At 47.6% G+C, this 280647-nt stretch overlaps 14 protein-coding genes and 2 long non-coding RNA genes across 23 annotated transcripts; 7 read left to right on the forward strand and 9 right to left on the reverse strand.

Annotated features, from left to right (window-relative positions):
- Window positions 1–4699: 4699 nt before the first annotated feature.
- LOC123777302 (NXPE family member 3-like) lies at window positions 4700–68795 on the reverse strand. Its single transcript, XM_045773866.2, has 8 exons — window positions 68609–68795; window positions 67462–67646; window positions 31349–31553; window positions 19941–20055; window positions 12144–12868; window positions 7923–7996; window positions 7604–7816; window positions 4700–5548 (listed from the first exon to the last, which is right to left on the reverse strand). The coding sequence occupies exons 4-8, from the start codon at window positions 20034–20036 to the stop codon at window positions 5016–5018; spliced, it is 1641 nt and encodes a 546-aa protein (XP_045629822.2). The 5' UTR covers window positions 20037–20055; window positions 31349–31553; window positions 67462–67646; window positions 68609–68795; the 3' UTR covers window positions 4700–5015.
- Window positions 68796–69020: 225 nt separating this feature from the next.
- Window positions 69021–72722, forward strand: LAMTOR4 (late endosomal/lysosomal adaptor, MAPK and MTOR activator 4). The gene is made up of 4 exons (XM_045773848.2): window positions 69021–69155; window positions 69648–69728; window positions 71902–72019; window positions 72378–72722. The coding sequence occupies exons 1-4, from the start codon at window positions 69153–69155 to the stop codon at window positions 72473–72475; spliced, it is 300 nt and encodes a 99-aa protein (XP_045629804.1). The 5' UTR covers window positions 69021–69152; the 3' UTR covers window positions 72476–72722.
- A 265-nt stretch (window positions 72723–72987) lies between these two features.
- Window positions 72988–77454, reverse strand: TRAPPC14 (trafficking protein particle complex subunit 14). 2 transcript variants are annotated; one of them, XM_045773847.2, is made up of 11 exons: window positions 76838–77454; window positions 76536–76631; window positions 76300–76429; window positions 76045–76131; window positions 75761–75881; window positions 75508–75655; window positions 75294–75376; window positions 75044–75207; window positions 74327–74481; window positions 73899–74092; window positions 72988–73787 (listed from the first exon to the last, which is right to left on the reverse strand). In XM_045773847.2, exons 1-11 carry the CDS (start codon window positions 77246–77248, stop codon window positions 73634–73636), a joined length of 1743 nt encoding a protein of 580 aa, XP_045629803.1. In that variant the 5' UTR covers window positions 77249–77454; the 3' UTR covers window positions 72988–73633. The 2 variants fall into 2 exon arrangements, with proteins under 2 accessions (XP_045629803.1, XP_087723855.1); XM_087867729.1 differs by lacking the exons at window positions 76300–76429; window positions 76838–77454 and having other exon boundaries at window positions 76536–76818.
- A 228-nt stretch (window positions 77455–77682) lies between these two features.
- On the reverse strand, window positions 77683–83434 carry GAL3ST4 (galactose-3-O-sulfotransferase 4). The gene is made up of 4 exons (XM_087867732.1): window positions 83327–83434; window positions 81842–82154; window positions 81358–81661; window positions 77683–79150 (listed from the first exon to the last, which is right to left on the reverse strand). The coding sequence occupies exons 2-4, from the start codon at window positions 81964–81966 to the stop codon at window positions 78116–78118; spliced, it is 1464 nt and encodes a 487-aa protein (XP_087723858.1). The 5' UTR covers window positions 81967–82154; window positions 83327–83434; the 3' UTR covers window positions 77683–78115.
- Window positions 83435–84471: 1037 nt separating this feature from the next.
- GPC2 (glypican 2) lies at window positions 84472–90847 on the reverse strand. Its single transcript, XM_087867746.1, has 11 exons — window positions 90502–90847; window positions 89678–89836; window positions 89073–89395; window positions 88550–88621; window positions 88170–88250; window positions 87192–87354; window positions 86843–86973; window positions 86468–86635; window positions 86210–86349; window positions 85944–86119; window positions 84472–84892 (listed from the first exon to the last, which is right to left on the reverse strand). Exons 1-11 carry the CDS (start codon window positions 90665–90667, stop codon window positions 84639–84641), a joined length of 1833 nt encoding a protein of 610 aa, XP_087723872.1. The 5' UTR covers window positions 90668–90847; the 3' UTR covers window positions 84472–84638.
- Window positions 90848–92212: 1365 nt separating this feature from the next.
- Window positions 92213–120629, forward strand: STAG3 (STAG3 cohesin complex component). Its single transcript, XM_045773868.2, has 33 exons — window positions 92213–92364; window positions 93373–93475; window positions 93865–93981; window positions 97919–98015; window positions 98860–98936; window positions 99228–99432; window positions 99964–100115; window positions 103110–103183; window positions 103960–104083; window positions 104568–104666; window positions 104877–104956; window positions 105330–105437; window positions 105691–105805; window positions 106382–106487; window positions 106654–106757; window positions 107029–107121; window positions 107243–107332; window positions 107597–107797; window positions 107919–107989; window positions 108091–108178; window positions 108676–108756; window positions 108839–108931; window positions 109075–109243; window positions 109368–109504; window positions 110251–110352; window positions 110858–111006; window positions 111263–111391; window positions 111492–111649; window positions 116745–116919; window positions 117169–117270; window positions 117583–117661; window positions 118785–118844; window positions 119108–120629. Exons 1-33 carry the CDS (start codon window positions 92213–92215, stop codon window positions 119114–119116), a joined length of 3699 nt encoding a protein of 1232 aa, XP_045629824.2. The 3' UTR covers window positions 119117–120629.
- A 19-nt stretch (window positions 120630–120648) lies between these two features.
- Window positions 120649–124958, forward strand: LOC148110469 (uncharacterized). Its single transcript, XR_015726805.1, has 3 exons — window positions 120649–122254; window positions 123931–123968; window positions 124457–124958. It is a non-coding gene; the product is annotated as an uncharacterized LOC148110469 (long non-coding RNA).
- Window positions 124959–125119: 161 nt separating this feature from the next.
- On the forward strand, window positions 125120–127413 carry PVRIG (PVR related immunoglobulin domain containing). Of its 2 annotated transcripts, none has more exons than XM_087867734.1 (5): window positions 125120–125687; window positions 125775–126128; window positions 126238–126340; window positions 126431–126488; window positions 126602–127412. In XM_087867734.1, exons 1-5 carry the CDS (start codon window positions 125627–125629, stop codon window positions 126914–126916), a joined length of 891 nt encoding a protein of 296 aa, XP_087723860.1. In that variant the 5' UTR covers window positions 125120–125626; the 3' UTR covers window positions 126917–127412. The 2 variants fall into 2 exon arrangements, with proteins under 2 accessions (XP_087723860.1, XP_045629757.2); XM_045773801.2 differs by having other exon boundaries at window positions 125606–125687; window positions 126217–126340; window positions 126602–127413.
- Window positions 127414–154547: 27134 nt separating this feature from the next.
- Window positions 154548–172185, forward strand: PILRA (paired immunoglobin like type 2 receptor alpha). The gene is made up of 7 exons (XM_045773861.2): window positions 154548–154759; window positions 155073–155465; window positions 165577–165771; window positions 169248–169278; window positions 169868–169914; window positions 170119–170162; window positions 170340–172185. The coding sequence occupies exons 1-7, from the start codon at window positions 154705–154707 to the stop codon at window positions 170463–170465; spliced, it is 891 nt and encodes a 296-aa protein (XP_045629817.2). The 5' UTR covers window positions 154548–154704; the 3' UTR covers window positions 170466–172185.
- ZCWPW1 (zinc finger CW-type and PWWP domain containing 1) lies at window positions 171386–205698 on the reverse strand. Its single transcript, XM_087867749.1, has 17 exons — window positions 205615–205698; window positions 202441–202499; window positions 201469–201692; window positions 200968–201046; window positions 200041–200128; window positions 199590–199747; window positions 199282–199404; window positions 186485–186601; window positions 185618–185738; window positions 184914–184989; window positions 184401–184505; window positions 183409–183492; window positions 182716–182782; window positions 182208–182311; window positions 173097–173157; window positions 172453–172587; window positions 171386–171693 (listed from the first exon to the last, which is right to left on the reverse strand). The coding sequence occupies exons 2-17, from the start codon at window positions 202466–202468 to the stop codon at window positions 171386–171388; spliced, it is 1878 nt and encodes a 625-aa protein (XP_087723875.1). The 5' UTR covers window positions 202469–202499; window positions 205615–205698.
- Window positions 205699–208416: 2718 nt separating this feature from the next.
- On the forward strand, window positions 208417–213906 carry MEPCE (methylphosphate capping enzyme). The gene is made up of 4 exons (XM_045773798.2): window positions 208417–211408; window positions 212658–212876; window positions 213055–213181; window positions 213308–213906. The coding sequence occupies exons 1-4, from the start codon at window positions 209717–209719 to the stop codon at window positions 213358–213360; spliced, it is 2091 nt and encodes a 696-aa protein (XP_045629754.2). The 5' UTR covers window positions 208417–209716; the 3' UTR covers window positions 213361–213906.
- Window positions 213907–214044: 138 nt separating this feature from the next.
- On the reverse strand, window positions 214045–216253 carry PPP1R35 (protein phosphatase 1 regulatory subunit 35). 3 transcript variants are annotated; one of them, XM_087867750.1, is made up of 5 exons: window positions 215723–216253; window positions 215389–215641; window positions 215174–215310; window positions 214752–214862; window positions 214045–214407 (listed from the first exon to the last, which is right to left on the reverse strand). In XM_087867750.1, exons 1-5 carry the CDS (start codon window positions 215951–215953, stop codon window positions 214228–214230), a joined length of 912 nt encoding a protein of 303 aa, XP_087723876.1. In that variant the 5' UTR covers window positions 215954–216253; the 3' UTR covers window positions 214045–214227. The 3 variants fall into 3 exon arrangements, with proteins under 3 accessions (XP_087723876.1, XP_045629755.1, XP_045629756.1); XM_045773799.2 differs by having other exon boundaries at window positions 214743–214862; window positions 215723–216252; XM_045773800.2 differs by lacking the exons at window positions 214045–214407; window positions 214752–214862 and adding an exon at window positions 214869–215090 and having other exon boundaries at window positions 215723–216075.
- Window positions 216254–218332: 2079 nt separating this feature from the next.
- Window positions 218333–228118, reverse strand: LOC123777263 (uncharacterized). The gene is made up of 3 exons (XR_015726808.1): window positions 228043–228118; window positions 227119–227323; window positions 218333–218880 (listed from the first exon to the last, which is right to left on the reverse strand). It is a non-coding gene; the product is annotated as an uncharacterized LOC123777263 (long non-coding RNA).
- An 8151-nt stretch (window positions 228119–236269) lies between these two features.
- Window positions 236270–242056, reverse strand: SPACDR (sperm acrosome developmental regulator). Its single transcript, XM_045773810.2, has 3 exons — window positions 240920–242056; window positions 240406–240729; window positions 236270–236752 (listed from the first exon to the last, which is right to left on the reverse strand). Exons 1-3 carry the CDS (start codon window positions 240971–240973, stop codon window positions 236519–236521), a joined length of 612 nt encoding a protein of 203 aa, XP_045629766.1. The 5' UTR covers window positions 240974–242056; the 3' UTR covers window positions 236270–236518.
- Window positions 242057–242194: 138 nt separating this feature from the next.
- Window positions 242195–253002, reverse strand: TSC22D4 (TSC22 domain family member 4). Its single transcript, XM_045773809.2, has 5 exons — window positions 252352–253002; window positions 250896–251931; window positions 248430–248596; window positions 243261–243309; window positions 242195–242869 (listed from the first exon to the last, which is right to left on the reverse strand). Exons 2-5 carry the CDS (start codon window positions 251655–251657, stop codon window positions 242660–242662), a joined length of 1188 nt encoding a protein of 395 aa, XP_045629765.2. The 5' UTR covers window positions 251658–251931; window positions 252352–253002; the 3' UTR covers window positions 242195–242659.
- Window positions 253003–255803: 2801 nt separating this feature from the next.
- NYAP1 (neuronal tyrosine phosphorylated phosphoinositide-3-kinase adaptor 1) lies at window positions 255804–264709 on the forward strand. 4 transcript variants are annotated; one of them, XM_087867756.1, is made up of 7 exons: window positions 255805–255955; window positions 257228–257379; window positions 258870–259225; window positions 259681–261198; window positions 262096–262314; window positions 262529–262638; window positions 263224–264703. In XM_087867756.1, the coding sequence occupies exons 2-7, from the start codon at window positions 257312–257314 to the stop codon at window positions 263479–263481; spliced, it is 2529 nt and encodes an 842-aa protein (XP_087723882.1). In that variant the 5' UTR covers window positions 255805–255955; window positions 257228–257311; the 3' UTR covers window positions 263482–264703. The 4 variants fall into 4 exon arrangements, with proteins under 4 accessions (XP_087723887.1, XP_087723882.1, XP_087723886.1 ...); XM_087867760.1 differs by having other exon boundaries at window positions 262099–262314; window positions 263224–264700; XM_087867757.1 differs by lacking the exon at window positions 255805–255955 and adding an exon at window positions 256058–256193.
- Window positions 264710–280647: the final 15938 nt, after the last annotated feature.

Genomic DNA, 280647 nt, shown 5'->3' on the forward strand with positions numbered 1-280647 from the left:
GTAAAATGAGGAGGAGGGACGCGCCTCCTTCTCTTGTAATATAATGTATTGTGAGTTTATATTTAATTTTTTCTTGATTACAATTTTTTCATTGTGATCATGCGTACCTCACAAAAATTTACCACTCTAACCATTTTTAAGTGTACAGTTCAGTGGCATGGGGTACATTTAGAGTGTTGTGCACACACTTAAATTTTAATAATGGCCGTGTTGAAAGAGGGCTCACAACATTCCCCAAAATGTAACAATCAGCTCCAGCACACTTCCCTCTGTGGGGGTTTCTGGGTGGTCATTAGGTGACGTAGCAGATTTAGAAAAAAAGCCATGAAATGAATTTGCTTATGTGCATTTCACAGAATTCTGACTTAAGATGAACTATGATTGACATGTAAGTCCTCTTCCTCTTTTTTCCTTCCTTTATTGTAAAATGGTTTTAGCCATCTGAGCTGTGCTTACAAGGGAGGTGGCAAATGGATCTCAGCTGAGGTGGGGCTGCAGTTTGCATCAGCCCCAAAACTTCGTGTCACTGCGTGTCACCGGCTGTGGTATTTATGTGGTTTTGGTTTGAAACAGCAGAAGTGTATTCTCTCACCATTCTGGAGGCCAGAGGTCTAAACTCAAGGTGTCAGCAGGGTCGTGCCCCCCCCCCCGAAGGCTCTGGGGAGGGTCCCTCCTGCCTCTGCCAGCTTCTGGAGCTCACAGGGGTCTCCTGGGTCCTTGGCCTGTTGGCACCTGACAGTCCCTCCCTCACGTCTGCCTTCCAGCGTGAAGCCTGGCTTCACTGTATTCCCAGTTCAGACGCAGGGTGCCTCAGGGCCCTGGGTGTTCACTGGAGGGTAAATAACTGTGAGGAAGTGGTTAACAAACACACATGGGGACAACACAAGCATGTGCCGAGGGTGAGACCCAGGAGAACCGAGACAGGGGAAGCTTGCATCTGAGATGAGTGCAGGGGGGTGGCGAGCGCAGCAAGGACCCCAGGAGGAAGAGCTTCTCCAGAGTCCAGGCACGATAGCTGAAATCACCCCACCCGCAGTCCTGTCCCCAGCACACAGTCTGTCACGGGACTTGATTAACTTGCGGTCTCTGGAGAAAAGTAATTATCCGGTACAAGCAAAAGGCAACGTTCCTCCGTACCAATTGGTGAATGTTGTTTCTGAAGGTGGAGAAGAGGGAGCATCTCTACTTGCTGACGGGATGCTGCCTGATTCATGAATTGCTCAAGAAAGCCAATTCTTTTTTTTTTTTTTAAGACTTTATTTATTTATTTGACAGAGAGACAGACAGCCAGCGAGAGAGAGAACACAAGCAGGGGGAGCGGGAGAGGAAGAAGCAGGCTCCCAGTGGAGCAGGGAGCCCAATGTGGGGCTCGATCCCAGGACCCTGGGATCACGCCCTAGACGAAGGCAGATGCTTAATGACTAAGCCACCCGGGCACCCCAAGAAAGCCAATTCTTTTTTTTTTTTTTTAAAGATTTTATTTATTTATTCGACAGCGATAGAGACAGCCAGCGAGAGAGGGAACACAAGCAGGGGGAGTGGGAGAGGAAGAAGCAGGCTCATAGCAGAGGAGCCTGATGTGGGGCTCGATCCCATAACGCCGGGATCACGCCCTGAGCCGAAGGCAGACGCTTAACCGCTGTGCCACCCAGGCGCCCCAAGAAAGCCAATTCTAAGCCAATTCTAAGAAAGGCAGAGAGGATACTAAAATTACGGTGGCGGCGTCATACAGTTGGGCTTCCTGCAGCAAAGCAGGGCACAAGTCCTCCTGTTGGACCTAGGGGCCCATTCTCCCTCCCACACCCGCCTGAGTGCTCGTCCCACCTGCTCTTCCCAGGTTGATGGGCTGAGACCCCCTTGTGCTCAGCCAATGGGAGCAGCGGCAGGAACCTGATCAGGGGGAGCGAGGAGGGTGCAGTCACATGGGGCGCCTCGGGTTCCTCTGGCCAGTGGGGGCGCGCCCTGCAGGGCTGTGGTCAGGTTCACTGTGGGCTGGCCACCTTCCTTTTGGATGGTGGGTTTGCCCCTATAAGTTGTGAGACGGGGGCCAGAGCCCAGCCACAGCCCCATGCCTTATGTCAAAATATTTAAGTTATCAAAATCTGCCAAATAATATCTCTCTGCCCTGAGAAGTATATCTTCCTAATACAAAATTGAGAAACGTGTTTTTTTTTTTTAAAGATTTTATTTATTTATTCGACAGAGATAGAGACAGACAGCGAGAGAGGGAACACAAGCAGGGGGAGTGGGAGAGGAAGAAGCAGGCTCATAGTGGAAGAGCCTGATGTGGGGCTCGATCCCATAACGCCGGGATCACGCCCTGAGCCGAAGGCAGACGCTTAACCACTGTGCCACCCAGGCGCCCCGAGAAACGTGTTTTTACACAAATGAAAGTTAGCCAAACAAATACGACTGTGTTGATTATTATTACAGGAGGCTGGATGATCTGTTTTGGGTTGGTGATATTTGCAGAACTTTTAAAGACATGTGGAATTTCAAGTATGATATATTTATGTTGTAAAATTTACTTTTTCTTTCAGCAAAATCACTAAATATGTTGTTATAATCAAAGTTTCCAAATAATTTATTTTCTATCAACAGCACTGCCAAATTAGACAATGTTTCTTTGTCTAAGAACAGAAATAGGTCATTGGGGGAAAGTCTAACACATGACTAACTCGAGAAACACTACTTTTAATTTTTCTAATTGAAATATAATTGACATATAGCATTGTTTTAGCTTCAGGTATACAATATGATTCGATATTTGTATTATTTTGAAATGATCACTGCAATAAGTCTAGTTGACTCCCATCTCCAGCTGAGCTAAAAAGTTTCTTCTTGCCATTAGAACTTGAAGAACTCTTGTTATGAGTCATATATTCTTCATATATACAATACAGTATTATGAACTATAGTCACCATGCTGTACATTATATCCCCAGGACTTATTTATTTTATAGCTGGAAGTTCGTACCTTTCGACCCCCTCCATTCATGGTGCCCCCTCCCTACCTCTGGTAACCACCACTCTGTTCTCCCTACCCATGAGTTTGTTTGTTGTTGCTGTTTTTTTCCAGCTTCCACATGTAAAGAAGATCATTTGGCATTTGTCTCTCTCTGTCTGGTGTATTTCACTAAGCACGACGACCTCAGAATCCAACCATATTGTTGCAAATGGCAGGATTTCTTTCTTTCTTATGGCTGATTAATATTCCACGGTGTATATACGTTACCAGACTCATTAGCAGACTTGGGTCCTCGGACCCAGCTACCCCAAGGCTGGACCCCACATTTAAAGGTACGGGCAAGGCTTTATTGGGGCAACAGCTGCCACTGAAGGGAGACACAGTCACGACTAAGGTGTCAGACTGGCTCTCGAAACAACAGCCAGGGAAACTTTTAAAGGGGCTGAGGGGGAAAAAGGAAAGATGCTCAAGCATGCAGGGGCAGGAACCCCAGGAACGTGGGCGCACAGGTGCAGTTGACAGAACGTTTCTTCATACACTGGATGTTTCATTTGCATGTTAAGTCTCCGGCTCTGGGTATGTTTTAACAAGGAAAGTCAGTGAAAGGTCAATTTTGGCGACCATCCTGTCTCGGATCACTTTGAAGCGGTCTGGGTTTGCTGCTTGGTTCGTGCTGTGCAGGAAAAGGGTGAGAGTCCACAGGGAGTGCCTTGTTCCCAGGGTCCTTGAGGGTCTCAGATACACCACATCTTCTTTATCCATTCATGCGCTGGCGGACACTTGGGTTGCTTCCGTAGCTTGACTATTGTAAATAATGCCACAGTCAGTGAACGTGGGGGTACAGGTATATTTCTGAGTTAGTGTTTTCCTTTCCTTCAGATAAATACCCAGAAGTGGAATTGCTGGATCATATCGGTAATCTCTTGTTTGACTGAAGTTTGACTTTCGCCATTCTTTTAGAAAATCAACTATACTTCCTGAGTTATGATATATTTGAAATGTTTGTTCCCTTTGTGGAGGACTACAGGACTCGTACATGACCAAGGGCCCCAGCTGCTATCCCCTGATATCTCTCACAGTGAGGCCGCACTTCCCATGGGCTGCTGCCAGCCGGAGGCTGAGTATGGCAGGGATACTGAGGCTGGCGCTTTCCTGGGACATGCAGGATTCCTCTGACGGTCAACGTTGATTCAAGGACTTTGCACTGGTGATGCCAAAATTCCCTTAGACTGCACTGTGGTCTAGCATGCTTCCACCCAACCCTCCTTCCCTCTCTCCTTTACTCCAAGTCAACCTTGCATCCAGTCTGACAAGCTCTCCCAGCCTCACCTGGCTTCCTCCGCATTATCTCTCAAAGGTATTTCCTCTAAACATATTTGCTCTTCTAATCCTGTCTTGACACTTGCCTCTTGAAGGACCTGGACTGACCAAGGGGCATACCAATATCCTCTTTAATGTCCATTAGAACCTCAGAATAAACCCATCATGTATATCTCAAGTAAATTAAAAAAAAAAAAAAGGAGGAGGGATAGAGTTTTTTACGCATTGAGGAATCGTTGAAAATATATGTACTTTAACAGTGATTGTCTCCCAACCATGGGATTCTAGGTGATTTTTATTTTCATTGTTAACTTTTCGGTACTTATTCAAATTTTCTACAAAAAATATGTATTACTTTTACAATGAGGAGAAATATTTTGTTTTACTAATCAATCCATTAAAGACTATATATATATATAGTCGGGCTCTCCACTAGGGTAGCTCTGATGAACTGAAATAGAATCCCTCTCATATCTTTGCACGGCTTGTTGACACTCTAAATGGAGACCCCAGCACATAAAATGACAATCCTTATATGCACAAATATGATAGATGTTGCTGGACCACTGCCAGGCTTCCTTCACCTGCCACCATTCTTGCTGGTTGAGATATGGCCTGGGCATTAAAAAAGTAAGAGAAGAGGTACAGAGAGCCGAAGCGAAGGGCTTCCAAGCTTGATCATCCTATCAGCTTCTCCATCCACACAGCTCAGGACCTGCAGAGGCGCTCAAGTGGGGCAAATGAAGGACAGGAAGAAATTGACTTCATTGCGGACGATAAGCCGCCCTGGGTGGATCCTGTCGGGCAGGGCCAGACTGGAGGTCATTTCCCAGGCATCCACAAAAGCCACACGGAGGTCAGCAAAGGCAGCTCGGAGAAGCCGGTTCACCTGCAGGGTGAACCAGTCACTTCCATACACGGACTTGTAGCCGGTGTTGGCCAGCTTGATGACCACGAGAGTGCGGGGCTCCCGGGCCAGCAGTGCAGCCACCGCTGCCCTGATCCCTGCGAGTCGTTGCACAAAGACAGATGGGGGAAAGGTGGTGAAGTGGGCACCCAGGCCCAGCACCACCGCTGTGTGGGGGCCCCCGGCCAGGCCTCCCAGCTCCCGGACCACAGAGTGCAGGGAGGCCACCGGGGTGCGCAGGGAGCGCAGGGGCCAGCTGTGGGCCCGCCAGTGCAGCACTATGCCCCGAGTGGTCTCCACTGCCATCAGGGGCCCCGTCTGATACGTGGCGTGCAGATCCACAGGCTTCAGGGCTGTGGGGAGGACAAGAGGGAGGCTTAGAGGTTAACGTAGGACTGTACTTCCTCATTTAAAAACACGAAAGATCTAGCATCACTTTCCTCTTAGGACACAAGTAGCCTCTGGTTTTGCTCTCCCTAATCTGTAATATCGCTGGTGACCTCCCAGTTACCAAGTCCCAAGATCTATTCTCAGTCCTGAGCCTCCCTGGCGCCCTGGAGCATCTTGTCTCATTGAAGTCCCTTTGGATGCCCCTGCCCTTCTTAGCAGTATGTTGTCACCCTCTGCAGTCTCCTTTCTGACCCAGCACTTCAACTCGGATTTGTCCATCGGCTCCCTTCGGCCAGCCCTGGATGAAGACATGCCCCAGGCTAGAGAGTCAAGGCTGTCCAGTTTATGTCCTTGTGCACTGGTGGCCAGCTGGTGGCCAGGGGCTTCTGACATCTGGTGTGTTCACTCAGTTGTGTGCCCTGACAGAGAGCTAGATGCACCTGCAGGAAAAGGCCCCTCCTTTCTTTGCATGAAGTCCCTGCCTGCTTGCCCCACCTTGTGCTTCAGGGCTCTGTGGGCACAGGGGGTACCTTTTTCTATTTCACAGGAAGGTGTCAAATCAGCTAGCAGAAGATCTGGTTTTCCCAACATTCTGTCATGAGCTGCTGTTCATCTTTAGAAACACCTCTTGCTTAGGAAAGTCACCTACTCCACCTGCCATGTGCAGAATTGTCCCAAAGTGACCCTGGGAGGTCACTTGAGATTGCCTAAACATCAAATTAGTTGGAACTGGAGCTCTCGTTTTCCCCAAAGGAAGGGACTTTACCCTTCACCCTCCTGGGAGGCAAGGGGTTTCGATCCCTCCAGCAGGAGGGCAGACAACATCCCGCAGATCTCAAAGTGTCTAGGTGGGGGCAGTGGGTACTTTTAGAACTTCTGTGAACAAATGGCAGCCCACATCCATCTTGTGCCAAGAAGCCCAACAAGGCTGCTCTCATGCTTGTAGGTGAGAAGGGAGAGCCTGAGGGGGTTCTCCTCCACCAGAGCACAGACCCATTCTGTGGGCCCTGCACACTTTTCTGTGGGATGATGGCAGGGCAGGTAGGGGAGGTGGCTTGGTGCGGACGTTCCTTCTTTCCTTGGCTGTCTTGTTGCCCCCACTCCCTGTTCAAGCATACTCCTTACCCCATGTTACGTTATGTGGTCGAATCTGTGCACAAAACCTGGAGGCTCAGATGGGACTCAGCCTGCATGATACTCTCACCTCTTTTGACTTTTATCCTCCGGAGAATAAATACGAAACTCTGTCTGGAGCTCAGACATCTCACTTCAGTTCCAATCGCATGTGTTCAAAAGCCTCACGCACACGCTCTCCAGAAGACCACCCCGCACCTCTTCAACCCCGTATGAAGAATATAAAATAAATACACCATCTTCTCCCACTGCTGTCCCTTGCTCCCACATCCAGTCAGGCACAAGTGACCCATTTTGAGTCCATTTCCTGTTATCCCTGGTTACCTGGTCATCTCCCTTCTCTCTAGAAGCAATCAGTCAACAAGCTGTCAGTTCCTTCGGTATGAGAGTTCCTTTACTGCTGACCCCAATTTAGTCTCTCACCAGTCTGCATGCTGACCTACAGTTCTCTTATAACTGGTCTTTGGACTTCCCTTTTTCAGTCCAATCAATCCAACAAACTGAAAACTCTGAAAACATTCCGCGTCTCCCCAATGTCACAAGATAAACTCCAGATTTCCCTACAATACTTTTCTTAAATTCCAACTGTATTCCTCCAGTATGCCCCCTGGCAAATCCTCACTTCTAGCTAAGGTTATGCGCTCATCATTCTTCAAACACATCCCCCCTCCTGTTAGAGCCTCCCATCATCAACCTAATTGATGAGATTATGTGTAATCTGGGCACCCTGTTCCCCATTCCTGTTTCTGCCCCAAACCCAGGTATCTGGTCCTTCCACAGGTATCCTTTAGGTCCTTCTCCTGAAATGTTCTCTGCCTGCTCAAAGCCCTGGATCTTCTCTCTTTCTCCTAGGAGCCCTGCCCTCTCCCCTCACGGCCACTCACAGGGCACGGTGTCACACAGGTACTCCCACCACTGCCGAAGCGTGGAATCCCCCATCATGTGGACGATGTGGCCAGCAAGGCAGCCCAGGATGCTGTCAACAGTGGAGAAGGAGCGGCCAGAGCAGGACAGTGAGTGCCACACAGCTCGGTGGTAGAAGCCAGAGGGCTTTGGGCCCGGGATCCCAGGGTGGCATGGTTGTTGAGGGGACAGAACTGTAAATAATTATTTGTAAGCAAAGCAATCTATGGGTACAGAAGAGTCTAAAGCCACAGGCATGGAGTAAGCGCTGCCTTTTCTGCAAGCCCCAGTGTCACTTACCCAGACTCTTGTTGCTCTCCTTGGCCACCCAGATTGGAGAAATACCCTGAGGGAGGACCTTGTCTGTCACATTCCTGAAGAGAAACCAATCGGCAAGAGGGGAGCCCTTAATGGGAATGTGTGATGGGTAGCAATCCTGGGCTGAGGTGAGATGGGGCTTCTTGGAGGAAAGGAAGTTCTCAAAGTCAAGGGCATCTGTCCAGTGTCAGGGCTCCTGGGAGAGAGTGAGGGCCTGGGAGCGGGAGATGGATTGGAAGCTGGAGTTCAGGGATCCAGGGATCAGGCTCTTTGCCTTGGGGATTCCATCAGTGCAGAAAGCAGAGCTGTTTTAAAATGTACTCAGGATTTTGGTTTTATTTAGGTATGGGGAGGCCAACAGATCAGGAGATGATGGACGTGAGAAAGATAAGGTGTTACCCAGAGTTCCTGAGAGCAAGGGCACCCCACGGGGTCACAGGACAGAGGCAAAAACCTTTGTTGTGACTTTCACAGGAAGGAATAGGCAAGGAAGGGTAAGCAGCTGAGGAGGCTTAGGATTGGATCGTTTGAATAATTTCAGTGGGCTCTGGGCTATAGAGGTAGATTCTAATTGTCAGTTCCTGGCCCTGGGGTGATTTCAGGTAGGGGGTGTTGGCCCGACTGTGGGAGCCTGATAAAAGGAGGCAGGGCGGTGGCGCGGAGCTCAGCACTGGGTGGTAAGCTCAAGGCAAGTTGTTTGCTATCTCTCGGTGCTAGCTACCCCCTCCCTAGGTCCACAAGGCCCCTAGGTGTCAAAGCATCACAAAAGTACAGGAAATTAAAAACATGATTCAGGGGCGCCTGGGTGGCTCAACTGGTTAAGCATCCGACACTTGATTTCAGCTCAGGTCATGATTTCAGGATCATGAGATTGAACCCCGAGTCGGGCTCTGCACTGAGTGTGGTGGAGCCTGCTTAAGATTCTCTCTCTCCCTCCCCCCCTTCACTCTCTCTCTCTCTTTTGAAAACAACAACAACAACAAAACCATGATTCATACGGGAAAAGTTTGGAGCCTTTTGCAAGAAGTGCTGACTCTTCTCTTGGTCTCACTGAGCCCACTCCTGTTGGATTCTCCTGACCATCACTGGACCAGCAGTCACTCCCTGATCCTGGGGACACCTCCCTCCCCTCTCCTAGCAGCCCCTTGTGTGAGCCCCCTTCTCCACAGCTCCGGGCTCAGCCCTTGTTTCTCTTTCTGGATCACACTCCCTCCCTCTGTGGTTTCACCTCAGCCAAGATCTCCAGGCCAGTCTTCTCAGCCAAATTCCAGGTTTGTGAGTCTAGCCATCTGCTCTCCACTTGGTGTCTAATGCACATGACCAAACTCCCCCTCTCTACCCCCCACCCACCGCTTTGTCATTCCAGCTGATGGCAACTGTCCTTCCATGTGAGCGGTCCCCAGACTCCACACTCATCTGCGAGCTCTCACTTTTTGGCACATTCCGTGTTCTCCCCGGACATCCTATGGGTACTGCCTTCAGAACATACCCAGAAATGAATCACTTTAGACACTTTTACTACTGCAACTCGAAGCAAAGGCCTCCCACCTTTCAGTCTCCCTGATTCTCCCTTAACCTGCAATCCATTCCCAATACAATGGTCTGAGAGGGCCTTTAAAAATGAGATCAGGAGTGCCTGTCTTCTGCTCAAAATCCTGCAGTGACTCCCTTTTCACTTATAGCAAAAATCAATGTACTTACAGAGCCCTTCCTGGTCATGACATGTCCTTCCCCAACCCCACTGGTCTTCACCTGCCACCTCCTTGTCCTTCGCGCCATCCCAGCTATTTGACTTCCTTGCTGTTCCTCAGACACACCAGGCACACCGCAGCATCTCCTCTGCCTCGAACCTCTTCTCTCAGGTACCTCCTGGGTCAACTCTCTCATCCCCTTTAAGCCTTTGCTCAGATGTCAGCTTCTTAATGAGGTCTACCCTGACCCCCTATTTAACACTGCAATCTGTCCCCACCATACTCCTAATCCTCACCTCCCGTGTATTTTAAATTTCCCCTAGCACGTATCTCCTTCTAACATTTTATGCCATGTTTATTGTTTCTGACCCTCCCTCCTGTCTTAAGTGAGCTTTACTGGAGCAGGGAAGCACTAACGCAGTCCCAGTGCCTCCCGCAGGACCGTGCATCTGGAGGGTGCTCAGCATGCATTTGAATGAAGGAACGGACTGCTTGAAGGGGTTGTGTCTGAGGAGGAGAGGGGAATTTGCTCCTGGGGGGAGAGGGGATGAGAACATTCCTACAATCTAGAAAAATGCCTGCGTCTGGCCTTCCTTGAGAGTGACAGCTTCAGGAAGCAGGTGAAGGATGGTTCCAAGGACTCTGGACCCAGGTGGAGATGCCTGCCCTCCCAGCAGAGCCCAAGATTACACAAGTTGGGACAGCGGGCACTTTGGGGTGACCAACGTGAACGGAAGACTAAGGACGGATCCCAGATGGCCAAGGTATCAGTTTCTTTCTAGGACCTTTGGTTGTAACTAGCCCAGCTGCAGGGGTCCTCAGACGGGATTAAAGTTGATGTAAAGCAGACACCTGACCTTGGGGCTGCAAATTCACGTCCACATTCGCCACATGTGTGGTTATCTCTTTAACACCCGTTTTCTAGTAGCACACTGTTGGCTCCCGTGGACGGGGCCACTTCTGCCCTGCTCTCCCATCCCCAGGATCTCCAGGCCTTTGGACAATGTCCAACAGAGCAGGGGCCACTCAACAGCAGCAAAACACTTGGGACACGATTGTAAGAGCCAGCAGAACCGCTCTATGCTGTCCCTGTTCTAAGCACGTACACATATTAATTTATTTATTCTTTACCACAAGTCTATGAGGGAAGTACTATTATTATTGCCCTCTACGGATGAGAGAACAGAGAGGTTAAGTGACTTCCCAGAAATCACACGGATAGGAGCTGGCAAGTCGGAGCAGGTGGAGCCAGGATCAGAACCCACACACTCTCACTCCAGAGACTTCAGGGCTGTACCCCGAGCAACGTCCTGAGACAGCTTCTGCATTTAGCCTTAGAGTTATTTTTAATGGACCAATGCAAAAACGATGTGTGGTTCTCCTTTTCTGACCAATGGGAGCATAAGAATTGGTAAGACCAAGGTTTCCTGGAGCTAAATTCTCATGCTAGGAAGTCAGTGTTAGTGGGAATTCCCTAGATCGAGCTACCAAGAGCCTCCCAGAGATGGGCATCTTGTGGGGCCGGCAGGCACCCTGGCACCTCGGGCGTCTCCAGCTTGGCTCACCCCCTCCCATCCTCACGGCAGAGAGAAGTGAGAATTTCCGTGCTCTTTGGGGCCGCAGAGCAGCATTCATCCCAGCTGCCAGCCCTCCCCGCAAACACCTCTGGCTTTTCTCTTCCCCTGCTCAGTGTGTGACCCCCCACCCCTGCTCTGCCCCTACCCAGCCATTTTCTGGGACCCTGTTTTTGCCTCCATCCCCTACTCCATTCCCCTACCAGATGCCCAGGTCTCCTGCCTTAAAAAATGCCTCCTCCTCCTTGGGGTCTCTCAAAATGTCTCCCTCCTCCCTGGGATCTCTCTGCCCCCACGCTGCCTCTGATCTCAGGGACAGTAGGCTCACGGTGAGCCAGGCTATTTGCCGCATCTCCCCTCCCTGACTCCCATTCTCTGTCCCCCCAGGGAAGCTTGCTCCCCCAAGACTGAGGATAGTTCTCAGCCATTCCCAGCTTCCAGGCTGCAGGCTCTGCTCCCCTCTCACTCAGGGGGGTCACATCCATCCTCCATACTCCCTGACCACATATGCTGGTGATTTCTACACTACATTTCTCCTTACCATTAGGGCCATTAGAAGAGCAGTGAGGCCTGGAATACTTCCCTCTTGCCAGAGGTCCATGGTTCTCCTTTAAGCTTAGCTAAGTTGCCACCTGCCTGACCTGCCAGGTGGGGGGTCCCTTCTCCTCACAGCACTCCATGCATACTGCACATAAGTACTTATCACACCATGTGTTTGCAAAGGCTATGTGTCTCCTCACTGAAAACTTGTAGAGGGCAGGGATAACAACCATTACATAAAAGTTGTTAGCACTTAGTAGGAGACCTGGCGCACAGTAGGAACTGTGTTTAATAGAAGGGACTAGATGAATAAGGGTAACGGCCCAGGCAGAAAAATCACAGGGATCAGGGTTCAGGGGTGGGGGTGCAGACATCCCAGAGGATGCTGGGTTTCTTACCATGCCAGCAGGGCCTCCTCGTGTGGTGTGGTCACATTCCAATAATGTCCACTTGAATGCCCTACCAGTGAGTTGCAGGGCAGGGTGGGGGGTCGAGCACAGAACCAGAGCTCACCAGAATCTTCATCCCTGTAGTGACACGTAGATTCTTCCTCCCCAGTCAGCAGGGGGTTAACATTGCAAGTCACGATTTCTTCATATCCTGTGGGTCCTCGGAAATAGCCTGTGAAATCGACCGTGGCCCACTGGTCTCTCCAGATTCCCCGCAGGACCCCGACTGCCTCGCTGGAGTGGATCAGCCGCACTTGCACCTGGGCCTGTCCAGCCCAGAGCAGGGGGAAGGACAACAGGTAGGTGCCGTTCTCCAGATCCTGGATGTCTCCAGGGACTCCTGCCTTCAGGTAGGGACCCAGGAGCTGTGCCCGAAACAGATCCCCACCATGGGTCTTGGGCCTGCCCTGGTGGTCTCTGGCGATAAGAATGGCCTCCAGGTAGCCTCCCAGGGTGTAGCTGGCCTTGAAAGTTCCCCTCAGGTGGTAGGTGGAGGTCTGGGGACTGGTGGACGCCAAAAGGTCCCCCCCATCTCTCGGGGTGGGAGGCCAGTGCAGAAGATGGGTTAGGTCCGAGAGCTCCTGGAGGAGAGAGCCAGAAGACTTACGGGCTGGGTGGGGCTGGGGGGGCAGAGGAACGGTGCTGTCACGCCAGGAAACTCTGATGTATAAGATCTGTGGGTAGAGAAAGAAGAATCTGTCAATGGTTTGTGTCCCTTCACCTTTGTTCTGGGAAGGCATTGTCAGTTAACCGAACTTAGTTCTCTACCTGGTGGGTCTCAGGCAGGAATCCTACGTGCCCTACTTCATGCTGCTTCTGAACCAAAGCTGGTGTCTGAGCCACCACCACACACATATGCAGACACCGACTTAGGCTTAAAACCATATATCTGTGGGTTTTGCTATATTTCTCAAGGTTGTGTCATTTACAGAACCCACACCTTACACAGCAGTTGGATATCAGGACCATGGAACTTAAAGGTGAACAGGAAATTGAGATGTTTCTTTCTTTTTTTTAAAATAATATTTATTTTGTTATATTAGTCACCATACAGTACATCCCCAGTTCTTGATGCAATGTTCCATGATTCATGACTTGCATATAACACCCAGTGCACCATGCAATATGTGCCTTCCTTAATACCCATCACCAGCCTATCCCAATCTCCCACCCCCCTCCCCTCTGAAGCCCTCAGTTTGTTTCCCAGAGTCCACAGTCTCTCATGGTTCATTCCGCCTTCTGTTTACCCCCCATTCATTCTTCCCTTCCTTCTCCTACCGATCTTCCTATTTCTTATATTCCATAAATGAGTGAAACCATATGATAATTGTCTTTCTCTGCTTGACTTATTTCACTTAGCATAATCTCCTCCAGTCCCATCCATGTTGCTACAAATGTTGTGTAATCGTTCTTTCTGATGGCTGAGTAATATTCCATTGTATATATGGACCACATCTCCTTAATCCAGTCATCTGTTAAAGGGCATCTCGGCTCCTTCCACGACTTAGCTATTGTGGACAATGCTGCTATGAACATTGGGGTGCATATGGCCCTTCTCTTCACTATGTCTGTATCTTTGGGGTAAATACCCAGTAGTGCAATTGCTGGATCATAGAGTAGCTCAATTTGAGGTGTTTCAAACATACATGATCTGGAGAAGATGGGCCCTTCAAGTAAGATCTGATGATGAAGGTTTTGCTATTACACATTTCTACATTTTTCAAAAAGAAGAGAATGTCCCACACCCCATTCTCTGGAAGAGGAGGAAACATGCAGAGGTGGATTTTCCATACTGCTAGAGTATGCACAGGACACAGTCACCCTCAGTGGGGGAAATGTCCCAACAGAATTTAAGTTCATTAGGATGTGGACTTTCAGACAACCAATGCAGACCAACCTCTGGTGAGGCCGAAACCAAGAAGCTTTTCTCTTCTTCGCCTACCGACTTGCCTTCAGCTACCTCTGAAGCTCAGCTTTGTTCTCTAGCAAAACCAGAGATTGAATTTTATTAGGCTCTGGGAACATTGTTTCCTGGGTTAACTGCTCAGAGGGATGGGATTTTGCTATCATTTTCTAACTTTGGTGGGTGTGGGTCTGGCACAGTGATAGTTTGGGAGTACTGTTGGCCCTGGAAGCCCTTCTTCCTTCTTCTCTTTCTTCCTTCATCCTGTTTTTTTTTAAAGATTTTATTTATTCATTTGATAGAGAGACAGAGAGAGCACAAGCAGGGGGAGAGGAAGAGGGAAAAGCAGACTCCCTGCTGAGCTGGGAGCCCAACATGGGACTCAATCCCAGGACCTGGAGATCACAACCTGTTCTGAAGGCAGACGCTTAACCATCTGAGCCACCCAGGCGCCCCTCTTCCTTCCTTCTAAACTCTCAGGGCCTGTGTATATGAGACAGTGATGCTGTATAAGTGTGTCTCTTGTGCAGATATGGGCTCTCCTGCAGGTAGGTTTCCCTAAGTCTAGACTTGGGGAGGGTGTTTGTGACAGACACTTTGGTTGCCTATCCAATATCCCATTTTTGTTTGGGACAGAATATAGCCAAATTTGATACATTATTATCATGTGGGGTATTATTATTGGCTTAAGCCAGTCATGACATTCACATTCCATACTTCCCTAGTCTTCTTGAGAATTCTGGCTAATAAGATACAAGGAAGGTCTGATGAGAGATATCTGAGACAGCTGTCACTCACCTAACAAAAAGGATCAATAAAGCTTGGGTCACCCCCTTTTATTTCCACCTGAGATGTGGATTCAGTGTCTGGAGGTGTGTCAGCAATATGCTGTTTCAAATTTTGTTCCTCCTCCAATACCTCCACTACTGGTGCTGGGTGTCATAGGAAGCATTCATATCATGATAGAATTTCTGGCTGCTTCTTTGTGTGGTGATGTTGGGTTGGCACAGTGTGGGGAGGAGTATTCCTGGAAGCCATTCCTATACGGAGACAATTAGCTACAACTTAGCTATACATAAGAATGACTGCAAACCACGTTATATCAAAACTAAATGTTCCTCAACTCAAATTTCTCTTAACAGGCTCTAAAAAAATGCCTGTGACCAACCACTCCAATATCACCTGACATGGAGGAAGTTGTAATAGACAGATACATGACCTTAACAGATAGAGGTTAAAACATTTCACTACTGTAAAATTTACAGAACTACATGACATTGCTAGCACCCCCCCCCATGGCCTTGGTAGGGATCTGAGCAAGTTAGAGTCTGAACTTGAAGCCTCATGTTATGACAACAGCAATGCCAACTCTACACCCTACTGACTGCAATATGAGAGACCATAATTTATATGACTCATCTCAATTTCAGAGATGTTCAAATATGAAAAAATGCAAAGCTTGGAACTGACAAAATATGATATTTACAACATATATAACAGACAAAGGATTAATGCCCAGATGATAGTAATGACCACAAGTCAACATGAATACAATTAATAGTCCAGGGGAGAAATAGGCAAAGTATATGTATAAGCATGTTACAGAAGGGGAACTGTAAAAGAAAATGAACATCAGAAAAAGATGCTCAATTACATAATTTATAGGAGCCAGGAATGGTTACAGAAGAGCCAACCACAGTGGCTTAAGAATAATGGTCTTATTTTTCTCACATAATGAGATGTCCAGGAATAGGACATCAAGGGCTGTATAGTGGCTTCAACAGTGTCAGCAAGGATCCTGACCCCATCTGCTGTCCTTATTATGTTGACTTGCTGCTCCATCGTGCAAGGTGGCTGTATCTCCAGTGCTCATGTCCACGTGCCAGCAAGTAAAACGGGGAATGGCAAACTGCTTGGTAGATTTTCTCCTTTAAATTCAGAAAGCAAACACTTTCCCAAAAGCCCCACCCAGAAGACTTTGGCTTTATATGTCATTATCAGGTGTCAGTTGGCCACCAGAGCTAGGAGAATGACATTATCATGATTGGTTGAGACCAGTTACCATTCAACCTGGCGGGCTTGGGACTTGGGTAAGGGCCTATCTTCCCTGAACCTCAGGGCTCTCTGAGGTAGTGCACTAGTAAACCAGCTCTCCAGAAAAACTAGAGTCCTGGTTTAGAGGTTCTCTTTATAGAAAAAGATGTTTAATAGATAATTGACAGTCCTTTGCTATACTAGATATCACCTCTTCAGTGTCCACCTCAGATATGACCAAGGTGGACTATGCATAAGGAGAAACTTCCCAGATGATGAAGCCAAGGACCGTGGAAAATGAAGTCTGGGAAGCCCTTCCCAGGGAATGGAATGATTACATATTGAATGCTTAGCTCTTCCCTTACCTTCCCAAACCTCACCTCTGGCTTTCTTCCCAGACTCACCTCCTAGAAGACTGATAGCTAAGCATAGGCCAGCAACCTCAAAGCAGAATCCTGGAAAATTTCTCTGAGGAATCTGACCTGTCCGAGAGGAAATACCTACTGGTACTAACATACGGGTTCTCCAATAAATCAGCAGGCCCAATCACCCAACAGTGAAAAGCCACCACAGCTTTCCATCTGTTTATTGCTAGTATATAGAAATAGCTGACTTTTATATATTGGTTTTTTATCATTTAACTATCCTAAATTCACTTTTTGATTTAGTATTTTCTACTTAAGGTTTTCTTTTTAAATGACATTTCTCCCCCATAAGTGACAGATCTACAATGTTGACTTTCCACTCCATTAACATGGTATATCTCTTAATTTATTTAGGTCTTCTTTATTTCAGCAGTGTTTTGTAGCTTTCTGTGTACAGATCTTGCACATATTTTATTACATTTTATATTTAAGTATTTCTTTTTTAGGGGGCACTATTGGAAATGGTACTTAAAAATTCTTTTGTTTCCAATTGTTCGTTGTTCATATATAGAAATACAATTGATTTGTATATTGACCTTTCCCTTGTGAACTTGCTAAACATATTTATTAATTCTAGGAGATTTTTGGAGATTTCTTGGGGGTTTCTACATGAGAAATAATGTCTTCTGTGAATAGAAAGGGTGTTATTACTTCCTTTCCAATCTGTGTACCATTCTCCCCCTTGCCTTATTGCACTGGTTAAGACTTCCAGTACAGTGTGAAAGGGGAGTGCTAGACATCCATGCCATATTCCAGATCCTTGGGAAAAGCATTCAGTCTTTAACTATTACGTATGATTAAGTAGATTCCCTCTCTCAGGTTAAGTAAATTATCTTCTATTTCTCCTTTGCTAAGACTTTAAATCATGAATAGATGTTGAATTTCATCTATTAAGTATCATACATGTATTTTCCCTTAGGCCTTTAATGTGGTAAATTATATTTATAGATGTTTGAATGTTGAATCAGCCTTGCATACTTGGGATATACTCCACTTGGTAATGATGTGTTCTTCCAGGAAGGTTTTTTAACTGCTAATTCAATTTCTATGATAGATACAGGGATATTCAGGTTATATATTGCCTTTTGAATCATCTTTTGTTGCTTGTGTCTTTTAAAGAATTTGTCAATTACATTACAGTTGTCAAATTTACTGGCTTACATTTGCTCTTAGTGTCTCATTATTTTAATATCTGTAGAGTATTTATTGAGATATCTCTTGCTTTCTTAATACTGATAATTTTTGTCTTTACTCTCTTTTCCTCACCATTTTAGGCTAGAGGCTTATCAGTTCTATTGATCTTCTCACAAAACCGGGTTTCAATTTATTTTCCATAATGTTTTTGTTTCCTATTTTATTTATTTCTGTTTTGATACATATTTTTTTTTCTGCTGACATAGGGCTTAATTTGCTCTTCTTTTTCAGTTCCTTAAGGTGGAAACTGAGTTCATTGATTTGAGATCTTACTTCTTTTCTGACAAAGGCTTAAATTTAATGCTATAAATTTTCCTTTGAGTATCTCATAAAATTAATAAGTCTGTTTTTATTTTCCATCCATTCAAAACACTTTATAATATCCTTTAAGATTTTTCCTTTGACCCATGGACTATTTAGATGTTACCTAGTTTCCAAATATCAGGGGGATTTTCTAGAAATCACTGTTATTGATTTTGAATGTGATTGATTGATTTTTAAAGATTTTACTTATTTGAGAAAGAAAGAGAGAGAGAGAGAGCATGAGCAGGGGGAGGGGCAGAGGGAAAGGGAGAGGGAGAGGTAGACTCTGTGCTGAGCGGGGATCCTGACGGAGGGTTCCATCCCAGGATCCTGGGATCATGATCTAAGCTGAAGGCAGACGCTTAACCAACTGAGCCAACCAGATACCCTGATTTCTAATGCATTTTAAATGTGGTCAGATAACACAGTTTTGTTTGATTGAAATATTTCTAATTTATTTAGACTTGTTTTATGATCCAGAATATAATCTAATTTGGTAAGCATTCCCTGCGCATTTGAAAAGAGTGTGTGTTCTGCTGTTGTGGGGAGTGTTCAATAAATGACACAATTGGGTCAAGTTGGTTGATACTATTGTTCAAATCTTCTGTTAGCTTATTTTCTGTTGACTTAACACTTTCAATTATGGATGAAGGGATACTGAAATTTCTAATTGTGAATCTGTCTACTTTTATTTGAGGTTCTGTAAGTTTTTGCTTCATATACTTTGAAACTCTGCTATTAGGTGCATAAACAGTTAGGTCTTTTATGTCCTCTTGATGGGTTGATGAATTGCTCCTTTTTAATGTTATAAAATAACTCCCTTTATCCCTTCAGTTCCAGTCCAACACCTCAGGATCTATTCTAGTCTTCCCCTTTCCGTATCTGTAACTCCTTCAACAATGAGAAGCTGGTTTCTCATTATCCCGAATGCATTTACTTACTTGCCTGGTTTCCCTGTATGAAACCAATTTCCCAACATTTTCCTGCTCTTGCCCAGCTGCCACCCTTCTTGACTGCCCTCTTCCATAAACCCCAAGGGCTTATTGCTCTATAGTGATAATCAGGAAATGCCATCTCTTGGGGGTAATCTTTTCCTCTGTCAGGATCATATCCCTAAAATATATACTCTATTCTAAGACAGCACTTTTCTAGTGAATTATCATCTCCTGTTCTCTGATAAAGAACCCAAAACAAGAAAGGATGTTCAAGAAGAGATTCTCAATATCACCAATTAGTCATAGCAACAACATAAACTTGTCCCAGGCTAAATGACAAAAAGATGGAAGTAATGCCCAGAAAAAGGAGCTGTAGAAGCAACTCAGTTTGAAGGCAACTGTTATTTAGCTTAACATAAATGATTTGTCCTTTGTAAATACATAGATTTGTATCTTTAAGGTTTTTTACTTTTTTCTCTATTTATTCCTGGTAAAGCTTCTTTTTGAAGAATTCAACCATTTTTCAACAGAACCAAGGGGAAAAGAAAACTTCTACATATGCACAGAGGTAGAGAGGGAGAGCAGGGTATCCTCAGAGACAAGATATGGAGGCTATCACAGTTTTAAGAACTAGAAAGGAGCCAGGTGAGCTGGAGCAGAAATATAGCACCTTGGGGAAAGAGAAAGCATGGATAGCTCAAGTTTCCATCCTCCCCTCAAACAAACAGTTTTTTGGGCTAGCGTTTTTCCATTACAGCTACTCCTACCTGATATAATTTGCTCATTCTTTTTCTAAGAGCTTGTCCCTTTTTGTCACTTCTGTTTCTAGATTAAAAAGAGGAAAAAAGGAATGACAAAATGAAGATATTCCCTCAGCCTCCTTCTCCTAGTTGAAAACAATTGATTCAAGCTTTATGGACAGAGAGAGACAAGTGGAAGGAAATATACTTACACAAATTGCAATGACTGATCCCACAACCACAGTCATGTGCCACTTGAACTGTCTGATGAACAGGTCTGTGGAAGCCTGGAGTTGTTTACTAGACATCTGGTATATGATCAAGACCCTAGATAGATAAAAGTGTCATTATAAACATGGTGAAAGAAGAGTTTTCTACTGACTCCCCTGTAAAGAAGACCAATAATGACAATCACTGTGGATAAGAGGACTTTTATAGAAGTTCAGGTGTCCAGTGGAGAAGTTTCAGCACACCCTTGGAGCTATTATGCCAGCAATTCTATTTATGTCCACAATAAACATATAAGAATGTTCATAGCAGCTTTATTCATAATATTCCCAAATTGAAAAAGAAAACACAAATATCCACCAGTGGAAGATTAGATAAGCAAGTTTTTTGTTTTGTTTTGTTTTTCTGAAAGCCTGTCTTTATTGACCATTTGTTCATGGGATTAGTTTCAAATGATGTCTTTCTAATCCTTTAAGGTGCAAATATGTGAGAGATTTTTTAAAGCCAGACGGGGATCACTGCTACGCCTCTCTCCTCTCCACACACACACACAGGTTATCACGTCACCCACAGCTGATAAGCAAGTTTTGGTATCGTCATACAATTGAGTAACAACTAGCAAGAAAAAGAAAACAACTACTGATAAATTCAACAACACGAATGTCTCAAAAACATAAGGTTGAGTGAAAAAAGCAAAAAAAAAGGTACGTATGACGATTCTTTGAGCATGAAATTCTAAATTCTTTTTTTAAGATTTATTTATTTATTTTAGAGAGAGTGCAAGCAGGGGGAGGTTCAGAAGGAGAGGGGGAGAGTATCTCCAGCAGACCCCCTCCTGAGCATGGAGCTGGATGCAGGGTTTGACGCCAGGACCCTGAGATGATGACCTAAGCTTAAATCAAGAGTTGGATGCTTAACCGACTGAGCCACCCAGGCACCCCTTAGTAAGAAATTCTAGAAGAGGCAAACTAATCCGTGGTGATAGAAATCATAATAGCAGTTGGCTCTGGTGGAAGGGGCTGAGCAGAAGGGAGCATGAGGGAAGCTTATGGGGTTCTGGAAATGTCCTTTATCTTGAATTGGGTGATGGTTTTACATATTATATACATTTGTCCAAATTAGTTATACACAGATCTGTGCATTTGACTATATGCAAACTACACCTCAATAAAAAGGAGAAAAAACAGGGACTAGAGAGAATAAAAGAAAGACATGTATATTCATATAATTCATAACTAAAATTTAAACAATATCAACATGGTGGAGATGGTGGATAGAGTAAGATTAAGGGATGTGAGAGTATACTAAAGTATTTGTATTTTTCAAGGGGGAATATATAGATAATGATATACTTCTTTTTGATGCTATTTTAAATGAAATTGTTTTTAAATTTTATTTTTGGATTGTTCACTCATAGTGTTTAAGAATATAATTTATTTTTGCATATTAATCTTGAATCTTGAACCCTTGTTGAACTTGTTTATTAGCTCTAATAGTTTTTAGTGTATTCCTTAGAATTTTATTTATACAAGATCATGTCATCTGGAAAATAGAGTTTTAGTTCTTCCTTTCAAATCTATATGCTTTTTATTTCATTTTCTTACTTATTTTCTCTCACTACCTCCAGTGCCATGTTAAAATCAAAAGGGGTAAGTAAACATAAGACATCAATAGAGGTAGGTAAACACAAGTACACATAATGAATATAAGACTAACAATAGAATGCAAAAATGTTTAAAACATAAGGAAAAATATTTGATTCATCCATTGGAAAGTAGAGAAGGAGAAAGAAAGTATGATAAATGGGAAATTTGAAATAAATTAGAAGAAACAAGTCCTAATTTATACAGTTATTGCAATAAATGTAAATAGGTTAAACTCACCAATTAAGAGACAGTGGAGTGCAATCAAGAACATATGCTCTGAGTGGATATCTTACTCCCAGAAAACACAGAAAAGAAGGGCCTGGACTTACTACATCTAACCTCTCCTCCCAAACTCACCAGTCAGATTCAATCTCTCTACCCCAGAAGAGAAATGAATGAAGAGTTTAAAAGCTGACAGAAACATTACACTAATGTCTACCCCTCCTAGGTAGAAACATCAAAAGTGAGGAACAAGTGTTCTTTCCACCACAACCTCTATAATATACAAAGAACTCTTACAAATTGATTAGAAAAAGATAAATAATCTCATAGACAAAGGGGCAAAAGTCATAAATAGTCAATTTGCCAAATAGCCAGCCATAGGAATAGATGCTCAAATTCACTTGAAGCCAGAAAACTATAAATTAAAACAACAATGAGAAATAATTCCCTATTTCTGCCTGGAATGTGGAGGAAATGAAAGGAGAAAAAGAAATTATGCTTGTGAAACTTTGAAGTGTTCAAGCCTTTTTGGAAGGCAATCTGGCCATATCTATTAATATCTATTAAATGCATATACTCTTGAACTAGCAATTCTGGCTCTTAGATAGCTATTCTAGAGAAATAAAAGAACTTAGTTGAAAGGAACAGGATATTTATTGCAGCATTGTTCACAGTAGTCCAGACTGGAAATCAAACATATTTATCAATAGGGGGATTCTACCATGTTATGAAATGAAATGTTGATATGGAATAGAATTATAGTGGGTAACTTGGCAGTGTGAACATAAGGTATTATCAAATAAGAAAAGCAAGGTCGGAAGCCTGGGTGGTACAGTTGGCTGAGAGTCTGACTCTTGATTTCGGCTTGGGTCATAATCTCATGGTTGTGGGATTGTGCCCCATGTAGGGCTCCATGCTCAGTGTGGAGTCTGCTTGAGGTTCTCTCCCTCTGCTCCTCCAGCTTGTGTGCTCTCTCTCTCTCTGAAATAAATAAATAAATCTTAAAAAATAAAAGAAAAGCAAAGTGATGAAAGAAAATATGGATTAAAGTATATCACATTTGAAAACCAAGAAAAAACCTATCTACTTATTTATAAGGTATGTGCATATTACATAAGCATAGATACATAAACATACATATATATCTGTATGACAGCAACTGGATATGAAGAATATAAAAGGGTACACAGCAGATAAAAATATTGATCATATGTAGGACAGAAACAGGGAGATAGGGTGTTCATTTAGGAAGAAGAAAGAGGGAGAGAGAAAGAAATTCATGACATAAAACACATGCACACACACACTCACACAAAGTATGTGTAATATGATCCCATTGATGTAAAACTATACACATGTATGCCTGAATGCATAAAGAGGTTCTTGAAAGGATGGTCACCAAAATGTTAGTTATCTCAAGGTAATGAGCTTTCAGGTGTCTTTTATTTTCCTCTTTATATTTCCATGTGTTATTCAAATTCAATTAAAAAGCACGTGTTATTTATATGATCACTTTTTTTTTTTGAGAGAGAGAGAGCATTGGGGGAGGGACAGAAGAAGAGGGAAAGAGAGAATCTCAAGCAGGCTCGCCCAGCATGGAGCCCAACACAGGGCTCAATTTCACGACCCTGAGATCGTGACCCGAGCTGAAATCAAGTGTCAGATGCTCAACAGACTAAGCCATCCAGACGCCCCTATACAATCACATTTTAATTGTGGAAATAAAAAGTGCACTTTTTGGGAGGAATTCTCTTCCTCCTCCATTGAGGCTAGATCCCAAGAAAAGACAGGATTAAGTGAGGGCAAAGACAGGCATACCCCCTAAGTACTGCCTTCGTGGCTGGTGACATGTTTAAGTAGGAGAGGACCAAGGACTTGAGGCAGGGGCCAAAGATGAACCTGGTGGCCCAGGAACAAAGCCAAGGGAGGGCCCAGAGGACTACTTATATAGGGCACACAGGCCTGGGGGCTCTTTCAAGTTGTCTACAGCCAGAGAGAGAAACCTCCACTGGAAACCTGGCCTGGAGCTTGAGAACCAGGCTTTCCACTGTCCAGCATGAATCCTGGGAATGGCAAAGAGCTCATTGTCCCAGATGCAGTGGCAACCTGGCTGTTGGGTAGGATGGGGGACCATCAAGCTGAGGATAAACTGAGACTCCTCTTGACCTTCTGCACTAATTAATTAATTAATTAATTAACATGGGGCTTGAACTCACCACCCTGAGATCAAGACCTGAGCTGAAATCAAGAGGTGGACGCTTAACTGACTGACCCACTCAGGCACCTCACTCGTCTGCATTAATTTCTGCCTGTTCTCTAATCCAGAACAGCAAAGAGCCCTGGGCCAAAGCAATAAAGCCAGTGTGTGGTGTTACTTGGTAACATTGCCATTATAATTTTCCATATTATTGTCTCCAAAAGTGTCCATGTGGAGACCAGGTGAATATATAATATGCAAGTGCAATTAAAATTATGAGGCCCCAGAGGCGCCTGGGTGGCTCAGTCAGTTGAGCATCTGACTCTTGATTTTGGCTTAGGTCATGATCTCAGGGTCATAAGATCGAGCCCCGCATCAGGCTCTGTGCTGAGCACGGAGCCTACTTGGGATTCTCTCTCTCTCTCCCTCTCCCTCTGCCCTTCCCCTCTGCTCTCTCTCTCTCTAAAAAAGAAAAAAAAATTATGAGGCCCCATAACAATGTGAAGAAATAATAACAGCAATAACAGTAATAGCAGCAACACAAGACACCTGGGCAGATTTTTAGCTTCTGCCCAAATGAAGATGGGAGGCAGGGGGGAGTGTATGAAAGAGATTCAGTCCCCCAATGGCTATTAGCAAACTCCAGATACATTCCCATTCCATTTGTTTTCTTGAAATGCGAGGACTTGGGCCCCAGTTTTATTCACCTACTCACCTCCTTCACCTCCATCAAGCACCTAGAAACTCCAGCCCTGCTTTCTTGTTCCTATAACGTTGGATAGACTTTCTTAAAAATCTAAGAACTGGGGTGCCTGGGTGGCTCAGTCGGTTAAGTGCCTGCCTTCAGCTCAGGTCATGATCCCGTGGTCTGGAATCGAGGCCCATGTCAAGCTTCCTGCTCAGCAGGGGAGTCTGCTTCTCCCTCTCCCTCTGCTCCTCTCCCCCCTTGTGCTCTCTCTCTCAAATAAATAAAATCTTTTTAAAAATTAAAAAAAAAAAGAGCTACTGGCACTGCTCTAATAAATGCAGTCATCCTACACTGTCGGCCATCTGCTTCCTGATTATTACATCATGTTTCTTCAACATCTTATCAAATCTAAGGCAAATACTAATAAGAGAATTTCACTTGGGACAGAGCCAGGTATCTCTTCCCCAGCTTCATAAAGCAACTGCTGCCTACTCTTTTATTCCTCCCCCTCCAACTCCTCCTTTAGGAAGGAGCTTATGTCCTCCTCTGCACTTACTTCTTGGGGCTGTTGGAAGACCTAGGAATCCAGACCATCCCCCCTTAGAAATGCCAGACATCCTACCACTCAATTGCTCCTTTTCACTCCTGGGACTAGGTTGTAGGCTCCATATTCTTCCCAACACAGCTCTGGGACCTAGGCAGACACATTCGGCCAGAGCATACCAAGAAGAGGAATCAACCTAACTAATTATAAATGCTGCCCAGGGCAGAGCCAAGTTGATGACATAACTCAAACCCCAAAGGGATGCCAGCAAAGTCATGTCAGAGAAGCTTGTTCAGCTAATGGATGAGTAAGTCGCTACTGCACATAGACTTGAACATACTTTTGAAATTTGGATGGCAATCCGCAGGCATGGCTCCCCAGCCAGCACTGTATTCAGGACCATCTAGATGATTGCCACGCATCAGGCAATGGTCAATAGGAGCAGAAAGGGAAATAAGAACCATGGTGGTCCCTTGCCACCCAATGCCACCTCCCTTTCCCCTTTCCCCCAGTTCATGAATGAGAATGAGCTTGCAGTGAAACCATGAGGTAGGTTACAGAACCACAGGGTCAGCTATGGGCTTACTAGTGTGGCCCCACACTTCAAGATAGCTTAGCCATTATCCTTGGCTTTGCACAGCTGGATGCTGGCTCCTGGCTTTCAGGGGTGGACATCTGGTATCCTATCCTAGAGATACTCCAATCTTCTAGAAATCAAAGTTCCATCTCACACCCCTCCCAACCGTGAACCCGCTTCCAGTTCTCCACAGGGTTGCCAGTGCTAATTGCCATCTCTGAGGTCTCTTTCTCCATTAGCTTTCTCAAGTTTCCCAGCAGTATTTGAAACTGTTGACTATTTTCTCTATCCTGAAGCCTTACCAGCGTCTCCTGTCTTCTTGACCACTGGGCACTACCTCATACCCCCTTCTGCGGGCATTATCCAATGTTCTATTTGTACATATCACTTTCTCAAAACCAGGCACCATATCTTGTGCCCTTCTTTATATTCCACACAACATTCAAGACAGTAATTGCCCAGATTGTGATTTTAATCCATGCTTGACAAGTGGTTGCTTGACAAGTAGCCCAAATGCCGTGTTCCCTCAACCCAAGTCTGCCCATGTCTCCACTTCCTTTGCTCACATTTCCTTTCTGACGCATAAGCCTGCTTACCTCATCTCAGGATACCTCTCAGCTCTTCTTGCTCTTTCTTTCCTTCCTTTACAAAGTCCCCAAAGTCTTGTTTCCTCTCTTCATAGCAACTCACACGGTAACGTCCTGCCAATGCCTCAAATATCGCCAAAGTACAGCATCTCCAAACATGTGGGTGATGCAGCCTGTCAGGCACCCAGAATGAAGTCAAATGTGGAGAGAGAACAGCTGTAGTAGGAAAGAGAGCCACGCTTTGTAGCAGAATAAACTTAGAGTCTGAAAACACGACAGCAAAGAAGAAATGTGGGAATAAGTCTGAAGGCAAGAAGAGCTGAACCACTGTAGAACACTATGGTCCAAACCCCCAGACAAAGAATAATGACTTCCTCTTCCCACTCACTAGACAGCCTTGTCTACTGACGTCTGTAGAACAAAGCAACACACGGGGGGAGAGGGCCATGTATGTCTCCTTTCTAAAGAGAAACTAGACTTGAATCCCATACCTAAGCAGATGTGGGGAATGTGCAGGGGATGATGTCCTTGCTTAAAGACTGAGTGCTCTTTTTCCTGAGTCTGAATTTTCGTTGTTTTCTATGTAGCACTCAAGCACTAGAGGAGAAAAGGGACTCAAGCTGGGAGAAGGTTTCCCAATGGTGTGGCTGTAGGAAATGCATGAGAGGTTGAGAGAAAAGAGAAACTCTGAAATCCAGAGTTTATATAGGAAAATATTATTTTGATTCTATTTCCAAAATATATAATACAAATTATTTGATCAGACAAAATAAGAAAGATTGATGTACAAAAAGGAAAACTAAGAAAGCAGAGAGGAAGGTATTCTGGTCAGGGTCTGGTAAGGAGACAGAAATCCACCAGATCAAACAGAGAATTTAATATAAAGAATCATTAACCCGGTACACAGAGTTGTGCAAAGATAACTGGAAAAGCAGAATGAGAACACTATGGTGTTATGTAGATTCCAATGGCAGGAAGCAGCCACCACCCTTGGGACTGAAGGAGCTGAGAGAAGTTGTTAGAATGACAAAAACTTAGAAACGTAGGGGTCCATGGAGATAACACTCAGACCTCTGCACAGGGCACTGCTCAACTCGTTCTGAAAGTGCTGGAAAAACCACAAACTGGATCAGCTTCTGCTCCAGCAAGGACCAGGTGCTGTCAGCATGAGGAGGGTAGCTGATGCTCACTGGAACAGGACACAAGCAGCAATCCCACAAGAAGCAGATGGGAATAGCAAGTGCCGTCTCTTTGTTGGAGCCTTGCCCTCTCCCTCTGGCATTCCCTATTAGAAGATTCTAAGAAGTAACCAGCAGGTAGAGCAGAGATGTTTGCAGAGTCCCAGGCCCAGACTCACAAAGTTGAGCATAGAAGGATAAGTTTGGAGCTGAGAGACAATTGTGTATCTAATGGCAGAGGTAGACAAACCAGTAATTGAACTTGTTGCTTAGAAATTGCTCCTTGTGAGGAGCGCCTGGGTGGCTCAGTTGGTTAAGCAGCTTCCTTTGGCTCGGGTCATGATCCCAGGGTCCTGGGATCAAGCCCCATGCCAGGCTCTCTGCTCAGCGGGGAGACTGCTTCTCCCTCTCCCTCTGCCTGCTGCTCTGCCTACTTGTGCTCTCTCTCTGTCAAATAACTAAATGGAGAAAATCTTTAAAAAAAAAAGAAAAGAAAAGAAAGAAATTGCTCCATGTGAGCAATCAACTTAGCCTTAGGTTTTCTAGCAACAAGGCCAACATGAAGGGATATCAAATGTTTTCTTTCCCAGTAAAGTTAAGCGTTCTGAACGGTAGATTCACGACAGCCATGTTTGTTCCAAAAAGGAAAGAAAACTGTATTATTATTATAGAAACCTAATAGAAACAGAAGAGAAAAGGAATCTACATATAGATGAAGATTATAGTAGGCAATAAATGAGAAAAAGGCAAAGTTACATCAAATCAGGTACTTACGAGAACCAACCTCATCAGGTGGGGAAGCCCCGTGGAAACAGCCAGGCTGGGGTTCTGACTGAGAAGCCTGGGTGGAGCGTCCTCTCCTCGGGTGAGACTTCCAACCGACCATCCCCCAAAAGGCCATATATATAGGGCAAACAACGGGGTCTGAAATTAAACATTTGTTTGCCTACGTGCAGTCTGGAGTGAGCTGCATTTCTATGTTGTCGTTTTTCTATATTTTCAAGGAGCCTGGGCTATGTGTGTCTGCGTCCTCTCCTGGATTCCATTCAGGGGCTCCAGCCCAGCCTGGAGCAGGAAGGGATGTGAGACAATATTTGTAGCTCTTGGCGTCCAGAACAGAAAGGCCAGTTCTGACCTGGAGGTCAGATAATATATTTCAAACCACCAGGCTCCCAAGATCATTCACACAGCATAAGTCTCACAAACAATATTCCTTAGCCTGCCTGTGTACATGCAGGCCCAGGTGGTCGGCTATGTGGGACAAATCACAAGAACACCTGTCCATATAGAACAGTAAGGTACAGCTTTGGAGAAAAACGCTCTGTTAACTAAACTGTAGAAGACACAGGGAGGGAGGAGGGTTGTCTGGGGGAGAACTTGAGAGAACAAGGTCTCTAAGGGAGTGGAGCTTGGCTGAGTTGGGTCAGAGTTGACTAAGGGAAGGGAGTCATGCTCAGGAGTTTGCAAGGTGAGGGTCCAGCATGCTGGTTTCTCTCTGGGTCAGGGGTTTCCATCATGGGCTATGGTCACTTTCAGCTAGCTCTTTCCTGAATTTTCAGGCAAGGCTGAGAGCTGAATACAAAATAGGTACTCATCTAAAACCATAGCCAGAAAGTGTTAAGCATCTACCTCCAGGGTATACCTTGTAAGGCAAGGCTCAAGCCCTGCTACTAGTCCAGGAAATCACTTGGGGCATGGTATGTATACAAATCCTCAGGGATCTTCTTCTTGCTTAATTCTGCTCTCTCCCCTCTCCCCTCACCCCATCCCCATCTCAACAACGTTGCCATGTGATTTATATCATCCCTGGGCATCTCTGTTTCCCAGCCTGGAATGCCCTTCTACCTAGAATGTCCTAGAATGCTCTGTGCCTGGCTAATTCACAATCCTCTTTTAGAACTCAGCTCAAGTAGCTTCCCTTGGTGGAAATCTTCCCTAGGCCCCGAAGCCTGGGCCACATGCCTATCCTGCGTACTCTCATAGCTCACCACTTACCATATGAAGCTGTAATTGCCAGTTACCAGGGGCAGTATAATCACTTACTTTGATTAATCAGAGTTCCTACTTTCCAGAAACAGGAGTTAATTCGGTTGAGTAAACAATAATGGATATTAATAGGAGGATTCTGGGTACCCCCAATACTGCTGGGAGACTCGAAAAGCAAGCTTGAATGCTAAACTTCCAGGAACTACACCCTACACCATGCTCCAAACAACTGCTGAGGCATCCACCACCACTGCTGCTGCCTGATTGAGCAGTAGGAGAAATCCCTGCTGTTGTTCACACCAAGGATGCCATTGACCTTGCAACCTCCACCACTCTTGAAAGCCATGTACCTCTGCTATCACCCTGACTAGCAAAATGGATTCTGTGAACCTTATTTTTCAAGTCACTCGTGTCTGAATTGAAGGATGGGATATTATGGAAGCCAAGAGAAAAGAGGGTCCATAAAGGAAAGAGTGGTCCATGACCACTGTTCACTTGTGCTGGTGTGTGCACACCAGAGAGAGCACAAGTGGGGAGAAGGGGTGAAGGAGAGGGAGAAGCAGACTCTCCGCTGAGCAGGGAGCTCAATGAAGGGCTCCATCCCAAGATCCCGAGATTGTGACCTGAGCCGAAAGCAGACACTTAATCAACTGAGCCACCTAGGCACCCCTAAATAAGTAAAATTTCTAAAAACAAAAAAACCAAAAAAAACCCAACCAGTCCAACTTAGACAATAAAACTATCGACTGCAGAATTCCCATGTGGAACATTTACAAGCATTGATTGTATACTGGGCCAAAAAGCAAGGCTCATCAAATCTCAAAAGATTTAAATTCTATGAAATATATTCTCTGGTCATAATGCAATTACATTAGAAATCAATGACAACAGTATTAATGGAAAGATGTTCATTATATCTCAGTTGAAACCAAATTGAATGACAAATTCAGTATAATCACAATTATTCAATATAATCACAAAATAATTCAACAGGAATTTTTTTTCAGTTTCATAAATTGGTTGAAAGATTTCTATGGAAGCACAAAAGTCCAAAAAAAATTGCCCAGGCCCTTTTAAAGAACAAAAGTGTAGTCTTGTCTATCAGAAATGAGGAATCACTACAGAACTATAGTAATGAAGACTGGATGGTATTGGTGCTGGTATAGACAGACTCACTGAACCGAATAGACAGCCCCAAAACAAACCAATACATGGAAACCTGATTTACGAGGAAGGTGCACTGCAGAGCAATGGGGAACGGATGGACTTCTCATTTAATGTGCCAGGTCAATCAGGTACCCAAACATCCCAAACTTTTTTTTTTTTTAACGTTCTTTCATAAGTAATCCAGAGAAATTAAAATTAAAACGACATTAAGTCACACCCACAAATTTTGCCAAATATTTAAAGATGATAAAATCTTTTAAAATGATAATATCAAATGCTGGCAAGAATGTGGAACAACAAGAGCTGCTTGTGAAAGAGTAAACAGGCAAAACCACTTTTGAAAAATTGGCAGACTCCAGTAAGTCAAAAGGTACATCTACTCTCTGATCAGCAAAACCACCACCAGGGGACACCCTACAGAAACACCTGCCCGTGTAGGCTGTAAAGTTACAGGTGCAAGAACACAGCAATGTTTCATAATAGCCCATCAACAGTGGAAAGTAAAAATACAGTGTGATATAATCATACAATGAAACATCATGTAACAGTGGAAATGGATCAATTGCAATTACATGAAGAATATGGATGAATCTTAAATACCTTATTGAGCATAAGAAGCCAGACAGGGGCGCCTGGGTGGCTCAGTCGTTAAGTGTCTGCCTTGGCTCAGGGCGTGATCCCAGTGTTCTGGGATCGAGCCCACATCAGGCTCCTCTGCTGGGACATCAGGCTCCTCCGCTGGGAGTCTGCTTCTTCCTCTCCCACTCCCCCTGCTTGTGTTCCCTCTCTTGCTGGCTCTCTCTCTCTGTCAAATAAATAAATAAAATCTTAAAAAAAAAAAAAAAGAAGCCAGACAAAACAGAATTCATAGTGTATGTTTTCAATTACATGAAGTTAAAAATCAGGCAAAATGCACATGTATTGCTTGGGAATGCCTTATAAGATGGAAAAACCATAAAGAAAGATAAGGGTAAAAATATTATAAAAGTTAGAATAATGAGTACATCTAGAATAATAGGAGAGAAGGAGGGGCTACAACTCAGGAGAGACATGGTGTCAGGGGCTTCTGGAGTAAGAATTTTGTTCTCTTTCTTATTTTGGGTGGGAGTTATATGAATGATCATTTTATAACAATTTGTTAAACTGTTTTATGCATTTTCTGTTTTATTATATTTTCTAATAAAGTTTTAAGTAAAATGATGTACACCCATTTTTCTATATGTGCATGCATACACATACATTTAAATCCTTGTATTTGTAAAAATCCTTAATATGTATAAATCCTTATATTCATATATGTACATGCATACCTATGCACTTAAATCCTTATATTTGTAAAAAGAAGTGTCTGATGCATAAATAAACAAAATAGTTGCCTATAGATGAAAGGGAATGGAGTTTGAGGGCAGTATGGACACAAGACTTCTCTTTGCATAATTTTCTGTACAGTTTTGCTTTTTGATTCACATATATGCAATACCTATTAAAATTTTAAATCTAAAAAGTGCAGCCCCTGAAACTGGGGACATAATGAACAACTTGAAATATTTATCAGGTTGCTAAGAACCACAAAGAGAATGAATTTATTTCAAGTGGCTTTACAACACAGTTCTTTGTACTTGGTTAGGGGGATGCATTCTAAGGACAAAAAAAGTTTACAAAGGAATATTACAGTTGGTTCAAATCATATAAAGTTCACACTTTGTGACTGGTGGCTATGTCTCTTATGTCTTTTTCAATCAGCCCCTCTCCTCCACTTGTCCCACCCCCCATTTGCAACTATTTGTTGAAGAAACCAGATTATTTTTTTCTGTAGAGCTTCCTGTGGTCTAGCTTTTCACATCAACACTGTTTAACATTTTCTTTCAGCCTCTGTATTTCCTATAAATTAGTAGTTAGATCTAGAGGCTTGATCAAATTCAGATTCCAATTTGTTGGTGGGGGGGGCAAAGCTTCAAAAGTAATGACTGTGCTTCCATCTGGCACCATATTGTCTGGATATCTCTACTTTTTGTGATATGACAGCTATTAATGATTACTGAATAATTCTATCAATTCACAAGGGGTTACGAAATGATGACATTCTAGTGTTATCATTCCTTCTTTATTTATTAGCTAGAATATTGTTACAGAGAGAAATTTCCCCTTGCCAACCATTGGTTATATAGGAAAGACAGGATAAAAACTTGATTCTTTCCCTTTACGTATCAGTTTTTAAAATGAGTTGAGGGGCGCCTGGGTGGCACAGCGGTTAAGCGTCTGCCTTTGGCTCAGGGCGTGATCCCAGCAATACGGGATCCAGCCCCACATCAGGCTCCTCTGCTATGAGCCTGCTTCTTCCTCTCCCACTTCCCCTGCTTGTGTTCCCTCTCTTGCTGGCTGTCTCTATCTCTGTCAGATAAATAAATAAAAAAATCTTTAAAAAAAATGAGTTGATTGCCTAAAATTCTCCACAGTGTTATCATTATAAATTTGTGGATTTAAACACATCTGTTGTGTTTCAATCCAGTGGAGCAGTTTTTGTCCTTGTTGATAATCAAATGTCCTTTTTTATTTTTTTATTTTTTTTGGTCCAGCGGAAGCCTCTTCAGGTCAGCTTCTGAGTTCTTTTGATAAACCCTAGTCATCTATAAACCAATCTTTGACTTCATTCAGTGGTTTTACTGTTTTTTTTTTTAAGATTTTATTTATTTATTTGTCAGAGAGAGAGAGAGCACAAGCAGGAGGGATGGCAGGCGGAGGGAGAAACAGGCTCCCCACTGAGCAGGAAGCCTGACGCGGGACTCGATCCCAGGACCTTGGGATCATGACCTGAGCCAAAGGCAGATGCTTAATCGACTGAGCCACCCAGGCATCCCTGTTATTTTTAATAGTGGTATTGTTTCTTTGCAATTACTTTTTTTTAGAATGATAGTACATGGCAAGTAAGTAATTGTGGGGCTTTTTTAAAGTTTTTATTTTAATTCCAGTTAGTTAACATACAGTGTTATATTAGTTTCAGGTGTACAATATAGTGATCCAACGATTCCATACATCACCTGGTGCACATCACAGCAAGTGAGCTCCTTAATCCCCATCACCTGTTTCACCCATCTCCCCACCCATGTCCCCTCTGGTAACCAGCAGTTTGTTCTTTGTAATTAAAAGTCTGTTTTTTTGTCTCTCTTTTTTCCCCTTTGTTCATTTGTTTTGTTTCTTAAATTCCACATATGAATGAAATCATATAGTAGTCATTTTTCTCTGACTTATTTTGTTTAGCTTTATACTCTCTAGCCCTATCTATGTCATTGCAAAGAGCAAGATTTCATTTTTTAATGGCTGAATAATATTCCATTGTGTGTGTATGTATACATATACATACACACACACACACCACATCTTCTTTATCCATTCATCTATCGATGGACACTTGGGCTATCAAAAATAATGCTGCTATAAACATGGGAGTGCAGGTATCACTCTGAATTAGTGTGATTCTTTGGGTAAATACTCAGTAGTGCGATTGCTGGATTGTAGGGCAGCTCTATTTTTAACTTTTTGAGCCCCTCCATACTGTTTTCCACAGTGGTTGCACCAGTTTGCATTCCCACCAACAATGCATGAAAGTAATTGTTTGTATTATTAGATTTCCAGTGTAAGAGAAATGAGATACAAATATAAACTCAAATAAGAAAATAAACCACTAATTCTAGAATAAATTTGAAATATCAATATGAATTCATGATTTTTAGTCTATCTGTGTATCTATCATCCATCTGCATTTTCTTCTGTCTGTTAAATGATCTAGAAACAATGTTACCCCAATAATCATGAGCAGTCACAGTGACCAGATTCATTTCTAATTTCATTCTATTCATTTCTTACTTATGTTTTTTTCCCCTTTGGCAAAAGGTTTTTTTTTTTATAATAATATTTTTTTATTATATTATGTTAGTCACCATACAGTATATCCCTGGTTTTTGATGTAAAGTTTGATGATTCATTAGTTGCGTATAACACCCAGTGCACCATGCAATACGTGCCCTCCTTACTACCCATCATCAGCCTATCCTATTCCCCCACCTCCTCCCCTCTGAAGCCCTCAGTTTGTTTCTCAGAGTCCATAGTCTCTCATGCTTCATTCCCCCTTCTGATTACCCCCCTTCTTTATCCCTTTCTTCTCCTACCGATCTTCCTAGTTCTTATGTTCCATAGATGAGAGAAACCATATGATAATTGTCTTTCTCTGCTTGACTTATTTCACTTAGCATTGTTTCCTCCAGTGCCATCCATGTTGCAGCAAATGTTGAGAAATCGTTCTTTTTGATAGCTGAGTAATATTCCATTGTATATATGGACCACATCTTCTTAAACCAGTCATCTGTTGAAGGGCATCTCAGCTCCTTCCACAATTTAGCTATTGTGGACAATGCTGCTATGAACATTGGGGTGCATATGGCCCTTCTCTTCACTACGTCTGTATCTTTGGGGTAAATACCCATTCTATTCATTTCTTTTTTATTTTATTTTATTTATTTATTTATTTATTTATTTATTTATTTATTTATTTATTTATTTATTTTTTATTATATTATGTTAGTCACCATACAGTACATCCCTGGTTTCCGATGTAAAGCTCGATGATTCATTAGTTGCGTATAACACCCAGTGCACCATGCAATACGTGCCCTCCTTACTACCCATCACCGGCCTATCCCATTCCCCCACCCCCCTCCCCTCTGAGGCCCTCAGTTTGTTTCTCATAGTCCATAGTCTCTCATGTTTCATTCCCCCTTCTGATTACCCCCCTTTCTTTATCCCTTTCTTCCCCTACCGATCATCCTAGTTCTTATGTTCCATAGATGAGAGAAATCATATGATAGTTCTCTTTCTCTGCTTGACTTATTTCACTTAGCATTATCTTCCCCAGTGCCGTCCATGTTGTATCAAATGTTGAGAATTTGTTCTTTCTGATAGCTGACTAATATTCCATTGTATATATGGACCACATCTCCTTAATCCAGTCATCTGTTGAAGGGCATCTCAGCTCCTTCCACAATTTAGCTATTGTGGACAATGCTGCTATGAACACTGGGGTGCATATGGCCCTTCTCTTCACTACGTCTGTATCTTTGGGGTAAATACCCATTCTATTCATTTCTAACTCCATGAATTCTTGGAGAATCAACACATGCTAGATCTGGAGCAAAACAGTACAAAGGGAGCCGGGGATATCTTGTGCTAGAAATCACATTAGTGAAGCTTTCTAGTGTTGGAGGTATGTCAGAAAGGACACAGAGTCAATTTGGCAGAGATCATGAAAATTTGAATATTAGAGAAAAGAATGAGAGGGAATAATTAGAGAAAATGATAATTTTATAAAAGATTGGCTCAATCATGCCAAATTTATAAAAATCTAGGTATCCACAATGATACTAAAAAAAGATAGTCATTTGCTACCATTTTAAACCAGCTCTTTTCTTTGCAAATTGGTCATTAAAGGAAAACAATTGAACTTTCTCTTGCCTTTCTGGGAGAAGCTATCTTTCAACTAACCTATTAGCTTCAGTAAATGAGAGGAAGCATTATTTTTATAAAAGGCCAGCCGGTAACTGTAGAAAGAACAATGGAGTTAGAAAACCACTCTTTTTGGGGCGCCTGTGTGGCTCAGTTGGTTAGGAATCTGATTCTTGATTTCAGCTCAGGTCATGATCTCAGGGTTGTGAGATCAAGCCCCCAGTCAGGCTCCGCGCTGGGCAGCATGGAGACTGCTTAAGAGTTGCTCTCACCTTCTCAATCTGTCCCTCCTCCCCTCTAAAAATTTTTAAAGAGAAAGAAAGTCACCCTTTTATAACACTTATAAAATGATTGATACAGGCAATCATCATCAGCTGTATTAAAATTATTAGGAGAATGGTTAATGGGGATTTCTGGAATTCATACAAGGCCAAAATGATACCACTAGATTACTTTCTGATCCCAAGGGGGGAAACATAACTCCTGTGGAGGGATCAGGCTTATATAACTTTATCCAGGGGCGCCTGGGTGGCTCAGTCATTAAGCGTCTTCCTTTCGGCTCAGGGCATGATCCTGGCATTCTGGGATCGAGCCCCACATCGGGCTCCTCCGCTGGGAGCCTGCTTCTTCCTCTTCTACTCCCCCTGCTTGTGTTCTCTCTCTCGCTGGCTGTCTCTCTCTCTGTCAAATAAATAAATAAAATTTTTAAAAAAATACCATGGGAATGGTATTGATGTCCCATGTTTAAAAAAACAAAAGAAAAGAAAACAAAAAACCTTATCCAGTGGTTGGTCACTCATGGTCATGGTCTACAATCAATACTGTGCATATCTCTAAATGTGTGGCAAATAGATTTTACGACATCCCTTTCCAAATGCTTAAGTTAAATCTATCAAGTCTTTAACTCTTATTTTTTATAGGGAATACAAGAACTAGAGGACTAACTAAATGTTACCATCAGGAAGCAAGCAGAAATATCCAGAAGGTGGGACATTTGACAGGACAATTGGCCCTGACTTTTCCACTAAAAAGGATAAGGAAAAGGAAGGACTAGCTGGATTTAAAGAAATCAAGGGGTTGGGGCGCCTGGCTGGCTCAGTTGGTGGAGCATGTGACTTCTGATCTCGGGGTTATGAGTTCAAGCCCATGTTGCATATAGAGATAAATAAGCTTTAAATAAATAAATAAGCTTTAAAAAAAAAAGAATGAAAGAAAGAAATCAAGGGATAAACCACCAGGTCCTGGAATGGATCTTGACTTTGAAAAAACAATTGTATGGGGGCACCTGGGTGGCACAGCGGTTAAGCATCTGCCTTCGGCTCAGGGCATGATCCCGGCGTTACGGGATCGAGCCCCACATCAGGCTCTTCTGCTATGAGACTGCTTCTTCCTTTCCCACTCCCCCTGCTTGTGTTCTCTCTCTCGCCGGCTGTCTCTATCTCTGTCAAATAAATAAATAAAATCTTAAAAAAAAAAAAGAAAAAGAAAAAACAATTGTATGGAATTTTGAAGGACAATGGAAGAAATTTGATTATGAACTGTGTATTAGATTTAAGGAATTATTACTCATTTTGTTCACTGTAATAATCTTATTTTGGTTATGTCTAAAAATATTGTTTCTAAAATATTTCTACTGAAATATTTGGGAGTGGAAGGTCATGATTCTGTAATTGACTCAGATACTTAAGCCTATGAAAATAAAGTAGAAAGGGACAGATATATGCCACAGGAATGTAAGGGAAATAACACTGTTGAGAGGGAAAGTGACTCAGGAGGGAGGAGAAATTGGTAGAGTGATGTCCTTGAACAGGCAGGAGGGGACAAGAACTAGAGGGAAGTAGAAGAACCAGTCACAGACAAGAGCAGGGAGGTAACTTTACAAAAACAGGTGGGAAGATGGAGAACTCTAGTATAGGCACCAGGAGGTGAGGAAATGTGCTTGTGGGAGAGTCTGCAATTTCACCTACAGGTGTTTTGTTTTGTTCAAGAGAATATGTTAGGTCATCCGCAGCGGGTGAGGTTGGGGAAGGTTTCAGGAGACGCGGGGGAAGCAGTCACCTAGGAGCGGCCGGTGGAAGTAGGGCAGTGGCTCTCAGGCTTCAGGGCACATCAGCAGCACCTGGAGGTCTTGTTGAAACAAAGACCGGCTCCTCCCCAGGGTTTCTGACTCAGCGGGTCTAGGGCTGGGCCTGAGAAGCTGCATTTCTAACGAGCCCCCAGGTGATACTGATACAGCCCATCTGGGGACCAGATTTTGAGAACCACTGTGATTACTGTGCTTCACTAGGGTCCCCTTGAGGTGTATGGTCTGTGTTTCAAATGAGAACTGTCAGCATGATGGAACGTTTTCCTCCAGGTGTGTTCTGCTGCACAGGTGTTGTTGCAAAAGAGGCAGAGGGTTGAATGAGCCAGAGCCAGAGATTATCACCAAAATAATCATAGGGGGGCTCCTTCTTGTCCTTCTGGATTCAGCTCAAATGAAACTGCTCAAGAAGTACCTTCTCTGACCTTTTAATCTAACCATCGTCCTCCTCCTCCTCACCGTCTTGCACTTGCACGTTGTTTTCTCTCACAGAACTTCCCACTGTCCAGAGCTGTATGTGTATGTTTTTATTTTGTTACTTGTTTCTGGGTCTTTCCACTAGAGTTCATGCACAACAAAACAGGAATCTTGGTTTTTTTTGATTTGTTTTTTTTTTTTTTTTTGGTCATTGCTATGTTCCTAGAACCTGGAACAGTGCCTGGACACCAGAGGTTCTCAGTAATTACTTACTGATGAAAAATAAGCAGGTGTGAAAAATAAGAAAGGGAGGAAGGGAGAGAGAGACAAGGAAAAAACTTACATAATTACAAAAATAGAAACACTGTTCATCGATATGCTTAAAATTAATATAAATACTTTGGAAAAATGGGCGTCTAGCTAGTTGCTCACCACCCCATTTTCTCTTCCTGAAGACTTTGTTTCCTAATTTCCCTGAGTGGGTTGTGGACATTGGAATTTGGGCAGCAAAGATGTATAACACTTCCATGCCTGGACATAAAACACCCCATATAATCTTCTATTCTCTCTCTTTCTCTCAATCTCTCTCTCAGTGGGCCAGATGCAGAGGATCCAGTAGTGACCCTGGGAGGCTCTGAGAGACACTGGGGACTTAGGATGAAAGGGACCTTGATTTTAGAGTCACTGCTTAAAGGACAGCAATATGCAAGGCCTCCCTCAAACACTTACTGGACTTCGGATGAGCTCAAAATAAACTTTAGTATCAAGCCATTGAAAGTCCAGGGTTCTTTTTATTATGCGAAAAAGAGGAATGTCACAAATTGATTTATCAGGAACTACCAGTGTATCAATTAGAATCCAATGAGAAGAAAGAAACACACAGGATTTAATTTGAACAGGGAAAGTTAATGTAAAAAATTATTAATTATAACAGGGTAAAGAGAATTCTAAACAACACTATAGAGTTGAGGGAGAGAACCTGAATTCTAGAATAATTTTTTAGCTTACTAATTTACTCTAAAGTGGTATCTATTCTATTTATCCCATCTACTGAGTGTTTTCAAAGAATATTTCCACTTGGAAGATATCTACTCGGTTCTTTGTAGTATGTAAAGAGTTCAAAGTAACATATACATGGATTACGATAAAACTGACTCCAGGAGGGATCTGAGCTTCCACTCCCACCTGGAAGCAACACGGCAGACAAGGTGCAGTGAAGAAATGCTAGTTGGCACTGTGTTTCCCTGTCCCTGATGTCAGCAAGGCAAAGTGGGGAGCTGAACTTCCACCTTCACCCAGTGGCAATGAGACAGTGAGCGTTGATGCTCCATTGTCACCAGGCTGGCATCAGTAGGGCCCCGAAGACAAGTGAATACACACCCCACCTACATCTGCATGCCACACCTAAACAAGGTGACTGCCTGCTAAAAAGAACAAAGGTAAAATAAGACCCAGAGTCTCACAAAATAATTCCCAGAATGTCCAGTAAATGATAGAAAATCATTCATCATACCAACTGCCAGGATAATCACAACTTGAATGAGAAAAGATCATCATCAAGTGCCAACGTCAAGAGTACTCAGATGTTGGAATTACCTGATTAGGATTTTTAAAGCTCCCATCGTAAAAAATGTTTGAATGGGCCATTACGAACGCTATATTAGTACAGCTACCATTTAAAAGACTGATCCTTCCAGGGGCACCTGGGCGGCTCAGCCACTTAAGCACCCTACTCTTGATTTCAGCTCAGGTCATGATCTCAGGGTTGTGAGACTGAGACTCGTGTTGGGCTCCACTCTGGGCATGGATCCTGCTTAAGATTCTCTCTCCCCTCCTCCCTCTGCCCCTCTCCCCCTGCTCGCTCTCTTAAATAAATAAATAAATAAATAAATAAATAAATAAATAAATAAATAAATGATGGACCCTTCCAAATGTTGGCAAGGATATAGAGCAACTAGAAGTCCTACCCAGTGACGGTGGCAATATAAAATGGTACAATCAATTTGGAGGACGTTTTGGCAGTTTCTTAAAAAGTTAAGCATATACCTACCATATGATCTAGCCATTTCACTTTAAGGTATTTATTCAAGAGAAATGAACATATATCCATACAAAGACTTGTGCACAAATATTCATAGCAGCTTTATTTGTAATAGCTAAATTGGAAACAACCCAAATGTCTATCAACAGATGAATGGATAGTCAAGTAATGGTATATCCGTACAATGGAACACTACACAGCAGTAAATAGGGTATGAACTATTGCCAGATGTGGAAATGTGGGTGGATGTCAAAATGATTATGTTGAGCAAAAGAAGTCACACAGAAAAAAGAGTACCTATTGTACGGTTGGTTACAAGTAGCTCTAGCAAATGCAAACTAAGCTAAAAAGACAGAAAGAAAATGTGTAGTTGCCTTGGGAGGAAGTGGGAGTGGAGGAGCAGGAAGGATTAGGAAGGGCCATGAGGACACTTTCTGGGGTGGTAGGTATGTTAATTATCTTATGAAGATTATCTTATGAAGATTGTTTTCCAGGTGGACGTATGTATTATAACTTATGAAACTGCATACTTTAAATATGTTTATGGTTTGTCAATTACACTTCAATAAACTGTTTAAAATAAAGGAGAAACTCCAACTAGCACAGTGGCTGAGGGTGACAGTACAGCACATTTCTAAACTTTTCAGGAAGTCAGGAATGTATCTGAGCTTCCCACCTGAGATGGGAGATAATATGCTCAAATGGACGTTCTTCAAAAACATGGTAAGCAAGAGCTACAATTAGCTTGTTGTTAACTTTACAACTGAGTTCACATAAGGTATGGTCACTGAACATATGGCTAGCTTTTCTATTCTACCTTCCTCCTCCCCAGATATCTTCAAGATTGTTAATAACTTTGCACAAGGTACTGCCTTCTTGGGACATACTTTTATTCTATATAACTGCTAGAGATGCTAAATGTTTGTTTTTCTTTTCTAAATGGGAGGTAACTCACAGGTCCTGTGATAGTGACTATTTAGAAAAGTGGTACACATGGAAGATTTGGGGTTTGGATCAATTTAAGTTTGGAGGGGCTGAGGAAATTGCATGCACTGAGCAGAAGTCACTCAGGTTTTAGATTCTAAGAGAACCACAGCTTGCTCTACCAGCTGCTGCTCAGAAAGAAAGAAAGAAAGAAAAAACAGAGAAAGGGAAAAGAAAAAGAAATTGAGGGGGAGTTTGGGACAAAAGTTTGAATTTTATGTTGTTTACAGTAATTTTACTTAAAAGAGAGTAAATGGGGATTTTATTTATTAACTAAGTAGGGGAACCTTTTGTATTATCAGAAATTATATTATTTGAAGGCTTTTTAAAATGCTGTCATTTGAGCTCATTACATAACATCTGGTTACCTAAACTGGAAAGGTAGTGCAACAGTAATAATTACATTCTCCTAGCTCAGACTCCTTCACTCACTTGCCCTTGGAAAAGTCCCAGCATCCTGCCCCACCTCTCTACTGAAAACGTAGGAGCCTTGTCTCTAAAAACCCTCCTTGTTCACCTTTTCCTTCATGTCCTGCCTTCTTCCCCCAGAGCCACTCATAGCACATGGTGTCTCCCAGGTACTCCCATCACTGCTGAAGTGTGGAGTCCCCCATCGTGTGGCCATGGCCAGCCAGAAAGCCCAGGATGCTGTCAACAGTGGAGAAGTGGCGAGAGCAAGACAGCAAGTGCCACACATCCCAGTGGTAGAACAGCACAGGAAAAACAGAAGAGATCTAACATCTATAACTTACAAAATGCCAGGCACTCTCTTTTGTGCCTTATATGTATTATTTCATTTACTTCTTCACAAAACCCATGAAGTACTATACTATTCTTATTTTCATTTAGAAAAGGAACATGGAAGCACCATACCATATACAAAATTAATGCAAAGTGGATTAAAGACTTAAATGTAAGACCTTAAATCATGAAACTACTAGAAGAAAACTTAGGGAAATCGCCTTTTAACATTGGTCTGGGCAATTATCTTTTTGGATATGACAATAAAAGCACAGGCAGAAATGCAAATACATGTATGTGATTGAATCAAACTAAAAAGTTTCTGTATAGCAAAAGAAACAATCAAGAGTGAAAAGGCAACCTATAGAGTGAGAGAAAATATTTGTAAACCATATCATTGTTAAGGACTTGAGCTCCAAAATACATAAGAAACTCCAACAACTCAATAATGAAAAAACTAATACCCAGTTAGAAAATGGGCTAAGAACTTGAGCAGACATTTCTCGAAAGAAGACATATAAATGGCCAACAGGTATAAGAAAAGATGCTAAATATCACTCAACATCAGGAAAATGGAAATCAAAACCACAATATCACCTCATACTTGTCAGGATGACTATTATAAAAAAAACACACAAACCCAAAACAAAGTGTTGTCAAGGATGTGGGGAAATTCGTACACTTGCAGCACTGTTGATAAGAATGAAAAATGGTGGGGCGCCTGGGTGGCACAGCGGTTAAGCGTCTGCCTTCGGCTCAGGGCGTGATCCCGGCGTTGTGGGATCGAGCCCCACATCAGGCTCCTCCGCTATGAGCCTGCTTCTTCCTCTCCCACTCCCCCTGCTTGTGTTCCCTCTCTCGCTGGCTGTCTCTCTCTCTGTCAGATAAATGAATAAAATCTTTAAAAAAAAAAAAAAAAGAATGAAAAATGGTGCAGCTGCTGTGGAATGTAGCGTAGATGTCCCCCCCTCCAAAATTAAAAATAGAACTACCGCATGATCTTAGCAATCATACTTATTTTTTAAAGATTTATTTATTATTTTGAGAGAGAGTGAGAGAGTGATCATGAACAGGGGGAGGGGCAGAGGGAGAGGGAGGGACAATCCTTAAGCAGACTCCCTGCTGAGTAGGGAGCCCTACAGAGGGCTCGATCCCGGGACCCTGAGATCGTGGCCTGAACAGAAATCAAGAGTTGGCCATTTAACCAACTGATATCCAGGTGTTCCTAGCAATCCTACTTCTGAGTATTTATCCAAAAGAATTGAAATCAAGATCTTGAAGAGCTATTATCATTCCTATGATCATTGTAGCACTATTCACAATAGTCAAGATGTGGAAATATCCATCAACAGTTGAAAAGATATAGAAAATATGGTATGTATATACATTATTTAGCCTTAAAAAAGAAGGAAATTCTGCAGTATGAGGGACAACTGGGTGGCTCAGTTGGTGAAGCATCTGCCTTCAGCTCAGGTCATGATCCCAGAGTCCTGGGATCAAGTTCCGTATCAGGCTCTGTGCTCGGCAGGGAGCCTGCTTCTCCCTCTCCCTCTGCTGCTCCTCCTGCCTGCGCTCTCTCTCTCTCTTTCTCTCCAACAAATAAATAAATAAAATTTATTTTATTTATTTATTTATTATTCTTTTTTAAAAGAAGGAAATTCTGCAATATGAGACGGCATGGATGAACCTTGAAGCCTGTATTCTAGGTGAGAGAAGCCAGTCAGAGAGCGACAAATATTGCATGATTCTACTTATAGTAGGTATCTGAAACAGTCAAATTTATGGAATCAAAGAGTGGAATGATGTTTGCCAGGAGCTAGGGAGACAGGAAATGGGGAGTTACTAATCAATGGGCATAAAGTTTTGGTTAAGCAAGATGACTAAGTTCTAAAGATCTGCTGTACAACATTGTTCCTATAATACTGTGTTGTATATTTTTAAAATTGCTAAGCAAGTAGCTCTCACACTGCATTCTTAACACAATAAAATTTTGAAGTAAAAAACAAGTCATTTTCATCAAAAGACACTATTCATGTGAAAGGCAGGCATGACGTAGAGCTGGAGAAGATATTTGCAACATATGCAACAAATGAAGCGGCTGGTATCCAAAATCTGTAAAGAATTCCTGCAAATTCATGAGAAACAGACAAATGACCCAAGTAAAAATGGCCAGAAGATAACAGGCATTTCACAGTAGAGGAAATTCAAATGACGAATAAACAGATGAATAGATGCTCAATGGAATTAGTAAGAAAAGAATGAAAATTAAAACCACAATGAAATACCTCTACATATTCTAAGAGACAGACGATACCAATGCACATGAGGATGTGAAGCCACTGAATCCCTCATATTTTGGTAAGAGAATAAATTGGGCTAACCACCTTGGAAAACTGGCAGTAAGTACTGAAGTTTAACATATACCTCAGGACTAAGCAGTTTGGCTTGTTGTTGTACACCCAACAGAAAGCCCTGCATATGCACACCAGGAGACACGGACAAGAAGATTTATAGTAGCAATGTTTAAAATAGTCAGGAACTGAAACCAACTCAATTGTCTATCAACCACAGAAATGATAAATACATTGTTGTATTTTCATACACTAGAGTACTATGAGATGAAAATGAATAATAGCTATACACTACAATATAGATGAATCTCACCAAAATATTGAATGAAAGAAGACACATCTTGGGGGCGCCTAGGTGGCTCAGTTGTTAAGCATCTGCCTTCGGCTCAGGGCATGATCCCAGGGTCCTGGGATCGAGCCCCGCATCGGGCTCCCTGCTCCGCTGGGAGCCTGCTTCTTCCTCTCCCACTCCCCCTGCTTGTGTTCCCTCGCTCGCTGGCTGTCTCTCTCTCTCTCTCTGTCAAATAAATAAATAAAATCTTCAAAAAAAAAAAACAAAGAAAGAAGACACATCTTAACAATGATAAAAAAAGAAGACACGTATAAAAGAGTACATAACGTATTTCTATTTTTATGAAATGCAAAATCAGACAAAAATAAACTATAATGTTTATATTTGGAAAGAAGAGAGGATGGTAGTGACAGGGAAGAAGGCATAAGAGGGTTTCTGGGGATACTGGTAATGTCTATTTCTTGACTTGAGTGATGATTACACAGGTGTGTTATTTTTTTTTTTTTAAGATTTTATTTATTTATTTGACAGAGACAGCCAGTGAGAGAGGGAACACAAGCAGGGGGAGTGGGAGAGGAAGAAGCAGGCTCCCATTGGAGAAGCCTGATGTGGGCTCAATCCCAGAACGCTGGGATCACGCCCTGAGCTGAAGGCAGACGCTTAACGACTGTGCCACCCAGGCGCCCCCAGATGTGTTATCTTTTATTTCATTAAGCACTTATGATTTATATATTTTCATGTATGTTATAGTTCAACTGTTTTTTTAAAGATTTTATTTATTTATTTGACAGGGACAGCCAGCAGAGAGGGAACACAAGCAGGGGGAGTGGGAGAGGAAGAAGCAGGCTCCTAGTGGAGGAGCCTGATGTGGGGCTCGATCCCAGAACGCTGGGATCATGCCCTGAGCCGAAGGCAGACGCTTAACGACTGCGCCACCCAGGCGCCCCATAGTTCAACTTTTTTAAAAGGTGGAAAGTTTTGGCTGCTACACCAAGAGTCTGGCTCTTTCTCACAGTGAAAGGTTACTCTGGAAATGAAATCAACACTTTCCCTGGACCAGATTATTAAGGAATTGGGGTTTCCCTGCCAAACTCCTTCATACTTTTAGAATAAGGACCAATCTTGCCAGATCAACCATTAAGTGGAACCAGAAATCTATATTTTCATTTGAAAGCCCCTACTGTTTATCAACAACCCATTCAACTGTTATAAACATGAGTTTAGAAAGTCCACACAAAATGCCTCTGTAGCTATATTAAGCCCCAGAACTCCAGTTTTGACTTATGGACAAACAGGGAAATGCCTTCTCTCAGAGATATTCTTAGCTTCTTGCCATACCCATGTTTCCAGAAGACACAGCCAATTACCCACTCTCTTTCCAGATGGATTTTTTTCCCCCCTGAATCTCTGCTTTTTTCCCCTTCTCTTTTCTAAAAAGCAGGACTGGACATGATGGATTTCCATCCCTTTCTCTTATACTGGGACAGAAAGGAAACACTTTTGAAGGGTGAGGAGAGCAGATAACCATGGAAATTGCTTTTCTTTTCTTTTTTTTTTTCTTCTCCATACGGATTTTCCTTGAACAATCTCTTCTGGATTTGTGTTTTGGATTCCCTAATAGACTCTAATACCCAACCACTCACCCTCCTCCTAGGGATGATGTCCCACCCTGCAATGGCTGTCCCTGGAGTCCCACAGGGGCACAGGTAAGGAGATTGAGAGCTTCCCTCAGTCCCCTCACCCAGATTAAAGCATTCATCAATCCAAACCTTAGGCTGCACAATGACAGAACACAGGAGCCAATGATGAGAAGCAGCTGAAGCAAGCATGGTACTCCCCCAAGCCAGAAAGACCAATCCCACAGTCAGAATCTTGTACCCCATGAATGGATCCATGACAGCCTAGAGTTTTCTCTTAAATATCCAGTATGAACCATGGACCCATGCACAGCATAAAACAATAAAAGTTTAATAGGCCTTCCTAACATTAAACAGTTAACTCTAGCAACTTTCCAAGAAAGGGTGTGGAAATTGTTATATGGCATATATGCATGTTCTGCCTAATACTGCAAACTCTTCCAGGCCCTGTGTCTCTCAAAATCCACCCTTCTAAGTCCTAGTCCCCCATCCCACTCCCCTCAACCCCTGGAATCCTAGTGTCTCACTTTCTGTCCTTTGGAACCAATACAGCTTCCTGTAAGCAGGCAGATTCCATTCTGGGGTGCCAAGGACCCCCCACCCCCACCCTGGGCCTTTGCATGAAGTCTGGCTTACACATCTGTGGGCTTAGTTTTTTCACAACTGTTTTAGGTAATAGTTCACCATATCCAAAAGCCATCAATGAGAGAATTTACATTTTGTCCTTCACTTTAAATTTTCACATAATGTATTTGGTGTTCATTGTAGTTGTTTTATTTACATTGTGACTCTGTAATGGGGGGACTTTGGCATGACAAATTCCCACTGTAGGAAAAGGGTATCTATCTGAGGGCGTCAGAGTGGATTATTCCAGAAGGCAATGATTAGCAAGAATAGCAGATATAAAGGCAGCTACCACTCCTAGGGGTGAGATCCAGACCTTCTGGAGAGGGCTCAAGTCAAGGCCCACTAAGTGGCAGAGAAGTCATTGTGGTGTCACAACAGTGGAACTTGCTGTAAACCTACCTTATGGAACCTCCTGGAAATCAGTGCTTTAAGGTGTTAGTGAGAGGTGTTCAAGGGGGAATACCAGGCGAATGCATAAAACCGCGCCCTGCTGAGCCCCGCCATGTAGGAATGCACAAAACCCACAGTGCATTCACCTGAAGCATTTTCCAGCTACCTCAGTTCCCTGGATGTGTTAAGAGCCACACCCACCCAGATCTCCTGTTACAGCTTTGGCCCATTTTAGATTTCCTCTCTGGCCACTCACAGTTCTGAAGCTGCAACTTTTCCAGTGCCCACTTCCACAAGCAAATTTCAGGTCTTTTTCATATAAAGTGCCATATTTATTGTAGTGTTTATGTATTTCACAAATGGGTATAAAGTGTGAAATCATACTACTGTTTTAGTAGGTTCGTATCGTTTTTCCAATGTGTCACTGACAGTTTTTGAGGATTATGCCCCTAATCCCATTTTTCCCATAAGCCCTGTGGTTTTCACTGTGTGATTTTAGTGATTTTTAAGAGTGCATATGTTGTGTTATTGCAGAACTGATTGTATATACAACTCTAGGCTAAAACATTTAAAAATCTTGGTGAGGGGGCGCCTGGGTGGCACAGCGGTTAAGCGTCTGCCTTCGGCTCAGGGCGTGATCCCAGCGTTATGGGATCGAGCCCCACATCAGGCTCCTCTGCTTTGAGCCTGCTTCTTCCTCTCCCACTCCCCCTGCTTGTGTTCCCTCTCTCGCTGGCTGTCTCTGTCAAATAAATAAACTAAATCTTTAAAAAAAAAACAAAAAATAAAAATCTTGGTGAAATGGGTGATTTCTAGGGAATTTTCAAAATTGATGTAAGAAGAAGTTAAAATCCTGAACTGATTACAAATCACAAATGAGATTTTTTTTAGGTTATCAACAATATACTACCAAGAAAGATGTCTAATTGGCTTTGAGGGTAAATTCTTTCAAATGCTCTAGAAATAAATCATTTCTATACTGTATAAATGCTGCCAAACATTGGGGAAAATGGAATATTTCCCAATTCATTTTATGAAACTAACAGAAACCTGAACACCAACTCCTGGCTAACATACACAACACAGAAAAAATACAAAACCTCCTATCCCTCTCACTTAAAAGTACAGCTGTAATGACTGTAAACAAAATATAAGCAAATCAGATTTGACCACTTTTTTAAAGGATCATAATCACACTGTGACCAATTTGGATTTATTATGGGAGAGGAGGACTAGTTATACATTAGAAAATCTATTAATATAGTTTATTGTATAAATAGGAGAAAGGACAATTCAAATAGGTGCAAAACCTATTTTGCGAAAACCTATTCTGTGAAATTAAACATTCAATAATTTTAGTGAAGAAAAGCTCTGGAAAAGTAGAAATAGATAAATATTTCTATATCATGAAAAAAAATTTAAATCTACCTCAAACCAACAGCTAATATCAAAAGACAAAAGTAAAACACCCCAAATTTTCCTGTTAAAATAATATGGTACTTTACTATAATACGAGGATTGTAAAGTGCTTACTAAGTAAAGTACCAGTCAATATTCCAAGAATTTTACATTCAGTAGTTAAATCCTCAGAACAAACCTATGATGGAACTATGCCCAAGATTTCACAGTAGGACATAAAGTTTCTGTTATTCATGGGTGATATCGTTTCCTAGAAACACAAGGGAAGCACCTGAAAATTGCTGGAATCAATTATAATTCACTAACATACTTGGTTATAAAATATTTAAACAAAAACTAATAGCTTTTCCGTATATTTTCCCACATACTAGCAATGGTTAGTCGCCAAAATTTCAACAGAAATGAATTTTTAATTTTCTGTGAATAAAGTGATAAAAGTATAATATGTATGTTAATTCAAAAGTATACTAAATGACACGGAAGAAGAGTTAAATAAATAGATGTATCATATTCTTGGATAGGAATAAACAGTGTTGTAAATACCTTCATTCTCTCAAAATTAATTTATAAACTTAATGCAATTATGAGTAAAATTCCAAAGGGGTACTTCTTAAATATATTTTTCATATTTTATTTAAAAAATTGGGGGGGGCACCTGGGTGGCCCAGTTAAATGTCCATCCTTGCCTCAGGTCATGATCCCAGGGTCCTGGGATAGAGCCCTGGGCCAGGCTCCCTGCTCAGCAGAGAGTCTGCTTGTCCCCCGACCTCTGCCCCTCCCCCCTTCTCACGGGGTCTCTCTCTCTCTCTCTCTCTCAAATAAATAAAATCTTTAAAAAAATTAAATAAAAATAAAAATTTTAAATATAAATTCAATTTAATATATAGTGGATTATTAGTTTCAGGGGTAGAATTTAGTGATTCATCAGTTGCATATACCACCCAGTGCTCATTACACCAAGTGCCCTCCTTAGTGCCCAACCCCTCGCCTACTATCCTCCAGCAACCCTCAGTTTGTGTCCTGTAGTTAAGAGTCTCTTATGATTTGCCTCCCTCTCTGTTGTTCTTGTTGTTGTTTAAGATTTATTTATTTGAGAGAGAGAGGGAGAGCACAAGTGGGGTGGGTGGGGAGGGGCAGAAGGAGAAGCAGACTCCCCGCTGAGCTGGGAGGCTGGCGTGGGGCTCCACCCCAGGACCACGACCTGAGCCGAAGGCAGATGCTTAACCGACTGAGCCACCCAGGTGCCCCTCCCTCTCTGTTTTTATCTTATTTTATTTTTCCTTCCCTTCCCCTATGTTCATCTGTTTTGTTTTTTAAATTCCACATATGAGTGAAATCATATGGTATTTGTCTTTCTCTGAGGGGGTATTTTTAATCTAACAAAATAATCATTGGGTTCATCTGGGAGAAAATGTTCAAAAAATCACCAAGAAAATGCTTAAGTAATGAGAGGTACTTTGATCTTAAAATGTGCTCTGAACTAAAATGTGCTTTAAACTACAATAAATAAAAAACATATTATACTGAAAACAGACTAGAGACACTAATAAAACTGCAAAATCCTAGAGAGAAAAGCTAGACTCAGACCAAGCATAGTAATTAGCATGTGATAGAGGTAACATTTCAAACCAGTGCAGAACAAAGACATTCAATAAATGATACTGTGGGTTTTTTTTTTTATAATGATTTTTTATTATATTATGTTAGTCACCACACAGTACATCCCCGGTTTTCGATGTAAGGCTCGATGATTCATTAGTTGTGTATAACACCCAGTGCACCATGCAATATGTGCCCTCCTTACTACCCATCACCGGCCTATCCCATTCCCCCACCCCCCTCCCCTCTGTAGCCCTCAGTTTGTTTCTCATAGTCCATAGTCTCTCATGTTTCATTCCCCCTTCTGATTACCCCCCCTTTCTTTATCCCTTTCTTCCCCTACTGATCATTCTAGTTCTTATGTTCCATAGATGAGAGAAATCATATGATAGTTGTCTTTGTCTGCTTGACTTATTTCACTTAGCATTATCTCCTCCATTGCCATCCATGTTGTAGCAAATGTTGAGAACTCGTTCTTTCTGATAGCTGAGTAATATTCCATTGTATATATGGACCACAACTTCTTAATCCAGTCATCTGTTGAAGGGCATCTCGGCTCCTTCCACGATTTAGCTATTGTGGACATTGCTGCTATGAACATTGGGGTGCATATGGCCCTTCTCTTCACTACGTCTGTATCTTTGGGGTAAACACCCAGTAGTGCAATGGCTGGATCATAGGGTAGCTCAATTTTTAACTTTTTAAGGGACCTCCACACTGTTTTCCAGAGTGGCTGTACCAACTTGCATTCCCACCAACAATGTAGGAGGGATCCCCTTTCTCCACATCCTCTCCAACAATTGTTGTTTCTTGCCTTGTCTATTTTTGCCATTCTAACTGGCGTAAGGTGGTATCTCAGTGTGGTTTTGATTTGAATTTCCTTGATGGCTAATGATTTTGAACATTTTTTCATGTGTCTGTTAGCCATTTGTATATCTTCATTGGAAAAGTGTCTGTTCATATCTTCTGCCCATTTTTTGATTTGTTTATTTGTTTCTCGTGTATTGAGTTTGAGAATTTCTTTGTAGATCTTGGATACCAGTCCTTTATCTGTAGTGTCATTTGCAAATATATTCTCCCATTCCGTGGGCTGCCTCTTAGTTTTTCTGACTGTTTCCTTGGCTGTGCAGAAACTTTTAATCTTGATGAAGTCCCATAAATTCATTTTATCTTTTGTTTCTCTTGCCTTTGGGGATGTGTCATGAAAAAGGTTGCTTTGGCCGATGTCATAGAGGTTGCTGCCTATGTTCTCCTCTAGAATTTTGATGGATTCCTGTCTCACATCGAGGTCTTTCATCCATTTGGAGTTTATTTTTGTGTATGGTGTGAGAGAGTGGTCAAGTTTCATTCTTTTGCATGTAGCTGTCCAATTTTCCCAGCACCATTTATTGAAGAGACTGTCTTTTTCCCACCGGATGTTTTTTCCTGCTTTATCAAATATTAGTTGCCCAAAGAGCCGAGGGTCCATTTCTGGGCTCTCTATTCTGTTCCATTGGTCTATGTGTCTGTTTTTGTGCCAGTACCATGCTGTCTTTGTGATCACAGCTTTGTAGTACAGCTCAAAATCCGGCATTGTGATGCCCCCAGCTTTGTTTTTCCTTTTCAACAGTTCCTTGGAGATTCGGGGTCTTTTCTGGTTCCATACAAATTTAAGGACTATTTGTTCCAGTAGCATTGAAAGTGTAGATTGCTCTGGGTAGCATGGACATTTTAACTATGTTAATTCTTCCGATCCATAAGCATGGAATATCTTTCCATCTTTTTATGTCTTCCTCAATGTCTTTTAAGAGTGATTTATAGTTTCTAGAATAAAGGTCCTTTACGTCTCTGGTTAAGTTAATTCCAAGGTAACGTATGGTTTTTGGTGCTATTGTAAATGGAATGGATTCCCTAATTTCTCTTTCTTCGTTCTCGTTATTCGTGTACAGAAATGCAACTGATTTCTGAGCATTGATTTTGTATCCCGCTACGTTACTGAATTGCTCTATAACTTCTAATAGTTTGGGAGTGGCTTCTTTTGGGTTTTCCATATAGAGTATCATGTCATCTGCGAAGAGAGACATTTTGACTTCTTCTTTGCCGATTTAAATACCTTTGATCCCTTTTTGTTGTCTGATTGCTGTTGCAAGGACTTCTAGCACTATGTTGAATAATAGTGGCGAGAGTGGGCATCCTTGTCGTGTTCCTGATCTTAAGGGAAAGGCTTCCAGCTTTTCCCCATTGAGAATAATATTTGCAGTAGGCTTTTCATAGATGGCTTTTATGAGATTGAGAAATGTACCTTCTATTCCTAACTCTGAAGGGTTTTAATCAGGAAAGGATGCTGTATTTTGTCAAATGCTTTTTCAGCATCGATTGAGAGGATCATATGGTTCCTGAGTCTTTTCTTGTTGATATGATGTATCACGCTGATTGATTTGCGAATATTGAACCACGCTTGCATCCCAGGAATAAATGATACTGTGTTAATTTGGGTGTAATTTTCTAATTAAAGAGTAAAAATTTTGAATACAAAACAAACAAATCTATTGTTTTTTGAAAGTAAAGACTTACTCTTGCATTGGAAAGGACTTTCTACTGTAGTACAATACACATAACATGGAATTTATTATTTTAGCATTTTAAACTGCACAACTCAGTGACATTAAGTATATTCACAATATTGTACAACCATCATCACTATCTGCTTCCAGATCTTTTAATCATCCCAAAGAAAATCCCATATCCATGAAGCACATTCCCCATTTTCCCCTCCTTCCCACTAGCAACCATGAACTTTCTGTCTACGGATTTGCCTATTCCAGACGTTTCATATAAATAGAAACATACATATTGTGCCTTTTGTTTCTGGCTTCTTTCATTTCACATAATATTTCCAAACTCATCCATGTTTTAGCATGAATCAGTACTTCATTACTTTTAATGGCTGAATGATATTCCATAGTACGAATATACTACTTTTTGTTTGTCATCCATCAGTTGATGGACATTTGGGTCGTTTCCACCTTTTGGCTATTGTGAATAGTATTGCTACAACCATTTGTGTGAAAGTTTTTGTGTGGATCTATGTTTTCAATTCTCTTGACTTATGAATTTTAGGAGTGATTTCCATTTCTGCAAAAAGGCCTTTGGGATTTTAATAAGGATTACATTCAATCCCTAGATCACTTTGCGGTATGATATAGTATTGTCATCCTAACAATCATTAAGTCTTCTAACCCATGAATTTGGATGACTTTCCATTTATTTAGATCGTCTTGAAAATTTTCAGCGTTTTTTTGTAGTTTTCAGTGTACAAATCTCACACTTCTTTGGTTAACTTTATTTCTAAGTATTTTTTTCTTTTTATGTATTGTAAATGGAACTGTTTAAATGTCCTTTTAAGATTGCTAATTGCCAATGAATATAAATACAACTGGTTATGTGTGTTTTGTATCCTGCAACTTTCCTGAATTGTTTTATTAGTGCTAGTAGTGCTTTTGTGGATTCTTTGGAATTTTCTCCCTCCCTCCTCTCTCTCTCTCTCTCTCTCTCCACACACACACATACACACACACACACACACACGTCATCTGCAAATAAATATAGTTTTACTTCTTCATTTCCAATTTAGATGTGTTCTGTTTTTCTTGCCTAGTTGCTCTGCCTAGAACTTCCAATACAATGCTGAGTGGAAGTGGTCAAAGCAAGCATTCTTTTCTTGTTTTATCATGAAAGGATGTTGGATTTTGTCAAGTTCCTTTTTTGCATCAATTGAAGTGGTCATGTGAGGATTTTTTTTTCCTTCTTCCTATTATTGTGATGTATTACATTGATTGACTTTTGTAAGTTGAACCGTCTTCACATACCTGGGATAAATCCCCCTTTGTCATGGTGTATAATGCTTTTAATATGTTGCTGGATTTAGTTCACTAATACTTTGTTGAAGATTTTTGCATCTGTGTTCATAAAGAATATTGGTCCGTAGTTTTCTTTCCTTGCAATGTATTTTTCTGACTTTGGTATAAGGATAATACTGGACTGATAGAATCAATTAGGAAGTGTTCCTTCTTTTCTTGTTTTTTGGAAGAGTTTGAGAAGAATTGGTTTTTCAAATATTTCATAGAACTTTTCACTGGATAACATCAGTAAAGCCATCCAGTCCTGGACTTTTCCTTTTGGGGAGGTCTTTGATTACTGATTCCATCTCCTAACTTGTTATAGGTCTACTCAGATTTTTAAAATTTTCTCTGAAGTCAGTTTTGGCACACTGTGTGTTTTTAGGTATTTGTCCATTTCATCTAGATTATTTAATTTGTTGGCATGCAACTCTTCAGAATATTCTTTTATAATCTTTTTCCCCCAGTAAGGTCAGTAGCAATTTCATTTTATTAATTTGAGTCTTCTTTCTTTTTTTTTCATAGTCTGGCTAAAGATTTGTCAAATTCATTGATCTTTTCAAGGAAGCAACTTTTCGTTTAATGGATTTTCTCTATTATTTTTGTATTCTCTACTTTGGTTATCTCCACTCTAATCTTTATTATTTCCTTCCTTCTGCTCTCTTTAGGTTTAGCTTGCTCTTTTTCTAGTGTGTGTGTGTGTGTGTGTGTGTGTGCACGCGCACGCGCGCGCAACGCCAAGGGACAAATTCATAAGAAACTTGACAGCTAAATTACAAGAAAAAAATTTAACTTATATACATCAAAAAAACACATGAATAAATTAAAAGACAAAAAGCAAACTGGAAAAATATTTAAAACCTGTGTCAGACAAAGGTTAACATTCTAAGAGCTCCTGCAAACAGTAAAATGAATATCCTAGCAGAAAAGTAGGCAATAGACAGGCCTAAGACAAAGAGTGAAAGAAAAATCATCCTAATGGTTACTAAACATATTAAATTCTCAACCATAATTGTGAATAAAGAAATTAAAATAAAAGACATAATAATTCTTCTGTTAATTTTTTTATTGGGGTGAAATTCACGTAACCCAAAATTAATCATTTTAAAGTGAGCAATTTGGTGGCATTTAGTACATTCACAACATTATGTAACTACCACATCTATCTAGTTCCAAAAACTTTCATCACCCCAAAAGGAAACTTGGCATCCATTAAGCAGTTACTCCTCACTTCCCGTCCCCCCAGCTGCTAGCACCATCAATATATATTTTTTCCGTCAAAGAGGAAATAAAGCAGTGATAATTGACATATCTGTACATCAGAATCACCTGGAAAGCCTCAAAAATTCCAATGCCCAAGGTCACATCCCAGACCAATGAAATCAGAATCTTTGGAAGTGGGACCAGGGTATCAGTATTGTTTAAGGTTCTCTACATGATTCCAATATACAGTCAAGGTTGAGAATGATAATAATTCTAATTCTAGTGAGTATATCCTAGTATAGGGTGCTCTGTAATTTGTACAACTTTTTGAAAGAACTGTCTGGCAATAATAATAGCTCACATGTATTGAGCTCTTATCATGTTCAGACACTAGGCTAAGTGTGTTATTAGTTCTTTTAATCCTCACAGCAGCCCTACTGAGCAATGTGCTCTCACCCTCATTTTACAGATGTACAGAGATACAGAGAAACTAAATGATGTAACTAAATTACATAGCAAATAAGTGTTTTCAATCTGTGCTTTAGCCACTACTCTACACTGTGGACTGCCATCCTTTAAAATGCTCCTTCTAGAAAGTTATCCCAAGGAAATCATCCTGGATGCACACTAGAATTTTCAGTGCATATTGTTTAAAAGTGAAAATTGAAAACAATTTAAATACCCAGATGTACAATAGGAAATTATTAAATTACATAAATTATATGATTGAATATGAGGTAGCTATTTTATTTTTAAAGATTTATTTATTTATTTATTTATTTGAGAGAGAGTGAGAGAGAGAGAGAGCAGGGGCAGAGGGAGAAGCAGACTCCCCAATGAGCAGGGAGCCCAACGTGGGACTCGATTCCAGGACCCCAGGATCATCACTCAAGCCGAAGGCAGACGCTCAACCCACTGAGCCACCCAGGCTTCCCAAGGTAGCTATTTTTTTTTAAAGATTTTATTTATTTATTTGACAGAGATAGAGACAGCCAGCGAAAGAGGGAACACACGCAGGGGGAGTGGGAGAGGAAGAAGCAGGCTCATAGCGGAGGAGCCTGATGTGGGGCTCGATCCCAGAACGCTGGGATCACGTCCTGAGCCGAAGGCAGATGCTTAACCACTGTGCCACCCAGGCGCCCCCCCAAGGTAGCTATTTTAAATGAATAGTTGAATATATGTGTGTACACAGTTGAATTATTGGTAGGCCAAAAAAATGATAAAAAGAGTACGTACAATGTGTGTTTATATATATCTGATAAAATATACTCCAAATGCTAATAGGTATCTCTGAATGATAGACTGTGGATAACTTTTATTTTCTTCTTTTTGCATATGTATATTTCCTAATTTTTCTATAATGCTTATGTATTTTTGGTTTTTAAAATAAAATCCTAAATCCTGTAGGACTGGAACTTCATCAAGATAAAAAGCTTTTGCATAGCAAAGGAAATACTCAACAAAAACCAAAACAGAATGGGAGAAGATATTTGCAAATGTCTTATCAGATAAAGGGCTAGTATCCAAAATCTATAAAGAACTTATCAAACACAACACCCAAAGAACAAATAATCCAATCAAGAAATGGGCAGAAGACATGACAGGTATTTCTCCAAAGAAGATATCCAAATGGCCAACAGACACATGAAAAAATGCCCAACATCCCTCAGCATCAGGGAAATACAAATCAAAATCACAATGAGATACCACCTCACACCAGTCAGAATGGCTAAAATGTCACGAATTGACAGATGTTGGTGAGGGTGCGGAGAAAGGGGAACCCTCCTACACTGTCGGTGGGAATACAAGCTGGTGCAGCCACTCTGGAAAACAGTATGGAGGTTCCCCAAAATGTTGAAAATAGAGCTACTCTATGACCCGGCAATTGCACTACTGGGTATTTTTCCCAAAGGTACAAATATAGTGATCCAAAGGGGCACCTGCACCCCAAAGTTTATAGCAGCAATGTCCACAATAGCCAAACTATGGAAAGAGCCCAGATGCCCATTGACAGATGAATGAATAAAGATGTGGTCCATATATACAATGGAATATTATGCAGTCATCAAAAAATGAAATCTTGCCATACACAATTACGTGGATGGAACTAGAGGGTATTATGCTAAGCAAAATAAGTCAATTAGAGAAAGACAATTATCATATGATCTCACCGACATGTGGAATTTAAGAACCAAAACAGAGGACCATAGGGGAAGAGAGGAAAAAATAAAACAAGACGAAATCAGAGAGGGAGACAAACCATAAGAGACTTTTAATCATAGGAAACAAACTGAGGGTTGCTGGAGGGGAGGGGGGGGAGAAATGGAGTAACTGGGTGATGGACATTAAGAAGGGCATGTGATGTAATGAGCACTGGGTATTATATAAGACTGATGAATCACAGACCTGTACCTCTGAAACCAGTAATACATTATATGTTAATTATTTGAATTAAAATTAAACAAAAATAAAAATAAAATAAAATAAGTTTAAAGGAGCACCTGGCTGGCTCAGTTGATAGACTGTGGGACCCCTGATCTCAGGGTTGTGAGTTCGAGTCCCATGTTCGGTGAAGAGATTCTTAAAAATAAAATCTTTAAAAAAATAAAATAAGTTTAAAATGTTAACTGTCTTCATCGACAAACCTCTTCCATCCCTTTGCCTTTGGGATACAGTATACACTAGAGACCTTACACAAAACCTATCTATGCTCGCACCATCCCCTTCCCATTTCTGAAACTTTTGGGTTCTGGTCTATACTATCCCAAGCTGTCTCTGGTCCAGATGACAAGAGAATTAGATGTCACTATTTTCTTTAACCCCCAAACTCAACTTGTTTCCTTTCCCCCTTACACCTCCTATTGCCTTCATTTCTTCAAAACAAACAAACATCAAACCCTCTAGTGTTGCATGGTTGAGGAGCTAAATGTGACTACAAACTTCAAGAGAAAAGCATAGAAATAAAACCTACCCCATCCCTTCTCAAATATTTTTCTTCTTTCTTTCTTTCTTTCTCTTTCTTTCTTTCTTTCTTTTTGTGGGGGCGGGGGGCTTCTCCTTTATCTTTTTTCTCCTTTTCCCTGAAAAGAAATAGATAACGTACCACCACACTTCCCTCCCCCCCAAACGCCATCCTGGATTCGGGTCATACTTACTGTTACTATCCAGCTGCTTACTATACATCTTGTATAACTTGCTTAACCTGTTTCTTCTGTAACTAAATTAAACATACCTACCTTATTTGTGTTACAAAGTAGTTGTGTTGATAAATATAACTGGCGAATGTTCTGAAGACAGAAAATACACTTAATAAATTCTGAAAGAGGCAATTTTTTTCCTCTAATTTCTTCTTTTGCTCTCCTGCCTCTTTTGACCACCTGTTAGATTTTCTTCCTTTTCTGTTCCTTCTTCTTCCCATTTTCTCCCTCCTCACCTCTTTTCATTTATTCATTCTGCAAACACTGATCAACAGTTGGGTCAGGCACACTGCTAGGGTTCTTTGAAGAGCTCACAGCTAACGTGGGCAACCTGGCTCTTAGACCAGTAGCTGCAGTATAATGTCTAAGTACTAGAACAGCAGAGAGGACCCTGCAACAAAATCTGGGCGCAGGGAGTCTTCACAGAGGAAGTGGTGGTTTGAAGAGGGCCTTGAAGGATGAAACAGTTCACAGATAGGCAGAGGAGGGAGGGAAGAGCATCCCAGATAGAAGGGCCACATGCACAGAAAGAAACATGGGTAATCCCATAAAGGCAGAGGCAGAAGATGCAGTTAGAATGGAAGGTTACAGCCACATCAGGGAGGTTTTTAAACCTGACTAGAGAGTTCGGACTTAGTAACCCAGCTCAGGGGTTCCTGGTTTTGTTTTTGTGTGGTCTCAGGAGTGGGCTGGCAAGATCGTTGAGCGATCTCCCCACCTAGGTGGGGAGGGGTTAGCAGGTACCAGCTGTGCAGAGAGAATTAGGAAGGTCTCATGCCAAGAACTTCCTAACCCCTCACTTACTTGCCCTTTGCTTCTCTCTTCCTTCTTTTTTTCCCTTCCCTCTCCTCCATTCCTTCTCCTTCAATCTCCTTTCCCTTCTGCCCTTTACCACTCTCAGCTCTCGGTGCATTTGGAGCCAGAAAGGTCAATGACAGCAATAGGAATTCTGTGAAAGTGCATTGGTGCCCACATGGTAGGGGCAAAGGGTGGTGTGGGAGGTGGTGAGCAGGGATCCCCACCGAGGCTCTTGGTCATTTGCTTAACTGTAACACACTTGCTTGGGGGGAAATGAAATAAAGCACAAGGAAACAAAAATGAGAGCAACAGGCACAGGATTTGAGGGAGGGGGTTTTCCAACCAAAGAGGCAGGAGGAAATCCATGTCCATGCTTCTATTGTTTTAATGCAAATAAACAAAGTGGTCTGAGGTATGGACAGTGAGAAAGTGAAGTCTCCTTCCCTCAAGCCAGGGTCCTGAGCAGCTTGCCAGAGTAACTCAGGGCCATGCCCTCCCACCAGCCCCAGGACCTCCCCCAGTCGTGACTGGCAGGACCAATTACAATTGGGGGCCCAGTGCAAAATGAAAACATTGGGCCCCTTGTTCAAAGATTATTACGAATTTCAAAATGGGGACCGCAGAGCATTAAACCCAGCACAGGCTCTTCTTAGCATGGGTCTCTCTGTGACTGTACAGTTTGAGCACCATGAAGTCAGCCCTGATGAAAGGCGATGGTAAGATGGACAGGACAGGCACAATACACAGGAACTGACTCAGGCAGTACAGGAAGTGAGGCGGTTGGGTTCCCACCGTGGGGTCTGTGGACTATCTGAAGTATTTAAAATATTTAGTAGAAATGGATGTTGAAGGTATCCAATATCCAGTGGATATTGGAAGTAGAAAGGAAAATTTTAATAAATTTGAAACAAAAACAGGGAGAAGGTTACATCATAAATGCAATGTTATAAAAAGAGACTAAAAAGGGCGTCTCGGTTGTGGCCACTGCAACAAACTCCCACAGACTGGGTGGCTCATAGACAACAGAAACTTAGTTCTGGAGCTTGAAGCCCCAGATCAGAGGCCAGCATGGTCAGGTTCTGGTGAAAGACCTCTTTTGAGTTGAAACTGCTGACTTTAGTTTTATCCTCATGTGATGGAAAACAGAGACCAGAAGGAAGCTCTTTCCAGTCTCTTCTTATCAGGGCACTAATCGCATTCAAGGGCTCCACTCTCATGACCAAATTACCTCCCAAAGGCCCCACCTACTACCATCACATTTGGGGTTAGGATTTCAACATATGAATGGGGGTGGGGAGAGACAAACATTCCGTCCCTTAACAAAGTCATTGGTGACGAAAAGGTTAAGAATCATGAAATAAAACTAAGTCATATCTTTACATTACAATGTAGTCAACTTGGGAGGACTGACTTTCTTTCTTTTCTTTCTTTCTTTCTTTTTTTTTTTTTTTTGAGAGAGACAGAGACAGAGTATGCACACACTGTGGGCAAGAGTGGGGGGTAGCAGAGGGAGAAGCAGACCCCCAGCTAAGCAGGGAGCCGGGACTCGATCCCAGGACTCTGGGATCATGACCTGAGCTGAAGGCACATGCTTAACCAACTGAGCCACCCAGGCACTCTTGGGAGGACTTTATGAGGGAAAAGCCAAAATCAGAAAAGACTCTTCCGTGTCCAACCAAGGAAAGATCTTCTTGAAGGGCCTAACACCCCCCTCCCTGTCTCTGAGTTGATCTGGAACTTGGTTAGACCCCCATGCTCCAGCATATATCCCTCTGGGTTCACACTACCATACCATCCCCATCTTAGCCCCTTCCTGGTCTCCCACCCTTACTCTCTTCCAAATATCTGACAAGACTTGCCCAGGTCTTTCTTCTTTTTGCAATGGCTACACTGTCATTTATTTAAGGAGAGCAAAGGGTCACCAAATTTGGCTGCCTTACCTCTTGTGGGTGGTTTTATGGAAAGGGAGGTGGGGATGAAGGAGAGGGAAGGCTAGCTGGAAAAAAGATGATATTGGATTTGTGGTCCTGAATTTTATTTGATTTTGTTTTGCCAAATTTTGAGAAAATATGGCCCCAGTTTATGAACATTATCTTGGTTTGCAAGGCAAGGGCTAAATTCTAATAACAGCCCTGAACTGAGGTTTCAGGGGCTGAATAGAGGACGAGGATGAGTTAGTATTTTCAAATACAAGTAACACAGGGCCATTACTCCATAAACCAAGAAAATGTTTTTTAACAAGTTCACAGTGATGCCAACAGGACTCCTAGCAATCAGGCCCTATGGGATCTTGTGCACTAGCAGCTCTGGGAATCTACACATCTCCAACTTACTATCAGGATCCTTTAAATACAAATGCCTGCCCCAACCAGTACACACTCAGCCTCTAATAAAAGCAAAAGAGCCCCTCCTTACTCTAGCTCCCAGTCAGCTTTGTCACTTGTTGCTGACTGGCTGCCCCTGGGCCTTGGCTTTCTGGCTCAGTGTGCCACTCCTCTGAGGCCACATTTGTCCACCCTAACCTGCTGCACTCCCAGCTCCACTTCCTCAACCAGGAATGGGACTCAAGCTAATAAGTGTTCAGGACCTTTCCAATCCCATCGCAAGTTGTTCCTGCTATCTGCCAGCAACATGTCCTTCCCCCTCATTTCTAAACAATGTCAGCTCCTAGCTCACTGTCTCTCTCTCCAATTTCTTACCTTTCCTAACACTCAGCAATTTGAAAATCCATATAGATGGACCTTTCAACACTATACAACTTGTCACTTCTGTGAGCCTGCTCTCCATCGATGACACTGTCATCCACCCTCTTCAGTCACTCATGCTGGGCTGACCATTTTACACCTGGGCCTCTGTCCTCAAACTCCAAATATGTCATCTCCTTTTCTCTCTCAGGCAGTGGCTGTGGTTCTCATTTCTGAAAAAATTTCACAGACTCCCCCACCCCCATCTTCTATCTAGCCATCAGAATCTGTGTCCATATAATCAGCCTGCCCATGAGTTGCCAGGGATGAACCATCTATATTTGTATCTAAAGATAATCCTTCACTAGACCCCATCCTTCCTCACCTTCACAAGGCTATTGCTCCAGAAATTCTTCTTGCTCTCTCTTACATCACCATATCCCCCCTCTTTTCTGAGTTGTTCCTATCGGCACACAGCTATGCTTTTATTTTCCCTCCCTTGACCCCACTGATGACCGAGGTTTGTTCTGATCACTGACGTAGCTGGCCCTTCTACCAGCTACTGCCCCATTTCTTTGATCCCTTTGCAGTAAAACTTAAAAGTAGATGACTCTACTCAATGTCATTGATTTCCCCATTCCCATTCTCTCTTAATCTTGTTAGAATCAGACTTTGTTTTAACCACTGCACTGAAACTGCCCTTCTTGAAGTTATCAATGACCTTTATAGCACATAATCCAACAATCAATCACAGAGTGAAGGTTCTCAGCACCTATCAGCAGTGTCCGCACCAGCTGGTTACTCCCTCCTCCCTGATACACGCTCTTCACTTGTTTCCCAGGACACCTCACTTTCCTGGTTTCCTTTGACCTCACTGATTGTTCCTTCTCAGACTTCTTTGCTGATTCCTCCTCTTCTCACACCCTCTTGATGTTGACATGGCCCAAGGATCAGACCCTGATTCTCTTCTCTATTTACACTCACTCCCTTGCTGAGCTCATCCAGTCTCCTGGCTTTAAGGACTATCTATCTACCAACAGCTCCCAAATTTATATTTCTAGCACGTAACTCTTTCCTGAATTCCAGATTCATATATATCTACTCAAAATCTCCACTTGCATACACAGCAGATAGATGTGGGGAAAATGAATTCTATTTCCACCACCACCAACTGCCCTCTAAATAAACTACTCTATCCTTAGCTTTTCCCATCTAAGTTGATGATAATGCCATCCTTCCAGTGGCTCAGGTCAAAAAATCATTATTGCTTTGTTTTTTTCTCACATCCTACGTTCAATGCATCAGAAAATCCTATTGGTTTTACCTTCAAAATGTATTTACAATCTGACTACCTCTCAATACCTCCACGGCTACCACCCTGGTCTACGTCACCGTAATCTCTTACCTAATTGGTCTTCTTGCTTCCACACTTACCTTCCTACAGTCTTTTCTCAACATAACAGCCAGAATGATCCTTTTAATAGTGAGATCATGTTATACCTCTGTTTAAACTCCCTGGTGACTCCCTATTTCACTCAGTATGCATTCTTAACAGGAGCAATATCATCTCCAAAGGGATGAAATTTGTTTCTTAGGGGCCAGGGGGTAAAAAAAAAATCTTGGATATTACAGTGGTTTGTGGTCCTCTGAAGGCCACAGTACATAGAAAAATATAAGTTTATCTATGGTACTAAAATTTTATGAGAAGGTAGCGATTAGAAAATAAAGTCTAAAGAGTCTCCTAGGGAGCATAATACTTGGGGGGAAAAAAGGTTGACAACAACTAACTCAGAGGAAAAACCAAATTCCTACACAGCTGTACATCATCTGGCCTCCATTACCTCCCTGAACTTTTCTCCTACTACTCTCCCCTTGATCATTCAGTTTCAACCACACTGGCTTTTTTGCTGATTCTCAAGTATATCAATCATGCACATTCATACACACATACACACACACACACACACACACACACACACTGAGACTTTGTGATAGTTACCTCTGCCACGGATACTCTCTCCCAGGTTTCCTCCAGGTTGACTCTCTCACCTCCTCCCAGTCTTTGCCTGAGTCTTCCCAACGTCTCCTCAGAGAGACTTACCATGACCACCCTATTTAATACTGTAGCATGTCCCCTCTTACTCCACACTCTGGCCCCCATTTACCTTGATGATTTTTTTCCCCATACCACTTATCATCTTCTAACACACTACTTAATTTTCCTCCTATATGTATTGCTTGTTTTCTGTTTCCATCCACTAGAGTATAAGCTCCATGAGGGTACAGATCTTTGTTCTACCCACAGCCTCTAGAACAGTGGCTGGCATAGAATCGTAGCTCTCAATAATGAATGAATGAATCCTTTTCAGCCCTACAGGAAAAACTTAAATCCTAGAAGGAATTATAACTTCAGTTGAGTGTGAATCTATAAATGGAAAAAAAGTATGAGGCCAGGGCTGAGGATGTGACTCATGGCCACATTATTAATTCTGTCTGGGACCCCTCCTTAAGGTCATAAAAATAACTAGAAATTCAGGCATGTTAAAGCTGTATCTGGAGCCTAGCCCAGGCGGAGAGGGACTTTTTGCCTGGGCTTCACATTCACGAAAGCCTCAAGGTAGGTTTTGAACATTCCCTCTAAAGGCGGTTGGTTATATATTCAGCCAGAGACATGCCCACAAGAAAGGAAGGAGACTTTTCAGATTACGACTTAACTGGTGTCTCATTACAGTATTCTGCCTCACGGATTAACTTTATAAACATGGCAATTATTGCAGGACTGTCAAAATCATAAAGCTTTGTAAAATCTCTGTGTTAAAAGCATTCATATGTTAAATCATGCCACAATTTTGGAACCCTGTTTTTGCTTCTCTTTCGTTTTTCACATACTCTTAAGTTTGAGAAATGAAGTGGCCTGAGCTTTGAGAGAGCCTGCATATGTTAGATGAGCTTTGTCACCTCTTGGCCACAGAGAACCAAGGAAGTGGACTCTCCAACATTATATGGGCTCCCAGCACTCACAGGCTGCCAGGCCCCAGACACTCAAATGCCTCCTCCCCTTCTGGCTCACCAGTGCTTCCCCCAAGATATGTACTTACAAAGCACATTCTTTCCCCTTTGCTCAGTTATCCCATAATAACTGAGGGTGGAGGCAGGGGAAAACCAGTGGGAAAGGATTACCCACAACTGCAGGCCCAGGTATGAATGCTGCCACAGAGACCATCACAGCAAAGGGGCACCCACCCTCTTTGGGTTTTGCGGCTGTGATGGTTGACTTTATGTGTCAACTTGGCTAGGCTAGGGGACCCAGTGGTTTGGTCAAACAACAGTCTAAATTATATATAACCTATCAACAGACTTCCCAACCCCCACTCTGCCTTTCCTGGCTCTTAACCCTGACACATCCATTCAGCCAGCACTTTTTGAAGACTGTGGGGTGATAGTCATTATCTTTGGGAATAAAATGTTAAAAACATCTCAGCCCTAACCTCTGTACTGCTCAGCTTGTAAGTGAGCTAGGCGGACAAAGAGTAGCAGTGAAGTGCAGGAAGTTCTACACTAGAGATATGAGCCCCGTCGATCCTGGTGGGACAAAGTGTGTATGTTGGAAGGGATCAGTTTGGGAGAAAATAAAGGAGTGTGTAGTTTCCAGGCACTTCCCAAAGTCCCAACCTCCAAATATCATCAAAGTAGGGATCAGGGTCAATATATGAATTTGGGGGTGGGGGCACACAAGCATTCAGACTATAGCAATTATCAATACTTTGAAACCGTTTGTATCTCTTTCTATCCCATCCCCCTCTCAATCCCAGAAATAACCATTATTCCAATTTTTAAAAAGCATTCCCTTGATCTTTATCGTTTTGAGGTAGATAAGTAGATAGATTAGATAATATCTCCTATTCCAAGAAGAGTGTCTGGTACACAGAAGGTGCTCAATAAACACTGGTTGAATGAGAAACTTTGCCCTCTACATGAGTAGTATGATTTGTGAAAATGAAACAATTCTGATGATGGCTGATGAGCATTGTCCTGTGAAGGGCTCCTCTGTGTCAAAGTAAAAACAAGGAATTTCTGAGGTAAAATTAAATGTAGCTTTAAAAAGTAATAATAACTGTAGTTGGCTGATGGAGCAATGGGAAAAGCATAAGACTCAGTGCCAGCAAAATTAGACTGGAATCTGGCTCTGCCACTTGCCAGCTAGTGTGCCTGTGAGCAGGGCTCAACCTCTCTTAAATTTGCACCCCCTTATCTGCAAAATGGGGATACAATTACAGCGTGGTTAATGAGAGGGATAGGTAAATGTATGGATAAAAATGCTCTGAAGAGTAAGTTAAAATGATGCTATGGGGGCACCTGGGTAGCACAGCGGTTAAGTGCCTGCCTTCAGCTCAGGGCGTGATCCCAGCGTTATGGGATCGAGCCCCACATAGGCTCCTCTGCTGGGAACCTGCTCTTCCTCTCCCACTCCCCCTGCTTGTGTTCCCTCTCTCGCTGGCTGTCTCTATCTCTGTCAAATAAATAAATAAAATCTTTTAAAAAAAATGATGCTATGAAGTGTCATCAATATTTAAGGCCAAGGAGGGGCGCCTGGGTGGCACAGCAGTTAAGTGCCTGCCTTCGGCTCAGGGCGTGATCCCGGCGTTATGGGATCGAGCCCCATGTCAGGCTCCTCTGCTATGAGCCTGCTTCTTCCTCTCCCACTCCCCCTGCTTGTGTTCCCTCTCTCGCTGGCTGTCTCTATCTCTGTCAAATAAATAAATAAAATCTTTAAAAAAAAATTTAAGGCCAAGGAGAGCCTTTGCAAATTAAGCATCTCCACATAACTTTGTCTCTACATCCTCCTCCCAATTTAAATCTTATGTTATAAACGTACCTTATTTTGGGGCGTCTGGGTGGTTCAGTTGGTTAGGCGTCTGACTGTTGATTTTGGCTTAGGTCGTTATCTCCGGGTAGTGGGATTGAGCCCCGTGTTGGGCTCTGTGCTGAGTGTGGAGCCTGCTTGGGATTCTCTCTCTCCCTCTGCCCCTCCTCCCCCATTCAGGTGTGCGCACTCTCACTCTAAAAATAAAATAAATAAATAAACAAATAAACATACTTCATTAAAAAAAATACATCCATCTTCTCTAATGAACTTTCTCCTCAAGCAACAGTACTTAGTTTTATTTTATTGAGATATAATTCACATATAGTAACATTCACCGTTTTAAAGTGTTCAGTTGAGTGGTTTTGCTACATTCACAGCCTGTGTAACTGTCATCACTCTATCATCCCAGAACATTTTCATCACCAACTAGCAGTTACTCCCCATTTCGCCCTCCCCTCGCCCCTGGCAACCACTGATCTGCTTCGTTTCTATGGGTTTGGCTAGTCTAGACATCTCACCTAAATAGACTCATACTCTGTGCGGCCTTGGGTATCTGATGGCTTTCACTTAGCGTCATGTTTTCAAGGTTTATCCATGTCGTAGGACTTATCAATACTTCATTCCTTTTTACAGCCAGAGGAGAGTCCGTTGTGTGGATATACCATGTTTTATTTACCTGTTGCTGAGTTTATGGATATTTGGGTGGTTTCCAGCGTTGGGCTATTATGACTAACGCTGCAGTGAACATTTGTGTGCAAGTGTTTTGCGTGGACATGTTTCCAGATCTCTCAGGAGTCCATCCAGGAGTGGAGCTGCTCACTGAGTAACTCTAGCTGAACTTTTCCAGGAACCGCTGATGGGTTTTGCACAGCAGCTGCACCACTTCACAGCCCCATCAGCACTGCACGCGGACGCCAAGTTCGCCACACCTTCACCAACAAGGACTAATTATTTCTAGAATCACCCTTCATTTTACCTCACCAACACTTTCTCGGTCACATTGGTATTGCGGGTCTGGAAACTACTTAAAACAAAAGTTTTCGAGGTGACACTCGGGTATTAAAACAATGACTTCAGAGTACTGTTTCTAATTTTTCCTGGCAGGGAATATTCACTTGGCGGCTGCCTAGGGGAGGAGGCGGGGGACTAGACTCACCGTCACATCGTTCCTCACAGAATCCCGGGAGGAAAAGCCGCTTTGGGAACAAATCCCTGTCTTAAAGGGAAAGTGTCCTGGAATAGGGATAAGAGTAGCATCTGACTAGCTCTTCACGTGCTTTTATGTCATTTCACTAAGTTCTCACCCACAGTCACACCGGTGAGCAGTTTCGCCCAAGCAGAATGTCGACCCTCAGCGCGCAGGCGCACACCCTCAGCAAGGCCTCCTCCCTCGAGCCCCGCCCCTCCAGGCCCCTCCCTACGCCGACACGCCCCCTCCCCGCGAGCTCTGGGGCTGAGGGGCGGAGAGAGGGCTGTGACGGAGGGCCTGCCACCAATCCGCTTGCGTCTTCGGGAAGCGGCGCTCCGCACTGGCAGATTGAGGCTGATGATATACTCATGTTCCAATCCGCACTTTGGGGGCGGGGCTAAAGTCCAGGGGCGCAAGTCTGGAGGGGACCGCCTTGTGGAAGCACGTGACCGGGGACTGGAGCCGGAAGCTACCTATCTGATAGGGAGCGCCCCCAGCACCTAAAGCTGCGATGGTGAGTGAGGACGCATGCGCGGGAGTACGCGCTAGGGGTTCTGCATCCTTGTTCCCCAATCTTTTTGGTTCCGCGCACTAGGGCCTGTACTCCGCCCTTACCTCCTAACCACCCTGGGAAGCAGAAAGAATGGAGATGGGAGGGAAGGCGACGTAGAGGGCTGAAGAGGGATCTGTGCGAGGGTGTATGGGCGCTGGGGAGTAGTCTGCGGGGGTGGGGCGGGCCACCCGGGGAATTGGAGATGGGGTGGAGTGGGGGAAGGGAACAGTGGAGCTGCGGAGGCCAGCGGAGCCCAGGGTCAGAGGGTGAGGAAGATGGGAAGCTCAGCAAGATCAGTGTTGAGGGCTTTGTAGAGGAAAGAGGGTATGGAAGGGCTAGCTGGGGAAAGAGAACGTTTGGGGAGGCCTTGTCAAGAGAGACTTGGGTTTGCAAGTGAAGGGCATCTAGAGACATCCTGGCATGCTTTTCACTAATTGCATCTTTACCCACTAGACTTCTGCACTGACCCAGGGGCTGGAGCGAATCCCAGACCAGCTGGGCTACCTGGTGCTGAGTGAAGGCGCAGTGCTGGCGGTGCGTTCTGGGCAAGGGAGGGGGTCCACCAAGGACACATAGCCCCGTGATCCCTTTTAACATCGCCTAAGGTTTAGCCTAAGTTGTCTCTATTCTAACTAGGTCTTAGCTATCATGCTTGGCAGATAGTAAGCTTTCAGTAACCAAATAAATCTCTGGAATCATAGTCTGGTAATTTTATTTATTTATTTATTTATTCGACAGAGATAGAGACAGCCAGCGAGAGAGGGAACACAAGCAGGGGGAGTGGGAGAGGAAGAAGCAGGCTTATAGGGGAGGAGCCTGATGTGGGGCTCGATCCCATAACGCTGGGATCACGCCCTGAGCCGAAGGCAGGCGCTTAACCGCTGTGCCACCCAGGTGCCCCTAGTCTGGTAATTTTTTGAGGTAAAAGAGGTTTAATGACTTTAACAATGTCAGACAACTAGTTACAGGTTTGTTGATAACTGACATTATCCAGGTTTTCTCGAATATGTCTTTATTTGGCATTTATTTAAGAGGCTTTGTATTTTGTTTCATAGTACAATATAGTGTTAAGCTCTCTAGAAGTTTTTAATGGAGCTGGAGAGACAAGGCTTAAGGATAAAAGTTGAAAGCAATGCAAGTGGTAAAGACTAGTGAAGGAGACCAGAAAATGAAGGATTCGACCCTTGTGTTGTAACTTACATTATGACAAGGAGACTCTTGGAGGAGCTAAGAATTCAGCTGGGCTTAAAGGATGGATGGTTGTGAACAGGCAGAAAAGGAAATTATTCAGGGTTGGAGTGGTGGGTTTGTGTTGAAAAGATTTGGAAAGGTTTGGAAACGGATGTGGTCAGGAAAGATCTCACTGTGGAGGACTTTCAAGGCTGGGATGACACATTTGGGTTAATCTTGAGGGTAAGAGGAGCTTTGAAGGGTTTCAAACAGAAATGTGAGCTAAGGGGGCGCCTGGGTGGCGCAGTCGTTAAGCGTCTGCCTTTGGCTCAGGGCGTGATCCCGGCGTTCTGGGATCGAGCCCCACATCAGGCTCCTCCACTAGGAGCCTTCTCCTCTCCCACTCCCCCTGCTTGTGTTCCCTCTCTCGCTGGCTGTCTCTGTCAAATAAATAAATAAAATCTTAAAAAAAAAAAAAAAAGAAAGAAATGTGAGCTAAGGAAATAGCTGAGCAAGATTATTCTATTAGATGTGAAGATAGGCCAGAAGGGGTGGGATTCAGAAGGTGGGGGCTGCTGCGAAAATCTAGGTATGAGACAGGTCTGGTGGCAGTGAGACGGAGTAAGGAGAGAAGAAATTTTAAAGGAAGAATCAATATATCTTGGTAATGACTAGAGATAGGTAATAGAGGAGACACTTCTCCATCTAGTAAGACTTTGAACCCAAGCCTAGAATGATGGTGCCTTAACAAACAGGAAATTAAGAAAGGAAGTGGATTGGGGAGGGGGTGAGTTAAGGAGAATTTTGATGACTTGACTTTAGACAGCAGTTAGTATATATTGCCAGGAGCTGTTTTGAGCACCTCACCAATATCTGTGTAATCTTCACAATGAGCCCATGGATAGGACTTGTCCCAATTTACAGATGAGAAAACAGAGGTACAGAATGTCCAAGAGAGCAAAGGGCACTGAATATGACCTAGGTGGGAGGTCCATGTTGACGAGGTGGGGAGAGGAAATTGAGACAGTCACCAGAAAAGAGGAAGCCAGGCCACAGTGACATCATTACCCAAGGGCTAGGTAGTAGGGAGGGGCTCAAGGATAAAGAGGATATTCGTTTATGTTTCGGATTCTGCAGACAGGGCAAAAAGTAGGTAGACTGAGGAAAAGAGGGGGCCTTGAACCTGTCAGTGGTGGGTGGGCACAGATGTTTGAGAATGGTTTTATCAATAAGTGGGGAGTGGGGGAGAAATCAAGTTTCAGCAATTAGGAAACAATGGTCAGTAAAGAAACGAACAAGAGTCACTGCTCACTGGGGGAAGCCCCATACTGTGAGGATGAAAAACAAGATGGTATCAAGAGGGGCAACAATATCATAGAGTTTCAGTCTTGTTTTTCCAAAAATGGAGGTGACCTTAGGGGTATTGGAAAGTTGAGAGGGAGAGGTTACAAATGCTAGAGCCAAAGTGACTTCCTAGAATTCTTTCCCAATTCTGTTCCCTAATTTCTGCCATCCTTCCTCCTCCCTCTGCATGCAGTCATCTGGGGATCTAGAGAATGACGAGCAGGCAGCCAGTGCCATCTCTGAGCTGGTCAGCACGGCCTGTGGCTTCCGGCTGCACCACAGCACGAACATACCCTTCAAGCGCCTGTCGGGTGAGCCTCAGCCCCTGCCCCCCTGGTGGTGGTGGTGGGAGGGGGTGGGGGTTGCCCCCAGAGGCTTCTCTTCTCAGGGAAAAAAAAACAAAACAAAACACCTGTCTCCTGCCAACCTCCCACCATCTCCCCCTGGAGTCCCTGGTCCCTTTAGGATTCACCCCTGCATCAGAACTATGAGAAAGCAAGAGAAGGAAGGAGACATAGTGGAGCCCTCTTTACCTTCAAATCTCTGAGCCTTGAACTATCGAATGCCTTTGGCTTTTGATCCCACCAGTTTGTGTGACCCTAGAGTACCCCCACTAACTCTGTACTCCCTTCCCCCTCCTGGGCGGGGGAAGGTGTGTCTCCTCTCCAGTGGTCTTTGGAGAACACACGCTGCTGGTGACCGTGTCAGGACAGAGGGTATTTGTGGTGAAGAGGCAGAACCGAGGCCGGGAGCCTGTTGACGTCTGAGCCTGCCAGAGGGCAAGGGGCAGAGGTGGATTGGGTCCATGGGCCTCTGTGATGAGGAAGACGCAAACCTCCTCCACCTCTTTCTTGGCTTGCTGCTAGAACTAAGACTTTCTGCTCGCCCACCTCCCCACCCCTACCTGGAAGGGCAGAGGCTTGGGGACTTTGCACTGTGTCAAGGAGAGTGAGGGCAAGGTGATCTCCCTCTTCCCTCCCTCCCTCCCTCCTAATAAACATGAATCTGATGTTCCCAGGCCCAGGGATGTGTGTATGAGAGGGCGTGACAGGGGGTGGGGGGATATACCCCAAGTCTGTCTTCTGTCTTCTAGGGAGACAGTCACAGTCATGTATGTGGGCCCAGAGGGGTGGGGCAAGGCACCTGGGCATATAAAACTGGCAATCAGAGGCTAATATGGTAGGAAGGGAGCTGTGGGGAGCTACTTGGTGTGCATGTTGAAGGGAACCACTCTGAGCCCCTGGGGTCTCTGCTCCTGCCGCCAACACACAAACGAAAGTCATTCTTCTCCCTCCTGAACAGGCATTTAATAGTCTTACTTCAGTTGGAAGCAGTAGTTGGAGAATAAGTTACAGGAACAGACAGATCAAAAAAAAAAAGAAGAAGAAAGAAAGAAAAGAAAACCCCACACAACTTAAAGTGCTTCGGGCTGCAAACGTAAACATGAGGGGCAGGAGGAGGCCACCTGGCTTTCTCCCCTTTCCCCTGAGACAGGAGGGTCATTGTCGGGGTCCCTTTACCATCACCACCCTCTAATCTCAGCCCTGCGGGTGGGTGGGAGGGAGGGAGGGAATGTCAGAGGCAGGAGAGACAACTTAAGAGGAACAAGGAATACACTTTGTAAACTTAGAACCAGGGTACAGGGCGGGGGGCAAGGGAGCTCTTGGAGCCCCTGCCCTGGCCTCGGGGTGGGGCCAGCCCCCCCAGGGAGTCGGGGAAATACTGTTGGCTTAGTGCTGTAGCCATACCCGCCCATTTCACAGCTTCTTCCCTCGTCCCTCATCAGCAGACACAGACAGGCGGCCCTGCTGGGCCTCCTCATCCACGGTGGGAGGCATCCCAGGGGAGGCACAGTCTGGAGCGAGGACCCCCTCCAGGGGCTTTCGGTTTCTGGGAGTGTAAGACGGCGGAGAGTCCGCACGGTGCTACTTGACAGGCTCCACCACCAGGACCTTGCACTCACGCTTGGCAATCTTGTCCAGAGAAAGCACAGCCTTGTCCGGGGGCAGGTAGAGGGGGCGGCCCACAGGGGAGGCCACAGGAGGCGTGATGGCCCTGCGCTCCATCACGCTGCCCGACCTGGGGGAAGGCAGAGACTGTGGGTTCCGGTCAGACCCCAGGACCCTTTCCTGCTCCCGCTCCAACTCCGGCCTCCACCGAAGCCAGCGGCACCCCTCCCACCTTCCATACCTCATGAGGTGGCTGCGGGAGGGCTGTTGGTGAGAGAAGGACTGAGAGCGGCCCAGGCTAGCCTGGTGTCTCTCCACCAGGTCCCGGACAGCAGGGCTGCTGGGGCTGCTCTTTCGAGAGAGGGGCCGGGCCTCAGGCGGAGGGTGGGACACACTGGCGGTGAACTGCAGCTTCAGTTTCATGTGCTGGCTCAGCTGGTGCAGGGGGACACAAGTCAGCACTCCAGCTCAGCCTCCAGGCCCCAGCCTGCCTTTCCAGTCAAGTTCCCCACTTGCCCCGCCAGTGTGGCATCGAAGTTCCACCTTCCCTCGGCCCCCGCTGCGTAGTACCACCCGTGGTGTTCTGTCCATAGTGGCTGGTGCCTCTGACTCCTCCCACCCTGACATTCTACATAACCCATCACACAGTCCAGTCCCTCCCCAGCCCACCTCGAAGAGCCCCGTCCTCAGAGCCTGGAAGGCCACACTGAAGGTGAGAGCGCTGCCCTTCCGGGAAAAGCCTAGGTTGTTGAGGGGAGTGTGGCAGACAATGGAGTCCAGGGCTGCCTGCATGGCCCGGCGCTCCTCCTCACACAGCTGCTTTCCTGGGGGAGACCGGGGGTGGGGTGGGGGGGGACAGAAACAGTCACCAGTAAACTCATCTGTACGGTGCTCCTCCGTTCGCAAAGGGCTTTCATGAGCACAGTCTCATTTGCTCCTCAGAGCCACTCTGGAGTAAACTCCGTATGTATCATCTTTTGCTGAACTTTATAAATAACAACAGCTAATACTTAACTGCGTGCTGAGGTTCATCCTGACCACTTCACTTATGTTAACCATAAATCGCCATAACAACCCCATGAGATATTATTTCCCCCCTTTTAGAGAAGAGGGATCTGAGTGAGCCTCAGAGAGACTAAGTGACTTACCTAAAGTCACACAGCTAGTGAATGGGAGAGGTAGAAATCAAACATACCAGGGAGCCCAGATCCAGGGTCAATGCCCTTAAAATCACAGTCCCACTGCTTCTCTAAGCTTTCCATCGGTGACACTATGGAGACCACCCAGGTACAGAGCTAAAGTAGCCTGCCACAAGCCACCCACCTCCATGACTTCCTTTCCCCTCCTCTTTTGGGACAAGGCCCCAGAGGCTGACAGCCCACCTACCAGCCTGTGCATGCTCCGGGGTCCACACAAGCCTCACAGCAAGGAAGTCTTGGAGATTGTTGAGCAGTGTGTAGGTGACCGTGAACCGCTCATAAGTCCGAACAGGGGACTCACAAGAGGCAGTCATCACAAAGCATGGGCGGTCCAGGCGGATGCTGGGCAGGCTAGAAGCAGTGAGAGAGGGAAGCGAGGCATGTGTTGCCAAACAGGTGAACAGGACGGTGCCCAGCGGGGAGTCCCACAAACTCACCGGTAGTGGGTGTAGATGCTCTGGGTGAAGGGCAGCTTTGGGGTAGACCACTGAACCACAGCAATCAGGGGAACTTCTAGGCCCTGTGGGAGAGACAAAAGGAAACATCACGTGTATCTGAGGTCCCCTTCCATCTTTTGTCATCCCCTGGCCTTTCCCTCCCACTGTTTTTTCTTAACCTTGCTCCTTGAGCATACCAGCCTCTTTAACTCACCTCCTTGGCCCCTTGAGGGGGTTGCTCACCCCCTCTCAGCTGAAATAGGAAGTTGTGTTCCTCCAGGGCACTAAGCTGGCAGGGGAAGCAGCCAGAGGTACCAGGGAGCCGGCAGAAGGAGCCCATGGAAACTTCCCCAGACTGGTGACTAGTTCAGCAGAAAGAGGGACAGAGCTTGGTCTTTTCATGCCAGAGCTCTTGGCCCTACCCCCCATCCCCACTTCGCAGCCCTGCCCCCTCCTCAGAACCTCACCAGACATTGTCCACCAGCAGCACAGAGCCGTCGGGCATGACAGGTAGATAACTAGCGTTGAAGTTTGGGAGAATACGGATATCCCAGATGGAAATTTCCTCCTGGGAGGAGCTGTTCAGCACTGTTGGAGGTAACCAGCTCAGCTCAGCTAAGAGTACCTGGACCCCTCAAGCCCCGACTTTACCCCTCCAAAATTGACTGATCCCCACCAGTGTGCCCACAGTAACTGCCATCCAGTCAATGCCCTTGCTGCTACCCAAGACCTGAGCCACAGATCTGCTCACCCTTGAGCACGGTCAAGTGTTTTCCAGCCACAGTGAACTGGCGGCATTTCAGAACCGGAGGGGGCAGCAGAGTCAGCAGGGTGCTCACTGCAGGAGAGGGCCCAGGCAAGAACTGATGAGCTGGACAGAGACCTCACCTCCAACCCACAGTTCTAATCTTCCTCTGCTCCCCGGATCAGGCACTTGCCAGTATCACCCCTCCACTCTGGCCCCCAAATTCCAGACTCTAGCATTTATTCTCCACATTCTCCCCACCTTGGGCCTTGAAAGCGCTCTGCTCCCCCCGGAAGGTCTCCCCAGGAGATCGGGTCTGCAGCAAGCGCAAGTAGCCTTGATCTCTGACCTCTGGTGCCTCAACCTCCCGTTTCCACACAGTCACTACAATCTGAGCACAAGGGGCACAGGACCTCGGTCAAGAGGAGAGCCAGCCAGCCCAGCCTTAGAAAGGGAGTCTGAATTAGGACAGCAGCCCCACCCCTTGCCAATCTTACCTTGGCCTTAGGTGTCCCTGGGGGCAGTCTATCCAGTGAAACGGTGAGTGGGAAGATGACCTCATCTGTGGACACAATTGGTTCCTCCACAGGCAGCTGGGGTTTGTGAAAGGGGTAAGAGGGCGGGAGAGTCAAAGAGGCAGCCTGCGGCGGTCCCTTTAAGATGTGATGTTCTCGGTTCTTGGCCTCTGCTCTACTCCGTCATCTGCCTCCTTCAGGCCCCCCAGCGTCCATCCCCTCCGGTCTCTGGAGCCCAGCAAACCGCCCCTCCGCCCTGTGCCGTGTCACCCCAAGCTCCTCACCGTGGTCGCTCCCCCTGAGGTAGCAGGGCCCGGGCCGTGGGTGAGGAGGGGGCTGCAGCCTCGAAACAACGCCCCACCGCCAGGATCCCCGCCCCCTGGGGGTTCGGGATCCTGGTCTGCGGAGCCACCGCCCCCGGGCGCCCCGCCTCCGGCGCTGACAGAGGCCAAGGCAGCCAGGGCCGTTGATAATTCTGCCCAGGCCCCTCGGGACCCCAAGCCCGAGCCGCCCCCGGCGCCGGACCCCGCTCCTCCCCGGCAGCGCAGCACCAGCAGGAAGCGGACAGTCTCCCCCAGGTAGAGATGGTTGCGCCGGGGCAGCGCCCGGTACCGGCCCGGGTCCCCCGCCAGCTCCGCGCGCGGCGGCAGCGGCACCGCCGGGAAATACATGGAATAGTCACACTGGGACTCCATGGGGCGGCGAGGACGGCGCGGGCGGGGGGCGAGGGGGCCGCTGGGGCGGGGCCCCGGAGTCCTGACACCCGACTGGTGCTGCGCGCGGCCGGGCCGGCCCGGGAGACCAGCCGGGACCGGGAACCGGGGCAACGAACCCGGAACCGAGACCCCGCAGGGCCGGAACCGGGCTGCAGGGCCGATTGACTGGAGAGAAACCGGAAGCGGAAAGGAAGGGGCGTGGCCTCTGAGGCCCCGGAATTTGTGGGTGACCGGACCGCTGGGGAGAGGGGCGGGGTCCGGCTGGGGTTAGGCTGCAGTAAGAAGGGTTTAGGAGAAACTACAGGACAGGACAGATTTCTTAGAGAAGAAATATTAAAAGAACCCCCTCCAACTCCGCTTCTCCCAGGAAGATGCTCCATTCTCTCCCCTTTCCGCCCTACATAAAGCAAGTCAAAGGTTCAAATTATTTATTCATTCAACAAACATTTCACAGTGAAATGAGCATAGTCCAGAACCAAATAATTCATAGAGAAATGGACGCATTATTCCAACCCACACGTTCCAAATTTTGTCTTGCCTACTCCATGATTTGCTCCTCCGGGGGAATCTTTGAGAGTGCTATAGGGACCTCCCAGGGGGGTTGGAAAGGGGAAGGGGGGAAATGGGCGCGGGGGGGGGGCGGTACTGCAAGGAGCTGAATGCCTGGAATGCCTTGGCACGGGCTGGAAGACTTGGTGCCCACATCTGTGCAAAGTTTCATTCAACCTCTAGGGCACAAACATGCTTTCAGAGGGAAGCAGAAGTGGCATCTGGCCGCCCCATACTCAGTCGTGTGTGCCCACGTAGCTTCGCTGCTCTTCAGCCTAAAACTTAGTGGTCTGATGCCTAGGGGGAGAGTATCCTTGAAGTCTTAAGGGGCAGAGAGACTGTTGGGGGAAACTGCTTGGCATCTAGCTTGTCCTTGTACTGTAGCTCAGGGGTAGCCAGACGCTCACACTCCTCCTGGTCTGCGAGGCTCAGTCCACTCCGAAGTACGTAGCCCAAAACCTTACCTGACCCAAACTGGAAAGGGCGGAACCGTCGGTCAGTGATATATTTGGGGTCTAAAGCCTCACCCCCCTCTAGACAATGTTTAGCCAGGGCCTCTCGGCGAGCCCGGAGCTCTGCCACAGCACTCTCCAGCCGGCTCTGGCCGTATTGATTTATCCGTGCCCACAGACTGTGGTTGAAGTGAACGTAGAGAGCCCAGTCCAGGTGGTTCCAGGCTCGGGCCTGTGCATTCAGCTGCCTGTCCTCAGCGGTCACTCCACCATTGCTGACAGCGCCTCTGCCCTGCTCACCCCCAGCCTGGGCATTGTGCATGAAGCCCACCACGTCATCCAGACCCCAGCACAGAGCATCTGCTAGTAGAACCAATGACTCATCAAAGTACTCGGCCACCAAGACCAGATCAAAGACAGAGTCCAGCCAGGCCAGGCTCCACTGGATGAAGGACGAAGATCCCAAATCTAAAGAGGCAGGGCTGGATGTCTGGCTGTGACCACCAGCAACTGTGGGAGCAGGATGGAAGATAGCATTGGGATCCAAGGGGTGTTGGGCTCGGGGGCCAGTGCCAGAAGGCAAAACATTCAGCTGTGGGAGGTTGGGATCTCTAGGTGGATGAGGATTCCCTCTCTTGGTCTTCGTCTCTGGGGGGAAGGGGAGACCAAAGTCAAACCACAGCAAGTTGCGTGCATAGTGGTCCCCACGGGCCCCAGGTCGATAGAAGGCTCGAGGATTGGCCAGGAAGGCAGCCAAGGATGGCGCCTTGCGGAAGGCTGATGAGGTGGATTTATAGTAGGAGAAAGCAGACCGGGCCAGAGCTGCGGGGTCTCGGACAATGGAAAAGAAGAAGCTGTCAGAAGGCATGACCTGAAGTACCTGCAGAGGAGAGAAAACAGGCATAGGGAGAAAGAACTGGGGCAGGAAGAAACTAAGAGCAAGCCCATTGTCAGCAGATCCCCTAGATTCCTCAAACCTCCTTCTGGAAACTTCTGGGCTCTGCTGGAAACCCCCAGCTTCCTACACTAACATCTTGGGCCAGTTACTTAACATCTCTGAGAGTCAATTTGCTCATCTGAAAAATGGGGATAACCATACCTTCCCACTGATTACGAAGGTACACAAGATAAAGGGTATGAAGGAACCTGGAACATGGGAAGCTACTCGAGAACATTAATTTCTTTGGGCCTGTCTGTATGGCTTTGGTCAGTAAAATCTAAGAATCAAACGTTGTCTTCACTTCTCCAAAGAAAACCTATTAGATGCCTACCCTGGGACTCTTGGTCACAGCTTCAAGAAAGGAACTGGTCTCAGGCCTCCTCCAGGTGGGGATGTTGGGGGGAGCGGTCACTGGCAGCAAAGAGGGAGGAGAAGGGCCAACCATAATGCTGTCTCAAGTATAGGCATCAGGTAGGCAGGCCAAGCCCAGGATGGCCAAAGGCTCAGAGGCATCTTGGAAGGTAAAGGACACCCCAGGACTGGGCACTGGGGAGCTATGGACACTTGGTAGGGTGCTACCCTGAGGCCTGGGACACGTGATTCTACTTCTCAGCAAGAAGGATGGTGAGAATTGGATTGAGCCACACCCTAGGGTGGTCCTGCATGCAGATCCACATCAGGACCCAGCTCCTGGGCTCCCCGAAGGGTCTCTGCCTCTGAATATGGCTTGTCGCTAAACCTGACGCCCTCACACGATGTCCTCCAATCTGCTTTGCTAATGTGGGCATGCCTGCAGAGCAAAGCCTATAAACTGTCTCTTTGAAGGCAGGGGAGAATGGTGCGGAGAACAGTCTGTGGCATCACGTGGACCTGGAATAAAATCCCAGTTCAGCCATTTACCAGTTATGTAACTTTAGGCAAGTTATTGAAGTTCTCAGAGCCGTTGTCCCTCCATCTATAAATCTGGGTTAACACTTACCTTGAATGTGGAAGTGCGTGGAACATGGTAGGTACTCAGTGAATGGTGATGACAATGAAGGTCAAAGGTCAAAAACCAGAGAAAACTGCCTGAAAGATCATTGTCATCACCTCGCTCCCAGCAGTGACCCCTCACTGCCCTTTAGGTGATACTCATGACCCTCAGCTGCTTTCTCCAGCTCCAGCTTAACAGGACACACACACACACACATACCACGATGACCACCACCACCACCACCGCATCTTTGCTGATATTCCACTCCCTCTAAAATACCTGATATTCTTCTTACTACAAAGTTGAAGTCCACCCTTTCCTTAAAAACCACTTACCCAGAAGGCCCCGCCTCTTTTGGTGAATTTCCTCCCCGCAGTTGCAAATACAAACACACATACACATGCACACATGCCAGGGAAGGCCCTTTGACTTGGGAGCAGATGGGCCTGAGTTCACATCTTAGCTCTGTGCTTTCTGTGAAGGAGGCCAGTCACTTAGCCTCTCTGAAACTTGACTTCCTCATCTGTGTAATGGAGACACTTAAAATGCCTTTCTGGCAAGGTGATGGTGAGATTAGTACCCAGCGGTCAGTAAGTATTCAATAAAAGTTCCTTCCCTGTATATTTTCATTTGCACCTTGGTTTTGTTTGCCCAAGAGCTCTCAGGTTCCTGGTGGTGTATGGGTGAGCACGTGAGCACATGCACACATCTCCCCCATTAGAACTGGGGAGGAGGGGTCGGGACCAGGCTAGGGCCTGGCACGCAGGCTTGGCATGTAGCTGATTCTCCACATCTGGCAGTGGAAGATGGTTAGAAGACAGTGGGTGAGCAGGGGCCCTGGTAATGTTAGTAGAAGGGGCCAAGAAGAACAGCTGGGGTGAGAGTCTGGGGGGGTCAGAGTTGTCAGGGCACTGATACCAGGGGGGTAAATTGGTCAAGGAAAGAGACTGGAAAGTTCTAGATGGGAGAAAGCAGGACTTTGGCTCCCAGAAACTACTAGATAAGGGACAGCTGAGGAGAGGGGAACAGGAATCTCTGTGGCCCCCATGCCCAACTTTTGGGTGAAGGGGTGCCTGGGAAACCGCAGGCCAGGGGCATCCTCCCCTGGTGGTCTTGGCCACAGGACTAAGCCCATGTCTCTCCAATCCCAGCCACCCCCTCTTACACCCCTCACCTCTTTCAGGTTGAACCTCATGTGATGACAGAGGATGTGGAAGGCCGGCTTGGTACCTCCACCCTGAGGGCGGTAGCCTTTGACCCGAGAGGCCTGGAAAAGCCTTGGGTAGCCGAACTGGTAGCGGGCAGGGAGGGCAAAGCGCAGCCCGTGTCGGTCCCCGTAGCGATGAAGCAGATTCAGCACAGAGCTGCTCCCAGATTTATGCGTCTTCAGGAACACAAGTCGCCGCCGGGGCAGGCAGGAGGAAACAGCCGATCCCGGAGATGGGGCCAAGGGCTGTCGGAGCTGCAGGCCTGGTAGCCTGGAGAGAGATGGGAGGGGAATTTTCCTGTCCCTCATCAGCAGGTGGGCGGGCATCTTGTGGAGCAAGGACAGAGGACACAGAACCTCCTCTCAGTCCCCAAGAGTCACAGACCTAGGTGGCATGGGGCGGAGCAAATGGGGGGCATCTATCAGGCATTGGGACAAAATGGGAACTCACCTCCTCTGGAAGGGGCCCCCCCAGAGCTGGAGGGCAAATCCGATGGTCATGAAGACTCCCAGAGCCACCCCCAGGCTCCGAGGCCCCCAGAGGCGCATGGTCCTGGTAGGAGTCAGAGGGCCCATGTGGCACAGGTAAGGGTGATGCTAGCGAGGGACAGGGCAAGGGCCAGGCACAGAGGCAGAGACAGCTTGAGACAGCCGTGCAGCCGTGGAAGGCGCTGGTTCGAGATCGGGGGGTCATCCCCCAGGTCTGTTCGCAGCCCTGGTTGAGTCTGCCCCCTGAGTTAGCAGATTTTTGCCTCTGTCAGCGTCTAGAAGGGAAATGAGGGGGGAAGGGGGGAGTCTAAGGAGAGGGTAGAGCCTTCTCTCCTGCTGCTACAGCTCATTCCAGGAGTGGGAGCCTGTGGGGCGGGGTATGTGCTCTCTACACCCGTATCTTCCAGGTGGCCCACAACTACTCCTCTACCAGCTTCCCTGGCCCCCCGCCTGCAGTTTCAACCTGAGCCTCAGGGATTTAGAAGGGGAGGAGAGAAAAGCAAGACCCTGTGAGAAAGACCAATCTGCTCATGTGTATGCCGGTGAACATTGGCCAGCCCCTGGCTTCCCTGGCTTCCTCATGAGCTCCTCTTCCTGTGACGGATGGGGATGGAGAACCCCATTCTGAGGCCACGAGGGGCAGCCATAAGGAGGGAATGGGGGGGGGTGTCAGGGGCACAGGCTACTGAACCCAGGGAGGTCAACTACAGGAACGACTTTGTCATGAGTAGGAGTCAAAACTGGGCATCTCTTCCCCCTTCCGAAGTGCTCTCAGCACAGGGCAGACCCCAGTGTGTGAAGAGCTGGGGGAGACGTGGGGTTACTGATGAAGCTCAGCTCCCCGGACACCCCCTACTCCCCCATGCCGGCTTTCCAACTCCCTCTGCACCCAGAGGAGATTGAGAGGGTGGAGCTGGAGAAGGGGGAAAAAAAAACAAAACCTCTGCGACATAAAGATACTGAAAGCTACAAACATGGAGCTTCTGAGCTCCTTCCCAGGCCCCAGCTTCCTAATCAACGGGGAGTCTGGACCCACCCCTTCAGATCACAGCCGCAACCATGGGCCACCGCCCCTCCAACAAGCCCGGACAGCCCCTTTCTGGGACAAGCCAGGAGTGACCCCAGGCAAGGACAACCCACACTTGCTACCTAAAGACCCGCCCTCTCTGGCATCACCCCCTAATTCCCTCCCCCAACACAGCCCCCAGGATCCAGCCCCACCAGACTCCCTCCTGTGTCCAGATTTCTATTCCTTCCATCCATCTCTGTCTCCTCCCCTTACCCCTATTCCAGCCCTCTGTCCCCTCCAGCTTTGGTGATTGCTCAGTCTGTCACCAGCTCTTTGTTGGCCCCCTCCGGGGTTCTCTCTATGAACCCCCCAAGTCTCCTCCCATAAATTCGAGAGTCCCTCCACTGGCCGCGGCCTTGGCTTCACTTGCCCACTCACCAGGCCACCTGAGGAGCAGCAGGGAAATCGGGGTCTGGCCCTGCCGCTCGCCCCAGCCACCGCCCGGCTCCGCGCTGTGCTCAACTTTCCCCATAAACTTGCTCCGCGCCCAGGCTCCTCCCCCTCCCTCCCTTTGTCCCGCCAGTCCCTGCAGCTGCTTGGGCTTTAATCGCGTCTCTGGGTCTCTCCCTCCCGGCATCTTTCCTTCGTCAGGGCGCCCAGCCCTCCCTTGGAAGACAGCACTTCTACCCTCCTTTCACACTTAAGAAACAATTATACCTTTTCCTCTTAGCTTTCTGCAAAACAAAAGACTCATTCAGGCAACAGAAAGAAAGAAGGAAAGAGAAAATAACAGACAAGTTGAAAGAAGACTTTGTCAAGGACATGACAAGGTAACCCCCAGCTGACTCAGAGAACAGGGGCCCCCACTTTGAAGGCAGGGGGCAGCGGTGTGGTAATATTAATGGCACCTCAGGTTCAGAAAGAATTTTGCAGAATTTTGCCGGTCCCCACAATTCTCCCCATTTTACAGATGAAGGGGCTCAGACCCAGAGGGTAGGCAACTTGCCCAAACGGAATGACAGGGGGCACGTTCCAAGAGAGGTCAGGAGCCTCTGCCAGGAGCATGGGCTCAGAGAAGGATGCTAGAAGTCCAGAGTCACACACAGGGTCCAATACGTTAGCTGTTTATTTGTAGAATAAACACTAAATCCAACACTGAAATAGGAAGTGTGGAAGCTTGTGAAGGATGTGGATGACAGAGATTATGAGATGAGCCCTTGTTTTTCTTTTTGGTATTTTCGTTTAAGAAATTGATGCCGAGAAAACTCCATAGAAACCAGGCCCCCAGATCTTGACCCTATTCACATACCCCAGTCCCCTGCCCTGCACCCCATCAGCACCCAGCTTTGCCCCTATGAGACCAGGTGCCCCACCCTTCCCCACGTCCAACTTCTTTCAAACCCCACCCCCAGTCGCAACTCTAAAACTCCTCCCTTTTTCCTTGTTGGGGCTGACAACTGGCCCAACAAAGAGGCTTGGTTGTCGAGTACACCTCCTTCCTAAATAAATACCCCTAGCCCCCTCCTCCCCAGATTGTAAATGAAAAAATAAATATTGTGAACACCCACCCACCCACCCCCAACCCACCAATGGTAATCTCCTGGATTTGGGGCCCCAGCCATTCACCCAAAAAGTCCCTTTCTCTACCTCTCTGCATCCCCCTTCAACTCCTCCCCAGACCCAGCTGAGGGGCAGGGGGGAGGAGGGGAAGGGCCATGAACCCTTCTGATGCTAGGGCACCCCTCCCCCGTTATCTTGGTCCAAGCAGGGCCAGGGCTGAGAGGAAGAGAATGAGGATGGGTTCGGTGTGAAAACCAACAGATGTCCCCCCAGTCCTGCTCCTGCCCTGGTTGTGGCGGACAAGGACACCTCCTCCTTTGCCCCCACTAACATCCCTTCGAGGAGGGCGAGGCAGCCTGGCTGGAGGGGCCACAGCTGCTGCCCCGGCCATCCAGTCATCTGCATAGTGCTGTCCCTCTCCAGAACCACTGGCGTCTTCTTCATCTGCAGGAAGGAGAGGATCAGAGACAGGGTTGAGAAAGAGGCAGTGGGAGACAGACACAGAGAAAGAGGCGGCGAGGAGAGAGATGTGTAAACAGGGAGGAAGAGAATTTGAGGTAACAAACAGAACGGAGATGGGGTGCCCGGGTGGCTCAGTCGTTAAGCGTCTGCCTTCGGCTCAGGTCATGATTCCGGGGTCCTGGGATGGAACCCTGAGCCCCACATCAAGCCCCACGTTGGGCTCCCTCCTCAGCAGGGAGCCTGATTCTCCCTCTCCCTTTGCCTCTACCCCCCTCCGCTTGTGCTCTTACTCATTCTGCTCTCTCTCACTCAAATAAGCAAATATCTTAAATAAATAAGTAAATATCTTCAAAAAATAAAAACAGAAAGAAGAAATGGGAGAGAGAGACACAGGTAGTTAAATGGAGATTGGGAAGGGGAGAAAGTGAGTGACAAGAAGGCAAGGGGAGAGGTCAGACAGATGTGGGAATGAGAGACAAGAAAACAGACAATGAGACAGAGACAGAGACAGAGAGAGAGAGAGGGAGAGGATACACAGGAAAAGACAAAAACAGATGCACACAGAAGCAGCAAGCAGACAGAAAGAGGGGTGTTGGAGGAGAGACAGTGCGAGACAGAGACAGACAAACAGGAGGAGAGGAAAAACGAACGTCCCTCTGTGCCTTGCTTCTCTGGCAAACTCTATCTCGGGAGCCAGCCCAATGGTCCCCCACCCAGCTTCCCCACCTCCCCCAGGTTGCTCGCCCTCCCCAACAACCCACACCCTTTTGCTCCATCTAAGAGGCTTCCCACTGTTCTTTAAGAGTGTTTTGGTGTCTCCCCACTGGGCCGTGAACTCAGGATGGAGACCCTGTCATAGGTCTTTTACCCCTCACCTTTGAGGTAAGCGTTCGGTAAAGGCGTGTTCAAGAAGGAATGAATGAATGAGTGAGTAGAGATGTGGGGGGAGGGGCTCAGAAGGCAGTGGGCGGGGCCGGGTCGGACCGCAGAGAGCCGGAAGGGGCGAAGCCTTCGGGGCGCCCGGGGCTCTCACCCCAGTCCTCCAGTTCCAGATCGCGTCCCAGCGCGGCCACCCTCATCCTGGTCGTGGCCGCCCGGAGCTGCAGCCGCCGCCTCCGCGTCTGGAGGTCGACGCTCGAGTCTTCCTTGTCCATCTCTGGGTTGTCGAGCTGCTCGGACGGAGACACCCCGACCACCGGCGACAAGTACCTGCGGGCAGAGCAGCCCCGAAGGCTCCCTCCCGGCCCGCCCGGCCCGCCCGGCAGTCCGCCCGGCCCGCCCGCCGCCGCCTGGTCTCACCGGCCCCGCCCAGCTCCGGTCCAGCAGGGCGCCGCCTCCTGCGAGATGTCCGCTGCCATGCGGGAGTCCCCGCACACCGCCAGGGGCAGCCCGGCCCAGAAGCCCCTCACCCGGCCCAGCCGCTCGCGGAGCTCCCATACCTGGGTGAGCGGAGAGCGCGGCTGGACTGGAGCAAGCGCCCTCCCACTTCCCACCACCCACCCACCCCCGTCCCCGCCCCCTCCGCCGCCCCCTCCCCCGCTCCGCGCCCCCACTCACCAGGCGATTCAGGCTGGTGCCCCCGGCCGTCGTGGGCCTCTCCTCCTCAGTCCCCGGAACCCCTGCCGCCCCCGCCGAGGTCCAGAGGCGCCCCACCTCTTCCCGGGGGGCCGGGGCTCGGCGGGTGCGACCTTGTAGCCGTTGGGGGTTCCCACATTGCTGAAACACCTAAGGCACAAGAAGAGGACCCCTCCGTCATCCTGCGGTGAGAGCCACAGTGTCCCCACTCCAACACCCCAGTCTCCCTGACACCCCACACTGTCCCCCGACTCCAGACTCTCAGGTCCACTCATCTGTCTCCTGTATTCCAACACCCCAGCACTGTCTTCCCCCCTCCTCAGGCTGACACTCCCACCCTTCTCATGGCCCCTGTACCTGGGCTGACACTGCCACACTGTTTTCCTGCAGATACATCAAAGCTTCTGAGATCCTCACCCCAATGGACTGGGCTGCCAGCTCAAAAGAAAAAGAGCCCTGGAGCTTCTCAGCCAGGAACAGGAGACCATCTTGAAGAAGGGGAAGAAAGAGAAAGGGTGTCATGAGGGACTGTGATGTTCCCACAAATCCCGACCTGGGTCTTGGAGGGAAGCAACAAGGTGTTGGATAGGAGAAACTCACATGAAAACAGTCTCTCAACTCCATAAGGTTTAAAACTCCCTCCCCAGTCTACCCCAAGGCATCCCGAACACAAACAGCCCTCCCAGGCCCTCCTGAATCCCCTCACCCAGATAGGACCCCCAGTCAGGATCCAGTCCCTGGCTGTGGAGACAGCCATTGGCCACATTGAGGCAGAAGCCCCTGCAGGGTGGCAGCGAGGGGATGCCCCGACAAAGGGGGCAGCCGGTCAGACGCATCACAGCCCTCCTGCAGCCTTCAGACATGGGCACCTGGGGGCAGACAGCAGGACTTGTCATTCACAAACACGGTGGCTGCACTCAGCCAAGCTTGGTGCTGGACAGAGAGAAATCAAATACTCCACCTCACCTTCCCCAGGCTCTCTGTGGAGAGCTGGATGTGAATGTCTAGAGTTAGTGACCCCATGTGGCAGCAGGTGAGACCTGAAGACTGCCACAGATCTGATAAGGAAGTTTCCCAGGGGCCAGGCTGCAGATACCTTCTTCTTGGGGGGAGGGGGGCAGGGATGGAATTAGAGAGGCAGTGGGGAAACCGGTCTGAGAAAAGATTCAAGAAGAGAAAGCCGGTCGTGGTTGAGAAGAGAGGAGACTGGGGGGGGGCGGCGGTTCAAGAGGTAAAGATGGGAGGTCAGGGAGAAAATGGATGGTGAAGAGAGGGCTTCGAAGGCCAAGGCAGGAATCTGACCTAAAGAAGCAGGGAAGGGGGAGCCATGGAGCGGTTCTGTGGGAAACGGCGGGGCGGGGGTGGGGGGGGGGCGGGGGTGGAGGCAGTACTTCAATCTCAGGCTGCTATGAAGATGAGCAGACCACCAGAGGCTCGCAGGGGTAGGGGGGAGTCATCAGAGAGCAAAATAGGGTCAGAGAATGGGAAGAGGTCATGGATCATGACACAAGGGAGATTTCACTCCCAACCCCTCCTTCCTGCTTTACCCTGGATACTGGGGCCTCGGGGCTGATACGGGAAGGTCCCGGACCTCTCCAGCTGGCACCTGACTCTTCCTCATAGGTCCTCTCTTACTTCTGCGTCTCCCTCCCTGGGCCCTGCCCACACTCACGCCCCCTCTTACCTTAAGTGTTTCGCTGACCACATCTCTTCCAGTTTCCAGGCCCTGGATAAAGGCCCGGGCAGCCACCAGGGCCCGGGTTATCTGGGGCAGGGGAAAGAAGATGAGAGAAACCATAGGGCCAGTCACGGTTCAGTCAAGACTGGAGCCAAGAGACTACACCAAGGGCACAAGCAGTGGGGGTTAGGTTTGTGGAGTTATTGTGGGGTTGTTAGGACTGTCAGGTGGTACAAGAAGGCAGTTTCAAGAGACTCAAAGGAATTATAGTCTAGAAGGATAAAGGGGAACTGGGTTTGGGAAGAAATGGAGGGATAGTGTTTTATAGGGCTTGGCAATAGAAGGATGGCGTATCAGAACAGACAATGAACTTGACGCCAGAAGACCTGGGTATAAGATACACCTCTACCACTTACTGGCTGTGAAACCTGAACTTCTGGGAGGCTCAGTTTTCTTGTCTGTAAAATAGGAGTACTACTATCTATCTCAAAAAGTTACAGTAACAATTAAATGAGGTGCTGTAAATGGAAGTCCGTCTCAACTATTAAGTGCCTAATTCATGGTTAGTTGAACCATAGGAAATTAAGATATTAGGATTAGGGAGCAGTTGGCAGAAAGGTGGCTGGGGGCCAAGAGCAGGTGAGTGGGTCAGGGATTCGTATGAAACTAGGGCACAGAATGAGAGTGAGGGGGTACCCAATTAAAGGAGACCAAAGAGCACTGGGTCAGGCAGAGGGGACTGGGGCTCAAGATAGGGGTCACTAGGTCAGAGATGGCTGCCATACAGGATGGGGGAGATCACCAGGTCAGGGGTGACTGGGGCATGAGAGGGGGGTTGGGGTGAGTGGTGCACAGCTCAGAGGTCACCAGATCAGAGGTGGCTGAAGCTCAGGCTTTGGGGCCTCTCACCTGCAGGTGGAGGCGGTGGGGTGCGTCCCCGAAAGGCTTCAGAGAGTCATCAGCAGAAGAGGCGAGGCGAGTGAGGCAAAACAGGTAGTCGGGGGAGAAGGTGTACTGTGGATGCAGCAGGGGGAACAATCTCTCCAGGAGCTGTGCCCAGAAATCCACCAAAGCGTCATCTAACCCCTCACCGGACCTCTCATAGTAGTCCCGCAGCCGAGAGAACAGGCCACTGAATACAGGGGCGTGCTGGGAATACAGGTGGCCGAAGGAGCGGTGGAAGAGCAGGGCCAGAGAGCGCTCAGATGACAAGAGTATCTCCCGAAAAAGCTCTGTGGCAAATGTGGAGAAAGGAGTGTGAGGTGGGGTGAGGCCAGAGAAGGATGGAAAATTGAAAGGGTGAAGGCAGGAAGAGACGGGGATGGGGGGGACAAGAGAAAAGTGAGTTAGAGCCTCAGGAACTCTTAAGAGACCTGGGAAGCCTGGGAAGGGGGGGACCAACATTGGACAGAATCTGGGAGTGGTGGTGAAGAGGAGCTAAGGCAGGATGTTTGCTGGGGTCATGAGCACAGAGAGGAGGTGTGAGGCCAGGTTTGGGGACCCCAAGTCCTCACCATCAAATTTTCTGTGCCGGGCAGCCAGTGTGTGAACAAGGAATGAGCCGTTCTCCTCCACCAGGCCTCGGAAGGTGGTCTCAGTCTCCCAAGTCAGCCTCTGCTCTATCTCACTGGAACAGCAGGTGTACTCCTGGGGACAGATCCGGAGGTGCTCACCTGGACAGAGGAGATATAGAGGAATGGGAGGAGGGGGAGTGTTATCATGAAATTCCTTCCTCCTTCTGTCTGTCTAGGGGGCTATCCTTTCTCTTCTACCTGTCTGCTCTTTTTTCTATTGTCTCTCCCTCATCCCCACCTGACCCTATCCCCTCCTTATTTTCCCCTCACGCAAATGGAGTCCATTGGCATTAGTCATGGGATCAAATAGTAATGAGCCAAATTAGTGATCAGTGTCCCCAGATGACCCTCCCCAACATCACACACTCCAGGCCACTAAGGACTTACAGGGCAGCATTTATGGGAAGAATGGGGTTTGGAAGGGTGGGGTTACTAGGTAAGCAATAAAGTATTATCAATGAAGGGGCTCCTAGAAATAGCGATGGGAACAAATAGAACTGTGAAGAAATACAGAGGGGGGTGTTAATTACTAGAACGGGATTCCTAGGGTGGGGGTGGAGTAAGAAACCTATTATGTGAACAGGAGGCTTATTGTGATCCTGGTAAGTAAGTTCAGGAGAAGAGATATTACTGGCATGACTATGGCATGAAAAGATTATTATAACGGTAATTCTGAAAGGGAGGAGAGTTACTGTGAACTGGGGAGGAGCCGCCCCCGCCCCCTCCCTCGCCCCCAATTCTCTAGTCTTCCTCTTTCTCCTCACCTGAGATCAGGGCGGGAGGGAGTAGGCTTAAGCTATATCCCCGGGCCCCCAGCACCTGCCGGGTCTCAACGCAACTCCGGGTGACCTTTGCCTCGCTCCCGGGTCCAGGACCAGGACCGGGACACAGAGACAGCAGTAGAAGCAGAAGAGATCGCAGAGCGGACATAGCTGTTGCCACCCTGGTTCACCAAAGTGTGTCCTAAGAAGGAAAGAACAGCCCGAACTCGGGAAGCCGGTTCTCTGCCTCGGGACCTCTCCGCCGGGCAGAGAAAGAGCGGGACCTCGGAAAACTGAACACCGAGCACGAATAGCTGGACCAAGCGGCATCTGCGGAGACAATGGGAGCCGGGAGCCGGACAGGGGGCGGGGTCCGAGGCGGGGCCCCGCCAATGATGGTAAGGAGCGGGCCTCAGAGGCGGGGCCAAGGGAGAAATTAAGCCAATGTAGTGGGGAAGCTCGGCAGGGGGGCGGAACTCGGCGGAACTAAGGAGGCTGGTGGGGGAGGGGCGTAGCCTTTCTTGGGGGCGTGGCTATCCTATTCGAAAGGCGGGGCCTGGGTGGAACCCAGCCTATGGCAGTTGAGAAGCCAGAGTGAAGGGGCTACAACTAGTCTAGTGCGAAGCAGGGCCAATGGAGGGAGAAATTGGGGGCAGAAGGGGCCGGACCTGGGCGGAGAAAAGCTAAAGCAGGCTGTCTGCGCGCCCGAGCCCACGTGACGGGACGGCACGCGGAAAAGCTTGTGCCCGCACGAGGCTGCCCGAGCAGCGTGACTGGAACGTGGTGAGCACGAGCTCGCGCACGCTCAAGCCTCGCGACAATTACCACCAGTGGGACGGGCCGTTTGAGTACGCGCCTGCGCACAACGTGCCTCGCGCCTTCCCGCGTTTTTCTGGATTCTTCCACCACCGGAGAGAAGAAGCCGGCGCTTGTCCTGGAGGTGGGGTGACCGCAGAGCCCCGAGGGACCCCAGGCAGTGATCTTTCCTCATCCCTGCCGAACCAGACGCCGCTGTTCCAGGCTCAGACAGTGAGGCTCCTTTTGGACCCGAGAATATGCCCACTCCCAGCACTCCCAGCCCTGAGAGAGCAACCGCTCTCCTCCCTGCCTCAGTGTTTTTCTCCAGAGAGGCCAGGAACCCCAAGTCCTAGGCCCCAATAGACCGATAATCACTCTTTGCATTGGTTAGGAAGCTCCCCAGCCCACTTACCCCAGGATCTTGTCAGAGATACTATCTTCTGGGAAAATGGAAAATGGGAATTTGCCTTTACTCCTTCAGCGTTTCTGCCCTGTTCTAATGGCGGCTGCGGCCCGGGATCATTAAGCGCTTCCCATTCCCTTCAGTGTGGAATCTGGCTCCAGCCTGACAATGAAGGAGTGGGTCCTGTTTTGTTTGGGGGGGGGGGTATTTGTAACGTGAGCGAGTTGGTCCCCTTGTACCGTGCAATCAACGCTTGCACGCCTGCAGAGAAGAATCTGCTTTAAGCGCCTCTGGGGTACGTCTTGCAGCCCTGGAAAGCCACCCCCAGCCCGCACCAGTGGGGCCGTGGTGTCTTAGGGCATGGCTCTTGTCTTTTTTGTGTGTGTGCGCGTCCACACCCCAAACCCGAGTTGCAGAGCAGTCCCCTTAGAAAGAAAGGGCATGGTTGGAGCCGAGGCTGGAGATGTGGTGGGTAGAGGCCCTTTCCTCTCTCTCTTCCGCAGCTGGACCAGCATGCCTACGCTGCGGTCCTCCTCCTCCCCAAGCAGTGCGTCCTCCCCGCTGCGGAGAGCAGCAGGAGGTGGACAGAGGGGCTTGTCTGCATCCTCTAGTTCGTCTGTCAATGCACTCTGTGGTGACAGGGACTCGGACCCGACTTCACAGGGGTGAGTGGAGTTGGTGAGAACTTGTTGCGTTGCCTGGCTTTCTCCTGCAGGGTGGGCAGCTTTTCCCTGTCTGCCTGTGACTCCAAGAAAACGTAAGAGAAGCTTACTGGTTCAGAACAGTGACCTTTTCCAGCTCTGCTGGCTGTTTTTGTTTTTCGTTTTGGGTTTTTATCTTTCCTGCCTTGCATGTTGTAGGCACCAAAAATAATACATCTTCTTCTAAATCCACCATTCGGGTCACCCAAACCTTTCTTGAGTACGTTTGTATATTCAGTATATATAGTCTCTGTCGGCATGGGGAGGTGGGGGAAGGAGAATTCTTTGTTTCCTAAAAGTAGTATATACTTGTTAGTTGGTGTGTGATGTTGCTTTATTTGGGGATTTTATAAACATATTGGTCTATCCTTATGTATGAGCTTACTTTGTGAAGGTTGTAATACTATATCTTTTTTTATTTTTCCAGGAAAAAATAACCTCATACAAGATCTGATTTATCTCCTGGTTATGTTTTAATTGGCTTCTTCTGACCCCTATCAGTGCTACTGTTGGGGACCAGATTTTACCTATGTTATAAACTTAACTCTAATCAATAACACTTGTGAACTTGTTTCAAGAGGTGAAATTCAACTCGAGGCACATACTAATCTCCAGTTTATGTATGAGTAATGTGTGACTTCCCAAGCCATGCTGATTTTTCTCCACGGCAGTGATCCCTCTTCCTAAGTGAATATTGTTTGATTTTTTGTTTAGAGACAATATTAGGAAAGGGTTGTCCTTTACCTACTCCAGTTTTCATTTCTTTCTTCACTGCTTTCTTCAAGTGAAAGTTTTCCTTTAAGATTTTGTCTCTACTCTGTTAAAGTAAACCTCTTCTTTAAAAAAAAATCTGAATATATTTTTCTTGTGGAGAAGGGGCTACAGTTACAGACAAAGAAATTATAGTTCATTTGCCATTTTATATGGAGGGACCGGGGTGGTGTATCTGAGGAGAACCACACTCCCTCATAGGGATAGTGATTCTTTGTCAGCTGATGAAGGCAGTGACTTTGAAGATAGCCTGAGACGCAGCGTGAAGAAGAGAGCAGCAAAACGACCACTCAAAACAACCCCAGTGAGTCAGTTTTGTTTTGAACCTAGTCTGGGAAGCAGCAAAAGCAAACCAAAACAAAACAAAAATCTAGAAAAGACTCAGGTCATATGTTTGGTGAAAGGACAAAATTTAGAGAGTGTTAAGGGACAAGAAGTAGAAAGAAGGCAAATTTTGAAGAGAAGATAAAAGAAGAGTATTGAGAGAGATGAAAAAGAATGGGCTTAAGGGACTTTTTAAAAGGAGAAAAAGTTAGAAATAATAAAGTTCATGATGTAAGAATCAGTTATTTCAGATCTCAGTAACTCAAATTCTATGAAATTGGCAGTTTAAGCCTGCTGTGTGACAATGATGAGACTGTTAATATCACTTTGACCTTTTAAAAATATTTCTGCTCTCTTTATATTTACTAGGTGGCAAAACATCCAAAGAAGGGGTCCCGAATAGTACGTGGTCGTGGCCAGAAAGACTCAGAGCTACCAGCCAGTGATCTCTTTGATGCTGTGAAAGCTGCCAAAAGTGACATGCAGGTAAAACAGTGTCTCACTCTTTGTTTCTTGATAACATCTTACCTGTTGTAGAAAGATAAGGACAAATGTTTACAAAATTGATTTAATGTGGATGATGTAGGGAGTATACCTTATGTAAGGAAAGAGAGAGAAGACCATGGAGTAAATCCTTGGAATGATGTAAGGGAGACTTTGGATGTGAGGGAGTGCTCCTTTCCCAAAAGTATCACAGAACAGGATAGATTTTACTTTTATTAATCGGGTTGGAGGAGGCAAGCAGGGGCATTGGATAATCTAGAGAGAAATCACGGGTGTGGGTCGCAACTTGTTCAGCCTTGTCACTTTTTAGCTCCACTTTAACAGTTAACCTAATTCTCCCCCCCCCGCATTTTTTCCCCATATATTATTGTAATTCTGTATCATCTAAAAGTGTAGAAGGCTAATATATAGTTTTAAAATTTTTTGAACAATCACCCAGATCTCTAGTCTCAGCTCAAGAAACATTAATAGTGCCATAATATATCTTCTCTCAGCCCGTGCAGCCCCTCACCACCCAGAAATAACCACTAGAGTAAATTTTCTGTTAATCATTCCATTGTCTTTATGCTTTTGTCACCAGTGAATATGTTCTTTAAATGAACCATTTTTATATAGTTTTCTCTGACTTATTTTGATTATTTGAGATGTAGTCATATTGATGTATAATGTAGATATTTATAGTTTCTAGAACAGTTTTAGATTTTCACACATAAGGAGTTTTTCTATTTATATTTTTGTTATTGATTGCATTATAGTCAGAAAATGTGGTCTTTGAAATGGAGACTAGCTTTATGACTTAGCATTTAGTTCGTTTCCTAAACTATTTCACATGTGCTCAAAGAAGGTGTGCGTTCTTCAGCTGTTGGATAGAGTGTTCTCTTGGGTGAGATCAGAAGTGTTAAGCGTGATAAAACTTTGATATTTCTGCTAGGTTTTGGGGGGTTTTGTTTGGTTTTGGTCTGGTATGTCAATTACAGAGAGATGTATTAAAATCCACAAAGATGATCTTTTTAGTTACTGTTTTGTATTCGTGCCTATCCTTGCCTTAAGTATTTTGAGCATTTGTTGCCTAGTAAATTGAACCTTTCTTATATATGTCATTTTTTATATTTTAAGACAAAAAATTGTTGGTTTTTATTACATTTACATTAGTTTTATTTTTAGTTAGCATTTGCATAATACCTTTTTCTATCCTTTTATTTTTTTCTCTAAGACTTTATTTTTAAGTAGTCTCTCCACCCCACCTGGGGCTCGAATTCACAACCCTGAAATCAAGAGTCCCGTGCTCTACTGACGGAGTCAGCCAGGTGCCCCTCCTTTTATCTTTTTACCTTCAATCTTTCCATGTTTGGAGTCTGTCTCCTGTGTGTAGCTTACATCTAGATTATGTTCTTTAATCCATTCTGTTAATCTCTCCTTTAAAGGAGAGTTTGATTCTTTTAGATTTATTGTCACTATTGATACATATAAATTTATTTCTGTCATTTAATATGCTTCTACTTTATATTATCTTTTCTGTTTCTTTTTCTCCTCTTTGCTTGCTTTTGGATATCTGTCTTCCTTTTTTTTAAGATTTTATTTATTGAGAGCGAGAGACTGAGCATGAGTGAGCAGGGAGGGGCAGAAAGAGAGGGAGAAGCAGATTCCCCGCTGAACAGGGAGCCCGATGGGGGCTCCATCCCAGAACCCTGGGATCATGACCTGAGCCAAAGGCAGACGCTTCACCGACTGAGACACCCAGGTCCCCCTGGATTTCTGTCTTTTTTTTTTTTTTTTTTTTAAGATTTTATTCATTTATTCGACAGATAGAGACAGCCAGCGAGAGAGGGAACACAAGCAGGGGGAGTGGGAGAGGAAGAAGCAGGCTCATAGCGGAGGAGCCTGATGTGGGGCTCGATCCCATAACGCCGGGATCACGCCCTGAGCCAAAGGCAGACACTTAACCGCTGTGCCACCCAGGCACCCCTGGATTTCTGTCTTCTATAAGGACCTAAGCACACTTTAATTCTAATTGCCCCTTCCAGTTTTCATATTGTCTTGTAATGTTTAATTACATCTATTTCCCTTCTTCCAACAAATTAAACATTACTGTCTTATACAATGTTTGTATTTACTTACATTTTTATTATTTGGCTTATTATTGCTTCTCAAATCTTCCATACAAATTCACTCACTTGTTCAGTTTATTCTTTAAAATTTCCTTTAGGTAGAGTTTATTAACATGAAATGTTTTTGTTTGTATGGAACGTCTTTTACTCTTTTTCTTGAAAGGTTATTGAAAGGTCTTGAAAGGGTATAGAATTCTAAGATGATATTTTTCTCTCTCTCGGCACATTGAAAAGATTATTCCACGGCCTTCTAACTTCCCTTATTGCTGCTGAAGGTCAGCTGTCAGTCTAAGCACTAGTACAACATTTTGTAATGATGGAAATGCTACGTATCATCATTTAGTACAGTATCCACTAGCCACATGTGAATACCGAGTACTTCAAATGTGACTGGTGTGACTGAGGAACTGGATTTTTAATTTTTATGTGATTTAGTTTTAAGAGCCATATATGGCTAGGGGCTGGCGTATTTGTGCAGATCTAATCTATAAATTGTTTTGTTTGTGTTACTTGCAAATCCTTTTTAAGTGATCTCTTTTTGCCTCGATTGTTTTTGAGACTTACTTTGCTTTTGTGTTCTAATGTTTTATAGAATGCTTAAAGATGTAAATTTCTTTTTTATTTGTTCTGTTTGAAATCTGTTGGCTTCCAGGGTCTGAAGATTGGTGTCTTTCAACTGTGGAAAATTCTTTTCGGATATTGCCTCTTTGTCATTCCAGTATCATCTTCTGCAATTCAATTAGACATCAATTAGAGCCTCTCACTCTATTTTCTGTGTCTCCTAATAGCTCTATCAGTATTTCTGACAGTCTCTCCAGGCTACATTTTGGGTAATTTCTTTGATTTAATCTTCCAGTTCACTCATCTTTTGTTTTACTGTGTCCAATCAGTTTTTAATCTGTTCGTTGAAGTTTAAATTTTATTATATTTTTCTATAGATTTTTTGGGACCTTTTTCAAAATTGATTGTTCTTCTGCTTTAAAACTTTTATTTCTTTATTTGTAGCATGATTTATAATCTATAATAACTTTAATATTTGAAGTCTGTGAATACAATTGTTTTTTTCTGCTAATTCCTATTTTTACTGCCTTATTTCTTTACTAAGTTTCACTGAGAGCTGCTCATTTTTCTTGGAGCTCTGTATGTTGGAATTCTTTGGGCCCTGGGTTACAGGTGGGTTTTTAAGAGTGGAATCTGCATTTGCATCTGGTAGTTGACAGGGGACACCCCAGAATCACTTTGAATTAAATTCTCTTATTGAAAGTATTCTGATTGTATAGGTAGTATGGATCTGGACTGCGAATCCAGACCTGAGAGCTGGCTTATGGTTATGAATTCTCAAGGGAGAATTCTTTTTTTTCCCCTCCACCCCACACTAGTCATAACAAGCTAGTTTTCTTGCTGCCCCTTCTGACCTGTAGGTTCATTTCTCGTTCCTACTTCCATGATGTGACTTTTTCCAGCACCTAGATTTATTGCAGGAGCCTCCTTATGGACCTCTCTTCTTGGAAAACCCAAAGGTTCTATATCTTATGTTCTACATTCCATGCAGCTGTCTGGACAGAAAGTCAGGATTTCCAGTGTTTAATAGAACCTTCAGGCCAAAAATCAGCTTTCTTATCTCCCAGGATACCTTCACTTCATTTTTGGCCTATGTGGAATTTTACTTTTCATTCCAGTTCAGCAATACATTTTAAAAGATGTTTTTAATATTTTAATCAGAAATGTAGCTGTTTCAGTTGGGACAGTCATACAGGATTTCCAGTTTGTCATATTGCCAGAAATAGAAATCATCTACCTTGTTTTCCTAGTCTTTGGTGGATGAGTGGCTGGATAGCTACAAGCAAGACCAGGATGCAGGATTCCTGGAGCTCATTAACTTTTTCATCCGATCTTGTGGATGTAAAGGTGAGGAAACTCCTACCCCTTTGTAATCCCTAGCCTTTTACTCCTATGTTATGAAACTTGCTACATTTAGATAAGTAGGACTAGTTATTTTCTAAATAAAGGGAGAAAGTAAAGCATAAGTTTCACTGATTAGATTACATTATAGATTGGTAAATGGGTAAGTGACCCAGTTAGGGAACTATATTGGTTTGGAGCTCAGATCCTTTGGGGAAAAATAACTAATCATACTAATGTGATGAAGATGATATTCTCAAATTTGAAAATAGACCATTAGACATCTTTTAGTCTTCCTTTCTCTAAATGAAATAATCTTTTATTATTCTTTATTTCTTAGCCATTTCCTTCCATATTTCTCCACTGAGGCTGTGGGCTCCCAGATCCCCAGAGGTCATGACCTCATTTACTGGGGCAAGATAATCTCAGGCAGGTTGTATATAAGAATCCAGAACTGGTGTAGTTTTATTGCTTTACTTTTTTGTGTTTTTGTTTTTGTTTTTTTTTTTTTAAAGTAGGCTCCACGCCCAACGTGGGGCTTGAACTCAGTATCTTGAGATCAAGAGACATGCTTTACTGACTGAGCCAACTGTACGCCCCTGTTTGGATTTTTTTTTAAACCATTGTTTTCCATTGCTTTCTATTGTTTGATTCCTTTGGGTTTTCTAGAGACTTGCATTATAGCAGATACACAGTTGGATGGTAGCAGGTTTATGACTAGGATTCAGGTCTTCTGATTCCCCACCTAAGCTCTTTTCAGTATATTCCAAAGCTCATCTTCAGGTGTATGTGCAAATGGTCACAAAAATGTTATTTTTCTCATAAGCACCTCATCTCCTCCATTCCTCAGGCAATGTGACCCCCGAGATGTTCAAGAAGATGTCCAACTCCGAGATCATCCGGCATCTAACAGAACAGTTTAATGAGGTGGAGGAAGACAACCAGGACCCTCCTGCCACTCTTATTTCAAAATACAAGGCCCATTGTTCCCCTCTTTCTGATTTTGGGAAATAGGATAGCTTTTGGAAGGAGTTTAATTTCTTGGGGGCAAAAGGGACCCATAGATGTTATCTGAATATGCCTCTAGAGTTGAGAATTGCAGGAAATGAGGTATACCAGAGATACATTTTTTACTCTACAAATGGGTTTTGACATCCCGAGTCTGTATGGCTTCATAGACTTGATAATACTTTTCTCATCCTTTTCATAAATCTATAGGACTCAGGAGACTATCCCCTGACAGCACCAGGTCCATCCTGGAAGAAGTTCCAGGGCAGCTTCTGTGAATTTGTAAAGACCTTGGTCTATCAGTGCCAGTATAGCCTTCTCTATGATGGCTTTCCTATGGACAACCTCATCTCCCTGCTCACGGGCCTCTCAGACTCCCAAGTCCGTGCCTTCCGTCACACTAGCACCCTGGCGGGTGAGCACTCACTTTTACTCTATGAATGTTCTCTGGGGGATTTCCTTTCTTTGGTCCTGGATGTTCTTTCTTACCTCTGTCTTAGCTCTTTACTTCAAGGGCAGGCTTCTTACCCTCAACTTCAATCAAGTTTCTCACTAGCGGTATTGTAGAAAAGGGTAGATTACAGTGACAGTTTTTAGCCTTAACTTGTTTCTCATAGCTCACCTGCTGGGAATATGCTGAGGAAGCCCAAAAGAGGGGGGGAAAATGTCCACTCCAGAACAGTCACTCTTCAGATGTTAGGGTCACCCTGCTCTAGCTTTTCATTTTTACTGTCCGCCCTTTCTCTTTTTCTTTCTTTTCTCTTCTATCTTTTGGTGGCAGTGGTGGCAGCAGCCATGGTAGGTTTCCCCCAACTGGCCCACTTCCTGCTTCCTCCTCCTCTTCCCACTGAAACCACAGGAAGCTTTTTTTATTTCTTTTTTGAATCTATTCTCCATCCTCTGACCTAAGTAATAATTCCCTTTTCTTGTTTTTCCTGGCTCAAAGCCATGAAGCTAATGACCTCCCTGGTAAGAGTTGCCCTTCAGCTGAGTCTGCACAAAGACAATAATCAGCGACAGTATGAGGCTGAACGAAATAAGGGGCCAGGACAGAGAGCACCTGAGCGGCTGGAGAGCCTGTTGGAGAAACGCGAAGAAGTAAGAAGTGTTCCCTGCTTCTTCCCTCCCTTTCTCCCAGCTTCCGTCCACTGCTGCTGCAGCCCATCTTAGCAGTGCCTGAGCACCTCTCTTTGGTACGACACAGGCCCCTACGCAACCTTTCAGGTCACGAACAGTGAAGTCTAACGGTCTTAATAGACCCATCCTGTCAGAGGTCATTGTGTACTTATTTTATTTCTGGAATGTGAGTACAATGAATTATTTCTAACTTAGAGTAAACTTCAGAGTTCTTCATAATTCCACTTTTGTTTAGTTTCCATTGTCTACATTCATTATCAGAAATGTGTTCAAGTGTTGTGCTTGCATCTTGTGCAGGGAGTTAATTTTTGACCTGGTCAAGTATATAGTCTGTAGGTCACAGGAGTACTAACGGCCAACCACTGACAAGGGAGGCCAACTGTTCAAGGACTGGAAAGTGATAGGCTTTTTTTCAGTCACTCCTGGGTTTCAGTTCTGTCCCAGTTAGCTAGTTTCATGGCCATATGTAACCTCTAAGCTTCCATTTCCTTTTCTTTAAAAAGAGGATAATTCTACCATTTTATGAAGATTAAATGAGATGGTGAGTGAATTGCTTAGTCTGGCACATAGTAGGATATGCTTTATTGCTTTATTTCCTTTCAAACTTAAAGACTACCAGAGGATATAAGCCCTAACAAAATCTTTTACATCTATTAAACCTTTAAACAGCAACGTCTGTCACGAGACATTGATTCCCCTACTCTCCCGTAGTGTCTGAGACTCCCTGAGCACGAGCTTGACAGGACTCCCCATGTCTCACTGCACCAACTGACTGTTTTCCCACCCTCACCAAGGTCTCTTCCATGATAAACCTTCTTTCCTCACTCTCTTTTACTATTTTCAGTGTCTGTATGATCTTAAACCTTATGTACGTAAGGTTTGTCTCAGGCCTTAAATTGAGTCCACCACCGAGACTCTTTATTTGGCTTGTCTTAGGCTCTTGCTTTATCGGGTATTATTTCTTTTCAATTCTTATTTTTTTTATTTTTTATGAGATTTTATTTATTTGAGAGAGAGAGGGGAGGGGGAGGGGCAGAGGGAGAAGCAGACTCCCCGCTGAGTAAGGAGCCCAGGCCCTGGGATCGTGTCCTGAGCTGAAGGCAGCCGCCCAACTGACTGAGCCACGCAGGCGCCCTCAGTTTTGGTTTTTGTTTTTAATCTCTCCCTCCCCACTGATTTCTGTTCTTCATGTATAAATGCTTGTAGGCCCTTGATCTTCCCTGTATTCTCTTCTCTATGAACTACTCTATCTCTGCCCTTCCTTTTAGTATTCCCTTACTTCCTTAATTTCCATCTGAATCCTTTTTTGCTACCTAGCTTTTCTTTGAAATTATTCTCTCCAAACCAGTGACTTCCTAATCCCTGTGGTCAATGGCCTTTTCTCAATCTCCTTTTTCCAAACTTCTGTAGAATTTGGTACTGATGACACACCTTTCCTCCTTCCCTCCATCCCTTTTTCCTTTTCTTCATTTCTTATTTTTATTTATTTTTAAAGATTTTATTTATTTATTTGACAGAGAGCATGTGCAAGCAAGCACACCAGCAGGGGGAGCAGCAGACAGAGGGAGAGGGAGAAGCAGACTCCCCGACGAGCAGGGAGCCTGATGCAGGGCTGGATCCCAGGACCCTGGGATCACTACCTGAGCAGAAGGCAGATGCTTAACCGACTGAGCCAACCCTTTTCTTCTTATTTGAGAGACAGCGTGCATGTGGGGGGGGGGGCAAGGGGGTGAGGGGGAGAGAGAGAATCCTCTAGCAGACTCCCTGCTGAGCACAGAGCCTGATGCAGGGCTCTATCCCAGAATCCTGAGATCCTGACCTGAGCCAGATCAAGAGCCATCCACTTAACCTGACTGAGACATCCAGGCGCCCCTTCCTTTTCTTTACACTCTGAGAAACAGAGACACTGGTAGAGTGAACACTGTATACAAGTTATGTAGATTTAACAACTAATATTTCACCATATTTGCCTCCTCTGTGTTTTGTATGTTTTATAGTAAATTATAAACATACTGTTATTTCCACTAAAGATTTAAAATATGTACTCTACAAAATATGAAAAAAGTCATCTAAAAAATTATTCCCATATTAACCCAATACCATTTTTACATTCAAAAATATTCCTTAATATTTTCTAATCCCAATTCATATTTAAATGTCCCTCTGTGTCTGCAAAATGTCTTTTATAGTTGATTAATTCCAACCAGGATTTAATTAAGGATTATGAACTGTGTGTGTTGTATTAAGCTTCTCTTAATTTTATATAGAACTTCTGCCTCCCCCATTTCCCCCCAAGTATGTTGATTTATTGGAGAGGTAGGCTCAGTTGTCTTAAAGAATGTTTTCTTATAATTCTGCTTCCTTGTTGTTCTTGTAATTTTCCTTATTCTGCTTCCTTGATATTATTCATTTAATCCAGGGTTTCTCAGCAACGGCACTATTAACATGGGGGTTGTCTTGCCATTGCAGGATGTTCAACAGCATCTCTGGCCTCTATCCACTAGATGGCAGTACTACCCCCTCCCAGGGGTGACTATCAATGTTTTAAGAAGTTGATAAATGTCTCCCGAGGGGCTCCTAGTTGAGAACCACTGGTCTAATCTCTTCCCTCTTTTTTTGCTAGTTCTACTTTTTCTGTCAAACTGCATTTATTAAAAATTCGTTTTCTCAATTGTTGTTAGTCAAAAACGTATATAACTACCAGCTAGCGCCTCTAAATAGCCAAAGATAGCCAGAATAATCAGACCCAGAGGGGATATTTTTTACAAAAACACAAAGAAACCTCTGAGGCATTAGTTGACCATGCAGCTGCTTCTAGAATTAGAAGGTTTTCAGGGGTTCAGACTGTGTCCTGTAATAAGTAGGAAGTAGATGGAAGTCCTACTTTACTATACTTTTGTAGCCTTATGCCAGTGGGGCACAAGAGAGATTGACTTTTTCCTCCCTGTCCTCCAGCTCCAAGAGCATCAAGAGGAGATTGAGGGGATGATGAATGCCCTCTTCAGGGGTGTCTTTGTGCATCGGTACAGGTGAGCGAATAGGCTCCGCTCTTTGAAGGAGCTGGTCGTTGGTTAGAATCTAAAAGTAGCAAGGCCCCCACCTGACCCTGGTTATTTGGTGAGTCCTAGCGCTAATGCAGCTGGAGCAAAAACTTTAACAACAGATGTTTTGAATTAGTAAGGTTTCATTCATTCCCGACTACAAAGGCTCTTGTAAGCTCTTTTGGGAGAGAAAATAAGAGAATAAGGCATTGTTGATATTATTCTCCAGCTTTGCGGAAGACCTTCCCATCCCCATCTTCCTGGGGCTGGAGACCTGAGAGGGTAAGAGCAAAGAGCCAAAAGGCAGGGCTTTCCTGAGGGTGTGCAACTTGGCAGCCTTTTCCTAGCCCAGCTTGCTGTGTCACTGCCAAAGGCAGGGGAGTTTTACGCTGTTTAAAAGAACTGGTGGAGTTAAAAATAGCATCCATGGTTTTTTCCTCACTCTTAACTAGATTTCAACCTCTGCCTTTCCAGAACTCTTCAGCTGATTTAATCTTTTCTTCAAGTGGAAGTTTGGCCAATGTTTAACTTCCAAAATCAGTTTTAAAAGGGGCAAGGAGGATATGCTCAATAGTTTTATGCACTATTACAGAAAGAAAATGTTTACTTTTTGTGTATTTATGTTAGGAGGAGGAGACGAAAGGCATGGGGCATGGTATTTAGTGAAGAAAATAGACTCTTCTATGGCAGCAAGATGTGTGGGAGGATGGAAAGTGAGTTTGGAAAGAAGGTGATAGGGGGTCAGTTTCTTTCTCTCGGCCTAGGGATGTCCTTCCTGAGATCCGTGCTATCTGCATTGAGGAGATGGGGTCTTGGATGCAAAGCTACAGCACGTCTTTCCTCACTGACAGCTATTTGAAATACATTGGCTGGACCCTGCATGATAAGGTGCGTGTGGAAGTCTCTTTTCTCCTGTTCCCCTCACCCTCTTCCCTGCCTGAAGACACTGCAGCTTTTCCTGGTTCTGCCATTTGGAAGCTTCACTAGTGATCAGCCCATCAAGGAAGGCAGTGAACCTCAAAACTCCCCAGTATTGGGGAGGGTAGGATAAGGCAGAAGAGAGAAGGCTACATCCAGGAGATGGAACACCTCAAAACCAGAGTAGAGAGAGAAAGACTTCCTAGGAAAAAGCAAGAAAGCTAGGAAAAGCAAGAAATGGATTGGTAAGACAAGTGCTAGGGTGGTAGCCAAAAGATCCATTTTATTATGATTGTTAGATTCCGCTGTAATCCTTTTATCTCTGAGTCATCCCAAAGTACTCAGCATGCAGGACACCAAGGCCCAGAAAGAGTCATCTGCGAAAGGGGTATGAAGGCCCAGTGGGTGTTGTTGAATAGCGAATAGTCAGTCATATTTCCATTTTCCTCAATAGCATCGAGAAGTCCGTCTGAAGTGCCTGAAGGCTCTAAAAGGGCTGTACAGCAGCCGGGATTTGACTGCCCGCCTGGAGCTCTTTACCAGCCGCTTCAAGGTGAAAGTGGGAGCAGTACTCCCGTGCCTCGCTCTTCCTCGTGGTTCCCATTTCCCACCTCATCTTCCATTCCTGTTGCTCTTACGTATCTATAGCTATCCCAGTATCTGCCTCCACGCCTTCTCTTTAGGAACCTCTCAAATTCTATGACAGCGTGACGTTTGGGGATGGGTACAATGAGGTATTGAGTGATGTGCTCTTTCCTTACAGGACCGGATGGTTTCCATGGTCATGGACCGAGAGTATGATGTGGCGGTGGAGGCCGTCAAGTTACTAATACTTATCCTGAAGTGAGTCCTGGGGAATGGGGAGGCACGCATCTCAGAGTTTGACCTTTCCAACATTAGACAGGCCCTTCCAGAGTCCTATCCCTCCACCTATCATAAGTTGATTCTTCCTTATGTATGGGTTGAAAGACAGAGGTCATTCCTGAGCTGCAGGATCTCTGGGGAAATTTCCTATTTTCTCTAACTCTATACTCCTCTGTCTTCCACTCGTCATTTACAAGTTCTTTGTCAGTTAATCCTCATTGCTTTTTTTTTTCTTTTTGGTTCGTCTTTTGGATTGTTCCAAATTCTCATTTGCCTCTTTCTATTTCTAGCCCTGGTTGTGCTAGAGGACAACATTCATATCCACCTGCTTTTTATTCTTTTGTCATGTCAGGAACATGGAAGGTGTGCTGACAGATGCAGACTGTGAGAGCGTCTACCCTGTCGTGTACGCCTCTAACCGAGCCCTGGCGTCTGCTGCAGGGGAATTTCTGTACTGGAAGTGAGTAGGGGCCTCTCATTTGTTCCTAGGATGCTATCCTCTGTTTTCTCTCCCGCATCTGCTGCTGCTCTTCCCAGGGACCACCCAGCATACCCATTAAAGTCTGTTTTGGTGTTTCCTTCCCCTTCTCAACTCCTTGAGGCTTTCCCTGGCTCTGCACCTCTTTCCCTTATTCCTTTCTTTCTTCCATCATGATTGTTCCACTCCTCATTTGCTCCCTTGCGTGGCCCTTTCCCCATGTTCGTTCTACCAGGCTCTTCTACCCTGAGTGTGAGACTAGAACAGGGGGTGGGAGACAGCGACGCCGAAGCCCACGCGCCCAGAGGACTTTTTTCCACCTTCTGCTGTCCTTCTTTGTGGAGAGTGAGGTGACGTATGGGAAGGAGTTATTTGGCTGTTGTGCATGAGACCTGCTGGTGGAAAAGGATGGGAGCTGACTGCAGGAAGGAAAGACATGGTTTATCAGTATTTACCAGAATTTTCTAACGTGGCTTCAGTAACTTAACATGTACCCTTTTTCAAATGAAATCTTATCATTTGCAATGACATGGGTGGAACTAGAGGATATTAAGCGAAATAAGTCAATCAGAGAAAGATAATTATATGATTTCACTCATATATGGAATTTAAGAAGCAAAACAGGAAGATAGGGGAAGGGAGGGAAAACAAAACAAGATGAAATCAGAGGGAGACAAACCATAAGAGACTCTTAACTATAGGAAACAAACTGAGGGTTGCTGGAGGGGAGGTGGGTGGGGGGATGGGGTAACTGGGTGATGGGCATTAAGGAGGACACTTGATGTAGTGAGGATTGGGTGTTATATGCAACTGATGAATCACTAAACTCCATCTCTGAAACTAATGATACACTATATGTTAACTAATTGAATTTAAATAAAATTTTAAAAAAACTGAAAAACAAAATCATGTACCTTCTTCCACAGCTCCATGACCATGCTGCTTACTTAGTAGACAGCCTGTGGGACTGTGCAGGGTCTCAGCTGAAGGACTGGGAGAGTCTGACAAGCCTGCTGCTGGAGAAGGACCAGAGTGCGTGCCGTGCGATAACCGGAGGAGGGGACTTTTCCCCTCCTAGTAGAAAACCAGGAGTCTTACAAAGGCAGAGGTGTCATGGGCAGTGGGGAAGTTGGAGTGACTTGGAGATGGAGGGTGGCTAATTTGTGATTCTGTGTTTTTCATCCTCCTGCCAACCCAGACTTGGGCGATGTGCAGGAGAGCACACTGATAGAAATCCTTGTGTCCAGCGTTCGACAAGCTTCAGAGGGTCACCCGCCTGTGGGGCGGATCACTGGGAGGAAGGTATGGCGTGAAGGGTGGGTGGGTTGGTTAGCAATATTAAATCCAGATAGGCATTGTCCATCTTTATCTTCAAGGGTTGGGTTAGGGTGCCCCTTCTCCGGCCCTCAAAGATTTCCCTTTCTAGAAAAAGAGATCTGAAGGAGCTGCCAAATGAATTCTCTCTTCCTTCCTGGGAAGATAAGATCATGGGGAAGAGGGATACAGAACCACACCCTCTGGACCCACTGTTTTTCTACATCTTTCCTTCCACCCCCCAAATGACTAATTCCAGGGCTTAACCCCAAAAGAGCGGAAGATCCAAGCCGATGACAAGGTGAAGCTGACAGAGCACCTCATCCCCCTGCTCCCCCAGCTCCTGGCCAAGGTAGAGGTGCCCACCATTCAGTATCTGGGAAGGAGCGGTGAATGGAAACGGCCTCCAGTGAGGACTGGGAGTGGGGCTTAGCATGTACGAGGGAGTAAGTAGTTCTGCTCAATCCCTGTAGTTCTCAGCTGACGCGGAGAAGGTTGCTCCCCTGCTCCAGCTTCTCAACTACTTTGACCTCAGCATCTACTGCACTAGGCGCTTGGAGAAGGTGAGGCGAGAGGAAAATAGGGTTCTTACACCGTGACGCTTCCTTGCTAGGGCTGGAGGTTCTACTGCCAAGATCTGGTTCTTCTCAAGAACCTGGGTTCCAGGAAAATCAGTAAGCCTTCCCTCTCACAGGCATCTTATCCTTGAAGTTTAATGCTTTCAACCATATTTTTTTTTATCTCCCCCAGCTCTCTGCCCCTCCAGAAGACTTGCCCCTGCCTTGCTCCCCCACAACACTGTCTTCTCTCGCCTCTCTTTCTGTCAGCATCTGGAGCTGTTCTTACAGCAACTCCAGGAGGTGGTGGTGAAGCACGCGGAGCCCGCGGTGCTTGAGGCGGGTGCTCATGCCCTCTATCTGCTCTGTAGTCCTGAGTTCACGTTCTTTGGCCGGGTAGACTTTGCCCGCAGCCAGCTGGTGGACCTGCTGACTGACCGCTTCCAGCAGGAGCTTGAAGAGCTGCTGCAGGTAGGAACTGGAGCTGAAAGACGGGACACCCCAAGCTTGGGTCAGAGAAGGCCACGAGGTGGGGAATGTGGATCTGTGAATTCTCTGGGAAATCCCACTGTGGATCTTCTCTCTTCCTCAGTCATCCTTCCTAGACGAGGATGAGGTCTACAGTCTGGCCGCCACTCTGAAGCGCCTCTCGGCCTTCTACAAGTGAGCAGCTCCCCCTGTTCCTTCTCCTGTTTCTGCTGGCATCTGCGGCGTTGATTCCTCCGGTTCTGTTCCTGTGTAATGTTTCCCTCTCTTCCCCAAAGTGCTCATGACCTGAGTCGCTGGGAGCTCTATGAGCCATGCTACCAGCTCCTCCGGAAGGCTGTGGACACAGGAGAGGTTCCTCACCAGGCAAGTAGATGAGTCCGAGACGAGGCAGAGAGAAGTGTTTAAGGGCTCTGTGTTCTAGGTGGCCCACCACCTCAGGCAGCTCCAGTCCCGGAGGTGTGCGGTAGACACGAGAGAAAAGTCGTGTACGTGTTGTTCCCTGCGTTCCACTCTAGAAGGTGAACTGTGCTTTCCAGTGCCTGAAAGCAGCCAGCCTCTCTGGTTTCCTGGGAGTGAAGGATAGTGTTGAGGGATTCCAGGAGACGACGGACAAGTAAGGGAGAGGTGGCATGCCTGTCCAAGACAGAATTCTCTGAAGATTGTCCAGAATCAGTTCTTTATCCCCCCAGAGAAGGAATCAGGTGCCCCCCAATCTCATTTTCTCTCTTCGCTGCTTTTGTTTCTCTTCACTGCTTTGGGTATGTGTTGCCTCTTTGTCTTTCCCTTTCCTCCTCCCTCCCTCCCTATCTGCTCCTCTCTCTCTCCTGATCATCCATCTTTGTAACATTTGGTTGTCACAGGTGATCCTGCCAGCCTTGACTCTTGTCTATTTTTCCATCCTCTGGACACTAACCCACCTTTCTGGATCAGAGGCTTCCCAGGTGAATATGAGTCTGAGTAGGGGGAATGGGAATGGAGGAGCCTGTGTCTCCGTTCCTCCTGCTTAAGCCGCTGTCTCCACAGGAGCAGCTGTTGAGTTTGAAGGACAGGATGGTGGCCTTCTGTGAACTCTGCCAGAGCTGCCTCTCAGATGTGGATTCTGACATCCAGGAGCAGGTTGGCATGTACTCGGGTGGGACCAAGGAGGCATGCCTCTCCCTGTGGTCCGAGGAAGCCTTGTTCTAAGGGAAAATTAACTGTGTGATTTCTGTCTTGATCAATATCCTGTCCTTTTCAAGCATTCTTTTTTTCCCCAACAGGCTTTTGTCTTACTAAGTGATCTACTTCTCGTCTTCAGCCCTCAGATGATTGTAGGGGGTCGAGATTTCCTTAGACCCCTTGTCTTTCTTCCTGAAGCCACTCTCCAGTCTGAACTAGCCAGCTTCCTCATGGACCACGTCTTCATCCAGCCTGGAGAACTGGGCAGTGGTACAAGAACTCTATACCTGGGGCTCAGGAGGGGTCTGGGGCTTGGGCCTGCCTCAGGCATTTAAGGGCAGGAGTCCGAAATCTGTGGTTCTGATATTTCCATTCTGCATTTGCTGCGAGCCAGGTCATTCCCAGGAGGACCATTTACAGATCGAGCAGCTGCACCAGCGGCGCCGCCTCCTGGCTGGGTTCTGCAAGCTCTTGCTTTATGGGGTCCTGGAGATGGACGCGGCCTCTGACGTTTTCAAACACTACAACAAGGTGCAGGGAGTGACGTCAGGCTGAGCGCAGCCAGGACTTCAGACACTGGAGCACTCCGGGAGGGAGGGTGGGGGAGGTGGCGGTATCAGGCTTGAAGGAAAAGTGGAAGAAGGCAACAGGAGTTTGGAATAAAGGGACAAAGAAGAGTCAGTAGCAAATAATCATGGGGAGAAAGCTGTTAGGAGGAAATTCTTTGGAAAGGAAATCTTTTTTCCATCCAGAATCTTTTTTTTTTTTCCTGTGAACGCAGTCTCCATAAACTGGGGTGTAATAGAAGAAGAAAATCAGAATGGAAGAGGGACCATCCCTACAAGATATCTAGAGGTTACCTCAGTCTCCTTGACTCACCGTCGTGTTGATTCCTGTTTGTTTTGAGCACCTGCTCTGGGCCAGACACTGGAATCCAGGCAGCAGTGGAGCTTCCATTCTAGCGGGAGAGGCAAACAGTGAAGGCTTCAGTGCTGCAAAGACAGCGGACAGTGGCTAGCTTGTTACTCTTCTTCCCCCAAGAAATGGGCTCAGGGCAGAGTTTCTTGCCTTATTTTTTTGTCTAAGCTCTGATGTCTTTGGGCCCAGACCTGTTGGCTAGAGAGGAGGTCCAGTCAGAGTTGTTCTATACTTCGGTTCATGTTTCCTGACCTAAGGTACAGGAGGAAGGACACATGATGAGGGGTGTAAAGGAAGAAACAGAATGGAATGTCCCGCCTTGTGGTCAAACATTATCTTCTCCATTTCCTGTCCCTCAGTTCTACAATGACTATGGTGACATTATCAAGGAAACATTAACTAGAGCACGGCAGATTGACCGGAGTCATTGTTCCCGAATCCTGCTGCTGAGCCTCAAGCAGGTACTCCCTTCTGCCTGGAGTACCTCAGGCCTGTGACACGCCCTCCCCGAGCCCACAAACGGTCTGCTCACCCTCAGCCACGCAGGATGGGAGATCCTTATGAACAGGAACTTTTCTAGCTTATTTTGACTCTACTCGACCGTCTCCTCCGGAACTAGTAGATCCGTGGAAAGTATTAGCTGATGGGCAGTTTCCACCCTAACCCCACAGGAATTCAACTCTTAGGACAGAGGAGCAACAGCAGTAAAATGATAGGAATTCCTGATTTTCTTTTAGTCTGCTTAGTCCCTTCAGTGACTATAGACATTTGTATTGTTGTAGAGCAAGGGGGAAGGCTCTCTCTGCTGCAGGGGGTCAGGGGTAGGGCAGTGGCCTGGGAGGAAAGAGTAAAAGCAGATGGCATCCCAAGCCCTTTAGAATTTCTGGGCCGAGAAGGGAATGCTGTAGTTCTCTATTTCCACTTTGTTCCTCCCTTCCCCAAATGCCTTCTGTTTCCTGGGCACAGTTGTACACAGAACTGCTGCAGGAACAGGGGCCCCAGGGCCTGAATGAGCTTCCAGCCTTCAGTGAGATGCGGGACCTGGCCCGAAGGTTTGCCTTGAGCTTTGGACCCCAGCAGCTACAGAACCGTGATCTTGTGGTCACGCTCCACAAGTGAGGAAGTATTGGTTGGAGGTCAGGGTACTTGGATCTTTCTAAGTGGGCTGAGCCAGAGGCCGTGTATGGGGAGAGCTGCAAGTCTGGTCTTGGAGGGAGGGATAAGCATGTCGAGGAGGAGCAATCCGTTTGGCCAGTGGGTGTTCTTTGGGAGGCAAACTGGGGACGGGGTCGGTGCACTTGGACAGGATGCTTCGGCTTGGGAGGGAAGTGAGGAGGTACTGTCTTCCTAAAATAATTCTGCTCAACCAAGGGAAGGCATCAAATTCTCCTTGTCTGAGCCTCCTCCCGCTGGCTCCTCCAGTCAGCCCCCAAACCTGGCATTCCTGGAGCTCCTTTCCGAGTTTTCCCCCCGACTCTTCCATCAGGACAAGCAGCTGCTGTAAGTTAGCGGGTGGGTGGATAATGACGTGGATTGGGGAAGAAGGGAATGGTGAGGGCCCGGCGAGCAACTCAGCCTCTTCATCCCACCCCTTCCTTAGACTGTCCTACCTGGAAAAGTGTCTGCAGCGTGTCTCACAGTCACTGGATTGTCCCTGGGGTCCAGTCACCACCTACTGCCACTCCCTCAGCCCTGTGGAGAGCACAGCAGAGGCCATTCCTCAGGGCTACCCCCGCTCCAAGAAGAGGCGCACTGAAGGTGAAGTGCTGTGTGTGTGGGTGTCAGGGTACTCCGCACTACTTCCTTCCTGTAGAGCCAGTTCCTAGATAAGCAGCATATGGTCTTTGCCTCCTTCAAACTTTTGTCTTTGGGCAAATATTTCACTGAGCATCTGTTGTCATTAAGGGGTATTCGTTTTCTTCAAGATTTATCTGCCAACTAAAAATGGGAAACCTTTGTGAAAAATCAAGTAGAAACTGATGATAAAAACAAGACTGAATGAAGAAATCTTAAAATTTAGGGGCCCCTCTTTGCATCTAGTATTGTTATCTTCCAGATTTTAAAGATTTTTATACAACCTTCGTGATTTTTTAACTTTCAGATCACTACTTGTCTTATAATCTAAGGTTTTTTCTTTAATTTTCTTTTTAAATATAGTCTCATTTTAAGTGATAATATTCTAGAAATCACGTTTGATGTGTTATGTGTTTTCAAGTGAACATTTTGAAATACTCGTTCTCCCCATCCCGCAGCTGTAGGCCGAACCCCTCGTCCACTTCTGTCTCTGCATGTGCCTACTCTGGACATTCAGAGAGTGTAGCCTTGGCTGGCTGCCTTCATTCACTCAGCAGAATGTTTTCAAGGCTCACCCATGTTTTAGCTTATATCGGTACCTCATGTCTTTTTTTTTTTTTTTTAAGATTTTATTTATTAGAGGGAGAGAGACAGAGAACATGAGCTGGGGGTGGGGGGCAGAGGGAGAAGGAGAAGCAGCAGACCCCCCACTGAGCAGGGAGCCGGGTGCTGGGCTCGGATCCTGGGACTTCAGGATCATGACCTGAGCCAAAGGCAGACGCTTAGTCGACTGAGCCAGCCAGGTGCCCCAGTACCTCATACCTTCTTAGGGCCAAATAGTATTCGATTGTACGGCTGTCCCACATTTTATCTATCCATTTGCCAGTTGATTGACATCTGGGTGGTTTTCACATTTTCTTTGAATTGGAGTAGAGTTGACAGACAACGTTCCATTAGTTTCAGGTGTACAACATAGCGATTCTGTAACTGTGTGTGGTAACTGTATACGTGATGCTGTGCTCTCCGGAAGCGCAGCGACCATCAGTCACCATACAGTGCTGTCCCAGTGCCACTGACTGTTCCCTGTGCTCTACCTTTCACCCTGTGACTTCTCATTTCACAGCTGGAAAGCCTGTACCTCACTCCCCTTCATCCATTCTGCACGTCCCCCCACCCCTCTGCCAACCACCAGTTCTCTGTATTTATGGATCTGTTGCTGCTTTTTTTTTGTTCATTTGTTTTGTTTTTTAGATCCTTGTAAGTAAAATTGTATTACTATTTGTCTTTGCCTGATATTTCACTTAGCGTGATACTCTAGGTCCTTCCATGTTGTCACAGATGGCAAGATCTCTTTATAAAAGCGGAGTAATATCCCGTCGTCTGTGTATACCGTGTACTCTTGGTGCATTCACCGCTCGATGGGCACCTAGGGTGCTTCCGTAAGGCAGATGCCATGTTTCGACTGTTACATATGATGCTGCTGTGGGCATTCATGTACAGGTTTTTCTGTGTACGTATGTTTGTAGCTCCCTTGAGATATACCTCGGAGTAAAACTGCTGGATCGTATGGTAATTCTTGTTTAGCTTTCTGAGAAACTACCACACTCTCTTCTAAAGTGCCTGCGTCATTTACAGTCCCAGCAGCAATGGAGGAGGGCACCGGTGTCTCCATATTCTTCACAACACTGCTTATTGTCTTTCCTGTTTCCCCATCTTCTAGTGGTTATGAGGTGGTATCTCATTGCTTAAATCTGCATTTCCCTAATAACTAACGTTGGGCATCTTTTCATGTGCTTATTGACCATTTGTATCTTCTTCGGAGAAATGTCTATTGAAATCCTTTGCTTATTTTTAAGTTGGGTTGTCTCTTTGTTGAGTTGAGCTTTTTTTTTTTTTTTTTTTTTTAAAGATTTTATTTATTTATTCGACAGAGATAGAGACAGCCAGCGAGAGAGGGAACACAGGCAGGGGGAGTGGGAGAGGAAGAAGCAGGCTCCCAGCAGAGGAGCCCGATGTGGGGCTCGATCCCAGAACGCCGGGATCACGCCCTGAGCCAAAGGCAGACGCTTAACCGCTGTGCCACCCAGGCGCCCCGAGTTGAGCTTTTTATATACTCCAGATACAAGTCCTATATCAGATATATGATTTACAAAATTTTTTTTTCCATTCTATGGGTTTTTTCATTTCCTTGAAGGAAGAAGAAAAGTTCCTAATTTTGATGAAATTCAGATTATTTAGTTTCTCTTTTGTTGTTTGTGCTTTGGTGTCATAGTTTGAAAAATCATTGCCTAATTTAAAATCATGAAGATTTTACACTTGTGTTTTCTTCTAAAAGTTTTCTAGTCTTAGCTCTCAGACTTTGGTCTGTCATCCATTTTGAGTAAATTTTTGTATATGGTGTAAGGTAGAGTGTAACTTCTTTTTTTTTATGTCTTGTGTACCACTTAAAAGTATTTTTATATCACCAGGAAACTCCTTTAATTAGTTAACTAATAAATATTTGTTATGGTCCTCTTCTGTGCGTGATACTGTTAGGTGTTTTAGAGGCTGGGAAGGATCTTCAAGCAGCTTACCGTCTAATAGAGAAAATGCATTTATAGAACATTTTTTTTAAAGATTTTATTTATTAGACAGAGAGAGAGACAGCCAGCGAGAGAGGGAACACAAGCAGGGGGAGTGGGAGAGGAAGCAGCAGGCTCATAGCAGAGGAGCCCGACGTGGGGCTCGATCCCATAACGCCGGGATCACGCCCTGAGCCGAAGGCAGACGCTTAACCGCTGTGCCACCCAGGCGCCCCAGAACATTTAAATTATGAACAGTCACCGGCAAATGATAACTTCCTGAGGGTCTTAAGAATTGACAGATGTGTGTTTTAGAATTCAGGGAAGGAAGGTATCACTTTGAGTTTAGTTGATCTAAAGCCTATGAAGGCTTCACCAAGAAAATGGAATTTAAGCTGGAGCTTGAAAAACGGGTGAGATTTATGTAAGCTGAACAGAGGCAGAACGAGTGGCGTGAGCTAGCAGGGCAGCACAGGCAGGACGTGGGAAGTATGCGTCGGCCCAGCATGGAGATGTACTGACCGGTTTGCCTAACCTGAGGGTTTGTAAAGGTAGGAGAAAACCGAAAAGACTGGTTCCATTGTTCCTTCAGCATACTTACCCAGCGCTCCGTGCTGGGAATAGAGCAGCGCCTGAAAAAAGACAAATCTCTCTTCTTCAGAGAGTGGCGGGTTGTGCTGTGTGCTGTGGTGGGAAGGCAGGAAGAGGGTGAGCAAACACTGGGGAGGCAGGAGCTTCAGGCTCCTCACGAGGGACGGGGGAAGCCTGGCAGAGCCTCCAAGTGCTCTGAGGAGAAAGAAGGAAGGGAGGGAGGGGTGCCCGGTGTATATAGAAGAGCGTAACGGAAGGGGCGCCAGTGCACAGGGATGTGTCCGGCGTGTTCTGAGACCAGCCAAGCAGGCCAGATGGCAAATGGAGAGTATGTAGGATATAAGACCAAAGAGACTGGAGGAGCCCGGAGCATATGAGGTCGAGTAAAGACTCTGGCTTTTACTCAACAGTGAAACGGGAAAACAGAGCATTTGAGCAGAAGAGTGACAGGATCTGCCTTCTGTTTGTAAAGGATCCTTCCAGCTGCTGTGTTGAGAATTGACTGTAGTGGGGCAAGGGCGGAAGCAAAGGGACCAGCAAGGAAGTCATGGAGCAGGTAGACTGGGGGGAGCGGTGGAGGTGGGGAGAAGCGGCCAGACCCCGGATAGATTTCTAAGGTATCACTGATAGGATTTTCTGATAAACCAAATGTGGGGTCTAAGACAGGAGTTGAGGGTGGATTTGGCCTGAAAAAAGGGTTTTGACCTAACTGGTATTGATGGCATGGCTACCAACTGAGATGGGGAAAGTGGGGAGTGAGCAGAATAGGCCTTAGTCATGTTGCTGCAGGTGAAAATGCTGGACAGACAGCTGGGGATAGGAGTCTGGAGTTCAGGGGAGGACAAACACTTGAGATAAATTTGGGCGTTAGTAGTTAAAGATGTGAACCTGTGTGGCTAAGGAAGCCAGTGAAGATGGGGGACAGGAGAGGCTGAGGGGCTGAGCCCTTGGGCATCACACCATGAACAGGCTGGGGAGCGGGGGAAGGCCCGCCTGGTCCTCCCTGAGGATACAAAGTCATGCGTGTGGCTGCTTTTTTATGTTCAGTTTGGCTTTTTTTGTTTTTAAGGATTTATTTATTTGAGAGAGCACGCGCACGCGTGCACGGAGGAGGGGCAGAGGGAGAGAGGGAGAGAGAATCCCGAGCAGACTCCCCACTGAACGCGGGACCTGACGCAGGGCTCCACCTCACAACCCCAAGATCATGACCTGAGCCAAAGTCAAGAGTCAGACGCTTAACCGACTGAGCCCCCAGGCGGCCCCAAAGTCCTACGTGTAGCTCTTCATTTTCTCTAGTCCTCTCCTTACATCAGTAGCGGCTCACTTTCCGGTGACTGGTTTCAGCGCACAGACACGGCTGTGGGAAAGAGAGTAACGGGGCTGTGAACACTTACAGGTGACAAGTGTTCATATCAGTTTGAAAATACCATCACCTGGGTTTTCTGAGCTAACCTTGGATTCTTTCTCCTCTTCTGCCTTCTAGGGTCTCTGCAGGAGAGACTCACGCCATGAGCCCCAGGCGCTCTACTTCCCCTCAGATCAGCACACTGGCATGGCGGTCCCCTCATTTTTCCTGGCTTTTAGAAAGTCTCCCATTTTTCTGTTCTCGCTAGCCCTCATTCTTCTACCCTTGTGCCTTCTGGTCCCCAAATTCTACAGCCATTTTAAGCCTTTTTTTTTTTTTTCTGTTTTCCTTGAACAAGTCCTAGATACCATTCTGTCAGCCTTACTTTTTAGTATGTAGGGTTATGTTCATTTTTAGTCCTAACATAATGAGGCCATGTAGGTTCTCCATTTTCTTCTTTCTTAACTTTCACAAACCAAACCCTAGGCAGGTCTTGAAAATGTAGGAAAGGGTCTGTGGTGGTACCGGCTCTACAGGGCACATGCGCACCTGTGTCTCGCAGGCCCCTCCAGGCGGCAGAGAGAGGATGTCTCTTCATCCCAGGAAGAAAGCCTGCAGCTGAACAGCGTCCCACCCTCACCCACCCTCACCTCCACAGCCGTGAAGAGGGGGCAGCCCCTGAGGGGCTTGGAAGAGGTGGAGGAAGAAGGCAGCTCAGAACCGCAGCTTACCCAGCGGTGAGGCCAAGGGCGGCAGCGTCTGGGCGTCTGGTCTTGGTGTCTGGCTGCCTCCATCCCGCCATTTCTGTTCTCTTGTTCCGCCTGCGGCACTCTGTCCTTCTCGGGTTCGTCCCTGCACTGTTCCCATTTTCTTAGCTTGAGATTTTCTCTCTCCCTATGTGCTTTTCTCCCGGGTAGCATTGCCCACCGTCCCCTTTTTACCCTTTACTTTTATCCCCATCTCTGATTCTACTTCATTCCCAACAGCCAGCCCCTTTCAGGTAACCAGAGGTCAAGGTTCTCAAGTCCACGGCATTTCCGGACTCTGCTCAACCCTTCAGGTCGTGGTTTGGGCACCCGGCTGACCCGGTGAGCTTCTCATCGTTTTCTGTCCTCACTTCACATTTAGCGGTCACTGCGAGGGGTTCTCCCCTAACCCACTGCTGCTGTGCCCATACTTTTTGGACATGTTTAAATCACAGACCACATCCTTCCAGGATAGTGTGTGCCCCCAGCGTGTAGAACTGACAGAGGAGAGCTGCTCTGATGGAAGCAGCACCGAGAACCTGGAGCCCATTCCCCACTCTCCGTGTGCCCCCCCCCCCCGTGCCTCCCAGAGACTCTCAGGGCTCGTCTGTAAATAGCAGTGTGAAAGCCTCTGCCTTTTGCCGCTGCCCTCAGACTCAGCCTTATGGAAGAGGATGAAGAAGAGTTGGAAATTCACGATGAGTTAAGTGAAGAATGGCAAGATGCAGACAAGGTGAGTGGACCCGGCATTCCCTTCTCCCTCTAGAACCAGAGGCAACGATGAGAGAGAAGCTAGAATGGTTCTCCTCTGTTGTCCTGATGGTGCCCTTTCTCTGAAAGCTGCTTGGGATTTTTTTTGTTTTTGTTTTTTAAGAATCACAGAGTAGGGGTGCCTGGGTGGCGCAGTCGTTAAGCGTCTGCCTTCGGCTCAGGGCGTGATCCCGGCGTTCCGGGATCGAGTCCCACATCGGGCTCCTCCGCTGGGAGCCTGCTTCTTCCTCTCCCACTCCCCCTGCTTGTGTTCCCTCTCTCGCTGGCTGTCTCTCTGTCACATAAATAAATAAAATCTTAAAAAAAAAAAAAAGAATCAGAGTAAAGGAGGGAGATTTGTAAGTTGCTTGGACTTTTATTAAAGAAGGGAGGGAAAACAAAAATACCAAAAAGGACTCGGATAACACTCCCCCCCACCTTAATCCCCATATAAGTATTTTGCCTCAGAGTTTAAGAGTTGAAAGGAGTCCCAGAGCTAGAGATGATGGAAGGTCCCCTGGTCCCACCATTCCTCCCCCCTTCCCGCTCTTTCCCACCGTGGCCCACCTGCTTCCCCAGGAGCAAATGGCTCCAGACCAGTAGGAGCACATGGAAGTTGTGATCTGGTCCTCAGCTCCACCACTTTGTCAAGTTAGCTTCCCTCAACTCAACCTCTTCATCTTTCAAATGGAGCTTGTAAACTGAAAAGGGTTATGGGTCCGCTGCTGTTACTCTCTTCCCTTCTCTGCTCTTTGTGGAGGAAAGAAAAGGCAGACTAGTTCAGGGGAATGGAGGGTCTTGTACTCAGAAGGAAAAAAAACAATGACATCTTCCAACAGAGACTAGAGAGCAAGGCCTCCATTAAAATGGTCTTTCCTAATGTTCCCTCAGAAAAATGCCATTCTTTGGTTCCAAACTGAACAAATTTAAGGGACTCAGTTGGCAAGCTAGGGGAGGACGCACCTCTGGGTCTGAACCTTCTGCCCGCCGTCCCTTGGCTAGTCTCCCCTCCCTGGCTGCGGCAGGGACCCACCTCAGAAAGGGTCCTTGGTGGTGGTTCGCCATGTGATGGAAGGGCCCGTCTGACTTCTGCCCGCTCTCTGCAGCACTCTTCCCCCAGTGAGCACGGGCTGGACCTCTTAGATTCCACTGAGCTGAACCTTGAGGTGAGTGTCCCCACAGACGGTGGAAGGCAGGTTAAGAGGAGCTGTGTGTCCTTGGGAGGTGCTGGCAGGTAACCTGTTACTATGCAGCAGGGGAAAGAGAGGCCATGGCCCGGGGCCTGCCCTCTCCGCTGTTTTTGGAACCCCAGGAGTAGCTGTGGGGGGAGGGTAGGAGGAGAATTAGAATGGTCACCTGGAGGAGCTTGCCATCATCTCTTTGCCCTTTGGGCTGTTTTGTCTCTGTGTTTTCATCTTTCCCATTACAGGATTTCTGACAGGACTCCGTGCCCCTCCCCACCGCACCTTGGAAAAGGCAAACAGGAGAACAGAGCGGAAGGAACCATTATTCCCAGGCCCCACTCTGGTCTTTGAAGGGAAGGAGAGGGGGCTGTGCCTTCCTAACCTCACCTTTCTCTGATGACGTTGGGACAGAGAAGCCTTAGGCGCCCTGTCCTTCCTGAGGCTCCCTGGCTCTGTCCCCGAGTTGAAGAGTGCGCCTTTTCCTGTGGTGTCTGGGGGGTGTGGGGGCTTTACCTGAGTAGTGCGGAGGCACTGCCTCCCTGTGTTGAACGGAAAGAGCCCGATAGTTTCCTGCATTTTTGGACCGGCTTTGGCAGCCTCTTTTGTGCCCTAGTGACTGATGAGCTCAATAAACGTGTTTCAAGCAGCTGGTTCCCGGGTGTGGCTCGAGATTGCTACACTGAAGCACGTCAGGTTCTTTGCTGGTGTCTTTATTTTTTTATGTACATTCATTTTTTTAATAACTTTTTATTATGTCACCACACAGTATATCCTTAGTTTTCTGTGTAGTGTCCATGATTCACTGTTTGCTGGTGTCTTGAGCGGCTCTGCCTCCCTCCCCCCATGGCCCGGGGTACAGACAGACGCAGGCCCTGCACGCGCCCCGGGCGCTTTTGTGTACGGGCTCGAGGATGCTTAGTAACTGGGACACGTGGTGAGGCAGAGGATCTAGGAAGCCACCGCTGCCTGTCAGTAGTTTCTAGTGAGGACAGTTCACACCGAGGAGGGTGGCCTCTCACCTACACTGAGAACAGGCCATACACTTTGGCAGCCTTCACCCAAGGGTTCTTTCCAGGGAGAAGATCATGACTTCATCCCCAAGACACCTGTTATAACTTGAAATTGTATAGAATCGCGGTGTCTGAGTTAGGAGGAAACTTAGGAAAGTGACTCTAAATGTCCAGCCCCCAAATCCAAGACTTCGATGCCGCCTTCTCCTTTCACCTTGCCTTCCCATCTAGTTCCTCACCAAGTCCTGTCAAGTCATTCTGCAAAATCTCTCTCATCTGTCAGTCTCTTCGCTCATCGCCACCACCATCGCTCACGTAGGCCGCCTCTGGAACCTGCCTCCTTAAAACTCTCTTTTGTTCTTGTTCTGCTTCCTGGAAGAGCACGGCACCCCTGCTCTCGCTTTGCCCCCTGACGAGCACTCAGGTATGTGAAGATACTCTTGTCACTTTCCACTTTGTTTAAACCCTTCAGCCTCCTTTTAGATGTGATTTCCGGTTCTTTCCTGTCCTGGGCATCTGCTTTAACTTCTGGTTCTCACTGTGGTCTCCCAAGCTGGGTACAGGCAGGCGGCTGCTGGTCTGTGCAGAAGGAACCCTGACTTCCTGTGATCTAGTCACTCAGCCAAACCCCATTCTTCCTCCTCCTCCTCCTCCCCCTCCTCCCTTCCTCTCCAGCACCCTTCCCCCCCAGATAGATGCTAAAGTCGGGTTTAGGGGTCTCTGTTTGGAAAGGCAGCTGACCCATTCAGAGATCTTTAATCTGTATTCAGGGGGAACAGGTCCAGGGAGAGGAGCCCTTCCTATGGGATCTGGGAACAGAGTGGGAATACTAAGGTGATGATACCGAGGTCACTAAGGATCCAGGAGGAGAAAGATTCCCAAGTTATTTAAATACCAGCCAAGCAGAGGGTATTTCCCAAGATCAAAAGAACAACTCAGCAGCTCTGTAAGTGTGGAGATCTTTATGCATCCAGACAGCGCACGGTGGTGAATTGAGCCTCAACCTTAGAATATGTGCAAGTTCTAGATCATGCTCCCCAAATTTTTTGACACTCTTTATTGAGGGGGTGGGTCTAGCCCTCTCCCTGGGCTCTGTGATTGCTTGCTTAATAGAATATGATGGAATGATAGCTGGGTCAGTTTCTGAACCCTGAATTAAGCTAGCAGCTTCCAACATCCTGTTTCTTGACATGTTCGCTCTTGGAGCCCGGTCCATGCTGTGAGACAGCCCCAGGCAGCCGCGTGGAAAGGCCATGTTTGGAAAGGCCAGCAGCCCTAGCGGAAGCCCCAGCCTGCGTCCGGTATCAACCACCAGACGTGCTTCAGATGGGAACCGGCTTGTTTGTATTGTAACGTCCAGCATTTGAGTCATGCAGCTGAGGCCCCGTGTCTTCTGTGCCTTTTCCAAATCCCTGACCGACAGAATCTATAAGCACTATAAAATGTTAACACTAAATTTGGGGAGGTTTGTTATGTAGCACTAGTAACTAAAACAGAACCTTAGAGTCCTAAGACTCCAAAAGTTTGGGCATGTCTGTCAGTTAAAAGAGTTATATAGACATTTACCAGTAGTTTTTATTTACTTATTTTTTAAAAGATTTTATTTATTTGACAGAGTGAGTGAGCACAAGCAGGGGGAGGGGCAGAGGGAGAGGGAGAAGCAGGCTTCCCGCTGAGCAGGGAGCCCAACGAGGATGACTAGGACGACGAGATGATGATGGTGACGACGACGCGGGGCTCAATCCCAGGACCCCGAGGTCATGACCTGAGCCAAAGGCAGCCACTTGGGCGACTGAATAATAGCTTTTCAATTATTTTAAATCTTCAATTAAGGCTTTTTCTTTTTTAACCTTTGTTGTGGCCATGAGCACTGCCAGAAGGTGAGTTGGTGGTGGTCTCTCCTAAATTACAAAGTGAAGAGATTTTTTTCAGATTGCTGAGAAAAGTCTTCGGCTAACAGGTAAGTCATCCTGTGTTTTGAATTCCAGGCAGCACTGACCGGGGATGTTACAGGATGAAAAGAGAGTCTGTTCTTGGATGGCTGAGAGGATAAGGGGGCGGGATGGGGGAAGGTTAATTTTCACACGAAGATACTGTAACGTCTTCCTTGGGCTCCGTAGTTCCTTCCGTGGAACACAAGCTCTGGAAAGGGCCCACACAACAAGTCTTTCTTGAGCACAGATTCCCTGCGAGCCCTGGGTGTGGAGTTGGGCTGGCCAGAGACGTCAGCACTGAAAGAGGGAGGTCAGATGGGAGCAGAGCACAGAGGAGTAGCCAACCTGCTAGAGGAACCCCAGGACGCTAGAGAAGACCTCTGGGCGGCAGAGGAGCCCTGAACCCTGGGGAAACTTGAAGGAACGCACATGTACTTTAATTCAGTAGGTGAGAGCCAGCAAAAGGATCGAGGGGCAGGGAGCAGCCCCTGAAGGATAAAGCAGCTCCTGTCGGCACAGAAGCCGCTCACATGGAAATTGGGGGCCCAGCCCGGGGCGGAGCACGGGTCCTCCGCGGGTAGGGCAGAGGACTGCTCCATTTTGATCAAAACCCTGTCCCTTAACATTTTTAAATGCGGGAGAGGCAGCTCAGCAGAGTTGTAACAGTGTGGGTTCTGGGGCTAAAATTTTTGTCAAATCCTGGCGTCACTGTGTACTAGCCTTGCGACCCTGGACAAGTTACTTCCTCATAAGGTCGTTGTAAGTATGGAGCTGATCTGTGGCACTTGCTCAGAGCAAATTTAACGCATCGTGTACACCCCGATGTTACCTCTCATTGTTACTTTGATAGAACGTAAATGGCCTTTTCACAACATTTAAAGTATTTGTGAAAATAAATGGATCAGTTATGAGTCTCACGCTACAAACTCAGGTGAGGATGGTCTCTCATAAAGTGGTGGCCTGTGGTCACAAGGGGCACCTGGCTGGATCGGTCCGTGGAGCGTGTGACTCTTGATCTTGGGGTTGTGAGCAAGAGTACCATGCTGGGTGTGGAGATTACTTAAAATCTTAAATCTGGTCTCCCACATTGGCTGGGGGCTCGAGCCAGGCGTGCGCCGAGTGCCGCACGCTGTGAAGCGGACTGTAATCCCTGCTGGGATAGTGCTGCTTTGGGAGGCTAGGTTGCTTTGTCTCCGCATGCAGAGCTAGGAAACTCTGGCACCAATTCAACCCCCATGGGCCTAATTCTAGAGACTATGTTGTTGCTGCAGGACATGAGCTGTGTGTGGCTGCAGGGATTTCACTAAGAAAGAAAGGTCAGAGCTGGAAGTGGCCATTAGCAGACCTGTGTCATCTAATGGGAAGAGGCCCAGCCATGCAGCCTGACGATACAGGGTTTTTGTTGGCAGGTTTAATGACCTTCTGTGTTGCTGGAACTCAAAACTCTGGAGACTGTTCAGGAATAGCCAAGAAAGTTTTGAGAAAGGGCAAGGGTCATCACATCAAAACAAAAGCATTCTACTTGGGACCTTGTGGTATTGAAATAGAAATAAGCAAATGAATCAACAGATAGATTAGGAAAGAGAAGCCAGAAGTAGATCATTTGTGAGAATTTGTGATCAAGATGGCATTTCAAAACAGCACGTAAAGAGGGGAGCCTGGGTGGTTCAGTCATTAAGCGTCAGCCTTCCGCTCAGGGCGTGATCCCAACGGTCTGGGATCAAGCCCCACATCAGACTCCTCTGCTGGGAGCCTGCTTCTTCCTCTCTCACTCGTCCTGCTTGTGTTCCCTTTCTCGCTGGCTGTCTCTGTGTTAAATAAAATCTTAAAAAAAAAAAAAAAAGCATATAAAGAGACTTTGGTGACATTGGCTTTCCATCTGAAAGGTTACACTATTTTACACCTTCCCCACATTAAATAGGGGCTAAAAGAAAACCCTTCATAGAGTTTGGGATAAAAACAAAACTTACAATGTTATTTTGATAATTTGGTCTAAGCCATGCACAAAATCCAGAAATGATAAAATATGGACAGTCTGAACCTCATGAAAAAACGGGGAGGGAAATGGGAATGGGGGGGAAGTGAAAGAGAACTTTGACGTTTTCTGTTCTATGTTTTAAATAGGAGACAGTGTGGCTTACAAGACAAAATGGAAGATGTTGGTGAGTAGTTGTGCCATTGCTTTTTGTCCCACTGACCCCCAAGCATCGCTCTCCCCTTGTGCGCTTGGGCTCGGAAAGACAGCCTTGCCTCCAGGGCTTAGAGTCAGCCCGGGGGGACCGGCCCCCTGGCAGCCACGGCCCAGGGCCCACCATCTGTGCAGTGGTTGCGCAAGAAGGAAATGTTCACTCAACTTCTTGGAGCCGTTGGGATTTGGATCTTGCGGGGAGGATTGTGGGGAGGATTTCAGCGGGTGGGAAGAGGGCTTCCAGGCTAGGGGGGCTGAGGTTGTACGTGCCCCTGTGCTCTGCTTCCACACTGAGCTGGGGTCCCACCCATCAAGCGAACAGTAGTAGAGGAAGTGGTGAGAGCAGGTGTGAGTCGGGTTTGGAGATTGGTCCCTTGGATCCGAGTGAAGGTCACCAGGTTGAGAGGATGCTCGCTGGGCTGGGAGCAGTGAATGACTGACCTGGAGGCCCTGCTTTTCTAGGTTTTCAGGAGTGGATGGGATGACAGTGTCTGCCTCAAGAGACCGATCTGGCTTTTGGCTAACGCAGGATTAAATGCACCGAAACGGGCACGTGGGCAAGCCAGGCCTCAGATGACCGTGGTTCTGGGGCGGGGCCACATCGCTTTCTGACCACACCTTGGACCAAAAAAAAAGTCCTCAGCACAGGCCCTTGGCTCTAACCCTGAGCTCACCAAGCTCCTCCAACCCCACATTCAAGCTTGGCACAGAACAGGACAAGATGGAAAGCGCTCTGTCCACAGCATTCTGGGTGCTTTGTGTCCTATAAATGAACAGACGCAAGAAAGCAGTGTGGAGTAGTGCTTTGTGGAAAGAGACGGCTTGAGACAGGAAGGCGGCAGGAGTGGGACAAAGGGCTCAGGTGGTCAGGACGGGAAGCCCTTGGGGTTTCCTGACAGGCTGGAGATGAAAGAGAAGAGCCACCCAGGACTATGCCTCTGGCCCAAGCAGCTGGAAGCCCCTTGCCCTCACTGTTGTGGGTGGGGGGAGGCTGCAGCTGGGGCAGAGTTCAGTTTGGGGTTCGTTTGTGATAGGCGTCCAGGAGGGAATGCTAAGCGGGCAGCTGGACGTGATGACACTTCGTTTCAGCGGCAGTTGGGGGTGGGGGGGCCTGCACTAGAGATCAGTAGAGGAGTCAAGCTGGCTGGCTCCCAGGTTGCCCCCTGCCGGCTTTCCTGCTAAGGATCGTCCTCTTCCCAAATTCCCGTACATTCCCCACCCCTTAGCAGCAGGGGAGGGGGTCAGAGGCTTCTTCCTAAGCAGAGACCAGGGACCCCTGGTTCTTTCCTCTCCCACCCCTCATACTTCCCAGGGCCTGGCCTGCCCCGGTGGTTCCTTGGAGACAGGGCTGGGAAAGGAACCAGAGCCCGCTGCCCCACGCACATGCAGCACAGCCTGGGGTACAGGGAAAACCGTGTCGCCATGACTTTAAGTCTCTCAAGGAAGGGGGTCCACTGCCCTGTGTTCACCAAGCTGAGGCAGACAGAGAAGGAAGTGGGGCAGGGGCGTGGAGAACACTGAGCCCGGCTGCTCCCCGGGCTGCTCACACATGAAAACTTCCTGCGATGAGAACGGAAGCACAGGTGCTGTCCCCACCACGACAGCTCCCCGAGCTGAGGCCAGAGGGAAGCCATGGACAGGCCCCGGGCCCCGGTCCTGCTCTTAGCGCTGCTGACACTCTGCATCACTGCTGGTGAGTTGGGGGCTAGGAGGGAAGCGGAAGACATGGGGGTAGGGTGGAGACCCAGCCCCAGGGTCCTCCTATGTCTGTATCCCACAGGGACTCCTGAAGTGTGGGTGCAAGTTCAGATGGAGGCCACTAAGTCCCCGTCCTTCACTGTCCGCTGTGGATTCCTGGGATCTGGCTCTGTCTCCCTGGTGACTGTGAGCTCTGGGGGTCCTGATGGTGCTGGAGGGACTAGGCTGGCTGTTTTGCACCCAGAATTTGGCATCCAGCAGTGGTCCCCTGCCTGCCAGGCCCACTGGGAAACCAAAACCAGCATCTCCCTCACCGTGGAAGAAGGGTCTGAGGGGAGAAGCCCCAGTCCCAACACCACTTTCTGCTGCAAGTTTGTTTCGTTTCCTGAGGGCTCCCAGGAGGCCTGTGGGAACCTCTTTCTCAGCACAGACCAAGGTGGGGCTGAGCAGAGGGACCGGGGAGGGCAGGGAGGGCCACCAGGGCACCAGCCGCCTGTCTGGTACTCTTCTTTGTCTATACACAGGACTCCCTGCCCCTACTCCAGCTCCCATACTGCGGGCTGACCTGGCCGGTATCTTTGGGGTGTCGGGGGTCCTCCTCTTTGGCTGCGTCTACCTCCTCCACCTCCTGCATCGGCAGAGGCACTGGTGAGACCCAACCCCTGTCGGGCCCAGTCTAAACCCCGGCGCCGGCGGGCTAGCCGCATGCTTTGCTTCTGACCCTCCTCTCTCTCCCAGGTCTGTCATGAAGGTCCAGCCACCCCGCGCCAGTCCCCCGATACAGACGCGAGCAAGGGTGAGGATTGGGGGACTGTTTTGGAGTGGGGAACAGAGTCGGCTGCAGCAGGGAGAGGGGAGGTGCTGTGAGGTAGAGCCTAACTTGGGCCTCCTTCCTCATCATCCCTGCAGGTGGCTGGTCGGGCCTCCTACACCACCTACACCACGGTCAACACCAGCTGCTACTGCCCGGCAACTCTGGACATGGTCCTTCCGCCCCGGCCCCTGTCCCGGTGGGCGGCGCTGCCTGTGCGCGCAGTCGGCCAGCCCCAGCCGCCTGCCCCCTGGGCACCCCTGCCAGTGCCAGCACGCAGCAGTTTCATCTCCATGGAGAATGGACTTTACGCTCAGGCGGGAGAGCGGCCTCTCCAAGCCGGCCCCAACCTTGTCCCTTTCCCGGACTCTCTCGGGCACAGAGCCATGGAGGGGCATTTAGGAGTTCGATAAGAGGGCCCCCAAGTCCGCTTGGGCTTCCTCTCCTCTCAGACCTCTGGGACCCCCTTCTGGTGTCTGCATCCTGGGGGCGCATCATCTTTGCACATTTTATTTTATTCTTAGGCCTGCATAAGTGTCTCCACACATACCCGGCCAAGGCCCCCTTGCTGCGGATGTGGTCAGCACGTGTGCAGGTGTGGGTACATGTGGGCACACGTGTATCTATGTGAGGTGACAAAATCCCATCCCAGGTTGTTTCCTGTTTTCAAGTCCCCAGCCCTCACAGGTGACGTTGGTAACTAAGTTTAAAAAAAAAAAAAAAGTGGTTTCTGACTGGAGCCTCGGCTGGACCTTTTCTTCTTCAGGGGTTAAGAACTTAGAGGCAGTTTCAACCCCTGGGAGGCAGGGGCCAGGTTAGACTTGGATGGGGCCAGGGCCTCAGCGTGGGAGATTTCTCACCTGCCCACCCCCCACCCTGGACAGGGGGTGTTCCTGGGCAGGGAGAGTCCTGGCCCTGTAGACCTTGCTGAGACACACCAGGGGCTGGGAAAACAAGACTGGGGGTGGGGGGAGCTGATGGCAGGATGAGCCATACTCAAATCTTGCCACATCCTAGGACAGCAGCAAGGGCTCCTGGGTCTTCAACCCAAGAAAAGCATCCCTGTGGCATCCATGTCAGGCTCTCTGAGATGGTCTGCAGATGGGGTCCTGATGTCTGCCTGCCACAGAATTCATGGGTGGGAAACTCACCTCAAATCTGCCCACAAGTAGCTTCCTCTGGCTCCTCTCATTATTAGGGGCACCAGCACTATTCCTCACTGGTTCCTTGGCGGGTAGGTAGAGGCCTGGTCAACACAGGGACTGAACACGCACTCCCCTACCCACCAATTTTCCCATCTGGGAGCCAGTCCTCTGGTAAACAGGGTCAGCAGCCTGGGCCTCATCGCACCTGTGCCACAGGAGAATGTGATGAGAGCTGTGTAAGCTGCAAGGCTCCATAGGAACACGGCAGATTCTAGGGGGCAGACTGATCCTGGAGCCAGGCTCAGACCACACCCCCAACCAGGATGAATAGCATGGGGGAGGGGACACTTGCCACTCCATCCCTTCCATCCCAGGCAGTGCCACCTGCCAACCCAGGAACCACCCCCTCTGCCTGGCTGAGGGAGGGCCTGCCCAGACCCTGTGTCCAACCACAGAACCTTTCAGAAACCTAGTTTACTATTCTAGGCATGCTCTAATGTAGCCTTCCCAAGACCCAGCACCCCCAGCCACCAGGTCTACACAGCACTGGGAGAGGGTGGGCCAGGCAGAGTGAGGGAGTTAAGGGGCTGTCTTCCTCAGCCAGTAGTCATCCTCCTCTCAGAAGCCCTCCGCACTGGCCTAATCAGCTCAATGGTCCCTGCAGGGCTAGGGGCTCAAGAGAGGTGAGGGTTTGCGGAGGTCCCTGGGGAGGGTCAGGGAGCTGTGAGAGAAGGAGTATAGACAGGGCCCAGCTGCCTTAGGACCACGTCAGGACCAGGGATGGGGAGTGTGGCCAATGGGGCTTGCAGGGTCTCAGGGGAGGCCTTGGGCTCCCCCAGGAACCCTCACTTTTCTAGGAAGGGAATGTTTGTGAGACAAAGGAGGGAGCTCTGAGGGATTGCCTGGCCTGAACCTGGCTCCACCCCTGGGCCACTTGCCCATCTTGGGAGTCAGGGAGAGCGCCCCCGGACTCGAGCCTATCTCCCACAAGCTCAGAGAGCCACAGCCAGCCTGGTTCTTGTAGTACCTGAAACCCCAAACCTCAGGAGCCAGGAAGTCCCACAGCCGGCTTGCTCCCCAGTGGCCAGCCCCACGTCCCAGAACCAGCAGCAGCACTGAAGCTGGGAGAGCAGAGTTGTGGCACCGTAGCCACAAGCCTTGGAGATTACGATCTGCTCTTTGTTCATTCAACACATGTGGCAATTGAGGCCAGAGAAAGAGAGGACTTCCCCAAGGGGACAGAACTGAACCGGCCCCCTTACCTCCACCGGGCATCCAGGACATGCCCTCTGCCACAATCTGAGATAAGGCTTGGGCTTTGGACTCCACCCCCCCCCCAAGTTTGAATTCCAGGGGTCACTCCCTGGCTGTGAGACCCCAGCCTCTCTGAGGCTTGCTTTGCTCATCGCATACATAATAAGGTCATAAGGTCTGAGAGGAGTGTGAAGATTGTAAACCAGGACTAAGCAACTTTGCAAGGAGTATCTTACTTAGGACTTAACCCCAAGGGGTTGGTATTTTCAGGAAGTTCATTTAGCAAGTGTGGAGCCTGAGCCCGGGGTCACTGAGCTGGAGGCCGGAGGTGCTTTCAGCAGGGAGTGAAGGAGGCACAGCGCCAGCTGCCTGGTCTGGACATCTCCAGATGCCTAGATGTGGGTCCGCTGGCCTGGGACGGCGGGAGAGGCCAGAGCGGGCTGGAGGGACGCGGGGAGCAGGAGGCCGGCCTGGACCCCAGGTGGGAGGCTGGGTGTGCGGGGACCACCAGGGGGCGCTGCTGACACCCACTGTGGAGGGGCCTGCGCGTGGTTTCCGGAGGCCCCTCTGCAGAGGACACCAGACCTTCCTGAGAGAAGAGCATCTTTGGAGGCTCCACAGGGTCTCAGGGAAAGGATAGAGTGACCCCTGCCCCTCCATAACGGGTCCCTCAGCCCTGCCCTCGCCCACCCCGGACACCAGCTCGCTCCTCCCCAAATGGCCCTCAGGACATCCCCACCTCATGGCTACCTCTACCCACGTCAGTTGCTCCTTCTTGCCTCTGCCCCACCCCAGAATGGTGTGGTGACCAGGATATACGGTAACAATTTTTTTCAACGTGTGGCCCATCGATTTACATCTGAAGGGTCAAGGTTTTCCTTGACAGTAGAGCAGATATCCTTATCTTAACAATAGCTAACCCCTTAAGGCCCTGGAAACCTTGCTTCCAAATTCCTTAGAGACCTACGCTATCTCCAACCCCCACTAAGTAAGAAGTATGTCATCAGTCACTCCTCACAATCACGAGTGCACCTCTTTCTGCCCACTGGTCCTATCCCCAGGCTATAATAAGAACAACTTTTTTGCACCAAAAATGTCTCAGGAATTTTCTTGACCCTTCGCCTGGCAGCCCTACATCACTAGTACACCTGCCCTCTGTATGGTCCGCACTGCCCGTACAGACAGTCCCCACCTCTCTCGGCTCTGTACCCTCAGCAGCCACCAGTCCGTACTGACCCCTAGCCTGGGAGGTCAAGGTGCCTGGCACCTGCTTCCCTTCTAGGGCCCAGCGGGAAGAGTGAAGCGCCCAGACGGAGCGCTGGCACCTGGACACCACGGCCTCCTGGCTGGGTGTGTGACTTCTGCCCCTGCCAGGAAGACTTGAACCCTTGCTGGGCTCACCGCAGGGTGCTGGATGACATGGCCTCGCCCCCAGCCAAGTCGGGGTGTCCACCCTGCTCATGCTGACCCCTACAGTGCATGATGGGGGCCTGGGACCTTGAAAGAAGAAATACGGCCAAGGTGTGTCTGAGGGCTCAGCCAGTGGGACACGGGGAGAAGGCCCTGGCCTCTTCTCTGGGCCTCTCCCAGGCGCTATGGGGGAGGAACTTCTCAACAACGAACCCCAGGCTGCGATCCCACTCCAACACAGGGACACGCAAACGCGCAGGATACTAGGTGTGCTGGCCCAGCTGAGGGCAGGAGGAGGCTCTCCAACTTCAGGTTCTGGGCAAACCCTGCTGAGGAGGGCCAGTGACATCTGGAATCTCCACAACAGGGCCCTCGAACAGCCTCATTTCAACATCTGTGAAATGAATCAGAAATCTACGCTGTTTGGAGAAAAAGTAAACAGACAACATTACAAATGACAAAAGAAAAAAAATCGGAGCGATGGGAGAAGGAACAATGGGGCCCTTCTGAGTCGATGACATCCAAAATAGAACCTGAAGTTGAGTGGGAGCCGTTTAGGCAAAGACTGTGCAGAGACCACGCCAGGCAGGGAAAGACACGCACAACAGCCCTGGTGAAAAGGAGCCCTGCGAGGGCCCCGAGCAGGTCAGTGTGTCTGCAGCAAGGTGAGTGAGGCAGTGCGCAAGGTCCCTGGAAGGGACATGGATTTTATCATAAGGGCGGTAGTTGCCTCTGGTGGGTTTTGGGTAGAGCGTGGCGAAATGCTCAGATGGGCGTTATAAAGGGAGCACTCTGGGGAGGGGATGAGAACACTTGTGTGGCAGGAAGAGTAGAAGTAAGAATTGGGGAGCTCTGCAATGATCCAGGTGGGAGACGGGGTGTGCGGGACAAGGACGGTGGAATGTAGATGGAAAGAAGCAGATGATTCCCAACGTGTTCTGGAGGCAGAGTTGTTCCTGGCTGTGGGGAGCGGGGAGGAGGATGGTCGCAAGGGTCATGCCCAGTTTTCTAGCATGAGCCACTAGGTAGGGGAAATGCCATTCCCTTCAATGGAAGATTGGGAAGGGGTGACAAGGCGCTGAGAAGAGATAGCTCAGGTTGAGACGCCTGACCCACAAATGAGGTACACAGAGCCCATCGACGCCTCCTCAGAGCCCAGCAGCATCTCAGGAAGGGGCCAGACTGTATGCAAAATCTTGATATGAGAAAACAAAGTCCCAAATAAACAGAGCCATATCCCATGTTAATAAATCAAAAGGCTCGTTGTTAAAAGGTCTGTTCTCCCCAAATGATCTACAGAATCAGAGCTTTCTTCATTGAAATTCCAGCAGGCTTCTCTGGAGACACTGACCAGCTGATTTTAAGATTTATGTGGAAAAACAAAATTACCTAGAAAAGCCAAAACAATTTTGAAAAAGAACAAAGTTGGAGGATTCATGCTATTGGATTCAAACTTACGTAAAGCTAAAGAAATCAAGAAGTGAGGTAGAGGGGAAAGAATAAGCAGAGCAATGGAATAGAGAGTCCGGACATAGACATCTGCCTACCTACCTTACTTTCTAGTCAGCTGGGTTTTAACAAAGGTGCCAAGGTAATTCAGCAAGGGAAGAAGAGTCTTTTTAACAACTGGCGCTGAAATAATTGGATATCCATTTGCAAAAAAATAAAAATGAACCTCGACCCATACTTTCCATTCTACGTTCTAAAAACTTAAACTGGATTGTAGACCTAATGCTAAACCTAACACTATAAAACTTCCAGAAGAAAAAACAGGGGAAAACCTTTGTGACTGTAAGTTAGGCAAACATCTCTAAGATTCAACACCAAAGCCATGATCCATAAAAGAAAACATGGATAAACCAGCTTCATCAAAATTAACAACTTCTGCTCTTTTAAAGATACAATTAAGAAAATGAAAAATTAGGGGGCGCCTGGGTGGCACAGCGGTTAAGCGTCTGCCTTCGGCTCAGGGCGTGATCCCAGCGTTATGGGATCGAGCCCCACATCAGGCTCCTCTGCTATGAGCCTGCTGCTTCCTCTCCCACTCCCCCTGCCTGTGTTCCCTCTCTCGCTGGCTGTCTCTCTCTCTGTCAAATAAATAAATAAAATCTTTAAAAAAAAAAATTAAAAATTAAAAAAACCCTACAGATTGGAAAAAAAATCCTTGCAAAACATGCATCTGATAAAGGACATGTAACCACAACATATAAAGAACTCTCAATACTCGATAACCAAAATCTCAATTTTTAAAAACTGGACAAAAGATCTGAAGAGATACGTCATCAAAGAAGAAATACAGATGACAATTACATGAAATGAACTTCGAAATCACTAGTCACTAGGAAAACGCAGATTAAAACCACAACAAGATACAATACCCAGAGCTAGTGAGGACGCGGAGCCTCGGAAACTCTTGCTCTTTGCCAACGGGGATTCGAAATGGTGCGAACTGGTAAACACGTTAAGTTAGAGCAAGAACGTTCCAGAGGCCTTCAGGCCCCGGGCGCTGAAGGGAGTGGACTCTGGATGCCGCAGGAACCAAACAGCAACAACAACAAAAGGTACAACCACTTTGAAAAACATTTTGGCAGATTCTTATAAATGTAAATACATATGCACCGCATGACCCAACAGTCCCACTGCTAGTATTTACCCCACAGAAGCGAAAACACGGCCTCCCGCAAACCGCATGCTAATGTTCGTGCAGTTTGATGCATAATCACCCAAAACTGTGGGAAAAAACCAACTGTCCACCAACCAATCAACTGAGGACGGGATAGACAAGTTGTGGGACATCCACACAATGCGGTATCACCAGCAGCAAAAACGAATCAACCATCGGCACATGTAATAACGTGAATAAATCTCAAAAGTATTTTGCTCAGTGGAAGAAGCCAAACCCAAAAGGCTAGGATTCCGTTTATAGGACTGTGAACATTAATTAAGGGTAACCAGTAAAATAAAGTGGGGAGGTTGGGAAGGGGAGCCCTCTCGGGCCTTACCTGAGCGGGGAGCAGCCAGGCGGCCTGTCCTCAATCGCAAATCCAAGGGGAAGGAGCTGGGCCTCTCAGGGGGCTGCTGCTTAACAGCCCGGCCTTTCCTCCCCGCCCCGCGGACGACCCAGCCAATGAGAGGCAGCTCCGCCAATGAGAAGCCGCTGGAGCTCGAACTTCCAGGTGACTCCAATCAACTTGTTTGTAACAGCCTCCCCAGCTTCCCCCCCTTTCCCCAGGTTAAAAAAAAAAAAAAAAAGTGTTCCTCTCTTTTGTTTGGTGGACTTGCCTCTGATTTTGCTCTAGCTGGTTTGTCACGGATTGTCATGCCCCGCTGCTCCCGAACAAACCCATTTTTTGCTGGTAAAAATAACTGGCAGTTTTATTTGGAAGGTTAACACAACATTCTAGAAAAGGCAAAATTATAGGAACAGAACTCAGCGCTGACTGCCAGGGGCTGGAGCTGGGGAGAGAGGATTGACTACAAAGGGGCACGAAGGAGCTCTGGGGGTAATGGCAATATTCTGTTTCTGGATTGTGTTGGCAGCTAAACAACCTTCTTCCTCTTTTTCTTTCTTTTTCTTTTCTTTTCTTTTTTTTTTTAAGTAGGCTCCAAGCCCGGTGTGGAGCCCTGTGTGGGGCTTGAACTCATGACCCTGAGATCAAGACCTGAGCTGAAATCAAGTTTGGGGTGCTTAACCGGCTTAACCGACTGAGCCACCCAGGCACCACCACCCCCCTTATACCTTTTAAAAACTCACTGCACTCCAATACCTGAAAAGGACACTGTACGTAAACTAGACCTCACTAGACCAGATTTAATTTTTAAAAAGACACAATTATCTAAAAAGCAAACAATAAGGTAATAGGAATAAAATGAGTAAATCTAACAAAACATACATAAGATCGTTTTGGAAAAAGAATATAAAACTATTGAGGGGCGTCTGGGTGGCTCAGTCAGTTAAGCAAGGGACTCTTGATTTCAGCTCAGGTCATGATCACAGGGTCGTGAGATCGAGCCCCCATTGGGTTCCATGCTGGGGGTGGAGCCTGCTTGGGATTCTGTCTCTCCCTTCCCTCTGCTCCTCCCCCCACCACACACAAGTGCTATAAATCTATCTATCTATTGAAATTCACTTAGTTATACACCATGGTCATGGATAAGAAAATCAATATGTCAACTCTTCACAAATTAGTCCATAAATTCACACCATTCCAATAAAAATCCCAACAGTTTTTCTCATGGGAATGTGTAAGCAGATACTAAGATGCAAATGAAAGTGCAAAACACCTAGAATAAATAAGATTTTGAAGAGCCAAAATTAGATGAGGGTCTCACATACCAGATATTGGTACTAATTACAAAGTTACTGAAATTCAGACAATGTGGCTTTGGCACAGAGATAGGCAAATAGCGCAATGATAATAGAGAGCCTGGAAATAATCTTTGCGCATGCGGAACTTTTAAATATTAAAGAGGTAGCATTACAATTCTCTGGGGAAGGATGGGTGGGACAACTGGCTGGAAAAAATAAATTCCAACTTCACACCCTATACAAAAGCCTATTCCAACTGGATGAAAAACCAAAAATGAAAAGCAAATTTGTAGTCTTTAGCAGAAAATACAGGAAGGTATCTTTATGACCTTAGGAATAGGACAGGATTTCTTAAATAAGGCATACAAAAAAAAAGATCGATGAATCTGAAAAGATTCGGTTTAAATTTCTATAGTTCAGGGGCACCTGGGTGGCTCAGTCAGTTAAGCATCCCGCTCTTGATTTCAGCTCAGGTCATGATCTCAGGGTCCTGGGGCTGGCCCCACGTCTGGCTCCCGCTCAGCAAGGAGTCTGCTTGTCTCCCTCTGTCTCTGTCTCTCCCTCTGTCTCTCTCTCAAATAAATAAATCTTTAAAAAATAATTCTATAGTTCAAAGGTACAATAAAATGAAATAATAAGCCACAAACAGAAAATTGGCATTTGCAACATATATAATTAATAAGGAATCAGATATCAAAAGATCTATTCAATGGCAAATCAATTTAAAAATAGATAAATATAGAAAAGAAATAAATACAAAGAGGCAATTCGCAGAAGGGAAAATAAAAATGGCCCTAAGTGTTAGAAATGTTCTCCTCCGTGGCTCCTGGCTGGCTCAGTCAGCAGAGGGGGTGAGTCTTGATCTTGGGGTTGTGCGTTTGAGCCCCATGTGGGGTGTGGAGCCTATTTAAAATAAAAAATAAAAAATAAGAAAAGAAAAAGAAATGCTCTTCTCCCTAGAAATCAAGGACATGCTGATAAAAATACCCATTTCACACCCATCACATTGGTAAAAATTAAACTATCTGATTCATGTAATGTTGGAGGTAATGTGAGCAGTGGTTGGGAGTGTGTCTTGGTATTGCTTGGAGAGCAATTAGGTATAACCTCAAAAAATCCAAATGTGCATATCCCGTGATCCATAAATTCCACTTTTAGGTGTATACACTGGAGAAACTCTAGTGTACCCACATGTACTCAAAGAAACATGTAAAAAATATTTATTGTAGCATTATTTACAACAGTCAAAAATTTAGCATAACTTAAATGTCCACCAACAGAGAATAAATAGATTGTGGCAAATATTCATAATGAAACATTGATCAGTATTTCAGTGATCTAAAGTTCATCTATCAAAATAGATTAGCATCTCAAAGTCATAATATAGAGTTAAAAAGAGTTCTGATCCCAATTCCAATGTATGTGTGGATTTTTCCCAACACCACCAAGCAATGCTCTGACCCCAGCTGGGTGTCCTACAACTCAACTCAATTCTGACATATCTCCCTGGAGATACTATCAGATCCCAGAGGCTAAGAACCCAGTCCAACAAAACTGCTCGCTCCCCCTAATTCAGAAGTCACCAGGCTATAGACTGGAGGTTCCCACAACCCCTCTTTGGGTTCCATTAATTTGCTAGAGTGGCTCACAGAACTCAGAGAAACATTTTACTTACTAGATCACTGGTTTCTTATAAAAGGATATAACTCAGGAACAGCCAGATAGAAGAGATGCCTAAGGCAAGTTATGGGGAAGGGGGGCTAGAGCTTCCAAGCTCTCTCTGAGTGAGCTACTCTCCCTACAGCTGAACATGTCTACCAACCCAGAGGCTCTCTGAACTTCATCCATTTGGGCTTTTATGGAGGCTTCACAACCTGGGCATGACTGATTAAGTCATTGCCATTGGTGATTGATTCAACCTCTAGCCCTTTTGCCCTCCCCAAAAATCAGGGGATAGATTCATGTGCGGTTCCCCTGAAAACCAGCCCCCATTTCCAGGTACTTTCCAAAAGTCACCTCATCAACATAAACATAGTCGTGGTGGAGAAGGGCTTGTTACGAATAACAAGATACCACTTCATTTTTCTTTCTTTCCTTCCTTTCTTCCTTCCTTCCTTCCTTCCTTCCTTCCTTCCTTCCTTCCTTCCTTCCTCCCTCCCTCCCTCCCTCCCTCTCTCTCTTTCTTTCAAGCCCAGTGTGGAGCCCAACATGGGGCTTGAACTCATGACCCTGAGATCAAGACCTGAGCAGAGATCAAGAGTTGGACACTTAACCGACTGAGCCACCCAGTTGCCCCAAGATCCCACTTCATTTTGACCCCTGATGGGTAATACACCTGCACCTGGCTGATGTCAACATGTCCCCTCTGGAGGAAGACACACCTGGGCTTCAAAGCTTCCTACAGATGTAGTCCCAAGTAAGATGAAGTATCAACAACAACAACAACAACAAAATCACCAAGCACAACAAAGTAAGTCATCATGACAAGAGAAATGCACAAACTATAGAATCAGATTGTCAAATATTGCTGATATTGGAATTATTTGACACATCATAAAATAATATATCTAAATATTGGAAGCATGACAAAACAAGAGAATGTAAAAGCAACCAGGCAAACTGGGGTGGGGTTGGGGGGCCTGGGAGGGGGAACCACAGACAGAAACTCTAGAAATAGAAAATATAAAAATTAGAATTAAAAAATGGATAAATTAAACAGCAAATTAGATAGAGTGAGAGGTGAAATTACTGGATGGGCCTAAGATCCAGAGATATGATCAGAATGCAGCATGGAAACACAGCAATGAACAATATGAAGGGAAAAAAATCAAACATAAAAGACAGTAAGAAAGTTGGATGCATCTAGTAATATGAACTTCAAAAAGAGAGACTGAAAAACTGGGGAAGCAGCAGTATTTGAAGAGACAATGGTTAAGAATTTTCCAGTTTTGATTCAGGAAGCCCAATAAATGCCAAGCATAATAAATAAGAAGTCCGCAACTAGAAACATTCTGGTAAAACAGCAAAACACCAAAAACAAAGAGAGTATGTTAATAGCAGGCAAAATGAAAAACAAAAACAAAACAGTATCCGCAGCACAGACACAAGTATACAGCTAGCTTCTCAATGGAACCCAAAAGATGGTGCAATGTTGTCTTTGAATTGTGACGAAAAAATAATGTCCGCCCTGATTTACACACTTACCTAAATTATTTTTAAGAACACTGGAAAAATAAAGACACTTTCAGACAAAATAAAAGTACCAGAAAGGGGCGCCTGGGTGGCACAGCGGTTTAGCGTCTGCCTTCGGCTCAGGGCGTGATCCTGGCGTTCTGGGATCCAGCCCCGCATCAGGCAGCTCCGCTGGGAGCCTGCTTCTTCCTCTCCCAATCCCCCTGCTTGTGTTCCCTCTCTCGCTGGCTGTCTCTATCTCTGTCGAATAAATAAATAAAATCTTAAAAAAAAAAAAGTACCAGAAAGAACTTGAGTTCTGAAGTACAAAAGGGGATGGGGAGAAGAAAGGAGTGTGTCGGTAAATCAAGACAAACAGGAGGGGCAAGGAAGCATGAGAGACTATGGACTCTGGGAATCAAACTGAGGGCTTCGGGGGTGGGGGGGACGGGAATGGGATAGACCGGTGATGGGTAGTAAGGAGGGCACGTATTGCATGGTGCACTGGGTGTTATACGCAAGTAATAAATCATGGAACTTTAAAAAAATAAATAAATTTAATTAAAAAACAACAACAACAAATTGAGCTTATCAAACAGCAACAACAATGCCTGGTTCGTGGGATTTAAAATATCAAGGTAGGAGCCCCAGTTCTGGTTATGATGGAGTAAGTAATACTCTATCCCATGTCTCACACTGATTACAACGAAAACCCTGGACAGGGTACACGAAGCAGCTAATGGAGGACTGGAAAGTAAGTAATAATAGGCAGACTGGAGAGAGAAATCAAGATTCAAGGAAAGCGATGGCAGTGAGTTGATGGTTTTCTTTGGTTTTTACCTTCCCGTATCCCCAGCTCACACTCAGGGCATCCTGGCCACACAGCAGGTACAGGAAGAAAAAGCTCCAAGAGAAACTCTTTTTTTCTGGCCAGGGGACTAGGATGGGGAGAGCAGGGGAGGGCAACTCTGTTTTTATTTTTAATCCCACCCAAGCCTGCCCTGAGGCGAGGTCCTGTCCCGAAGAGGCACTCTCAGGGCATTAATGCCAACAGGGCAGGAGCAGACTACACTGACTTCAAGAAACCAGGAGACAGAGAAAGAAGCCCTTTGCCTGATAGAAACTGGCAAAGGGAAAGAGTGTGGGGGGAATCCCCTTGTTTTTTCTCTTCCTTTTCTCTCACTGCTTTCCCTGAGGGCAGATGCAGTCACAGGAAGTGCAAGAGGAAGCTAAAAGCTTGACCTTCTATCTTTAAGAGGAGGAAGTTTGAAAAAGGGATCCATCAGCAGCATAGAAGCCCCAGGCCCACCTCCAAGATAATGGCATTGGAACCACAGCCCATAGAAGGTGCGTTAGGGGACTTGTGGTCTAAACTTAGCTCAACTGCCTGCCAAAACAGAGAAATCAACGTTCTCCATAGAATTTTACTAGGACCCAGCAACACACAGAATAATACTACTTAAAAGGTTCAGGATATAATCCAAAATTAGTTGACATACAAGGAAACAGGAAAATCTCAATGGCCCACAGATGAAAGACACTAACCCCAAGATGTTGGGATTATTAGACAAAGACTTTCATGTAGCTGTTTTATCAGCATGCCCCCATGAAATAAAGGTAAACAGTCTTGAAATGAATGGCAGGAGAGACATTCTCAGCAGAAAATAAAAGCCATTAAAAAAAGTCAAATGGAAATTTTAAAGCTGACGAACGTGATAACTGAAACAAAAAGTTAACTGGAAGTCTGTCAATAACAGAACAGAGATGAGAGAGGACAGAATCAGGAAACTTAAAAACAGATCAAAAGAAAGTATCCAACCTGAACAGCCAGGGAAAATAAGATTAAAAAAAAAATGAAGAGAGTCTTAGAAACTCATGGGACTCTAAAACAGATTGCACGTGTGTGTCATTGGAATTCTGGGGGAAGAGGAGACAGATCAATGCGGAAAGGACTATTCGGAAAAACAATGGCTGGAAACTATTCAACTGCAGTGAAAAACATAAATTTAAAGATTTAAGAAGATCAGTGAATGTCTGACAGGATCGACTCCAAGACAACCGTGTCCAGACACATTATAATCAAACTACTGAAAACCAAAGATAAAGAAAGAAATCCTGAGAGCAGCCAGAGAATAACAAAGCATTGCATTCAGGAGAACAATCATTCAAAGGACTGCAGATTCCTCATCAGAAATCACGGAGGCCAGAAGATAGCAGAACTATGTTTCAAGCATTCAAAGAAAGAGCTGTCAACCCAGAATCCTCTATCCAGTGAAAGCATCTGTTAGCAGTGAAGGGGAAAGACAGATATTCTCTGATGAAGGGAAACTTCACAGCCAGTACACCTCCTGTGAAAGAAATCCCAAAGGAAGTTTCCTAGGGAAGAGAAATGGTACCACGGGGAATCTTGGAACTTCTGGAATAAGGGGTGAGCAACAGAAATGGTGATTATCCAATAGAATGGGAGGGTTTATTTTTCTCCTCTTACATGCTTTAAAATAAACACGACTATTAGGGGGCGCCTGGGCGGCACAGCGGTTGAGCGTCTGCCTTCGGCTCAGGGCGTGATCCTGGAGTCCTGGGATCGAGCCCCACATCAGGCTCCTCCGCTGGGAGCCTGCTTCTTCCTCTCCCACTCCCCCTGCTTGTGTTCCCTCTCTCGCTGGCTGTCTCTCTCTGTCGAATAAATAAATAAAATATTTAAAAAATAATAATAAATAAATAAATAAAATAAACATAACTATCAAAAGCAAACATCATTACATTATCTAGTGGCTGGATTTTCCATGATTGTAGATTTAATACCTATAATAATGACAACAAAAGGGACCTCTGTGGTTGCAAGCTTTCTTCATTTCATATGAGTGGTTAAGATATTAATTCTAACTAGACTGTGAAAAGTTGAGTATATATGCTGTAATCCCTATGGTAACTACCAAAAAGTACACATGTTCTCTTCAGGAAATGGTGCTGGGACAACTAGATATCTACGTGTAACACAGAGAAATTTTTGTTTGGAGGAGTGACAGAGTTTTATAAATAGATAGCGGTGATGATTGTACAACATTGTGTGGGTAAGTAATGCCATTGCATGGTACCCTAAAAAAGTGTTTAAAATGGAAAATTTTATGTTATATATTTTACCATAATTTTTAGAAATTAATAATGTCATATACTAAAAACCACTGAAGAGTACACTTCCTTTGTTTTTGTTTGTTAGTTTAAGTAAGCTCTATCCCCAGCATGGAGCCCAATGCAGGGCTTGAACTCACGACCCTGAGACCAAGACCTGAGCTGAGATCAAGAGTCAGGTGCTCAACCAGCTGAGCCACCTGCCAGCAGACACTCCAAATTGTATGCATTAAATGAATGAATTGTATGGTGTGTGAATCATGGCTTGACAGAACTTTCCTTTTTTAAATGAGACAAAAAGTCTTAGTTACATGTCCTTTCCAAGGATGAGACACACTCTTAAGCAACTCTTGGATCAAAAAGAAATTAAAAGGAAAGTAACAAACTACTTGGCAACAAGAAGGAAAACACTGTCATAATAACACCACCTTTGGACACAGGAAAGCTGTATGCAGAGAAGTGTCTGGTCTTAAAGGCATTTGGTATTAGAGAAGAAAAATGAAAAAAAAATGAAATAAAGAATAAAACATAAAGTTTGAGGATTGAGACTGTTGTATGTTCCTCAAAACTTAGATTCTTTTCCTATGGCACCGCACAAAAAAGTGGGCCCCTATGTACATGTTTCACGTGTTTTTTTAAATTTATTTATTTATTTATTTATTTATTTATTTATTTATTTATTTATAAGGATTTTATTTATTTATTTGACAGAGACAGCCAGCGAGGGAGGGAACAGAAGCAGGGGGAGTGGGAGAGGAAGAAGCAGGCTCCCAGCGGAAAAGCCTGACATGGAGCTCGATCCCAGAACACCAGGATCACTGGCCCTGAGCCGAAGGCAGACGCTTAACAACTGAGCCATCCAGGGGCCTGTTTCACATGTTTTTAATGGTTAATTCCTTTTTTTTAAGATTTTCTTTATTTGAGAGAAAGAGAGAGCAAGCCTGAGCAAGGAGGAGGGGCAGAGGGAGAAGGAGAAGCAGACTCTCTGCTGAGCAGGGAGCCCGACATGGGGCTTGATCCCAGGACCCTGAGATCATGACCTGAGCCAACGTCAGACACTTAACCGACTGAGCCACCCAGGCACCCCTTAATGGTTAATTCTTTTTTTTTTTTTTTAAGATTTTTATTTATTTATTTGACAGAGAGAGACAGCCAGCGAGAGAGGGAACACAAGCAGGGGGAGTGGGAGAGGAAGAAGCAGGCTCCCAGCGGAGGAGCCTGACGTGGAGCTCGATCCCAGAACTCCAGGATCACGCCCTGGGCCGAAGGCAGACGCTTAACCGACTGAGCCACCCAGGTACCACTTAATGGTTAATTCTTAACAGAACATTAAAGAGTTGAAAAAAAATACTGAAACATTAAAAAGTAGGTCATTAAAACTCTCAAAACTATTTTAAGTTTAAATATTTTATTTATACCCCAAACAGAATTTGTCATAATTTCACCTTCCTGTATTTAATGGAAGCAAACTCATCAATAATACTTTCAAAATCTACCGAGTTTTTTGGAGTCCTCTGAAGGCTCTGATCTGAGGCGACTGCCTCACCTGTCTCACCCTGATCCTGGTCCCACACCTAAACACATTTCCTAGCCTCTCTCACAGACACGTGGGGGTCAGACAACCGATCTCTGGCCTGTGCAGTGTGGGAAAACGAATGTATATTACCATTAGAGGAGATGATGTAACACTCTGTCATGCAATTTTCCATGCTGTTTCCCCATTTGCCAGGTGAGTGGAAAGGACCCTACAGAAAGAACCAGAGGAGGAGAAGCTGCAAGATGGAAGGAGCCTGGGTCCCTAAATCACCAAGTACGGGAGAGACGGAGGAGCTGTCCCAGAGAGCCTTGGGTCAGGAACATCGCACTGGGATGTTGCACAATCCAGGACTGACGTTCATTGTCTTAAACCACGAGCATTTTGGGCTTGCTTGTGTCACAGCAGTAGTGGGATTTACTTTATCCTGTGAGTCTCAGCTCCAGGGATGAAAAAAATTTTTCCAGTCTACGTTTTCCAACCTACATTGTGATTTTCCTCTCCTGTAGCAGTTTTCAGCAATCAATAGGACAAAGAGCCACTAAGCACCTCACCCTTTGTGTCTGCTTGCCAATGATGAATTCACACTCTGCATGCCTTTGTCCTCTCGTGAAGCAGGGCAGGCCCGGACGGGAAACAGATGCCTCTCTCAGATGAAGGCATTGGAAGAGAGCTTAGGAAAGGAATCCTTACAGAGGATGGAGTGAGCAGAGTGTACGAATGCTACTGAGACAGGGTGGGGGCCCAGGGCCACTCCAGCAAGTTAGCAGTCGTATCTCTAGCCTGAGAGAGCAGTTACGTTATCAGAATTCAGAGAGAGGCGGGGAGATCTGCGTGGAAAGGGCTGCCTGCCGGGCTGTGACCAACACCACGACCAGAGTCAGGGATTGACCCTGGCCCCAGGCTCTAGAAAGTCGTGAACCTGAACATACAAGTGCATTTATGAAAGACACGCAAACATCTGGGACTCTAACATCCAGGGCTGGCCCAGTGTAACCTGGAGCCTGTAAAGAGGGATTTAGAGACTATCACCCTCCTGGCCCCAGAGAAGCCTGGCCCCCAGACTGCCCCACACGCTGACACAGCAGGGACTGCACCCAATGCCAGCGGTGGGGGTTGTGGCCTTGTTGACACAGAGGACTGTCTTTGCATGGGCCTGTATGAAGGAAAGGAGCAGACAAGCCACTTAAGTAACAAAAAGACTAATTAACTTGTAAAATCTTTCCCTCAGATAACTTGAATGCAATAGACTTTTGCGTTAACACTTATCTTCTAGTTGTATCAAACACCCACTTTCTTCATGTTCCATTTCATGGTTCTAGAGATACAGACTAGCATACTCTGCCTAACAGTTGCAAAAGTCAACTGCAGAACTTTAAGCAATTCTTATTACATATTCATATCTACGTATATGCGTATGTGCACATATACACAGATATGCACGTATATGTAATATATATATACATATTTATACCCACACATATATACGTATGTATGAATTTGACATCAGGCATGAAGCAAGCTTTAAAATGTGGTTAAAATAATGATGTAAGTGGTAACAAGTTAGATCATAAAATTAAAACATTTTGTAATATTTTCTGTAACAAGGATAACTTATGATATGTGACCCCACTACCCCACGTGCATATGTTGTGTAAAATGCATGACATTTCCAAATCTAAGCATTGCTTGAAGAATTGTACTGATTGCTGCTCAACAGATAGTAGTTTCTCCAGATGAAATTAACAAAACCACCTCAGAACCACAATGATTTGAGAAAGGTTGTCTAATTTGGCATTACCACCCATAGAAAACAAATTATATGAGAATAATGATTATTAACATATTTAGTGATTTTACAGGGAGAAGTTAAAAACAATTTTACTACATAAATATATAATACTTGAAGAATTCCACATGTGTTTAAAAGTCCTGCAAATAGCGCCAACCCAAAACATCCAGGCTCGTGTAATGATAATCAATACTGTTGTCTTTGTTCGGCACAAGGCATGGGGCTCTGGCAGGGCTCTGGCCTGGGTCTCACAACTGATAGGGGCAAACCCCTATCACCCCAAAAGGAAAGTGGCCAGCCCACAGTGAACCTGACCACAGCCCTGCAGGGCGTGCCCCCACTGGCCAGAGGAACGCAAGGCGTCCCCATGTGACTGCACCCTCCTCGCTCCCCCTGATCAGGTTCCTGCCGCTGCTCCCATTGGCTGAGCACAAGGGGGCCTCAGCCCATCAACCTGGAAGAGCAGGTGGGACCAGCGCTCAGGCGGGTGTGGGAGAGATAATGGGCCCCTAGGTCCAACAGGAGGACTTGTGCCCTGCTTTGCTGCAGGAAGCCCAACTGTGTGATGCCGCCACCGTGATTTTGGTATCCCCTTTGCCTTTCTTAGAATTGGCTTAGAATTGGCTCTCTTGGGGCGCCTGGGTGGCTCAGTCGTTAAGTGTCTGCCTTCGGCTCGGGGGGGGGGGGGAGATCCCAGGGTCCTGGGATCGAGCCCCGCATTGGGCTCCCTGCTCCATTGGAAGCCTGCTTCTTCCTCTCCCGCTCCCCCTGCTTGTGTTCTCTCTCTCGCTGGCTGTCTCTCTCTGTCAAATGAATAAATAAAATCTTAAAAAAAAAAAAAAAGAATTGGCTTTCTTGAGCAATTCATGAATCAGGCAGCATCCCGTCAGCAAGTAGAGATGCTCCCTCTTCTCCACCTTCAGAAACAACATTCACCAATTGGTACGGAGGAACGTTGCCTTTTGCTTGTACCGGATAATTACTTTTCTCCAGAGACCGCAAGTTAATCAAGTCCCGTGACAGACTGTGTGCTGGGGACAGGACTGCGGGTGGGGTGATTTCAGCTATCGTGCCTGGACTCTGGAGAAGCTCTTCCTCCTGGGGTCCTTGCTGCGCTCGCCACCCCCCTGCACTCATCTCAGATGCAAGCTTCCCCTGTCTCGGTTCTCCTGGGTCTCACCCTCGGCACATGCTTGTGTTGTCCCCATGCGTGTTTGTTAACCACTTCCTCACAGTTATTTACCCTCCAGTGAACGCCCAGGGCCCTGAGGCACCCTGCGTCTGAACTGGGAATACAGTGAAGCCAGGCTTCACGCTGGAAGGCAGACGCGAGGGAGGGACTGTCGGGTGCCAACAGGCCAAGGACCCAGGAGACCCCTGTGAGCTCCAGAAGCTGGCAGAGGCAGGAGGGACCCTCCCCAGAGCCTTCGGGGGGGGGGGGCATGACCCTGCTGACACCTTGAGTTTAGACCTCTGGCCTCCAGAATGGTGAGAGAATACACTTCTGCTGTTTCAAACCAAAACCACATAAATACCACAGCCGGTGACACGCAGTGACACGAAGTTTTGGGGCTGATGCAAACTGCAGCCCCACCTCAGCTGAGATCCATTTGCCACCTCCCTTGTAAGCACAGCTCAGATGGCTAAAACCATTTTACAATAAAGGAAGGAAAAAAAGAGGAAGAGGACTTACATGTCAATCATAGTTCATCTTAAGTCAGAATTCTGTGAAATGCACATAAGCAAATTCATTTCATGGCTTTTTTTCTAAATCTGCTACGTCACCTAATGACCACCCAGAAACCCCCACAGAGGGAAGTGTGCTGGAGCTGATTGTTACATTTTGGGGAATGTTGTGAGCCCTCTTTCAACACGGCCATTATTAAAATTTAAGTGTGTGCACAACACTCTAAATGTATCCCATGCCACTGAACTGTACACTTAAAAATGGTTAGAGTGGTAAATTTTTGTGAGGTACGCATGATCACAATGAAAAAATTATAATCAAGAAAAAATTAAATATAAACTCACAATACATTATATGACAAGAGAAGGAGGCGCGTCCCTCCTCCTCATTTTACCACATATTACTACTACCTGTGCTCTTGAGGTTGCTCGTGCTGCTGTGTCTGAGCGGTGGGAGTGATGGAGAGCACCTCCTGCTGCGCGCTTCCTCCGGACTCAAGTTCAGTGACTTCACACTGGGAGTGGGAGTCGTCTGCTCGGCCGCCATCATGAAGAGCCACAGACCCGGTGGCTTAAATAAAAGGACTTTCTCTCAGTTCTGGAGTCCAGGAAGTCCAAGATCAAGGTGCTGGCAAGGTAGGTTGCATTCTGAGGTCATGGCCTGTGGCTTGTAGGTGATGCCATCTTGCTATGTGTCCACAAAGCCTTCCCTCAGAGTGTGCGCCTGGAGAGAGAGAGAGAGGGAGAGAGAAGCACTCCGCTATCACTTTCTATAAGGACCCTGATCCTATAGGATCGGCTCCCCACCCCCCATGACTCCTTTAACCTTCACTATTTCCTTAGGGGCCGCATCTCTGAACACAGCCGCACTGGGGGTTAGGGCTTCAACACGTAAATTTGGGGGGTGGAGTGGGGACGCAAACATTCGGTCCACACAGTAGTAGTGAACTCAGTACTGTGGGAGTTTTTACACCATGGAAATTGGCAAATGCTGCGAATCGGGGCTTCTTTTCTGGAGAGCTGTTTGTTCACCATTTACAGCCCTCCACTGCTCTGAGTCGAAACGTGGACAAGGGTCTCCTCTGTGAGCGTCCTTTCTCTCCTCCCAGCCTGGGAGCTCAGCAAGGTCAGGGTCAGCCCCTGCCTCCCAGGTCTCTGCCCTCTGCTCTCACTGATCTCCTAGAAGCTCGGTTGGCATGTGTCAGTTTGGTCAGGAGCTGGAATGCAGCCAGGGGCCGTGAGGAGGAGGCTGACAGGTGAGGAAGTCTCCGTCACACGACACATGAAATGTGTGAATGTGACAGAGGCCAACTCCACAGAAGGCAGGCTCTGGGTCAGACGGCTGGGCAAACGCCTTCCCTTCCCGGAGCCTGTTTTCTCATCTGTCACGTGGGGATAACAACCACCTCCCTCAGAGGGTCTGAATGGGGACAGAATGAGGCAACACAGAAAACACTGCCCACGGACTGGAAAGCTGTGTGGATCCTCATCTCCTGACGCCCACCCTTTAAAGATGAAGACCTCTCTGCCTTCTCTCCACCCACACCAGTCAGCCCTGCCTGCCCCGTGCACAATGCCGGGTGACACCCACCCAAAGCCGCACAAGCCAGTCTGTCCTCAAGCATCTCCCAGAGTAGCAGGAAGACAACCCAGAAAAGGGAACTCTGGCTGTAATGTGGGTCAGAGGACTGTTGACTGCTGCCACTGCGGGGGAAGTGCCACCATGCACAGGCACAGACCCCACACAACGGCAGATACTTACTGGCAATGTGACCTGAAGTGATGTTCATAACCTCCCACGGGACCTCAGTTTCCTCTTGTAAAATGAGGACTGTAACAGACCCTGCATACCTCCTGGGGCTTGGGGAGACTTAGCTACTGTTTTAAAATATAATTGTATTTGGCTTTGTTTGAATTGGGTATGGTAAGACACAAAGACACAGAAATGACTGTCGTGAAATAAGAATTTATACTCACAGATCCCTAGAAACAGGAGGCACAGAATTCCGAGAGGGGCCATGTCGGGAGGCACCAAGGTCGGTCAGGAGGCTGAGGAAGTGAAGGGAAAACAGGGGCAGGAGACTTCACCATACTGTCTGTGGAAAATACAAGGCAAAGCAGGATAAGCAGGCTGAGGACTGACCAATGGGAATAATTTCAGCGGGTTCTGGGGATGAGGGGCTACCCTGCGGGGAATGGGGTAGAGGAAGATTGCCCTCCAGGAGCATCAGATAGAAGAGGTGGTTTGGAGTGTGGGCTCTGGGCTGGTTGGTGTGCATACGAAAGGCGTGCTCCTGGGCAAGTCTTTGCTATCTCTAGGAACTGGCTAGCACTGCGAGGGGCAGTCTTTCCCTGGTCAGGGAGACCCAGGTGTCAAAGCACCAAGAATACAGCAAATAAGTAAAACACCCAGCACCCAGGAATGGGAGATGTCACCCCCACCTGTTCCAACATCAACTTTGGGCCTCCCTCTACTTGCTTCACATGGTGAATCTTCACTTCCCAGCTGGGCTCTCATTTCTGGAGGGCTCACTGCATGCTTGCCCCCAGCCAGGGCAGGACAAACCCCCTCTGGACCCTCTGGCCCGTCCTGCCTGCTCTAATGGAAAACAAGAGGAAGTAAACAGAGTGTTGATGTCAGCCGTGGTGCACAAGCAGACATGGGGAAGAAAAGAGACCAAGATCTGGCCTCTGGTTTCTCCTTCTCCCCTGTTCTTCGAGACCCATTGTTATCTTCCCATACCTCCATGGCCTGCCTCTCCTCACACTCACATCCCTGCTGCCTTTGTTTCCCCAGAACTTGACCAGTGGCTGGATGAAAGCAGCGCTGATGCATGGCCTTCCTAGGAAGGGCTGTGGGAGGAGAAGGGGGGAAGCTAAGCTTCTGGGGGAGCTGGGAAGAAGGACAATCATTTGGGAAAGCACCAAGCTCACAAGGCACACAGACCAGAGCGTTGTCCAAACTCTAGACCTGCCCGGTGGAGGGAACTGGAGTGGGTGAGGTGACCCGTCTGAGCCTTCCTTTCTTCCTTTGTTGGGTGGGAATAAAATTCCTTTACCTCACAGGACTGGCCTGAAAAGGAAAGGTAACAGACAAGACAGGTCCTCAGAGTCCGTGTCCTTGCCCCAGGGCACTGGTTCTCAAACGTCAACAGCTTGGAGTGGGGCCTGAGACCTTTCACTTTCACAAGTTCCCACTTGCGGCTGGTCCACACTGTGATACGAGGTACGTGTGTGTGTGCTTATAGTAGGTATATGTTTAACTTCGTAAGGAATGGTGCAAATAATCGCGCCTCTGTACATTCCCACCAGCAGTGTAGGACATGTCCAGTTGCTCACTTCCCTGCCAACAGTTAATATGGCTGGTCTTTCAATTTGAGCCATTGAGCAGATATATGATGTGACCTCACTGTGGTTTTCATCCACATTTCCCTAATGACTAATGCTGTTACACATCTTTTCACGTGGTTAGGAACTGTATGTCTTCTTTGACAAAGTATCTCTTCAAATCTTTAGCTCATGTTTTCAGTTGGGATTTTTTTTTCACAAATTTTGGGGGTTCTTTGTATATTTAGGATACAAATCCTTTGTCACTTACGTGATTTGCCAATATTGTCTCCCAGTCTGTAGCTTCTCCTTTCATTTTCTTGATAGTATCTTTTGAAGAACAGATTTCATTTTGAGGGGCTCCAATTTGTCAATATTTTCTTTAATGCTTTTGGTGTTGAATCTAAGAAATCTGTGCCTAATCCAAAGTCACAAAGATTTGCTCCTGTTTTTTTTTTTTTCTTGACTTCTATAATTTTAGGACTTACGTTTAGGCTGATGACTCATTTTGAGTTAATTTTCATAGATAGTGCAAAATATGAATTGAAGTTCATTTTTTAGTCTAAATTTCCAGTTGTTCCTGGTACTGGAACAGCTGGTACTGTTGTTCAAAAGACTGTAATTTCTCCGCTGAGTTGCCTTGACATCTTTGTTAGAAATAGATTGACCACATAATTGTGGGTCTCTTTCTGTACTCCGTTCTGTTCCATTGATCTATTTATGTCTTGACACCAATACATTTTGATTACAGTAGCTTTACAGTAAGGCTTAAAGTCTGGTAGTGTGAATCCTCCAGCTTTGTTCTTCATTTTCAGTTTTTAGCCATTCTAGGTACTTTGAATTTCTGTAGGAAATTTAGAATTGGCTTGCTAATTTCTACAAAATAGCCTACTGGGATTTGGTTGAGGTTGTGTTATATCTACATATCAATTTGGGGAGAACTGACCTCTGAGCAGTATTGAATACTGTTCATACATATGTATGAAATCTCCATTCATTAATCTTTAATTTCTCTCAGTAATGTTTTATAGTCTTCGTGTTCAGATCTTGCACATCTGTGGTATTTATTTCCAAGTATTTCATATTTTGAAGCTATTGTAAGTGGAACTATTTTTATTTGACTTCCATTTTTTGTCATTAGTATATAGAAAAACAGTTGAGGGGCACCTGGGTGGCTCAGTTAGTTACACGTCTGCCTTCAACACAGTTCATGATCTCAGGGTCCTGGGATCAAGTCCCATATCAGGCTCCTTGCTCAGCGGGAAGTCTGCTTCTCCTTCTGCCTCTCCCTCTGCCCCTAACCCTGCTTCTGCTCTCTCTCTCTCTCTCAAATAAATAAATAAAATCTTTTTAAAGAGAAAAACAATTGCTTTCCATGTATTGCTTTTGTATCCTGTGACCTAGTTTAAATCACTTATAGCTCTAGGAGTTTTTTTGTCGATTCCATTGGATCGTCTACATAAACAATCAAGTCACCTGTAAATAAAGAGTTTTTCCTTCTTTCTTTCCAATCTGGATGCCTTTTGGCTCAATTCTTATACTTACAGCATTTTAATTTATACAGGTGACTGGGTGATGACACAGAGAGGGTAGTGACACTGAAAGAAGGTTTTTATAACTTACATTGCCTGCAGAGAAGGAAAATGCCATGCCATAGAGGGCCATCTGTGGAAGCACTAAAGGAGGCAGAGGCAAGACCAAGGGGAAGGCACAGACCATAGCCTATAGTGTGCTTTCCCCTGGCAAGACAGGGCAAGGGAGGGGAAACAGCTTAGGATTGGCTAGTTTAATTAATTTCAGTGGGCTTTGGCAATGTTCATAGCAGCAATGTCCACAATAGCTAAATCGTGGAAGGAGCCGAGATGCCCTGCAACAGATGACTGGATTAAGAAGTTGTGGTCCATATATACAATGGAATATTACTCAGCAATCAGAAAGAATGAGTTCTCAACATTTGCTACAACATGGACGGCACTGGAGGAGATAATGCTTAGTGAAATAAGTCAAGCAGAGAAAGACAACTATCATATGATTTCTCTCATCTATGGAACATAAGAACTAGAATGATCAGTAGGGGAAGAAAGGGATAAAGAAAGGGGGGGTAATCAGAAGGGGGAATGAAACATGAGAGACTATGGACTATGAGAAACAAACTGAGGGCTACAGAGGGGAGGGGGGTGGGGGAATGGGATAGACCGGTGATGGGTAGTAAGGAGGGCACATATTGCATGGTGCACTGGGTGTTATACACAACTAATGAATCATCGAGCCTTACATCGAAAACCGGGGATGTACTATATGGTGACTAACATAATATAATTAAAAATCATTATTAATAAAAAAAAAAAAATTTCAGTGGGCTTTGGGTTACAGGTTACAACGATCTCTAGTTGTCTGGCACCTGGCACAGGGTTGACTCAGGGCAGGGGAAATACTGGCTTGGTGGTTGAGAGTTAGATAAAGAAGGTTGTTTAGAGTATGGGCCCTGGATCGATCAGTTTGCATAGGAAAGGCATGCTCCTAGGAATGCCCTTTGCTCTATCTAAGAATAGGCTAGCCTTGGGAGGCATCTCTCCCCAGGCAGCAAGGCCAGAAGTGCCAGAGCATCAGGAATGCAAAAAATTTTTTTAAAAAAGTTAATACGATAGCCCTGTGATGAATGAATGCCAAACACATAAATACAGAATCTAAGAAAACACAGAACACTTCTTTATTTCTTTGTCTTGCCTTATTGCATGGGCTAGAATCTCCATCACAATAAATGGAGGTAGTTAGACCTGGCATCTTTACCTTACTCCTGGTCTTGCGGGGAAAGCAGGAGCAGGGTGAGGTACTGTGGAGGGGGAAGGGACTGGATAGTGATGTATGTGGCCAATGAGGAAGGGAGAACAGAAACTTAGGAGACCTTGGGGAAATATCTAAGGTGGTATTCTCAAAATGTGGTCCACAACTCATAGCCCTCACTCTCTCTGCTCCTCATCACATGGCTTCTGACCCCTCCCCCATGGCCACCCTCTGGGCTATAGAGCTGCATTTAGGCTCTGTCCATCTATGAATCACAAAACTCCAGGCCCTCCTCCCACCAGAAGCCCCCTCTGTGAGAGCCACAGCTCAAGGCTGATCAATGGGCCCTTTCATTGCTGTTGGGAGAAGTGAGGTTGAGCAAACCCAGAGACCACACACCATCTGTGAACAGAAATCATACCTCACAATTCCAGGTATCATGGGGATCCAACTGGGTCCACGGGCCTGAACAGGACATGAAATGTGCAGCTTGCATCTAGGGAAAGGGTATATGGGAGCAGTGGGGCCCAAGGCACCTGGACAGCAGGTACTCTGCCGAAGTTTATCTAGGAAGCATTCATATTTATAAACATGACATGCTGCCCAACGGATGGGTTAAGGCACCCCCTAGTGGGGTCCAGCCCCCTCCCTGGGTGGCCTGGCAAAGAGGAGACTGTCCAGCCAGGTCCCACAGCTAGTGAGACAAGGTGGGAATGGAACTCAGGTGTCACCCCTCAGACAGGGCAGGCCACCCTCTAGAGGAGCTGCCAAAATGGCAGGTCCCTTGTCCTCTCTTCTGTCCACCTTTCCAGCAGTTACCATTTGCCCAAGCACCTTCCACAGCCCAGAGGAGTCCATGACATTGAGGCTCAGTTTCTTGCCAGTACCTCAGTTTCCTGTTGGTGAAAATACATCCACCACACAATGTTGTAAAGTTGAAAATGAGGCAATGGATATTTAGAGCCTGGCTCAGATAAGGAGATCCCATGAAAATGCAGAACTTCTCTTCTCTTCTCTTCTTTTCTCTTCTCTTCTCTTCTCTTCTCTTCTCTTCTCTTCTCTTCTCTTCTCTTCTTCTCTACTCTTTCTTCTCTTCTCTTCTCTTCTCTTCTCTTCTCTTCTCTTCTCTTCTCTTCTCTTCTTCTCTTGCCTGGGAGGAGGTATAAGAAATGCAGACACAGGAAAAGGACAGGGCCTGCCCGGCTGGCCCATGGAAAAGTGTGGAAGAAAACTATGAATTTTGAGAAAGAAACAGAAAAGGAAAAAGGAAGTCGGTCTGCTTGCTTCCACCTCCAGAAGACAAGGCCACTTCCTGTGATGAAATCATGCTCTCCCACCCTCACCATCTACTCAGTAAGCCAATGCCAACCTCATCTGGGGGCGGGAGGAACCAGAACCTCCTATAACCAGCCCCGGGAATCACCAAAGGTCCCAGCCCCACTCTCTCACCCCCACCCACCACCAGTCACAGGCTGGCAGTGCCCTCCATTGAAGACTGTCGAAGGACTGTCACCAGGGTGACTCTACTGCTCTGGGACTTATATCCCCCCTGGTCAAGGAAGGCTCTGGATTAGACAGGGTTTTCACAGCTGTGGAGGGAATCACCTTAGGAACATTATAAAAATATAACCTCCTGGGAGTCACCCCCCAGAACCCTGTTCTTGGGAGCTGAGGCCCTGAGGTTGTATGGGGCAACCGGGCAGAAGCATCCAGAAGGAGCAGAATGCTCTGTGGACTCACTGAGACTGGAGTTTGAGTCTTAGACCTACCACGTGAGAGTCATGCGACCTGGGGCAGGGCTTCCCTGAGCCTTTGTCTCCTCATCTGTAGAGTGGGGGAAAGAAGGACCCGCAAATCCAGTCTTGCATCCTGGGGTTCAAGGAGTGGCCTCCAGAAGGCCCAGCCTTACCTCTTAACCCCAGGGAGGGTGTGAGACTGCACAAAAGGAACTGATCAGGGCAGGGAATGGGGCTGGTGGGCCTGGGTCCTGCACAGGACTGCAGGGGAGGGACTGAAGGGGAGCCCCTGCTGGGAGAGGGAAAGACCAGGAGCAAGCTGGGTGTCCTTGATGCTGGGGCTGGAGGTCGAGGGCATCTGACCACCAGTGGTTCCCTCCTCCTTCTCTCTAGGGGGCTGAAGCTGGGCAGAGACTCATGGCTGTCTGTCCCCTTGCTGGAAGAGCTGGAGCTGGTCCTGCTGCCTCCCCTTCATCTGGGAAGACGGACATAGGCCAGGAGCTACTAAGCCAATGAAAAGGAGAGCTAGAGAGACAGACACTGACTCCTAAGGAGAGGTAGAGGGCTGGCTGTAGCCAGGAATCAAGGTGGGAGGGAGAGGCCACACATGGCCAAGGTCAGAACCATGGCCCTCAGGGTGAAGATGGAGGCTGGGGGCTCTGTCATGGCTCTCTGCACTCTGACCACAAGGAAGCACTTGTGCAATATAGGAAAAGAAGAAACCAGATTGATAAAGGAAGTGCTGGTTACTCTGGGTGCGGGTGAGTTTGGGGAAGGCTCTCACCCTCCCTTGCTCTTCTGAAGGGGCCTGATCCACGCTCTCCGGGTGTCTCCTGACCCCCCGAGGAGGGGTGCCTAGGGCCTCCCCTCTGGCCTTGACGGAGCTGCTGTCTTCTCCTCCCCTGGGAGGAGAGTGAGGCAATGGGTCTGTCCCTGCTGCTGTCTCTGCTGCTGCTGCCGACTTGTCTGCAGGCTGGTGAGTGTCCGGGACACCCTGGCTCTGCCCCGAGGCCCAGCGAGTCCCCAGGAAGGGCTGTGGCTGGGCAGTTGGAGAAGGGGTCTGCTGGGGTAACTGGTCAGGCCTCCCAGCCCCAGCAAGCAACGGTGCTAGGTCAGTGCCAACCCTGCACCCTCTTCCCTTCTCCAAGCCTGGCGAGGTGCACCCAGGCCAGAGAGCCAGTCCTACCACCTGTCACACTACTGGCGTGGGTGAGAGTGCAGAAGGTCTGGGGTTATCTTCTTCATCTCTCCCAGTGGCTTGAAAGTCTCTCCTCTCCCCCCTCCTGCAGATAGCTCAGAAGAATGCGATTCAGATCCTGACTATCATCAGGTCAACCAACCAAATCACCTCTCAGCCCCCATGGGTGGCTCCGTCCACATCAATTTCTCCTTCTATTACTGCTGGGAGTTAGCCAAGAATTCCAGAGTGAGTGTGGCCTTGAGACGGACACAATTCCATGGGGAGTTCATCTACAACAGTACTTGGCCTTCCTTCCATAAGGACTACAAGAACCGGATCTCCCTGAACTTGCCAAAGGGTCAGAACTCTGGCTCCCTGCAGATATCGAACCTGCGGAAGGAGGATGAGAATATATACTTTTGCCGGGTCCAAGTGGAAACACGAGAAGATGGCAAGAAGGTGTGGCAGGCCCGCCAGGGGACCAAACTCACCATAACCCACGGTGAGTCCAGCTGCCCCGGCAGCCATCACGCCCACCCTGCTGAGGCTCTTAAAGGCCATGGTGCCCTCATCCCCCAGGCCTGGCCCAGGCCCCAATCTTCCTGCTCACTCCTTCTCTCAAACTCCTCTCCCCACACCCACCTCCTCCCCAGTCCTCTGCCAACTTTACTCTTTCTCCTCCATCTCCCCAGGCCTGGGCTGCCCTCCTCACCCATCCCCTTCCAGGCCCCAGCCCCACTCCCCGGCCTCAGCACTTTCTGGGCTCCCCAGTTAGCTTCCCTTCTTGCTCCAAGCTGGGGCTCCAGCCCTGCCTCCCTACCCTCATCCCATGCCATCCCGGTGGACTTGACTTCTTCAGGATGTGGGCTGCCTTCCCTTTGTCATGTGTCTGCCTGTGCAGCCCCAGCCAACCCTGAGTCTTGCATCTCCCCACAACCACGGGCTCAGCCCAGCACACACAGCAGGTACCCAGTGATGACCCGAGAGCCCAGGTTCCCTGGCAACACCCCATTACCTGTCTTTCCAATCTCCCCACTTCCTTCTCCTGCTCTGTTCCTCAGAACCCGACCCACAATGCTCCCTGCCCAGCCCCAGCCCTCCTCTCCTTTCCCATCTCCCTCTTCCCCTGCCTCCATCCTCTTGACCCTCCTTGCTCCCCCATCCCTACTGCCCACCTCTGCCTGTACTGTCCCCATTGTCCACTCCGATCTCGCTCCTCCGTGCTGGCTTTGAGAAGCACGTGTGCAGCAGAAATATGGCAGCTCTCGCTTACTGTGCACTGTTGGGTTGAACAACTTGGTATGCATCACCCTAGTGAACCTTCCCCATGACCCCACAGTAACAGTAGGTACTGCTGTTGTCTTCCTGTTACAGATAGGGACACAGGCTCCAAGAGCCCAAACGCCTGCCCAAAGCCACAGTCGTGGTGCAGGCGGGACTTGAACCCAGTTTAAGCCAGAGCCTCCACTCTTAACCAGTAGCTGCTCAGCCTCACCAGCTGACCTGATCATATCGTTGTCTTGACCTATCTTTCACCCAATGATGGGATGTGTCACATTAATGGATCTTCCCATGTCACTCAGCAGGCCGTGGGAACTTGAACCTAGGTTTGTCCCCAGAGCAGTGTGGGGAGGGCGTCTCTCCCAGGAGCAGGCACTGGGGGATGCACTGTCTGTAGGCAATTCCTTAAAAACTAAAAATCGTAGGTTTGCTTTTTACAACCACTTGCACCGGCAATTCTGAGCAATGCATCACTGCTCTTGGTGGGAAGGACACTCTCTGCGGCCCCGCCCTCGGTAACCCCTGCCCCGTAGGACCACCGTGCTGGTTTAGAGCAAATAGACAGTGGCTCACAACCTGAATTAGGCAAGACAGCCTTGGATTTATATTTCTGGCACTTTCTCCATCTTCCCTTAAATGGCCTTTCCGGGGAGATTTTGGCTCTCCTCAGACCCCTCCTTCCTCCTTCCTTAATCCTCCTAACTTTTCTCATTTCTCAGTTTCAGTCACGTTTGCTATGAGTTTCATCAATAAATTAATTTTTTCCATTAATACAATTAATTGGATATTCATGCTCATATATTTTTTTTAAATACAAGAAAGTAATAAAAAGAAAAGTTTTACCTAAGTGAAGTACTGCCATGCAAAGACATCACCCTAAAGGGATGTTTGCAGCTAATAGAACTGATAAGTTTGTGGTTGGCTTAATAATGTTTTTTACATACAGATGTTTTAGTTTTGTAGCCAAATCTCACTGTATTCTCCTTTGTAAATTCCTGTTTTTATTTCTTAGCCCAAAATCCTATGTTCCATTAGGGGCTGAAAATATTTTAATTTCTTCTGACTTTTTAAAAGAATTTATTTTTTTATTTATTTACTTACTTACTTGTTTGCTTGCTTATTTGCTTATTTATTTAAGAGAGAGAGAGAGAGAGAGAGAGAGAGAGTGTGTGTGTGTGTGTGTGTGTGTATGAGCACAAGCAGGAGGGGAGGAGCAGAGGGAGAAGGAGAAGCAGACACCCCGCCGAGCAGGACCCTGGGATCATGACCTGAGCCAAAGGCAGACGCTTAACCAACTGAGCCACCCAGGCACCCCTAATTTCTTCTGATTTTTGTATGCTTTCTTTTGACAGTAAAACTCATTAATATAGTGAGGATTTCTTTTGGTATATGGTGTGAGGTAAAGAACTAAATTGATCTTTTTACCAAGAAACAAATCAATCATCCCAACTGCGTTTATGGAATCTTTTTTCTATTCTCCATTGACTCATAGGCCTGGCCTTTTTGAAGGATGGCACCCACTTCTGGTCTGTCGGCTCCATTTCCCTGTTCTGCCTTCTCTCTTGTTGCCGCCACACTGTTCTAGGGACTGTAACTTGGTCATGTTTCAGTGGCTGATAAGACTATGTCCATCAGAACCATGTTACTTCCTCAAAAACCTTATTATGGTTTTGGCTTATTGCTTCACATAAATATTAGAATAAGTTTGCGAACTTCTGAAGAAAACAGCTATAGGTATTTTTAAAATCAGAATTGCATTAAACTTATAAGACAATTGACAGAAATGGAAATCAGTGTAATGTCCAGTCTTCCCACCCAGAAATGGCCCCTGTTCTATACCCCTCAGTAACCTTGGGAGTGTTCTTCTAAAGACCACGTAAATATCTCACAAGATGCTTTCCTCTAAATCTTTTATTTTTATTATTAATATCAAGATTATTTTTGAAAATTCATTTTTCTATAATTTTCACTAGAAAATATTGCATAAATTCTGGCCAAATGGTGGGTTATATGCACTTTTACCTCCCCTCCCTACCAAACCCTACTAAAATGACAGCAAAGAGAATTTTTTAAGACAAAATTCACATGGACAAAAAGTATGTGAGTCATGTAGTCAAAAACAATACTTGGGAAGCTGGAAACACATAGACTAACGTACCTGGCCTAGGAGACCAGGGGAGCTTAGCCCTAAACCAGCAGTGGGGAGACCCAGAAGAAAGGCAATTTTTACACTGCAAAACCCCTTGATGGTTCATGAAGGGTGACCCCAGAACCCCCAACAGTGGGAGTGAAAGTGGGTCAGAAAGCTGGATGACTAGGTGAGAAACTGTTTAAGAAGCAGGGAAACCTCTATGCCCCCTTCCCTCACCCAGCAGAGAATGGAAATTTGCTTTCCAGAAAGGATGGACCAGAGAGACTCTGGGGGCAGTACCCCAGGCATACTGGGGACAAGGGATCAGTCCTTAAAACTGGAGATTTGGTGAACTGATGAGACCCTAAACGCCTTGCCCCCCTTAGATGCCTCCCAGGACTCAGGCATCCCAGCTGGTATCCCCCACCCCACGAAGGGCAAGAAATTAGCAGATTCTTCTCTGGGAAATCTATCTGATGGGCCCAAAAGGATCTAGAAATCCTAACAGATCCTACAGCCCACTAGCTGACAAGCACTTTCTCCCAGACCACACACACAGCTTCCAATCAGTGTAGCTTTCTGCACACTGGCTACCAAGGGAGCAAGGACATGGGTCTCTGTCTCTCACGGAATCCCCCAGCCCTGAGGATTGACCCCTCGCCTCTGCTGTGCCTGGGATGCCTGAGGCTTGAGATGCCATTTAAAACTATGATTACACTAAACACGGAATCCTTCCCCCATGAAACACACAACAAAACGAATGATGGGGGACCTGGAAGAAACCAAGGCAATGGAGGGACAATAAAACTCAGATAACTACCATCTTCCGAAAGTTGAGAGGGCAAGCATGGAGCAACAGACAGAGCTTTCCAAACCAGGAACTTTTGGGAACTTGAGCTATAATGGCGAAAATGGAAAACCCGGTAAAAGGATTGCGAGATCAAGTTGACGGACATGTCTCAGAAGGCCGACAAAGAGTCATGGACCTGGAAACTGTAGCAGGTTGGAGAGCAGCCCCTACAAAGACATGTCCCACATTCCAGCTCCTAGAACCAGAGACTCTTACCTTACATGGTAACAGATGTGACTCAGTTAGGACTTCTGCGGTGAGGAGGTTATCTGGGATTCTCTGGGTGGGCCCTAAATGCAAACACGAGCCTCCTTCTAAGACGGAGGCAGAGGGAGACTTGTCACAGAAGAGAAGGCCATGTGGCCACAGAGCAGAGTCAGTGGTGCAGCCTCCAGAAGCTGGAGGAAGCAGGGAACAGTCTCCCCCAGAGCCTCCCGAGGGTGTACAGCCCTAGTAACACCTTGCTTTTTGACCTCTGGCCTCTAGGACTGTGAGAGACTAAACTTCAGTTGCTTTAAGTCACCCAGTTTCTGGTCATTTCCTACAGCAGCCATAGGAAAGTCATATAGAGAAAAACTGAGGATTGGTCCAAGAGCTCCAGTCTCTAAATAATGGGAGTTCCAGAAACAGAAGAGAGAAGGCTGTGGGAAGAAAACATCGACCAAATATCTCTAGAAATTTTCCAGAACAAAGGAGTCCAGAGAAATGGGTAAAAATAAAAAGACCTACCTTGGGACACTGCAACATGAAATTTCAAAACGTCAGGGACAAAAAGATGATTCAAAAAATTTCTAAAGAGGGAAAAACAGGCCACAGGAAATTTGGGAATCACAATGCCTCTGGCGGTCTCCATAGCAACAGAAGAAGCTGGACGGCAATGGTTGAATGCCTTGAAATTCTAAGAGAAAATTCATTCATTCATTCATTCGTTCATTCATTCATTCAACAAATATTGATTGAATACCTACTATGTGTCAGGTGCTGATATGGACACTGGGGAAACAGCAGGAAAGAAAAAAAAAAGCAAAACATGCCCACAACAATACCATTTGCACATAGGTGTGGAAAGAAGACTGAAGAGAAAGCCAACAAATTAATTCTGTGTGTTGGATGGTGGTGAAAAGAGAAAAGGAGGGAAATGGAGCAGAATCTGGGGGAGAAAGGTTGCTAGGGGTGCTACTCTATTCCACTGGAATGGAAAGGCCCCGGGAACATTAGTGAGAGCTGGGAGGACGCAGCACTGCCACGGGGTGACTGAGGAGAGTTTTGAGTAGAGCACAGGGTAGGGAAACCAGTCAGGGATGGGAGACAACCATCCCCAGGACTGAGGTGCAGGCTAGAGAGATGGTATGGGGACAAGAGAGGAGCTGTGAGAGATGGAGTCAACGTTTCTGGGATGCTTCGTTTTAGGTGTCAACTTGACTGGGCTAAGGGATGCCCAGAGAGGTGGTAAGACATTGTTTCTGGATGTCTGTGATTGTATTTCCAGAAGAGTTTAGCAGTGGGTGGGCATCATCCAAACCGTTGAGAGCCTGAAAAGAACAAAAAGTAGAGGATGGGCAGGGACCTCCACTTCTCCTGCCCTCAGACTTTGGAACTCCTGGTTCTTGGGACTTTGGAATCACACTGGGACTTACATAAATGGTTTCCTTGGTTCTCGGACCTATAGGTCTGACTTGGAACTACACCACCAGCTTTTCTGGGCCTCCTATTTGCAGACAGCAAACTATGGCTTCTCAGCTGTCATAATCACATGGACCAATTCCTCAAAACTCTACATCTCTTTCTATATCCCATCAGTTCTATGTCTCTGAGAACCCAAATTAATATAAGACCCAGTGGAGAAGTGGCCAAGGTCTATGCCATGACCTACCCTCCTCTCTCCCTCTCTCTCTCTCTTTTTTTAAGATTTTATTTATTTATTGGACAGAGAGAGATATAGCCAGCAAGAGAGGGAACACAGGCAGGGGGAGTGGGAGAGGAAGAAGCAGGCTCCCAGCGGAGGAGCCTGATGTGGGGCTCGATCCCAGGACTCCGGGATCACGCCCTGAGCCAAAGGCAGACACTTAATGACTGAGCCACCCAGGCACCCCTCCCTCTCTCTTTTTTAAAAAAAGATTTTATTTATTTATTTGAGACAGAGAGTGAGATTGAGAGCACGAGGGGGCAGGGGTGGCACGGGAGGGTCAGAGGGAGAGGGAGAAGCAGGCTCCCCGCTGAGCAGGGAGCCCAACATGGGGCTCTATCCCAGGACCCTGGGATCATGACCTGAGCCAAAGGCAGATGCTTAACCGACCAAGCCACCCAGACGCCCCTCTCCCTCTATCTCCTGAAGGTGACTCCCACTGGCCACTGAATAGAAACCACTGTGTGAGAGAACCCATGGATGGAGTCCACCAAAACCAGCCTCCAAAGGCACAAAGCAGGTGGAGAAGAGTTGGGGAGTGGATCTAAGAGAAGCCAGCAGAGAAATCCAGCCTAGGCACAGATATGTAGGAAGTTGAGGGAGAGGTCTAGAGAAGAATATTCTAGTCAAGAGGGATCAGCAAGGGCAGAGGCTGTGAGGTGGGACAAGTAATGGCTGAAGCAGATGAAGAAGCTGATGGTGGCAGGAGGCGAGATCAGAACAGGCAGTGGGGGTGGGTCCTGTGTGGCTCTGAAAGCCAAGAAAAGAACTTTCACTAAGTGCAATGAGTCTACTGAGGGTTTCCTGCTGTGCTCTGATGTGCATTGTGCAAGTGTCCCTCCAGCTGTTGTATGGAGAATAAGACTGTAAGGATGAACAAGGTCACAAGCAGGGACACCAGTGAGAGGTGATATGCCTTGAATAGGGTGACAACAAGGGCAGTTGAGATGCTGATTATATTTTGAAGACCGAGCAGACAGGATTTGCAGATGATGGGATGTGGGGGTGAATAAAAGAGAAGAAGCAAGGGTGACTCTAAGGCTTTTGGCCTGAGCCTCTTCAAGGTTGGTGTTGCTCTTTACCGAGAGGGGGACATGGGGGAGGAACAGGCTTGGGAGGAAATCAAGAGTTCTGTTCTGGACATCTGAAATTTGACATATTACAAGACAAACAAATGGAGGTGTGAGTAGGCAGTGAGATACCAGAGTTGGCAGCACAGGGATAGAGGTGCCTGGATATGTAAATTTGGCAGGATCTGCATATCACTGGTAGTTAATGCAATGGGACTGGATAAATTATCTGGGAAGGGAGTGTAGATAGAGAGGGGTTTCTAGGACTGAACCTAGGTAGTCCCATGATTGTTACAGGTTAGGAAAAGGAGGAATCAATAAGAAGACAGAAGGAGCTGCTAGGGACACAGGAAAAGAACAAAGAGAGAACAGTTTCCCAGAAGCCAAGAGCAGAACCATGTCATGAAAAGGACATCGAATGCTGGACTGTCGAGTAAAATGGAGAACATGGGGGTGTGAGCGATCTAAATCCTCGATTTCAGTGGTAGGAAGTAAATAAACATGACTTAAGACAAATCAAGCAACAGCAGTATGTGCATATGATTTAGAAAAACGAGGTTAAAGTCAGAAGAAATAGCTCGAGGTGGGCCTTATGCACGGGCTGCTGTTTTTATAAACTATGGAATCTGTGGACTCTAAATTATGTGCCTATTGGGGCGTCTGAGTGGCGCAGTTGGTTAAGCAACTGCCTCTTGGTGTTGGCTCATGCCCCGATCTCAGGATCCTGAGACTGAGCCCATGTTCTGCTCCCTACTCAGTGGGGAATCTGCTTGCGATTCTCTCTCTCCCTCTTCCTCTGCACCCCCCATACTCTCCCTCTCCAATAAATAAATAAATCTTTAAAAAAAATAAACAATGTGCCTATACAAGTTTGATCAATGTTGAATTTTGAAAATAATAAAGGTACAGGTAATACTTGCACATCATTTAAAAAAAAAGGTCCAACAATACAGAAGGGAGTCAAATGAAAAGTATATTCCTTCCTCTGCACTGTATCTCCCCAGCCACTACTTCTTTCTGCAAAATGCTCTCTCTTACAGATACAGATATAGATATAGATATAGATACATTATGCAAATAGAATCCAACTGTGTGCTAGTTCGCTCTACAACTTGTTTTCATTTCCCCCGTATCACAAAGTATCTTTCCATTTCAGTACATATACAGCTCTGCCTTTAAAAAAAAAAAAAAGGCTGCAGGGTGTCTCCCTGTAGCAATGTACCACAATCTACTGACTCAGTCTTCTGTTTAAAGACATTTAAGTTGCTGCCACATCACAAAACTGCAAAGAACACCCTAAACACAGGCCTTTGAACAGTTGCTCAGCGTTTCCACAGGACAGATTTCTAGTGCTGAAATCATTGGGTCAAAGGGCATAACCTGGGTATCTTACATTTTGCAAAGGCATTCCCAAAGGTTGTGCCAACTTATGCTTCCATCGTGGCGGTCCTGGGTATTTTCCTCCACTCAGCTCAGTGAGAAACATAGGCCTTTATCATTTTAACCTATATTTTTAAAAAAAATTATGTTATCATTTTATGAAATGAATAGGAATTGCATTGTGTTGCATACTTCTCTGTGTTCCAGAATCTACCTGGGGATTTTTTGTTCCTTAAATTTTCACAAGAATTTACCCATAAAACCTCCTGAGCTTGGAATCCTTATGATAGGTAGCTCTTTAATAGCGTTCTCGCTTTTTTTTTTCTCAAGTTTATTTTTTTTTAGTAAAATCTATCCCGGACGTCGGGCTCAAACTCATGACCCCCAAACCAAGAGTCTCATGCTCTTTTGATTGAGCCAGCCAGGCGCCACTAAAGTTTTTTCTTCTTTGTTTACCTATCACTGAAAGTGTACTACTTAACTCCATTTTCAAAAATTTTTATTTCAGAAAATCATCCAATTCAGAGTTTTTAAAATTTATCAACGTATAATTGAGCATATACTCAGAAATGATTTCAACAGACTCTTGATAGGTTTGCAAGAGTCTTGTCTATTTTCTTGTTTGTTTCTCGTTTTACATTTGTTTGTTTTTCCCCTAAATAACCACTTCCTGCATTTATCTCTGTTGTCCTGATTCCTAATGAATTTATTCCTACAAAGGTTTCATTACCTTTCTCCTGAGTTTTTGTAGGGCTGGCTTCTTTCGGGTTTTGGTACTTTTTCTAAGGAATCAACTATTCTGTTCCTTTTTCAAATATCTTCTTGTTTTAAATAATAAAAGCACTTGATACTATGAATTTGGCTTAGCGTGTGGCTTTAGTCACATTCTAGGAGGTATTTTTTTTAATAGGTATTCCTCTGGTTTTTATTTTTCTAAATAGCATGTTATATACATTTGTTTAAGACTTTAAATTTTTTATCTCAATTAAAAGATGGTTTTATTACTCCTTTCTAATGAAGGTCAACAGAAAATGTAGTCCTCACTAACCTGAAGCTTTCATTGGAGTTGAATTTTTTCCTGTGGCTTAGCATTCTGTCAGTTTTTTTTTTTAAGATTTTATTTATTTATTTGACAGAGAGACAGCCAGCGAGAGAGGGAACACAAGCAGGGGGAGTGGGAGAGGAAGAAGCAGGCTCCCAGCGGAGGAGCCCGATGTGGGACTCGATCCCGGAACGCCGGGATCACGCCCTGAGCCGAAGGCAGACGCTTAACGACTGCGCTACCCAGGCGCCCCAGCATTCTGTCAGTTTTTAAACAGTGCATTAAACTTCTATAAAGGTATAATTTTTTTGTAGGAAGTTCAATATATATTAATTTAATCTTAAAAATAATCTTAAAAATAATCTAATATATACTAGGTGCTTTACAGATGTTTTGCCACTTATTAAAACAATCCAGAAAGGACAAATACTGTTTGGTTCCACTTATAAGAAGTCCCCAGAGCAAATTCATAGGGACAGAGAACAGAACAGTGGGTACCTGGGGCTGGGGAAGGGGGTGTGTAGTGAGTGTTTAATGGGGACAGAGTTTGGGTTTGAGAAAATGACAGAGTTCTGGAGAAAGATAGTGGGGATGGTTGCACAGCAGGGTGAATGTACTTAATGCCACTGAACTATATACTTAAATAAGATTAAAACAGTAAATTTTATGTTACCTATATCTTACCACAATGAAAAAATGTATTTTCTTCCTGTGACTTAGTGATCCCTATTTGTCGGCGATGAAATGAGGTTCGGAGGTCACAGCGCTGATGGGAGGTAGAGTCAGCATTTAAGCTGGGTGATGTGGATTCTGTACCCCCTCCCTGTGAGAGAGCTTCAGAGAGTTGCTCCCCTCCCCCAATATTCCCCAAACTAGGGAACAAGGTGACAAGTTTCATCCAGAAACCTCCAGTCCTCCAGGAGAGAATCTGCTAAATTCTCATGTCTTCTCAGCTGCCGTGATGACCACCGAGGGCCCCACCAGCACTGCCCCCACCACCACTGGCCTCGGTGTCTCGGAAGGCAATGGGAGCTCAGCATCTTCACCCCTGAGTGTGGGAGCTGCAGTCGGGGTGGCACTGGCTGGTGCCGTGCTCATAATTGCAATTTTGGGACTGATACTCTACCACAGGTGGAGGAGAAGCAAAGGTAAGTGGTTCTGGGCCACGCCCCCTGCCGAGCATCATTCTGCATTAAAAAATGCAGATCCCTGCTGGGCTTGAGGTCTGGGCGTGGGAATCTGCATTTTTAAAGGTCTCATCAAGTGGCGTCTGTGTGTGATCAAGTTTGAGAACCACTGCTCCAGACCAATCCTCATCCACAAACTGATCATTTTCCAGTTTTTGTCTTTTGACTTAATCATTTCTCATCAATCCTCACCTTTTGGTTCATGGGGATGGGAGGGTCAGCCCCGGGCAGAGTAAGGAGAGAACAGAAGGGACAGGAAGCAGCTCAGCAAGCATTGGTTGAGGGCCTATTTTCCAGGGTCTGGCTTGTAATTGGAGATAACAAATGTAAATAAAGCATAGGTCCTGCTCTCAAGGAACTCAGTGGTGGAGGGAGGGGAGAGAGAGTGACTGCCTCATTTGGAAAGAGCTGTAGTCATTTGGGTGGAAGGAGGGGAATCAGGGAGGACTTCCCATAGGAAGTGTCCCTGCAAAAAGACTCAAAGAATATGAAAATTAGCCTGGCAAACAGTGAGGGTGGTGAAGAGGTCACTATCCATGCAGGTGCAGGAAATCAGTGTGTGAACTCTAAGTAGCTCAGTGCTGTGGAGGAGGCTGGAGATGGGAGAAGAGCACCTTGTAAATGAAACCCAAAGCCTCTGATCCCAGAGGCAACATCAGCTCTGCCTTACAGATATATCAGTCTGAGGTGGAGGGGCCAGAGGGGGCCGGGTGGGGCCAGTCTAATGTGGTCGCGGTGGATGGAGGGAGAGAGCCAGATCCTGAACAGTTTAAGAGGGAAAACCAGTAGGACTTGGTGATTGGACTGGTGTAGAGGTGAGGGAGTGGGAAGAACCAGGGTGAATGAATCCATGGTGAAGCCACCGAACGAATTAGAGAACACAGGGGTCAAAGACCATGTTTGGGGGAGAATGATGGTTCTCTAGTTTGGGATATGTTAGAGATGCCTGTGTGGCATCTGAGCAGAGATGTTCATCAGAAATGTGGATGTGTGCATTTATAGCTCAAGAGGAGAGGGCTAGAGACATTCATTATTTACACCCCAGCACCCTCCAATATTGATTTGAAATTCCTCTGAAGAAGATTTTCAGGGAGAGGAGATTAGCCCCAGCAGATGTTAAAGCACAGAGGTGAAGCGCACAGAGTCCGGATGGCCTGCAGTCAGATCCTGGCTGAGTCAACTCTGGGGCAATGATACTATGACTCTGTGCCTCAACTCACTCATCAGGAAAATGGGAAGAGTAATTATACTTACCCCGAGGGTTGTCATGACAATTAAGCGTAACACACTGAGAATAGATCCTGGCACGGAGTAAGGACCATATGAGCAGTAGCGCCTGCAGTTATTAAGCTGTAATGATTAAAATGATGAGTTGCTGTCATACTAAAACACAGATAAACCAATATATGAAAAGAGAAAAGCCCACATATAGGCAGGATGAAACAGATCAAAATATATTCAGGAATTTAGTAGGTTAATGAGTAGTATTTTTAATCAATGGGGAAAGATGAGTCATTCCACACACGGTGCTGGAAGAATTGATTAGCCATCTGGAGAAAATAATATTATCTCATAATTTGCACCAAAATAAATTCCACAGAGATCAATCAAAGAGTTAAATGAGGGGGAAAATAACCCCAGTACTAGAGAAAGCATGTGAGGCCATCTTATATCCATGGAGTGGAGATGGCCTCCCTAAGTATGACATAAAACCTAAAAGCCATGAATAAGTATATTGATAAACTCAATGATACACAAATTGTTTTTAATTCTGCAGAGGAAAAAGGACAGCAGTTGTTTCTAGAGTGAGGATGAGGTTTGGAGATGAAGAGCTGTGACAGTCACTGGGGGAATGGAAGATGGTATCTCAGGATTGCACCCAGATGAGAAGCCAGAGCTCTGTAAAAGCATCGCTGCACATGATCATGTTTCCCCCAGCAGTATTAACCATGCAGATTAGAAACTTCTAGAACTTGTTGCTTAGAAGTTACATTCCCCTGCTGGCACCAGAGACCAAAAGTAACAGGGCTTAGATAAGACAGAGTTTCTTGTTTCCCCTCATATAAAAGGATGAGGAGGCAGATGGTAGAAGCCACTGTCCTCAGGCACTCAGGCTTCCATCTTCCTGCCTACTGGCTTCTATCCTGAAGGTTGCCTCGTGATCCAAGACAGCTGCTCAGGCTCCAGCCATTATTTCTGAATCCAGGCAGGAAACAGGAGGAAGGAAGAAAGGATGAAAAGACCACAACTTCCCCTTGAACCATATTGGCAAGGATGTAGTCATAGGTCTCATATCTATCAGTAGGGGAGCATACGGCCACCCCAGATAAAATCAAGGTGCTGTAACTGAGTAAGAAGAAATGAATGGATATTGGGTAAGCAAATAGCATCCCCTGCCATAGGCTGCATCCAGAACTAAAGATGTGTCAGCTAAGTGTGGCAGAAAGACAGGAGAACGGGAGAGGTCAAGGGGCTCATGAGAGGGGGAGTGGAGAGTAGAGGATCAGCAGGGAGCTTGCACAGCCCGAAAGAAAGTGGATTACTAAGGGATAAGAGTTCGGGGGCTCAAAACACAGGTATAGCAAGCAGGATGATGGTAAGAGAAAGCTGGAAGGAAAGAAAGACGTAGCATAAAAATGATGCTGGCATTTAATATTTCCGAGTTCTCAGTCCCAGAGAAAACAAAACAAAACAAAACAAAACACCCCAGGGTATGGCAGAGTTGAGGGCACTGGAGTTTGGGGGACATGAGTCCCGTGTGTTCAGAGGGTTGTCTCTGTGGATGACAGGACCTCCCAGGATGGTTTGGGTGGCAGAGGGGATGTCTGTGGAGCAGGGGCCAATCCTTGGGAAATGCCGCAGAGAGACTCAGGAAGATGAGGAGGGAAGAGGATGGTGGGGAGACCGGCAGTTTTCAGTGGCGGAAGGTGGAGAGGAATGGGCTGCAGCACAGACCCAGGTCCCAGCTATGAAGTTCCCAAGGCAGGAGAGAAACAACCGCCACAGGAAAGCACAAAAAGCCAGTGTTTCAGGGCAGGAGGAAGCAGTGAGGCTGAGACGAGGGTGGAAGGAGAGGAATGGGTTGGCAGGGCCTCAGCAGTGGAAGGAGAAAGGTTGAGGGGTGCTTGGGGAATTCTAGGAACGGGGAAGGACACAAAGGGAAAAGCTGAGAGAGAGAGAGAGTGAGGGGGACGGAGAGAGGGAAAACATGCAGGCAAGAGCTGCTCTCCAGATTTGGTGTTGAGGACATCCGCAGGACAGGGTTGGGACGCCTCAGGATGCCAGCAGGTGTCACTCTGAGTCCCAGGTGGGCCCAACAGAGCTGCTCCAATGCCCTGGTCTCTCTGGGGGTTGGCCTCAGAACACACAAAGCAGGACGGCAGGGGGGAGAGATGCCCTCTATGGTTGGCACCCTGACATGTTCTGTTTCCCTACAGGTCTGCATGCTAAAGCCCAAACCGTAGCCAGGTGAGTGCTTGTCCTGCTTGGGAAACAGTTAGTTCCTTATGGGAAGAGCACAGGGCTCTACGGGTCCTTTCCCAGTGGGCATCTCTTTTCTCAGAGCCACTTCCCTCCTCAGCTCCTAGCCTCTCCCCTGCTCCGTCCCTCTGGAGCCCTCTTCCTCTTCACCCTCCCACCTCCCCTTCCCTCCAACCCATCTTCCCAACTTTTTTCCTTCTCTCCAGCCCCTTCCCTCCCCTCTCTCCCTCCCGGGCTGGGCACCTGCCAGGACCTGAGATGGGTGGTGTTGGTGTTCATTCTTCAGTTTGTACCAACGCTGCAGGGCAGACAAGACTTTACCCTTCCCAAGACTCCTCCAACAAAGCCCCTTCACCAGGACAATCCACCTTCAACGCGCCCTTGGGACCTCTACTGGCTACACTGCAAACTGCCTCTCAATCTTCCAGGAGGCCTCCTGAGAGAGCCTCAAACCAGAGCTCACCTCAGAGTGTCAGGGGGTCGCAGAGCCCCACACACAGAGAACCAGCCCCAGACAGGTTTGAACTCTCTTCTGCCTAGCCTCTAACCCACTTTCCTCCCTCTCCTCCCTATACAGGGGATCCTCCCAAAACACTGAGAAGTATGAGAACATTGGGATTAGAAGTAAGTTCTTACCCCCATCACTCCTCCCCTCTACACCTTGGCCTTTCCTTCCTCACACACTCCCTGCTCACACACGTGCCCCACCCATCCCTCCTGCCTGACCCCGGTCCTGACGCCGATGACCTCACTGCTGGAGGCCCCTGCCCATTTCTCTACCCTGGCCGGCATGCCACCTGACCCCGGCACGCCTTAATTTTTTTCTAGGACAACAAACAGACCCCAAGCTGCAGCCCAAGCTGGAGCCCAAGGTAAGCATCTCAGACTAGGGCCTGAAGGAATTAAAGAGAAGTTTGGAGAAGGTGGGGTAGAGGGAATAGAGGGACTGCTCGCTGTGTCGGTGGAGCACTCAGGTGCCAGGTTACTGCTCTCAGGTGGGGACAGCTCCCCTTCCACTGTCTCACGTCCTTCTCCTTCCTTCACACCAGGATGAAGCCCAGGACAACAGTGGCGTCCTCTATGCCTCCCTCTCCCTCTCCAGCTCCTCATCACCAGCACCACCTCCCTGCATCCCTCCCCAGGAGGAGACCCTATACTCTCTTGTAAAGGCCTGATGAGTGGGACTGGAGGATGACCTCCTTGACTAAGCTGCCCAGCAGGTCACAGCTTCGATAATAATGCCAGCCAGACACAGAAGACTCAGAGCCAGCGGGTGTGGAAGGCCACCAAGGACCGCAGAGAAACAGAGCCATCTGCTCCAATTCCCTCTCCACCTTCCCAGCCCTTGCCCACAAGAATAAAAGTACCCGCAGAATCTGCCCAAAGGCATCTAAGGAGAAAACTGATGGCATCTTCCACTTCTGTCTTCTCCTTCTCACCAAAAATGAACTATACTAAAGAGCTCACACTGAGATCCCTCCCCCAGTACTGGAGTTCGGTGACTGCCTCTGGGGACCAATAAGCCTGAAAGCTGGTAGCCAGCCCAGAACCCAGGGTCTGCCCCTCCTCTACCCGTTCTCCTTCCCCGACCATCAGAACGAGCATGTGTCCAACGCACCACCTCATTTAAGCATCTCCAACAAGCTGACCCGGGACTGGACGCACTCACCTGAGGCGTGAAGAGAACCACAATGGTTAGCGCTTTTCTCCAGGCCACGCACCTAGTAAGTGGCTGAGCTGGGTCTGAACCCAGACCTGCCCTTCCCGACAGCCTTCTCCCAGGACTCCGGTGTCCCAGCCTTCCCAGATCCCCACGCTGTGCCAGCCTCGCATAGAAACAGGGGCGTTCCACAGGAGCGGAGGGGAGGGAGGTTAGCTGCAGGGAAGCATGTGGTTAGAGACCGACTACAGAAAGCTGGAAAGCTGTAACCTGTTTTATTAACTTGTAAACCTCACAGCTGGGACATTAGCCAGTTAACCTGTAGCCGATGAACAAGCCCCACATGTAGCAGCTTCTCAGAGACCCTCTGAGGGTCTCTCCCTCCTGCTGGCAGGGAAGGGGGTGAGAGAGCAGCAGGGAGGCAGGCGCGCACAACTATTCCTCGAAGAAGGCCAAGGTGAACTCGCCGGCCGCATCTCCACACCGCGGCTCCTCCAGCTGCTCCGGCTCTTCTCCAACATCTTCCAGGAGTTGCTCCAGGTCCAGGTCACTGGAGGCTTCATCGTCAGGGGGCACACTTCCAGCCTCCCGAGGACACTTCCAGCCTTCTTTCCCCACCACAGGACAGGCCCCGCGATGAGCTGATGGGGTCAGGTCCTTGGGCACCATTCTAGCTTCTTTGTCCTCAGACAAGCTGGTTATTGAGGCCTTGCTTTGGGGAGCTTTAAATTTTTTCTTAGGGCCTGGGTGAAAAAGTGATGAAACCGAGAGTCCTATTAGGCCATCTGGCCTTACCTTTTGCAAGTCAAATTCCTCAATTCCTATTTCCAAAAAAGTCTCTGGGAAAAATGACCTTTCTCAATAGAAAAAAGGGGAGGGGGGCTTTGGAGTTAGAAAGACCTGGATACAAGCCATGGACCTAGCCATATGCTAGTCATGGGTCTTGAGCAAATTTTAAACCCTTTGGGCCTTAGTCCCCTTATCTCTAAAATGGCAACTGTTCAGTCATAGAGATATTGAAAGAATTAAAGGGAACCAGCAAGGAGTCTCTATCTACCCAGCTCACAGCAATACCTGATAAATGTCAGTTCCCCCTTCCTCACCATTCTTCTGTCCTTGGATCAAATCACATCAATAACCATTATGTTTCTACAGTGTGTACTACAGTCTGCGATCTGAGATGCCTAATTTTTGTCCTTTTTTTAAAAAAAAAAAAAGATTTTATTCATTCATTTGAGAGAGACAGACAGCCAGAGAGAGCACCAGCAGGGGGAGAGGGAGAGGGAGAAGCAGACTCCCCGCTGAGCTGGGAACCCGACGTGGGGCTTGACACCAGGACCTGAGCTGAAGGCAGACGCTTAATCTCTGAGCCACCCAGGCACCCCTAATTTTTGTTCTTTTTAAAAGTAATGGGAAGCTATAAAGTTAAATAATGATCCAGGGAGGCGAGACACAGACTTGAATCTCATTTCCCATAGTTTTGCCCAGGCCCTGAGCCTTACCTGGCTGGTCAGGCTCCGATTTTCCATGCCCTTCTTTCCTTCCTATTATGGGTCCGGAAGGAGCTGCAGATTCGTTTCCCAGAGATCTCTTCATTGTCTTCTTTTGCAGGGTCCCATCTCGTCCATCTCGTCCATCTGCATCACCCCCAACCCCCCAACCATTAGGGACATTTGTTTATTTCTCTCTAAATGACAGCTCAGCAAGGGTCCATAGACTCCCCACAGTTAGTCTCTGCCCTGCATCCTCTGCTTATTCTCAGTCTAGTGAGTTCTCTCGTTTCCTTCCTTTTCCCCAAATATTACTTTCTTTCGTTCTTTCTTTCTTTCTCTCTCTGTCCCCTCGTTTTTGTCCTGGACCTTCTTCATTATGTTTTTCCTCATAGCCTGTCTCTTCCAGGAAGTCATCCTTCTTGGCTAAGAATTTAAGACATTCATCCCACCTTTAATGTAAGATTTTGTAATCAGAATACAGAAGCACAGAGGCTACGGCTTCCCTGATGACACTAGTAGGAATCTTCACCATTTTTGCAGATTTTAGAGCTGAGACAGTCAGTAAGATCCGGTGACCTGCAGACCCCTCCCACTGTCTGCCTCTGCTCTGCCTTAATGGTAGCTCATACCTGTTTCCCAGCTGGCTTGCTTACCTCTTGCCTTGGGTTTTTTTGTCTGAATTTTGGCTGGCTTGGGACTGGGCAAAGTCGGGTCCTGAGAATGGGAGAGAAAAATAAAATGTAAATGAACTCATCTAATTGTGTTTTTAATAGAGTGGGATGCTACAGAAATGATGCGTGGTTAGGGGAGTCACACTAGCTTCTGTAGCCTGATACTGTTTAAATCAATGACAACAGAAATAAAACTGTTCTCTTTTCCATTCTATTTGGTATTAGTCAGTACAAGGCTTTATGCACAAAAGAAAGAAATAAAGTTAGGTCATGAACATGATAAAAAAACTGTTAAATTAAAAATAAAAAAAAATAACTAGACTCTTAGTGTTGATCACTTCATAGTATCGAATTACAACATTGTACCCCTGAAACCTATATATGTTATAGACCAATTTTGCCTCAATAAAAAAATAATTAAAAGAGAAAGTAAAAAATCTATCTTTCAGGACTTCTAGTTTCCAGTTCTACATGTAAGGGATTTGGAAGTCATCACTCTGTTCTAACAACAAGTAAAAAAGCTGAACAGACTGAAAAATCGACAACTGTTTTTGTTTTGATAAAAGAGGTAAGGACACAGGGCCACCAACCTACTGTCCTCAAGACTGAAGAGACAGGCAAATGCAGGGAGTCATAACTTAACAGGGCACAGACTCATAAGCAGAAGAACCAGCAGTTCTCACAAGAACCACTTCCAGGGCAGGAAAACCTCAACAGTACTAAATAAATTGTTCAATGCAGACAAGTCTGAGAGTTTAAAAAACAAAAAACAAAAAACACAAAAAACTCCAGTGGTGCCCAGTCTTATAGGGGCTCCCAGACTGAGTTTGACCTCAGGAGTCTTGCCAGGTTCTCACACAAAATATCAGAGAACAATCCCTTCATGCTTCCAGCAGGAGGAGGGGGAAGGAACCATTTTGAAATATACCAGAGCACTCTATCCTTCTGAAAAAGGCCTGCTCTCAGGAGAAACTAGCTAACCACAGCCTAATCTACCAGGTTATGATCAGAGCCTAACTGTCCTGGGGGAGGAGAAATATTTAACCTCAGCCCGTTCTAGCCATCTTGTCCCACCTAATGGGGAGGAAATCACTAAGAAACACTGTGATGTTCACAGTCCAGAGCACGGGTTCATTAAAGACGTGAGATCTAGGGTTGCCTGGCTGGTTCAGTTACAAGAGGGTGCAACTCTTGATCTCAGGGTTGTGAGCTCGAGCCCCATATTGAGTGTACAGATTACTTAAATAAGTAAAAAATTTTTAAAAAGAAAAAAGACATGAGACCTAATAGTAAGACTATAGAACACATCTCCTCTCCTGACCCCTTACCACCACAGTACTAAAGGCATATTTAGGGGTGCCTGGGTGGCTCAGTTGGTTGGGCATCCGAATCTTGATTTAGGCTCAGGTCATGATCTCAGGGCTGTGGGATCGAGCCCGAGTCAGGCTTCACATTCAGCGGGGAGTCTGCTTAAGATTCTCTCTCCTCCTGCCCCTACGCCCCACTCGCACTCTCTCTCCCTCTCTCCCCCACCAAAATAAATAAATAAATCTTTAAAAAAAATAAATAAAGGCATATTTACAACTGTTTCTTTTACCTGGTACATTGTGTCTGGCAATCAAGAAAAAAACTACAAGGCATATCAAAAGGCAAAAAACACAATATGAACAGACAGAGCAAGTATCAAAACCAGACATGGCATGGAATTATCAGACTAGAAACTGAAATCAAATATGATTAATATGCAAAGGGCTCTAATGGATAAAGTAGCATGCAAGAACAGATGGGCAACGTAAGCAAAAGGATGAAAATCCTAAGAAAGAATCAAAAGGAAGTGCTAGAGATCAAAAACGCAGTAATAGAAATGAAGAAAATGCCTTTGATGGGCTTGTTAGTGGACTGAACATGGATCAGGAAAGAATCCTTGAGCTTGAGGTTATCTCAACAGAAACCTTCAAAGCTGAAAAGCAAAGGGAACAAAGACGGAAAAAAAAAAAAGAACATCATACCCAAGAATTGTAGGACAACTATAAAATGTGTAACATATGCACAATGGAAATACCAGAAGGAGAAGGAAAAAAGAAAGAAACCTAAGAAATATTAAAAACCATAATGACTGAGAAGTTTCTCAAATTAATGTCAGACACCAAACCACAGATTCAGGAAGCTTAGAGAACACCAAGAAGGATAAATGCCAAACAACCATATGTAGGCATGTTATTTTCAAACTACAGAAAATCAAATTTAAAGAAAAAGCCCTGAGGGGCGCCTGGGTGGCTCAGCGGTTAAGCGTCTGCCTTCGGCTCAGGGCGTGATCCCGGCGTTGTGGGATCGAGCCCCACATCAGGCTCCTACGCTATGAGCCTGCTTCTTCCTCTCCCACTCCCCCTGCTTGTGTTCCCTCTCTCGCTGGCTGTCTCTGTCTCTGTCGAATAAATAAATAAAATCTTAAAAAAAAAATAAAGAAAGAAAGAAAGAAAGAAAGAAAGAAAGAAAGAAAGAAAGAAAGAAAAAGCCCTGAGGATTAAGGAGTACACTTGTTGTGATGAGCACCGGGTGATGTATGGAAGTGCTGAGTCACTAGATTATACACCTGAAACTATATTACACTGTATGTTAACTACCTGGAATTTAATAACTTTTAAAACAAGGGGAAAAAAGAAAAAGAAAAAGCCCCAGAAGAAGCCAAAGGAAAAAAATACCTTACCTGATATGCTAAGGAAGGGGAGAAAATGGACTCATATAAAATGCTCAGTTAAAACCACTTGTGGGGTGGGGAGGGGCACCTGGATGGCTCAGTTGGTTAAGCATCCAACTCTTGGTTTTGGCTCAAGTCATGAGATGGAGCCCCAAGTCAGGCTCCACCCTGAGCATGCAGCCTGCTTAAGATTCTCTCTCTCCCTCTCCCTCTACCCCTCCCCACCACTTTCACACACACTTCCTCTCTCTAAAAACAAAACAAAACCAAAAACCACTTGGGGATGCCTGCCTGGCTCGTTTGGGAGAGCATGAGACTCTTAATCTTGAGGTTGTAAGTTCAAGTCCCACGCTGGATGTAGAGATTGCTTAAAAACTAAAATCTTTAAAAAAAGAAACAGGGCAGAAAAAAAGTGGAAAACAAAAACAAGAAAAAAGAACAAGGGCAACAAACAGAAAATAGTAACAAATATTATAGACATTAATCCAACTATATTAATAATTAATTTAAATATCAATGGTCTAAATACACCAATTAAAAGACACAGATTGTCAGAGTGGATTAAAAACCAAGACCAGGGGCGCCTGGGTGGCACAGCGGTTAAGCGTCTGCCTTCAGCTCAGGGCGTGATCCCAGCATTATGGGATCGAGCCCCACATCAGGATCCTCTGCTATGAGCCTGCTTCTTCCTCTCCCACTCCCCCTGCTTGTGTTCCCTCTCTCGCTGGCTGTCTCTATCTCTGTCGAATAAATAAATAAAATCTTTAAAAAAAAAATAAAAATAAAAAAAAAAATAAAAACCAAGACCAAACTATATGTTGTCTACAAGAAGTCTACTTTAAACATAAAGATAGATAGATAGATAGATAGATACACACACACACACACACACACACACACACACACACACACTAAAAGTAAATAGAAAAACACACCATGCTAACGCTAATCGAAAGAAAGCAGGAGTAGCGCTATTCATTTCAGACAAGGCAGACTTCAAGGCAAGGAAAGTTACCAGGGATAAAGAATGGCATTACATAATGATAAAGGGGTCAATTCTCCAAGAACACATAACAATCCTTAAAGTGAGCCTAACAACAGAGCACTAAACTACATAAGGCAAAAACTGACAGAACTGCAAAAAGAAATAGTTGAATCCACTATCATAGCTGGAGACTTCAACACACTCTATCAAAAATGGACAGATCCATGGATACAAGCAGAATATCAGGAAGGACACAGCTGAACTCAACAACACTATCAATCAACTGGATATAAGTGGCATCTACAAATTACTTCATTATATTCAACAACAGTAGAATACATATTCTTCTCAAACTCACATGGAGCGTTCACCAAGACTGATCGCATTCTGAGCCATAAAACAAAACTTAACACATTGAAAAGAATAGAAATCATACAGTGTCTGCTCCCAGACCACAACAGAGTTAAACTAGAAATCAGTAACAGAAAGATAACTAAAAAGTGCCCAAAATAGGGCGCCTGGGTAGCGCAGTCGTTAAAGCGTCTGCCTTCGGCTCAGGGCGTGATCCTGGCGATCCGGGATCGAGTCCCACATCAGGCTCTTCCGCTATGAGCCTGCTTCTTCCTCTCCCACTCCCCCTGCTGTGTTCCCTCTCTCGCTGGCTGTCTCTCTGTCACATAAATAAATAAAATCTTTAAAAAAAAAAAAAAAAAAAAAAAAAAAAAAAAAGTGCCCAAAATACACAAAGATTAAATAACATACTTCTAAATAACACATGGATCAAAGAAGAAATCTCAAGAGAAATTTTAAAGTATTGAACTAAATGAAATTTAAAATATGAACTAAATGAAAAGGAAAATACAATTTATCAAAATTTGTGGGATACAGCAAAAGCAGTACTTAGAGGGAAATTTAGCACTGAACACATATATTAAAAAAGAAGAAAGATCCAAAATCAATAGTCTAAGTTTCAGCCTTGGGAAACTAGAAAAAAAAGAGCAAGTTAAATCCAAAATGAGCTGAAGAAAAGAAATAATAAGAATTGGAGCAGAAATTGATGAGATTATGAGAACAGGAAATTAGTAATCAATGAAACAAAAAAAGCTGGTTCTTTGAAAAGATCAATAAAATTGATAAGCCTCTAGCCAAGCTAACAAGAAAAAGAGAGAGGAAACAAATTACTAATAACAGAAAATACACTACAGAGTCCATGAACATTAAAAGGATAATAAAGGAATACTATAAATAATTCTATGCAAACAAATTTGAAAACCAAGATGAAATGGACCAATTCCTTCAAAGATATCATCTGTCTAAACTCACACTAGAAGAAACAGACAATCTGAATAAGTCTTTATCAATTAACAAAATTGAATCAGTAACTAGTAGCCAACCTTCCAAGACAGAAAGCACCAGTCCTATGGATTCACTGGTGAATTCCACCAAACATTTAGGGAAGAAATTATGTCTATTCTCTATAATCTCTTTCAGAGAAAAGAAACAGAGAATACTTCCTACCTCGTTCTATGAGGCCATTACCTGAATACCAAAACCAGACAAAGACATTCCAAGAAAACTACAGACCAATATCTCTTATGAAAAGAGATGCAAAAATCCTCAACAAAATATTAGTAAATTAAATCCAACGATGTATAAACAGAATTATACACCATGAACGAGTGGGATTTATTCAAGGCATGCAAGACTGGTTTGACATTTGAAAATCAATTAATGTAATCCATCATATCAATGGCTAAAAAAGAAAAATCACATGATCATACCAACAGATACAGAAAAAGCATTTGACAAAATCCAACACCCAATCATGGTCAAAACTCTCAGTAAACTAGGAAGAGAGGGTAACTTCCTCAACTTGAGAAAGAACATCTACAAAAAACCTATAACTAATATCATACTTAATGCTGAGAAGCTAGAAGCCTTTCCCCCTAAGACCAGGAACAAGGCAAGGGATGTCCCCTCTCATCACTCCTTTCCAACATATCATATTGGAAGTTCTAGCTAATGCAGTAAGACAAAAAGAAATAAAAGATAGAGATACTGGGAAGAAATAAACACAGTTGACCCTTAAACAATGCAGGGGTAAGGGGTGCTGACCCCTCACACAGTGGAAAATAGGTGTATAACTTTTGACTCCCCCAAAACTTAACTACTAATAGCCTACACTGTTGACTGGAAGCCTTACCAATAACACGGATGATTCACATGTATTTTGTACATTATATGTATTACATACTGTATTCTTACAATAAAGGTAGAGAAAAGAAAGTATTAAAATCATAAGGAAGAGAAAATATATTTACAGTACTGCACTATATTTATGGGGGGGGGAATCCACTTATAAGTGGACCCACATAGTTCAAACCTATTCAAGGACCAACTGGAAAACTGTCTTTGTTTGCAGATAATGTAATTGCCTACATAGAAAAATGCAAGAGAATCAACAAAAACTCCAGAACTAATAAACATTTATAGCAAGGTTGCCCAATACAGGTTCATATATAAAAGTCCATCATTTTCTTATAAACCAACGATGAACAAGTGGCATTTGGTATTAAAAACACAATACCATTTACAGTAGCACCAAAAATGTAAATACTTAGGTATAATTCTAACAAAATATATACAAGAGCTATATGAGTAAAATTACAAAAATCTGATGAATAAAATCAAAGAATTAAATAAGTAGATATTCCATGTTTGTGGATAGGAATACTTAATACTGCCAACAGTTAGTTTTTCCCAGCTTGGTATATAGATAGAGTCAATGCGATTCCAGACACAATCCAAGCAAGTTATTCTGTAACTTGTAACTGAAGAAAAGAAATAATAAGAATTGGAGCAGAAATTGATGAGATTATGAGAACAACAAACTGATTCTACAGTTATATGGAAAGGCAAAAGACCCACAATAGCCAACACGCTATTGAAGAAGGACAAAGCTGGAGGACTAACCCTAGCCAACTTGAAGATTTATTTTAAAGCTACAGTAATCAAGACAGTGTAGAACTGGCAAAAGAACAAATGGGTATATGGGACAGAGTAGAGAGCCCCAAAATAGACCCACATAAACTTAGCCAGCTGATCTTTGACAAAAGAGCAAAGGCAACGACAGTCTTTTCAACAAATATGCTGAACAACTGGACATCCACGTGCAAAAAAATGAACCTAGACATAGACCTTACACCCTTTACAAAAATTTACTCAAAATGTAATATAGATCTAATGTAAAAATTAAAACTATAAAACTCCTAGAAGATAACACAGGAGAAAATATAGATAACCTTGGGTATGGCGATGACTTTTTACATACAACACCAAAGCCGTGATCCATGAATTAATAGGTTGACTTCATTACAATTAAAAATGTCCACTCTGAAAAAGAGAATGTCAAGAGAATGAGAAAACCAGCCACAGACTGGAAGAAAATATTGGCAAAAGATACATCTGATTGAGGACTGTTACCTAAATAAAAACAACTCATAAAATTCAACAATAAGAAAATAAACAACCCTGGGGCGCCTGGGTGGCACAGTGGTTAAGCGTCTGCCTTCGGCTCAGGGCATGATCCCAGCGTTCTGGGATCGAGCCCCACATCAGGTTCCTCTGCTGGGAGCCTGCTTCTTCCTCTCCCACTCCCCCTGCTTGTGTTCCCTCTCTCGCTGGCTGGCTCTGTCAAATAAATAAATAAAATCTTAAAAAAAAAAAAAAAGAAAAGAAAAGAAAAGAAACAACCCAATTAAATAAATGGGCCAAACACTTTAATGGGCATGTCACTGAAGAAGATACACAGAAGGCCGAGAGGAATATGAAAAGATGCTCCAGATCATAATATGTCATCAGGGAAATGCAAATTAAAACAACAATAAAATACCACTGCACACCCATTAGAAGGAATAAAATCTGGAACTCTAACTGCACCAAATACTAACAAGGATGTGGAACAACAGAAAATCTCATTCAATGCTGATGGGAATGCAAAATGGTATAGCCGCTCTGGAAGACAATTTGTTATCTTACAAAACTAAACATGCTCTTACCATACAATCTAGCAGTCAAGCTCCTTGGTATTTACCCAAAGGAGTTGAAAACTTATTTCTCACAAAAACCTGTATGCAGCTGTTCATAGCAGCTTTATTCATAATTGTCCAAATTTGGAAGCAACCAAGGTATCGTTCAGTAAGTGAATAGATAAATAAATGGGGTACATCCAGGAAATGGAAAAATGCAGAGAGAAAAAAAGATACAAGCTATCAAATCATGAAAAGACATGAAGGAAACTTAAATGTATATTTCTCAGAAGCCAGTCTGAATAGGGTACATATGCAGGATTCCAACTATATGGTGTTCTTGAGAGGGCAACACTATTGAGACAATAAAAAGATCAGGGGTTGCAGGGAGAGGGGTGAACAGATAGAGCACTCAGGATTTTTAGGGCTGTGAAAATATTCTGTATGATCCTACAATGATATATACCTATTGTTCTATATTTGTCCAAACCGATAGAATATAACAACTCCAAGAATGAACCCTAATGTAAACAATAGACTTTGGGTGATGACAATGAGCCAATGTAGGTTCATCAACTATAAAAAAATACACCACTCCGGTGAGGGTGTTGATAATGGGAAAGGCTATGCATATGTAGAGACAGGAGGGATATGGGAACTCTCTGTACTTTTCTCTCAATTTTTCTGTGAACCCAGAACCACTCTAAGAAAAAGTCTTTTCAAGTATTATTTTTTTTTTAAATTGGTATTTCAGGCGGGGGCGCCTGAAATTTCAGTCGGTTAAAGCATCCAACTCTTAGTTTCAGCTCAGGTCATGATCTCAGGGTCATGAGATCAAGCCCTGTGTCGGGCTCTCACTCGCACAGAGTCTGCTTGGGATTCTCTCTCCCTCTCCTTCAGCCCCTACCTCCTGCGCGCGCACACACACACACACACTCTCTCTCTCTCTCTCTCTCTCTCTCTCTCTCTCAAATAAATTAATCTTTAAAAATTTTTACAAAATCTATATTTCATATGCTTGAAAAGAGCCTAAGGAGACAAGTGAATGAATATAAAGACACTTAAAATGAAGTGTCCACACAGGGGAGGACTGAGAGTGAAGAGAGGCAACCTGCTATTGTCTGAAATTGCTCCAGTAAGAACCAAAGAACTACATTAAGAACTGAAATGATAATCAAGAAATAAGTTCCTAGAAATGTGAGATATTAGAATAACTGAGGAGAGAGAAGAGTCTCCTTCCCTGAAGAGCCTTAAGAGATAAGACCAGCTAGTCAGGGCCCCCCTAAGGCAGGCATAGGATGGTTCCCTAGTAAATATAAATTCATGCCAACCAGACGTCTTATAGGAACCTCCTAAAAGCAATTCCCCAAGATCAATCTTACCTTTTTCTCTTCCTCCTCCTCCAACTCCTCTGCCTCCAATTCCGACTCTTCCTCTTCTTTCTCCAAGCAGGAATCTGGGCTGTTAGCCCCAGAAAGCCTTAGGTCTAGAGCAGGAATAGGAAGGAAAGGCTAAAGAATTTACCAATAAATTAGATAATGAATTAATGGCGCTGATCCCAGAGAAGCAGTCTTCTGACTCTACCTTTCATGTCCCAGTTGCATTTTCTTGAAAAACATGGCCCTAGATGATCACACCTCCACCTTTTCCAAAGTCCCACCACTCTTCAACATGCACCCTCCCCCCCACCCTCTGTTTTCCTCCATTCTTCTCTTCGCCCATCCATCTACCCGTCCATCCACCCTGGACACTTGGTCAATGGCATTCGTGGACAGCCTCCTATTAGAGAATCCAGAACTAGGTGGATGACATTGGATTTAAAATTAAGGTTCAGTTGCTGCCCTCATGAAGGACCTCCCTCTCTAGTCCTCATCCTCCTACTGATCCTACCTTTTCCTTCCCCACTACTGTCAGATCCAGTGTATCGGCTCCGGAAACCAAACAAGTTAACCCGTTCCTGAGGGAACCAAGAAACAAAAGCATCATCCGCTACTCTCCCAGGGATGATTTTTGCCCTCAGTCTTTAAGACTTTAGTTATGGACTTTATATTCATATTCTGTACTATTTTCACTTGAAATTTCATGTTCTGTTTATCTAATTTCTGTGAAGATTAACTATTATAATACATTATAAAATTATCTCTGTATTGTATATTTATATTATATTATATTATTATATGCTCTATTACTATAATCTCTTTTCTCCAGTTTATTTATAATTCAGTTTGTCATTCTCCACCACACCCCCAAAGGCAGAATTTGAGGGTAAACACGGACCCTGCATAAAAGAAAGGTTAAGACACATACAGCTGAGATCTCAAGTTAAATAGGGAGGTACGATGTCCCCTACTACACACAGTCTCTCTGCGGGATGAGAGAAGATCCCATTTGTTCAAGGGTAGGGAAAAGAATAAATGATTTAAGGAGTCAGGGGAATCTGGCTTGGGAAGAAAAGACTAATTCTAAGACTAAGACTGGATGATGGGAAAGGACAAGCCACTTTTCTATAGTAGAGAATATATGGTTTGCTTTGTGTCCCAAGTCCCAAAGAGGAGCAGGTATGTGGTCTGAACACTCTCCCACCTGAATATTGATCCGTTCTGCCTCTTGAGCCATCGTCAGGGCTGCTCCCAGCTTTTGGTTGCAGTCCTTGTTCCTGAACTTTTTCTGAAATAGAGGAAGATTAGAGTCAGTGATAAATATTAAAGAAGTGACTCCAGTATACCGCTACTTGCCAGACACGATCTTTAACTATGTTTATTTGCAGTTCCTGATATTGATACGATACTCCTATTCTTAATCTTTTGAGCTGAGAGTCATAATCTCACTTTATCCTCCCATAACAAACCTGTTACCAGTTCCTAGCAATACTGCCAACCAACACTTTGGTGTCCTCTCCACAGTAAATCCCACGGAAATTTGGAGAGACAGGATTAAAGGAGCTCAGGTGATTCCACTTTTAAGATTCTCACTAATTTCTTCAGATCCAGCTGCTTGATTTAATAGTACCTGATTTTTGAAGACCCCAGAACTGCTGGGCCTCTGCTCATTTCTAAGGCTGGTTGAACCCAAAGAGATTATAGGCAGGAAATATTATTTAGTTCATTCAGTGGTTCTCAAGCAGGGGAGGTTTTGCCTCCCAGAAGATATTTGGCAATGTCTAGAGACAATTTTTTTGGTTGTCACAACTGAGGCCAGGGGCAGTAGCATCCCTTGGCTAGATGCCAGTAGAGCCCGGGGATGCTGTTAAACCTGCTAAAATACACAGGACAGCGCTCCACAACAAAGAATTACCAGGCCCCAAATGGTACCCTGAGAAACCCTGAGTTAATATGTGCCCTCACTTCTGCCACACCTGCCTTGGCTAAACTGTAGAAAACTGCAGTCTTCAGGAAGAAGACCAATCATGGTAGAAAGAAGAGTCCCCGTGAATAACCTCACTCTTGCACACTTGGTCAGACATGGGACTTCCTCCCAACACAGCTTCCCCTGGGAGAAAATCAGGTTAAATAAGGGGCAGATTTAGTTTTCGGGTTCCCTGTATCACAATTGAGCCCTCCCCAAAGATTGCTTACCCCTCCAGCTAGCTCCAGGGACAGCTCCTGGAAGTTCTTTAGCATGTTGACTGGGATCCAAGCACGAGAGACTGTTTCTCCAAAAAATGTCACGTGGTATTTAGACTGAAATTTAAAAAAATGGTTTTCTTACAGCCTCTTGTCCTTCTCCTTGCTTTGGACTGGGGGGAGAACTGAGGATTCATAAAGGGCAGGAGGTGCTGGGCCTCATCTGATGCCATAAACCTGACCCAGCTACTCCACCTCAGTCTGCTGTGCTTCACTCCTCAGGAATCCTAACCAAAGCACGTTTATCAGAACCTAGTAATGTCCTAGTAATGATTCAATATTTAATTAAATACAAGTTTATTTCTATACATGGGTAGTTATTTCTGTGTTTGTCACTCTAGTTAAGGGTCTGTTTCTGCTGATGTCTGTTGGTTGTGTCTGTTTCCAACTCTGTACACCTGTTAGGATGGATTTGTTCATTACTTTGGCCTGAGCACCTTCCTACCCTGACCCAGGAAAACTCACCGGCAGGGAATCAAGATGAGACGCAAAAAGAAAATATTCCCCCAGGTCAGGATCAGATTCTACCATGCCTGGCCACCTGGAGAAGACAGACAGGTTTAGGGGACAGAAGAGGAAGGGTTTAGATGAACACAACACAAACTCAATACACATGTACAGAAAGGGGAAATATATTTCATAAAAAAAAAAAAAGGATCCCAAAGATAGACCCCCCTTGTGAATCTCCCTCAGTAGTCTACCAAATGACTAAAGCGACCTCTCAGTGTACAAAGAAGTTCCAAATCTTCCTAGTAAGAGCATCTTACCCTTCGAGGCCTTCTATCAACCCTGAGAAAAAAATCTTCTGATTAGGGACATCTCCAAAGAAGAAACTATCCTACCCTTCTTCGTTCTCTCTACTTTATATATCTGTCACATCTCAATGTTTTAAAAAAATGCCTTAAAGCCAGCTTCCTTTTTCTATCTACTCAGGGTAGAACTGGTAGACCTTTTTTCCCGGGGAGATACCACTTCAACTGTGAAACCTCTAGAAAACGCATTATTTTGAAGTCTCCAGGCTTAGTACTTTATGTTTTCCCTCATCCCATGTTCTTTCTAAGGCAGGTACCATTTCCATGATAAATGCTTTCCATTTCCTTCCCTCTCTGCTTGAATCTACCACTTCCAAGTTCATGGAAGGATGCTGTGACTATGCCATGGTGCCCTACCAGGGGTAACCATATTGCTTGGCCCAGATGATGGATCCTGGGATGTACGAGGCATAGGCCACATCACTCTCAAGCCCTGTCCAGGACTCCTCAGGGATGTCACAGCGATTATACCTCGAGTCTGGAAAAAGAGAAATGGAATGAAGGGAAGGAAAGAACCCCTTCAGGGAAAAATCAGGATGAGGGCAGGAGAGAGGAGAAGAATAGGCAGCAGGTGGGACCAAAAGGGCACCTGGGAGACAGGCATGGAGGAAGAACGAAGACCCATGGAGGAAACGCAGCTACAGCTAGAGCAGGAGTGCTGCCTCCTTGTACTTTACAGAGATTCTAAACTTCCGCCTATATCCCACATTATCTGACCCTGCTTCCATCTACATAACATCATGGCAGTCATTTCTCTGAGACTCTGTTGTCTCATCTGTAAAAATAATTGGGCTGGGCTAGATCATTATAATCTCTTCTAAGAGGTTTCAAACATTCTAGAATTCTAAGCCACTGGTTCTCTCTCACCTGCTTTCCCCCGTATACCCCATATCCCTTCTTATCCACAACCCAATACCAACAATCTAATCAGGACCAACAGGGTCAGACTAATGCTGAAGAAGGGGGAATTCACTTAGAATCTACACTGAGATCCCAGGCCCTTCCTACAACATAACCCTTCAGGGTGTCTTCTTCTAGCCCATTATGCCAGATTCATCTTGATATGAGAGGATGATCCCTTCCTCTCTCCCAAACACTACAAGGACCCCTGGAATTATAACTACATCTATGACATATATAATCTAAGGGGTACATACAGAAAAAGAAAGGGAAGAACCATTAAAAACTAAAAACAAAACGAAAAACATCTCCAGTCCTTTCTACCTGTATTCTGATCACAGGACCAATTAGCTGGAAGCACTGAGGGGTCAATGTTCCCACAAAGCCGCCTCCACTTCTCACAGTCTGGGGAGGAACACTGGACCCAGACAAGACATTGACCTGCGAGAAGAAAAAAAAAAACCAAAACTGAAATGAAACAAAAAAATGCCCTTCGTTCTTCAGTCCAACGAAAATCAATGTACCCCCTTCAAAATCACATAGCCTTAGGCAATGAGTCTAATCCTAGATTTATAAATGGGAAAACTAAGCTCAGAGAAGATAATTGACTTGCTGAAGATCAGCCTAAATTGGTGGCAGATCTAAACTTGGACCCCAGGTCTCATATCTCAATCTTTCTCCTATGCCATACTATCAATCTCTCTTTCCCCTAGGGGAAGAAAAGAGTGGTTTTTGTATTGACGGTTCTTGAAAAGTTTGGCCAGCATCTTTCCAGCTAGTGCCTCGTTCTCTGCTGGCCTGTCACTACTGGAAAGTTCTTTTGAAGGGCTAACCAGCATCTCTTTTGTGTACAACATCCAGAGTTCCTATCTGAATCCCAGCTGATTTACCTGTCACCAAATCACCAAGTTGCAGTCTTTGGGACCAACAGCCCTGAGCTTAACCCCTTCCAAAAGACAGAGATAAGCCTACCAACTCAACCAATTATTTAGTTCAGGGCTTGCTCAAAGGAAGCTTTCCTTGTATCCATTACCTTCCAAACCCTTATTCCCACCTTTCTTCATTCCAGCATCTGCTAACTTGACCCAATGCCTCTCACAGGCTCTCCTCTCTCCATCCCAAATTCTTCCACTATGTTCTTTGGAATTCTAGACAAGAGCAACAAAAGGTCCACATATCTTCAACTTCTTCTCTGAACATCCATCTCCTTTTCAAAACCTGGTGACGCACAAATGACACTGCCTCTACCCGACCCCACCCACAGCCCTCTAAGTGGAGTCTGTTCCCTCTCTCACACCCCAGGCCAGAAAGTGGGGTCAGCAACATCCTTACTCATCACCACTTCCAGACCATTACTAGCCTCCTTCCTATAAAAACCCTTCCTTCCTTGATATCCATGCCATGGGACTACACCGCCCTCTCATCTCCCTTGAAAAGATGCTGGCATCCGGTTCAGCCTTCTCCTCCTCTCTACCTCCTGCCCTCATTCCAGATGACAGCTGTTTTCAAGAGGTAACTCGAAGAAGCACCCCATTCTCTGAGTTCCTTGGCCTTTTCCTCCATGCCACCTCAGTAATGCACACTTCACTTCGTGATGCACTCCCCTCCTGCCTGCCCCACTCAGTCATCTGTAGGGACCTCACACACCCCTGAACCACTTATCCAAACATCCCTTTCTGATAAAAATGCCCCATCCTTCCACCTCACTTTTTCAAAGACCGACTTCTAAGGAACATTCACTTTATCTAGATCACCAATCTTCTGGCCCCTAACTTCTTCCCAATCTAGTAGCAACCCCCTTTCTTCATTGTACTTACTCAGGTTTGACTCCTTAGATTCTCTTGCAGACATCTTCAACTCCCTTACCCTCTGCCCTTCTTCCCACCCAGCTGGCCAAACACAACCCTGAATGAACATATTCTACCTTTTCTGTGCCTACATTCATTCAACTGAGTGTTGCTAGGGAAATATCACATAACCAGGCACATGGGTCTACACCATACCATCACAGTTGACAATACCAACCAATATGTTTCTCCAGTAAGTTCACTCGCCCACTGTCAAGTTTTACCTTCCATGCCTGAACATAGGGATGCCCTCCATCCCCCTGAAATCAGCCCTCAGAGAAACAGTCCTTCCTATAAGAAGGACTTATATTTGGATCCTTTCAAAGTAGCTCATATTATGCAACACATTCTGAATTATTTTATTTTGAAGAAAAAGCACTGGTTGGGAATGATACAGTAGTCTGAAAAGACAGCTGCAGAGCCTGGAACGCACACGTGTGTGTGCGGCACCACAGCAGCCACGGTGGGCCACGAGACCCACGACTCCGGTGCTGCTGGTAGGCAAGGCCTGCAGTGACAGGCAGCCATGCCACTTGGGGCCTGCCTTCTTCCACACTGCATTCCTGGGCAGCCCCTCCATGGCTGCCACCACCCCCATCCCATGACAGCGAGAACGCCCAGCCCAAACAGATCTTTACCTTCTGCCTCAAGAACCGGAGAAAGTTGAGCAAGGACCAAGACAGAAAGACTACGATTCAGAGTTAGAGGTGAATGCCGTTCGGCAATCCACAGAGAGCCCCTGTGGACCTGACTCAGGCACAGGCCTCCTGTGAGGGTGCCCACCAAGCCAGCCCGGCCTTTGGGCTGATGGACAGTGGTGTCAGGACTCTGCACTGGCCCGGCTGGCCCAGGTCGACTGGAACCTTCTGTGCTGGCTTCCTACCTGGGTTTTCTTCTGGTCACTACGTGCTGGCATCTTGTGTCTTGATATGATAATATAAAATCTGGAAACTTTGTATACATAAAAACAAAACAATACCATCCAAAAAAGCCAAACCAAACCATAACAAAACAAAAAGAGCTGCCAATAGTAGTTTTTGCTGTTCATAGAGGGGATCTAGCAAGACTAGAAAAAGACGGGGAGAAGGGGCCGGGGCCATAAAAGTAAACACAGATCAATAAAACAAATTGTTGGTTGTGAAAAATAATGAATATTTGTGAGCAAATGAATGGGGAAAAGTCATCCAAATGATATAGAATGAGGTATTTGTGTGGCTTGGGATAAAATTTCCAATGACAGCAACACACAGGTCTTTAAAAGTCTCCTCTCAAATTACTTAGAAGAGAGGATGATGTGCTCCAGAAAACTGTTTGAGGCTCACGACACAACTCTATGAAAAGGAAGACTGATATCACAGACACTCTAAGAGCATTTCAGTGGACACCCGTTTCCTTGGGTTCTGTGATCCCTCCTCCTTCCATTTCGCCCTTCCTCCTCTTTCTGGCAGCTCCCTCCTCCTTCTCCACTCAGTCTCCAAATGTTGGGGTCCCAAAGCCCAGTTACGGGCCTTCGCCCCCATGCTACACTTTCCCCGGAGGCCAGCTCACCCATTCCTACTGGTTTGAGACCCATCTCCACACCCGACCGCACACAGGTGAATAATACTTCTAGCTTTTGTTCTTAGCTCCAGACGCCTACAGCCACCTCGCTTTCTGACATCACCATTTGGACATCTCACAAAGACCTCAAACCTGACAGGCCCAAACCCAAATGCTTGATCTTATCTCACAAATGTACTCTCCCTCCACTTTTCCCCACCTTCTCTCATCTAACTGCTCAAGCCAGAAACCAATCATCTTTAACATGCTCTCACCTCTCTCACACAATGTCCGATTCATTACCAAGCTCTGACAAGTCTGCCTCTAAAACATATCTTAAAACCATCCACTTCTGTTTCCACTTTCATCATCCTCATCCAAGCCACCGAAGTATCTAATCCTAGGACTCACTGGTCTACTCTTGTCCCTACATACTTCATTCTCCAATTAATCACCAAAGGGAGTCTTCTAAAACATTAATTTGATGACATCACTCCCCTGGCGAAGACTCATCGTTGGCTTCCCACTGCCCTGAAGATAAAATCCTCACTTTGTACGTTCCTCCAGAGCCACTTTCCTGCCTTGCTTCTCCTTGCTCTCCGAACTCCAATCACACTGACTTCCTTTTAATAACCGGAATATGCCAAACAGCACTCTCCCTAACCTCTTTCTCCTACTCCTGCTCCTCCTTCAGATTTCAGCTTAACGGCCATCTCCTTACAGCTGCGTTCCCTGACTGGCCCAATCTTGATTAGGTCTCCCTTTCTTCCTGTGATGATACTCCATTCTTTTCCCTCACTTCACACGAATGGATTGTATTTATCAGATACTGCCCTTTCTCCTTCCTACTCCAGGAGGACTTGCCTGTCCCTGGCAACTAGAAGAAACACAAAGAGCAGTCCGTTTATAGCCAGAGGCTTACACATTCACGACAATCACAATTCAATTCAACGAGCACTGCCTAAGAAGTAGACCTTCCATCTCCCAGTGAAAATCCAATCCTTGCCCTAATACCGAGAGCTGCGGGAGATAGAACACCGCCACCCAGACCACCCAACTGCCCAAATGAGACTTACACCTCCGGCTCCTTATGTTACCATGTCATTATAACACGAGGAGCAGTTTATTGCCTTGAACTATCCTGGGTGATGCCTAGAGTTTTCTTTCTTTCTTTCTTTCTTTGAGTTTTCTTTCTAGTATGTACAAGCCTGTTTTTGGTGCAAGCCTGTTTTCCCCCCAGATTGTTGTGTTTTTTTTTTTAAGATTTTATTTATTTATTTGACAGAGAGAGAGACAGCCAGCAAGAGAGGGAACACAAACGGGGAGTGGGAGAGGAAGAAACAGGCTCCCAGCAGAGGAGCCCGATGTGGGGCTCGATCCCAGGACCCTGGGATCACGCCCTGAGCCGAAGGCAGATACTTAATGACTGAGCCACCCAGGTGCCCCTTCCCCCCAGATTGTTAAGTGTATTTATTTTCAAAATTTTAAACATACTAACATATCATCTGATCTCTTTTATTTCTCATTCTAAAATTCCCCAAAATTACCATGGTTATAACCTCTATTTGTTTATTGCCTAATACACTAAAACCATGAATTCTACAAAAGAAAGGATTATCTATTTTGTTCACCACTGTATTTCCAATACCTAGCATGATGCCTGGAATAGAACATAAAGCATTAATAACTATTGTTAAAAGAATAAATAAATACCCATGCTTATCTTTCTTCCATCCAGTCTCAAAGGCTACAGTGTCCTTTCTGAATAAGAATAAATCCTGTGGCTTTCTTCTCATTCCCATCAACCACTCCTTTTTTTTTTTTTTTAAGTAGGCTCTATGCCCAGAGTGGAGTCCAACATGGGGCTTGGACTCACAACCCTGAGATCAAGACCTGAGCTAAAATCAAGAGTCAGATGCTTAACTGACTGAGCCACCCAGGCACCCCAAACTCTCCTTCTTTATAAACAATTTTCTCTCAGCATACACATATGCTAACAACACAGAGGTCACGTCTCTTTCTTTAAAAAAAAAAAAAGTTAAAAAAAGAAAAACCTTCCCTCAGCTCTACACCCTCTCCCCTCTATTTACCATTTTCTTCATCCTAGTTTTCACATCTAAACTAATTGAAAAAAGTACTTATTCTTCAACCAATTAAATTGGCCATTCACCCTTACCAACCCATATGGGTGTTCTAATCAAGACCCTAGTAACTTCCTAATTGTAACATCATTGAGCATTTTCAAATCTTTATCCTCTTCGGTGTTTCTGTAGCAGCACTGGACGAGGCTAAACACCCCTCTTTCTTGAAATTCTCTCCTCCCCTGGCATCTCTGATGTCATACTCTCCTAGATCTCCTTCCACCTCCATAAGTTTTCTCTTAGTGCTCAGCTTTTTCCCTGTGCAACTCTTCCTCTGTTCAACCCTAAATATTATGTTCCCCCTAAACATTATGGGTTTTCTATTCATTGCTCTTCTCTTTGCACTCCACGTTTTCCTCTTGGAAAATTTTATCCAGATTCCCAAATCTGTATTCCCGGCCCAGACCTCTTTCTTGGATGCTAAAGCTCATCACAGAACCCCCCCCCCAACTTGTCCAAAGCTGAATTCACCATCTGAAATGTGCTCTTTCTTCTATACTCTGCCTCACCTCTCAGATCTAACTGGCAACCATATCATACTGATCTTTCCTCCTAAAAATCTCAACTTTGTCTCTTCCTCTTCACTGCTACTGTCTATCTTCCTCATTTGAATCACTATTTCTGTGGGTCTAGTTGTGTTCCCACCAATTCATCTTCCATGCCACTGGCAGGGTGAGCTTTCTAAAATACAAATCCTGGAGGGAGGAGTTAAGATGGCGGAGGAGTAGGAGACACCGTTTTCAGCCGGTCCTCCGAGTCGAGCTGGATAGGTACCAGACCAGCCTAAACAACCACGGAACCAGCCTGAGACACAGGAAGATACATCTGGATCTCTACAAAGGAACATCTCCAGCGCTGAGTATTGAGGTATGAAGCGGGGAGCTGTGAAACCGCGCACAGATATCGGAAGATAAACGGAAGGGGGAGGGAGCCGCCCCGTTCGGGCGCCGGGAAGCGGTAGCCACCTGCATGGGAGAGTGGGCAGACTCACGGAGGGCACCCAGGAAACAGCAGACTGAGACCGTGAGCTGGGAGCCCGCGCCACCAGGCATCTCGCGGAACTCTGGAATCCCGGTGTGCTCGCTGGAACCAGACTGAGACCAGGAGCTCCGGGGGCACGCGGGGTGGCTGGCGGCGTTAGAAACACAAAGGACAGAGACACGCTGGCCCTGGAAGTGAGGGCTGGGACACCGGGTGTGGGGCGCACATCCCAGGACGCTGCAGGGTTGAGCAACACCAACAGTAACAGAGTTAAAGTGGCCAGAACATCAGTGGAGAATGGGCCGCAATCCCTCTGTTCTGTGACAGAGGCTGAAATTCGGCCGCTGCTGCTCTGACTCTCAGAAGAGGCACAGCAGACCGCCAGGGAAAGCTGCCAGAGAACAAAAGCCTGGAAATACCGGCTCACAGCGTGCCCATCCCCATCCCCCCTCGCAGGGGACACGGAGACTCTACCCAAACAGGGTTGCCTGAGTATCGGCGCGGCAGGCCCCTCCCCCAGAACACAGAAGGCAGGCTGAAAAATCAAGAAGTCCACAACCCGGGGCGCCTGGGTGGCGCAGTCATTGAGCTCCTGTCTTCGGCTTAGGGCGTGATCCCCGCATTCTGGAAAGGAGTCCCTCATCGGGCTCTTCCACTGGGAGCCTGCTTCTTCCTCTCCCACTCCCCTGCTTGTGTTCCCTCTCTCGCTGGTTGGCTCTCTGCCACATAAATAAATAAATAAATAAAATCTTTAAAGAAGAAGCCCACACCCCTAAGATCCCTATAAAACAGGGGGCACGGCCTGGGACCCAGTCAATAATTTGGGCTCTGGACAAGCCCGCAACCTCTCCTCATCAGAATGACAAGAAGGAGAAGCCCCCCCCCCAGCAAAGAAAAGACAGTGAGTCTGTGGCCTCTGCCACAGAAATAATGGATATGGATGTAACCAAATTATCAGAAATGGAATTCAGAGTAACGATGGTCAAAATGATTAGTAGAATTGAAAAAAGTATTAACGAAAAGGTTACTGAGAATATAGAATCCCTAAGGACAGAAATGAGAGCGAATCTGACAGAAATTAAAAATTCTATGAGCCAAATGCAGGCAAAACTAGAGGCTCTGACGGCCAGGGTCACCGAAGCAGAGGAACGTATTAGTGAATTGGAGGATGGGTTAATAGAGGAAAAAACGAAAATAGAAGCTGGTCTTAAAAAAATCCACGCCCACGAATGTAGGTTACGGGAGATTACTGACTCAATGAAACGATCCAATGTCAGAATCATCGGCATCCCCGAGGGGGTGGAGAAAAACAGAGGTCTAGAAGAGATATTTGAACAAATTGTAGCTGAAAACTTCCCTAATCTAGCGAGGGAAACAAACATTCGTGTCCAAGAGGCAGAGAGGACCCCTCCCAAGCTCAACCATGACAAACCTACGCCACGTCACGTCATAGTGCAATTCGCAAATATTAGAACTAAGGATACAGTATTGAAAGCGGCCAGGGCAAAGAAATTTCTCACATACCAAGGCAAAGGCATCAGAATAACATAAGACCTGTCTACACAGACCTGGAATGAGAGAAAGGGTTGGGGGGGCATTTTTAAAGCTCTTTCAGAGAAAAACATGCAGCCAAGGATCCTTTATCCAGCAAGGCTCTCATTCAGAATTGATGGAGAAATAAAGACATTCCAGAATCGCCAGTCATTAACCAATTTCGTAACCACGAAACCAGCCCTACAGGAGATATTAAGGGGGGGGTTCTATAAAGGTAAAAAGCCCCCAAGAGTGATACAGAACAGAAAGTCACAATCGATAGAAACAAAGACTTTACTGGCAACATGGCATCATTAAAATTCTATCTCTCAGTTCTTAGCATCAATGTAAATGGTTTAAACGCTCCCATAAAACGCCACAGGGTTGCAGATTGGATAAAAAGAAATGACCCATCCATTTGCTGTCTACAAGAGACTCATTTCGAACCCAAAGATGCATTCAGACTGAGAGTAAGGGGATGGAGTACCATCTTTCACGCAAATGGACCTCAAAAGAAAGCTGGGGTAGCAATTCTCATATCAGATAGATTGAATTTTAAACTAGAGACTATAGTTAGAGATGCAGAAGGGCGCTATATTATTCTTAAGGGAAGTATTCAACAAGTGGATATGACAATTATAAATATATATGCCCCCAACAGGGGAGCAGCAAGATACACAAGCCAACTCTTAACCAGAATAAAGAGACATATAGATAAAAATACATTAATAGTAGGGGACCTCAACACTCCACTATCAGAAATAGACAGAACACCCTGGCAAAAACTAAGCAAAGAATCAAAGGCTTTGAATGCCATACTCGACAAGTTGGACCTCATAGATATATATAGAACACTACACCCCAGAACCAAAGAATACTCATTCTATTCTAATGCCCATGGAACATTCTCAAGAATAGACCATGTTCTGGGACACAAAACAGGTCTCAACCGATACCAAAAGATTGAAATTATCCCCTGCATATTCTCAGACCACAACGCTCTGAAATTGGAACTCAACCACAAGGAAAAATTTGGAGGAAACTCAAACACTTGGAGACTAAGAACCATCCTGCTCAGGAATGACTCGATAAACCAGGAAATCAAAAATCAACTTAAACAATTTATGGAGACCAATGAGAATGAAAACACAACGGTCCAAAACCTATGGGATACTGCAAAGGCAGTCCTAAGGGGGAAATACATAGCCATCCAAGCCTCACTCAAAAGAATAGAAAAATCTAAAATGCAGTTTTTATATTCTCACCTCAAGAAGCTGGAACAGCAACAGAGGGACAGGCCTAATCCACTCACGAGGAAGCAGTTGACCAAGATGAGAGCAGAAATCAATGAATTAGAAACCAGAAGTACAGTAGAGCAAATCAACAGGACTAGAAGCTGGTTCTTTGAGAGAATCAATAAAATTGACAGACCACTGGCAAGACTTATCCAAAAGAATAGAGAAAGGACCCAAATTAATAAAATTATGAATGAAAAGGTAGAGGTCACAACCAACACCAATGAAATTGGAAGGATTATTAGAAACTATTATCAACAGCTATATGCCAAAAAACTAAGCAATCTGGAAGAGATGGAGGCGTTCCTGGAAACCTATAAACTTCCAAGACTGAAACAGGAAGAAATTGATTTCTTAAACAGGCCAATTAATTATGAAGAGATTGAGTCAGTGATAAACAACCTTCCAAATAACAAAACTCCAGGCCCGGACAGTTTTCCTGGGAATTCTACCAAACATTCAAAGAAGAAATAATACCTATTCTCCTAAAGCTATTTCAAAAAATAGAAACAGAAGGAAAGCTACCAAACTCATTCTATGAGGCCAATATTACCTTGATCCCCAAACCAGGCAAAGACCCCATCAAAAAGGAGAATTACAGACCGATTTCCCTAATGAATATGGACACCAAAATCCTCAACAAGATCCTTGCTAATAGAATCCAACAGTACATTAAAAGGATTATCCATCATGACCAAGTGGGATTCATACCTGGGTTGCAAGCGTGGTTCAACATTCGCAAATCGATCGGCGTGATACATCATATCAACAAGAAAAGACTCAGGAACCATATGATCCTCTCAATTGATGCAGAAAAAGCATTTGACAAAATACAGCATCCTTTCCTGATTAAAACCCTTCAGAGTGTAGGAATAGAGGGTACATTTCTCAATCTCATAAAAGCCATCTATTAAAAGCCTACAGCAAATATTATTCTCAATGGGGAAAAGCTGGAAGCCTTTCCCTTAAGATCAGGAACACGACAAGGATGCCCACTCTCACCACTATTATTCAACATAGTACTAGAAGTTCTTGCAACAGCAATCAGACAACAAAAAGGGATAAAAGGTATCCAAATTGGCAGAGAAGAAGTCAAAATGTCTCTCTTCGCAGATGACATGATACTCTATATGGAAAACCCAAAAGAATCCACTCCCAAACTATTAGAAGTTATAGAGCAACTCAGTAATGTGGTGGGATACAAAATCAATACTCAGAAATCAGTTGCATTTCTATACACGAATAACGAGACTGAAGAAAGAGAAATTAGGGAATCCATCCCATTTACAATAGCACCAAAAACCATACGTTACCTTGGAATTAACTTAACCAGAGACATAAAGGACCTATATTCTAGAAACTATAAATCACTCTTGAAAGACATTGAGGAAGACATAAAAAGATGGAAAAATATTCCATGCTCATGGATCAGAAGAATTAACATAGTTAAAATGTCCATGCTACCCAGAGCAATCTACACTTTCAATGCTATCCCAATCAAAATACCAAGGACATTTTTCAAAGAACTGGAACAAATAGTCCTTAAATTTGTATGGAAACAGAAAAGGCCCCGAATCTCCAAGGAACTGTTGAAAAGGAAAAACAAAGCTGGGGGCATCACAATGCCAGATTTTGAGCTGTACTACAAAGCTGTGATCACAAAGACAGCATGGTACTGGCACAAAAACAGACACATAGACCAATGGAACAGAATAGAGAACCCAGAAATGGACCCTCGGCTCTTTGGGCAACTAATATTTGATAAAGCAGGAAAAAACATCCGGTGGAAAAAAGACAGTGTCTTCAATAAACGGTGCTGGGAAAATTGGACAGCTACCTGCAAAAGAATGAAACTTGACCACTCTCTCACACCATACACAAAAATAAACTCCAAATGGATGAAAGACCTCGATGTGAGACAGGAATCCATCAAAATTCTAGAGGAGAACATAGGCAGCAACCTCTATGACATCGGCCAAAGCAACCTTTTTCATGACACATCCCCAAAGGCAAGAGAAACAAAAGACAAAATGAACTTATGGGACTTCATCAAGATTAAAAGCTTCTGCACAGCCAAGGAAACAGTCAAAAAAACTAAGAGGCAGCCCACGGAATGGGAGAATATATTTGCAAATGACACTACAGATAAAGGACTGGTATCCAAGATCTACAAAGAACTTCTCAAACTCAATACACAAGAAACAAATAAACAAATCAAAAAACGGGCAGAAGATATGAACAGACACTTTTCCAATGAAGACATACAAATGGCCAACAGACACATGAAAAAATGTTCAAAATCATTAGCCATCAGGGAAATTCAAATGAAAACCACACTGAGATACCACCTTACGCCAGTTAGAATGGCAAAAATAGACAAGGCAAGAAACAACAATTGTTGGAGAGGATGTGGAGAAAGGGGATCCCTCCTACATTGTTGGTGGGAATGCAAGTTGGTACAGCCACTCTGGAAAACAGTGTGGAGGTCCCTTAAAAAGTTAAAAATTGAGCTACCCTATGATCCAGCCATTGCACTACTGGGTGTTTACCCCAAAGATACAGACGTAGTGAAGAGAAGGGCCATATGCACCCCAATGTTCATAGCAGCAATGTCCACAATAGCTAAATCGTGGAAGGAGCCGAGATGCCCTTCAACAGATGACTGGATTAAGAAGTTGTGGTCCATATATACAATGGAATATTACTCAGCTATCAGAAAGAACGAATTCTCAACATTTGCTGCAACATGGACGGCACTGGAGGAGATAATGCTAAGTGAAATAAGTCAAGCAGAGAAAGACAACTATCATATGATTTCTCTCATCTATGGAACATAAGAACTAGGATGATTGGTAGAGGAAGAAAGGGATAAAGAAAGGGGGGGTAATCAGAAGGGGGAATGAAACATGAGAGACTATGGACTATGAGAAACAAACCGAGGGCCTCAGAGGGGAGGGGGGTGGGGGAATGGGATAGACCGGTGATGGGTAGTAAGGAGGGCACGTATTGCATGGTGCACTGGGTGTTATACGCAACTAATGAATCATCGAGCTTTACATCGGAAACCGGGGATGTACTATAGGGTGACTAACATAATATAATAAAAAATCATAAATAAAAATAAAATAAAATAAAATAAAATAAAATAAAATACAAATCCTACCAAGTCTTCCCTACTTAATGCCAGTGGTCCCTCTTTACCTTTAAAATAAAATTTAAATTCCTTAGCCTGACATGTAAGGCCCTTTATGATCTGACCCTTGTATGCCTCTAGCCTTATCTCCCCCTACAACCTCCTACCCCCCAACACACCCAGAAACTACAACCATTAGCTCTTCTCCATAACTTTGCCAAGAAATATCGCTCTGACCCCCAACCCACCTCGGTTCACCTGACTAAATTATACTTCTGACATATGGCTCAAACAGTATCTTTTCTTGGAAACTTTTCCAGATCTACTCCCAACTTGCAGCTTTCTTGTTTGCCTTCCTCACAAGCCCGGTTCCCTTCCAACAGACATATATTAATTCTTCTGAATTTATTCAGCACCTCCTAAAATTCCTGGTATATAGTAAGCACCCAACAATTATGGATTATATGACTGAATAACTGAATTAATGAAATCTTTCTCTTCCACAGCAGCATATCCCTGACAAGTAGCTGTGAGAGATAAATTACAGTCTTTGCAGGATTTCCTCCAGCAACCTAACCTAACCCTTGCCTCTCTTAGTCTCCATCTTCAATTTTCAAGCCCAGGTAAGTTTTCCAAATCATGCTGAACTCACCAAAACCACCACCTTCTCCCTTTTCTTGGTTTCTGGTCTGAGAATCATCCTGAACTGGTTTTTTCAGTTGGTCTTTCTGTTTCTGCTCATGTCCACTTGGGGCCTTTTCCATTTTCTCATCTTCTGGGAAGACATAACAAAACATTGTAAGGTACGGAGATGAAGAGAATCTTTGTAGATAGTAAGGGCCAGTGAAAGAAGGAAGAATCATAGCCTAAATAGATTCTCTGCCTGTCTACTGTCCCATTCCCTAATTCTGTGCCATAGGTACTTGAGCCAGATGTCAAAGTATATCAGACTATACTTACGGGATCCCTTCTTTCCTTTGCTTAGGGAAGATCTATTGAATTTCTTCTCAGAGGGTGCAGGATCTGGCTGGCCTGGCTTGGATGTCTTTATCACAGAGGTTACTCCAGCTTCCTGAGTGGCTGAAATCTCTAGAATATGAGGTACCATTACCCTCTCTCTGAAAATAACATTTTTTTCTTTAATGAGAAGGCAAAAAGGAGCAATTTGTCATACCCTTCATTTGAAAAAAAAAAACCCAAGGGTAAAAGTCAAGATGACAGAAGAATCCTAGGCTCTCTAAGGGCTCCTGAGGCCATTTTATTCATCTACTTGCCTATTTTTCCCAATTCAAACATCTTTCCTGAGCTGAGAGAAATCCATAGAGATAAAAGAATGAGTAGATAAACAGATAACCATTTACCAATGCTAAGTCCACCCTGTGATCGACTCGTCTCACTGGGATAAACTTACCCATCAGCATTACCATTATCAGTAGAAGAAGCAATTCCTGGGTCCTTGTCTAACTGGGTGCATCTTACGGGCTGGGCACAGGAAGTCTCTGCAAAATCAAGACTAGATCCCATCTCTCCCAAAACATAATACTATAAGCAGAGAAGCAATTAAAGAAAATACTGACTCCATTATTTCCAAACGGCAACCTTCCATTAAAATGTCTTCTACCTGTTGTCTGGAAGAGCCCATCTTTGGAGTTTTCTCATATCACGGAACTTTAAGTCTGTAAATTCTCAGGAAAAACTTCTAGCAAGCCTTTCCAGATTGATCTGCCTCATTCCAGCATAGCCAGGTAATGTCAATTTTATTTTGTGTACATACCAGAAATTTTACGTGCTGTGTTTTATATCATTTGTTCCTGAAACTTTCTCTAGGAACAGAAGTACACCTAAGAATAGCTGAAAATGTCAGACTATTTCCCTTCTCCTCAGGACATATGGTGAAGTCCTCAGGGCCTACACTATAGAGTTCCTTATTCCAAAAGTCAAATCCCTGAGCATATGTTAAAACAATATTGGGAATAGACATATACAAGGGTAGATGGAAACTAAGTTCTTCGAATCTGAGAAATACAATTTATCTTTTCTAAGTAGATTGTACACATGTAGAAGTGAATTTAAGTTACATTTTAAAAAACAATCTGAGACTGTATTTATATTCTGAAGTCAATGTAACCCACTTTTCTAAAAGCCTGTTCCCCCTGTCTAAGGTGGTTTAGTTACAGGCCTGTTGATAGAAGATGAACTATTTTAAAATATTTCAAAATCCAACTAATATTTCCTTACAAAGGAAACTGGAGGGAAGGAGAAAAGCTGTCAACTTACTCTACCCCTCAGATAACAGTTTGTCTAACTGAAACACTTGTTCTCTCACTATAGGCCATACCCAAGCACTCCTGGAGGGACTTCCGTAGCACAATCTGGACAATCTCCTCGAATTCTGCATTGGTGAGACTTGATATTTCCTGGAGAGACAAGGGCAGAGGAGGAAAACCACTCATCTTTCCCCAGGTCTCCTCTCTCACCAGTCAGGGAAACTTACATGAGGCAGTAAGTTTGCAAGGTTGCAAGCATGAAGTCAATGTCTCTAAGGCTTCTATAAACTCTACCCCAGATTTCCTGGGAATAAAGGAGTCAAAGAAAAGGAAAAGTTTATAAAGTCTCTGACCGCATCTACTCTTACCTCCATTCCACCTCAACCCCTACCCAGCCATTATTTCCAGCTAAAGGCTTTCATCAAGATTTTTTGTTTTACCTCTTTGAGAAGAAAATAGAAGCCCCAAGAAAGGAATAAAAAACTGAATGTTCTCCTATGTAAAAGATTGTTTGTCTACACCGGATATCTAGGAGAAACTGTCCCACTAGAGCCCATCAGTGAGACTGATACCTTTTCTTTCTTCTCTGCTTGCTTGTCTTGAGGCTTTCCTTTATTCTCCTGGCCACTGCTTGGACCATTTTCTGTGGTTGCTTTCTCTTCCTTCTTCTCTAACCTGGCCTTTGGGGAACTGATCCCCAAGGTCTCCTCCTTGGGTGGGTCAGGGCTATAGCACATCAGGCTATGCAATTTTTGTGCAGGTGGGGCAAAGGTTTTCTTTGGCCCCTTCCCACATTCTGAAAGAAATTTGATTACCAAATGGAATTTACAAAACCCAGAGTCTAGCACAGAAAGCGTTTGAACTGCCCTTTGACTGGGCATATTAGAATTATCTGGAAAGAGCTTTTAACAAAAGCAGATTACTAGGCCTCTCCTCTTCTACCCCACCCCTCCCCTAAGATTCAGATGAAATAGTTGGGAGTGAGGCCTAGGAATCTCTCATTTTACAAGACCATATAGATTATTCTGATGCCGAGTTTAGGAACTACTGAGTAGTTCAAAGGTGACAAATATCAACATGCAGGAAAATGAGTTATTCAAATGGAAATTTTAAAAATTTGCTCATTTTAACTTTAAACAAAATTTTATGGGAAATTAGAAAATTTGGGGGAAAAAGAAATCAAACTAGTACAATGAAAATGACACTGATCCTCCCAGGTATAAGTAGTATCTTTTTTTTCTGAGCTTCCACAAGACCTCAGGCCTCTCTGGTGGCATTTACCACACTCAAATTTGTGTTATAGATATTAAAATGTCTTTTGTCTCCCTACGAGCTCAGACATTTCTTGAGCTGGACTGCTTCTAAGTCATATACATTTCACTCAAAGTTCCTAGAAAAGTAGTAACTTCAACAAAGTTCACGCCAAATATATATGGACTGAGCTTCTCTTTGGTCGGAAGGGCATCATGACGACCAAGGACTGAGAAAGAAGGGAAAAATGAGAGAAACGTACAAAACGTGAGCCTCCCTCACTCTTGACTCACCTTCTTTACTCTGCAACGTTGTCATCATTCAGCTCAGAAGCTACACTTTCTTTGTGCCTCTGTTAGAAAAAAGAAGGTAATTGCTAGAACTCCTATTGAACATGATTTTAAACTTTCTTCTCTCTCTGTCTTCTTGGGCTCAGGATCTTTGCCTAGGACTCCTGAGCTACATTCTCTGCCCTCTTTACTATACTTCTACCTCCTCAGCAGTGCCAATCACATGCCAGGGGATAATGAGAGTTACTGTTTCAAAGATAAGCAACAATCCTTAGTGTTTTAAGTGCCTAGAGTCATGTCCAACATGAGGCAGGCACTAGTCCTAGCGATGCATTTAAAAAAAAAAATACACTGAGTAAATTTTGAAGATCTTATTGGCTTTATTCAATAATTCATGAATTGGGCAGCATCTGATCTAGCAGATTCAAAGAAGCTCAGAGGGGCTGAAATGAAAGACTTGTACAGGCAGAAGGAGTAGGAACAAGGAAGTTACACTAGGCAAAAAAGAGAATTAGCTAGTTCAAGTTTAATTTCCTGTAGGAGATGGTAGGGGTCTATTGGGCAGATTACCTAACTAGTGCTGATCAGGTGATTCCTGATGGGCTGTAAACCAAGATTCTATTTCTGAGAGAGCCAAAACTTTAAGTCTTGTTTTGGGGACGCAGGGCTTAACAGAAGCAACTGCGTTTTGGGCCTGTGGTCCTGTTTTGAACAGATGGAAGCATAAGTAGTAGTAGTAGTAGTAGTAGTAGTAGTAGTAGTAGTAGTTAGTAGTATGAACAGTCCTGAGAGTTAAAAAGTAAGAGTTTTCTTCAGAAGGATAAACTCATCTCACAAGGTTCTCCTGAATACTTAAAACACAAATAATCTGGCAATTCTCTGACCTAATTCAGAGGTCCCTGTGCAGAGAGAGCTCCCCCTTTTTAACATCACTATAATCTTTATCTTCCCTTTACTTAGATCTTCTAATCCAATAAATTTTCCAATGTGTTGGATTCTAACAATCTCTCTCTATTCATGGCTCAAAAATATATGGTAACCAGCAGAGGTCCTCAGGGAAGCTAGTAATAGGAATCTAATACCTTCTCTCTATATCCTATAGCTATGTACTCGCAGATGTTCTGCACTACATCAGTATGCTTCATTTTCACTACCAAAATTGTGACTGATAATAACAGATGACACTTACTGAGCACCAGCTGTATTCTTTACCCTTTACATATGTCATCTAATTTTCACAGTAAATCTATGAGATCTGTACTTTTTTACACTTGGAGAAATTGAGGCTTAGAGGGATTTAAACATAACAGGTAATTGATAGATGATAATTCAGGATTTGAACCCACGTGATTTTAAAGTCTGCGCTATTAACTGTGGCTTGCCATATCCTAATAGTCTAACTCAGTGCTTCAAACCTATTTTAATATCACAGCACACATAGAAAGCATATATTAGAAATATACACTGAAATACACAGAAAATTATATTTCCAGGTATTCTGGAACAAAAGGATCAGGCTTTTCACAACTGAGGGGCAGGAGTAGGGGGACCTCCAGCCACATCAAAGGCTGAAGAGATTAGTATCTGCACACAGCTATGAGCCATTTGCCACCTAGCAGAGTGCCAAGACTCATCTTGTGACCTTGCAATAATTTGTACATTTTTTCCCAATTTGCTTTCCACTATTGATACTACTTCTACTCAGCAATTAGAAGAAAAATTCCCTTGGTTTTATCAGCTTAAACTTCTTATAACCCTTCTACCTAGTTTTCTTTGGCTTAACACATGTAAGCCATTCTCATTTTTGTAACAATTGTAACAAGCATTTGCAGCTCTGGGGGGGTCTACAGAGGTCATAAAGTGCCAGCTCCCCTTTTTACAGATGAAAAAAATATGCAAAATGCAATTAAGTGATTTGCCCAAAGCCTCAGTGTTAATACATGCTAGAGCCAAGATGAACCCAGGCCTTTTGCCTCTAAATTCTACTAATAACACATCTATTCTGCTCAATGATCTTGTTTCTGGCTGTTGGTTTTGAGTCATTTGAAGGCCTTGGACCTGAAAATCAATCTTACAACTATGTCACCTCCCATTATAAAGAGACCCAAAAGCAGCATAAAGTGGATCTTATATATAAGATATATACACATCCCTTTAAAGGATTTGAAAATTTTAAGACCCCCAAATGACCAAACTATAGTGAACATTCAGTTGCTCAGGGTATAGAGTTCCTCCCTCTAGATCCCAGGATGAATTCAAAAGGTATTGGAGGCTTGACCTGGTGTGTGTACAACTTGGCTAAGTGTATTTTCCAAATTATCTTTTGGTATTTTTTGTTTCTTGTCTTACTTCTATAAATGGGAGTAATTCAGGTGTGCAGTTCTGCAGCAACTACTTTTCCTGTGTATTAAGGAGCACATTTCCTCACTATTTCCATTTTAGCTCATCACCACCAACCCCTAAGTCTATTTACTCTAGGAAAAAAGGCAAATTGGGGGAGAAACACTGCAGCAAATTGGTCTTCTTTATGATGATCCTAAATAGAAGCTAAAAACTGTATAAAATTAGGCAGCAAAATGAATATTAATTTGACCGCAAATGACAAACACTTCTCCCAGATTCCAGAATTCCAGAAGAGATCATGAGAAGTCCCTATGAAGGTAATATAAATTACAAGGTGAGCTATACTAAATGGGGAAAGCAAAACAAAAATTCGTGCATTTGAGATGACAGCATTTGATTTTAAAAACGTGCATCAACATAATATGCTTGTATATTCATAAACTACCTCTGGAAGAAAACACAAGAAACTGATAAAAGTGTCTCTAGGAAACAGAAATGGGTGGCTAGGGGTGGAAGAGAGCTTTTTACTGTACCCCCTTGTATATCTCTAGCATTTTATAACATGCCAATATTACCACATCATTCTTTAAATAAAACGGAGTGTTCTGATCCACCTAAAAATGCAAAATTTTCCAGCAGCTAGGTTCGAATCATTACCTAAACCTATACTGACCTCTTCAGGCCAAAATGTGTTACTGGCACCCCAACCAACTGGGTAAAATTATTAACAATGTTAATAAGATACAGTAAATTTATAAGCAGCATTATACAATAATTCCCCTTAATCTAGAGTGTGTTTGATGAAGAACATTACTTTTAAAGAAAAGATCTAACCTGATCAATAGAGAAGGGAAAGCCAAGAAGTCACTTCCTGACAACGCAAGTCTGCTCCTCTGTTTCAGATGAATTTTCTTCTTCCACAATAAGAAATATTAAAATGTAGTGCAGAGAGAGAGAAATTTTTTAAAAACCAGACAGTTAATAAATACACAAAGTACCACCAACTTTCATCTGACCAGCTACTAAATGACCAGAGGGTCTGAGACTGAGCCAGGAATAACATTTGAAGGATTTTTTGGTTTTGTTTTGTTTCTGTTTTTACCTCAGACTGGGGGGGGGGGGAATCCAATAAAGCTTTAAGTATGAAAGTAAAAGAAAATTCCATAAATCAGATCCTACCCAGTCAACATAAGAAGGGTGAAAAGGGGAAAAAGAACTTGGAAACAATGAATGAAGGGAACTAAGGGAAGGTGAATGAGGTATTTCAAAAAAGGGTAAGTTTTCTTTCACTTAGAACACTAAAGATCATCACAGTGATTTTGAGATGAAATCATCTTCCTCAGCAGTTCTCAAAGTGTGATCCAAAGACCCCTGGGGGTCCCCTCCCCTTTCCAACTACTTATCCATGTTAAGCTGGATTTTCTCATATGCTTCAACCATAACAGATTGAATTCAGAAACAGATAAAAATCCAGCTGTCCTCTATCAAGCCAGACATGAAAGAGACTTGCAAAAATGTAAAACACCACCATTCTTCACACTAAATGTCTTTCATTTAGGAAAATATTTTTCATAAAAATGTTATTTTTATCAACATATAATTATTAATTATAATATATTGTTATTTCAAAATTGAATAATTTAAATTTTCTCAGTTCAAGTTCTGATATGTTAATACCAATAGATATAAAAGATATATAATTATAAACCTATCTTTGGAATCCTTCATAACTTTTAAGAGTATAGGAGGGTTCTGAGACCAATAAGCTTTAGAACTGATCTAGCTAAATAACAATTCAGTCATGACAATATTTTTCAAAAACCGTTAACCCTCCTCTGCCCATTTAGACTGTTCTCAAATTTCTCTCTCCTAACTGTCCAATTATTCCCTCTTTACATTGTTCCTGGAATCCTTGGTCTAAGAGAATACAAGTAAACCCTTCAGAATTGTCCTCAGACACACAGTCTCCACAGGCTCCATGAGCCTGGAAAACTGTATTTAAAATCTCCCTTAAGCTGGAGTCTGATTTCCTTTTGGCATCCATGTCTAATGGCATGTGGACTCCTGCTTATTTTCATGCCCCCATTAATAACCATAGTGGGGGTTTTTTTCTTTTTTTCCTCAGCAAGCATAATTTCACAAGAGAGAAGGTAAAAACAAGATTCCAGCTACCTTTACTGCCCATACCTAACAAGACATTTACTGTGGTAACTACCTGAACTAAACCTTGTACAGCATCTTATCAAAATATGATGAACTGAAGCTTATTCGTTCAGAGGGCAAGGGAGCACAAAGATATGGCCACTTAGCACCAAAATACTGGTTTTCTTTCGTGAGCGCTGATTTCATTCTAACTCTTGCTCTCTGCCAGCCGCAACACTCCCACACGTGCCCCTTACCGATCTCTAACTCGCCTTTGTGCGTTGTTTTCACTTAAAGGAGCACATTCCCATGAACCCCAGTTCCCTGCACCATTTCCCCTCACAAGGTGCCAAGGTCTGGAACAGTAAAAGCCCTAATTCTGCCTTTCAAACCCCAGACAAAAATTTCTGGGGATCCGCATTTCCCCGCTCTCTTCTCTCACCAATTCCCTCTCAAGGACGGCAATTAAGATCGAAGGTACCACAGAGTCAAAAGTCCTTGACTCCCCTCAAAGGATAGAACGGTGGCTTACTAGCCTCTCTTCCACCTCAAGCACCCCCTCCAAGAGATAATTTCCCCTCAGCTGCCCGCCCGCTCCCACATCCCCGGTGGAGGCACCAGCATCCTCATTCCCGCTCAGCCCGTCGTCGCTCGCCAGAATATTGGGTCACTTTTGTTTGTCTGTTTGTTGAGGGTAGGTTTGCGGTAGAGATTCTAAGAAGGGATAAGAGTTGGTTGTCGTCCTGAAGAGAAAACTCCTCAGGCGACGGGTACGAGGATTGGCAGCGCCTAGCCCTTTCATCTGCAACCGGAGAAGAGCCAGCTACCTTCTGGAACAAGGAGGACCTAAAGGCAAAGAGCAGAATGAGCCACTGCAGCAATTCTGCAAATCCCTCCAACTTCGACCCAGTTTTCCCGCCACCAAGAGAAGGCGTGAGGACACGCGCTAGCTGCGCTGCCACCGCAGCGGCATGCTTTTAGGACTGAGACGCATGCGCAGTTGAAGCTGCTTCTGCGTTTGCGCAGGGGTTACTTCCGCCATCTTCCAACTGAATGCCCCGTAAAACTACAAGTCCCATAATTCTCAGTGGCCTCACTTTTTTAGGCGGCAGGAGCAGCGCCTGATCGTTCATGAAGCACGTCTTTCTTTTACTAACTTTTCTCTCTACCCCAGCCTGCCTTTTCCTTCCTCTTTTCGTTTCCTGATTCCTATTCTTCCTTTTAGTTTCCTTCACGCCCTATCTCGATATTTTAGTTGAGACTATCTGCAACTCCGCTCTCGCCTCTCCCGCTTTCTTCTCTGCCACAGGACCCGCTCCCCAAGCACTGTTGGCAGGGAGAACGCGCCACCTTAGCACCCTCTGGAAAGGGCGCCGAATAGCTTCTTCCCCATTGGCCGAGGCAGGGGGCCCAAAGCAGGCCGAACCCTCTTCCCCGCCCACACTCGTTTTTATATAAGGCTGCGTGAAGACAGCGTGTGTTTGGGAAGGCCTGCGTGCGAGGTGGCGGTGGTGGTAGTGAATGTACTGCTATTGGTGGCTGTGGTGGGCGTCGGGTCGCAGTCCGCGGGCTGGGGGCTCGCGCGCAGGCGTCGGGTGGTAGGAGGAGGTGTTGGTGCTGGGGCTGTGGGTGTGGAGGCGGAGAGGAGGGCGTGGTGTCCCCAGGTGATCGCGATTGGGGTAAGGCGGAGGAGCAAGAGAACGACTCGGCCATTTCGGGGGAAGAGGAAGTTGGATAACATCGGCTGTTTTAGTGCCTTTTTTTTTTTTTTCAGTTCAGAAGAGAATATTTCCCAGGGGGGTGAGTTACAATGACTTATTGTATTTTACTGAGAACAGTTCGTAGGAAAACTGTCTGTACGCTCCTCTCCTTCCCTTCCTCTACTTTTAGGTTCACCCCTCCGTTCCCTCGGAAACCTTTCTAAGTAGGGGGGGCAAAGGTGGGGGGGGGTGATCAGATTATGAATAATTCATGAGGTCCGGCCCATTCTTTGGCCACGCCCCCTCCAAATCGTGCTGACGCACGTTGCGTGTACCAAATCTGAGGAAGCGACGTAACAGTCCCCGCCCCTAGGGTGGAGGGCGGGGCGTCATCTCCAGCACGTGCTGTATCTACCCGCGCAAGCCCAAAAGGGTGTGCGCAGGCGCTGCCCGCTAGGGGGAGGAAGGAGGCGGGGTAGGGAGGTTGCTGGGTTTAGAGCCGGGCGGAGACCGCTGAGACTCATTCCTCAGGAACAAGGGTCGGGTGTCAAGGAGACCTTTTCACACCAGCTCCCCGTCCCCCGCCTACGGTGGGTGGGATCGCGCGGCAGAGACAAAGGATATCAGTAGGGACGGACATAGCTGCGAAGGGAAGTAGGGTGTCAGTTTGGGGTGGTGGGCTTTTGGGGGGGCTGAGGTGGGCTATATTTAAACTCCCGGAGCCGTTAAGTTGGTTCGTACTCATGCGCGCGCAACCAGGGTGGTGGCGGAGTGCGCATGCGTGATTCAGGGGCGAGAGGAACGCGCTCTAGCAGTGCGCGCTCGCGACAAAGCGGTAGTGGTAGAGGAGAAAGGGGTTGGCGCACGCGCGGTTGATTCCTCGAGTTGTTCGGTTCTCGCGGGCATCTTGTTTTGGTCTCGCGGGCGAGTGGGGCGCGCTTCGGGGGAGGTGCTTGGGCGCGAGACTAGGCGAGAAGAGCAGAGCTGCGCGCGCACTCGGGGAAGGGGGGGAAGGGAGCGGGCTCTAGGGAGGGGGGTTAAGCCCCCAGTCCCCCCCCTTGTTGCCCTCGACTGGGACGGAATAAGGGGAGGAAATGATCGAGATGGCGGCGGAGAAGGAGCCGTTTTTGGTGCCGGCCCCGCCGCCGCCGCTCAAAGAGGAGTCGGGCGGAGGGGGCGGCCCCACGGTGCAACCGCACCGAGAGGCCGCCTCCGGAGAGCTCTGCGGCGGGACGCAGCGTGGGCCGGGCCCGCGCGCACACTCGGCGGGGGCCCCGGCTTCTGGGGCCGGCAAGGAGAACCCTGGGGCTACATCCACTCGGGGAGGCCAGTCGCAGCAGCAACGAGGGGGCGGCCCCCAGGCGCAGTCGCATGGGGAGGCCCGCTTGTCGGATCCCCACGGGCGAGCCGCTCCCCCTGACGTGGGGGAGGAGCGACGGGGAGGGGGCGGAACAGAACTGGGCCCCCCTGCCCCTCCTCGACCCCGTAATGGCTATCAGCCCCACCGGCCCCCTGGGGGAGGCGGGGGCAAGAGGAGAAATAGTTGTAACGTAGGGGGAGGTGGCGGAGGCTTCAAACATCCGGCCTTCAAGAGGCGCAGGCGGGTTAATTCGGACTGTGATTCTGTGTTACCCTCCAACTTTCTCCTGGGGGGCAATATCTTTGATCCACTGAACCTGAATAGTCTCCTGGATGAGGAAGTGAGCCGCGCACTCAATGCAGAGACCCCTAAGTCATCTCCACTTCCGGCCAAGGGGCGAGATCCAGTGGAAATCCTCATCCCCAAAGATATTACTGACCCGCTCAGTCTCAATACTTGCACTGATGAGGCCCAGGTAGTTCTTGCATCGCCACTCAAGACTGGTCGGAAGCGGCATAGACACCGGGGACAGCACCACCAGCAGCAGCAGCAGGCAACTGGAGGGAATGATAGCCACTCTGTGCTCCCCACAGCTCCCCTCACTCCCTCACTCCATGGGGAGGGCACCACACAGCAGCAGCGGCATAGGGGCCAGAACCGGGATGCCCCCCAGCCCTATGAACTCAACACAGCCATCAACTGCAGGGATGAGGTCGTGTCTCCCCTTCCATCTGCCCTACAGGGTCCCTCAGGCTCCCTTTCAGCCCCTCCAGCTGCCTCAGTTACCTCTGCACCCCCGTCTTCCTCCTCACGACATCGCAAACGTCGCAGGACTTCCAGCAAGTCAGAGGCAGGGGCTAGGGGTGGAGGCCAGGGTCCCAAGGAAAAGGGCCGAGGGAGTGGGGGAGGCCGCCACCACCACCACCACCACCACCACCACCACCTCCTCCACCCACTACCTGCAGCAGGCTTCAAAAAGCAACAGCTCAAGTTCCAGTATGGGAATTATTGCAAGTACTATGGTTACCGCAATCCTTCCTGTGAGGATGGGCGCCTTCGAGTGTTGAAGCCTGAGTGGTTTCGGGGTCGGGACGTCCTAGATCTGGGCTGCAATGTGGGCCATCTGACCCTGAGCATTGCCTGTAAGTGGGGTCCATCCCGCATGGTGGGCCTGGATATTGATTCCCGGCTTATCCACTCGGCCCGCCAAAACATCCGACACTACCTGTCTGAGGAGCTGCGCCTGCCATCCCAGACTTCTGAGGGGGACCCAGGGGCAGAGAGTGAGGAAGGGACCGTAACCGTCCGAAGGAGAAGCTGCTTCCCAGCCTCACTGACAGCCAGCCGGGGTCCCATTGCTGCACCCCAAGTGCCCTTGGATGGAGCAGACACATCAGTCTTCCCCAACAATGTTGTCTTCGTCACGGTAAGAGGGTCTGAAGGCTCCTGGGATGGGGCCAGGTGTGAAGATGAGATTCAGTGGGAACAGGACAGAGGAAAGTTAAGACCCAGAGGGATTTCTGCATGCACTCTTTGGTAGGAGAACCAGCTCCTCTAGGGTCTGAATGACTCTGCTGAGTGTCTCCGCTTCTATAACCTGGAAAGATGGGGGCTCTCACCTGGGGTCCTTGGTCATGACTCCTTGCCCCAAGATGGAGTTTGACTCTTTTGCCCTGCTCCTGGCCTGGACTGTAATCCAGACCAGTCCACCTTCCCTTGCTGGCTGCTGCTGCTCATAGATTTGGTCCAGATGGAAAGCTGTCCTCCAGCGCACTGGGTGAAGGTGCATGAAGGGATAGGTGTCAGACATGGAATGTCTTGGGGTGGGAGGAGGATTAGGGTAGTGGCTGACTGGTATTTTGGTAGGGACTTCGATCCAGAGTTGGTTGAAGAGTGTTGGTGGTCAGGACCTCAGTTGGCTTGGCCGTAGATCATCTCATGTTGACCCTCGATAGTGGGATGGGGAAGAGTGAGAGTGCTCTGCGAGAGGGGAGGGTATTGTGTCTTCAGAGTGTCTGTCCCCTGCCTGCACAGAGCTCTCCACAGAACACTCCAGTTCGGCCATCTGCAGGAACAGTTGGTGGTGGCGGGTTGGGTTAAGCCTCCAAGAATGGACTTTGCAGAGGGTGTTGATGAGCTTATCATCTAGAAAAGGTTTCCTAAGGGCTGGGGCTTTTTACTTCACCCGGAGAAAGGAAGTAGGCCTGGAACTTTGCCAGCCCCAACTCCAGGGAAGGAGCCACAGGTTGGTCCCCTTTCAAACCTGGGTTAGGTCCCTTTGCATAACAAGAGTCGCTCAGCTTAATGTTTGTGGGGTGGGAATAAGTACTGGATAGAGTCTCGGGAGAACCCTTGTTCTTTCTCTCAAGTTTCACCCCAGTTTTGGAGACCTCGTGGGTAATTTGCTCAGTTTAAAATTATCCACGCTCCCTTTTTACCTTTGGCTTACCACCAACAGAAGGCAGGGGCAGGAGGGTGTAAAGCAAGAAAATGGGACTCAAGAGGGCAGCATTTGGGAGTTAGTCTGACAAGTGTCAGAGAAGGTTGTGGCCAAGGGCTAAGGTAAGGCTGTAGGACTTTCTGTCTTAGAGGCTGCAGAGCAGGGGGCGGGGGGGGGGGGGGATAGTGGTTCTTTAATTGCCTCTGTTGACCTTGCCCCCAATTCTTGCCTTCAGGGTAACTACGTGCTGGATCGAGATGAGCTGGTAGAGGCCCAAACACCTGAGTATGATGTGGTGCTCTGCCTCAGCCTCACCAAGTGGGTGCATCTGAACTGGGGAGATGAGGGGCTAAAGCGCATGTTTCGCCGGATCTACCGGCATCTACACCCTGGGGGCATCCTGGTCCTAGAGCCCCAGCCTTGGTCATCCTATGGCAAGAGAAAGACTCTCTCGGTGAGTTGGGATTCGGGTGGATATTGGGATATCCTTCCTTTAGCTGGGTAAGAAAGGCCTCAAGGAAGCAGAACGAGAAGTACTTCCTGAACAAGGTGAATAAGTCCTCTGGGTGGGCATCATTCTGCGCCAGGGGAGAAGCCAGCAAGCTGAAGTGCTCCCCTGCCCTCCTCCCTAGGAAACAATCTATAAGAACTACTATCGAATCCAGCTGAGGCCAGAGCAGTTCAGTTCCTACCTGACATCCCCAGAGGTGGGCTTCTCCAGCTATGAGCTTGTGGCTACACCCCACAACACCTCCAGAGGTAAGGCTGGCTGCCTTGGGGGAGGGTGGGGGGCCGGGGGTGGTGAGGTGGCTCCGGGCAGAGGATGCAGATCCTGGGGAGCCTTGAAGTCCCGGCAGCCCTACTGATTGCACATTCTCTCCTCAGGCTTCCAGCGTTCTGTGTACCTGTTCCACAAGGCCCGTTCCCCCAGCCACTAAGTGGCCCCCGAACAGAAAGTGTGAAGAAGCTGCCCACTGCTCTTAAGGACCTGGGGGAAAAGGAAAGTATCCCAAGGTCTTTCCTTTTTGGCTCCAAAAAAATTTCCTTTCATGGATCTGCAAAGAAAGCTTTCCCCGTGTTGCTGCCCCAGCCTCCTCCCTACACCTCTGGCACCCTAAGCAGCAAGCCCAGCTGTGCTGGAGTCACCGACATCTTCCTCTCTCCCCCAGCTCACCGGGCTGAATGGCATGGACTGTTTGCTGACCTCTGTTCTCCTAGGGTATGGGAGGGGGGCGTATCAAGTTCTCTAGCCTCTTCCTCCTGTTCTCCAAAGGAAATTTCCACTTCTCCTCAGCCCTTGTCCCTAGCTGCGTTTCAGCGGACCACAGAGAGATGGACTGAGGGTTAAGAGGAGGAAGTTTGGCAGGGAGGCATGCAGGTACTGTGAAAATCCTTCCCTCTGCTGACCCCATTGGGAGCAGGGGTTAGGTCTGGAATGTAAGAACAGCACAATAAATTTGATGTTTAGGGCAGTGGCCCCCACACTTGTGTCTGGCACTTTCTCGCTAGTGGGGAGAGGATAGTGTCTCCCAGTAGAACGTGTGCTTCCTCTGCCCAAACTGGAGTCTCAAGAGGACAGATTTTTCAGTGGTTGGGAAGACTGAGTGTTGAATGCTAGTCGCGTTTACACACAACTAAACAGAACTCTAAGGAAGCAGGGTTATAATTTGAATTTTTATGTGAAACTTGAAGCAAAGAGTCTATACCCCCCCCCCCAAAAAAACTCACCGACAAGAATTTTTTTGTGGGAGCTTTGGACAGAAGGCTAACTTTGGAAGAATTAACAGTGGAGCTAGAAAAAGGCACTACTGATCAGACCACCCGCCTGCTCCAGGACCACCCACCCACCTTTTCTGTGATGTGCAACTGGATGAATAGGCAATTAACGTGGAAGTCTTCAGCAGCTGGTCGTGTTCCTGGAACCCTGAATATTCGACAAATACTGAGCACTCTTGGATCTGGTGTAAACAAGATGGGCAAGGCCCCTAGAGGTAAAAGCAAGGGAGTAATTTCAATAACTGGGTGCAAACAGCTAGCTCCCTTGCAGGCTCCTTGAGCCAGGTAATTAGCGAAGGACCCCCTGAAGTGTAACACAGACCCACCCGAGTGGCTCACTGGGTTGAGCATCAGACTCGGTGGAGTCCTGCTTCCAGCTCTGCCCTGAGTGTGGAACCTGCTTGTGATTCTCTCCTTCTGCCCCCTTCCCGTCTCCCCCCACCCCCCTAGGCATGCTTTCACTCTCTTAAAAAAAAAATAGTGCAAAGGAATAAACGTGGTTCTATGACTAAGGGGAAGAGGTGGGACAGTGTTCTCAACTTGCCATCACTACCAAGTTCCAAAAAGGCCAAAAACTTGACGTCCAGACAGCTTCCATCCTGAGGCTTGACCCCGTTTTAAGGCTCCCAAGAAGAGTCCCATTTGTTAGCAAAACCACTTTATTCTGAAAAAGTTTTAACACAAAAATATTAACGAGCCATCCAGGGAGCCTGCACGTCTACGCTTCCCATCGTCTCAGTGTCCGGTGCATGAGGAAGGTATCCTCTGAAGGGCGGGGCCGGAGTTGAAGACGGAGAGGAGGCAGACCGTCCAGGGTCAGGTGTGGAGACTCATAAAATAATGTTTCTGGGTCACAAAGGATGGTCATGTCTGGCCCTGACCCAGGTGGCTCCTGTTGGGAATTGGAGCCCAAAGCAAGGTTACACTCGGGAAGGGGAAGGGGGCACGAGACGAAAACAAGCCCAGGTCCCTCACCTTTGGGGGCGGGGCTCGGGCCTGCGGTGGCAGGAGCGCCAGTTTCTCCCTCAGCGCAGCGTTCAGAACCTGTTCCTCGGGCACCTGCAGACTCACCAGGTCTCGGAAGAGCCGCTTGGAGCGCGGCACGTTCAGCCCTGAGACCGCAGGGGGAGCGGAGGTGAGCGGCGCCTCTCATCCCCACTCCCGCGCCCCGCCGGCCGTCTCTCTCTCACCCTCGGCCACGCTCTCCTCCAGGCCGCAGCGGGTCTGGAACGACTTTCTCAGCTGTTCCTCCACGGCCTTCGCGGCATCGAACTGGCCCCCGGCTGCAGCCCGCGCGGCCTGCAATTCGAGGCTCAAAGCCAGGCTGCTCTGCTGCGCGGGCGCCCCCAGGTCCTGCGGTGCCGCGGGCTTCTCGCTAGGTGCTGCGGCGGCCGGCGGAGGCTCGGACCGCACGGGAGAGAGCGGCGCCAAGCGAAAGCGGACCTGGGAGCAGAGAGCGGGACGGTGAATAGGTGGGCGCGGGCTTGTATGCAGGCTGGCGGCCAGACCTTTCCCCCAGCTCACCTGCCGCCCCTTGCGGGCCCCGCCCCGCCGGTCCGCCCGCCCCTTCCGCCGGCCGGGGCAGCAGGTCGGCCGCTCGGGGGTCTCGGACCGCGAGCTCAGGCTCAGGTCCAGGCCAGGCTCGGGCACTGGGGCTCTGGGCTCCGGGGTGCGGGGTTCTGGGGGTGGCCCGGGGGCCGCCAGGGCCTCCTCCCCTTCCACCAACTCCAGCTCTGCCTCCCCGCAGCCCATCATCTTGGTGTGGCTGCCGGGGTGCAAGTTCTCTGGAGGCCAGGGGTCACGGGACACGAACTCGCCACCACCACCCCCCTCCGCCGCCCCTCCCGGTCGCCGCTACAGGAAACCGCTTGCCCCTACCCAATGGGGCGGGAAGACCAGCCCCCGCTCCATCCCATTGGCGCTACTAAGCGTCATTTCCGCTGCTCGGCTCCCCGTTTCCCGCGGGCTTCCGCCCGCAAAACCTCGGCCCCGCCCCTAAGCCGGAAATTTGGAACCGCCGCCCGTGGAAGCCCTACGGGTCCTCACGAGGACCATTCCTCCTCCGGAAACCTGGACGTGGCGTCTTTGTCCTGCAGAGTCTTTACCTGACTTCTGCTGGAGTCCAGAGTGTGTCTGTCAGTCCCTTCTGTCGGGGCGCCAAATGGACAGCTTTAGGTCAGGAAGCCCCGCATCGGCCCTCCCTCGTCAGTGCCTCCGCAGCATCTCCGGGCGTTCTTCGGGACTGGAACCGGAGCTTCCCAGTATGAGTGAGGGCGGGGCTCTCCGACCCCAGCCCCGGGCTCCTTCCCCGGACTCTGGGCGTTCGTGGTTGCCCGGGCGAGAAGTGCCTCGTTCCGCCTTAGGGCCTTTTGTGACTTTTTCCCCTTCGAGGGCCCCCTAAAATATTCGTCTCTATAAAAACAGGTATCTCTATGTTGAATACAGTTTTTAAAAAGAAGGTCTCGGTGGATTTATCCTGGACTCCTAGACTGCAGGGCAGGAGACTGGATCGCTTGTCCATTCCCTCTGTTCCCTGGGGCAAGTCCTCTCAGCTCTGTGAGCCTGTTTCTTCTTGTGCAAAATGTGCTAAGTCGGCGCGTGACTCTTGAGGCTCTCCCCCAAAAGGGGTTAATATTCAGTCAACAGGCACGTTTGTGCACCACTGCAGTTTTGAGAGTTTTCACATGCTTTATCTTACCAGAAACTGCTGTGGAAGATCAGGTGGAATGCACAGCTGCGCGAATTTTACACACACACACACACACACACACACGTTTCTGAGGATCTCTGGAGTGAAACACTGCAGGCTTTCCTGCTGAAGAGAAGAATAAGAAAGTATGCAAATTCCCTCTACTATTCATTTGTGAGAGTAGGGAGGTACAAATGTAAATACTTGTGTGTGTTTTTTAAAGTGGAAGTATAACTCAAAAACTTTTAATGGTTACTGACATTGAGAAGGAGAGAACAGAATAAAAGGAAAAGAGGCTAGACTTTGAATATAGTATTGTGTATTTGACTTTGGAAAGCTATGTTTTCCATGATTATATGACAAACATTAATTTTTAAAAAATCAGTCCCTAAGTTTAAAATGAAACAAATGAACCTAAGTGTGTATCTAGTTGGTGGCATAACTACACAGAAGGGAACTCTTCTGAATGACTTGAAAACACAGTCATTTAACTGTACATCCCAAAGATCTATCCTAAGAACAAAATTAACTCCCATTAAAACAAAAACAAGAACAAAAACGGGCCACCTGCGTGGCTCAGTCGGTTGGTTGGGCGCATCTGCCTTTGGCTTGGGTCATGATCCCAGAGTCCTGTGATCAAGCCCTGCTCTTTGCTCAGCGGGGAGTCTGTTTCTCCCTCTGCCTGCCCTCTCCCTGCTTGTGTGCTCGTGCTCTCTCTCTCTCTCTGACAAATAAATAAATAAAACCTTAAAAAAAAAAGCTGCCTTAAAATCTTAAATTGTATTCAGTAGTCATGTTAGGAACCGGTGAAAATGTGTAAGATAAAACAATTATGTTGATACTTTCAGGACTGGAATTTTGGCATAGTTGAAAAGAAATACATATACAAAATCAATGGTGTTATGCAAATTCCCTGTTGTCTTGAATTTAGGGAAGTGGCTTACGAACTCCTGGTGTATTTTAGTTTAAATTGAAAAGTATATCCTAATTCTTTTTTTTTAAAGACACTTAACCAACTGAGCCACCCAGGTGCCCTAAAAAGTATATTCTAATTCTGTCCACTGAAAAGCCCTTAGAAACAACAATGGACCCAGTAAGTACCTGTAGTCCCCAGAATGTAGTAGCTAATTCCATATCCCTGGGCTCTTCAAACCCTCTACACATGTTTATAGCAGCTTTATTCATAATAGCCTGGAACTGGACACAACCCAACTGTCCTTCACCAGGTAAAGAGTTAAATCATGGTATTCCTCGGCAATCAAAAGGAACAAACTAGGGGCGCCTGGGTGGCGCAGTCGCTGAGCGTCTGCCTTCGGCTCAGGGCGTGATCCCCGCATTATGGGATCGAGCCCCACATCAGGCTCCTCCGCTATGAGCCTGATTCTTCCTCTCCCACTCCTCCTGCTTGTGTTCCCTCTCTCGATGGCTGTCTCCATCTCTGTCGAATAAATAAATAAAATCTTTTAAAAAAAAGGAACAAACTATTGATATATGATAACTTGGATGAAATGGCTAGGTTATGCTGAGCAAAATAATAATAGTAATAATACTAAAGCCAATCCCAGAATATCACATGCCAGATGGTTCCATTTATCTAACATTTCAGAAATGACAGAGGTTTAGAAACGGAAGGCAGGGGCGCCTGGGTGGCACAGCGGTTAAGTGTCTGCCTTCGGCTCAGGGCGTGATCCCCACATTATGGGATCGAGCCCCACATAAGGCTCCTCCACTATGAGCCTGCTTCTTCCTCTCGCACTCCCCCTGCTTGTGTTCCCTCTCTCGCTGGCTGTCTCTATCTCTGTCAAATAAATAAATAAAATCTTTTTTAAAAAAAAGAAAGAAACGGAAGGCAGATTTAGTGATTGCCAAGTGTTAGGGATGAAGTGGAGGAGGTGGAGGGTGGACGGTGGGCATGGTCATAAAAGGGCAATACCAGAGATCCTTTGGTGTTGGAACTGTTCCTTTTCTTCACTGCGGTGGTAGCTGCAGGAACCTACACAGGAGACAAAACTGTATAGATTTAATGTACACACACATGGAAATCCAAATACGATTGGTGGATTATACGAAAGTCAGTATCTTTGAGATCGTATAGTATAATTTTGCAAAATGTTACTGTCTCCGACTGCTTGGGCTGCTATGACAGAACACTATAGGCTGCGTGGCTATAAACAAGAGAAATTTATCTTTCATAGTCCTAGAGGCTGGGAAGTCCAAGATCGAGGTGCTGGCAGATCCAATGTCTAGGAAGGAACGATTTCCTGGCTTGTGGGTGGTTGTCTTCTGTGTCCTCCCATGGTGGAAGCCAAGGGAGTTGCCTGGGGTCTCTTTTAAAAGAGTCCTAATCACCTCCCAAAGACCAACACACTGGGGATTAGGTTTCAACATATGGATTGGGGGGGGGACACAAATATTCAGTATGCAGCAGTTACCATGGGGGAAAACTGGGGAAAGTGTACAAGGGATCTTTCCGTGTTATTTCTTACAACTGCATGTGAATCTACAAGGATCTTAATAAAAATGTGAATTGAAAGTAATGTTGGTTTGGGGAAGAGGAGCAGTGGGTAAGGGTGGTTGTGTGGAGAAAACAGGACTGGCCACACGTGGATGACTGTTGCAGATGGGTGATGGGTACATGGCGAGTTACTATACTATTTCCCTGACTTCTGTATATATTTGAGCATTTCTATGATAAAAAGTTGTGTTTGTTTGAAGGAGGCTGAGGGGCTCTGGCACACAGGAAGTGTTGGAGCTGAAACTTGAAACTAACCCGCAGGCCTTGGTGGTGCTGAGGGATATAAAGTTCAGTTGCTCAATTTCAGCCTGAAAATTTAGCCACTACCTCTTCCTCGGCCCAGACACAGAGATAAGAACAAGCCGTTCTATTTGCCAGCCTGTGGGTGTCCTCCAGGAAGTGGAAAGTCCGCCACCAAATGACATTAACGAAACAATATGAATGTGAGGGGCGCCTGGGTGGCTCAGTCCTTAAGCGTCTGCCTTCGGCTCAGGGCGTGATCCCAGAGTCCTGGGATCGAGCCCCCATCAGGCTCCTCCGCTGGGAGCCTGCTTCTTCCTCTCCCACTCCCCCTGCTTGTGTTCCCTCTCTCGCTGGCTGTCTGTCTAATAAATAAATAAAATCTTTTAAAAAAAAACAATACAAATATGAGGATGGGGGTGGCAGTGAGGGAACGAGGGGTCTCAGGCTTGTTCCCACTCTTCCTAAGAATTTTTTGGCTGGACCAGCTGAGAGGCTTAGAATTGCTTTCCCTCTTAAAGAAATAAACAACAACACAACTTCTCTTTAAGAAGGTTCTGACAAGTGACTCCTTCCCTATCCTTAACTTCAGAGTCTCCTCATGGTGGCACATTCTAGAGCTGGACCCCCTTCTGCAAAGAGGGATTTCAATTACATGCCACACCAAACCAAACCCTGTCTGGGGACAGCAGAAGGTGGGAAGGGGGAACCCAGGAGGAAGGAGTTAGGAGAGAAATTAAAATACGGTCCAGTAACTCCCCCCCCAACTCTAAGCAAAAGAGGGGAGAAACAGAGAAGCTTCCCTGACCCCACTACCTGAGATTGCCAAGTGAGGGGGCTCCGCCCAAGCCCTCATCAACTGACCCCTCCCTCCACCACCACCCCCAGGCCGGGCAGGTCCCACCTCTGCATCATCTCCCATCCAAGGAAGGGTGGGGAGAGGGGGGGGGGGTGAAGGCTGAAGGAAGAGGGAAAGAGACACAGAGAAGGCCCCCAGGAAGAGGTCATACTTGAGGCCCTTAGGTTCTGTCTTAATGGGTTAGACCCCGCCAGGTAGTGGTGTTCCCCTTAGCCATCTGGGAGGGGTGATTCCAGACCTGGATCCTTGTGTGGGGAAGGTGAGTCTGAGTGCTGGAAGGGGTCGTTCAAGGTCATCCAGAGCTTCTGCAGGGCCAGATGCTATGGGTGGGCTAGGTGGGACTGGAGACAGGATAGCGTCACAGGTCCTTCAAGGGACCATGCTGGTGAAGTGCAGTGGGATGTCTCCAATGCAGTGACCCACGGAATGGCTGGGATGGGCAGCTGAGGAGCCCTGCCAGGTCGAGGGGGCAGAGGAGGGGCAAAGGCTCCACAGGAAGCTACCCTCCAATACAGCCAAGCCAAGTCAAAGAAATGAGGCAACAGCCCTCTACCACCAACCTCTGCAAACCCTACCTGCAGGGACCCTCACTTCCCTTCTCCCACTCCCAAACTGGCTGCTGCCTACAGATGGGGGCCAGCCCAGGGACATTTCCACACTGCGTCCCTGTCACACAGGGAGTGATGGAGGATGAGTCGCTGGCCTTGCACTTCCAACAGCTGTAACCCCCCCCCTCAGCTACACACACCCCCATGGCTCCCAGCCCCCCTTTCCCATCCTGCCCCATCTCAGGGGCTGGCAGGGTAGACCCCGCAGCAGAAAATCAAGTCCAAGGTTTCGTGGCCTGAGCCCACCACTCCTTTCTCATGATCCAGAGAGGAGAGCACAGGCCAGGCTGCAGGCCAGCACCCTGACTCCACGCCTTCTGGCCTGACGCCCCCCCCCCACCAGCAACAGGGACAGAAACAAGGGGGCCAAGATGAGATCCCTTGAATGTGAGTCTCCAGGGATATGGGAGGAGGCCAGCTCCTGGGATGAGGAGTTGAGGGCGGGGAACAGGGTCTGTCCACAGGCCAGGTGGCACAGAGGCAAACGAAGAAGGGGAAACTGCATGAAGCTGCGAAAGCAGAAACAGACGGTCAGGGTTGGGGGTACGGAGAACTGAGCGGAGCTGGGCTCAGTTTGGGGGAGCCTCTTGGGCGTGAGGGCCTGGGCTGGCTGGGAAGGCGAATATCCTTAATGTCAACATAGCGGATACAAGGTGGATGCCCATTGCTTTGGGCCTAAAAGAGCCTGGGGAGAGGCTGGTCAAAAACCACTGAAGTTCCAAGAAAGGGGATGGAGGCCATGAGCAGGGCTGGTGGGGTTAAAGCCATGGAAGATGCAGCCATAATCCTGGAAGATGGGGCCACGTGTCGGGGAAGTTTTTGCAAAAGGACATGTAGTAACCTGCTGGCCTTACCTCGGCACACAGATCCTGACCGATCTCTGCTTAGCAAAACAATGGGATGGGGGCAGTCTGTTAGTCAATGAGACTGGACACTCAGGAGATGTTGGGAGTTGTCGAGGGTGAAGCGTGACTTCATGGAAGCCTCTAGATCAGACAAGGGAGGTGCTGGTGTGGGGTCCTCCCATAGCCCGAGGGCGGCTTCTGGAAGAGAAGGATCAGAGTCCCTAGACTCCACTCTCAGCAGTAGCTCTGGGACCGTCTGCTAAAGCCAACCAAACAGGAAAAGACAGGGTGGGGGCAGAGATGCTGTAGGCAGAGAGGAGAGTTGGAGGTCACGGGGGCAGAGGTGAGGTACTGGGGGCTTGGGACAGTATGAAGGGACCAAGTGGTCCCCAGTAGTAACCTTAGCTTGGACAGCTGTGCGGAAACTTGAGGATGGATGGGGCAGAAGGGAAAGGAGGAGGCTGATGGGACCCAAAGTCTGAGGTCCTACCTGGGGGCTGAGGTTCCGACAGGGCTTCAGGATGGCAGAGAAGGAAACTTGGCCCAGAGCCCGCTGGTGTGCATTACTGCAGATGCTGGGGACTCTCAGGGGGAATGACGGGACTCTTCTCCCCAGAACTACTGGGACAAGGGGCCCCAGGCTCCACAGACCTCCATTCTCTCTTGTCCAAAGCCTACGCAGCCCCCAAAGCCTTCCCCTTCATCTGAGCCTGTGTCTGCCCCCACACTGTCCCCACTTGCCGCACACTGCCCCCACGGGTAGCCCAGCCACAGACGGGCTCTCTCTTAGAACCTGGGGGCTCAAAGCAGAGGAGACCTTAGAGCTTATAAGACCCCCGGTCTCCAGCTGGTAGGTGCATGGGGCCGGAGCCCAGGGCACCTGCCTCTGGGTGGCATTCCACCCTCCCTCTCCCCACACCTGCCTGCGCTTATGCTCAAACAAGGCAGTGGGGGGCCGTGTTCCCCAGAGCCCAGGACAGGGTCTGCCACAGACAGAGAAAATAAGTGTTTGTCAGATAAAAGTACTCTTTTCAGGTTGCAAACACTATCCCTGATTCTGACAATTTGGGAATTGTGTAATATGGTGATTTTTTTTTTAATGGCCAAAATTTCTTTGACATTCCTTTCCTTGAAAGGTGGGGTCTATGTCCCCTCCCCTTGAATCAAAGCAGGCTCCTGACTCGGTTGCAGCTTTGCTGAAGAAATTATGCTTCCCACAAGCCTCACGCTGGGAGCCGGAGCGAGAGAGGGCCAGCCTGGGGGCAGCCGCGCTCAGGGCTTCCCGCAGGAACTCGGTGGCCTCCTTTGTTATGTAAATTAAGGAGCTCTCAAGATAGTAACCATCCCTTTCAACCTCTGCCCCCTGCTGCCAGGGAGCTCAATGCCTCGGTTTGGGCTGGCTGGCAGTAACCTAACCTTGGCCTAGGTCTCTAACATGTTTCTCTCCTTTCTGGACTTGAAATGAATGTAAATACCTACATCACAGGCTTGCTGGGGAAATTACAAGAAGAGATTGAACATCTTCCGGAACCTCCTCTAGCCTAGGCGTTGTGCGTGCTGCTTAAAGCAAGACCCCGTGGGGGGTGCTGATTCCCATTTTGCAGATCCTGCATCGCCGTGCACAGGGGCCGAGCAGCGCTCGGCGGCCGGCGGGAGGTCGGCATAGGAAACAGACCGTGCACGAGAGCTCTTTTCAGAGATGGAAAAGATAACGCATGTGTGAAAGCACGGAAAGCAGCAATGGTTTCCTTCCTTCCATCTGTGGGCTCGTACAGCCCATCCGAACACCCCTTAGCTGGGGCCCTTCTCAACCTGCACTGAGACATCAGTTTACCCCCTCTCCACTGTGGCCGGGCAAGGTCGGGGACCGTGGGGAATTACCTTTCACACCGGGCAGGGCCCAAACCGACTCAGTAAATGTTTGTTGAGTAAGTGAAAACCACACCATTCATATTCCATTATTACTCACTGGAGAGCTCCTTCGTTTGTGCTACAAATATCTATTAAGCAGCTACCCTGAAGATCCCGGCATGCAGAAAGTCCTCCGGGGACATAACTTCTTTTAATCCTACCCATCATTGTGTGTTTGCTATAAGTCTTATTCACATTTTTAATTTTTTTAACGATTTTATTAAGTTGAGAGAGAGAGAGCCCGTGCACAAGAGCAAGCAGGGGGAGGGACAAGCAGACTCTGCACTGAGCGCGGAGCAAACGCAGGGCCCGATCTCACAACCCTGAGATCATGACCTGAGCAGAAATCAAGAGTCGGACACTTGACCGACTGCACCACCCAGGCGCTCCTAGAAAGTGCATTTTTTTAAAGATTTTATTTTTTATTTGACAGAGAGAGACAGCCAGCGAGAGAGGCAACACAAGCAGGGGGAGTGGGAGAGGAAGAAGCAGGCTCCCGGTGGAGCAGGGAGCTCAATGCAGAACTTGATTCCAGGACCCCGGGATCACACCCTGAACCGAAGGGAGACGCTTAACGACTGAGCCACCCAGACGCCCCTAGAAACTGCATTTCTAATAAGCTCCTGCTGGCCGTGGCCCACACTTTGAGAACAACAGCTGGTAAGTGGTGATGCCCCAGCCCATCCCCTGGGGTCTGACTACCCAGGTTCTTACCCGCAACCCCTAGTGCTTCCCAACCTGCAAGAGGGGCAGGGGGCAGGAAAGAGGCCTCTGAGAGATACTATTAGGGATGCACAACTTGGGGGTTCTCTGGTCGTCCCCTCCAGGCTTTGCTGGTATAGGAGGCTGGGTAACGACCTCCCAGAGATATGAGGCCCCACCCCAAGTGTCCTTAACAGAGGGAGGCAGCAGGAGATGTGACACAGAAGAGAAGGAGACAATGGGACAGAGATCCGAGTGATGTGGCCACCAGAGGCTGGACGAGGCAAAGAATGGATTCCCCTCCAGAGCCTCGGGAGGGAGTACAGCTCTCCTTACACCTTGATTTCAGCTCAGGGAAACTGATTTGAGACTTCCAGCCTCCAGAACTGCGGGAGAATGAATTTCTGGTGTTTGACGCCACCGAGTTTGTGGCAACTTGTTCCGGCAGCCCCAGATAACTAAGACAGCTGGGGGAAGGTCTGGGCTGCACCTCGGGCTCTGGCCACCGTGCTCCCCAGGATCTCACCCACACTTTTCTCTTGGCAGGGCTGGGGGGCTGAGATTGGAGGCCCCAGAGTGGGAAGGATTTGGTCTTGAAGGACATCTTGCCCTGAGAGGGCTTCCCCAGGCTCCAGAGAGTTGCCAAAGGAAACAGGTGAAGGCAGGAGGAGGAAGAATGGGAGGGAGGAGACGGGCTGAGTGTTGCAGGCACTGGGGAGGGGAGCCTGGTGTTGACACTCTAGAGGAATGACTGACCGGGGTCCCTCTGTGTGAGGAAAGAGATGGGGAGCCATGTGAGCTCCATGTGAAGAAGTTAATGGGGAGGGTCCATGTCCAGCCATGCCCATCCAGTGGCCTCCAACATCTTAAGGTCCGGGGTTGGGGGGCCACATAGCTAGTCTCATGTCCAAAGTATCAGGCGGCCGCGGTGACCAGGAAGCATGCTCAAGAAACTGAGGCCTTAGACACTGGGTTTTAGGAGAGCGAAAGCTGCGCTGCGAGCTGAGCCCTAGGAATCAGCACCCGCCCCCCTCCCCCCGCAAGTTGTCTCTGCCATGCTCAGTGTCAGTCCCTCGACCTAAGAGAACCCCCACACGCCCAGTACATTTCCTATCCACATACTCGGCCGAGGAAAAGCTTCTTGCTCTGGCGCCAACAGGCTGAGCAGAGAGCTGAAGTCGATTGGTGCTGGGCTGAGGGGATGGAGGGGCTGCACGCAGGAACCGGGCAGCCCAGCAAGAAGTGAACTTGGCAGAGAAGGAGGCCTTCCACACCAGCGTGGGGCCACCGAAGAAGTGCGTGTGCGCCTAGATACCGCAGTTGCAGCCCCGGGTCCAAAGTCTGCTCTTGGGGACAGAGAGAGGAGTAGGAGGGACTCACGTCCCACAGAGGACGGGCCCTGGGGCCAGAAGTCAAAGGACCGCCCTCCCACCCCCCAACCCCTCCAGCAACACCATCTCTCTCCTCTTTGGGCCTCAGTCTTCTCATTTTTAAAGGTGGGGCTTTATTAGTTGATCTCTGAGCAGCTTACGTTCCAGGCAGAACATCCCCTCCCCCAAAACACCCCCCCACACACACACACACTGAGTTCACCCAAGGGCTGGTCCCCTCCCCTTGGCACCTCCTGCAACCAGCCTCTTCCTCTCTCCTGCCCAGGACCCTCACTTCTCCCCAGGACTCCAGCATCCTGCCTGCCCCACTGGCCAAGGCAGCCTCCCCATCCAGCCCCCAGGCCTCCCTCCCAGCCAGGAGCTGCAGCTCGGGATGACTGTGTAGAATGTGCCCACAACAGCCAGGCCCACCAGGCACTGCAGGAAGCAGCAGGTGTCCTGAGGCAACTTAAAAGAGTTGGGCCTGAGGTCATGGCTGCTCCTTGGCAATAGAGAAAACCCTAGAAGCACAGAGTGGGTGCAGTGATAGCTGGAGGGGTGGAGCAGGTTCTCTGCTTTGGGAGTCATCTAATGAGCAAGGAACTGAAGTGAGACAGGGTACAGGCTCAAAGGCAGGAACAAGGGAAGCCCTGGAATGGGAAGCACCATTCCAAGAGAGCCCCACCACAGCCTGAAGCTAAGCCGGGATACTGGGCGCCAAGACCAGGGTCCCCCAATCCGATCAAGCTCTCCTCTTCCTTCTCCACTCTCAGGCCAGGGGTCCCAGCCCGGGGTGTTCCCCCTCACCCAGTGCAGCCTAGGTATCCCTCCCCTCCTCCACTTCCAGGAGACTGGTCTTCCATATCCTTCTCCTCCAGACCCCAGGTCAGCTTCTGTCACTCCACTCCCAGCATCATCTCTGCCCCACTTGGTGCTGGAACCATCCATGCAACAAGCTCACTGCTCCTGAGACCATGTCCATCCTCTCCGGATCTCCTCCATCCACCCTCAAAACTGCAGGGTGCCCCGTGTGGCTCTTGGAAGGGGAGGATTCCACCTCTTAGCCCTCATAGTATCAGCTTGGAGGATCAACATTCCTGGTTCATAGGGCTCATCCACCTAGCCTGTGCCCCCCCAGGAATCCCGCCAGGAACATCTCATCTTGCTCACAAGACGCTCACCTGTAAGGGCCAGTTATGGCCTGGCAGATAAGGTGACCCCCAACACAAACACACAAGCACGGATCTGTTTATAGGTAAGGATCCCACTGAGGAGTCGTGTTGTGCCATGTCACCTGAGAGTAGATCCCTTGGGCCAGGCTCTATGAAGACCTCCTTGCTTCTGCAGAAAGCCAGGAGCAGCGTGGAATCTAGATGCCAGGTGGACCTGCTGGGAAGAGGAGGAACACACTTGGAGAGGTGGCTGCAGGGACACTGGGGCAGCCCGGAAGGCAATTTTGGGCAAATGAAAAATGCGCCCCTCCATAAATCCCTTCACTGCCGTGTGATGGGAAATTGCCCTAATGGTTCCATATATCTATGTTGATTACGGAGTTGTGCAGTGCACAACCTACACTACAGACAGTAACGGGTGGCCCGAAAGGATGGAGGAAGGGGCTCCCAGAGAGAGAAGGTAACCAGGGCTCCAGCCCCGCAGACCTGTGTCCCGACCAGTATCACTGAGAGCTCTTAGAGGAGATACTAAACCCCTCTAAAGCGCAATTTGTGCATTTGGAAAAGGGCGGTGACGGCTTTAGGGCCTCAGGGATGGTCTGCCTTTGGGACTAAAGGAGATGATGGAGGCGAAGCTCTGCCACGCTGAAGTAAGGGGCCCCGTGATAGTGGACATGGGGACAAGAACAGGAGCCGCCGACACGCGGGAGGAAAAGAGGGGGAGAGGGGCCGGCTGCTCCTGGACGGGGGACGGGTTTCACTAGCTCGTGGCGTAGTCGTTTTAACTAGAAATGAGCCATACGGTGGAGCCAGGGTGCCACGGCCCACGTGGCCACGGCGGGCGGAGCCTGCGGACGTGGGGCAGGGCTCCTCCGTGGGCTAAGGCCGTCGGGGCCCCGGGAGTAGGGGCGGGGCCGGCGCTCGGGGGCTCACACTGGGTCCCCTCCCTGTTCGCGGACACCGCCACCACCGCCGCCGCCGCCCCTCAAGGCCGCTGCCAGCTCCGATCCCAATCCCGGCGCCGAGCGAGGCGCGGCGCGAGGGCGGCGGCGAGGCCCGGGCGGAACCCGCGTCCGCGCACCGCAGCGCCACCTGGAGCCCAGGAGCGCGCAGTGATAGGTCGCGCGGGTCCCACCGCCCCCCCCACCCCCGCTCGGCGGCCGCTCTGCTGTCGTCCCACCCGGAGCGTGGTGCCCTCGGGCCCGGCCTCCCCCACCTGCAGCCGCCCGACCGAGGGAGGAGGCCGGGGAGACCCCCGGGCGGCCAGGTCCCCGGGCTGGCGGGGTGACGTCACGGGGTCGGGCGGGTGGCCAGGTCTGGCACGCACCGCCCTCATTGTGTACCCGTCCTCCCTCTTACTCAGTGACTTCAGGGTAAAGTGCAAATTCCTTCAGTTTCCAGCTTTATATCCCCTCTCCCACAGGAAGGGAGTCCTCAGCCCCCCAGGCTGGAGCCTTCAACTACCTGAAGTGCCTTCCATGGCCTTCCCGAAGTCAGCCTCTGGTGCAAGCCTCCTCGCCCCCACTTTGAGCTCATCTCAGGTTAAAATATAGTCCCCAGGTGTCACCTCAATCCCTGGCTTTGAGGCCAGGAATCTCTAGTGTCAACAAGCTCCCAGGTGATTTCGATGTGTCCTAGACTTCGGAATCTGACGGTCCGCATTCCCAAAGTGGCAGTGATTTCACCTGTCTCCTTAAAAAACAGAATGCTGGGCCCTGCCCTCAGAGTTTCTGATCCAGTGGGGCTGGGGTAGGGGCTGGGGTAGGGTAGGGCCTGCATTTCTGCCAGCTTCCAGGGTGCTGCTGCCGGGGCTGGTCTGGGACCACACCCTGAGGAACCACTTCTCCAATATCGTTAGAAGAGCTATTCACCTGTTGCCAATTCACTAGGTACCAAGCCCCTACAGGCACGTGGAAGAAATATTTACCGTATTTTCTGCATAAGGAAAGGAAAGTTCAGACAGGTTCACTCACTTGTCCGAGGTCACACAGCCAGGAAGGGCAGGATTTGAACCCAGGTCTTTCTGAGTTGGCTCTGCCTCCTGTGCATTGCTAATTATCTGCTCTCAGGGGCTTGGTTTGTCTCTAGAAGTCAAACTGAAGCCTGAGAAGGTACAGGATGGGGTTTGAAGTGCCCTTCCCACACGGCCCTGGCTTCAGGGGACTGACTTTGTGGGGTGCCAGTTTCTCTGCCCAGAGAGCTCAGGAAGAGGGGACGGAGAAGCCACCGTGTGCCATGGTGCTGACTCCTCCTTCCTTTGCTCGCGTTCACACTGAGAGTGGAAGACCCTCTGACTTCTCCCCGGTTGGCTCCAGTTTCCGGGACATTCACCAGGGAACAGGAGCAGGGAAGGACACAGAGGACGGTGGAGGCAGGGCTGCTGGGTCCCGAGAGGAGAAAGGAGGGGGCAGTGCCGCACAGGTGCCCGGGGAACCTGTCAATGCTGCCTGGAGCTGTTGCCCCGACAGGTCCTGAGTAGCACCCTGTCCTCGGGTGGAGAGGCGAGCAGGTAGAGGATAGTGTGTGCGGCGAGGGAAAGAACGAGTCTGGGTGGGGTGCTAGGGATGAGGAGGGCTCTCCGCCCTGACTTCCTACTCCCATCTATTTCACGCCAAGCTTCTCCCTGGTCTCCCCTGAACCCCCACTCCCGTGGGGTAGGCGCGAGACAAGGAGTCAGCAGCTCCTTTGGACAGTCCTTATTCCCCCCTGCCTCTCCCTTGCAGCCCCCAGCTCTGTGCTTCATCCTGCTTGCCTGTGGGTCTTACAGATTTTCTTGGGAAGGGAGCCAAAGGCAGGACCCCAAAGGGAGTGAGTCTGAACCCTGAAGCCCATGCTGAACTCATCGAGCGGACAGGCCAGGACCAAGCAGTCAGCCCCACTGAGTCATCCCTCCCTACCCCAGACATCCACTGAGCACCTACCTCTGCCCACCGGGCTCTGTGCTGAGCTAAGCCCCAGGACACGGCCCAGGGGACGGGGGCAGGGACTCCGGCAAGGCCTCTGAGGTAGCAAGAGAAGCAGCAGCTCTGAAGGAGGATCTTGAGAGCAAGCCAGGTGAAGAATGTGGGGGAACAACTTTCAAAACTGAAGAATCAGCATTTGCAAAGGCCCAGGGGGAAAGAGGAAATAAATGGAAACCAGCCGAGCGCCACGGAAGTGACAGCACAGGCAAACCTGGAGAGATGAGGTCAGGCAGGTGGGCAGGGAGCACAGCCAGGAGCTGAGGTAAGGAGACTGCATTTCATCCTGCTACGAGACACCCTAGAAAGGTCTTACGTGGAGAGAGGCCACGCTCCGAGTTACACCAAAAAGATCTCCCTGACCCCATAAAAAATTTCAAAACTCGGGACACCTGGGTGGCTCAGTTGGCGAAGCGTCTGCCTTCGGCTCAGGTCATGATCCCGGGGTCCTGGAATCGAGCCCCGCGTTGGGCTCCCTGCTCAGCGGGGAGCCTGCTTCTCCCTCTGCCTGCAGCTCCCCCTGCTTGTGCGCGCTCTCTCTTACAAATACATAAATAAAATCTTTTTTAAAAAAGTCAAAACTCTGTATGGTAAAAAAAAAAAAAGAGTAAATAACCTCACACCTGTTAGATCGTCTGTCATCAAAAAGACAAGAAATAACAAGTGTTGGCGAGGATGTGGAGGAAAGAGAACACTTGTGCGCTGTGGGTGGGAATGGAAATTGGTGCAGCCGCTGTGGAAAATGGTGTGGAGGTTTCTCAAATAATTAAAAATAGAACTACCATATGATCCAGCAATCCTACTGCTGGGGATTTCTCTGAAGGAGAAACAAAAACACTGACTCAAAAAGATATCTGCACCCCCTTGTTCACCGTAGCATTATTTACAATAGCATTACTTACAAGCTCATTGGTGGATGAAAAAACTGTGTGTGTGTGTGTGTGTATATATATATATATATATTTATTTATGAATATTATTCAGCCATTTAGAAAAAGGAAATCCTACTGTTTGTGACCACATGGATGGACCTTAAGGGCATCGTGCTAAGTGAAATAGAGAAAGACAAATGCCAGAAGATCTCACCTCGATAATGAATAAATTTTTAAAAATGAAGTATATATGCTGAATAATTTTTGTAAAGATTTCACCTCTACATGGAAAAATTGGATATTATTTCTGATGACTGCATGCGAATCCACATTATTCAAAAATAAAAAGTTAAAAGAAAAAACAGGGGCGCCTGGGTGGCGCAGTCGCTGAGCGTCTGCCTTCGGCTCAGGGCGTGATCCCGGCGTTCTGGGATCGAGCCCCATATCAGGCTCCTCCGCTAGGAGCCTGCTTCTTCCTCTCCCACTCCCCCTGCTTGTGTTCCCTCTCTCGCTGGCTGTCTCTATGTCAAATAAATAAATAAAATATTTAAAAAAAAAAGAAAAATAATAAAAGAAAAAAGAGGACTGTGTTAAAACATCCGCAACTCATATCCCAGAAAGGGTTAACACCCTTGCTATATAAAGAGCTTCTAGATATCAATAAGAAATAATAATAAAAACAAGCATGTCTATAGCACACAATACATGGCAAGTACTGTTCTAAGTTTTTTCCGTGCATTAATTCATTCGATCCTCACAACATCCCTACATTACCTCCATTTTTGCAGCTGAGGTGACTGAGACACAGAGGGGTTAAGCAACTTGCCCAAGGTCATATACCTAGTAAGTGGTAGGGCCAGGACTCAAAACCTGGTAGTCTGGCTCCAGAGGGCAGGCTCTTAAACTCTATTTTGAACTCTAGAAAAGACCCAAAACCCAGCTGGAAAACTATCAGAGCATATAAACAATAAAGGGAAAATAGCTGGGTCTTACACTTGGAGGCAGAGAGAGAAAGCCAGCAAAGGGTGCTACAGACCCCTGCATCCTGGGAACCAGCCTTCTTGGGGCCTCAGCCGTACCAGCTTGAGCCAGCCACAGCCACACCTCAGTTGTGCACTCCTCCTTCAACCCAAAACACCAGGCCTGTCTTGCAAAACCTGCCCCTCTACAGCCACTCACCCCGGGAGGCACTGAGGGAAAGGGAAACAGGCAGAAGGCCATGACTCAGCTATCCCAGGGACGCAGACCCGGGCATCCCCAGTGAGGCGGGCAGACAGGTGTGGGGCAGGTGGGCTCCGCTTTTGAACCAAAGAGGACTGAGAAGGGAAGAGGAGATCCCTCCCCTTGGTCCATGTCCCCCTTGGAGAGCTTAACAGGCTATCTCCCCAGTACCCCAGAACGACCCGAGGAGCAGACAGGCAGCTCCAGCGAGAGGCAGAGAGCATTACCAGCCCTGCGATGGACACGATCTCTCCCTCTAGTCAGTCTCGGTCTTGCCACTCCTGAGGGAGAAAACGGGACCAAGTCAAGATATAGCCACAGATAGCCGCACATCTGTGTACCTGTCTGCGCATCCGAGAAGCACCGAGGCCAAAGCCTTCATGCCCGGGGCCAGCCCCCGGGGAGGCTCGGTCGGGGCTGGCTCTCCTCCCCCAGCGCTCAGATAAGAGAGCCGAAGAGGAGGGGCGCCTGGGTGGCACAGCGGTTAAGCGTCTGCCTTCGGCTCAGGGCGTGATCCTGGCGATCCGGGATCGAGCCCCACATCAGGCTCCTCCGCTGTGAGCCTGCTTCTTCCTCTCCCACTTCCCCTGCTTGTGTTCCCTCTCTCGCTAGCTGTCTCTCTCTCTGTCGAATAAATAAATAAAATCTTTAAAAAAAAAAAAAAAAGAGAGCCGAAGAGGAGGGAGTGATGTGGGTCAAAAAAGACCCGGTGTCCGGGCCTGAGACTTTGTTTCTGGGTTCAAAGGCTTAAACCAAGAATGTCTTACCTGGTTCGACTCTCTTCGTGGCCGCTTTGGGCTGTGAGGAGGCAGGGTTGAGGGGAGTTAAAGGCACCATGTGTCCTCAACCCTGAAGACTACGTGGCAGATCGAGGGAGCACAGGACTCGAACCAGAACCCCCGGAGGCTGGCAGGGAGCAGAGCCACTGTTTGCTTCAACCCAGTATCTTATTTGAAGAGCCCAAGGCCCAGTGAAGGAAGGTGACTGGCCCAAGTCCCACAGCGGAGAGACAGCAATATTGAGTCCAGAACCAAGGGCTTTTTGACTCTCTGTCCAGTGCCCTTCCTGCTACTCGCTGAACATGGCATTCTTCCTTGGTCACTTCCAAAATGGCGAGGCATCCAAGACCCAGCTGGTCGGAGTGTGCTTCCCACACACTACAGGAATGTTTACTTTGTTTTAGTCCTGTTTTAGGCCACGGGGATAGTAACTGTACACGGTAAATCGGAACCATTATCATAATAACAGCAGCTAACATTTGTTGAGTCCTTGTGCTGTACTAAGCATCCTTTCCTTCACACTCATGACAACCCTGTGACACTTTCCCCATTTTACAGATGAGGAAACCAAGGCTCAGAGGTTAGCTGATTTAGTCAGGTCATCAGGGAGAGGGTTCGTGAAGACGTGGTGATTTCGTACAGAGTCCAGACCAGCAAAGGAGCCCACAGTGCCAAGCCCTGACAGAAGGGAAGTTAGACAAAGAGAATGGTATGGATTTTTTTCCAAGAAGGGTGGAAACCTATTGGAAGGTTTCAGCAGGGGTAGGACATGTTTTGCTGTGTGGTGGAGCCAGACAAAAGATTTGAAATTTTCAGACCATCAGATGATGATGGGGCGGGGGGGAGCAAGGGCATCTGGGAACAGCACTCTCACGTGGCTCCCCACATTCCTAGGGCCCCTCTTTGAAAATAGAGGACGACTCTGGTCCCAACTCAGCCCACCCATAGCCCTACCACTTTTGCCTCATGGAGTCGAGCAGCTTTGGGGAAGAAGTGCCTGAGGTCTGGGGATGGGAGAGGAGGGTGTCCAAGGTGGCAGTTTTTCACAAGACTGTCATTAGGAGGCAGATTCTTGTGGGGGTCACTCTGTCCTCCACTTCTTTCTACCAGGAGAGGGCTGGGGTGAGTAAGCATCCTTCCCTGCAAATTACCACCCCAGGGGATTCCTTATGCTTCCCTCCCAGTTGGAAAGTTCCTCCCCAGGCCCCAGCACAGGTCTTCCCCAGGGCTCTGGGCTGGATTACTTAGGATGGGGAGAAGGAGGCCACCTGGGTGCACTGAGACATCTAGGAAAAGCAAGTTCTCTGGACTTCTCTTCCATCCTGCTCCTTTCTCTCCTGCAAGTCTCCATTCCTCTGCTTGGCCAAGCCCAGACAGGACTCCATCATGTCTGGGGAGGAAGAGAGTGGTGGGAGGTGCCAACAGCTCCCTTGGCTGCTGGCTGAACTCACCTTCTTCCTTTCCTCCCCTCCCACTCCCAAGATGCTAAAGAAGCCAAAGAAAAATGAGGGCAGTATTCCTTCCCACAAGCCCACAGCCTCAAGCCTGGATTGGCTCCTGGGCCTGTAGCTACTTGCAAGCCTCTTTACCAGTGACCCTCACTGAAACCTTAATGTCCCCAATTGCAAGAGGAGCCTGTCTCTAAGGACTTGGAGGGGCTGATCTTGAATCTCACCCAGGGACACAGACCCGGCACCAATGCCACTGGGCCCCAGAATGGTTCCCGGCACACAGGCAGAGGTGAGGAATACTTGGTGATCGAAAGCCCCAGAAATGAGCCACTGTGAATCAGCTTGTTCTGAGGACCCACCTGAACAGGACTTGACTTCATGCTAAACTCAAGACACATTCCCAGCGAAGCCACTTCGTGTACCAAACGCCTGCCCTGTAACGTGTGTGTGTGTGTAACATGTGTGTTACGTGGCCGGTGTGAGCTAGACTCATCAGGTGCATCAGTGAAAGCTGCATGACTTATTAAACATGACCTTTCTGTCCCTTGGTTTTCTCCTTCAAAAAATGGAAACAATACTTCATCACAAATCTGTTGTGAGAATTACTTAGAACGAGACTTAAAAGTAGTCACGGTAGCTTAATAAGAGTGGCTGGTATTCCTGTGGCTGGCAAGGTTGGGGTGCGGGGGACAGCTAACGGGCTCGGGGTAGCAGAGCTATAGGGCTGGGCAGCCTGCAGCAGTTCCGGAATTTTGGGAAAGGCAACCCAGATCCCCAGCAAGGGCGCCTAACTTTTCCAGAACAGAGCGGGTGGGGAGGGGGTTCTGGGGGGGGGGAGGCGAGTAGTTTGCTGACTTTTCTAGGGAATTGGCTGCGTCCAGCAATCCGTCCCCTTTGCTCCTCACTACCCCCAGCTTTGCTCACGCCCACCACCTGCTCGCTAGTCACACTAGCTCCGCGAGCAAAACCCAGCGGCTCGGCCAACCGCACCCTCCCTCCTCCTCCCCCTCTCCCGCTTCCCCGGGGCCTGTGCTGGCATCCCGTCCTCCTTCCCCACTGCACCCAGAAGCCCTGTGAACACTGAAATTTCCCAATTTTGCACTCTTGCGAAACAGCCCTGCTTCTCATCGGGGAGCCACCTCTGCGCCTTCGTGTAGCCGCGCAAGCGGGCGTACTAAGTCCGCGAGGGGACCTGCGGCTCCACGGTCTCCCCTGGTGTTGCCTCCCCCCACCCACGCCCCAAGAGCCAGGCCGACACCCTCACAAGCAGCAGGACGCTCGGCCCTCGGGCGCGGACGCGCGGACGCTGCCCCAGGCCCCGCCTTCCCGGCGCCCCCGCCCCCGGCGCCTCCCGGAACCCTGGGAGGTGTAGTTTTCGGCCGCTCTCGGCAGGGGTGCGGCCAACAGGGCCTGCGAGCCTTCCCCACCGATGCGTGTCCGGCTGCCGCTGCGTCAGTCTTCAGACACCCTGACCTCGCTATGGGGGATCCCCAGAGCGCCAGAGAGGCGGGGCAGTGGGCTAGCTGCCGGAGCGCGCAGTGTCCCGCGGCTCTCGTTCGCTGCAGGGCCCTGGACAAGTCCCTTAACCTCTGCAAAACGCCCCGTCTTTGTAGGATTGCCAGGGAGAGCCGGGGATCAGGACCTGAGAGGCGCCTCGTGTCTTCAGTAAAGGGGAGTTGCTGGCCTGGCAGAGCTGCCAAAGGCAATCAGCCCCTGAAAGTGGGTTCGGGCCCAGGGGGCCCTGGACGTGGGGATCGCCCCCCCCCCCCAGCCCTCAAGTTACTCCCACACATATTTGGGCCAGCCCCTGAGGCGCCCCTCCCTGCCCCACCCGAGTTCCCCTCATTGCCTCTGGCTAGCCACAACACACTCTAGGGTTACTCAGAAATATCTGATATTTATTTCCCAACATTTTGATAATTTCTTTTTTTTTCTTTTTTTTACAAATTGAATAAAAAGAATGAAGGGGAATAAGTGGGACCCCAGGCCTGGACTTGGGCTCCCGACGAGAGGTGACAGTATGAAAACTTCTCCTCACCCACAACTCCTGGCCTGCTGCCCTAACCTCTCCTATCAACCTTACCTAAGAGTGAGGAGGGGCTTTTTGGAGGATGTGGGTTTCCCCCCTAGAGGGGACTCCGGGCATCCTGTTTCAGGCCCTGAGCTGAGTCAGGTTGGGGGCCAGTGTGGGCCCTGATGTGGCGCCGCCTCCGCCTCTCCTGCCTGCGGGCTAGTTGTCGTAGCTGTTTGCGGATGGCCCACAGTACCAGGTACACTTCCCGCAGCATCTCAGCCTCCGGCGTCTCCAGGGGGGACCCAGACCTCATCTGGGAGGAAATGGAGGTAGAACTCACAGAGGACTAGGAGAGAGAGAGAGAAGATGTGCACATGTAAATAGCTTGGTCCAGGGAGAAATCGCTGGTGCAAACCATTGCCAGATGAACAGCAAAGGCTTGTCCAGTGCCACCGCCTCCTTCAGGAAGCCTTTCTGGGCTGCATTAGGTGTTCTTTGTCTCTACCCTTGTGTTTGCCTCAAAATTTGGCATGTCATACTCTCTTTGTTCTGCAGACCTGTTTTCAACACTGGAATTCGAGCTCCTGAATGACACGCACCATGTCTCACCCATCTTTGAGTCCTCGCTAGGGTTTCATGGAGATTGTGTTAAAATGAAGGGCAAGGTCGGGGTGCGTGGGTGGCTCGGTCCGTTAAGACTTCAGCTCAGGACATAATCCCAGGGTTCCGGGATCAAGCCCCATGTGGGGCTCCCTGCTCAGTGGGGAATCTGCTTGTCCCCTCTCTCTGTGTGCTTGCTCTCTCTCTCAAATAAATAAATAAATAAATAAATAAATAAATAAATAAATAAATCTTAAAAAAGAAAAGAAGAAGAAGGCCAGAATGGCCCCCTGACCTCCATCTCCAGTCCAGAGCTCCCTCCTCACCTCCAGGCCTGTATATCCCACTGCTTCCTAGATATCTCCATGCAAATGTCCCACCGACATCTCATCTTGTCCCAATGCCCTCAACTCATCACTTGACCCCCTAAGTCTGCTCTTGCTCTTTTACTCTCCATCCCAGTGCATGGCTCCAGCCTGCTCTGACTCCTGTCTCTCCCTCCCCCTTCACTGTCATCCAAGCAACAGGCTGGTGCAATTCTAACTCTTAAATACGCTGCCTCTCCTCTTGTCCTTTTCTGACCCGCCCATCACAGGGCACCAAGTGAACCTTATTCTTAGTGCTGTAATAATTCATTCAAGGCCAAAATAAGTTGGTTTGGTAGTGATCTAGACACTTCCCTTTTTAAAATTACATTTTTGACTTTGAGATTAATTGTAGTCATATGCAGTTGTGAGAAATACTAGAGTCCTCGTATTCCCCCCAGTAGGAAAATCTTGCGAAACTACAGTATAGTATCATAGCCAGGATACTGACAGCGATACAGTCCACCGATCTTACTCACATCTCCCCCTTTGCTTGTACTCAGTTGTGTGTATGGGAAATTCTACCCAATTTTATCTCACATACGCAGGTTCATGTCACGGACTGCCACAGTCAACACACGAAACATTTCCATCATCACAAGAATTCCTCATGTTGCCCTTTTATAACCAACCTACCTGCTAACCCCCAACCCCTAGTCCCTGGCAATCACTAAACCACTAACCAAGTCTCTATTTCTATAATTTTGTTATTTCAAGAGTGGTATATAATAGAATCATACCATATATATATATATATATATATATATATATATATATATACACACACACACATATGTGTATATATATTATTACACATACTATTACACATACTAACACATGTGTATATATATATTACACATACTATTACACATACTAATAATATATTTATTATACATACTATATATATAATATATACACGTGTATATATATTATATATACACATATATTTACATATATTACATATATGTGTATATATAACATATATAATATATATGATATCATATATATATATATATATAGCCTTTGGGGATTGGTTGCTTTCACTCTGCATAATTCCTGAGACTTGTCTAAGTTGTCAGGTACATCAATAATTTGTCTCTTTTTATGGCTGAGAAGTATTCCACGGTATGGACACATTACAGTTTAACCATTCACCCACTGAAGGACATCTGGGTTGGTTTTGGCTATTACAAATAAAGCCGCCCTGAACATTCATGTGGAGGTTTCTGTGTGAACATAAAGTTTCATTTGTCTAGGATAAATGCCAAGAGTATGACTGCTTGGCATATGATGATTGCAGGTTTAGTTTTATAAGAAACTACCAAACTGGGGCGCCTGGGTGGCTCAGCTGGTTAAGCGTCTGCCTTGAGCCCAGGTCATGGTGTCGGGGTCCTGCGATCGAGCCCCGTGTCGGGCTCTCCACTCAGGAAGGAGTCTGCTTTTCCCTCTCCCTCTGTGCTCTCTCTCCCTCCCTCCCTCCCTCTCTCTCTCTCTCTCTCTCTCGCTCTCTGAAATAAACAAATTTAAAAAATCTTAAAAAGAAAGAAAGAAAAGAAACTACTAAACTGCTTCCAGAGCGGCCACGCCACAACCTATGAGAGCAGGCGAGCTTTCTAAATCTGTTGGTGTCTTACGCCAGTTAGAATGGCAAAAATAGACAAGGCAAGAAACAACAATTGCTGGACAGGATGTGGAGAAAGGGGATCCCTCCTACATTGTTGGTGGGAATGCAAGTTGGTACAGCCACTCTGGAAAACAGTGTGGAGGTCCCTTAAAAAGTTAAAAATTGAGCTACCCTATGATCCAGCCATTGCACTACTGGGTGTTTACCCCAAAGATACAGACGTAGTGAAGAGAAGGGCCATATGCACCCCAATGTTCATAGCAGCAATGTCCACAATAGCTAAATCGTGGAAGGAGCCGAGATGCCCTTCAACAGATGACTGGATTAAGAAGTTGTGGTCCATATATACAATGGAATATTACTCAGCTATCAGAAAGAACGAGTTCTCAACATTTGCTACAACATGGACGGCACTGGAGGAGATAATGCTAAGTGAAATAAGTCAAGCAGAGAAAGACAACTATCATATGATTTCTCTCATCTATGGAACATAAGAACTAGAATGATCAGTAGGGGAAGAAAGGGATAAAGAAAGGGGGGGTAATCAGAAGGGGGAATGAAACATGAGAGACTATGGACTATGAGAAACAAACTGAGGGCTACAGAGGGGAGGGGGGTGGGGGAATGGGATAGACCGGTGATGGGTAGTAAGGAGGGCACGTATTGCATGGTGCACTGGGTGTTATACACAACTAATGAATCATCGAGCCTTACATCGAAAACCGGGGATGTACTGTATGGTGACTAACATAATATAATAAAAAATCATTATAAAATTAAAAAAAAAAAGAGTTTTACAAGGAAGAAACTTTAAAAATAAAATAAAATAAAATAAAATCTGTTGGTGTCAGTCCTCTGCTCAAATGTCTACAAGGGCTCCCATTGCTCTTAGGGTCAAATCCAAACTCCGCAGATGGCCAACCACTCTGCCTTGTACAAGCTGGCCCTTGGCCCCAGGATTGCCCAAACCCAACACATTGGGCCAGCACCAACCCCCTCCCCCGACCCCAGCCCACTTGCTATTCTGTCTTCGTGGAACGATCCCCCTCACTCCCTCCCCAGTCCACTCCACCCCAAGGCAGCGCCAGTCCTTCCGGTGTCAGCTTCACCCTCTCTTCTGCTAGGAAGGCCTTCTTTGACTCCCCAGGTCTGCTTCTCCTCTGGGCTCCCACAGTCCCTGACCTCCCACGTCACACCCCTGACACCCTGAACCAACAATGCCTCTGATCTTGTCTGGAGCTCCCTCAGTCTGGGTCAATCTCATTCACCGTGTCTCCTTGGTTGCCCGCCTCAGGGCCCGAGAGGCACACAAAAACAAATGTCAACCAAGTGGCCGGAGGGGGGGGATGAGTCATGGGGTATCAGGGAGGGTGGAAGGAGCCCTGGGAAGCAGGGAAGTACGGTGCTGACCTTCCAGGTGCACAGCCGCCAGCCGCTCTGCAGGGCCGAGACCATGAGCGTGGAGACAGACTTGACAGCTGTCCGCGGCAGCTGCAGCAGGGACCGGCCCCCACGCTTCTGCTCTACCTCAGCCTTATCTGTTGATGTGACCAACGTGAAGGGATCAGCCACCTTGGGGGTCTCCTCAGTCTTGGAGATCTTAGCCTCTTCGCAGGGCTCAACCAACTTGAAAGTCTCGATCACCCTGGGAGTCTTCTCGACCTTCACTACACTTTTCTGGGAGTCATGGTGTTCCAAGACGGTTGACTTAGCTTTGTGTTTCCAGAAGAAAACCTGAGCACCGAGACAGGGGGAGGAGAGACAAGAGAGGGGCACGATGGTTGGCAGAAAGGCCAACACAGAGGGGAAGGGGCCGTGAGTGTCCCCGCCTCCTCCCCCAGTGGGTTTCTGTGACCTAGAGGTCACTGACCAAGCGCCTCCCAGCCCAGCACAGCAGGAGGAAGGGGTATTCTCTGAAACTCACCCAGCGAGTAATCTTTTGCCAAATCCACCGGAAGAACCTCATTACCACAGCCATTTCTCCCAATACACGAGCACCAAGTAGGGGGCAGGACAAGCATTTGGTACAAAGGGTGGAGGGGAACAGGCTGCAGGCCAGTGGCCACCACCTGAGGGATCTCTCGGGAGCTTCAGGCACAGCCGAGAAGAAAGAAAGAGAGAATCCAGGGGGAAAGCTTTCACCGACGACTCATCCAAAGTCTTTCCTCCCCTCCCTGAGACAGGGAGAGGAGTCAAAGTGGATGAGAACTCAGAGGAAGACAGAGTTCTAGCCCATTGTGAGAACCTGGGTGGCCCTGACCCCAACCCCCGAGGCCCTTCCAGGACCCGCCGAGCCAATCCCTGCGCGCTCAGCCCTTCTTCCCCCAGGTCCAGGGAAGGGACACTAACATTTACTCAGCGCCTGGTACTCACGGGACATTTCCCACCTATGATGTCATGTAATCAGCATCGCAGCCCCCCGGTAGGTATTTCACCCACGAGGAAGCTGAGATGCAGAAAACACAAAGAACCTGCCCAAGGTCATAAATCTGGGGAGCTTTAGGGTGGGAAGTCCAACCTGGGGCGCCCCCAGGATCCCACTCTCCACAGGTCCCCTTTAGTCTGGAGCCAGGGTGCTCTCGGGCGGAGGCTGCTGCTTTCCCCCCTTCCCCACTAGATGGGGTCCTTCTCCCTACCTGCCTCTGCGGGGCCGGGGCGGGAGTCCGGCTGAGGCTTTCAGGGAGGGGCCCCGCTCACCCACAGGGCCGGTCCTCAGCCAGCAGAGGGTGGAAGCCACGGAGGCCGGCCAGGCCTGGCGAGGGCACCGTGTGCCCGGGGAGCCTGGCCCACACCCAGCGCTGAAACAAGGGGCCCATTGAGGGCCCCCAGCCCCGCCCCCAAGCCGCCACCGGGATCCAGCCCGCAGAGGGGACACACTGGGAAGCTGGGGGTGGATCCTGCGCAATCACCAAAGGCCTCATTGTTTCCCTGCCCCCCAGCACGTGGGCTGATGCCCCCCTCCCCCCCCCCACTCCCTCTGCCTTGCCTGCCTGCCCCTTCCCAGGACCCAGGCCTCTGACTCCCTTTGGGCCTTGGTGCAGCCCCCCCCCCAACTCTTTCGACCACTCTAAGCCACACTGCACCTTCCCAATCTGGACAAGCTCTCCAAGGGGGCCCACAGCCTCAGTCTTTCCCCCACAAGTGGAAACGCCACTGCAGGCCCCATCTGGACACAAGCAACGAGATGCCAACCTCCAGATTCAAGTTTCTTCGGATTTTTTAATTATAATTATTATTTTAATAACAACCTGAATCCCAGAACTTGCAGACTGTCCACACTCCCTCCCCTGGGCAGAGGAGAGGGAGTACTTTGAGGGAACAAGGTGCGGGTGGGGTGTCTGCCAAGGAGACTCCAACCCCCCCAGCCATCTACTGCCAAGGGTCCCAGAACACGGACACCCCGGGAGGGAGGAGGAGGGCCCCACCTAACACCCCATCCTGAAGTCCTCCCTCCTCCTTCAAGGCCTGGGGATGCCACAGCCCAGTCCCTGGGCGCTAGGGGGAGATTGAGGAAGAGTGGGGGGACAGGCCAATTCTGAGCCTTCAGCTCCCATCCCCAAGGACCAGGAGGCATTAAAGCTGCATAGGAAGAGGGGGCAGGCAGCTGGCACGAGGCCTGGCAGCTGTGGCAGCCCCCAAAGGCACATTGTGAGGGAAGGGAGGCTCAGACGGAGGGCCCGTTGGGCGCAGGGGGCCCAAGCCGCGGGACTCCCGAGGAGGGCAGCTGGGCCAGCTGCTCAGGGCTGGCCAGGGCACGCAGCAGTCCATTCTCCTGCTCCAGCGCGGCATTCCGCTCAGCCAGGTCTCGGATCTGCTCCTTCAGCACCTCCACCTCCTCCCGGACCGCAAACATGAGGTGGGACTTCACCAAGTCCTGGGGGCCCGGGGACAGACAAAGAGTCAGGGGTCCCAGGCCACCCCAACCTCATCCCTGCCCAGTGCCTCGAGGGCCTGGGTGTGAGAGATGGCCCTGCTCCCAAATGATGAAGGATCACTGGAGAAGCAGCAAAGCAGGGAAGAGGCGGCGGGGGAGGTGGGGGTTGCGGTGTGCAACGATGCCGGACAGAGACAAGGTCAGGGCTTGAAGACAGGGATGGGGGCCGGGCCAGGGGCCAAGGGAGATCAGGAGTTCAGGTGGAGACAGGAGGGAACCCAGCTGGGAGCGGGTTGGGGAGCTAGGAGTTAGTATTCCCTAATGAGGACAGCAGGGGTGGGGCAGCAGGACACAAGCCGGAACCTCCTGGGACCAAGATGGCTTCTCTTACCATGGCTTGTTCGATCTTGTTGTCAATGCCAATCAGGCTTCCGGAGCCGCTGGAGAGACACAGGGAGTCGAGAGGTGAGGAGGAAGAGTAGGTGCCAAGCCAGGTGTCTGGACACCCCAGCCGGCTGCCTTCCAGGTGCTTCTCAGAGCAGGCTCTGGCCTCCTCCACAAACCCCATTCACTGCAGCCTCCCGCCCACACCCCTGCCTGTACCTGTGACAGTAGAGAATCAGGGAGAGGAGGGTTTTGTCCATCCCCCGGCGGGGTGAGGGCCGCTGCCCAGGCCCCCCCAGGCCCCGGTGGGGTGGGGGTGCAGATGCCCCTCGGATGGGGGATGCTCCCCGAGGTGAGCAAGGAGAGGAGACACAGCCCCTTTTCCGGGGAGGCCCTGGAGCCATCCCCCCCACTCGAGTCTCATAAGATGACACGAGGGACTTGACCGAGATGCCTGGCTGGGCCATCCCCAAGGAAAAGGGCTTCAGACCCCCTCCAAAGAGAGAGGGCTGTATCAGAAGGACTGCCTGGGGGGCTCAGAGCCCCCCGGGGCAGAGCGGGGTCTGGCTGGTGCCAGGCAAGCAGAGAGGAGACAGTGCCCAGGGGGTGCTGGTCTGAAAGATATACGCCGCCCCCCAGGGGAAAGCCTGGCCGCTATTGGCTCCTCAGGGACACGGGGACCCCCTCCCACCGACTCCACGGTGGGCGGGAATTCCCAGACACGGTCAGTGCCAGTGTCCCCTTCTCACCCTGGCACCAATCCCAGAGCAGAGGGAAGGGGGCAGGCTGAGGGAAGTCAGCTGGTGGGCTGGGTCAGGGGAGGGGCTCTGGGGCCAGAGGCCGGGTCAGGGAGGGGTGTGAAGGTTGAGGGACAGCCTGGCCTCAGGAAGCTACCCCCACCTCACCCCATCCGCCCCTCTGAGCTAATGCTGGCCTCCCTCAAGCCCTCAGCTCCACTCAGCTGGGATGGCGGGTATTTCTGATATACTTGTCATCTTCCTTGGACTGTAAGCAACCTCCCCCCCCAACCCCCATCCCAGACACAAAGCCCACATCATGGGTGACCCCTGGGGCCTGGCCAGAGAGATTCTCCCACCTCCCATGGTGACGAGACAAGAAATGAAAAGGTCACCAAAGCAACGAAAACAGCCCCGGAAGACAAGCACAGCCTACGGATCTGGAACCTGGGTCTCAGCTCTGGGGTCTTGGAGGAAACAGAGGCATGAGGAGAGGTGGGAAGGTGAGGCTGGAGGTGGGATGTCGGGAATTGGAGCAGGGGCTTTTAAGATCCTTGGGAGAGAATGACGGGAGAGCAGGTCTGGCTGCAGTTTGTTAAATGGCCAGCAGAGGTCGACTCAGGCCCGGCGGAACGGTTCCCAGGGCCAGCGTCAGGATCCCTCAAGCACATCTTGCCTCTCCGAGGCCAAGGGCCTGCACAAGCCTTTCTGCCTTGCCCTATCCCCCAAGTCTCCCTCTTGTCACCACCCAGGTCTCAGGCTCCTGTCTCACCCCAAGGCTCACGACCCACCCCCGTCCAGCTTCTCCCTCAGCCACCTCAGCGCTGGGGCCAGCTCTCCACCCAGGCCTCCCTGTGCTGCAGGATCGATCCTATCCTCGAGCCCCCAGCTTTGCCCCTCTCAGAGCGGGTGGTCTCAACACGCCGCATCCTGCACTCTTGTGCTCCCTTGTCGAGCCCTTTCTCCTGACTGTTGGCTCCAACTCGCTTCCCTGTGGGGGGAATGAGCACTCAATTCAAGGTGACCCTTGGATGAGGCCCTGCAGCCAGGCAGGGAGCACGAGGGAGCTGGGAATTTTCCATTTCCTGTCCAAGCTCTGGGTGCAGAAGGCGCTGACAGGTGGAGTAACCAAGGGGGTGACCAGGCCTGAGAGAGTGGGACAGGGTAGGGTGAGGAAAGGACACTGGGACTCCTCGGGTTGTGGAGGGTGGCGGGCAGGACAAATTTAAAGAGTGGAGGGTGAGCCAGCCAGCTGGAGAGCCAGGGCAGTTTTTAAGCTATTTCAGTCTGAGACACCTGGGTGGAGTCTAGGCGACCACAGGACACACACCCCCCTCCCCCAGTACACACAGACACACAGAGACCAAAGAGGGGAAGATTCACAGGAATAGGAACACCGGCCTTGCTTGGCGGACACTCAGGTAAAGATGCCAAGTAAGTTGTTTGTTCTTGCCAGAAATAAAGGAATAATACAACAATAAACATTTGTTGGCTGATAGATGACTATCTCCTGTTTGTCTAGGGCTGGAGAGTTTTTGACAGCACTTTCCACCTTCGCTTCTAACGTTAACACTTCAAGGGACCGGGACTCCGGCTGGCAACCCAAACCCTCCCTTTGAGAGCCTCCCCCGCCCCGGGGTAAGAAAGCAGCAGGCACTGTGCTGGAATTCCTGGGGGGCAGAGTCAGGACCCCAAGGCTTGCCGCTGACTGGGGGGGATCAGCCCCCACCACAAGCCCAAAAGGCAACTGTGTGCATTCAAACAAAATGCCCCCTCCTTCCAGACACTTGTTACCATCTTCCGGAAAACTGTCACGACTTTAAGCGTCCAAGACAATGACTTCAAATGTGAGTGGCGGCCCATGGGGTTGGTCCTGCATGATATGCACAGCTGAGCCCTGCGGGAGGACTCTTGGGTCCTGGGACAAGGGCAGCCCTAGAGGCTGGTCTTCCTTTTTGAAGGTCAAATGAAACAGCCTCAAAATGAGGATCAGACGAAGAAGCAGGACACCTGGGAGAGGTGGAAAGGTTCTGATCCTGGGGACAAGGGCCACCAGTCCTGCTCCCTAGCTATGCTCTGAGGAGCCCGCAGGGGATGGGCCTGAGGCCAACAAAGTGGCATCCGGACGCCCTCTCTGTGCTACTCTCTCCCGGATCTCTGGTGCCTTTGGGGTGGGGCCAGGCCAGAGGAGGGGGGAGGTGGCTCCTCGCCCAGCTTATAAGAGCTGTCCCTGCCTCTGTCCTGGAGAGAAAAGGCATCCTAGAGATGACTGCCGCCTCCTCTTCTCTTGGGACGTAAGCATCCCAGCAGGAGAATGGAGAACACGGCTTTGGGGTCAGGCCTAGGCTCTGAATGTAGTCCTGGCACTTACTAGCTGGGTGACCTTGGGCAAGTTTCTAAAACCTTCCTCCTCTGAGTTTCAGCTTCTTCCTCTGGAAAGTGGGGATCATGGGGTTGCTTTAGTGACAGAAAAGGTAGCGCCTGACCCAAAGGAGGTACTGGATAAATAAATGTACTTTTTCTTCCCCAAGCCCCTGGGATTCATTCCCTATAATGCCTGGATACCCCATGCTGGCCATCTACCCACCCATCCACTCATCCATCCATCCATCCACTTATTCAAGTACCTTTCAACCGCTAGGCTCTGCTGGGGACACGAAGGTTCTTGCCACCCAGGAGCACATGAGCATTCACCATTCACCAGGCACCCTCTGTTCTCCCATCCCCAGATTCTGAGATTGGCTGGCATCCCCAATTCCCCATCTGGGATACAGGCACTTAACTCCCAGCCCACTTTCCCTCTTGAAAGGGAGGTTCCGTGCCACTCAGACCTTGTTCTCCTGCCAGTTCTGGGCACACCAGAGAGATGAGGTGGGGGCTATATGCCTCATTCCAGTGGGCCAAGGGGGTGGCCCAACCCAATCCTACCTACTGGCCCAGCAGGGTGGGGCAAGAGAGGGGCTGGGCTAGCCCAGAGCCCCAGAGGCTTGGAGTGGAGCAGGATAAAGGGGAGGCTGGGTGCTTGACCGGTCAGACTGGGGTGTGAAGAGGGGGTGGGACGGAGGGAGGGAAGGAGGGGTGAGCCTAAAGAATAGAGCTGAGGAGGCTCCTGGAGGCAGAGCCTTCTGAGAAGGAGAAGCGGGAGGCTGGGCTCCGAAATCAACAGGGGTGGGGAGGGAGAGGGAGCCCTTGTGCCAGGGAACCTCCCAAGTGGGAGGGAGGATGGGTGGGAAGCGCTGAGAATGGGGGGGGGGGGGCAGGTGACTCCTCTGGCCCTGGCCAACCTCACACCTCACACATTCCTGAGAGCTGGGAGCCCAGAAGCAGCACTGCCCTGTCCCATTGCGTCCCTCATTCTCCACGAGCCGCCACCAGCCCCTGGTCCCCCATCCCACTGGCCCCGCCACCCCTTCTCTTTCCTCTCTGCCTCCAGCTCCCCGCAAGGCCACAGGCCCTTTTCTATGTGAGACTTAGTCCCTCATTCCAGGGGGTGGGGGGGCCACCCCTTGAGGGGCAGGCAGGAAGGAGGACTCCCTTCTGGAATAGGTCCCCCCCATCACCCACAAAACTCAGGGCTAAGCCCCACCCCTTATTTCCTCCCAAAGAGGAAGTCCCTCCCCCAAGCCTCAAACAGGAAGTCCCACTCCTCCCTCCAAAATAAAAGTGGTGACTCCCCAGCTCTTCTATCAGTCCACGGCCAGAAGGCAGCAGCCTGCCTATCTGACTCGCAATTTCGTTCCTCCCTTTTCAGCTTGCTGACATTCCTATGTTGAAACCTGGCCCTCGAAACAGGAAGTTCTGCCCACCGTGCCTCGGAACTGAACGGACATTCTCCCCTGAATGGCAAACCCCAACAGATCCTGCTCTCCCGTGCCTCCCCTGCATCCCACAACCATCCTGCCCCAGCTTTGGCTTGGCCACAGGGAGGGCTCGGCCCTCCTGGTCTTCCTAGCGCAGAGAACAGAACCTCAGAAATGCGCTTTCTTGGTACTAGAGGTCCTAGGAGCCTCAGTAGTGCGCATGGTCCCTAAGGATACTGCTCCAAAGGCAGGAGTTCCATTCCGCTCAGTAGGGAGAGGGAGGTGTGAACCGGGAGGAGACCCACTCCCTATTCTCTTCTCCAGCGCATTTGCCAGTAAATTCTTAGGGTTGGCCAAATGATCGCTAAATCTGCAAGAGCTCTGGAATTTGACAACAATGACTCCCTTCAAACTCTAAAAAAAAAGTCTATGATTTGACAATCCTAAGCCAGGGAGTCCCACCCAGCTCTCTCCACAGAGAGGGAGTGGGTCCCAAATCAACTTTGCCCAGTGGTTGTGCCCAGGCCAGGTTTCCCTGTTGAAGAGGTCGTCTCCAAGTTTAAGTTGGGGGAAGGACACCCACCAGGCAGTTTCATGCGGCTACCCCAGGTGCTGGGTGGGGACCCAGAGCCCACCTACCTATCATCATCGCTGTCCAGGTGGCCACTGATGGCCAGCATGGAGCGGGCCAGGCTGAGGCTCTGGGCTGCTGCTGCTCCAAAGGGGTCTGGAGACTTGTGAACCAGACTGGCATCAGGGAACAAGTAGAAGGCTGGGGAGCTGGGGCGAGAGTCGAATGGGGGCACCTGGAGGCAAGAGGGTAGGAACCATCACGTCAAGGGCAAGAAAGGAACAAGCCACCTTACAACCTGCCTAGTAGCCCGCCTGCCCAGCTCTCCCCACCTACCTCGGCTCTCTTCCAAGAACCCAGGAGTCCTGCCCCAAAGGCCCCCTCTCCCCCAGGTCTGGTGGAGGTACCAGGCAGGTATCAGAAGCAAGGGAAACAGTGCCCATCCTGAGGGCTGGGTGAGCAGCTCCCAGAAAGTGGCCCGTGGGGTATCAAAGCACCAGAGACCTGGTCTGCACTCCAGCACCCTTCCACCAGCGGACCCAAGACCCCCCAATCAGGGGCTAATCAGAGGGTGTCTGCCTTCTGTCACCTGACTTATTAAAGCGACTCAAGTGTCACTTCCTCAGAGTGGCATTTCCCCATCATCCGACTAGTGAATTCCACTGAACTGTTCTATTTTTTTTTTTTTTTTTTTTTGAGCACCGACTAGTACCTCAAATTAAAGTATTTTTGCCTCCCTGCTGCTGGAAGGTAAGCTCCAGAGGGCAGAGTTTAGAGTTTGTTCAATAGCTATTTGTAGAATGAATGAATCCTCAGAAACTGGTCCTCCTCCCACCCCACTCTATCCATTCTAGCCTCTTCTCTCCAACTTCTCGGATTCAGGATTCAGGTGAAGTTCTGCTCCTGCGCTGGGCCCTGGGGCGGGGAGAGCGGTTGGGTTGCGGAGATGGGGGGGGAGGCGGAGCCTGGGCATGGACCCACACAGCCCAACAGGCGCTGGGGGTGGCTGCAAAAGGGCGGGGGCCACAGGAACAAGCCGCCTCTGTGAGGCCCCAGGAGGCCCCTGCTTCTCGGAAAAGCCAAGAACAGAGAGTCCAGAGTGGTTAGAGGGACAGAGCAGAGGAAGGGGGCCCAGGTGGTGTCCCCCTCCCCCCCCCCCGGCCCTCCTCCCAGCCTCTCTCTTGAGAGAGAAGAGACAGGGGGGAGTGTGGAAGAGAGCCAGACTTCGGGGCCAGGAAACAGCAGCACAGATGCATGCACACAGGAAGGGCTGAGGAGGTGGAGAAAGGAAAGGGGTCTGGGGGCACCGAGGAGAGAGGGACGTCTGCAGGCCCAAGGGAAGCTCGGGCAGGGCTTAAGGACACGGAGAGACTGGGGCAAAGGGGGCTCGCTTTGGAAGAGCATGGGGACAGGGACCAGTAAAGGAAAGAGCATCTTCTCCCCTGGGGTAGGAACTGAATGAAAGCTCCAGAAAAGTAGGGGGCGCAGCATGAGAGATGTGAGCTTGAGGCCAAGAGGGGGTGGGGGGAGCCGGTCCTGACCGGTCCTGACAGGGCCCAGACATCCAGTCCCAGGTTATTTTTATACTGTGGTTTGTGCCCAAGGCCAGGAAGGGGGAAAAGTTCTCATCCTCACACTCCCTGTCTTTCCTCCTGAAGTCCAAGGTGTTATTTTCTCCTCCAGGACAGACACATCCATCCCCCACATCCCTGGCTGCCCACCCCCACCCCAGGGACCCAGGCATCCTGCCCCCCAGCCCAGACTTGTTCCTCTTTTGGAGACAGGAAGCAGAAAGAGCAGAGGATTTAACTCTTTCTCCACTGCTTCCTGCCTCTCCCACTCCCTGGTGGTCACCTCCAGTTATCAATAGTGGAGAGGCCTAGATGTGGGGACCAGAGACAGACAACTGGGGGTGGAGAAGACAAACCACCAACCCCCTATCCCACCCAGTTCCTCAGATCCTCGGAGAAATCTGACTTGGGACAAAGCTTGGGGCTGGGATGGGCGGCTAACGGGAAGACAGACCCCCACCTTTGGAATGGCGCTGCCAGGGAGACTTACAATGCCTACTTTTTACCCCTCCCAGCCAACTCTGGCAGCTCCTCTCCCAGAGACCCAAGCACCCAGCCCCACCTGGGACTTCCACCCTCAACGCCCCAAGCCAGAAGGGGTGAGACCAAGACAGAAGGTGAGGGCCAAAGTGAGGAGGCCACGGCTCTGTGACAGGGAGACAGCACTGGGCTATATGGAAATGGACACAGGGGCCAAAGGTAACAAATTAGAGGCCAAAAAGAAAGAAGGTGCAGAATGTAGGGGAAAGGGGAGCCTGAGAAAGAAAACAAGGCTGTGGGAAGAGTAGGATGGACTTCCCAGGGAGAAGGCAGGAAGAGAAAAGGGGCTGCCTGACCTGACAGACAAGGAGACGGTGGTATGGAGGTGGAGGCAGGAAGGCCAAGGCTGGAAGTTAGGCCCAGGCTGAGATGAGCAGGCGCCAGCCCTCAGGTGTCTCCCCCACCGCCGAACCCAGCTCTTACCTGCCCCATCTCCTCTGGAGCAGCCAACTCCATTCTCAGCCGCAGGGCTCCATCCTTTGATCGGGACAGTGGAGGGGTCGCCGATGCTGAGCCCCCAGCCTCCACTTCCACCCTCAGGGAGGGCAGAGGCGTGGCAGCCCGGGACGTGCCAGCGCTATCCCCAGTCCTGGGCTCTGGGGGGCGCTGCTGGGGTGGGGAGACTGACAAGGGGGGTGTCTCCACCTTGGCCTTGCCAGGCACCGCCAGCTGGCCCAGCCCCCCGGTGAAGGAGCGGGCTTGAGGTCCAGGGGAGGTGGGGGGTGGACGGAGCCAGGAGGTGGGGCCCTGAGACAGGCCTGGCTGCGGGGTCGGGGCACCAAGGCCCAAGCTGGCCAGCTCCAACCTGGAATCCAAAGATCTGCCCCCAGTGCCTCCCGAGGCCCCTCGAACTCCCTCCAGGAGCCGGCTGAAGCCAGGGGTCTCCAGGTCTCTCTCGTAAACATCCACACACGTCCAACGGCCTCGGCGATAAGGCTCTCCCAGGCCCTGGGGCAGCTTTACCACCCGGAAACGGGAGGCGGGGGCCCCAGGCGGTGGGGAGCCATTCCGGGGGGTGCTCTTGCCCCCTGGCTCGGGGTTGGGCTCCCCGTTAGGCACACGGGGTTGGGGCCCGGTGGGGGCCGGCAGGGCAGGGGTCTCTGAAGCCCCTGGGCTCCCTGGGCCCTCATAGTCCGTGGTGACGCTGGTGATTTGGAAACTACTCTTCTTCTTGCCCCCACTCATGGTCCCTGGGGCTCAGGACTCGGCCAAGGTGGGCGGGGGGCGCAGCTGGGGCTCCTCGAAAGGGCTCAGGCACCCCTGGAACAGGGGGGCCACATGGCGGGGGCATCAGGGCCCCTGGGGACATCTGGGTCCGACATGGCAGGAGGGCCTTTTGGGAACTGGGGGTGCCTGGTTGGTGAAGGGAGCACAGGGCAGGGGAGGTGGCGGGAGGTGGGGGCAGGGGCAGGTTTTTCCTGCCGCTGGCGCTGCCCAACTCCAGAGCTGAGTTTGCAAACTGGAAAAAGAGAGAGAGAGTGTGTGTGTGTGTGAGAAAGCAGTGGGCAGGCCACCTCCGGGGCTTCCTCTCTGGGGAGCAGGATGGGGGAGGAAGGGGAAACCACCAGAGACCCAGAGACAAAGAGACAGGCAGAGAGGACAGAGACCCGGAGATCCCAGCGGTCCCACAGAGTAGGAAGGGGCAGCCCAGATCCGAAGTTGGGCATTTCTGCTCTGGGATTCAGACTCACAGGACCCAGTCGCCCGACAGCAGGGGGGCTCCAGGGCCTGGGCTGAGCTGGGATGAAGCAGCCCCTCAGCCTGGCCCCGTCGCCGAGAGGCCTCTGCTGGGTGTCCAGGACCCCGCACCCCAGCTGCCCCATCCCTGGGGCAGGCCCTGCCCCGCTGCCCCGGCGCCCCGCCCAGCCCAGAGCCCTACCTCTCGGCCTCGGCCACCGAGCTGGGCCGGGGGTCCCGGCCGCCTAAGATGTCGTGCTGTCCTTCCCCTGGGGCCTCTTGGCCCCAGCAGCGTGGGGGGCGCAGGCGGCGATCAGAGGCTGTCCAGTTCTCTTCGGGGGCCGCACTTCGTCCCGCAAGGCATCTCAGTAAAAAGTTTGTTCTCCGGGAAAGAAGGAACCCCCGCCTCCTTGGTGGAGCCCAGGCGCGGCCTCTGAAGCCCCAAAGATCTCCGGACCCGTGCGGGAAGAGGCGGCTCTGCCCCCCCACCCCGAGCCTCCAGGTGGAGCCGCCTGGGTGCTTGGGGCGAGTGGGTCTCCCGAATCTCCTCCGCGTGGCACTGCTGACTCTCCCTCCGCTCTTCAGCTCCTCTCGCTCCGGTCTCTCTGCCTTTCTCTTTCTGGGCTGTTGACAACCCCCACACCAGGAAGTCCTGCCTCCCCGGGCCTGCTGACTGCTCCTCTCCTCCTCCTTCCCCTCTTCCTCCGCCCTCTCTGCCTCCTGGGGCTCCCGGCCAGCTGGCCCGGGGCCAGGCCCGCCACCACCGCTGCTGGTGCAGTTGCTGCCGCTGCTGCCGCTGCTCCTGGGGCCCCGAACGGGCTTAACCCCACACCTGCTGGGCCCGAGCCCAGCGCTTCCTCGGAGGGAGGGGCTGTGGAGGGCGGAGTGAAAGGGGAGGAGTTTGCAGGGAGGCCAGGGATTCCCTTACTTGTAGGCACTTGCTGCCATTGGCCTACCGAGACGGAGAAGAGTGGGAGGGAACTTACCACCAGGGGCTCTGCTGGCTGCCCGCCACCCCATAAGCAGCCCGTACGCGTTAGGGGGCTGCTCCGCTGTTATTGTCATCTCTTCACTGGTTTTCACTGTAACTCTATGAGGCGGGTACTGTTACTCTCTCCTGGCCTTATTTTAAAAAGTGGGTTATGGTGACAGTTTGCAAACAGGCCCCCAAGTAGAGAGAGAATAGGAAGGACTCCCAGGTCCCCATCGTGCAGTTTCAACAGTGATCAACTCACAACCAGCCTTGGTTCATCTCTACTGCCAATATCTTTTGTTGTGTCGTGCTGGAGTATTTGAACCAAATCCCAGGCACCGTACTATTCCCTTTCTTAGATGTGGATATTGAGACCCGGAAGGTTCAGAAAGGCTGTCAGTGGTACAGCTGGAACATTCTACACACTCAGGTGTGCCCTTGTCTGGCCCCCATACAGAGAAACAAAGAGATGTGCTCAGAAATGTGCTGACTAGCACTTTCTCTTCAACCCCGGTCACATAGACATATATACATAATGTACACACACTCCCCCACACAGATGCACCCGAGGACACACCCAGCGGGCCCAAAGCACCCCACTTCTCCCATGCCACCCCTCCTTTGCTACTGGAGGATCTGCATACACCACGAAGGGCCTACTGTGTGCTTGGCATGAAAAAATTAACCTCCAACGGCCATTTTCTCTTTTGTGGCACCCTCAACCAACAATCTGAGCAAAAGCAGGGTCTAACGGCCACACCTGCCTTCACTCCTAGCTTCAGAAGGGAATGGATTCTAATCAATTTTGGTCAAATGGAACTACTCTTGAGCACTCTGAAAATTCCTCATATTCGTCTGCTTGACATAGTTATCTCACTGATTCTCAAAACAGTCCGGGGCAGGGATGGGGTCGGTTTTGAACTCCTGTGTTTCTGCTGATGAAACAGAGGCTCACAGGCGTTCAGTTTTCTGCCTGAGGCCTCAGAGCTAGTATTTGATGGCATCGAGACTAGGAATGGGCTGACACAACCCTCCTTCTTCAGCTTTAGCTCATGGAAATTTTTAACCACTCTTTAGGGTTAGGGAAAACAAAATGATGCCTCCTGCCTCCACGTTTATGTATTTATTCTGAATTTCTTTGTTAAAATGCACCTACTCCTTCCTCTCTCCTTTCATTGTAACAGTGGCTACCACAGCCAGGTCCTAAAGGCCTCCCAAGTCCTGAGGTCCAGGAAGCATCTTCCCACACAAACCCCCACCCCCCAACTCTCTCCCCTCTGGCAATATTCAGAACACAGCCCTGCTGCTCCGCCCCAGATCCTCCTTCCTTCAGCGCTGACTCGCTACAAACTATTCCAATTTTATCTTTGGACCCTCCCTTCCCACCAACTCAGACACTCGGCAGCAACTTCGGACTCCTCAGCGTCTGCAGGCCCTGGGACGTTGCTGGTCTCTGCAGAGATGTTTATTGAATGAATAAATAAAAATTCATTCGCACTAAGGTGTAAATGTGAGAGGACTGTTATGTATTTTAATGTGTTCCCTCTCCTGGGGGCAATAATAGCCCTTTAATGTATTTTGAAGCTTACAAAGCTCCCTGTATTAATTCCTTTGCTGCCCCCAACAACTTTTTGGAGGTAGGTATGACAGGAGGCATCTCTCAGAGAGGGGGTGCGATTTGCCCAAAGCCACACAGCGCATCTGCAAAGATTTGCCATATAAAGTAACGTGCACAGGTTCCAGGGACTAGGGGTGGGTATCTGTTGGGGGTCCATTTTTCAGCCACTTGAGGGTAGAACCCAGTTCTTTTTTGCAGCTAATGTTCGGCAAAGGGATTTCCGAGGGCGGATTTCTCGGAGTTGAAGAGAAAGGTAATGGGGCATGGGGGGGGGGGGCGACCCTGAACGGACGCCTCAACCGCACCCGGGCCGTTGCCGCGGTGGTCCCACTCAAAGGCCGACCCCCACAGCACCCAGGACCTGGCGGGCGCAGCCGCGGAGTCAAAGGTTACTGGGAGGATGACTTGAGCCACTGGGGCCGACTGGCGGAAGCCTCTGAGCCCAGGCCGTGAAACGAGGTCCGGGCGCCCAGGAGGCTTCAGGGATAGGCGCCCAGCAGCAGGAGAGCCAGCGCCGGCGCCCTCCCCGCACCTGGGGGCGGCAGGGAGATGGGGCGCAGCCAAGAGAACACGCCCCCTGCTGTGCAGAGACGCGGATGGTAGGGCTCACGACTCTGAGCCCCTCGGCCCGGAAAGCGGCCCCCCCTGCCGGCCTCGCCGCCTCACTGCACTCAGGGCCCCGCCGCCGCAGCCTCGCCCCGGCCCGACTCGGGGTGCGCACCCGGGCAGCGCCGGGCGCGCACGGGGTACGCGCGGGGGTGCAGGTCCCGGGCTGCCACCGGGGGGCGCCGCTACGCGCTGCGCCCTGCTTCGCTCCGCCGGGGCCCCGGACACCGAACCGAACGCCGCCCGGCCGGGCAGAGGCCGAGGGGCGACGAGGAGCGGACGCCTCAAAGCGGGGGCGGGCCGGCGGCACGTCCTCCGCGCCCTGCGACCTTTCTCCGAGTCCCCCCGTGGGCTCCGCGGGCTCTGCGTCCCCCGCGCCTCCCACCCAGCCTGGCGGCGCAGCGCGGCACGGCCGCTCCCACTCCGTCCTTGGAGGGTGTGGAAGGGTGGGTTTGGGGCCGGGGGCGGGTCTGGGGGCGGACCCGGAGGCGGGGCTGTCTCTGCGGCAGGGCCCAGCTTGGCTCCCCCCGGTCTCTCTCTGTCTCTCCTCCTCCCTCCTCCTGCTCCGGGCGGAGCCCGGCATGGGGGGGCCGGCGCCCGGCAGGCCAGGTACGGTGATGTGGAAATTGGGGAGCCTTGGTGCGGGGAGGTGGGGTGGGGGGGGAACAGGGAGTAGTGAGGATTGGCGGGGCGAGAGACGGAGAAACCCAGGGTAGCAGGACAAGGGGAAGGGGAGGGGTGCCCGGAAACCTGGGGCCCTTGGATGGAGAGGGGAATGAAGCCGCCAGGTTTGGAACAAACAGGGAAGGGAGAGGACGGCAGTGAGGAGGGGCGCCTAGGAGGAGAGGTGAGGCCAACGGCGTAAAGGAGAGTGTGTTTGGGGGGAGGGAAACCAGAGCAGGTCTGGAGGCCGCAGCTCAGAAGGTAGCTATGGGGCCAGACTGGAGACCGCCGGGTGGGATTGAGGGCAGGGACTGGAAGAGGGAAGCCGGGAGCCTCCCAGATCCTGGAGGAGGAAGAAGGGGATCTGGGCCATCATCGAGGGAGGTGGAGACGGTCACTGAGGGGCCAGGGCGCAGGAATAGGGGTGGACGCAGGCCCGGGCCCAGGCAAAGGACTGGAAGGGGGAACAGCCCGCAGGGAATGGAAATAGATGGATGGGTAGGATTGTAGATGCCCAACTCCGACTGCCCCCATCCCTTTGCCAGCATCCCCACCCTGCCTTCATGACACCCCAGCCTCAGGGCCCAAGAGGGGGTGGGGATTCTGACCATCTCCCCCTTCCCCAGTGGGGTGCCATGTACGCAAGTAGGCCATAGCAGAACTCCTTGTCTGTAGGTATGTCCAGTTCCCTGTAGCCGGTTGTGTGTGTCTAGAGGTCTGTGTGTGCTGTGGGTGTGTCGGGGGTGTTTATGTCTGTGTGTGTCTGCTTGTTCCTAGGTTGTGTTTACCTATGCTGATTTCTGTGTCTGGTCCTCTGTTTGTAGATATAGGTCTGTGGCCTGGTGGTTTGTGTGTCTGAATGTGTGTTTGTGTGGCTGTGGGGCTGCTCTGTATTTGTGGGGCCTGTGTGGTAGATCAGGATGTATTTACAGGATGGGAATCTGTGTCGAGCTGATCTCTCCGGGATGTGTATTTGTGGCTCTGAACACCTTTGTCAGGGTGTGTGACTCTGTGTACACGTATCCTTCTATGTCTGTCTGTCTGTGGGTCCTAGAGGCGGTCGGTATTGGGTTTTCTCTGCCTCCATCTGTTTCCACTCTCTGAGGACCCAAGTCACATCTCCGCTCCTTTCTCTCTCTCTCTCTCTCCCCTTCATTCATTCCTGGCCCCCACCCACCCCACATCTTTCTTTTTTTCCTTCCCTTCTCCCCCACCAAGTGGATCCGGGACCCAGGGAGGGCCGCCCCCCGGGCCTGGTGGCGCTGAGCAGGGCCCCCCAGCCCCCACCTCCTGCCCCACGACATGAACCTCCTCTACCGAAAAACCAAGCTGGAGTGGAGGCAGCACAAGGAGGAGGAGGCCAAGAGGAGGTAAGGCTGCAGTCCCAGATTGCCCTCTGGGCTGTCCCACCTCTGCTTCCCTGGTGGCTGGGCCACATCCCTCTGCCCTTCCTGGGTCCAACAGCCTGGTCAGGAGTCTGATCTTAGAGTCTATGCTCAGTACAGAGTTGCTGGAATTGCATACACCCTGTCCCCACCCTGCTCCTGGCTCCTGGCTCTAGCCCTTGTCCTGGCTTCTTGGGGGGCTTCCAGCTCAGGAGCACCCTGTTGGCTCTTCCCCACCCCTGGAGGCCCGAGTCACTCCTTCCTGACTCACCTCTGGCCTGTAGTCTTCTCCTTTCTGTCAGTGTGGGGTTGGCTCCAGGCTCCCCTATCACCTGACCTTGGAAGGGGCAAGCCCTCTGCCTTCATGGTCCAGGGACAGGGTCATTTGCAGGGTATCAGAGAAGATCCATTTGGCCCTCTCCCCACCTCTGCTGCTGGGGGAGGTGAATGGCCAAGTGACAGGGGTGTGTGTGTGTGTGTGTGTGTGTGTGTTTGTGGTGGGAGACGTGAAGGCTGGGCCCTGCAGAGGAGCCAAGGCTGGGGACCTCTCCCTGCTTGCCCTCTCTCCTTGCCCTCCCAGGGACCTGGATCCTGGCCTCTCCCCTCTCACTCCCCTCTCTCTTCACTCCCATTGACAGCACAGCCTCTTGGAGCCTGAGTCAGAGCCACCTCCCTGCTCCCTTCTCCCTCCTCCAAACTGTGGAGTTTAATTCTTGTTGTTAATTAGATTAATCAGAGCTATGACTGCAGTGATCTCTCCCTAATGAAGGGTTAGTAGACAGGGCCTTAATGAGAGCCCACCCCACAGTGGCTCTCCCCTCTTCCCTGCCAGCCGCCCCTCCCTTCACGCACACAGAAGCCCGGGGACAGTGAAAGGGAATGGGGGTGAGCCTGGGAGGGTGACAGAGAAAGGACAGCACCGAGAGAGAGGGAGAGCGAGGGGAAGGGAGGAAAGGGATCAGCAGCAGGAGGCTGCTCTGACGATGCGGCTGCACAGCCCTCATCTGGGAGCGGAGGCGCGGTGTGGTGTGGGAGCGGAGGCCGCAGCAGCCAGACATGATGGGAGGCCGGAGGCCAGGTGTGGGCCAGCGTGAGCGTGAGAGCAGCAGAGCCGTGGCGCAGGTGTATGTGCCAGGCGGGGCTCTCTCCACCTGTGCATGGAGCCGTCCACATAGGCGCCCAGTGCCAGATATGCCCAGGCTGGGATCAGACAGCTCCAGGGACGCTCCCCTGCACGTGTGCTCATCCCTACTCACCTTCCCTCCCCAGTTTTCTGGTCTGTTTTAAAGCCTAGGGATTCTGCCTCAAGTTTCTACTTCGGAGCCCTAGACCTTCAAGCAGCCTCCCATCCCCACCTCAGGCCCCTTCCTCCTCCTCCTGGGAGGCCACAGGGTTGCACACCCTTCTGAGGGTAGGGGAGGGGGAGGCCCAGGCCTGAGGCCGACCTCTGTTCCATTTTGGCCTTCTCTCCCCAGCTCCAGTAAGGAGGTGGCTCCTGCAGGCCCCACAGGGCCCGGGGCTGGCCCGGGGCCTGGGGTCCGTGTGCGGGACATCGCCTCGCTGCGCCGCTCCCTCAGGATGGGCTTCATGACAATGCCAGCCTCCCAGGAGCACACCCCCCACCCCTGCCGCAGCGCCATGGCCCCACGCTCACTCTCCTGCCATTCAGTGGGCAGCATGGACAGTGTTGGGGGTGGGCCTGGGGGGGGAGGTGGGGGTCTCACAGAGGACACCAGTGCCCGAAGACCCCCTGCCAAGCCCCGGAGACATCCCAGCACCAAGCTCAGCATGGCAGGGTCGGGGGCAGAGATTCCCCCCAGCAAGAAAGCAGGTGAGACACCCCCAGCCCTCCCCAGGAGCTGGGAGGATCCATTCCAGGCTAAGAGAGGCCTACAGGGGAGGGTTCATTCAGAGAAGAACCAAGGAAATGGAAGGTTCCATTCTCAGTGGGAGTGGTGGGGGGGTGGTTTCTCTTTGGAAGGGCCTGAGATGAACCATTCAAGGGCAGGGGAAGCTCCCTGAAAAGTCCATTCCTGGGAAAGGGTGGCCTTGAAGGAACATGAGGGTGGGACAGAATTTACGGTAGGAGTTGCAGAGTCTGGGGAGTTCATCAGGACTGAGCTCGGGCTGGTAGAAAGGAACCCACTGTGCTTTAAGTTGAGGAACGCGGGGAAAATAAAGACGCAGATACGCCCTTGCAGATGGGTCAAGACGTCAGAAGGGGTCTGTCCATCTCCTTCTCCCACGAAGAGCCCAGTTTATTCTTCTCCTTCCCATTCTGCCCAGGCTCACAGAAGCCAACCCCAGAGGGCCGAGAGTCCAGCCGGAAGGTTCCTCCACAGAAGCCCAGGAGAAGCCCGAACACCCAGCTCTCTGTCTCCTTCGATGAGTCCTGTCCCCCAGCCCCCTCTCCTCGAGGGGGGAATCTGCCCCTTCAGCGCCTCAGTAGGGGGTCCTGCGTAGCTGGGGACCCTGAGGTGGGTGCCCAGGAAGAGGAGCCTGTGTACATTGAGATGGTGGGGGATGTCTTCAGGGGAGGAGGGCGAAGTGGAGGGGGCCTGACTGGGCCCCCTCTTGGGGGTAGGGGCCCAACCCCTCCAGCTGGCGCCGACTCGGACTCAGAGGAGAGCGAGGCTATATATGAGGAGATGAAGTACCCGCTGCCCGAGGAGGCAGGGGAAGGCCGGGCCAATGGGGCCCCTCCATTGACAGCGAGCTCCTCGCCACACCAGCCTCCTGCCCTGCAGCCCCACACCCACCGCCGGCCAGCTTCAGCCCTCCCAAGCCGGAGGGATGGGACACCTACCAAGACCACTCCTTGTGAAATCCCCCCACCCTTCCCCAACCTCCTCCAGCACCGTCCTCCGCTCCTGGCCTTCCCCCAAGCCAAGGCTGCTTCCCGAACCCCTGGCGATGGGGTCTCGAGGCTACCTGTCCTCTGCCACTCGAAGGAGCCAGCGGGCTCCGCCCCAGCTCCCCAAGTGCCTGCCCGGGAGCGGGAGACGCCTCCCCCACCGCCTCCACCTCCTGCTGCCAACCTGCTGCTGCTGGGACCCTCGGGCCGGGCCCGGAGCCACTCGACGCCGTTGCCACCCCAGGGCTCTGGCCAGCCCCGGGGGGAGCGGGAGCTCCCCAACTCCCACAGCATGATCTGCCCCAAGGCAGCAGGTGTGCCGGCAGCCCCTCCTGCCCCGGCCGCCTTGCTCCCTGGCCCCCCCAAGGACAAGGCTGTGTCTTACACCATGGTGTACTCGGCAGTCAAGGTGACCACGCACTCCGTCTTGCCGGCGGGTCCGCCCCTGGGTGTTGGGGAGCCAAAGACTGAGAAGGAGATCTCAGTCCTCCATGGGATGCTGTGCACCAGCTCGAGGCCCCCAGTGCCTGGGAAGTCCAGCCCCCACAGCGGGGCCATGGGCACAGCAGCTGGGGTCCTCCACCATCGTGGCTGCCTGGCCTCCCCACACAGCCTTCCGGACCCAACTGCAGGCCCCCTGACTCCCCTCTGGACCTACCCAGCTGCAGCAGCTGGGCTCAAGAGACCCCCTGCCTATGAGAGCCTCAAGGCTGGGGGGGTGCTGAATAAGGGCTGTGGAATGGGGGCCCCATCCCCCATGGTCAAGATCCAGCTGCAGGAGCAAGGGACCGACGGGGGTGCCTTTGCCAGCATCTCCTGCGCCCATGTCATCGCCAGTGCAGGGACACCCGAGGAGGAAGAAGAGGAGATGGGCGCCACGACATTTGGGGCAGGCTGGGCTCTGCAGAGGAAGGTCCTGTATGGAGGGAGGAAGGCGAAAGAGCTGGACAGTGAGTGAAGGGTGGGAATTTGGGGGTGGGAGACTGGGGGTGCCTGTGATGATTTCGGGGAAGTGTCAGAGGGGTTATTTGGAAGCCACAACCCATTGTCCTGAAGTGGGAAGTTTTCAAGGAGACTGGAGGATGAGGGCATGCAGCAGGCTGAGGGGCTGGACGGGCAGAAAGATCTGCGATGGGGGGGGCTAGAATCTGGCCCCAAGAGTAGCCCCCTCCTGCCCTGTCCCGCTCTACTCCCTGCCCTTTGCTTTGCTAGGCTGCAGGGGTGTGTGTGTGTGAGTGTGCGCACACTAGGAGCTAAACACAGCTGCCTCCCAGCTGTTGCCATGGCAACCCATCCAGACAGGAGGGAGAGGAGAGGGAGGCCCCTACCGTTGCCTGGCAACGCAATGCTCTGCCAGGCCTCCTCTCAGAGCTGAGCTTAGTTCACTTGCAGCCCTTCCCCCAACACCCCCCCCCTTCCCACTTCCTGGCTCAGGATTTGGGATCACCCCCTCCTGGAGAACAGTGCTCCTGGTCTGTGTCTCAGAGGGTGGTCCTTGTGGCCCTGTCGGGCTGGAGGGGCTCTGGAGCTAAAGCTGGGGTAGGGGAGACCCCGTATGACCACAGAAAAGGGTTTGGCAGCAGCAAATATTTGTGAATCTCAGGCCAGGGATGGTACCAATGGGTGGAAAGGAAAGTGGCAGTATTGGGGTCCCTTCTGTGTGTTTGTGTTTGGGGAGTGTGAAATAGTGTCCCTCCCTTCCCTGCTGTGACTTGCAAAAGAGCAGTTCCTTCTGGTCCATGCACACCGGCTGTGTGTGTGTGTGTGTGTGTGTGTGTGTGTGTGTAGCTGGGGGCACAGCAAGACCCTTCCCACGTACAGGCACTAAGCTCTCCTTGTCACCCCAGCAGAGGTCGAGGATGGTGCCCGGGCCTGGAATGGCAGTGCTGAGGGTCCAGGCAAGGTGGAGCGTGAGGACAGGGGCCCTGTGGCATCAGGGATCCCAGTGAGGAGTCAGGGGGCAGAGGGCCTGCTGGCCAGGATCCACCATGGAGGGGACCGAGGAGGGAGTCGCACGGCGCTGCCCGTACCCTGCCAGACGTTTCCTGCCTGCCACCGCAATGGAGGTGACACCCTGCCCGCAGCCGGACAAAGATGGGGCTGGAAGGGGGGAGATCTCTCAGGGTCCATGCCCTGGGCCCTCCATTCTAACACCACATCACCATCCCCTTGCCTCCCCTGCTGAGTCAGGGGCAGCCTGGAAGGGGCTGCCCTCTGGGAACTGTGGGAGGGGAACCTGGAGGCCCCTACCCTCCTCACTTAACCATTTTTCCACCTCAGACTTCACGGGAGGCTACCGCCTGGGGCGCTCCGCCTCCACCTCCGGAGTCCGGCAGGCCGCGCTCCACACCCCCCGGCCCTGCAGTCAGCCTAGGGATGCCCCAAGCCAGGTGAGGAGGAAGACGAAGGTGGGCTTTCTTTTATTTGTGAAGGAGCAGGTGGGGGAGAAAGCCTGGGTGTGGAAAGGAAAGTAGGAGGTCAAGCTTGGGCCTGGCACAGACGAATGAGGGGGGGACGAATGAGGGACACCCCCCCCCCCGGGGGGTGGGGAGGGCATTGATCCTGGGAAGGGGTCTGTATTAGATGGGGACAGCAAGGTGGCGCCACCACTTGCTTACCGTGCGCCTTTGTGCATTTAGAAAATGGGGGGTACCAATTTGAAAAGTGCATTCTACTAGGAAATCAATTATTTAAAGGTGCCCATTCCCCAGGGTGAGACGTGCCCAGCCTGGCACCCTGCCAGGCAGAGGGTTCAAGAGCTGGGTTTCTGTTCCCGCCCCGCCCCCGGCCCCCCCCCCCCCACTAGCCAGGGGGAGAGGACAGAGGCCGAGGGGGCAAGAGAGGACTTGTTTCTGGGAGAAGACATTGGTCTTTGCAGTGGGGGACAGGGCCTGGTCACTCTGAGGTCCTTGACCCCCCCCCCCTTATTCCTTTCTCCCCTCGTCGCCGGCCGGCGCTGGGAGGAAGGGGCACAGACCCACCCCGCACTGCCGCTGCCGCTGCCCCTGCCGCCTCCGCCCGCCCGCGAGCGCGATGGCAAGCTGCTGGAGGTGATCGAGCGCAAGCGCTGCGTGTGCAAGGAGATCAAGGCCCGCCACCGCCCCGACCGAGGCCTCTGCAAGCAGGAGAGCATGCCCATCCTCCCCAGCTGGCGGCGGGGGCCTGAGCCCCGCAAGTCCGGCACCCCGCCCTGCCGCCGGCAGCACACCGTCCTCTGGGACACGGCCATCTGAGGAGGCCGGGAGGCCGGGGCACCGGACTGGGGAGCGGGCGGGGGTGCCCGGCTCTCCGGGAGACTTGCCTTGAAAGAGGGACACTGGAAGGACCAGGTGAGAGAAAGCCAGGGAGAACCCCCTGCCTTCCACCCTAACCCCCGGAGACGGGGAGTCTGCCAGGCCCATCGGGCGTGGGGCGCCAGCCGCACCCCCTGAAATTTGGGGGAGGAGGGTTTGAAGTTGGGAGTGAGGCCCTCCGCTGCTCTCCCTGCTGGGCGAGGTTGACTCCTCCTCCTGAGAAGGCAAAGGCCAAGCCAGAGGTCAGCATGGGGGAGGAGGGAAGGGAAGGGAGGAAGGGGGGCGGGTCAGGTGAAGGACGGGGCTAGAGTGTGAGGTAGAGGGGCTCTTTTACAGAGCCGGGAGTGGGGAGGGGGTATTTATTTCGTTATTTATTTTAGTTGGGAGGGCAATTCTGGGCTCTTCTGACCTACCCCTGGGCAGGGAGTAGGCAGTGGTGGGCAATTAAAGGGAACCAAGTTGGCGCTCTCCCCAACCATCCACGCCCTCCCTGACGCTGGGGATTGGTCTGGAATGGGGAGCCAAGCAAGAGAAGGGAGAGGCTCCGGTGAGCTGAGGGCCGCAGACTCATTTACAGTATTTACGAGTGGCCAGAATTTGATAGTGAGTGTGGCCTGCTGTGAAACAGGCATCTTATTTAGCTCTGGGGTGAGGGTCTAGCACCAGGGATGGGCGGGATGATGGGGAAGGAGGGAAATTTTAGCGGGTGGGGGTGGGCGGGGTATTTATTTAAATTTTAAAAAAATCAGAAGAGATGTCAGGAACTTTTTTTTAATTCCTTTCTTTTCAGAATAATATATTAAAAGACTAACGATCCTAGAACTGGCTTCTTATATTTCAGTGTGCTCCGCTTTTCTTACACCTGTTTCTTTTCCCTCTTGCCCGTCGTTGGTGGGAGTTGGAGGTGGTGCAGGGAGGGCTGAGTGGCTGTGGCAAGTAACAGGGAGAGGTGGAGTTTGAGGTAAGTCTGGGAATGCCACCATGCGGTGACTCAGCAAGCATTTACGGAGCCAGCCTCTGATGTGTGCTTGGCAATGGGCAGAAGGAGCATTCAGACTAAAGCCTGCCCTCAGGCATTGTGCAGTCTAGTCTGGGGGATGAGACACCTGGGACAACACTAGACAGTGCTACAGCAGTAAGAGGGTGCGGGTGGGGCCAGAATCATCTAAGAAGGCTTTCTAGAAAGTGAGCCTAAAAGGACAGGGAAGGTTTGGGTGAGCAGGGGGAGGAGGGAAAGTCCCAAGGTCACACGATGATTGTCTGCAGAACAGAAGATGGGAGTGGGGCAGGAAATGTGTTTAAATAATGCAAAGGGCAATGAGTCAACGACGAAGCTGGTTCAGAGAGATGGGCATCAAAGCAAGATTCTGATCCTCAGGAAGCAGTCACCGAGGAGAATAAAAATGTGCCTGGGAGAACGGAGGGCAAAGGATAGTTAGCAAGATGCAGAGGAACATGCTCAGGTGGGGAATGCCGGAGCTGAATGGGGCATTTTCGAAGCCCAGCATTAGAACTCCTGTGACTGGGGAAGTGATCACTTTGACAGAGCAAACCAAGTAGGGTGAGAGGGATTTTGAGGGAAGAACGTTGAATTGGAAGCAATGGTTAATATCCAGGTGGAAAGGTTTGTTACCAGCTAGAACAGACTTTCAAAAAGTGTGGTGGATGATACAAGAGATGTTTTTAAGCAATCTGAAGAAGGACATTTTCCCCCCCTTTTTAAAAAAGATTTTATTTTTAGGGGTACCTGGGTGGCTCAGTTGGTTAAGCATCTGCCTTTGGTTCAGGTCATGATCTCAAGCTCACCCCCCCCCCCCCCCCGCCCAATCGGGCTCCCTGCTCAGCCAGGAGTCGGCTTCTCCCTCTCCCCCCCCCCCCACCGCCGCTTGTGCTCTCTACTCTCTCTCTCGAATAAATAATCTCTACACCCAACGTGGGGCTCAAACTCACAACCCCGAGACCAAGAGTCGCATGTGCTACTGACTGAGCCACACAGGCGCCCCAAGAAGAATGGTTTTTTCTTAAACTTTAGTAGTTTTCTATTTATTTTCATTCCTATTAGAGAAATTATAACCAGCACATCAAAAGTATTTGTTATTTCATGGATATTATTGCACAAGATAAAGCTAAATTTATTTTTAATGAGTTGGTTTAAAGAAAAATGTTAAATAAATAATGGTACGGTTGTGATATACAGAATATGGAAAATTATGACAGTGATACGAGAATTTTTGGAACTTGGGAAACACCAAGTTAGAGATGAAATGAGAGTTTGGGAGAGATGAGAAGTTTGGGAAAGATGAGTAGACTGCAGACATTAGGAATCATCAACATAGAAATAATACTCGGGGCCTAGACTGAGTTGTATAAGGGAGAATTGTATAAAGATATGCATTAAGAACAAAATATGAACAAGAAATAGCTTTCTACATTTTATTTTTTGAATTGAGATATATCGACATATAACATTGTATTAGTTTCGGGTGTCCAACATAATGATTTGATGTATGTATGTATTGTGAAATGATCATCACAATAAGTATAGTTAACATCCATCTCCACACATAATTACAATTTCTTTCCTTGTGATGAGAACTTTTATGATAGACCCTCTTAGCAACTTTCAAATGTTATTGTTAACTATAGTCGTTATGGTGCACATTACAACTCTAGAACTTATTTATCTTATAACTGGAAGTTTGTACCTTTTAACCACCTTCACCAATTTTGCCCACGTCCCAACCCCATCTCTGACAACCACCAGCCACCGATCTGTTCTCTATGTCTGTGAGTTTTTTGTTGTTTTAGATTCCACATATGAGTGAGATCATAGAGTATTTGCCTTTCCATCTGACTTATTTCACTTAGTATAATGCCCTCAAGGCCCATCCATGTCACAAATGGCACAATTTCTGATACCTTTTTAATAATTAGTTAGAAAATCAATGGAAATAAATATCCTGCTTATAAGAGCAACAAAAATCATAAAATATCTCAGAGTAACTTTAATAAGAAATGTATAGGACTTATATTCGATCAATCAATAAAGCTAAAGTCCTTTGAGTTACTTAAACCAGGAATATTTGCATAAGCAGAGTAATAACTTACTCTTAGATAAGAAGGCCATAATAGAAAACATGAGAGTTTTCCCGGAATCCATAAATTTGATGCAGTCTCTAAATTCCAAAAGGATGAGCTGGGAAACTTGACAAAATAATGCAAAAGTTCATCCAGAATGATAATGAGAAAAACCAGAACATTCTGAAACAGATGAGTAATGGGGGGACCTGACCTACCAATATTAAAAGTTGAAACAAAAGCACAGTGTACTGGGATTGGCACAGGACTGGCACATCCATCAGAATAGAGTCCAGAAATAGTTCCAAATACACATGGGAATTTAGCATGTATATGATAAAGGTGGTATTTTAAGGTTGGGGAAAAAGATTATTCAGTGGTTGTTTCTTGAGCAATTAGCTACTCAAGGGAGAGTGTGGGAAGCTGGATTTCTATTTCATTCATTATGCCAAAAGATTTAAATGTAGAAACAAAACAATAAGAGCAAAAAATGGGTGAACATTCTTTTAACCTTGGGACGGAGAAGGTCTTTCTAAAATGACATGAAAACCAGAAACAGACTGAAATACTTTTAAGTTTGATCATGTTCTCAACTAAAACTTCTATGTGGAAAACTCAAACTATGAACATTAAACTAGGAAAATATGTTTTTTTAAGATTTTATTTTTAAGTAATCTCTACACCCAAGGTGGGGCTCGAACTCATGACCCCGAGATCAAGAGTCACATGCTCCACTGACCGAGCCAGCTAGGCGCCCTATGGAAAAAGATTTCTAACACACAAAAAGATTGATACAGTATATCAGAAAGATTCGTGAGTTGATAAGAAAAGGAAAAAACAACCCAAACGAAGGACATGTGCAGATAATTCACCAAAGAAACAGAAATTACAAACAAACATGTTCAACCATAACCACAAGTGATGTGAAATAAAGCAATAATAAAATACTTTTTATCTATCAGACAAAACTGAAAAAATTCATAGCATCAGTCTGGCAAGTATGTGGGGGAAAATAGGCACTTATTGGGTAAATGTAAATACACCTTTGCTGGAGGTCAGTTCAATAATATTTGTTAAAAATTTAAATGTACATAGTTTTGGCTCAAATTTCATTTCCAGGAATTTATCCTACGGAAATGGTCACACAAGTGCACAAAGCTAGATGCACAAACATGCTAATTGCGGTATTGTTTGAAATGATGAAAAACTGGAAACAACTCCAATCTCATTAGTATGGCACTAATTTATGGTAACAATGGAACACTGAAGCTGTTAAACTGAACACAGAATATAATCAATGTTCTAAACACAAAAAAGTTCACAATAAATTAGTAAGTGAATAAAGCAATGTGCGGAAAAGCATATTTTTAGAAAAAAATTATTTGTAAAAAGCGCATTTTTAGAAAAATCATTTATTTAGAAATTTTTATGGAGGTCTGGAAGAAAATACACCAAATATTTGATGGTGATTATTCGAGGTCTGAGAAGAGAGGGGGTTTAATTCACTTTTAAAAAAATGTATACTGCTTGAATTTTTATGCGTAGATCTTTATTCTGAAATCAGAAAATATATATATTTTAAAGATTTTATTTATTTGAGAGAGAGAGAGCGTGAACAAGCAAGCAAGCACAAGTGGTGGGAGGGGCAGAGGGAGAGGGATGAGCAGACTCACAGCTGAGTGGGAGCCCCACACAGGGCTTGATCCCAGGACCCCAAGATCATGACCTGAGCCAAAGTCAGACACTTAACCAACTGAGTCACCCAGGCGCTCCAGAAAAAAAAAATTTTTTTTTTTTTTAAGAATAAAAAGTAGTTAGGTGTTCAGGAAGGATGAAGACAGGAGTCGTGATCCGTGACAAGAAGCAGAGGCAGGCATGAAGTGTGAGCACCAAAGAGCTGACATGTGAAGGTTCAAATCCCAGATCGGCACATAAAGCCAAGTTTTTCGCTTTCAGATAGCACAACGACTCCTTTGAGGGGTAGGGACAGAGACTAGAACCTCAGCAGAGACGGAGTGAAAGTCAAGAACGAACAGTTAGGGTGGGAAGGGCTCAGGTTAGGCAGGTGCTTGAGGTCAATGTGAGCCCTCAGGCTACCTAAGATTGGAGACCTGTGAAGAGTTGGCAGTTTCAAGAACTTAGGCTGTGCTGGAACTTCATAAACTATGAAGGATGGAAGGATGAGCACCCCTGGGAAGTCAGCCCAGACCCAGCCCTCCCTGCCTGACACCTGGTAGAACTCACCTGGACTCACCTGGACTCACCTGGGACTACATGCCCCCTCCTGGGGTCGCAAAGGCATTTCCAACACTGACTTTCTACCTTTCTAGACCCCAGCATAGCACAGGACTCTAGGACAGGACAGCTAGAGGTGAGAGGGGCTGGGAGCACTCAAGTCAAGAGGGAAACAAGGAGCTACATGGAGAGAACCCCCCCCCATTGCCGAGATAACACATTCAAACTACAGGGGAGAGAAAAGAAATACTTCAGAAATAATATTCTGCCTTATTTCTCACGGCCCATATCACCCATGGAGATATTTCAGCTCTGAAGAGAGATTTCAATCAAAGGTAACTCGGGTCATATCAAAAAGACTTGGGAGCAAACTTGAAGAGGCTCGCAATAGCCAAAAGATGGAATAATTTGAGCATCAAGAAGGATAAGAACTACAATGGATTGAAAGGCAAATAGTGGTTAAATTCCTTAGTTCATATTGACAAAAAAAAATTTCTCACCTTTGGAGGATGCTAGAGAATCAATTCATTATTTTGAATTATAAAGCTTCTCTATAAAGAAACATTCCAGCTAATAAATGATGACAGAATTTTAGAATTAGAATATCACCATGAAGTAATGGGTCCAGGTATTGAGGTTCAACAACAGACAACATCCCATATCACGCTGTAAGAGACAACCAGACCTTATGTGCCTCCTGATGAAAGAATGTACCATCATCTATGAAGTGTTCTTGTCCCCCCAAAATTGAACCTAGAGATATCATCAAGCCCGTAAACACCACCACCAATTACGGGAAATACAGAGAAGACAGGAATGCATTGAACACCAATGAATGTGATCAGCAAAACCGAGATGGTGGGAAACACCTCAGGGCAAACTCCCTGGGTTCTTCAACAAATATATTGCCAGGGGAAATAAAGAGATGGAGAGGCAACCTATAGATTAAAAGAAACTAAAAAGACATATTGCCCGTTGCAATCCATGGACCCTATTTGGATTCTGATTCAAACAAACGAAATTAAAAAAAAAAAAAAAAAAACCTTGCTTCTTGCATTTATGAGACAATTGGGAATATGACCACCGACTGGGTATTTGAGGATATTAGGGAACTATTACTAACTTTTTAGGTGTGATAGTATAGTGTGGTTATATATTTTTAGAGTCCTTAGAGAGATAATACTGAAATATTAATGGGATAAATCATTTGAGGTCTGGGATTTGCTTTAAAATAAAACAGAGAAGGAGAAAGTACATGCCAGAAAAGACAAAACAAGAATGGCCATGTGGTGATCATTGTTAGGCTGGATGAATGTTCTGTCTGCGCTTGGGTCTGTTTGAAATTTTCCACAATAAAAAGTGGTTTGTTTTTTTTTTAAGTCAATGTGATGAATCAAAAAATTTCCTCCTTTGAAAAAAATGAGGTTTGGGAGCAAACGCTCTAGGAAACCCCTCCCAGAACATAGTCTCTCTCCAATTAAAAATAACCCTTTATTTGTATGAAGCAACATACATTCATTGTAGAAAGTTATCAAATACTGAAAAGCAAAAATAAAACACCATATTTCCACAACCCAGAGGTTACCACTTAAAAACTTACTGTATAACATCACAGGACTTTTTCTATGCATATGTTTTTTAACAAAACAAGGTCATCCTGCACATGCTGTTTTGAAAAGCTGCTTTTCTCCATTCATGGTCTCCACCTCCCATATCAATAGATACTCATCTTATCTCATATCCAGGCCATATATACATTTCCCTAATCGTGTCGCAAAGGTTCTGGTGTCTTAGCTCAGCTGCCTTAACAAAATACCATAGACTAGGTGGCTCAAACAACAGACATTCATTTCTCACAGCTCCAGAGGCCGGGAAATCCAAAATAGTGTGTTGGCCAATTTGGTTTCTGGTTAAAGCCCTCTTCCGGGCTTGCAGGCAGGTACCTTCTTGCTGGATCCTTACATAGCAGAGAGCGAGAAACCGCAAGAAAGAGCCAAAGAGAAGGATGTGGGGGGAGGGTCTGGTCTTTCACTTCTTCGGAGAACACTAATCCCATCATTAGGGACCCACCCTCATGACCTCACCTACACCTAATCACCTCTCCAAGTCTTACTTCCAAATACTATCACTTTGGAGGTTAAAGCATCAGCATACGGATTACGGACCGAGATTCTATCCCGAACCAGGAGTTGGCATCTGGTTGTTAACTTTCTTCGTCTCTTCTAATTTGGCACTTTATCTTTGCTTCTTTTGCTCCCATAACTCTGACTTGTGGAATAGCCTGGGCCATTTGTCTTAAAGAATGCCACATGTCCCACATATGCTTGGTTGCTTCCTCAAGATACTTCTACAGTTAACGGGTACCGGGAAATTGGAGACTCTTGTCACTTGCTGTTCAAATCAGGTACCCCTGATGCATGTGCCCTCAGAGTGGCAGCCCATTCTGAGGGTCCTGGTTCCATTGCTCCTCTGCCATCTTCAAACTGCACCCAGGATGGAGTGAGGAGCATGTTGGCTAGGGACTCATCCAGCCCAACCACTGGCCTCTGCCACCACCCCAGGGCAAACTTTTGCCACAAAAAGTGGCTGCGTGTCAGAAACCCTAGGCTAGAAGCGCCAGAAATGGTGTCACCACCATCTAAAAAAATTTCCACTGACCAAGTGGTGACCTTATGCTGATTGTGTTTGACATTCCTGCCTTAAAGCCCAGGGATGGGTGGGACAGCGAGATGTACACATTCCAGAAATTTCAGAGTAATGAGGGGAAACCTTCTGGAAAATTAGAAACTAGAGGGAAATTTTTAATTATATGTAGTATTTATTTCCTTGCCCATTCAGCTCTGAAGTCATTTTGTTCATTTAGTAACATAAAATGTATCCCTGTATATGGGTCATAAAACTGTCATGGTTGGTCTACTTAGAGATATGGAAATCTGAAAAGGGAGAACATTCTCCCCATTTTGAGGTGGGGCTGAATGAGTGAGGAAGTCCATGGGGAAAAGTTTTCCCCTCCCTCTCCATGTTTGGGTCTACCTTTCCCACCCAGGAGGTCCTAAAATAAGGGAATAAAGTTGGTCCTAACAGGAACTTTTCCCTGAGGCAAACCCACACGCCCAGAGTGGGAGGGGCCCCTGACAACAAAAGAGACTGGGGAGGAACAGTGAGCTTCTACCTAGAATTCCCTCCTGGGGTGTGAGTGTGTTATCTACCCCCTTCCCACCTAACCTTTCCACCCTCAGTCAGTGCTCTGAAAGAGACCTGACCCCAGCGCACTTTCTGGGGTGGACAATTTCCCTTCCTTTGACATTCTGAAGGAGGGGGAGGGAGCACTGCCCTGTCCACCAACAGACCACCAATCTTTATGCCTTGGAGGGAGAGACCACTCTGGATTTACAGTGTGCGGTGGGGGAGGGTACAAGAGGACAGCAGCTCCGCAGGCCAGCCGTTGCTCCCAGAGGTGCAGATAAGGACAGCACAGAACCACGAGACCAGGCTCGGGGAGAGGATGGACAGGGCACAGTGATGGAGGTGCCCTGCCAAGGAAGCAAGTGGTGATCCCTCCCAGAAGGATGAGTGGGATGAGCCCAAGTAGCTAGAAAGTGACCTAGGGATGCTTGGTGCCCTGGGTCGGCCCAATAGATATGAGTCCCTGACCCTGGTGGTAGCCCAAGAGAAAATTCTACCACTCAGGTGATGTGCTATTCAGTAGTTAGAGCATGGTTCTCCACCTGGTGATTTGCCCCCAGGGAACATCTGGCAATATTATCCGCTGTCACAACAGAGGATGGGGTTGCTCCTGGCATGTAGCAGGTAGAGGCCAGAGATGCTGCTGAACATCCCACAACGCACAGGACAGCCCCCCGCCCCCATACACACAATAAAGAAGTATATGGTCTGAAATGTCAATAGCATTGAGGTTGATAAACCTAGAGTGTTGAGGTCAAGAAGGTTTGAGTTAGAGTATCTTAATACTTTGAACGCGGTGCTTTGACCAGGAGCCTGGCTTGCTCAGTCGGTAGAGCATGTGACTCTTCATCTCAGGGTCTTGGATTCAAGCTCCACACTGAGCATGGAGTTTACTTAAAAATATATATAAAATTGAAGGGGGTGCCTTGAGATTCCTGTTGTAAAACCTAACAGCTTTCTTCCGTCCACAAGTCTGTGTATTTTTGTTTTTGAGTGTGCCAGTAAGACTTCTTATTTCTAATTCAGACTGGTGGGGGTGGGGAAATACACAAAACCTTCCTCTAAGTTCCAACCTTCATCACTTGCTAGCACTTTGTTTGTATTATTTCTTTTTTTTTTAATTTTATTTATCTATTTGACAGAGAGAGAGGCAGCGAGAGAGGGAACACAAGCAGGGGGAGTGGGAGAGGGAGAAGCAGGCTTCCCACTGAGCAGGGAGCCCCATGCGGGGCTCGATCCCAGGACCCTGGGACCGTGACCTGAGCAGAAGGCAGACGCTTAACAACTGAGCCACCCAGGCGCCCCTGTTTGTATTATTTCTTGTTAACAATTTCGCTATTGACCTCTGACACCTGCACAATGTAAGCTTTATTATTTTTTTAAAGATTTTATTTATTTATTTGTCAGAGAGAGAAAGAGGGAGAGAGCACATGCAGGGAGAGTGGCAGGCAGAGGGAGAAGCAGGCTCCCTGTTGAGCAAGGAGCCGGATGCAGGACTAAATCCCGGGACCCCGGGATCATGACCTGAGCCTAAGGCAGACGCCCAACTGACTGAGCCACCTAGGCGTCCCACAATATAAGCTTTAAAAATCGTTATTTCTGTTCTAAAAAAATCAGCTTTATTGAGATATAATTTATATATAATAAAATGTACCCACCTGAAGTCTATAGTACAATGAGTTTTGACAACTCTCTATACCTACAAACACAAGTTTGAAAAGGCCATGTTTAGGTTTATAGAGTAACGGTTAGAAACATGGACTTTGAAGTTGATCAGATGTGGGTTCAAATACCAGCTCTGCCTTCTAAACCTTGGTTTTCTCATCAGTAAATTGGACTAATAAAATCCACCAGAGGGGTTATCCTGAGTATTAGAATGACCCACTTAAAGAATTTGCTTGGAGCATGCCTGGCATATGGAGAATTGCATCATCAGTGGTCATAATATTCATGATTATTAATGTTCTCACCCATTTCACGATATACTTGGCTAATAGGGAGTCCCTCTTTTCTGTATGTACATGTCTTCCCAGGATGATCCCACTTTCCCCAAGGTTACAAATAATCATATATACACGTGCAGTTTCCAAACTAATATTTCCAATTTTTCTCCTGGGCTCCAGAAGAACAGGGCAGTTTCCCCCTAGGCCCACCTCACAGACAACACGTCCACAGCTGCACTCATTAGCTTCCCTCCAAACCAGCCATCAGATCTTAGACTGCCCGTCTCGGTCGATGCCATCACATCCACAAATCTCTTTGCAGAAATACCTGCTTCCCTTCTCCCTCACACACACCCCTTGTTCATTAGACACTCAGTTTAAAGTGCTTAAAAACAGACCCAAGCAACAGTGGCCAAACCTAAGTGGGAGGTTATCTCTTGACTATGTGAAGATCTAGACATAATCAGTCCATAGGATCTGGAGGCTCCAGGATATACAGAGCCCGGCTCTTTCTATTTGTTTGCTCGGTATACTGAGGGAATTGCCTTTGTCCCACAAGGTCTGAGTGGCCTACTACTCCATTTCTCATGTAGCAGGATGGCCCTTGCTTAGGATATAACAGACTGCATTTAATCCTCATATCACTTAAGAGGCAGTGGTTTTGTTAGGTTGAGCCATGTAAAATTGCCATTTTTGTTGGGCAAATATGGTAGATTATTGGCAATCTCATATAATTCAACCCAATAGTATCTCTACTTTACAGATAAGGACTCTGGTGCACAGAGAAGTCAAGTAATTTCCCCAAAGTCACACAGCAAGTGAACGGTAGAGAAGGAATTCAAATCCAGAGCTTCCCAGGAAGCTGGGCCCATAGAAGATTCTTCAGAACAAGTAAGGCTAGGTTCTTCTGTCCCCAGTTTGCAACGATGAACATTGGAAAGCTAAATAGCAGTTCAAGAGAGAAACAGCAACAGCTTAATGTGGCCGTGTAAGAATGTCACAAGACCATCTATGAATTTTTGTGTTTTTTTTTTTTTTTTTTTTGCCAAATGAATGATAAGACAAGACATTGTTTTTCTAGAAGTTAAGCGGACAGAGCAACGGCTCCAGAAATAGTGTGGCCTAGAAGGCTCCGGAGAAGAGAGGAGATTTCAGCTGAGTCTTGAAAGCAGAGGAGGCTTAGTCCCATGATGGTGATGGGAGCAATTGTCAGGGGTTATAAGCTCTTTCTGTGCTATTTTACAAAAGCTTGAGATGTTAACTATTAAGATTTGGGCCTCTGTCATTACGTGATCACGTGTGCACACACAGGTGTATACACTCCCACAGTGAACCTGTGGATCTCTTCCTATTGTGTCTCTCCACATTTCTCACTTTGTGTATGTGTGTCTGGGTATATCTTTTGGTATCTCCATCTGTTCTTGTGTCTTTTTTTTTTTTTAAGATTTTATTTATTTATTTGAGAGAGCATGAGCAGGGGGAGGGGCAGAGGGGAGGGACAAGTAGCCTCCCCACTGAGCGTAGAGCCTGACATAGGGCTTGATCCCAGGCCCCTGAGATCATGACTTGAGCTGGTCAGAAGCCCAGCCAACTGAGCCACCCAGGTGCCTCTATCTTTCCGTGTCTTGGTGTTTTCTTCTGTCTCTCCCCGCCCTTCCTCTCTTCCTTTCTTTCTTTTTCACACACTTCCTCTCATCATCTGTCTCTCCTCATCTTTGCTTTATAATTGGTCATATAAGTCCTAAGTGCACTTTTTTATTATTCATTGCACATATAAAATAGTTGGATGTGCCCTGCCCCTAATTTAAAATGCAAACGGACAGAACGTTCCATCCTTCCACCTAAATCTATCTTCCATTTTATTGTTGCTTCCCCTGGCCTTTTATTGAATCAATTGTTTTTATTTTTATCAAGTTAGACCTGTCCATGATTTTAAAAGTCAAATACTAAAAGACAAATCTGGAAGAAAAGCAACCCCACCTCATTACACTCTCAAACCGCTTCTCAGATTGAGTCATTTTCCAGTCTTTCAGCCATTTCTTCTGGTAGGTAGGTACCTCACTGTTTCTCAGGAACATGTTTGTACAGCAATTTCTTGATTTTTCCCCCAGTTTTCCGTATGATTTCTTAAAACAGAAAATGAGAATTTGGGGCACCTGGGTGGCACAGCGGTTAAGCGTCTGCCTTCGGCTCAGGGCGTGATCCCGGCGTTCTGGGATCGAGCCCCACATCAGGCTCTTCCACTATGAGCCTGCTTCTTCCTCTCCCACTCCCCCTGCTTGTGTTCTCTCTCTCTCTCGCTGGCTGTCTCTAGCTCTGTCAAATAAATAAATAAAATCTTTAAAAAAAAAAGAAAAGAAAATGAGAATTTAACTCTTACACCTCCATCCCCAAACACAACTTTTCCCCTTCTTCCATCATCCCTAAAAAAAGTTACATCCCGGGGCACCTGGCTGGCTCAGTCAGTGGAGCATGCGACTCTTGATCTCAGTCAGGGTTGTGAGTTCAAGCCCCACATTAGGTATAGAGATTACTTAAAAATAAAATATTTTTTGAAGATTGTATTTATTTATTTATTTGAGAGAGAGACAGCATGAGCAGGGTGAGCAGCAGAAGAAGAGGGAGAAGCAGACTCCCTGCTGAGCAGGAAGCCAGATGTGGCGCTAGATCCTAGGACCCTGAGAGCATGACCTGAGCTGAAGGCATACGCCCAATTGCCTGAGCCACCCAGGTGCCCCAGAAATAAAATATATTTTTTAAAAGTTATATCCTAGTTTTTGGTCAGAGCAGAAGTCAGTGTTCATAATAATATTATTATTATATACATATTATTTCCAGTCATGTGATAGACTATTTTCTTTCTTGGAGTTTTCTTTCCCTGGAGCTAATTGTCTCAAGTTTTTGTCTTGTTTCTACAGGTACTTAACACAAATTCAACCCCAGCAGGTGATCCATCAGCCAAAGCTTTTTTCTGGAGACCTCCGTCCTACAGCTCTTCATCTCCCTATTACACTCGAGAATGCCCCCTGTTGGCTGCGAGAAGCTCACGTCTCTCCCAGTTCCTGTTTCTGAGTTCTAGGGTTCCTCTTTCTTGGATTAGTCCCTCGTTTTATGGGAGCCTATTCCCTTCCTGAGAAAGCATGCCGGGGAGATCTTTTTTTTTTTTTTTTTTTTTTTTTGAGACTTCACAAACCTGAAAATGTTCTACCCTAACTGTATTGATAGTTTAGGTGGGTACAGATTTTGAGGTTTGCAATCATCTTCCCTCAGAATTTTTTTTAAATTTAATAATCAGTCTCTTTTAACAATAGTCTTCAACAAAAATACATTAATACTAATATCGTGCTTCTCCATGGAAGGTTTGCTTTTTAAGAACTGAGCTAGGATTGACATATATCGTTGTATGAGTTTTAGGTGTACAGCATAATGATTTGATGTATCTAAATTTCCTCAGGCTTTGCTTTATGGTCTTCTACTTTTCTTTCTCTTTAAAAATTGGTCTTCCACTTTTCAAAAAAAATTGCTCTACTTTTCAATAATATTGTTGAGAAGTCTCAAGTCATTCTGATTTCCTATTATTTCTCTCTATCAACTTTCAAGATCTTCGGTTTGGCTTCTGTGTTCTGAAATGTCAAGATTTTTCATCCTAATATAGATTTATTTTAATCCATCATATTTAATACATATGGGGTATGGGGTGTGCCCACCTAGAAATTAAATTTCTCAATTCTAGCAATTTTTCTAGTTATTGTTGTTGTTATTCTTATTATTATTTTGGATTATTATTATTATTATTTTGGATAATTTCTTCCCATCTAGTGTTCTCTTTAAAACTATGGTTTTGATGTTGGATCAATCTCCTAAACGGACTTGTGAATTTTCTTATTTTTTCTCTCTTATTTTTTGTATCTTTGTCATTTGTTCTACTATCCAGGGGATTTTTTTCACCTTTTCTTTCAAACCCTTTAACTGAATTTTTCATTTTCAATACCGTATTCAAGAAGAGCCTTTCTTGGTTCCGAATGTTCCTTTTTTAATGGCCTTTTGTATTTGCTTCAAGGATGAAATATCTAATCTTATCTTTCCAACAACTAGCAATATTAATTTTTTCTTTAACGTTTTCTGCTCCTGCTTCTCCCAAGGTCATTTTTTCTTTGTTGCTTTGGTTTCTATCTTTCATGTCACAGGCTGGTGTGACCTTCAGCTCTCTATTTATATATCAATATCTGAAGGTCTTTCTCTTGAGCAAGTCAGTTACTCCAGAGAGGCCTCCACCAATCATCAATGGGAGTGAGGGAAGAGGAGGTCAAAGGGAGAGGGGCTGGCTGGAGAGCTTGTTTGCCCTGTTAAGGCCCCTGCCCTCAGCTGTGTTACATCCTCTGGCCCAGAGTTCCCCTTGTTTAAAACCTCCCCAGAAAGTCGACATCATATCTTCAGCTTGGACTTGAGGAGAAACTTCATCTTGCTCAGAGTGGTGAAGGGGAGCCGAGAATCTGTTTCTTGATCAACTTTGTTTTAATTGTGGTAAAATGCACTTAACATAAAATCTATCATGTTAACTTCTTTAAGTGTGCAGTTGAGTGGTGTCAAGTACATTCACACTGTTGTGCAACCGATCTTCAGAACTCTTTAGCTTGCAAATCCGAAACTGTACCCAACAAACAGCAACTCCCCATCCCCCCTGCCCCCAGCCCCTGCAATTTTACCTTTTGTCTCTATTTGACTACTCTAGGGACCTCATAGAAGTAGAATCATGTAGTATTTGTCCTTTTGGGACTGGTTTATTTCACTAGCATAATGTCCTCAAGGTCCATCCATGCTGTAGCAGGTGTCAGGATTTCCTTCCTTTTTAAGGCTGAATAATATCTCACTGCATGTATGCACTGCATTTTGTTTGTTCATGATCTGTGGATGGATATTTGGGTTGCTTCTATCTTCTGGCTGTTGTGAATAATGCAGCTATGAGCATGGGTGTGCAAATTTCTTATAAATTTTTATCTGATCTCTTTGTTCACCCCCATTTGCACTCCCACTTTCAGGGATAGCTGGTATCTCTAACAAGGGAGGCTTTCTGGGGTGCTGTGAGGCCAGTCAGCCTTCTACTGGCCTTCCCCACTGCTCATTAGGTCTGAGCTTTCTCTGGTCAGCTATGAATCAGTGACCATTGTCCTTTTGCTTTTTAACTTCAAGACATTTTGTTGCCATTTTCTCCTTTCTGTCTTCTTTGTCCGTGAGGGTTTATATCTTAAAAGAAAATCATTTACTATCTTTTTAGTGGGGTTTCGGGAGGGAGAAGTAAACATGAGTGTACCTCCATATTTACTCAAAGTCCCTAAATTGTATATTACTTCTGAATAATATGATTTCTGATTTTTTTCCCCTCGTGGGTAAGTGGCTTTCAATTTTTTAAATACTATTTCCTTAGTGTAAATATAGATGTGGTTATGAAAAACAGTTTGGCAGTTCCTCAAAAAGTTGAACATAGAGTGACCATATCACCCAACGATTGCACTCCCAGCCAAAAGAATTATAAACCTATGTCCACACAAAGTATGTATGTGAATGTTTATAGCGGCATTATTCATATTATCCAAAAAGTAGAAACAATTCAAATGTTCTCTGGCAGATGACTGAAAAACCAGAATGTGGTATATCCATACGATGGAATATTATACAGCCACAACAAGACATGAAGTACTGATACATACAATATGGATGAACCTTGAAAACATCATGCTATTTGAAAGAAGCTAGACATAACAGATCACGTATTGCATGGCTCCATTTATACAAAACATCCAGAATTTGCCAATTTATACAGATAGCATGTAGACAAGTAGATTAGTGGCTGCTGGGGGATAGGAAGGAGGGAGGAATGGGGAATGACTGCAAATGGGTACAGAATTTCTTTTTGGTGATGAAAATGTTCTGGAATTAGATGGTGATGATGGTTGCATAACACTGTGAATATACTAGAAACCACTGAACCGTATACTTTAAGATGGTGAATTTTATGATATGTGAATTATATCTCAATTTTTTTAACGTTTGTGGTTAGGAATAGGAGTGAAAGCTAGGACAAAAAAAATTTAAGTAAGGGATATAAAACTCAGTAGTACATCAAATTCTCTTTTAGTCATGGATTGTGGAGAAGTGGAATGCAAAGATTGGGATCTACATTGTAGGCCAAACCTCTGTAGCTCACACAATATTTAACCATCACATGGCTGGGATTGGCCATGATGCTAAGAAAGTAGGGTGCTCTGGTAGGCAGTAGAGGGATAAGGAGGCAAGACCATACACAGAAATGAAAAAGCTGGGGTTCTAGTCTCAACTCTACCCCATGTGTCTCTTGTTCTCATCTGTAAAATGAGAAGGTTGGATTAAACCCTGAGCCTTATCCAGGTAAGATCTAGTAGTTTTGCATTGGGTCCCAGAAATCTGCTGTTGTTGTTGTTTAAAGTTCCCAGGTGATTCTGATGCTCATCTAAGTTTGGATATCTCTTTTCAGAAAATGAAGGGTTCTGATGGTTAAAAAAAAAAAAAAGTCAAACTGTGTGTGGTCTGAGACTCTTGAACTTCTGAAATCCTCTTTGTGAAAGGTCAACAGATGAACAAGCTCAAACACCTCGTCATACGCTAAGTATACTTGCCAGTAGGACAC

This window comes from Ursus americanus, chromosome 2 (assembly GCF_024610735.1).
Source record: "Ursus americanus isolate L20-20 chromosome 2, mUrsAme1.1.p, whole genome shotgun sequence".
NCBI lineage: Eukaryota > Metazoa > Chordata > Mammalia > Carnivora > Ursidae > Ursus > Ursus americanus.

Bases quoted from the DNA above. Each gene is read 5' to 3' on its own strand.
- LOC123777302 (XM_045773866.2), bottom strand. From the start codon at position 20,036: ATGTCTAGTAAACAACTCCAGGCTTCCACAGACCTGTTCATCAGACAG. The intron at 12,869-19,940 runs GTAAGTATATTT...CTCTACCCACAG, and splicing joins GATCAGTCATTGCAATTTGT to ATCTTATACATCAGAGTTTC. The intron at 5,549-7,603 runs GTGAGTGGCCGT...TCCTCCCCACAG, and splicing joins CCTGTGTGACACCGTGCCCT to CCCTGAAGCCTGTGGATCTG.
- LAMTOR4 (XM_045773848.2), top strand. The intron at 69,729-71,901 runs GTGCGTTCTGGG...CTCTGCATGCAG, and splicing joins GTGAAGGCGCAGTGCTGGCG to TCATCTGGGGATCTAGAGAA. The intron at 72,020-72,377 runs GTGAGCCTCAGC...TCTCCTCTCCAG, and splicing joins ACCCTTCAAGCGCCTGTCGG to TGGTCTTTGGAGAACACACG.
- TRAPPC14 (XM_045773847.2), bottom strand. From the start codon at position 77,248: ATGGAGTCCCAGTGTGACTATTCCATGTATTTCCCGGCGGTGCCGCTG. The intron at 75,882-76,044 runs GTGAGCAGATCT...TACCTCCAACAG, and splicing joins ACACTTGACCGTGCTCAAGG to TGCTGAACAGCTCCTCCCAG. The intron at 75,656-75,760 runs GTGAGGTTCTGA...CTGCTGAACTAG, and splicing joins CTGCTGGTGGACAATGTCTG to TCACCAGTCTGGGGAAGTTT.
- GAL3ST4 (XM_087867732.1), bottom strand. From the start codon at position 81,966: ATGGGCCCTCTGACTCCTACCAGGACCATGCGCCTCTGGGGGCCTCGG. The intron at 81,662-81,841 runs GTGAGTTCCCAT...ATCTCTCTCCAG, and splicing joins GGGGGCCCCTTCCAGAGGAG to GCTACCAGGCCTGCAGCTCC. The intron at 79,151-81,357 runs GTGAGGGGTGTA...TCTCCTCTGCAG, and splicing joins TGAGGTTCAACCTGAAAGAG to GTACTTCAGGTCATGCCTTC.
- GPC2 (XM_087867746.1), bottom strand. From the start codon at position 90,667: ATGTCCGCTCTGCGATCTCTTCTGCTTCTACTGCTGTCTCTGTGTCCC. The intron at 87,355-88,169 runs GTAAGAGGGGGC...GTCTGCCCCCAG, and splicing joins TGGTCAGCGAAACACTTAAG to GTGCCCATGTCTGAAGGCTG. The intron at 86,636-86,842 runs GTACAGGGGCCA...CTTGTGCCTTAG, and splicing joins GTGTGGCAGTGTCAGCCCAG to GTGTTTCAGCAATGTGGGAA.
- STAG3 (XM_045773868.2), top strand. From the start codon at position 92,213: ATGCCTACGCTGCGGTCCTCCTCCTCCCCAAGCAGTGCGTCCTCCCCG. The intron at 104,957-105,329 runs GTGAGTCCTGGG...TTGTCATGTCAG, and splicing joins TTACTAATACTTATCCTGAA to GAACATGGAAGGTGTGCTGA. The intron at 108,932-109,074 runs GTTGGCATGTAC...TTTCCCCAACAG, and splicing joins ATTCTGACATCCAGGAGCAG to GCTTTTGTCTTACTAAGTGA.
- PVRIG (XM_045773801.2), top strand. From the start codon at position 125,627: ATGGACAGGCCCCGGGCCCCGGTCCTGCTCTTAGCGCTGCTGACACTC. The intron at 125,688-125,774 runs GTGAGTTGGGGG...TGTATCCCACAG, and splicing joins GACACTCTGCATCACTGCTG to GGACTCCTGAAGTGTGGGTG. The intron at 126,489-126,601 runs GTGAGGATTGGG...TCATCCCTGCAG, and splicing joins CGATACAGACGCGAGCAAGG to GTGGCTGGTCGGGCCTCCTA.
- PILRA (XM_045773861.2), top strand. From the start codon at position 154,705: ATGGGTCTGTCCCTGCTGCTGTCTCTGCTGCTGCTGCCGACTTGTCTG. The intron at 165,772-169,247 runs GTAAGTGGTTCT...GTTTCCCTACAG, and splicing joins CAGGTGGAGGAGAAGCAAAG to GTCTGCATGCTAAAGCCCAA. The intron at 170,163-170,339 runs GTAAGCATCTCA...CCTTCACACCAG, and splicing joins AGCCCAAGCTGGAGCCCAAG to GATGAAGCCCAGGACAACAG.
- ZCWPW1 (XM_087867749.1), bottom strand. From the start codon at position 202,468: ATGATGACAACGTTGCAGAGTAAAGAAG. The intron at 200,129-200,967 runs GTATGGCCTATA...TTGATTTTGCAG, and splicing joins GTCCCTCCAGGAGTGCTTGG to AGACTTCCTGTGCCCAGCCC. The intron at 172,588-173,096 runs GTAAGCAAGCCA...GGGGTGATGCAG, and splicing joins AAAAAAACCCAAGGCAAGAG to ATGGACGAGATGGACGAGAT.
- MEPCE (XM_045773798.2), top strand. From the start codon at position 209,717: ATGATCGAGATGGCGGCGGAGAAGGAGCCGTTTTTGGTGCCGGCCCCG. The intron at 211,409-212,657 runs GTAAGAGGGTCT...TCTTGCCTTCAG, and splicing joins ACAATGTTGTCTTCGTCACG to GGTAACTACGTGCTGGATCG. The intron at 213,182-213,307 runs GTAAGGCTGGCT...TTCTCTCCTCAG, and splicing joins ACCCCACAACACCTCCAGAG to GCTTCCAGCGTTCTGTGTAC.
- PPP1R35 (XM_045773799.2), bottom strand. From the start codon at position 215,953: ATGATGGGCTGCGGGGAGGCAGAGCTGGAGTTGGTGGAAGGGGAGGAG. The intron at 215,642-215,722 runs GTGAGCTGGGGG...CTCTGCTCCCAG, and splicing joins GGGCCCGCAAGGGGCGGCAG to GTCCGCTTTCGCTTGGCGCC. The intron at 215,311-215,388 runs GTGAGAGAGAGA...CTGCGGTCTCAG, and splicing joins GGAGGAGAGCGTGGCCGAGG to GGCTGAACGTGCCGCGCTCC.
- SPACDR (XM_045773810.2), bottom strand. From the start codon at position 240,973: ATGGCTGTGGTAATGAGGTTCTTCCGGTGGATTTGGCAAAAGATTACT. The intron at 240,730-240,919 runs GTGAGTTTCAGA...CTCGGTGCTCAG, and splicing joins GGCAAAAGATTACTCGCTGG to GTTTTCTTCTGGAAACACAA. The intron at 236,753-240,405 runs GTCAGCACCGTA...TCTCTCTCCTAG, and splicing joins GGCGGCTGTGCACCTGGAAG to TCCTCTGTGAGTTCTACCTC.
- TSC22D4 (XM_045773809.2), bottom strand. From the start codon at position 251,657: ATGAGTGGGGGCAAGAAGAAGAGTAGTTTCCAAATCACCAGCGTCACC. The intron at 243,310-248,429 runs GTAGGTGGGCTC...GTGTCTCTCCAG, and splicing joins CTGGACAGCGATGATGATAG to CGGCTCCGGAAGCCTGATTG. The intron at 242,870-243,260 runs GTAAGAGAAGCC...CCGGGCCCCCAG, and splicing joins ACAAGATCGAACAAGCCATG to GACTTGGTGAAGTCCCACCT.
- NYAP1 (XM_087867756.1), top strand. From the start codon at position 257,312: ATGAACCTCCTCTACCGAAAAACCAAGCTGGAGTGGAGGCAGCACAAG. The intron at 257,380-258,869 runs GTAAGGCTGCAG...TTCTCTCCCCAG, and splicing joins GAGGAGGAGGCCAAGAGGAG to CTCCAGTAAGGAGGTGGCTC. The intron at 262,315-262,528 runs GTGACACCCTGC...TTTCCACCTCAG, and splicing joins TGCCTGCCACCGCAATGGAG to ACTTCACGGGAGGCTACCGC.